The sequence below is a fragment of the Microtus pennsylvanicus genome, chromosome 3 (assembly GCF_037038515.1).
Source record: "Microtus pennsylvanicus isolate mMicPen1 chromosome 3, mMicPen1.hap1, whole genome shotgun sequence".
Taxonomy (NCBI): domain Eukaryota; kingdom Metazoa; phylum Chordata; class Mammalia; order Rodentia; family Cricetidae; genus Microtus; species Microtus pennsylvanicus.
The window spans coordinates 46,418,131-46,706,488 of NC_134581.1; the positions used below are offsets into that span (position 1 = coordinate 46,418,131).

Sequence of the window (288,358 nt, forward strand, 5' to 3'; positions counted from 1 at the left end):
CAACATGCACCAGGCATTGAGCCTGGGTGGAAGGGTAGGGATAGAGGTGAGAATATTTCCAAACTTTCACAGTCCTGTAGGAGAGACAGCTACACAGCTGTTTGTATAACTAGTGATGGGAATATTGCAGTATAGAAGCATGTCTCCAACATTGTGTGTAAGTACGCAGTAGGAAAAATGTATAGGATTGATGTGGGATTTCCCTCTGTATGCTATAAATATGTTTTACTGCCATTGGTTAATAAAAAAAAAAGCTGCTTTTGGCAAATGGCTTAGCAGAATACAGCCAGGCTGCAAAAGATGTAGAGAGAGAATAGACGGAGTCCATGAAAAGCCATGTAGCTGCCCACTGGAGACAGACACACCGGGATCTTGCAAATAAGCCACAGCCACATGGCAGTACACAGATTAGTAGAGATGGACTAATTTAAGATATGAATGAGCCAGAAATACACTTAAGCTATTGGCCAAACAGTATTGCCATTAATACAGATTTCTGTGTGATTATTTGGGAGTCTGAGTGTCCGGGGAATAAACAAGCAGTCTCCCCCAACATAGGATGTTTTATATATTCTTCTGGGAGGAAGAAGCATGTATATAAATTTGTCAAATGGATGCTTGGACATGTACAGTGTGTCATCTGTCTCTTCATCATTTCTCCGGTGCAGAGATACCCAAGGTGTAGGGACAGAGTTATCAGACGTGCACTCTCTGGGCTCAGGTCAGTTGCTTTATCAGGACATGTGTAGTCTCTGGAAAATCACTTAACAAGTCTTTACCTCAGTTTACCCAGCTGTAAAGTGGGATAATGATAGTATATTCCTTCCAGTGTCGGCATGAGAACGAAAGGGGTATGTATGGATAGGAAAAGGTCATTCTAGGTGGAGGAGACAGGACCAGAAAACTCAGAGGATGTGAGCAGATTCAAGAGAGATCAAGCCTCTGGGGTGACAGAGTGTGGGGTGCATTTGAAAAAAGCATTGGGAACAAGGTTTGTGGCTCTGAGGCTGGAGGATTTTGAAGATGTGGTGAAGCAAAAGAAAACAAAACCATGCTGCATGCTCTTGACAGTGAGAAGTAACCAGAATTCTTCCAGGGAGAATAGAAAGGTTGCACACAAAGGTGGAAGGCGAGGAGAGGCAGAAAATCCAAGCAGGCAGTTAGAGAGGCAACCTGGGAGAAGTGATTTACAATCTGGATCAGGAAGGCAGCACTAGGCAATGCTAGCCCACTCCGTTCAAGCTTACTGCCACCCTGGAGCTTTCTCTTCCCTTGTTTAATATTCCAGGAATTCTTCAGGAGCCAGGTTGTGAAATGCTGGCTCCTCACTAGAGCTCCTTTTCAGGATGTTTTAATTTTGTCTCCTGACAGCCTTAGACGTCTTTAATTCTATACCCCTGCAGCTCAGTAGGAAATCATAAACACAAACACGGGAACTTATAAACGCTCTAATGATGGACAGTTTAGCAGATCAATAAATGGGGGATAATATGTGGAAACCAAGGATGGGCCAGGGACAGGGCTGGCTTCTTCTCATCAGGCAGTCCTGTCATAGAACTTTCAGTGATTTTCTCTCCCCTCAGAGAGGCAGGAAGCTTCCTGGGTAAAAGCAGTACAATCAAATCTGTATTTGGAGACAAGTAAAATGCTGTCATTACACAATTCAGATTGGGGGAGGGCAAAACAGTGTATTTCGCCCTGAAGATACAAAGAACAAATCCTTACAATGTGTGTCGTGGTTCTCAAGAGTGACCAAACAAATACGCAGAGTTACGTCTTTGCAGTAGCCCTCTTCAGCCATGCCCATAGCTCCATTTAAGATGAGAAAATTGGGTCCCAAGGAACACTAACATCGTATTAACAGTAAGGGGGGAAAGGGGCATGAGCTACAGTAATTGGAGATTAAGGAATACTTGAGTGGGGGTGTGAGAAAGGACATAGAATAAGCCATTATACGACAAGAAGAGATAATGCATTTAGTTAAGCACAACACTGAGGGTGGGAAAGGGGTCCCCTTGTTAACCTGGACAGTGTTCCAAAGCAAATACCCTTCAAATGAGAGTCTGTAGTAAAGAAACAGTGAAATTTACTCAAGGTGACAACAAAATACACTGTTTGGGGAAGGTCAGCACCCTCTTCTGTGAACAGGACTGAGCCCTTCCATCATTATCGGATCTTGCCAGTGGCATTTGAAAAGAGCTGCCATTTCAACTGTAGAGTTTACTGAGTGAACTCAAAAAAATGCTTTGAATTTTCTGGAGACTGTGACCTTCAGAATAAAAAGGGGAGTCTGTGTACCTAAGGAAGGAGTACAGAATATGTCTGCAGGGGGCTCCATGGTGGACTTCCAAAGATGCTGGTTGTTGAAGTCTGAAGACTTTCTAGCCTGGGACTGGTCCTCTGTGTCAGTTGACAAAGCACTCCCGCCAATCATTCAGAAGCAATGCTAGAATTTTAACAGGCATGAAACAGACAAGAGATGCAGTCAGATGCCAAAGTCTTCCTAAACAATGGTCGTGAAGATGGCGCAGACTCAGCTGTAAGTAGGAAACAGACTTATGGGACATCCTTTCAGTCACTCTCGGGGGACAAGTGCAACGGTTCATCTTGACTGCCAACTTAACCAGACTTGGCATTGTCCAGGAGGCAAATCTATGGGAGAGTTTCTAAATTATGTTAGTTGAGGTGGGAGGACCCAGCGTAACCGGGAAACACCATAGCCTGGGCTGACATCCTGGATTGTACACAAAGGAGAAAGCAAGCTGAGCACCAGCATGCATCTCTCAGCTGTCTGCTGTGGATACGATGTGACCAGCTGCACACATTATTATTACTGCAGGACCCTCCCTTTCATGACGACTGCATCCTCAAACCATGAGCCAAAATAACCCTCTCATTGATGAAGCTGCTCTTCTCAGGCATTTTGCCACAGTAACAGGGAAAGAAACTATTTATACCTTGCTCACATCTGACTGGGTATGGACCCAGAAGGAATATATGATAACCTAAAATATAAGCTGCAGAATAAAAGGGGAGGGGGTCAGAAAGTCTTTAAGAGCAAAAGGCAGTGAATGACTACAAGGAAATAGTGTTTTCAAACACAGCAGGGTGACTGCTTGTATGAATTCCTAGTGGCTGTGACAGCAGTCGGAAGACCTGCCTGCACAAACTCAAGACAGGCAAAATCTCAGCCTGGAGATAAGAGGTGGGTTTTATCCCATGCTTTTTCAGACCCAGTCCAGCTGGCCTTGGTGAGTTCCCGATAGAACATCCCCATTGTCTCAGTGTGTGGGTGCACCCCTTGTGGTCCTGAGTTCCTTGCTCGTGCTCCCTCTCCTTCTGCTCCTGATTTGGACCTTGAGATTTCTGTCTGGTGCTCCAATGTGGGTCTCTGTCTCTGTCTCCTTTCATCGCCTGATGAAGGTTAATATTCAGGAGGATGCCTATATGTTTTCCTTTGGGTTCACCTTCTTATTTAGCTTCTCTAGGATCATGAATTATAAGCTCAATGTCCTTTATTTATGGCTAGAAACCAAATATGAGTGAGTACATCCCATGTTCCTCTTTTTGGGTCTGGCTTTCCTCACTCAGGATAGTGTTTTCTATTTCCGTCCATTTGCATGCAAAATTCAAAAAGCATGGGATAAAACCGGACTCTCTGAACATAGTGGACAACGAGGACTACTGAGAACTCAAGAACAATGGCAGTGTTTTTTTTTTATATATGAGAAGCTCGAATGTTTTTCTTTTTTTTTAAATTTATTTATTTATTAAAGATTTCTGTCTCTTCCCCGCCACCGCCTCCCATTTCCCTCCCCCTCCCCCAACTAAGTCCCCCCCCCTCAGCCCGAAAAGCAATCAGGGTTCCCTGTCCTGTGGGAAGTCCAAGGAACCCCCACCTCCATCCAGGTCTAGTAAGTTGAGCATCCAAACTGCCTAGGCTCCCACAAAGCCAGTGCATGCAGTAGGATCAGAAACCCATTGCCATTGTTCTTGAGTTGTCAGTAGTCCTAATTGTCCACTATGTTCAGCAAGTCCGGTTTTATCCCAGGCTTTTCCAGACCCAGGCCAGCTGGTCTTGGTGAGTTCCCAGTAGAACATCCCCATTGTCTCAGTGTGTGGCAATGGTTTTTGATCCTACTGCACGTACTGGCTTTGTGGGAGCGTAGGCAGTTTAAATGCTCACCTTACTAGACCTGGATGGAGGTGGGTGGTCCTTGGACTTCCCACAGGGCAGGGAACCCTGATTGCTCTTTGGGCTGATGAGGGAGGAGGACTTGATAGAGGGAGAGGGAGGAAAATGGGAGGCAGTGGTGGGGAGGAGGCAGAAATCTTAAATAAATAAATAAAAAGAAAAGAAAAAAAACATAAAGCAAAGAAAGACAGCCTACAAATCACAATCCCAGAAAACCTAGACAACAATGAGTACCCTAAGAGAGATATACATGGATCTAATCTACATGGGAAGTAGAAAAGGACAAGATCGCCTGAGTAAATTGGGAGCATGGGGACCGTGGAGAGGGTTGAAGGGGAGAGGAGAGAGAGGGAGAGGAGCAGAGAAAAATGTAGAGCTCAATAAAATCAATTAAAAAAAAAAGAGATAAGAGGTGGGCACCAAGTACTGTGCCTAGCTGAGGATCTACAGTGTAACTGAGAGTTTCCAGGAAGGGAGAGTTGACTTTCTTTAAGGGCATGACCACTGATAAGATAAGACAACCATGCTCTCATGGATGTCCCCAAATCCAAGAGTATATGAAAGTACTTATGGAACTCAGTAGGTTAAAAAAAAAGTGAGAACACAAAGTTGGGCGGATGTGGAATATGAGTAGATCTGGTTAAAGAGGGGGGTGGGGGATGAATATGATCAAAATACAGTGTATGACATCTCAAAGAATTAATACAAATATTTTTTTTAAAAAATGAATGGAAGGCAGAAAAAGCAAGAAATGATAAGACAGGTCAGGGTGCTGTGAGACAGGGCTTGGTTTTCCAGCCGGGGGTGGGAGGGGGGCGATTTTTACCGATTTTGATTGGGAAAATTATTTCAGGAGCATGATGCTGACTGTGAGCATGCTTAGACATGCAGGACTTAACTGCTCTGTCTTTTTTCTTGGAATGTTCAGTTTCCAGCATAGGAACCTTCTTTCATATCTCCAGTTCTTTTCTTGTCAAGGATGGTATCAAGGGCTTTTCTGAATCATTTGTGCCAAGAGGAAAACTCCACCTCCCCCCTGGTTTAGGATTCTGGTTGATCTGACCTGCCTTTGACCCTGGCAGAGACACAGCTGAGCACCTTTGCAATTAGTCGCAGTCCTATGCTGAAGAGGCCAGTGCAGCCAGTCTCATCTGCCCGCTGTACTCCTGTGTGAGCCTATCGCCTGTGTGTCCCAGCAGGTGACCTGGTGCTGACACCTGGTAAATCCTGACGGCCATCAATCTGTCTTTGGAATCTTCAAGCCAACCATCATAGGATATCACATTGGGGCTGACATGTTTGGGGCCAAGTCCCAGACAGGAGATGTGTGTCACCTCGGGATGACAGGATAATCAAAATGTATGATGGAAAGGGCCTAACCATCATCCCATCACTCACGAGCAAAGAGGCAAAAGCTGTCAGGGTACCCGAGTCAGGTGTGGGAGAGGCAATTCCTGACAGGTGATTAATGCCAAGAGCCAGTAATCAGGCAGGTTCTGCCAAGAGAAATGGGCATGTATGGATACGTTTTCTATAGCAGTATATACCTTCCCCCACTCCTGACCTCTGGTTTGACAATTATTATAGAAAACCCTCAGAAATGACTATCTTTCTTCCTGATTCCAACTACTTATGCTTTTGAAAGAATCCAGAGATTGTTTAGTGATCTAAATCTGGAATGTTCTCCGAAGCCCAGGTCTTCACAGATGCCATACAGCATGATTTTGAAAAAGGTGGTAGGAACTTTAAAATATGGGGGCTGGTGGGAAGTCTTAGTACATTTGGGTCATAACCTCAAAGGGGATTGTAGAATAGCAGCCTTATTCCCTTTCTCTTTGCTTCCTGGATGTGAGACGAACAGTTTTCTCCACTGTACGCACATGCCAGGAACGTACAGGAATATGAAAACAATCAGCCACTGCTTATGGATTGAACCCATCAAGCCCATGGGCCAAAGTGAACCTTTCTGCTTTTTAAGTTATCTCACGTACTTTGTCATGGCAACAGGAAGCTGATAAATTCCCTATGTATTATGTGCACCCTACACTCACACTGGAGGTAAAAAGTATTTCTAGCCAAGCTTTGCAAACACATAATTTGGGAAAGGAATGAAATAATTTGCAGGTAGCTAGCCTTGGATTTCTGTGCTGCTTAGGGAAGCTCTCTCACCTGCCGTGCTGGTAGGAAGCCTCTGAGCAGCCAGCCTCCCTTCTAGGAGCTAGGAGGACAGAGAGATGCTTGGATGTTTGGGGAAAGCAATTCATCCTTCCCTGGTGCTGTTCATTCCCTGTTCTGGTCCTAGTTCTGCATCAACCCTCATGAGTCCTGCCCCTCCCCATCTTCCCTCTAGATGAACAGTTTTCAACTTTACTTGCCTAGAAGTGGGCACCTTACTCTATCCAGAGATAACATTCCTTTCTTTGCTTTCTCTTCTTTTCAGGTTCCAGCTTCTCAGTGCACTAAGTGGTTAAAGTGTGTGGAGTAAGCTGTGATGAGATAAAGGTTTACTGGTTAACTAGCATCGGTGACAGCTAATCTTGGTTGTCAATTTGACTGGAACTAGTTGGAGCCAACTAAGATGCAAGCCACTATACCCTCCTTTTGAGTAACTTTCTTGGTCATATTATCCGAAGTGGCAAAACACATCTTAAATATGGGTGGCACCTTCTGGTGGCAACTCAGATAAAAGGATAAGATAAAAGGAACATAGCCTTTTGTCTACTTGCCTACATTCTTGCTGGCACTTTTATCTCTTCCGTTGCTCTAGCATTCCTTCCTTGATGCAGCTTTTTCAGGATTCCAAAGTAGACTGAAAACCAGAAAATCCTCTGGAATATTCCAGGCCTTCAGTTCTGGGCTGTAACTACTGAGACATCCTGCCTTATGTGCTAAGCAAATATTAGATTCTCAGTATTCAAATGTAAGACTTCCAGGGTTGAAATACCCACTCAAAATAATAAATCACACTTATATGAAAGCAATCCATTATCTCTATATTTGTTTATCTATCTGTCCATCCATCCATCCATCCATCTGTCTGTCTGTCTGTCTATCATCTCTATACTTCATTCTGCCAGTTCTGTTTTTGTACAGAATCCTGACTAATATAGCATCTTTATTCATAGGAGTTTGAAGATAATAAGTCAAATGTCACATTCTTTGAGACCCTTTCAATTTTCCTAGCCATTTAAAATTTTTGCTTCCTGTGTAGATACAAAGAACCTTATTTAAACCACAGATTTACTGTAATTTATACTTTAGTCAGTTATTTGTGTCTCTCTCCACTGTACAACATTGGATCCCACCCCGTTGTACCCATAGTGGATGTTCCCTAAGCACTGGGAACAACATCAGCTCATAGCAGAGACTCAACACTTTTACATTTGAGTGTTCTTAGGAAAGGCAACTATCAAAAGGCAATATAATTCAGTTCAGGAAGCCTGATTGCCAACTGTTGCAAAGATCCTGTGAATGAGTGCTAAAAGCCTCCAGCCTGGAGCAGTTCAGAAGGTTGTCTTAGGTGGGATGTACTTTCCCACTCAAATATACTGCAACTGCAATTGGGGCCCCTCTGCACTAGCTCAGTTGGGTCCTATTCCTACGGTCTTCTTTACCACAGAGAGCTTTTCTTCCTCCGTGACTCTTTTCCGTGATGTAAAACACAGTCTACAGGTGCTCTCTCCTGCTGCCACTCACTCATTCCAGCGGGGACTACATTGCCCTCCCTCTTGTTCCTGGATACTTCTTTGGGGCCTCAGGGGAAGAGCTAGGAGGGCAGCAGGGATGCCATTGCTCCCCAAGACCAGTCAAGACAGTATAACTCTACTTCTCTGTGCCCCTGGAGACTGGCTGCAATTGTTACATCTTTCTTTTTCTCATTCACTATATCATAAAAGAGTTACCTACTTGAATATAACGTTTATTCCCTAAGAGACAGACTGGAGATTCTTTCTATAGTACTTCAGCATCTCTTATATTCCCTTCAGGGTGCTGAGGCTGGGGTTCACACACACACTGCTCTACAAACATTTCTCTGGCCTTGGGAGCCTCTGTTCCGACTGCCTTTATTCCTCTGTTGCTCTCCTTTCAGTGGCAGGGTAGGTAGTGTCGCACTAACTTGTGCTTGGCAACAGCAATGTCCTGATGCCTATGTTGTCTGGATAATAGAAGTCCTTTATTCCTGATCTCCAAGACTGTGCTACCAAGGGTTTTTCTGGATCCTCTTCTCTGTTGTCAACTCCTAGATTTCAAATCTACTTAGAGAGTCATTTGAAAGGCCTGGTTTGATTTGTTTTCTCAACCAACCTATCAGAAATGGAATAGTTAATCTAATTCAGGACACAATGATGTCATACTAGAATCATATTTTCTAAAAAGATTATTTTTAATTGTGTGTATGTGTATCCACATCATGTGAGAGTATGTGTACACTAGCCAGTGCAGGTTTCTGCAGAGCCCGGAAGAGGGTGTCACTAGGTCCCCTGGAGCTGGAGCTGTAGGTAGCAGTGAACTGTTCAGCATGGATTCTGGAAACTTAACTTGGGTCATCTTGAAGAGAGCAGCCAGCACTCTTAGCCACTGAGCCATCTCTCCAGCCCCAAGGTTATTTTTTAAACTACTATAATTGAACAAATATGACAGGTCAGATGTTTTCAATACTTTTCAATGCATAAAATAAATGCACGCTTAAAATATCATGAATTTAATGTGAAAAAGTTTGGTAAATGGAGTTACTTTTTAAAAATTCAGCTGATTCCAAAGCCAGTATTAGGGCATGTGTTCTCAACTGGTCTTCCACCATACACCATGCGTCTGCTTGAACTCCTTGCTTAAAAGACAAAGCTGTTATCTTGCCATTCTATCATTTTACTACTGAGCCACACCTTGGTACTTTGTCCATAGCAGACACTTAAGAAGTGCGTGGTGAATCGTATCTTTTAATCTGAAGGGTTCCTGATGTAATACTTCATGTGCTTGGTGACTACGGGTTAAACAGATCAATCTATCTATAGATAATTCGAATCCATAAAGTCAGGCGGCTCACTTCCCACATCTCTCTGATCTAGAAATGGCACGGTAGGTTGTTTGTGGCAGCATTTGTCTTCTTTACCGTCTGTTGACCCTCATCTAAGCTTTCTGAATTCTCCTCTGTCATTTCCTTCCTCAGCTGGTCCTCCTGCACAGTCTCACCCAAGCCGACGCTGGAGGATCGTCACGGGATGCAGAAGCGGCTGTTACCATGCTGCCCTGCACACACTCTAAGTCTGCAGGGAGAGAAACTGCAGGAAGTTATTTGTTCCTATCAGTAGACAGGGTTAATTGGAGGCACCAAATATCCGACACACCCAAAGATTATTAAATCAAAGCCCTGACTCCTAATCTATACCATCACCACGATGAAAGCGAACCTCTCTCTTAAATAAGAACACAACTCCATTCTTAAGCGCTGTCTTTCCAGCGTGAGCAGCAAGCACAGGGTGATTTCTGGAGACATACTCAGTGCCAGGGAAAGAAAAGCGTGGGCGTTTTGTGCCCACATGATTCCAAGTATTCTATTGGCAACTTTTAGATGTGTATTGTGACGTCCCAGGATGTCTCAGCAGCCATGTTTGAGATTGTCTGAAAGAAAACATTCCCCAAAGAGAGTGGCACTGTTAGGAGGTGTGGCCTTATTGAAGGAAGCGTGTCCCCGTGGGGATGGACTTCGAGGTCTCTTTTGCTCAAGCTTCCCTCAGTGTGACTTTCAGTTGACTTCCTGCTGCCTTCTGGTCAAGAAGTAACACTCTCAGCTCCAGCACCACATCTGCCTGCATGCTGCCATGCTCCCTGCCATGATGATACTCTGAACTGTAGGCCAATCACCCCAAGAGTTGCCATGGTCATGGTGTCTCTTCATAGCAATAAAAAAAGATAATGTTTAAAGATCAATCTTCATTAAAGATGAAATTGGGAATCCTTGAAACTTGGGATACGAGTCAATTGGAAAAGCAACTGCCATACAAGCATGGGAACCTGGGTTCGATCCTCAGTACCTTTGCAAAAAGCCAGACATGGGGGCACACCCTTATACTCCAACAAAGGCAAAATTCATGCAGGAGGATCTCTGAGGTTTGTGGGCTAGCCAGTATAGCTGAGTAGATGAACTCGAGCATTACTAACAGAACCAACCAGAGGAAAGCAAGTGAAGAAGGTGCTTGATATCAACCTCTCGACTCCACACACACCCACTCACGTGGGCACACAACACAAACGTATGTGAGAGTTAACACAAACCAAACACACGCAAGCCTCAAATCTACAGCGCGAGAATGGCAGCACTAGGTATGGGTAATATTTCTTGCTTCTGTCATCATCTAAGAATTTATTCTTAGGAACCATTCGCCAAATAATGAGAAAGCAGGAGAAATCAGCAGCCTTGCAAAATCTGCCCCACAGTCAAGCAGACACAAGCTAAGTAGAGCTCACCTTTGGGGCTTGCAGTTTGTACCCCCGAGGGTAGAACATGGTCAGTTGGTTTCAGAGCCCGCAGGTGAGTATGCTAGGAACTTGTCCTGCAGAGAAGGGTCGCCACTGTGCTCTACAAGACTGTGGCATTTGATAGATGAAGTGACCCCAGGATCCTGTCTATGACTCTTGAGTTCTCACAGATGGAAGGTGTTGTACAAATGTCAGATGTTGTTATATAGCTCTTGTAAAAAAAAATGTTCCCACTTATTGGTATGGACTCTCCATTGAGTAGTTCAGAGATGATAGCCCCTCCTGGTAATAGCAGTCAGAATAGCACAGTCAATGGCCCCCTTTTTTTCTGTACTTTGCCCAATATTTTACTGTTGTTTTTTTCCCCTTCCCTATAATCCAAGATAGCCCAGAACAGGAGAAGAAAATGTTTGCTTACAAGGCTTAAAAAGAGAAAGATACCGCACCCCCATTGTGATTGAGATAAACAGCAGGAAGGAATTTACATGAGTGTGCCATAAAGAAGAAATCAGAATTTTCTTTTTTTTGTCTTTGTTTGTTTGTTTGTTTGTTTTGACACAGGGTTTCTCTGTAGTTTCAAAACTTGTCCTGAAACTAGCTCTTGTAGACCAGGCTGGCCTCAAACTCATAGAGACTCACCTGCCTCTGGCTCCCGAGTGCTGGGATTAAAGATGTCCGTCACTACTGCCCGGCCAGAATTTTCTTTTTAATGTCTAGAATAGGATACATTTGTTTTGTGAATTTATTCTAACACATAGTGTGATGATGCAGCCATTGTGTTTTGAGATATGCACAGTGTATTGGAAGGAAACTCAACAGACACAAAATTCTCAGTCTAACACAATCTTCTTTTAAGACAACTTTCTGATTCCAGAATAATTTTCTTTAGTAAGTTGTACCACCCACCTGAGTTCACTGGCTTCTCATATGTTCTTCAGAACTATGCAATAGAACACTAGAGAGATGCCCATCGTGTGACATTTGAGCCACTGAACTTCACAATAGTAATGTTCACACCGTTGCTCACACAAGTAATAGTGCTTCTTTGAGAAGCAGGCTGTCTTTCCTCTTCATCTTCTGGTTTGGCTACAACTTGAATTTGGTTGTAGTGTTAGGAAAATGTTGGGATAGAGAAATATGGTTTTTCTTTTTTTCTATGGAATTTGAAGGTCTCAAGTAGCCTATAGGTTTCTTTTTTTCTCTTTTTATTCTTTACTCTTGGGTGGGCACCACCCAGCTCCCAAGTAAATACATACGGAGACTTATCATTACTTATGAACGCCCATCCTTAGCTTGGCTTATTTCTTGCCAACTTTTCTTAACTTAAATGATTCTGTTTATCTTTTGCCTCTGGGCTTTTACCTTTCTGTTGTATACCTTTCTTTACTTCTTACTCTGTGTCTTGCTGTGTAGCTGGGTGACTGGCCCCTCAAGTCCTCCTCACCTTCTCCTTCTTTTCTCTTAGATCTCCTCCAAGACTTCTATTTATTCTCTCTGCCTGCCAGCCCCACCTATCCTTTCTCCTGCCTTGCTATTCACCATTCAGCTCTTTATTGGACCAATCAGATGTTTTAGACAGGCAAAATAACACAGCTTCATAGAGTTAAACAAAGGCAACATAAAAAGAATGCAATACATCTTTGCATCATTAAAACAAATATTCTATGGCATAAACAAATTTGACATATCTTTAACTAATATTCTACAACATAAGCCCAGCTGGCCTCAAGTTCTCTGTGTAGCAGAAAACCACCTAAACTCTTGACCCTCCCTGTCTTCACTCCACAGGTGCCAGGATCACTAGCATGTGCCACCCACACTACATCAGTGTATGTGGTGGTGAAGACTGAACCCAGGGCCTCGGGACTGCCAGGCAACCACCCCACCAGCTGCTCTGCAGTACCTGCCCTGTTTGGATTTCTGAAGGGACAAAAGGAACACGAAATCCCCTTTGGATTCTTTGTCTAGACAGCACAGGGGTGGTTATGTGAATGTGTAAGGATGTGTGATAAAGCTCAGTGAGCTGCTGGAAATTCGCCTCTTTTCTCATCTCATTTGGGATTAAGTAAGACCAGGCAGATAGTTCAAAGATACGTATCATGGTTTGGATGAGAACTGTCCTTCATCGGCCCTAATATTTGAACACTTAGTGCCCAGTTGGAAAGTTCTAGGAAGTGGCGCATTGCTGGAGGGGGTATGTCATGGAAAGTGGGACTTGAGAGTTTAAAGCCTCCTGCCACTGCTAGTTCACTTTATCTTTTTCAAGTTTGGGACTGGGGATGTGAGCTCTCAACTTCCTGCACTGACTGCCATGCCTGCTGCCTGTTGCTCGCTGCTGTGCCATCCCACCGTGATAGGCTATTAAGGCTCCCTTGTATATGTAGAGTATACTCTTGAACTAGGAGTCATAATGAACCCTTGACCCCTTTAGTTGCTTTTGACAAAATATTTTTACCCCAACAAGATGAAGAAACAAGCAAACAAAAAAACCCAAATAGGCACCTTATGCTCTTAAACATTTAGAGTGAATTTCACCTCTGTTAGTCTCCATTCATATCAGTAGCTTCATACAAACTTGCTAAATGGCAGTCTCTCTCGCTCTGTACGTTGTCTTGTTTTCAATAAAATCTACACAGTTAGATACCCAAGTTCTGGCATGCCAACATAACACAACCAAAAGAGTGGGAATTCTGACCCAGTTGAAGCTAGCATTTTACTATTTGGGAAAAAACCCTACAAATTATATTTATTTATAAAGAAAATTTATCTGACTTTTGGCATAGCCAAAATATGCACTGAGATTTTTTTCTCTCTCCTAACTTAAAAGCTTAAATCTAAGAACATTGCATTCTCAACTCTATTACAGATTCACAATCCATTACTTGAGTATAACAGGATCTATACAATTATGTCTATAACTTCTGTATCAAATTCTTACTGTGCCTTTATTCTAGAAGGAAATACAATCTCCACTAATTTATTATTAGAGGATGGTAGGAAGCAAAGGGTACTTTATAGAGGGTTTCATAAGCCCTGTTAAGGAGGTGTAGAGTGCATCAGAGGAGTGGGATGCTAAATTTGTATCTCAGAGAATGAGTTTGGGTAGCAGCATACAGGAAGAGATGACAGCAGAAGAACCACGATGAGGTTCCTATGCCAACTTAGACGTGCTGAGCTGAGGCAGTTGCCTTGGGGACACAGGGACGACATAGCTATGAACTACTTAGAGAATACGATAGAAGATTATTACAGGGAGTTCATGTTGGGAGGAAGGGAACAAGAGAAAGATATTTTATAATAAAAAAGAGATCACTGGACAGGTGGTGGTTTCAAACGCCTTTAATCCCAGCACTCGGGAGGCAGAGGCAGGCGGATCTCTGGAAGTTTGAGGCCAGCCTGGTCTACAAGAGCTAGTTCCGGGACAGGCACCAAAGCTACAGAGAAACCTTGTCTCAAAACACCAAAGAGAAAGAGAAAGAGAGAGAGAGAGAAAGAGAGAGAGAGAAAGAGAGAGAGAGAGAGAGAGAGAGAGAGAGAGAGAGAGAGAGAGAGAGAGAGAGAGAGAGAGATCACTGTGAGGCTCCGGAGTTCAAGAGATGAGTGCAGAGTGTCTGAAGCTGTGTCCTAGGGCCATGTGCTTTGATGGATCAGGCTATAAGGAGTGGAGGAAGGAAGAAATGTGGACAAAAGGGAAGAAAAGTGTGGAAATTACTCTCTTGTTTTTCATAAAATCTATTTGTAAGAATTTTCTCCCTAGGGTTGGGGCTAAGCCATGTCTACTCTCCTTCTAAGGTCCCAATGACAAACCAAAGTTTGATTCCCCTGAAGTAAACCCAATGAATTTATCCGATGAGGAGAAATGGATGAAGGTTTGCTCATTAAAGTGTGGATAATCCCAAAGCAGCCACACTGTAAAGTCTGCACCCAGCATAGATAATGGCTTTTCCATAGTGGAGGCCCCTTTCTCCTGTCTTCCCCAGGGCAGAACTGGTTAGGAAGGGAAGCTAAATACTCAGACGAGGGTCCCACGACCTGCCTTGCCCTCCTTCTATGAGGGAACATCAACAGTAGACAGGACCTGCTGTGATGATTCCTTATAAGCAGGTTCAGCTAAACTCATGACGGTAGCAACAGTTTAGCTCAGAGACCGGGGAGATAGCAAAAAATTAGCTTTTTGTAGAAGCCAGGAGAGAGCATATAAGCCCAACGTGAGTGAAACTAAGCAAAACACATTACAAATGTGTGCCTGGAGCTTTCTGTTGGGAGAATTTTACCTTTGACTTGTATTTTTCAACGAGGTGCCTTTCTGTCTCCCTAAGGTACATTTGACACTGTCTCAGGGGACATTTTTGATTGCTGTAACTAACATGGGGCTTCTGGCAGGAGAGGCCAGAGGTGCTGCTAATGTCCCTCAACATACAGGGGAACAATCACCTGACTGAAGATGTTAATGGAACCGAGGGTGAGAGATTCCTGCTTTGACAATCGAGCTGGCAATTTTGTTGAAAGAGCTGAAATCATCCTTAAATTGCTTTTCTCATCAAGAAACACCACAGAAGGACCTTGAAGTAATGTAGGGGAGGACCTTGGTATGCTGGCTGGGAAGTCCATTCCAGTTAGTTTTTCTCGCTCAAAAGGCCACTTATCTGGACAACAGCCCTTATGCACACAGAGGCACATTGAGGGCTTCAAGAACATGCCACACATTGACCCAGTGAACCCAATGTGGAGGATAGCCATGGGTGGAAAGACACGTTCAATACTACAGACAGATATAGATAGAAACTAGATAGAAACACAAAAGTCACGGGGAACAACTAAAGCTGGAGGCATGGTCACGACTGTGAAACATGGCTACTGCAATGTTACATATGAATGCAGAATTGTTGAACTTTGTCAACCCAACACAATCTAGACTCACTTGGGAAAAAATTCTTAGTAAGTTCATCTAAGTTCAGGTTGGCCTATGGGTATGTCAGTGGGGATTCCATGTCACTCTGCAATGCAGAATCCCAACTTTTTTTTTTAAGTTAAAATGCTGTAAAGTGTGATTTTTTTTAAAAAAAAAAATCCACTTTTAGATGAACCTGTCTTCACTTTTAATGATCTTTCAACCAAGTGCTGTCCTTTTTTTTTTTTTTTGCTTTTCTAAATAGAAGGAATATACAGAATGGCTTGACCAATGAGAATTTATCATTCTTTGCCTCTATTCTCTTTATAAAATTCCCTCATTCTGATCCTTAAAGTCCTTGGGTATATTTATAAAACGCTGTCTGAAGTCTCCTTGTGCTTCTGCTAAGTTGCTTTTCTCAGGGAATATCACAATGAGGGGGTTGGTATCTGGAGAAGATATATCGTTTCAGTTGTTCATGCTTGTGTTTTATAATGAGATCTAGGCATCTGGAGCTACAATTCTGGGATGCTTCCTGCTATGGATATTTGATTCTACCCTTGCTCAGTGGGGATTTGGATCTCCATTTGTTGCTACCCCAATCTTGCAGTTCATGGATCCACTGAGTGAGGCATCCATCTGGGTTTTGGAGTTCAGATGCTGACTGGCCTCAGATTGGTGCAATGAGGAGCTAAATGTACTGGCTAGAACTCTGAGCTCAGACTCCAGGCACACCAGAATCTGTGTAGTGGGAAGGATGAATGACATGTGACCAGACAAGGGAAGAGGACTGGCTCTGGGGCCTCTTAAGTAGGGTCATTTTTGGTAGTAGTAATTGCTTTCTAAGTATTACTATATAGTTCAGAACTGGACCACACAAATGACTGACTGCTTTTGTTTTTTGGATTTTCATTTGTATAGTATTCTGTCACATAGCGCTGTGTGACCTAAATTGCAACAAGAAGCAATTTAAAGCGGGAAGGGTTTCTCCTGGCACAGAGTCTGAGAGGAATCGGTTCACCCTGGTGGTGAGTGGACAGAAGCGAGAGAGGGTACCACAGATAGAACAGGAAGCAGCTGGCCTCCATTGCACCTGCAGAAACAGGACAGGAAGTGGGGCTGGGCTATAAAGCCTTAAGCCTCACCCCCACGACGTACTTTCTCCAGCAAGGCTTTACTTCTTAGAGGTTTCACAGCCTTCATAAACAGCTCTCCTAGCTGAGGCCCAAGTGTTCAAACATGGGAACCTGTGGGGAGACATATCACAGTTAAGCCACACCACCAATACCTGACAAAAATTCATCACCAACTCCATCCAAAGATATTCTGAAATCAGCCCAGCTCCACCAGGTAAGCTACTAGCTTCTTTGTCTGACAGGCATCCTGCTTGGAGTTACCTACTTCTTGTTATAGTCTGAACTGGTTGCTTTTTCACAGCAGTAGACATGAATAACAGCTTTGTCCTCTGTGGGATTTTCTTTTGCCCTAGGTTTTACTAATGTCCTTTTCTGATTTACTTGACTTTGTAGATGTCCTGTATCTTCCAATGCATGCTAATGGTTCATGGAAGATGTAGATTAGCTAGGTATATACGTTCAGTGTGGAAATGATTTTTAGAGCTGGGTGTGGTAGTGTACTGTACGCCTTTAATCTCAGCATTTGGGAGGCAGATGCAGGTGGAACTCTGTGAGCTCAAGGCCAGTCAGCTCTACATAGTGAGTTCTGTGACAGTCAGTGCCATATAGTGTGACCCTATCATGAAACAAGACAACACACACACACACACACACACACACACACACACACACGAGCATTTAGATCAGGCCCTCTCTTGCTTCTAGAACCCAGAATGGAAACTGGTAATTCTACCTCTGAGCTCCACACAGCCGATGAAGCTGGGAGTTCTGATGTCATTTGATTCTCGGTCTTTCTAAGAGCCGCTCGTTGTCTCTGACAGTCTGAGTCTCACTAGACAATAGATTGATGTAGGCACTTTTCAGTAGTTGCATTGGGCATCATTGTTTGGCATCAGTGTGACATTTGTTTTTGTTGTTGTTGGAGCTGTCTTCACTTTTATTAACTTTCCTGTTTTCCCTCTTTATAGCTCTTATTAGTATTAGCATTGGGGCTTTTCCAGCAGAAATGTCTTTAACTGTTCATATTGCCTCTTCTGTTTTTTCACCTAAATAGAGGAGGGAAGAAGTGAATAGAAGAGGCCAAACTGTGATGAGACATCTCATCACTCTTTACTGATGATCCCCAAGGACCAGCTTCCATCCCCAGGCTTGCTCTGCTGGTGTGTGATGGCTTTGAAGGACATCAGGATTCCATGTCCGTCCTGCCTTGAGTTGGGTTTTCAGCTGAGCTTCTCTGAGAAGTTTAGCTTAACAGGAAGCAATTCCTAAACACGTGCCTCTGTTGGAAGGCAGAGCTCAGCATATCTTGTCACCGTGCTTTGGGTAGTATCTTTCAGGAGCTCTCTGGCTTTCTAAGTTCTTGGTGTCTCTTTAGAGGTGTGTACATGCTTTATATTGGACTTCCATGACACTTGTGGAAAGCCACTCAAACATGATGTTAGCATTGACAGGGAACAAGGACAAGAAGGAAAATGCTTGCCCTGCATAACCTTAGATGAACTATTACCTGTCCCACTCAGATGCAAGCGTTCCTGGAAGGTTATCTTTTATGATACAGAACATGCTGTTTTAGTTTTGTTCTTCACTATGCTGTGGAAATCATTGCCCTTTCAATCAGCTGTTGAAACTTGACCACACAACCCTTGATCTTTGATCCAGTTAACATCAAACTCTTCTTAGAAGACAGTTTTATAAAAATTACCTATGTACTTAATGTATGCCAAATCTTCCATCCAGTGTGAGGAATGAGCCTTCTCAAGGACCAAAGGATCATTCTGGATGTCTACACTGATGATGATATCTAGGCATTTTTGGTATGCATACTAATTTATTATAAAATTATATTCATTAATAACAGTACTAGAAAATATTGCTTAAATCATAATTTTTACTCCATGTGTGCATATGAAGAGAATAAGGCTCAGAACAGTGTGTGAGACTATTTTCCTGATGTGGGATTTCCCTCTGTATGCTGTGAATATGATTGGTTAATACATGAACTACTTTGGTCCTATAGCAGAGCTATAGGGGAACAGAGCTAGGCAGGGAAAACTAAAAGGAATGCTGGGAGAAAGAAGAGTGGAGTCAGAGAGAAGCCATGTAGTCCCTGCCGGAGACAGATGCCAGAACTTTACCCAGAAGCCACAGCCATGTGACCATACACAGATTAATAGAAATATAATAATTAATATGTAAGAGTTAGCCAATAAGAAGCTAGAGCTGATGGACCAAGCAGTGATTTAACTAAAACAGTTTCTGTATGATTATTTTGGGGCTAAGTGGCTGGGAAGCAACAAGCGGCCCCTTTCCCACAACGTTTTCCTACTATGTTCTAGTAAGAGGATGAGTGGGAGGCTGATAATATGGCACAGAGCCTAGACTACTTTTTGTACAAGCATGAAGACCTAAGGTTGAACCCCCAACAATTCGTGTAAAGTTGTATGTAGTAGCACAAGGTTGTAACAGAAGTGCTTCCATGGAAGATAACAATGGAGACTCTTTGCACACTTGTGGGTCAGCTAGACTTCCACATGCAGTGGTGCACAACAAGAGGCCTTGCTTCAGTGGAAGAGAGAAACCTCTGACCTCATGTACCACAGCATGTGCATGCCATAGTCACATGCTTGCACGCGCAGACACACACACACACACACACACTAAACAGAAGACTGAAGAGATGTTCCCATTACCCATGTCAGCACTGCAGCTGTCAACCATGGGTAACTGTAGCTCCTGAGAATCCAGTTCCTTTTTTGGCCTCTGGGGACATTTGCATGTACACACACACACACACACACACACACACACACACACTCACACTCACACACACATTTTGAAAAAGCCTTTAAGAATCCTACTGCATGTACTGGCTTTGTGGGAGCCTAGGCTGTTTGGATGCTCACCTTCCTAGACCTGGATGGAGGGGGGAGGACCTTGGACTGCCCACAGGGCAGGGAAACCTGACTGCTCTTTGGACTGGAGAGGGAGGGGGAGGAGAGTGGGGCGTGGGGAGTGGGGGAGGGAGAGGGAAAAGGGAGGCGGGAAGGAGATGGAAATTTTAATAAAAAAATTTTAATAAAAGAAAAGCCAAGTAGCTTGGATGCTCAGCATTTACCCCACATTCAATGCCTGTTATATCCATGCTATTTCTTAAAATATTTCTATTAAACTACATAGGTTGAAAGAAGAGACTAAGAATGTGAGGCATCAATTCTCAATCTGTAGGTCAAGACTCCTTTGGGGGTCAAATGACCTGTTCACAGGGGTCACCTAAGACCTTTAGGAAAAAAACAGATATTTACATTACAATTTATAACAGTAGCAAAGTTAGTTATAAAGTAACAATGAAAATAGTTTTATGGCTGGGATAACTACAATGTGAGAACTGTATAAAGGGTTGCAGAATCAGGGAGGATGAGAACCACTGAGTGAAGGAACAAGAGAAGGGAGTTTCAGCAAACTGAAAGAGTGGATGGGCAGCCTTCTTGCTTTCTTACCTTCCTTGCCTTGGGAGTCAGTTGCCATGTGTCACCTGCCTGGAAATGTGAGCATTTTCTTGATATTGTGATGTACTGATTCTATGTAACAAGAACTTCTTAAGCTCCCTTTATGAAAGACCGTTTTCTCTAACATGGACGAGTTGCAGAGAATCACCTGGAATGGAAGAACAGCCTGCTTTCACCAGTTTTCTAGCACAAGGGAAAGCAAGCTTACTGCATTGTGGTGTGCATACCAGTCCTAAATCCTTGTGGACGTTTGAATGAACAGCTTCGTCAGAGACTTGACCCACGACCACACCTTATCCTTGGCCGCATGGCTCCCATGGGGTCTCTGGCCTCTCTTCCAGGTATCCTGGATTGGGTGTGAACTTCATTTGATAATGACTGTAGTCACTTCTGTTTAGGGAGATCAGGAGAAACAAATTTGTCTCTCCACATTTACTCAAGATTTTTTTTTTTGAGATGTTTACATAGACGGACTTTCTCGATTTCACCAGAGGCTTAGGTGGTCGGGCCCGAAAGCAGTTCCCTTCCTTTCCCAGCAGAGAATGACTACAGCCAGGAGAAGCTAAGGAAATCAGACCCTGGAAAGAACGACACAGAAACAAATTCTACAGTCCGAACGGGAGCAGAAGAATTGACTTCAGTATTGAGGGAAGTGACAGATGTCCCTATGTTATGGGAACGGGTTTAAGCATAACCTTAAAATAGTGCTTTAGAGATATGGGGAGACAGAGAAGAATTTGTCTTTGTGCTTTAAGCCCTTTCTCTTCCATGAGGAATTTTTTTTTTTTAGTTAGAATACATTTTGGACCACAGCCAGGGACCTGGTAGTTTCTAATCTTGGGTGTTGCTGCCACCTACATGGCAGGAAGACTACACACAAATCAGCGCTTCTCAGAAGGTACCTGAGACAGAGCACTGTCTGTGAAAACATAGCCTTGAGACCTGCCCATTTATTTCTCCACTTCACTATCCCAAACAAAGGACTATTTATTTCTACCCCATTACCTTGAATTCTCGAAGAAGTTTAAATTCTTCACGTAGATTGGGGGTCGGGAGAATAGCACTGGTTATTTGGATTAAGGACTGATCTCAGGGAATCTTCTCTATCATAAAGACCACCTCATGGACAGCTTCTTCCCTGGGGTTCCTTCTCAGGGGAAGAAGAAATGATATTGGCCTGGTTCTGTATGTCCCCAACTCCCATTGCCCAACTTCAGAATACAAAAGGGAAGCTGAAACCACATAGGATACAATTAGAGATGCAGAGAAGCAGGGTTCTAATGACAGACAAGAGAGGCTATTTTTGATAGGCAATGCAGTTGACCCTGAAGCATTAACAGGGAATTCCGTTTTAAAAAAATCTGCAGAAGTGTGTGTTGTGTCAAGAACAGAGAGCATAGATGCTCCTTTTATCTTAGAAGAAATTGTGCAAACACCTTCCCTGCAGAATCTGCACAGGCAGGATCTAAAAGGCAATTGATGACTCTGTAGATAATTACAATTAAAATGATTGCTAAGTGAGTAAATGATGGGTTTAGGAGGCACGTGCCAAGTAATTATTGCTTTTTCATACTGTTATGAATATTGGCATGTTGCTGGCATTTGGCACTTTACACATTTAGGCTGGGCGTGTACTAAATATGGACTGTTCTTCATTGCTGTTAAAGATCTTATATCCTTGAATAAAAATCCCCACAGCATTTCAAAGGATCGGGCTACTGAAGACAAAAAGGATCTTTACAATTGATGACAGAAAACGTGTTGTAGCAGTGGGGTAAAGGCGTTTGAAATCGTTCAAAGGCAGAGCCCGAAATACCAAGAATTTTCTCTTTTATTACAGAAAAGCAATGTTAACATGTTTAGGTGCTCTATGAATAACAGTTTTATGTAATATTCTCTTACCTGTTTGTTTTCCGTATCATTATAATCATGCTAACAATAATGCAATCATCGCAGTCTGTTTGTATGCAAATTGCTTTGGGGGGGAGGCAAAGACGTATATATTAAAGAGTAAAGGAGCAGGACCAAAGATAGGGAATGATTTTTTTTAAAAAAATCAAATTAATCAAGACAAACATTTTTAGTGCAATATTTATCAAACCCTAACTGGAAAATAAAAGTATGCAATCCTAAGTTTGAAGGTGAGATCTGGGACAGTTAAAACGAATGTAAAGAGAATGGGAGAGCTGTGGCTGGGCAGGCTCACCCTGGTCTCTGCCCCAGTCATGAGCTGACCGAACACCTGCCATTCTCCATTGGACCTAAGCCCGAAGAGAGTTTCCAGTGGTAGGTTCCTTTGGGAGATTGACTATTTTTATCTGCACTTTTTCTCCACACAACCTCTTAAGGATCCTTCCTTGCTGACCAGAGTCACTGCACGTGCTGGTGGTAGGGTGGCATTTAACTGTGTGTGGAAGACAACAGTCAAGACGCTTCACAAGTTTAAATTGGATTACTACTAATTTAGAAAATCTTTAACAAATGCTAAGCATTGCACAGATGTTTACACAGTAGAGACTATGGAATGAATGGCAACTTTGGCACATTGGATATATTGGAATCCATTTCGTAGAGAACAAAAACTTCTAACAATGCCTTAAAATAACTGATCACATGAGCTGTGTGTAAATTAAACTTAAAAAATTACAAGAGTCCATTCTGTGAACTGGAGACTGAACTCAATTGGGATTAAAATATTCTGACACTCCAGTTTAAATGCACAGCATATACATCATCTTTTTTGAAAAGCAGATTACCATAATGTGCCTTTGCAAGACCAAGGAAAACCAGTATAGCTTCTAAAAACATTGATTGAACATCTTTTAAAGGGATTTTAAAATTGCAGGAAATTGGACACACAAAGGAGATAAATATGACCGCAGATGCCAGCCCCGGAAGACAGCCTACCTACTGTAAGGTTTTCTTGTGATTTCCTAATAGTAACAAGGTCTAGGAAGTCTAAACTTAGTTTCTAAAATAGCCCGGGAAAAGTTGAGGCTGTCCGATTGTGTGTTTATGATACCACACATTTGACTTTAATTGGGTGTTTCCCAGGGCTTGCATCATCGTCCACAGCTGTCACATGGAGCCCTCTTTGGGTGGAAAGTGCATGGAAGCTTGGCAAAGAAATGGGCTCCAAGATATCACCAGGGCACACCAAGGTAGCCTCTTAGCGCCAAAGAAAGAACTTCCTAAGCTCCTTCCTCCTCACCGCCAACAGAGACCGGGAACAGCTCCACAACGTGCATGAAGGGTGATGACATTCGTGTCTGAAGACACGGCTTTACTCTGAATTAGATTTCTGTATGGAGGTGTACACAGGCATAGATACTACCGGATGACTGCCGAAAAGAAATGCAAGATTCTCTTCAACCAACAATTCAATACAGTCACAGGAATCCAAACAGTTTCACGTACTCCAGTGCTCACCAAGAGACAGACCTAAGAAAGATACCCTGCCCCAATCAGGAATCCAGTTTTAACTTGAGAGCTAAGGTGCCAAGTGGTCGTAAACCTAATTAGTCATAGGCCCACTTGCTGCTTCAGTTTTCCTAAAGTAGAAATCACTGAAAGCATGGACTTGAGACGGTGTTCACAGGGGGAGCATTTTCAAACAGCCCCAGGGATTTGCATCCTGAACAGGACTGTCATGAGGAGCATTTCAGTCCTAACACACTCAGTTCTAATCCGAATTCAGTTTAGGATTAAAAGTTTTCGTTTTGGAGTGGTGGTTTTTAGAAATTGATAAAAAACAAAAACCAATCTTGATGAAGTCATTTAATATGAATTTAAAGTGACTCAAGCTACGGTGCTGAAGAATCTTACATTCTGTTCGGTGAAGCCAGGGTTCCCCCATGTCTGATTTCCCACCACTGCTGACACCATGAAATATTTATCAAGGATTCAATATTGTTTTCTTCAGACCTGAAAATATGCTAAGTACAGCAATGATTTCAATGTACTGTTAGTCTTTTGTGCAAAGGACATATTTATGAAAATAATAAAACTCATTTTAAATAAACATACCAGAGTTTCAATATGTACTTGGTTTTAACCATTACAATTTCTCCTTTTGGAGACATCTTTGATGTTTCATCATCCAAAATGCCTGAGATGTCTTTGAAAGGCACAATCCGCCCCACTGCCTAGCTTGTTTGTAACTTGTTTCAGATTCCTCATGGCTCTATTCAAAGGCGTAAAATGCTCAGAAGAGAATAGTTTCTGTGGCTATTACTATTGACAATACATTACAGCGTAAGTACAAATAAAAATTAACTGCATGCAGCGACATGATATTTTAGGAATCATGAAACATGGATTTTCATCACTTTGATGGCATTGCAATTTTTTGATATTCCTATTAGATATATTCATCTAGTTCAATAATTAATTGTAAATCTCTAAGGGTACAGAGCAAGGCAGCTCAATGATGTATTTCCCTTTTTGAATCTTTCCTTTCTTCTGACTGCTGCATCCCAACACAGGATCTGAGGCTGGTCCTCAGAAAATTGTTGAATTAAAATTGTATGAACTGAAATGAACTATACACACACACACACACACACACACACATACCCACACACCATGCACGCACATACACGGGCAAAATATGTACATATCATATATATTTATTTCCATCTTCTTATGGATTAGGCCATATTTCTATTCATTTAGCTATATATTGATAATCTTTGATGGTTTTCTATAAATTAAGAAATCATTCAATAAAAGTCATAGCACTTAATTCAGACCAGCTTCACAGATGAGCATGTCACACCCATTTCTGTTGATACTGCTCTGCGTTTTTTTAGTTTTAGAATTTCTGCTAGCCCAGCTTCTTTCTGGAAAAAGACTTGGATGTTTATACTAACAAAGAATGAGCTGTGGCATGTTGTAAGTAGCATCCCCTCCCCCAGTTCAGGTTACAAGGCTAATAACATCAACCTTTAATTAAAGACGTTCGCTATGGTGTCATTAGAGCTCTGGACTGATTGGACTTTGCAAAACTAGACACTCTTGTATGTCACAGATTGACTAAAGGACATTTCGTGTTTAAGGATGCGATGTGCAAAGGCTGGTTGGACCTGAAGCGCCCGCTGAAACACTATGTCCAAGCTCAACATGGCAAGGTTGATAAAGTTGTGGTTTAAATGCCTTGAAACAACTATAAGCAGAGAGCCTTGTGCATTCCTTTGGCTTCTCATAGTCAGGCACTGATATTCACCACCTGAAGCAGTGTTAAATCTCTACCTGTGGGCTGGCATTCTTTTTACAAACAGTGACAGAAAATAAGGAGGAATAAAGAGGCTCACTTAGACAATCAAATCCTAGAATTAGAATTTGGGTGTCCTCACCCAGTAATAACATTTTTAATACACCTTGGCTAACATATTAGTGAAGCCACTAGAGACCCATGACAACACTGTTTCTTTTATTTGGTGAGAAAGAAATAGTGTGTTTGTGCTTCTCTGTTAGTTCAGATTCGATTCCGTTTTCAAGACTCCGTCTAGCACATCCTGCAGGAGCACACCTTCGCTATCCATGGACGATGCCGAGGCTGACCTGGAAAGAAAGCAGATATCTGGGTTACATTGTGCAGTACAGAAACAAGAGGAAAGACAGAAGGAGGAGAGATGCGTGAAGGGGAAGCGAGAGGAGCAGAAAAGGAAGGAGAACATTGCCTGTGATTTCTGCATCCCTTTCCTACCCTGAAGTAAAGTGCACTAATGATAACCGATATCCCCGTCTTATAAGGCAGGAACCTACATTTTAATCCTACACATTACCAGTAGCTTTAAATAAGTTCAACAACAAAATCTTTCAAAATGATGAACTTAGCTTGAAATAGGCAAATTCTCCCAAATTTTAAGTAACTCAATTGTTCTTAGAGAAACCTACAACAATGGTTTGAGTGCCAGGCTTTATAAATATTTGCTGAAGTATGGATTAAGGTGCAGAATCAAAATATGTATCATTCAAGAATTTGGGTAGTTATCTGTATAGGCTAACAAAATGGGAGGGGGAAGCAGATATGATATAAATTGATTTGACTATTCAAAGAAGTGGAGCCTTGTGCTTTCATTAACTGTTTTTTTTTTTGTATTAATGATGCAATTCCAAAGTTGTAACTTTCATTTCTCCTGGAAAAATTCAAAAGTGGACTTTTAGTTTTAATTATTATCACAGCAAATAAATACAGTGCCCTATATCATTACATGTATATATTCCTGTGAATCAGCCTATGGCTTTAAGCTGCTTTAAAAGTTATTATGTTGGGGTTTACATTTTTCTCTTTGGAATAAATTAATTAAAACATTGGTGTTGCTAAACAAAACCAGTAGGAAGTTATTACTGTATTATTGACATTGTTCTTCCTTTTTCCAGAGCAAGTTTCAGCCTCCGCCACAAGCCTGTGTTTGGTGGCCATGATTGATGCTCAGCTCACACTGTCCACATTTTCGGCCTCATGCATCATCATCAGGCCCCTCCAACACTGCCGTCCTGGAGCTGTCCTACTTTCTGATCCCTGGCTTTTGCCGGTGATTCATGAGCCAGAATAGTAAAAGAAAAAAAAATCTCACCTTGGCTTTTCACAATGTATCATCCTCTGTGAGAATTCTAGTTTTGTTCATCAGATTCATGCAAATGTTATATTGATTGACAGTGATGTATATAGATCCACACGCACAATGTGCGACATAGAAACCACTAAAATGTTCTATTAACGGCAGGACACACACTGCTTAGAAACTACTTTGAAACTGATGTGGAAACTTAGTGCATAGTTTTTTATACTTTCAAACTCTGCCTTCTCCACTGTTTTCAGCTGGCACTACCCGTGTGTATGTACGTGTGTGTGTTCATGTGTATGCATGTATGTGTAGGCCAGAGATTAGCGCTGTTATCATTCTCTGTGTTACTTTTTCAGCTCACTGAACCTGGAGCTCTCTGATTCAGTTAGACTGGCAGGCCAGCAAGTTCCAGGGATCCCCTGTTTCTATTTCTTCAGCATGCAGATTACACCTGGCTATTTTTACAGAGGTGCTGAAGATAAAACTCATGTTATTGTGCTTGCATAGGAAGCATTTTACTGACTGAACCACCTATCCTGCCCCTGAAGTTATTTTTAAGTCCACTGTCCCAAGAACATTGGGAGGTAAAATTATTAATTTTCTATGCCAATGTTCTAATGTCTCTCATTAACAGTAGCCTAAAAATTGCAAACAGTGCCCTGTAATTTTTATCATCATGAGTATGACGATGAGGGACAAGGGGTGTGTTCTAAGACAGCCTGGAAGATAAGGCTGAGCTTTACCCAGAAGCAAACTAGAAAATGTCAACATTATTTTGCAAAAGCAGCTTTTAAAATAAGAAGCATCCAGGCCTTAAAAAGCCAGGAAAGGAAGGTCTAATGGCCCTAAAAATCACAAATAGGGAGCTGCATGTTCATGATGCTGCCTTAGAGCTTCTATTACTAGACATCAACCTTGTCCCCATAGGTTTCCAGAACATAGAAATGCTGGGGAAGAAGTAGGTAGATGTCACAGAGTCAGAGACACAAGCTCCTATTTGGGATTCACCTGTGAGCCAAAACTCACGGCTGATGAATTATTTCAAAAAAAGACATGTCCAAGGGTTACTTTCCCCATCAGACCAGACCTCTAGGTTCACTAGCAAGGTCGAAATAGCAAGAATACCCTGGCTGACAGGTGCTTCGCCAACCTTAATGGACTCCAGGCACTCACCTGTGTATAAGGCTTGAACCAATAAAGATCAGAATGGCAAGCTGAGTAAGGTACAGCCCTCCAGAGAAGAGGGGAGCACACTCAGCCAGGCCTCTGAGCTGTGACCCATATGCAGAGTGGCCCATTTATGAACAGCTCCCCCTGGCCAGCTCCAGGCTGGACAGTACTGTGAGGGTGAAAATTAACCCACTATCTCCAAAGGCCACTCAGGACGTCATCGGTAACATTTTACACAAAATCTAAAAATTCTATTTTATTAATGGTGTCTAAAAACTAGCAGCACCTAAGATAGTAACTTCATATCTTTTCAAAAATGTATTTCAACTTCTCTATGCTACCTTGTCCTTATGACTTTCTGTTTATGAATGAGGGTTGGAGTCAGTGTTATGTAGCTACAGAAGCCAGAATTAAGGGTCAGCTCGAAAAGATTTAAAAACAAAGACAGTATTTGGATAGAAGAATAGAGGAAGCGATACTCTTGGTATGGGAAAATCATTTCTGTTTTCCTTTTCTAAATACTCTTTAAACATTTAGTCTATTCATTTAAAATGAGGTAATAAATATATTAGTCAGTTAGCATTACATTAAACTACATAAGGTCAATATCCATTACAGCTAGAAGGCCGAGCACGCTCCGCTTTGTAACAGGGGGATTTTGCACACCCATGAAGATGTTAAAGGGAATTTCAGATGGAGTGATGCCATTCCAGGGGAAAACGGGAAGAATGATGGTTCGGACTTAAGCGTACCCCTTCGCAACGATGGCATTGTAAGTTTAGCTGCTGACACACTGCTCTTAGTTAGGGTCTCAAATATCACCACTTCAAACCTCCTACATTGGTTTTGTGGGAGTGTGTACACCACCCCTACACAGTAAACAGAGATGTGTACTTCTCCAGGGTGATGCTCATCATTGTGGGGCCCCTACACTTTGAGTCACTTAGACTGAAGTTTATCTCTGAAAAATGAGTTGTCATAATTTCACAGCTTCAGAAAAGTCCCTCTTTGCCACCAAATTCACATAAGAAACACAAAACATATTCTCTTTCCGTGTTCAGTTATAGGAATTTCATCTATCAGATGTTTCTACTCAGAGGAAATTTAATGTCTCATCAAAATCTTTTTCAGCAAACAAGCACCTCTGTCAGAAGTGTCTTAATTTCTTATTACAGATTTTTATCCACACGAAGAGTAATAAATAATTCATGCTACTACCTCTTTGTTGTGTGTCCCTCAACTGCACAGAGCTGGGAAGCTGACAGCTGTGTCAGGGCCAGGCACCCAAGATCTGACATGACAAGCAACTAACAAGTTCCTTTCGGTGTGTCCCAAAAGAAGACAACAGCCCAATGTGCAGAGAGAAATCCCGAGCCAAAACGAAACGGCTTCTTTCTTTTCCCCTAAGTGTTTGCTACGAGCTGCTTTCCGACCCGCAAGCCCTGGTCATTTTACAGGACTGCCCAGCCCCCTTTCTTCCTCACACTCGCTTGGCCATTTACGCCTGGCTACGGATCAATATGAGCAATTCTTGGAGAAATACGATGTCTCCATGACAACCAAGCCACAAATTCTCAGTGGAAGGCAGTGAGACCAGTAGCGAACCCTCCAGAGGTTTCTAGGCCTATAAGGGTAAGATGTCTTAAAATGCAAGGATGGACAGAGGAAGAAGCCAGAGCAATTCATTCTTTATTACCGGTTTAATGATGTCCGATGTATGGAACAGGGCTCCCTCTACAACACTCTTCCCCCACTCCTGTGTTTTCTAATTACTCTGTTTTGTTTCTTTTGGACATGTTCTTTTGTTCACAACCGTCAGATGGTAAAAGCCATCTGAATTTCACTCTCAGTCCACTTATATTAAGGAATCGTGGGTGACATTATTGCTGATGCATCGTGTCAAAAACAACGAGCGCTTCAGGAAACCCCTGATTCCTAGATTTAACTTCCCGACAAAACGTTTGATGGGAAACAGTTCATGGAGAACTGTAAAAACCTCGTCAGAACTAGCCACCTTCAATCCTAACTAAGTAATCTAGGAATAATCTTTAGTAGGGACAGTTAGCACTACCATCACCGTCTCCTTTTTAAAGTGAAACAAATCGACATTTTCCTTGGGGTGTTATGCCAGAGAGCAGGGTTAATTTGTTCTTTAGCAATTTCTGTCATTGTAAGAAGATGCTGTCTCTCTGTGCCCTCAGATGCAGAAGAGAAAGATTGCGGGGATCGGGCACGCATCTGCAGCTCCTCTTTTAAGGGATCCTAGTGCAGTGGAGGGGGCTGATACACACTTGCCATCACGACTGGGCCTATTGGGGTTCCGAGATGACTTAGGGGGCCTGCCATAGATTGCAGGCTGCACCTTTCCCTGAAAATTAAATCTCAGTATCTCTCCTCCGGGAAGGATCAGGGGACTGTTTGCAGCTGGCCCCCTGTCAGGGAAGGCGACACAATTTGGAAATCTCTTAACTAAGCTGACAGCCTACAGAGAGGATGAATCAAAAATATGATACAAAGATTGCACACAAAGATGTGAGAGGGTGGAGGAGACAGCGTAGCCAGACAAAACGGGAAAGCAATGTCTGTCCAGCCCAGAGAGAGAGCGAACTCTTTCAGTCATGGTAATGAGGTGGGTACCAGCAGCTGGAGGCTTGTAGTGGCCCAACAATGTCATTCAATTTTTAGTAACAATTATTTTTTTCTTATAATTAATTAATAATTAAAATTGGGTGTCCTTCAATCTGAAGGCAGAAGCAAAAGATCCCAGCTAAGAGGTTCGAGCTATTTTTTTTTCCTGGTACATTTTCCTACCTTTCCTTTTCACAGAGAGAATATCAATGTAAGCGAATTTGACACAGAGTAAATCTTACTCCCCGATAGAGGGTTCCGACAGTTTTTCCCGTTGTTTGACCACCTCCACCCTTGTTTTGCTAAAGCACTCCCCTCCCAGTCAGAGTTCTGTTTGTACAGGGTAAGGTAAAGAGATTCTAGCAGTGGCGATCTGTTCCTCTCTGCTCGGCTCTGCATTTTAGCCTTTCTCGGGTTAGATCTCATTATTTGAAACTATTCCAAATGTCAACATTTCTCTAGTTTCCAGCTTCTGTGCGGGTTAAGCAGTTTAGCTTGGAATTGATAATGAACTAATGGTGCCGGCTTCCCTTCTCCGTCATAATGTCTTTGTACTGTGTCCAGCTGAATTCTTGATGAAAGAGGAAAAGATAACAGCCCCACACCGTGACCTCCTGGGGGGGGGGCGTTAATTTGAGAGTGCAGCTGCTAAGAGCCAGCAGCCTTCCACTGTCCTCCCCCACACACTCCCGAGGACCCCAAAGCTGTGTCAAATTTATCATTTTATACTTGACTATGTTTAAATGGCTTCCACCTGCACTCCCCGACTCTTCCAAGACACATCTGTCAAGAATGTCCTCGGTATCTTGGAAGTTTGCCGAGTTCAAGTCGGTGCCGTGCTTGACCGGACTGACTGAAGCTGTTAAAGAGAGAGAAAGGAGAGAGAAAGAGAAAGACAGCCATGAAAAAGTAGCAGTGAACGCCATTAGACCATTTCAGTCCCACAGAAAGTGTGGGGACACACTATGGAAACACAAATAATAAATTGAAATAAAGCGTATCCTCTAAGTATTTATTGGCAGACACATAATTAGTTGAAAAATCCATAGATGGGACTTTATCTCAGAAGAAAAATAAGCTTCTGGCCTCAGCTTAAAAGCTACGCAGCTACAAAGTGACAAAGTGATGCTTTCGAAGTTGGAATCGTATTTTTAATGCATAAATCTAAAACAATGTAGTCAATTAAGAGCACATGGGCACAGAGCAAAGACCATCAGCCAACTCAATTAGAAAGCCCAGCTATGCCCCCGTGGTGCGGCTCCTTCCGTGGTGCAAATCACAGGAATGGACTCTTTGTTTGCACTTTGGCTGTCTTTTCATCACCTCAAAACCTATGGCCCCAAACGCATGCACACCAAACGTCTCAAAAAAAAAGATCTTCAAGTAGAGAAAGAATGCACTCAACATGAGGAGAAGAAGGGTGTTTTGAGCAGCAGGTCACCCAACGACTTTTCACAAGATCATTTCCTAGGTAGCAGCAGGGACCAGACATGGAAGCTGGCACCCAGGTACAGCATTTCTTGTAAGAACGTTATCAACACCAGCTCTTTAGCAGACAGACGCAGATACCTATGGTTTTCCGCAGGTTGAAACATTGGCTGTAGATGACATCCACCAGCAACACGTTCCCATGTTACCTCCTCACTAGTCATTATCTACCAGGAAAAGAGGGTCTGCTCAGCATAAAGATATTCAGTAGACAGAACAAACTGAGTGCCGATCACACAGATCAGGTCACACCCACTGATCTGAAACCAAATATATGCACATTGTGGGGCATATGCATTCCTGTGAAGTATAAACATGTACATACAACTGTCCTTATATATGCATACATGTATACATATGTACACATTATTGAGTATACACTAATGCAGACATGTAAACATGTACACATCACCATTCATATGTATACCTATATATACACTCACATATATATACATGAACATATGCTATCCAATATATATACATATATACTCAAGCAGGACATATAAATGTCCTTACATACCCTTTTCTATATGTATACACACATGCACATACACTATTGAGTATATATACATATATATGTGTGTATATACGTATAGAAAATAAATACTCATTAAGGCATGTAAACATGTCCACACACCACTGTGCATATGTACACACATGCATATATACATATACACAAACATATATATATACTCATTCAGACTTGTAAAGATGTACATGCACCACTGTTTCTCTCTATACATGCATACATCTATACACACATACATATATATATACACATATATATACACACATATATATACACATATATATATACACACTCACATGTATACACATACATACACTACAAAAAGGGTATATGCATGTACATACTAATTGCATATATATAGCTCACATCTATATATGTATATATACACTATTGAGCATTTCTATATAGTAATATATATACACTAGCAAATATACATATGACTTACACAGATCTATAAATATATATCTATATACACATAAACACTTTTAAATGTACACATAACTCATGCATATAAAACATTTATCTATATACATACAGATACACACTACTGACAATATATATAGATGAACTCTTAAACACATGCATATGCATATACATGTCATACTACTGAGTGTGTATGTAACTCAAATGCACACACATATATAATTGACTGTAAATATACTCATATATATATATATATATATATATATATATATATATATATATATATATACACAGGTATATACAGAGATAACACTTTAGGGAGCAGTAGAATATTATATTCTTATGTTTCTATAGTACTGGCTACCACCGTCTACAGCTCTTGGTGATACATCATATTTATAAGTAATCAATGCAATCAAAATGTACCTACATATCTCATATAGGAAACGTTCTTAGGTTCAGGTTCACTGTTGCTAGACCTCCTCTAGTACATGAAAGAGCCACGCAGAGGCTGGAGCCCACATAGCATCACACACTGGATAAGTGACATCAAGGTGTCCTGCTGGAGCCCACAGAAATCAGCAGAATCAGCGGTCTGGGCTCCCCACTCCTCTGTGTGCTCAGAACCTGAGGCCCAGCAGTGACTCTTAAAAAGAAGCTGGTAACAATTCTAGTCACACGTTCCCTGCAGACAGGGTCAGCAGCCTTCTCCGAGCCCAGAGAGTAGCTATCTTATGAACAGTGGGAAAACACTGGATTTACTATGTCCCGAAAAACCTTCCCTTCAGAAGCAAACATGGGGGAAATGGAATGCTTATTTTAGATAAATAAATCTACACTTTCATTTTGTAATTTTTGAAATTTCTGGAAGACACCAAAAAAGCATAGGCCAAGCCTGTCTCCTTCATTTTCTTTCTTGCCTGCAACAGTGCCTGGGTCATAGAGATTATTCTCCAAGGGTTTCTGAAATGAATGAATGGGCCAGACTAGCTGTCTCATAAATCAAGAGTATGTGTGCTCTCAAGGATGTGTGTTCAGTTAGACCCACGAGGAGACTACCACTTCATACCGTGTGGCCGAGTCTTTGATCTGCAACGAAACACCTGTGTCCTGATTATCGCTGGTGTGGCTTCCTTCAGTTTAGCTTTCCTCGCTTTAAATCGTGTGGATTTTTGAATTCACAGACTTTTGTGAGTGTCTAAGTGGGGTAGTGAAACGCAGCACAGCCACAGGAAATTGTTATACCAGCCAATGCTCATAGTCTTTTTAAGTGGATCTCTTCTCCATGTATCTTATTTGTTAACTCTGAAGTGGCGACTGTGGTGTTTACAATAAGAAGCAGATCACATAGATTAATCTTTTGATAAACACCAACGAGGTGGCATCTTTCTTTATTTGGGCCAACGCGTTGTTCTTCTCACCCAACATACTGTTCTTTCATGATCGAACACCTTTTATCATTCATCCATTTCTTCACGCCTCCAAAATATCTCTATCACACAACCAATATTACAACTGCTACTCTAGTGGGCCCCTACTCCTTAGCCAGAACTATTGGCTACTGATAGACTATGGGAGAAAGGATACTATTGTTTTCAGTTGTGTGCCCGCTGGTGATCCCAGCAGACTCCAATGAATAGTTCTGATTCATGGCCACTAAAAGACCCTATTTAGTTAAACTCAGGGGATCACTAACCAAACAAAAATGTATGGGTATGAGGAAGAGACTAATACGATAGGGAACATAGGAGGTAGACAGAGGAAGGTAAGGGATTACAGAGGGTGGGGAATTATATCGGTATACTACATACATTTGGGAAATTGTCAAAGAACACATTTAAGCAATAAAACATATTTCTGTTAACGAAAGACCTCAAAGGGAAGAGGGCATGGCATTAGAAGAAAGAAGTGCCTACCACTATTATGAGTGGCCGTAGACTTGATCCAAGATGGGAAGATGACACCCAATGTTTTCAAAAAGCTAGAAATTAGGACGAGCCCTTGGTCTTTCTGGAACTGAGTCCAGCAGGTACCGTGTAGTTACTCTGTCTTGACTTCTGCTTTTTAAGAAGCTGATTCTTGTGAGACCGAGTGTTGTTATTATGAGGAGGTTATTCAAATGCCCTCCTCACTACGGGAGAATTTTCACATCTAAAGTGGTACATGATTTGCCATTCTTCCCTGGGAGTTTCACAGAGCATCCAATTAAACCTACTGTGCCAGAAAGGACTCTACTGTGTCAACTGGTAGCAGCAGGCTTCAGAGAGGTTAATTACTGCCAGTCTACCTTTTGTTTGTTTGTTTCTTTGATAGGCTAATCCTTGTGCTTGTCCTTTGGGGTGTCTCCTGTGGTGTTTCCTCACTAAACTCTGACATGAGGAGTGACTGAAGTCCCTGCGATGGACCATTTCAAAACCGTTAAAATGAGCACACACTGATTTGGTGTTTATTTAGGCCTTGCTCTTTGCTGGACCCCAAGGGGCAGAGAAGTGAGGGTCCTTTTAATGCACCCTCATGCAACCTATGATCTAGCTGGTGCACAATTAACAACATTAGTCAGGATCTCTGGAGTCACTCTCAGGGTGACATGCCTCTCAGGAGAGCAGAGAAGTCCTCTGCTAGAAGGTACTAGAGGTGAAGTTTGATCTAACTCTCCTTGAATGGGAATATGGGAAGACCAACTGGAGCCATTCTCACTAAAGAAAAAGGCCCAGGCCCAGGTATGGTCAAAGAACTGCTGAATACCTCATGCCACAGATGTGTTTGCCAATGTGCCTGTCCACTTGGGATGTTTTTAATGAATTTTCCTTGTTTGTCTCTTGGAGCTGTCTCTGAATTGCTGCTGTTGGCTAATTCTTCTCACCTGTAGACGTTAGCTATAGACAGATTTTTTTCCTTGCCCTAGATAGTCAATAATTTGATCTTTACTGATGGAGGACCCATTTATCACAGGAGCCATCCTTTCACTATACATATCGACTCTTCCTTATCAATACCACAGTCCATTTGTAGCTCATCACTAAAGTTCTTGGGTGTTTTCAGTAGTTTTTGAAGGTGCTTTTCAGAGCTGGGCGGAGAGGCGCTTTTGACATCAATAACAGTGCAGACGGAAGTAAGACTCATCTTCAGCTTCATATCAGCGGCTTTGCTTCCTCTAGAGTGGATGCTGAAGCTGCCCTGCATCTGGAGGGTTGGGACCCCAAAAGACATGCTCTTCTCCACTAAAAGGCGAAGTCTGTTCCGTCCACTGGTGGATGGAAGGCTGTTCCCTTTACTCACCACACACTTTAAAATATTGACAGCCGAAAGGCTGGTGCCCTGAATATCTTTCCAATATCTCTAGTCAGTAGACAGAGAAAGAAGTCTGTGTGCTCTATATAAATGTGTGCAACTATGGAATGTACCTCTAATGGGTTTAATTCTGGGTTCTAAGAAATGAACGGTTCAGACAAAGACAATGGAAAATCAGTGTCTCTCTCTCCTCGTGTGTGTGTGTGTGTGTGTGTGTGTGTGTGTGTGTGTGTGTGTGTGTTACAGATTATTCAGGTTCATAGTCACATGCATACATACACCTGTGGAGACCAAAGGTTGATGTCAGCTTTTTCTCAACTGCTCTCCACCTTATCTCTTGAGCCACACCCAGCTTTTTTGTGGGTGATGCAGACTGAACTTGGGTCCTCATACTTCCACAGCAAGCACTTCATAGCCTAACCCATCTCTCCAGCCCTCATATCCAGTAGTTTAAAACGACATCCCAAACATTTTATGAGGAAGACTCTATGGAAGAAATTACTGTTTAAATTACATGGTGACATGGCCACGTAATTCCAAGTATGCCACACTCCATACACCCCTGTTCTCTATTCTGACTTCTGTTATTTTATAGAAACTCCCACCCCTTTTTGCCATTTGTAGAATAGCATTTAATGTTAAAGACAGCTATGACTAGAGTATTGGTTGCCTTTCCCATCACTGTGACCAAATACAGAGACACTTCAAAGAGAAGAGTTTGATTTTAGCTCACGATCTCAGGGCATCTCAGTCATGAAGATGACACAGAGAAACTCAAGGGTACCTAGGGTATATGGCTGGTTCTCTTCCTGTCCTGATTACAGAAAAGAAGCCAAGAAAGCCAAAACTGGAGCTAGGAAAAGTCCTCAAAGGCCCATTTTCAGGGACTCACCTCTGCCAGACTGACCCCATGTAATGAAGTTTCCATAGCTTTGGACAAGCTGACTACCAAGGTTCAAACACATGAACCCAGGGGAAGAACACCACACATTCATATCCCTCCTAACTAGAAGAGTTTCAGGAGATACACTCCCATCCTTGGTGAGAGGAGAGACACCTCCAATGACAGCCTCAGTTCCCTCTACAAATACCACATGATTTCTCAGCTAAGGAACTCTGACCAAGCAGAGTGCTCGGTAAGAACCCATGACCTTCTGCTATAGGTAAAATGCACAATGAAGGGCATTTTCAGAAGAAACAACCCCTCCCCATGCCCAATGGGTAATCTCTCATTGGGCATAAAGTCTCCCAGGAGAATGCTTGTGTCCAGTACCCACCGGGACAGTCTACTTCAGTTGGGGTCCATCGGTGAAGCTATTCTTCTTCCCACTTGAAAAATCAATGGTTCTATGAAGACCATGTCCAAAATATTCTCCATATTCTAAAATCTTGTGAATCATTTATCTTTGAATTTAATTCTGTAAAGTCAACTATTTCTAATTATCTTTTCTTGCTATGTGCTTTAATTGAAAAGAATCCATGTCATATGTGAAGTGAATAAAATAAGCATAAGAAATGATTCTAATATCATGAATTAGGACTGATTTAGAAAGAGATCCCAGGGTTGGGGAGATGTTTCACTGGTCGAGAGTTTTCACTGTTCTCGTAAGGACCTGTCTGTGTTCGGTTCCCAGCATCAAGTTAGGCAGCGCACAACTGCCTGGAACTCCAACTCCTGAAAATCTGTCTCCTTCTTTTGGTCCCCTCGAGCACTGCACTTCCATGTAGGCTACACCCCCCAATAAATATAAAACCTTAAAAAAATCATAGAGATCTATTCATATGTGCAACCTCTTTGGAAATAAAGGCAAATATTTAAAGGCAAATGACTCATAAAAGAAAAGCACACATATGATACACAAGTTCTAGAATCAGGCCAAAGAAACAAAAGAGAAAAAGAAAATAAAGAGAATAAAGGAAGAGAAGAGAAGAGAAGAAGAAAAAACCAAAACCAAAACAAAACAAAACAACAACAACAACAAAAAACCCAGTCCAAATCTCCTGGCTTAGTCTGGAAGCAAGATCTTAACCCCTTTTTTGGGGGGATTCTCTACCTCCTCCTGCTCCAGTGGAAGCAGTCAGAAATACACAAAACAACGTCTTACAAGAGACACAAAATAAAGAAAAACAACATCAATTTCAGTCAGAAGTAAATGTTGATGTCATCCTGGCAGGTCATAAAGAAAACAGCATTCACATATTTTATGTGTTTCATTTATAACTATGTCTATGTGTGAAGGTATGCTATCTGAGGGTAGATGCCCTTAGAGCCTGGAAGAGGACATCAGATCTCTCAAAACTGGAGTTACAGGGATTTGTAAGATGACAGACATAGGGGCTTGGATTCGAATGCTGGTACTCTGCAAGAGCAGTACATGCCCTTAACTAATGCATGTACATGTATTTTAAATCAGAAGGAAGCACAACTCATAAGGGACATTTAAGTACAACCAGCAGCTCTGTAAGCACAGAAAATGTCATCTGGACAGACTCCAAATTTAGTTCACAACGTGGCTTGTCTCTGGACAGATGTCAGATCAGGACAGCATTATCTGCTAAAGAGCTGTGCACATATTGCCCGTACTTTAAGGAGTATCTACTGAGATAATCAAGTGGTAGTATCGCTTGAGTGTACACCCTGGGCTAGACTCTGGGCTTACTTTGCTTTTGGTGTGGAAAAGAAAACCTTACAGTGACGTCAACAGATTCAATTAGGAACCTGATGCTTCATCACCACGAAGGGATGCTCAGGAGGAACACTGTTAGAATTCTGTGTTCCCTGTCCCCTGAGCTTGCTACCTGACCTGCACTGTCATTTGGATTTGATTTTTCTAATGTGAGTTTCTGCAAGGATAATGAAATTTTTAACTGGTAAAAAGAAGAATCTTTCAGAATTCTATGAATAATACCCATTATGTTGGTACCCACACCCAGAATCATGCAATTTTTATTTCTTCATACACACACAGACATACACATACAATGTTGACTAATTAGACTGAGGGGGAATTTTTCCTACAGCTAAATCTATGGCTGAGGCATATGTCTAGATTACCAAGGGGATTGAAGGGTAGGCTAGTGTGAATCAGGACGAGGTATCAATTATTTATTAAATCTCTTTAAACATGATTTCATTCCTCACAGAAATACAAGTTCCTCTATTACGCAGGATATCTGAGCAATGAGTTACTTTGGTTAGTCTAGAAACCAGCAAGTACTATACTGCTACCCTATCACAGGGCACAAAGGACTTATCAATAATGATTTTCAGGGCTGGAGCGGTGGTTTTATTGGTAAGAGTACTTGCTGTTCTTCCAAAGGATCAAAGTTCAGTTCGTAGCACCTACATTTTTGTGTGGTTCATAACCACCTATAACTCCAACTCCTGGGGCATCTGACACCCTCTTCCGGCCTCTGTGGGAACTTGCATACATATGACACAAACTTACCCACACTTATACACACACACATAAACAAACAAACAAATAAATAAATAGTAAATATAATCTAGGTAAAGCACTAACAATAATTACTAAGGTTGAAGTAATTGTAGATTTAGGGGAAAAAAATCTCAGGGCCCTATTTAGTGTTACAGCTCAAATCAATCCAAACATCTCTAATAATTTATCATTGAAAAGAGTAGTAGCTTGTATTAAAATGCCTTATATGCATATTTTAAAACAGAAATATTAATCTTCACTAGCTAATTCCAAACTATATGTATTCATTGTAAGATAAAAGAATATAGAGAATTTCATTATTGGAAAGGTATGCCTTCTCAAGGATACAGTGTAGCAACAGGGCAGGTGTCTGTGTGTGTGTCTCTTAAGTCTGAAGTCCAATGTCACCTCTACTCTCTTTAGTATGACCTTGGGATGGGACTTTACTTTCCTGCCTCAAATTCTTTTCTACATAGAATGAGGGGTTGGAGCAGGAAGCCCCTCTGCTGCATTACAAGTCTGAAGTTCAAGAATTCTCAAGATCAGTCAGCCACTCTCTCAGAGCATCACAGAGCAGGGTGCTAAGAAAGTAACTGGCTAAGAAAGCGGCCTTGAAAATCCCCAAGACCTCTCTCTCTAAGGGTTTCTAACATAAGCAAGGGGACAGGGTCCTTTGTAGCTTCCGTCTTCTAGGCATGGAGGGAGCAAGAAAGACGCTGGGACTGGGAGCTAACTCAGTCAGCAAGCTGCTTGTCTTGTGAGTACGGAAGCGCAAGTCTGATTCTAACTCACACAGAAGAATGAGTGCGGTGGTGCTTGTAATCCAAGCACTGGAGAAGCACAGACCCAAGGGTCCCTGAAACTCAGTCAGCAGTCTGGTTTAGTTGCCAGCAATGACAGATAGTATCTCAGAGTTAGAGGAAGTTGTCAAAGAAAGTAAGCAGGGTTCCTGAGGATGACACCTAAGGTTGTCCAGTAGACTTCACATGCACAGGTATGGTTTATATGCACATGCATACCTGCATGCAAACACACACATGTATGCACTGTCCCCATACATTCACATATTTGCATACACATAAAACATAATCTGTTCAACTTGTCTGACTTGACCCCAGCTTCTTACACAATAAGATAATGACTTAAGAAAAGAAAAGACTCAAGAACATTTAATCTTCAAAGACTCTTTGAGACTAAAGAGGTGAAGGGATGGCAAGCCGCTTTCGAGAGCACACAGAGGTTAGTGTTTGCACTCCTTGTTTAATTTAGGTTTGTCAAAAGTCATTTTCCTCATAAGAACCAAATCCCCCGGTAAACACAGAAATGCATTACCTTGCCGGGCGATGGTGGCGCACGCCTTTAATCCCAGCACTCGGGAGGCAGAGGCAGGTGGATCTCTGTGAGTTCGAGACCAGCCTGGTCTACAGAGCTAGTTCCAGGACAGGCTCCAAAGCCACAGAGAAACCCTGTCTTGAAAAAGCAAAAAAAAAAAAAAAAAAGAAATGCATTACCTTTTCTAACTAACTGTTGAGAACCATAAAAAAATATGAACTGAAAATCAAGACTAGATTCCAAAGGAGAAAAATAAATAGGTCTTCACACATTGGCAACTTGAAGAAAGACCCTGGGAGGAACTTACAAAAATCTTCACAGCTTGATTTTGTAAAATGTAGGAGAAGGTCAGAAAAACAAAGCAGACCTTTCAATCAAAAAATACCAAGCTAGCATTTGAGAGCAGAGATAAACATGATTTATGTGTGAACTTGATAAGGACTACAGAGGGCAATTTAAACTATAACAAAACTTGCCATCCTTGGGAATAGAAAGTACCAGAAAGAGCCCCCTCTTGATCACTGGGAGAAGAGACAACCATAGAATTACATGAGTTCTCGATTCTATATAAGTCCTGCAAACTTTTCCCAGGGTGAAGCTAAGGAAGGACCATGTGTGTGTGAGGAGAAAGAGAATGGCGACAGAGCAGTCAAATCCTCAGCTGATATTAGTCTGTGTCTCAGGAGACACTTGTTCCAGATGGTTAGTCAGATCAGATGGTACTGTTCCAAGACAGGAAACAGAAAATAAACAAATCATGTTACCTAGCCTATACCTTGTTTTCCCTTGTCAACAGAAAGAAGGAACAAAAGAAGAAAGGAAAGAAGGAAGGAGAGGTCTAAGTTAGAGTAATTTTGAAATATTAGTCCTAATGCTTTGAAAGTAATGGTTTGCTTAATACCAAAGTGGAAAGTCTTACTAAACTAGAATGGGAGGCAAGCTTGGATGCTAATCATGCTTTGTGATTACATTACAATCCAACCTGGAATGAGCATCACTCTATCATGTCCTGCATCCCACACAAGCGTTTATACTAGATGTGAGAAGTAGACATGGTGGCTGGTATCCACTTTTATGGTTACTCATATGAAATGTAGCTGAGTGTTTTAAAATGTTTAAGTATTTAATGAAAGATAAATAGAAGAAAGATGGTTTCTAAAGTCTGAAAATAGTTGGTGTATCATACTAAGGATATTTGCATGATGCTCTCAAGATTTGGTTACTGATAGAACATAAAAACAGCCTTTATAAGTGACAGAGAGTATCCTTAATATACTTATTATTTTTGTGACATCATTTCTTTATTTAACACATATTGGTTTTGAATTCAATATTCTCCTGCTTTGTCCTCCCATTAGTTCTATAGATGTGCACCACAATACATGCCTGAGAGACCCAATTTGATGCAAAATAATCTGTAATAATAAGTAAGACAAGCATAACACAAGGAAAAGAATTTAAGGGCACACATGTATATGAAGGAAGAGAAACTATGCCCTATAATCTAGGAGGATGTATCAAGAGCACAAAAGAGATATTATCATAGGCTGAGAACAAAGAAAAGTAAGCAGAGAGCAAGAGATGTACAGGTGCTCCTAGATAAAACAGTTCCCTAGCTTATGGTAAAATACCCCTTGCTATGTTTTAAAACCTTGTTTGAAAGAATGCATGAACATAAAGAGTTCCCAAGTTGAGAAATGTTAGGCTGAATCAATTAATTATAGAAACCACCATGAAACACAATCAGAGAGAAGACATGTTGCACACACATTTTGACAAAGTTATGTTCTGGAAAGCATTCAAGGGAAAAACAATCCTAAGTATTTGTAAAAGAAACGGGATACTGAGCTGTCATTTGGTAGGACTTAGACAGGACTTGTTTCATAGGGAAAAGAAGCTGGTGAATGACTAAAATCAGGTTGGGGATCCAAGGAAAGGATGAGCAACACAATAAGCCCAGCACAGGAGAAGCAGAGCGAAGAGTCTTGTGAGAAAAGCCAAGTGAGCACACCAGGAGGTCTTGGTTCTTGATGCACCGCATGGGTCCCTGATGTCTATTAGGATACAAAGGAATGAATGATCTGGAAGGAATGGAGAGGAGAAGAGTTCATCACTATGAGACTATCTTAAGATAGCAAGACTAAAACCTGGGAGCAAATCTGAGGAAGGCAAGGAAACAGTGATTGAAATAGCTCTGAGAGTCATTTTCTCACCTCCAGCTTCTCTAACTGCCATGACCTTACTCCCTCTCTGCAATCCCTTTTGGGGTATCTATTGTGACCACCCAACTGGATGCCTCTCGAGTCGTTCTTTCAACTGAGAAATGTTGTATCTCATATTGAGGGTCTGATCTTACAGCTCCTGTGTAGAACATGATCTTCCACAATGATCCTTGTTCAGTCCACAGTGGGAAATTCTAGAGTGATAAATTTTACGAACTGTCCCAGTGCCAGCTCAAGTAACATTGCTGGTTACAAAGGGATTCCACCCACTCTCAAACATTTCCTTTCAAACTGAGATACAACACACTTTAACATTATGAGATCGCACATTGCCCCTGGGAGATGACAATTATTTTCTACACCACTGCTTTTGCACAGATCCTTATGGACAAATGTCACTCCTATTCTTTGTTTACTCAAATATCAGTCGTAGTTGAAGATGTAGTTCAAATTCTACCTTTTTACAGAATATTCATTAACCCACCAAGGAATACATCTCTTTCCTCCTGTCTTTATCTGACTTAAATTACAGTTGCATGGCCATTCTTTGAACACACACGGGTACACTCTCAGGACATCCAGGTACGTTAGACACATCTTGAGTCAGGATGCTGTTTTCCTCTGCACGGAAGCTCCAGTGCCGCAATCAGAAGGCTGGGCTAGAAAAATCAGAGGCATGACCCATATGTCAGCTTCTGACAGCCCGAGCTTGTCTCAGTCAGTTGGAAATTCAGAGCGAGAGGATGCTGGTTCCAAACGTAATGAGCTCAGCTCTCCTGGGATGGTGGAACTGTAGGCAGTAGGGGTCGGGAAAATCTACTTTCTCAGATTGGATCTTTATGTCAAGCCTGGATGCTCCATACAAGAAAAAACTTTTAAGTCAAAGATCACTTATTAAAAAAAAGTGTTCCCTCATAACCTTCAAAGAATGAAAATAAAGGTTGTTGTGGAACACTGTCCCCTAAGGATAATAGCCATTACCGTCTTCATCAGAGTGGCTGTGATTACTGCAAAAGACTACAAGATTGGGCCTCTTAACATGCCCTCATCGAAGAAGATGGGGAGGTGTAGGACAGAGGCTGCTTGCTGGTTCCCCACTGCTTAGACCCAAAATAATCACACAGAAACTGCATTAATTAAATCACTGCTTAGCCCGTAGTATCCATCAGACTTTCCCATGAAGCAGGAAATTTCAAAGACATTTTTGCCTATATTGGAAGTTTGTCAGTCACTTTTTCCAGGGTCCTATAGAATGTCTAGCAGACTCTTTTCTGAAGCAGGAACCCTGAAGGACACTCTTACATCTAGGCAAGTTTAGCAGTCATTCATCTGCAGGTTCTACATGTCCAGTTCATCAAGCAGTCCAGGCAAGAGCAGTTTCTTGCCCAAACAGCTAACCAACTCCATAAGGAGCTTCTTCAATGTCTATTTTTCTCTTGAAGTAGATTGGTGCTGCCAGGAGCATATGTGTCTCATGTCATGGAAAGTCCTAAGTTCTTAAACATTTTAAGTGCCATATTCTGAAGGTCTCTGAAAGATTTGAAGAATACCTATCTAACTGAAATATATCTCTATACATTAGAAAATCTAACATGACTACAAGGTTGACTATTATAGATGATTATCTATTAACCTATATTTCTTAATTATACGTTACATTTTAAATGAGCTGCACAAATGCAATGCCTTTATCAAGAGCAAGAATATAATATAACAAAACTGACTTTAAATTCATATCAATAAACCAAGATCTATACCAATGCAAATCTCTATAGCATATCCCCCTTTAAATGTAAAAGAAAATTTATAAACAATATTTGGGAATATGGGTGTAGTTATTCTCCAAACTGCTGGCATGGCAATTTGTAGGAAGAGGCTGCTTGTTGGTTCCCAGCTGCTTAGCCCCAAAATAATCACACAAAAACTGTATTAATTAAATCAATGCTTGGCCCATTAGCTCTAGCTTCTTACTGGCTAACTCTTACATATTAATTTAATCCATTTTTATTAATCTGTGTATTGCCACATGGCTGTGGCTTAACAGCTAGCGGGGCTACATGATTTCCCTCCTCTCTGCCTTTCTTCTCCCAGCATTTAGTTTAGTTTTCCCTGCTTACCTAAGTTCTGTCCTATCAACAGGCCAGGGCAGTTTCTTTATTCATTAACCAATAAAAGCAACACATAGACAAAAGGACCTCCCACACCAGGGAGAGTCACTGGGTCCTCACCTGAGATTCCAGTCGTTCCCATGTACGCCTCTCTCTCAGCTACAGGTAATGCTTCTCTTGATGCATGTGTTCTTAGGAAGTACCAGAGAATATAGAATGCTGAAAGTTAACTGAGGTACTCACCCCAGCCATGTGACAATGAAGACCTTGCTATCTGTGCTGTGATGAGACCTTTTCAGTGATGTGGATCTTTGGGGGGGTTCCCCCAACATCTCTAAGTAGCCCCCAACCAATGCTCTGGAGGTCCTACACACTCACTGATTTGCCAGTTTGGACTTTGGTGGAATCACCACTTTGGTCTGCACCCTATCTGAGCCAAGTACACATTTATTCATGTCTTTCGAGAAAATATTCACACTATCATTGCGAAAATTACCTCTACTTTTGACAATTCAAGGGACCATCCACGGATAGTCATTCTCTTTCCCTGACCCTCATAAATCACAAAGTTAAACTGACCCCTGGGATTTCATTCTTCTAAACATTATGTACAGTCATAAAATAAATTTTAGTCCCACAGGACATCCCATTTTTGTTTCATTATTTCAAGGAAAGGGTCACTTGAATGTTAAAGTGTTTAGTTTGATCATTGCTATGATTCATGTTGACTAACACCCATATAAGCATTCTTATGCACTGAATGCATTTTATTATATAAAATTGTGTCATAGACCTCATAGCAACAGTACCTTCCTGAAATATTTTCCAAAGCAAAGGTAGGTATTAAAAAGTCTGAAAAGGTAACCAGAGATAAAAACAAACTCAATATGAAAGTGATGGTTATTATGCATAAATTCCTGTTCCAAGAAGATTTATTTTTCTTTCTTCAAAAGAAAATCTTCTAAGAAATGCTCTTAGAAATTTCTCTCAAATGTAAGACCTAAGTTTTTATCCATTCTCTTTTAACATTTTTATGTTAAGTTCAATCATCTCACTGATATTTCATTCTACAGAAGATGATAAAAATTTTATTAATGTAATAAAAGGAAAAATGAACGAAGATAATTTGGCATAATTTAACAAGATAAAATGAATCCTTGTGCTCTTAATTTAAGAGCAGGCTACAATCTCCAAAGGAATATGCAATTTTGGAAACATGGGTTTTGCATAAGAGCACCATTGATAGTCATAATTTAGTTACATGATATGTTAATTAGGATGGCTCTAGGAACTTAAATGGGGTTGGTCTCTAAATTTTTTCCAGAGGACAGTTATCTTTAGGATTTATTTTATTCTATGAGTGTGTATATTTAATCTGCATGTATGGATGTGAACTGTATGCATGAAGTTTTCCTCGGGCCCAGAAGAGGGCATCAGATCTTCTGTAGATGTAACCAAAGATGGCTGTGGGTCACCATGTGAATGCTGGGAATGGAGCCCAGGTTCTGTGCATGAGGAATGCTGCTCTTAGCCAATCACCATCTTTCCAGTCACAGCTATTTTTAATGGCTAGTAGGTTGGGGTAAGGGTTTTTCTAATCTCTAATAATCAAAGTTTGATTTCTCCTGTTGGGCATCTTCAAGGGACCATGGCCATTTGCCTCTGCTTATGACCTCCTGTCCTTCATCAACTATAGATCACCCATTTATTCTTCAAAGAGAGAAGATTTAGGTTAAAGTTCTTTTTGCCAAAGTAGGGTTGTTTATTTTTTTGTTTTTTTGTTTTTGAGATCCTAAAGACTTGAACTATTGAACTACGAGGCTTAGCCCAAGCCCAGCACAGTGGGAACCTGAAGAGTTCATGGCTCTCTGGGAGGAGGCAGCCATTTCCGAAGTATCCCTGCTACTTCCCACAGTAAGGAAGTTGTCTAACTTGGCGTCACACAGTCCAGTTAGATGAGGGATGAAACAAATATGCCTTAGAAGTCTATTTCATTGACCAATCTAAAGCACAGATCAAATTGGCTTTCTCCCAAGACTAAACATCGTTCCAAATCCCCTTATCCTGTGAAACTGTATCTGAGAGTCTGACCCACACATGGCACCAGGCCCTGGCCTCCACTCAGCCAGGCAGTTATCCATGGAAGCGGCTCACGACTGACACACAGATTGACTGGTTCACACTAATTTACTTCACAGAGATTCCATTTATCTCTTAGAAGATCCCCTGGCAGCAGCTTATAATGGCATATCCTAGGATGCCTGCCTGTGTGTGTTTTTAAAGTGACAGTCCTTGATGAACCTGAGCTGGAAGACAGTTCGCAGAGGGACAGACAGCTTCGGAACTCATCCCGAGGCACAGCTGGGACCAGGAAGCTTGCTTGACTGGGTAGAGCAGCTGAGGACTAGCTGGATGTGTTTTATGACAGGGACAAATCAAGGGCACATAGCCATTTGGATGGGGGACAGAGAGGCAAACAGAGGACAGAGTACAATTTGGCCATTAATCTTTACTTATTGCATGTGTGTGTGTTTGTATGTCAAGGTGGACACAAATGTGTGTGGATGTCAGAGGCACTTCTGTGAGGGCTGGCTGACCAGTGAGTTTCAGAGACCTTCTTATCTCCATTTCTCCAGTGCTGGGATTACAAGTATATGCCACAGCATCTGGTTTTTACATGCTGGGTGCTGGGATCGAACTCAGGTCCTTAGGCCTGCATGGAAAGCACTTTGCTATGGAACCACCTATGCAGGCCCAGTTTTACTCTTTAATTATGATGACATTATCAGTTTCAACAAATTTTCAATGGAGTGTTCTAAAGTTAAAATAGTTAAACTTAAAAATAGATCAGTGGACTGGGAAGAAAGAATGAAGGGGCGGACACAGGTTTTTCATGACTATACTAAGTGTTAAGAGTAAGTGATGGTTGAAGAGTCACTCTTAAATGAGACATTCCCTCTACGGCACAGGGAACAGCACAGAAGAAGAAAAAGAAGAAACACACACACACACACACACACACACACACCAGAAAATAGAGAGAAGACATGCAAAATACTAAGTTCTAGGTAGGGCATGGCCATTGGAATTACGAACTCAAAGCAGTTGAGGTTGTTTGTGTTGGCAATGCATAAGACTGGACCTGTCAATTGTCAATTATGAACCAAGAAAGAACTCACAGAGCCCTATCTTCCTTCCCCTGCCAAGCTACAAGTTAATTCCGAGTGAAGGTCACTATCTTCAGTTGAGTACACAAGAGAGAGACCACCAGGCTCCAGTGGATAGCTCCAAACCCATGGTCACACAAATGCCTCTTGTCAAAATCAAAACAAAAGATTGTGAATGTGGGAAAGAAACCTGCTGGGGAGTTGGAGGAGTGGTATTAACAGTGATAGGAGGGAGGGAGGGAGGGAGGGAGGGAGGGAGGGAGGGAGGGAGGGGCAAGGGTGAGATTAACCAGAATGCCCTATATGCGTGGATGAAATCACCTAAGGATACATTTAATAAAAGTTATAATTAGCCGGGCGGTGGTGGCGCACACCTTTAATCCCAGCACTCGGGAGGCAGAGGCAGGCGAATCTCTGTGAGTTCGAGACCAGCCTGGTCTACAAGAGCTAGTTCCAGGACAGCCTCCAAAACCACAGAGAAACTCTGCCTTGAAAAAACCAAAAATAAAAAAGTTATAATTAATAACAAAGAAAGAAAAGAAAAACACCAACTAATTTCATTTGCTATCAGCAGTGAAGTCTAAAGAGCTAGCTGGAAGACCACACTGCAATTGACAGACTGGTTGTTTAGGTCTGAAGATAGGAAACCTTTGTATTTGCCCTCCCATGCATTTCATAGAGCTTGAGGAAAGATAAACTCAATCTGTATTTATCTAAAGGATAACCAGATGGATGAATATCTGAAAAGATAAGTCATATTGGCCTATATCTGGGGAATGTTGTGGAACACTGGCCAGTTACATGGCAGAGGGAATTGAAATATTTTGATTCATAATTATTTATTATTTGAAGGGTGTGTGTATGTTTGCACACATGTGTGTATGCACACTCACATGCATGGAAGTTCTAAGAGGGTGTCACCTATCTTCTTCTGTCACTCTGCATATCTTTGAGGCATAGTCTCTCCCTGAGTCTATGGCTCATGTTTATCTAGTTTAAGCTAGAAGCCAGCAAGCCCCAGTGATCCTATTTACTCCACATACTTCAGGGCCAGAGTTACAGGCATTCATAGGGTAACAGGTTTGTCACCTGAGTTCTGGGATCAGAACTCTGGTCCTCTCAGCAAGGCCTCTTAACAACGGAGCCATCTCTCCAGCCACTGAGTTTAGATCATTTAACGACACTGACGCTAATGACATTAAACAATAATCTTAAACAACAGCAAATCTACAGAAGCGGTGGCTGAGTCCACAAGGTTAAATGCCAGGCAGCAGTGGCTTAAGCCCTATCAAAAGGGAGGATTTAGGTTTGGCTTGTGCCTTATGGTGACTGTGCTGCTGGCCTGGAGCTTTGAAGAACAGCTGCGATTGTCTTCAAAGACACTCAAAGACATTCAGGCTGGCCCCAAACCAATTAAACAGATGTAAACAGAAGGAAGACCCTCCCTGAGAACCACCACGGTACTGCTTCCTAATGAACGGTGGCATAATTGCGCGCTACCCAGCCCCTTGATCTCACATTAAATCTAATAGCTCGCTGACTTACACTGAGCGTGCTGGTCCCGGCGTTCTGCATTGCTCTGCTTAATTTTAGCTCATTAGCCCTCATCATGCGACTTGTAATCCTTAAAGCCCGAGATTGTGTCTGGCTGTTTGGTGAGGATTGTGCTTGGTAATGCAGGGATTCAACTTCTAAGAGGGATGGTTTAGTTGAATGATAAGGTATGATTTGGCACTTAAAGAGTTACACACTTTTTTCCTTTTTGGACAGCCTGGTTTGACTGTGTATGTTTTCTGCAGCAAACAGGATAATTATTTAGCAGCAGTTTCCAACTGCTTAAAACAAAAACAAAAGCCAAAAAAAAAACAACAACAAAAAATCAACTTTTTTTTCCCAATGAGGAACATCTACACTTAATTGTCATGGACTTTGGCCATTATGTTGTTAAAACATTCAAACCAAGCAACATCCTGGCTTACCTATAAACTGGTGACCCTGAGAAGTCAGGCTGCCCGTCTGGGGTTCCCTCCTTTACAACACAGTGATAAGGACTGTGCCCACTGGAAAAGAACTGTGCTCAGAGATTAATTCAGATAAAATGAGAGGATTGCTTGGAACAACGGCTGGAAAGTGACAGGCCTACGTCAAGCATTATTATCATTTTATATCTGTGCTTGTCCAGAAATGTGCACTATTACGGATGTGATGCTCTGGCATTCAGATTGAGACATTGTACCTCATCTTGCTTGCACTACAGTGATACATAAAATATAGGAGAGCAAGTCAGGGTGTTTTAAGTGGCTCTACTATCTGGACCTTCATTTGAGACTTCAAAACTCCAGGAGATACCTAGTGGCTCCTCTTACTTTAATGGTATGCACAGGCATATGGTGACCAAATTAAACCCCGCCCAAAGTCACCTGCGACTTTTCCTTTTTCTTATAAATAGTGCCAGGCACAGCAGGAAGGAGAGACTGTTTCTGACAGTGTTGGCTGGAGAACATGGAATCTCGTTGGAAAGATGCTCTTATCAGCTTTTTTCTTTGCTAATAAATTGAAAGTAAAATAAATTAAATAGGCATGGTGACATGCTGATACCTGTTATGTAATATTATAAAAGTCTCATGAAAACTCGACTTGAGTTTGGAATTTTAAATTATTGCACGTGCACAATAGTTTCAGACCACAGATGTTTTGATTCTGTCCTTAAATGAACAGCTATGTGTTTATATTGAAGCTGAGAACAAATCTTGTGCTATTATTTGTGTCTGGTCCTTTATTTTATGGGGATGAGTATCTGTCTGTATGTATATGTACTATATGCATTCAGTGCTCAGAGAGGCCAGAAAAGGGTGTTGGATCTCCTGGAACTGAAGTTACAGATGTTTGTGAGCTGTCACGTAGATGCTGAGAATTGAACCCAGGTCCTCAGCAAGGGCAGCCAGGGCTCTTGCACAGTGATGTGTCTTGTCTGCCAGGATTCCTGGTCTTTTGATTTACTCCTCTAATACTTTAGGTTTACAGAGATGCTGATGCGGAAAGTGAAATTTACCCCAACTGGGCTTCATCAAATGCAAGTCCACAACAGGAGGATGACTATTTGATGTGCTGCACCACTAAAGACAGGAACCAGGGCTGCCTTGTTGCCCACATTCCTCTTCATCCTCTTTTCCAGGTTAGAAAGTTCCACAAGGCAGTCAGTCAAATAACAACAAAGAAAACAACCTCTTCTTTAAACAACAGGTCACATCTCAGAAGCAGGACATGTTAATATCCATCCTAATGGATAATATAGCCATGTTAGGTTTTGGAGGGTTGGTTTTTGTTTGTTTGTTTTTGTTTGTTTGTTTTATTTAGAGTCAGGGTTTCTCCTTGTGACAGCCCTGGCTGTCCTGGAACTCACTCTGTAAACCAGGCTGGTCTTGAACTCACAGAGATCCATCTGCCTCTGCACCCCCCTCCCAGTGCTGAGATTAAAGGCATGTGACACCACCCATGTTTATATTTTAACTGATCCTAGTTAAAAATAAACATGTAAAGTGGGATTAAAGTCGAGACTACCTTTATATCACTCTCCAGCCATAGCTGACAACACATTTTGCTTAGCTGCTTTCTTCACTGACACCCCTTATTCACACAAAAATATCAGGTTTTCTCAGCTCCTGTATGCTTCTACACACTGTACTGGTGGCTAAAAGAACTGGTCAGAAGCCTGAACATTTGCAAGACCCTTGCGGCTGCATTTACAATTTATATATGTAATGCAGCTGCATTACATAGAGAGTGTCATAAAATTGGTCTTTATAATGCATTGCCAAAAGTCTCCTATATAAGCGTCTGCAGAAAGGTAACATCACAAGAGAAAGAAACAAGCAAGTGAAAACAATTAAAAAAGAAGAGAGAAAAATAGAAATTTTGAGGAAGATAAATCAAGTCAACCACAGGGTTTAAATAAGTAAATAAATAGAAAACCTACTAAATAACAATAAGTAATCTTCATATGTTAGCATATATTCAAACCAAGCAACATTCTCAGTAAACACCAAAGAGCTTAATTCATCTGTTGGAGAAAAAGATGGAGAGTAAAATCTAACTGACGAATTTCACTGACAAAGTAAAACCTGACACTGTGTTGGATAAAGGAGAATCACCAACCACAAAGAATTAATGAAGATTAAACATAAAAGGATAGGAAGGCTTTAAATAAATGAACAGAAAGCAGCTGCCACACTGATACTGCACAGGGTGGAGTGCAAAGCAGAGAGCATCAAATAAAGATACAGGGAAGACTATCTTCTCACACTAAGGGTACTATTCACATTGAAGGCAGTTTTTGACTAACCAGCTTGCATATAATTTTATCACCATTTTAATAAAGCTGAGATACCCGCCCCCTAGGAAAGCAAAGAGCAAATACTAGTAAGATAAAGCTTTGTGCTTGCTCAACCTAAGACAGAAATGGAGACAAAATATTGACAAGTATGTAGAAAACCTACAAAAGCAAATCAGTCTGGAACTTTGAACAGTAATAATAGACAGCACATGTTGCTGTCATATGCACACAAAACATTCACATTTTTATGATGAAAAGAATCCCCAGGAATGTCCAAAGGAATAGAATTTGCACAAACAGTGCCCTCCAAATCACAGCACAATAAAATTCAGATCTAACAAAATTTCTTGTGAGCAGCTACTTGGAGTCTTGCCCTTCTCTGTTATGTACGGCTATACAGAATGGGTGGTCACCTTCTCTAGTGAGAAATAAGAAATATAAAGTGGATGGCAAGGCGTTCCTCACCTGACTACTCTTTATGGTCGTCTAGAGCTATGTTCAGATGATCCCAGAGCTCCGTTTCTTTACTTTCAGTACTATAGACTTTGGCAGCACTAAACAATATTCCCAAGATCTGGTTCCAAAATACAGTTGTGCTAAGGCACACTTCAGAGGGACATCTTCCAAAACCAGAGAAAGGACCAGAGCTGCTTCCTTTCCAGAGACTAAGTGATGAGGGAGAGGGATGCATGACAGCAAGATGCACACGGGGGATGGAGCTCCTCCTGCTCATCTAGACCATACACAGAACTCCAGCTGAGGTCAGTCGTTTTCAGAGAAGGCAGTTTGTTACTGAAGACAGACAGTGAAGCACTAATCTTTGCTCAGCTCCATTTACTGCTTCGGAAAGGTGATGAAAATTGGGGCAAGGTTAGAGAGCAGGAGCTGAGAAGGCGGTAAGGACTTTCTTATCACATCACAAACTTTTGAGTCGGAGTGTGGAGGGGGACCAGGGTAGGGTTTGACAGCAAGACAGTATATACTGTTTGGGTAGCTTAAAATGGATTATAATATTTTTAAAAAGTTAGTTCTGATGTCTGAAAAATGGAAGAGCCATTGTTTAAAATGGGTTATAAAGCACGCCCGGCTACAAGAGAGGACAACTTTAAAACCTCGAGTCAAGGGAGCGATCAAGACATTTGCTTCATCTTAAAACCAACCCAGAAAGGCTGAGGGTGACAGGCAAGAAGCTTTAGAAATAATTCGGGAATTCAAAAGAGAAAGAGAAAGCAACTCTGCCTGGTCATAAACAACACAGCACTTCAGTAAGATACCGTAGAAACAGGTGGGTATGGACAACGTTCCTTCATTCTTTCTTAGAGTTAATTCTTTGGCTAGGGCTTCCATTTATTAGTTAAGAAGATCTAACCTCAAGGAAGGTAAAACAATACTGCTTGTTCACATACATAAATCTAAAGCCCGGCAGACAGGAGCCGACTTAAAAACCAAAACAACAAGAATAAAAAGTAAGTAGATTTGAGCTATTTTCAAAGGCAAGGGAGGTCAATTTAGAAGCATATCAATGTGCTTCTAAACCAATATGAAGGTGAAGTCTCACACCTAAGGCCACGTAGGCTGTGATTTATAACAGGTCACAGGTGATTTTTTATTTAACCTTTTGTTCTACATGCTGAAATCACAGCACCCAAGTTCCAAGTCCTAGTGCTCTGAGAACTAGCTTGCCCACTTGGCTTACCTTCTCTCCTTTTCATCCACGCAGATACTTTCCGGGGGGACTGATGGCATCCTCTCTGGTAGTAGAAGTACCACAAACCGAAAGTTCAATTAGGTCAAATCAGATAAGCTTCATTGAACCCAGCCATTGTTCTTTGTATTGGGCTCCAGGGCAAGCCACAGTGACAAGTGTTGAAGAAACAGATTTGATGGGACATAATCCAGGACCTACAATTGCTTTTCTGTCTCATGGGTCTTGACCAGGGGCTGGGAAGCCATTTCTTAAAGGTCAAGATGGTCAATATTTCAGACAATGGGTCAAAAAGGACATGGGCAGATCCTAACTATTTAGCATTGCCATAAAGGAACAGGAGCCTTAGCTGGCAATACAAGAAGGGAAGACTGCAACTATGTTCCAATAAAACTTTATTTACCAGAGCCTGGGTTCACCCCAAATGCCCACAGTCTTGACCATTTTGGGTTGACATATCAAGCTACCAGGTGAGCCAGAGTCTATTGTGATATTGAAAGCTTAGCACCCCAGAATAACTACAAATGGGTCCTAACCAAAACTTTACACTTACAAAAAACACTAGAAAGTTCTTTGCAATAATATTTTCAGATCAACTGTGTAGTTTCCAAGTGTGATCTTTGGAAATGACAAAGTCAAAAGGTTGGATACCCCTGTAGCATTATAACATAAAATTCTCTCCTTTCTGATGATGACATACTGACTGCAAAATGGACCCGAACCCCCACCCCCTCCTAACCTCTTCAACTACTACCCTGGCCCAGGACAATAATATATATGTATGTGTGGGTTTCATATATACAGGTTGTCTTGAGCACACACAAGACTCCACTGTAGAAGGTGCTTCAGATGAGGGAAAGGAGACAGTGAGAGAACCATTAATTCAGGGGACATGTGTTAAGTGTTGACTGTGTGACAGTTCCTGCCATAGAAAACAACACACACAGGTCCTTTATAAGTTTAAATGTTAGCTTCTAAGCTGGAGGCATACGGTAAGTGCATAATCACAAAACTACTAACTGTGCATGAAAACAACCCCCGGTGTGTCATGAGTACTCATAACGCATGGGCGTCAACGAAGCAACGTTCAAAGTAAGAACTCCATGGGCAGAAATCTGGTAAACAATTTACAACAGGAGAGATGCCAGTTAGGATGGCAGCCACCTGCTTAAGTGCGTGTTGGTTTCTGAGGTTGGTGAGATTTGGGGACAGGAAGAAGGCCTGCAGGACTGTAGGGCAGAAAATGGAGAGGGGACTGAGAAATCTGAAGCTGGATAGTCTGCAGGAGGACCCCACAGTCCACAACAGAGCTGCGGGGGGGGGGGGGGCTGTGCACTGCCTCTTCAGCAACATGAGAAGCAGGGAGAGTAATTCATGCAGGGCAGGGCACAGGAGGCATGCTTAAGCTTCCCTGCCTGGAAGTTCATTCTGGTTATTGTGTGAGATACAGCTTAGAGGAACTTTTTAAAATCAAACCTGTTCTCCCCCTTTCTCCTGTCAACTCCTCTTATGAATAAAGCACCTTCTATTTAAAAAAAATAAGCTTTTATTAATTCTTTGAGAATGTCATTATGATGTATTTTGAAGGAATTAACCTTCCTTTCCCCAACTCTTTTCATAACCACACTCTCATTCGCCCATCACTTCCCACCCAACTTTGAGATGTCTGGGTTTTGGCTTCTTTGGTTATTAAGTACAGCTGTATACAGAGCAGAGAAGTGGTTAAAGAGACGAAACCCTGCACATCCCTTCCTCTCGTTTATTTTATGTCCATAAATAACCTAGAGATATAGATTTCCATGAAATTGACTTCCTTATGCAAGGAAAATCCCAATGTTCTGTAAGAAACATTTCCATTCAGAAATCAGATTCCCTGTACAAAACAGTAAGATTCAAGTGGAAGACATTTAGACAATCTAGACAACAATAACAAGGAACCAAGGAACCAGGGGCAAAACTAAGCCAATAACAAGCATCGGAGAAAGAGTTGGTAACAACGCAGGGTGATAACTAACGAGGCATGGAATAAGATGGAGACCACGCATGTGTACATATGTGTACATGTCCCTGCTCGTACACACACAAAGACAGACAAGCCCACTGTGAGGCGGGCAGCCCCTGATGCTGTCTGGACAGCTGGCCTCCATTGACTGCAACTGTCCTGCCAGACCAGGGTGGGGACAGGAGGAAAGGAAGTGACCATTTGCCCATCTGCTGCCGAGCATCCTCGGAGAAAGGACAGAAGTGTGCCTGTTCGGAATTTTCCAAGGCCATCTCCAAACAAATCACACCCTGCATCTCTGTCTATGCACACACTCCCCAGGTAGAAATACTCAGAGATGTAGAGTGGCTGCCTTGATGACAGAGCTAAGATAGTCTTGTTTATTGGTAAAAGTTTAGCTGTGTAGCACATTGACGCCTCCTGTGCTCAGGAAAGCCGTGCATCCTGCTGCTTATTTCCCAGCTTGTCAGGGTTATTCATTGTAGCCATTGTCACAAAGCACATGGTCGCATCTCATGTGTCCGATTCCAGGGTGTATCCCATGTGACCTTTGACTTTCTGTATCACAAAGGCTGAAATCATCCGTTAGGTTGATATCATCTGTTTTCACAGCGACCAGATAACCTATGCTATAGTCTAGATTTTCTATATCTCCTATTAAATAATAATAGTTTTATAATAGAATGCTAGATGCTTGGACGTTTTCAAATAGACTCTCCTTAGTGTGTTTTAACAGCTGTTCTTCCCTTTGGTTCTGTGACGACATCTAGACAATATCCAAGTGCTTAGAAAATCCTTTTGTTCTCGGTGATAAGAAAAAATAATCTGTGTGTTGTTAAACAACAGAAGATTCCTACCTTCTTGTTACAGGTTTATGTGCTGAGTATTTGTATTCATGAAGAAAATATTAACCAGTGTCCAACCCCATCTGATTTCTCTCCCTTTTGTTTTGGGGAACATGCTTCCCCACCCCAAAGGGTAGTTCTCCTGAGAAGGACCAGATCCTCTGTGCTGGGTCAATGCCACAGGGAAGGAGAGACTCCCACACGACAGCAGAAGGTTTGAATCATGGCCATATAGATGACGTCCACGACTATCAGGCTTCAGCATCATTTTATACTCTAGAAATAATATAAAAATTAATAACAAAGAAAAATTAAAATGCCTGGCTTTCTTTTCCAGGCCTTCCCCTCGGCCCCTGATGCCAAGTGTCACATCTCTAACCAGAGACAGGACATATCACAGCATCCAGTAGGAGAGAAGTCATTTTTTTTTAATCTGGAAAGATAGTGGCTTCATCATTAAAAAAAATCCAACCAACTAGAATACAAAGCCCTTTGACCTGGAGGATCAAAGGTTAGGCAGCAATTTTGAATAATAAATGAGACCTGTTGACCTCTTGACCTGAATCTGGCAGGGTGAGAGTGTTCCGTCCTTCAGCAGATGCTGAAGACAGACACTTGCACAGTCAGCCAGCTAATGACCTGCCTGAGCCCTGGGTTTCAGTGTGGTGGAGCACGGGAAAGAATGTTCTTCATACTGCTGGGTCACAGAAGAGACATTTATAGGAATATTTCCATTGTTGCCTAGAAGGAGTTCACTCTGCCGGTCCTCGTGTCTCCACTAATCTGCAGCATTCAGTAGACGCCCCACCATCAGCTAAGGGTTTCCTTCTGATTCTTCATTTATTTCTGACCTGTGCATGTCAGAGACAGTATCAGCAAAGTGATTCTATTTGTTTTATTTTGTTTTTCAGACAAGAGGAAGACTGCCTTGTTATGATCCTTGTTGTTCATCACTGCAAACCGCCCGGGGAAGTTAAACAATGGATTTAGACATGCGTGATGCCAGGCTATGCTCAGGAAAGGTTTATGAAATGACATCTGATATAATAACTAGTTTTGCCATTCAGGTTTATTAGACTAATAAAGGGCTCTAAGGCATACCATAAAATTTTCAGGAAAAAGTGGAAATGAAGGCGAGGCTTTAAGCTACACTTTCCATCTTTGCTATTTAAACTTTCATGTTGCTTCTGGAAAATAATCCTCTGTTACAGAGTCAACATGGGAAATATTTGCATCCTCTTAGTAAATATCCCATATGTCTATTTTGACATGCTTGATTAACAACAATGTCAGCACATTCAGTTTGTGTTTACCTGGTGTCTTTTTAAATGTTTTTTTTTTAAAAAAAGAAAAAGAAAAAATGTCAGAACTTGGCCAAATTCCAGTTTAGCTAATTAGATTTACCCTGGTGGGTCTCCCTTGAGCTTTCAACTAGATATTATATTCTTTTTTACCATTCATATTAAATTCTTATCAGCTGCTAGATGGTTGCCAAGGGTCAGTTTGTTAAACAGTGTTATCTCCTTTTGAGTAACACAGATGAAGAAAAAATATTTTGAATGAATTTTCATTCGCCACAGATTATAAAAAAAACAGTAAAGGGAAATCTTCATGTAAGTCTCTATATCTGCTGTAGACAGAAGGAAGACAGCATTGAAAGCTACCGGCTGCTCAATTGGTTTTAAGCTTATTCAACTTGATCTATAGCATACACATATACAGAGCACTATTGGCATACGTGGGCCTGCTAACCATCCATCCGTTAGAGAAAACGGTGTTATTTGTGCTGAGTTTGTCTATAGCCACAAGCTTTGCAAAGCACAAAGTACTTGACCCGAATGTATTCTGAGGTCATGTTCTAAATAATGCTATGGAGTATTACTTCCTTATCCCAGCTGAACCGTGATGCAGAAGAAAGAAATGCGTATAATATTCCATGGGTGTGTGTGTGTGTGTGCGGGGAGGTCTTTGCTCCATGGAAGCACTTCCCATGCCATTTTATTTTAACCTCAAGATGAACTGTATGTGGGACATATTCAGCTCTGCACGAGACACTGCCAATCTGTTCTTGAACAAAGAACAAGCTACAAAGTAGAGAAAAGCGGTGGCACAGCCATCGCTGACTTCCATGATGTTGATGCAGAGGGCGGGGGGGGGGGAGGGGTCTCTGAGATGAAGAATAACTGGGATTTTAGCTAGTGTTCTGCATCACATGGCCAGAGTCTGAGTTCTCCCCTTCTGACTTTTCCAAGTCAGTGGGGACTTGGAGCAAGAGAAAGAAGAGCTGGAAACCGTGGAGAGAGTTGGGGAGTCTGCTCTTCCTCCACAGAGCAGTAAGCCAAGGTAGAGCCATGGAGTAAAGGCAAGAGGAAGAAGAAGTAGGTGACGGTTGCAGAAGAGAAATGGGGGGAGGAAAAGGGAGGGAGGAGAGAGAGAGAGAGAGAGAGAGAGAGAGAGAGAGAGAGAGAGAGAGAGAGAGAGACTGAGTAAAGTGGGAGGCGAAGAGGGAGAACAAGATGGGAGAGAGTGACTGGAAAGTCCTCACCAGGAGAAGGCTGTTCCCGCACTCCAGTTCCTTGCCTGAACAAGGCATGCTTTGCGCTTATTCCCTCTAAGCCTGCACTCAAAAGAACGATTATGTTGCTGGGGCTGAGGACATGACTTTGTTGGCAAAATGTTTTCCACAATAGCAGGAAGACCTGAGTTTCAATTCCCCAGAACCCACATAAATAAACCAAGCATGATGGAATGTATTTATAACCCCAGCTGTGGGGGGGGGGGGTGGGGAGGGAGGCAGAGCTGGGTGGGTTCCTGGGCCTCAGTGGTTGGATTCCAGGTTCAGGTAGAGACTCTGACTTGTAAAATAAGGAGGTGAGTGGTAGAGAAAAACACCTAGAGTTGGCCTCTGGCCTCTCTGTGCACGCAGGCTCACACACAGACAGGCATGCACACATGCACATACACAGACACATGGGCACACGCCACGCACACACAGGTGGATATTCTGAACATATCCAGGCTTTTCTTTGTGCTGTAAAGTACTTTCCCAGCCCTTGTCATCCAGCAGGGTAGAACAATTACATCCTTGAATCCAATTGATCTTATCCTGGGGCTCTTCTTTCTCCTCCAAGTCTAGCTGAGATTGTATACCAAAGGAGCTATGTTTTTTTCTTCCTTCCTTTCTTTTTTTTTTCCAACATAACATTTTTTATTGATTCTGAGTCCCTGGGAATTTCACATCATACACTTCAATCACACTGACTTCCCAGTCCTTCCATGTCCCTGCCACCCTTGTGACCCCCCAAAGGTAAAATTAAAATAAGAATTAAAAATAAGAAAAAATGTTCAATTTGTCTAATACTCACTGGAACGTGGTCAAACTCTCAGTGATCAGCCTCTTAAATAGAACTGAGTCCTTCCTCTCCTGTTCTCCCGCCAGACGCCATCAACTGTGGAGAGCTACACTTCAGCAGCCACACCTCACTTTTTAAGAGTTCTCTTCAATGGCTTCATGTCTAGATTGTTACATTTTGGGGGGTGTTGGAGATGGGGGTAGGGGCTGTCACAGAAGCCTTCCAAGTTCCTCCCTCTCAATGGAGCATCTGTAGTCATGGATACCACAGCAAAAGTAGCATTCTTGCTTTTCAGTCAGCAGGAGCATGTATTGTGGCTTCCACACGGTTTCTGGTAACAGCACAGACCACAGACATGGCCCCCAGATGCAGTAAGACTATGGATGCAGAGAAGGCCCTCAGAGGCAGCAGAGGAGGCCCTCAGAGGCAGCCCATGGATATCAGCATGGCCTCAGGTAGCAGCGCAGGCCACTCACATTAGCATGGCCTCTGACTGCAGCATGGCCCGTGGACATCAACATGACCTCAGGCTGCAAAACAGACCACAGACACCCACATGGCCTTTGGTGGTAGCATGGGCCACAGACATCAACACAGACTCTGCTTGCAGTAGGACCACAGACCTAGATGCAATAGGACCACAGATCCAGACATCGCCTTTAGTGGCAGCCCAGACACAGGCATCACTATGGTCTCAAGTGGCAATGCAGGTCCCTCATACCAACATGGCCTGTGGCAACAGTATGGCCCCTGGGTTAAGGCTGCGGCACACAGACTAGAGACATCTGCATGGCCCTCGGTGGCAAGGTGGGTCACTGGGAGCTGCTGTCTTTAAAGGTATAAAAAAGGCAAATGGACCAATCCATCTACTCAAAATGGAAACAAAAGAATAATTACATTGTTTGTATCTGTCAGACTGATGGAAAAAAAACCCGTCAAAATGACTGTGTATAGTTTCAGTTAGTAGATTCTGAAGATCAATAAAAATGATTCTACACGTAGGAGCTAGAGCAGGGTGAGACCTCTGACTTTTGAGTTAATTTCACCTGGCAACCAGGCAGATTAAAGATAGTATCACAATTTGTCTCTGTAACTCTCCAGACAATGTATAGTTGAATTTCTCCAGTCATATATAAATCAAAACGTTAGAGTGAGGTGCAGCCATTATAGAAGTGAGATCTTTCTCTTCGTCTTAAATTTACATATTTCTCACATTTTGGTTTCTTGCCTAGTTTTCATTTTTATCCTTTCTTCATGCATTAAGAAATAGATTTCTTAGTTGTAAATTCTCTGTATCTTCTGACTCCCACTGGCGAAACAAGACATCCAGAGTTGGATATTCCTTGTGTGTATCTTGTTTCTTCATCCCATCACCCAAGTACAAGTGAATTAAAATAAAGTTTCCAAATCATGTCAAGGACGTATATTTGATCATTGTCTGAGGTTCTGCCTATTCAAAACCATTTTTCAGCCTTCTACTACAGTACCCCTCAGCAGATCAGAGGACGGCTTTAAACTTGTCCCCTAACATGACTTAGGTCACCTTCAGGAGGGGCTGCCAACTTCCTTTCACAAAGTTAGCAAAGACAAGAGGAATGAAGTAATTTTCTTCAATCATTTAGCAAGCTGAGCTAGGGCTTGCATACACGTTTCTATATTGTATATTATTCTATGATAATCTCTAGTGTATTGCAATGTATCAAAGTCGTGTGTGTGTGTGTCTGTGTGTTTGTGTGTGTGTGTAATCCTCTGGGGAAAGTGTTTTACCAGCAGTTCCATAATGAAGCCGAGTGGTTCAGCATCCGTTTACAGGGCTTGGTGATGTTTAAGACAGTGGCGTTTTGCGGCATTCTCTGACTGCACAGGTCGACCCTGTTTCACAACAAAGGGCTTGTGCTTCCTTCCTCTCAGGCTTTCATCATGCTGCCATGAAGCCAGTTTTCCCCAAGATCATTTACTCCTCCAAAGTGTTTCTCAAAGATTGCCTAAACTGAGGTCTGGAAATCAGCAGGGCAACGTTTAGAGGTGTCCCTCAGTATGGATGGATGAAACCGGCTCATCAGCTGTCACCCAGGCATCCATGTGAGAAAGGCCGACTATGCCCCACACTGGCAATTATCTGCTGAATGCAGCCTAGTAAACTGCCCAGCCTGAGAGAAGTTCAAATAATAAATATGGTATTGGGAGAGAACAAAGAATCATTTCTGGTGATCCAAATGTGTTCTCTTAAATGATCAAATCTTCAGCATCAGGCTTATACAGCCCACAGACTATAGTGGGTGTTACATAACCTACCTCAGAATAAAGCATGAAGAGAGGCTGCAGGAGAATAGAAATTCTTAGGATAATGCATGCTGAGTATGTATATGTGAGCACATCAAACACAATCCACATATCCAAGCATCACACACAACATACTTTTCCATGCACCATACACACAACACACATATATATGTGTGTCATACACAACACATACTTATACATATTATAAGCACAATACATAGATATATGTATTATACACATAATAAATAAGTATACATGTGCTATACAAAATGCACATAGACATACATCACATACAATATATGTATGCACATGCAATACACATGCATTACACAAATAGTATACACTCATAATCACACAGTACAGACCCTTACATGCAATGCACACATACTCATGTATCTCTCACATACAATATACATGTACATATATATTACACATACACAAGCTATATACTGAATGAAGAATTTAGATGATTAAAGTTTTACTTTGGGTAGATAAAAAGAAAAAAGAAGTTCTATTGAAAGTAGGAATTTGGCTTAAACAATTAAACTACTGCCACTGCCAAGTTGGACTTGGCTAGACTAACAAACTTCACTTCCAAAGTAATTTATGTTATTGGTTCTTACTACGTTAGGCTTTCCAGAGAGCATAGATGCCAAGGTGCAGTGGGCATACAGTCAGAGCAAAAACTTAACTTCCTACTGTGACTACGCTCCTTCCTTTAGCCTGTGTGGGGACAGCCATGCTATGCACACTGTTTAGTAACTGTTCCTGAACCTTCAAACCACCTTAGAGAAGCCAGTTCACTACTTCTTTCAACATGATGAAAAGAACAAAAGAGCACTCAGGTGGATGCTCTTGCAGGTGTAGAACTCTAGTTACTTGGACGGAGTTACGAATTTAAGTCTGGACTGAACTTGCATAGCAAGTCCGAGGCCAGCTTGCAGATATAGTGAGACCCTGTCTGAGAAACAGATTGGGAGCTGGGGAATAGAGAGAAAAAAAGGAGGGGAGAGAAGAGAATCAAAATGACAAACTAAAGTCAGTGCTTGGCCTAGGCATCTTGGAGTGATCATTTTTATGCTCCTGTAGAAGACCTGGGTAAGGTCATGAGAGACAAGTCCCACAGGACCGATAGAAACGTGACACCAGCCATCCCAAGCCTCAGGTCCCTCACTTTTAAGTGAAGGGATCCTGCTAGTTAACTTCCAAGGTTCCCATGAGCCGCGGAACAATTCAAAGCACCTAATACTCATATAGAAATACAATTCAATGTATCTATATGTTAACTTAAGCCGTGCACATTAAGTTTTAGATAAAGAAAAGGAAGCTGAAAAGAAGTTAACCCAAGTGACATTGAAAGTGGGAGCTGGACTTCAAGCTTCGGTCCCCATCCAAGGAAGAATTTCCTGCATACACCTGCACATTTCTATAGAGATGCCAAATTTCTTCTTTCATCGCAATTTTTCAAGTTGCAAATCCCTTACCCCTTCCATTAAGGGTCCCCATTCCTTCCTGTGGTGTTTATTGTATGGTAGTGGCCTCTTGCTGAACCCAGACAGTGGGAAATCCTTTAATATATTACTGTTAGAGCTGGGTCTCCTAAGGCAGCAGACTAATCTCCTTGGTTGTCTTCCATAAACAAAGTTCCCTGGCCTGAGCAAGAGGAGCATGAAGGGTTAAATGTTCTTCCTTCTTCAAGACCTCCACCCTGCCATGTGTGGATCAAGAAAAAACTATCTGAGTTTGAATGGTGTAAGAAGGTGATAACTATCCTGAATAATAACGATCATCTTGGCTAATGACCATACAGCTAATCCGATGAATCAGGATTTTAGTGGATAACGGGTGCAGAGGACTTCTTGACATATTGATGTTGAAGGGGGCAGCTGCAGTAGTAGCACAGACAAGCGGGACAGACAGATCTGCATCCACTGTCTTCTCAAAGACCTCAAATGATGCATCTTATCCTATAATCTACAAATTACAGTTTCTTCCTATCTTGGTGACAATTTTAACAGTAGATAGTTTGTTGCCCACATTTTAAACATTATACCTGACAATTTGGCCTTGCCTGTTCCTATTACCTAGTAGATGTTTGTATGCTCTAATAGTCTGTATTTCTTCTAACAAAGAAAAATTTAAGAAGTATAGAATGAACTAGCCCAGTATATAAAATACAAGTAAATAATCTAAAACAGAGGTTCAATGGGAAAGGAAGGGCATACGAGAAGGTGTCAGGGATTATAATCAAGATACATTGTAACTGTATTAAAGTGTGGAAAATAAATAAATATTTAAAAATCCAAAGCAAGTTCTGAAAAATTGGCTCGTAGGCAAACACTGTGTATCAAATTTCATTGGACAAGTGCAACTCCATCCGATAGCATTTTACAGATAGTATCCTGCATCTTTGCTCTTGGAGGAAATGGCTTAAGAGTGTAAAGAAGGAAAAGAAAAGATGATTTGATTACCACTCACTATAATGATTTAGCAATTCATCATATATTAAAATATATTTTCAAAGCAATGGCAGATTGACCTCCAACTTATAAATTCCAAAAAGTTAACATCTGCTAAGCTGCTGTGGAATACTAGGATACTAGAATATTCCAGAACCTTATGTAGATTATTCTGGTCAGCATGCCCTTCTTTTTCTCCCAATGAAAATAATGAATGAAGCTGCTGAATTCTGACTTAGAGCTGTCGATGGCACATACTTCCTATTTCACTCTTAACAGTGAAAGAAATAGTTTCAGAATAAAAAACTTTTAATGAAACTTTATGATTGACCTTTCAACCCGGGGACATATGACTTTTCAAAAACCTTCATGTGTGTCAGTGTTTCTGTGTGTGAGTGCAGGCCAACGCTTGCCACGGTGTGTGTGTGTGCAGGTGAGAGGTGAACCCTAGGTGACAGTCCTCACCTTCCACTTAACCCACTGAGATGTCTCCTCTGCTCCTTCTTCTTCTGCATTACCGTCTGCGTATGCAAAATGCATGGAGTCCCCATTCTCTGAGTTTTAGAATCTCAGGTGTGCAGAGGAGCAGGGTATTGGGTGAGTGTCTCCATGAATGACTCGGGGTCAGCTCAAGGGCTTAGGCCTCAGAACTGTAACTGACCTGCAATGGCAGCCTTTGATGGGTATTGACTTACAACCCGGTATTGGACCTTGGCTTTGGATGAAAGCACTGTCTCCCTCTTCTGACTGAAAGACAAGGATTTTGCTTGTATCACTGATATCCTCCCCACCCCCACTGCCTTTTTAAAGCCCATAAAGAAATGACTGTCAACATCCCCCATCTAAATGACCTTTAATGATAACAAAGTATAAGGAATGTTTACTTTTTTCAGATGACAGATATTCCTTTTGGAAAATGAATTTTGGGGGGTTGAAGAAATGGCTTAGAGGTTAAGAGGGCTGACGTCCCAGGTTTGATTCCCAGCACTTTCATGGTGGCTCACAAACAAGTATCACCTCAGTTTCAGGTCATCAAATACCCTCTTGTGACCTCTAGGGGTACTGTGCTCACATGGTACACATACACCTACACATTTGTATAAAATAAAAAATTAAAAGCTAAGTCATAGAACATAGTTTGAAAAGCTTGGTTGAATACTAGCCTTCCTGAAAGACTCATTTTCACCCACAGTGTCTGCAAGCAAAATTCATGGACAGACATCTGCAATGTGAGTTTGCTTTTCTTGCTCCAGCACTGCCCTCCAACCTGATCTGAAAGAACCCCCTTCTTTCAGAATGAGAAGTTTCATTGACTACAATAACTCTAAAAATGGATGTTGTTAGTAGAAGCCAGCAATTGTGCCCAAATAAGGAAGTTTTGTGACCCTGACTGCCATGCTTAAACAGGAGGACAACATCACAAGGAAACTTTCCTTCTGACAGCCTCAGTATGCAGCATGAAACCGAGGTCTGAAACTACAGGCTGAAGCATGGTGATCAGGAAGAGAGAAGGGGGATCACGAGGAGCACACATGGGCTCTGGTTTTACGTGGCATCCTGCCAGTTTCGGTCTCTGAACACTAAGGAGCTCTGCCATATCAGAAGCCAGTTGCCAGGCTGCTGCGTGCAGCGCTACAAGAAGAGATGCGAGGAATAAAAATGGTAAGCCTATTGGATAATCATTACAGATAAATAAAAAGCCTTTGATACATGCAATTATTACAAGTTGAAATGGAGGCCGGTGTTAAAGAGGCAGCTTAGATGTGCACGGCACATTTATCAGCGCTCAACAGACAAGTTATTGAGCTGTCTGCAAAAGAAAGAAAAAAGGAGAGCCAAACAGGAAAGCCTTGCACACTGAATGGCGGTGGTTGAAGGCCTTGATAGATAGAGCTGGGTGACGTGAAGCTGTCCAATGGCTTTCTGCTAACTCCAGAGCAGGAGCTCACGGTCTCCCGTGGTGCTCTCTGACACTGACGAACTCCTACTCTATTATGGTCCAGACTGAGGTTGCCCCTCACTCCATATCCGGCCACTTCCTGCTGCACACCATTGACTTGGCTAGCCAACCGTTGACTTTAAATAAGGGTCTGCCATCTTCAGACTTTAAAAAAAGATAAAGACAGGTTCACTAGATCAGAGAGCCTGAGCTGGTTGAAAATGCCAAGCTTCAAGGGTGAGTGGGCTAGATTAGCAGTGACGGAGGCTATCAAAGGGCTCCCTTAATCACAAGCTTCAACAGATCACTTATGCAAACAGCAAATGTTATGCACAGATGCAGGAAGGGAGAGAGGAGGATAATAATATCAATGACGGTCATTAGAACCAAGAACAAATCTTCAAGTAGTGAGTGACTTTCACCCCCTGCTACAAGAGCTTCCTGGGAGATAAATGGGCTTGAGCATCCTTTTCTCCACAAAGCTAAAATTAAACCTGGTGTCTGACAACCGGATATGAGAATATTCTAGGAGCCAAAAAACCATTATGTCATTGTTTAGAAAATAAATGAATGATAATGAATAACTTTACATCTGCTGTGCTCTGTACTCCCAAGTTACTTGATCCTTGGCCAAACATTTCTTTGCTTGAGGTCATAAATCACAGCTTCTGAAACATTGAAGGCAAGGGAATTTTGTTGGATTTATCTTGGTGATTTATGCCCTTGGTGCGAAATAGACAATTTAAGATATACATTTGGTTTTCCCTCATCAATTTTAAGATGATAATGAGCAATAGCCAGAAAGGTGGACCTAATTGTTTGTAGTGGACTTTGGTCAGATGCGATTCATAAAACGGCGTTTCCGCGCATCGGTCAGTCATCCAGGACTCAGGGCTTTGGATCATGATCTTTCTTAAGTTATCAGCTGGACTCATTTCTTAAATTAGAAGCTAGGCATAAATCCTGACATCATTTTACAGTCCTTTCACATCTGCCTAAGGAAAGTATAAAAGAAACGCATTTGCATTGCTCACTTACAATTTCGGGGACACCCACTCTAAGCTGTTAAGAAAATCAGATCAAAACCCCCATCTCAGGTTTGAGGTGAACCCTCATGGCTAACCATGAATCCAGCCTTGGCACTGTCAGCCTAAACACCAGGCTTCAAAAAAAAAAAGATGTGAAATGCGGCTCCTGCAGACAGCCAGTGGGGCGACACGGAGCTGGGCTTGCCTATCAAACTGATTACTTGATGTAATAGTAAGCAAGCTTAAGTGAACTGTGTGTCTTCAATCTTCCCAATCACTTAGAGATGGGCATCAGAGCTCGTCATCCATCATCCCTGGCCTGGACCATACGATGCATCAGCAATCCTGGGCTGGCCTAAATGAGAGCAAGAGCCGCTGTGCTGCTCACAATAAGCAATTGCTAGCCTCTGAATTACAGGGTTGTGATTCGATTGCTAATACGGCCAACTTGATGTATACGAGAAGTGTCCGGGAAAGATTTTTTTTTTTTTGGATCTTCTAAAGATTAATTTATACCCTGGAAATGTAGACCAATCACAGAGTCAAAAAATATGTCAAGGTATTTTTCTTCTAAGCAAGAGAACCCGGCTGTTACCACAGTCATTAATTTATTTCTGGCACCTTTATCTGCAGCAGAGTTTAATAAACAAGGGGTCTGTTTGTTACCACCTTGGCTTGGCTAGAATGAGCCAATATGATAATTAGTTTCTGTGAAGTTAAATTTATTTGGGGGAGGAGTTACAAACTGTCAGGATATGAAAATCCTAAAATGTCTGTAACTCATAACTTGAAGTTTTTCACCTAAAATAATTTAAAACGGACAATTCAGTATTCCTAGCTGTGTGTTCTGTGATGTGTCAGAACTGAAATAATTAAGCAAATGCATTAAGCAAAATGCTGGGTAGCTACACTTTGCATTATTTCCTTTGCTAAGATTAAAATGTGTGGACCTAAAATTAAAATTCATTACAGTTTTGCTTATTTCCCATGCATGTGTGAGGGGATATGATCCTAATATCCATGTGGCGGTCAGAAGATAACTTGCCGGAGTAAGTTCTCTCCTTCTGCCATATGGGACCCAGGGATCAAACTCAGGTCATTGGACTTGGTGGCAAGTGTTTTTATACACTGAGCCATCTCTCTAGCCCCAAATTGAAGATTAAAGAAACCATCTCTAGGTCAACAGCAAACCTTTAAAAGAATATTGGCATAATAAGTTTGAGCTTATCTTATTTGTGGTTCTGTATTTAAATCTGGCTGTGTGTTCTTATGTAAGTTGCTTGACTGTTCTTAATATTGCGGTTCACATTTATAATTGTAATAATACTTTGGGGCTTATCCAAAGTCTTTCCTAGGAATAAACATTCACTCTTCAGTATTTATAAAGTCATCCACATTTTCCATATAGACTGCTAGTAAAACAGAGAAGACAATGGCTCAGCGGGAGGGGAACACAGAAAGCAGACAAATATGACAGTGACTTCAGTGTCCTACAATGGTGGAAAAATAACACTACCCAGAGTGAGCATTAAGGTGCCGAGGGAGCACACCAGCCTTTGTACTCATTGCCTCTTCTCTAACACAGACTCCAAGGGATCCTATTGCAGCAGCCCATGGGTGCAAAAAGCTAGGGCTCACTGCCACGAGGGTGTTTACAAAAAGCATTTGAGGGTTATGTTAGAGGACTACTTGGCCCAGCATGCACAAATCCCTGGCTTCCATCCCCAACATCAGACACACATCTCCAACCCCTGTACTTGGGAGGTAGAGGCAGAAGGATCAGAATTCAAAGTCCTCCTGTCAGTTTGAGGACAGTAAGGGCTAGGTGAGACAATGTCACAAACTAACAAGGCTCAGGGATCACGCCAAAAGAGGGAGAAGCAAGACGGTAAGAGCCAGAAGGAGTGGATGACTATACCAAGACAGTGTGTTCAGACACAGCAGGGCACGTGCACACATAACCTGCGAGTGATTGTCCCTGTTTACAAGACCTTTACAAGATCAAGTCAGACAGAAGGCCCAGCATGGCACAGTGAGGCAGTCAGGAAGCCCCACCCCGGCTGCTGAGAAGGGGAGAACCAGCTTTCTCCCAGTGTATGGCTCCTGAGAGGTTCCCGCGCTTCAGTAGACTGTCCTACATCCTCACACATACTGGCAGCACTAAGTGGACTCTGCTAGTTTAAAAAAGACCACATAAAATCGCAAGGGAACCATAGTGTTGGGGGTGGTAAAGGAATTAGAGTACAGGGTATGGGGGTGGTGGACCCCATAAAAACACATTCTTTGTAACTATGGAATCCTCAACTAAGAAAAGCAAAAATACTAGATTTAAAGTGAAAGTCAAGTCATTTTTAGGACATGCAATAGAATATCATGACTTCTGACTTTGTATATATTTGATAGCAATTATGAACTATTATAGGAAAAGTCTTAAATTTAAAAAAAATGACTTAGTCCTAGAAACCCCCCCCCACAAAAAAAAGATTTGGGAAGTAACCCTGGAACTGTAAAAGCATCATAAGTGTCTTTTGGGCAAAGGATGAGAAAAATGAAGCAAATGTCCCCAGCAGGAGCCCATATGAGAAAGAAGTAGCTTCAAGGGCCACCGAGCCTACAGAAGCTTGAGAGGCAAAAACAGGAGGATTCTTCTTCTCTTTTAGCAATTTATCCTTTAAACATGTGTGTACAAAACATGTGCAAGAGATTTCTACCACTTAAAAGTCTTCCTTCTGTCCTCTTACCTCGCCCGTTTCCGCTTGGGAAGAAGTCATTTTAACTGCCTTCCCAGAGACAACCAGTTTGTATGTCAGAAGTCCTGGCATCTCTGGGCATTCAGTTCCTATGAGGGTAGGAATAAGGTGTGTGTTGCATGGTACTGCACCCGCGTTTCAACTGTTTTGAAGGTTGAGCCATCATATATACCAGGGTTGTTTCTCTGGCCTCCTCCTGCTAGACAATATTTTCTCTGACTAGTCACTTCACAAAGAATAATCACTTGTGTCTAGGTTATTTCAAACATGCACACATGTTAAACCCAAGGAACTTACTAGAATTTAGCATATCGACAGGTTGATTTTTGCCAAATTAGTTCCTACTGAGGCATACTAGTTTGCAATCTGAGTGGCAAGATAAAGAATGACGGCTTCTGTCTTAGTTGCTTTTCTATTTCTGTGAAGAGACACCACGACCAAAGCAATTTATGAAAGAAAGCATTTAATTGGGGCCTTGCTTACTGGTTCAGAGGGTCACTCCATAGCCATCAGGGCAGAAAGCATGATAACAGACAGGCAGGCATGGTGCTGAATCAGTAGCTGAGAGCCTACATGTTAAGATAATAATCACAAGGCAGGGAGCTAGACAACTATGAATGGCCTGGGCTTTTGAAATTTTAAAGCTCCACCCCAATGACACACCTCCCTCAACAAAGCTACACTTCCTGATCCTTCTCAAACAGTTCCACCAATCATGGACCAAGTATATATGAGCCTCTGGGAGCCATTCTCATTCCAGAGTAAAAGAGTAAAAATGGCTTGCTTACTCTCCAGGAAAGAGCCAGCCTTTGTTTTGAGACTGGTAGATGGCAAATTGGGATCAGCAGAGGCTTGTAATCACACTTTGGAAGTCTACCCACTGCGGTGTGGATAGTAGATGGACTGGACCAGGAAAAACAGGAATCGAGAAAGGCCATTAGCAAAGGTGCTCAGAAGTGGTAAACTGGTACGACCAGGATTTTATGAACATCTACATTCCATGCCAGATGCAGAACTGTCTTTTTATACTTATACAGCACTCTTCTGTAGCAATCATTATCCCTGACTCCAGACAAAACAAGAAAGAACAAAACTAAGATTTGGATGTTCATGACCTATTTAAGTTTATAGGCAATACAGTTTGTGCTAGCTTTCTGTAACTATATAATAATGAAAGTTAGATAGTAAAAGAAATTCATCTGTTACTGTGATAAAACACTCAGGCTAAAACGATGTTCGAGAAGGAAATGAACCTGAACTTACCCCTCAAGTCATAGCTCATCACTGAAGGAAGTCAAGGCAGGAACAAGGAGCAGAAACCATGGACAGACACTGTTCACCCTCCCCCAGCTTGTGCTTAGCTAGGTGTCTTACACACCCCAAGACTACTACCAGCCCAAGGAATAGTGCTATACACAGCAGGTTGCTGGGCCCTTTCGCATCAATTAATAATTGAAACAGTCTCCAAGGGACATTCCCATAGACCCACCTAATCTGGGCAGTTCCTCAAACTGAGTCTCAAATGTTCCAAGTTGCCAGTTAAAATTAACAGGGACACTAGGATTCACAGATAAGGAGATAGTACCACAGGACAAGGGCTTGGGACCACTGTGATAGCCTGTTTGTGATGGAGAGACGTCGGTCCCCTTGAAAAGGATCAGAAGTAGAGCAAAGAGTCTGTTGCTAGTTCAAAAGGACTGGCAGCACTGGCTAAGGCTGGGAGCCCAAGAAGAGTGCCATTTTGGCTCTAAGTAGTGATAGTGTAAAGGCAGGAGAATAGTATTGTCTAGGGATAGTGCTGTACAGTGTTTATTGTCACCAATCACCATCACCATGGCAACCAGAGCAGAACAATACAATGGTAGCCAGGTCTATGACAATGGTAATGGGGCTATTGATACCCCCAAGGGAGGTTTCAGAGAACTTTTTCCTGATATTCCAGCTGTTAGTCATCCTTCTAGCCGCAAGTGATCTTGGGAAGTGCTACAGTATGCAAGAAGTATTAATTGCAAGCCAGACTCCTTGATGCAACTTCTGTGAGGTTGCCATCGATGATGGAATAGGACTTGCCATGACAGAGCTGTTTTGGGGTTCAGCCTTGTTCCTGTTAATAACCCTTTGCCTGCACCTTGTAAACAAGTCAAAAAACTCATTTTTTTCTCATCAAGTTGGACTCTGGTAAAATCGTACCAATGGTACCCGTCTAGGGTGACTGGAGGATTGATTGAATCTCTCCAGAAAAAATAAATGCAACAGATGGTTATGGGCCACCGCCAGTGTTCAGCCACTGTACTCAAATAGTCCACAGCCGACATGGCTCACCTACAGAATTTGCAGAGGACATAAGGAGCATGAACGAGATTACCCACCAAGCCAACAGACAGGGAAGGAATGGAAAAACAGAAGAAAATGTCACTCAACAAACCAAGTTTTAAAACGGCCCCACAAAAGGCTCTGAAAAACCTACAAATAAGTTGTCAAAACCTTTTCTTCCCCACATCCATGCCTCATTTCCGAGAAAACAACATTTCATAAAATGTTTCCAAACCCAGGCTACCGAACACCACACTAGTGCTGTCCTGCTTAGGATGGTCTCCGGAAAAATTACTTTCCCTAGGCTAGCCGAGAGTCCTGATACATTTCTTAAAAGCCCTAATAACCATGCAGAAAAGTGTCAAATTGAGGATTTAAAGGCAACAGCTATGGTCCCCAGAGAGAGGCTGGGAGTGATTCCCGTGTACCTGACATAACTCAGAAACAGGAGAGCCATACTGAGCGGGTCGGCAGGCAGAAGCCTCTCGCACCACCTCGATAAATCTACAAGAGGCTGCGCAGAGGTTTATGTGAGCTGTGTGTCCAACATGTGTTAGAAAATCAGTCTCGTTATATTTTCCCTGTAAATCCTTCCAGGAGTCTGCAGGGTTTAAGGGGGACCTTCACATTTGGAATCAAGAAATGAGTATAGATTTTCTGAGACGGCCCAGACTGTAATATGCTGTTCATACAATATATTTGGGGCAAGAAGACGGAGGTGCTGTCAATCAGTTGATGGATTCATACCAAGAAGTTCCAGCTGGCCCAGTCTCCTTGGATCCCTCAGAAAGAGCGATGGATAGACTTGCTTTTTACAGGCCAACAATCGCTAGAATCCTACAGTCACAAGCCTGGGTGACCTCACTAGACACGGCTGAGCCTCTCGTTCAGTTTATCTGATCAGTTGTACAAATGACCAATAATGTCACCCGTGTTAGCAAATTTAATCCCACTTCCAAACACATTCAAATGAAAATCATCATCTCACCAAAACAGAACATAAATAGATTATTATTATTTTTTTGTTTTGCAGTGGGGTCTTATGTAGCCCAGGCTGGCCTCAAACTTGCTGTGTAGCTGAGGATGACCTTCAGTTTCTGATTCTCTTGTTTTCACCTCCAAAGTGCTGGGTTTATGGGTTTGAACCATTGTGTATTGACGAGAACCCAGGGCTTTGTGTGATGGACAAGCACTCTATCAAATGAGCTGTATCTCCAGACCTGAATGTAAATACATCTTTATGCACTGAAATTGTTCACATAGATAAAGGAGCATTGCAGAGCAGTGGTGGTATATGCTTTTAATCCCAGCACTTAGGAGGCAGACACAGGCAGATCTCTGTGAGTTTGAGAGCAACCTGGTCTACAGAGTGAGTTCCAGGACAGGCACCAAAGCTACCCAGAGAAACCCTGTCTCAAAAAACTAGAGAGGGGAGAAAAAGAAAGAAAAGAAAAGGAGCACTGAAACATATTTTAAAAAATTATATTAATACATTCTGAAGAGTGAATCCAGTATATGCTATTAATACTTACGCTAATTTCCAAATTTTAATAAATAATTGTAATTACTAAGCCAAATTTTATATTTGAAGATATTCACATGAGGCATCTCTAAGAGTTTTTGTAAATGGCTTAAGTTCAGTGTTCCTCAGTTTTGTCAAGATTGGTTTTAAGCTCAGCTACTCATTAGTATGAATACAACTCAAGTCTTCTTAAGTGAAAAGAGGAACCATCAACGGTGGTTTGGGATATTCTAAGTTAAGAATTTGTTACAGGCATTTTTATTCGACATTTGTTAATTTTAAGAAAACACATTTGATTTGTCTTTGTTGGCTAATAATGATCTGTTTTTTAAAAGTTATTAAAAGTCGTATCAAGGGCTAGAGAAATGGCCAGTAGTAAAGAGTATGGATTGTTCTTGCAGAGGATCCGAGTTCAGCTCCCAGGACCCACATGAGGCAGCTCACAACTCTGACGCCAGCCCCAGGGGAATCAGCACCCTCTTCTGCCTGGAGCTGCACCTGCAGGCCTATGGCATATGCCTCTTCTGCCAACATACACATAGACATGCACTTGAAAATAAAAATATGTAAACTAAATGTCTGCTATATGAAAATTACTATATAGTCCAGTTTTGCATCATATATATTATGTCTGTATGTCTTTTAAATGACAATTAAAAACCCAAATTTGATTTAAGAGCTTCAGTGTAGCTTTCACAGAAATGAGAATGGAAGGAAGAGCTGCTTTGTATACGTGGCTAAGTCCCTGCTGGACAACGGCTGCCTTGGTTTGGTGTCTGGTAACTGTCTTCTCATTTTCATCCATAGTCATTCCACAGGAAGTTATTTCCAGCCTGTACAGCGGTGCTAGGCACCGACCTCTATTCTGGTGACACAGAGACACCAAATTCTCCCATTTGCTATACTTATGTCCCTTGGAATTATGCAGTGCTCACACTCAACAAACTGGAGCTAGGTAACACAAGCTCAGAAGCACCATGAGGACTTAGCATCCTTTCATATTGTGTTTTTCTAACTGTATCACTTTATTTATTCAATTATTATGTTTTTTTGCATGTGTGGGATGCATATCTGTGTGCATGGAGACCAAAGGCCAACCTTAGGTGACTTCTACAGTTGCTATATATTTATTTACTAATGGAGGGCTTCTTGATGGAGCTTCCCAGTTCCAACCCGTCTAGCTAGACAATTTACCAAGGGAATCCCGTGTTTCCACCTCTCTGGTGCTGGGATTATGGGCAGCTGTCCTGTTTGTCTGGCATGTGGTCTAGGGATCTGAACTCAGGTCCTCATGATTTCAGGGCAAGTATTTTAGCCACGGAATCCTCTCCCCAGTTTTCTTTTACGTTTTCAGTCTCAGTTTTTTCTAATGCACTTGATTTTATTAACTTTTTCCTAAAAGAAAACTTTCAAAATTCACCTTTTCCATGAAATAATACTTTGTTATATAATTCCTAATGTGAAGTAGTAGTCAGATTTATATAACAAATTCCATTAAAACCAGATCATCTCTTCCCTATTTATGTCTTCTTCTTCTAGAAAACAAGTAAAAATTTTTCTGGGCTAGGCATGGTGGCTCATGCCTTTAATCCCAGCATTTGGGAGGCAGAGGCAAGTAGATTTCTGTGAGTTTTAGGCCAGCCTGTTCTACAAAGTGAGTTCCAGGACAGCTAGGACTGTTACACAGAGAAACCCTGTCTTGAGATAAAAAAAGAAAGGAAGGAAGGAAGGAAGGAAGGAAGGAAGGAAGGAAGGAAGGAAGGAGGGAAGGAGGGAAGGAGGGAAGGAGGGAAGGAGGGAAGGAGGGAAGGAGGGAAGGAGGGAAGGAGGGAAGGAGGGAAGGAAGGAAAGTAATTTCTGTAGGAGATATACTATGTGTTTTCAGCATAAATGCACGTAAGAAAGTATATTTGGAGGTAGGAAGAACATAGGATCTTGACAATAGTTTTCAATAGGATTAGACAACTAGCCTATTAAAGAAGGGGATATGGCAGCAGAAATTGTCCTAGAATATATTTAAATGGTTGTCTAAAAATTAAACACAATATGTTCGTAGACATACGTTTAAACGCACATACATATAAAACACCTTATGATACACATGTTGCTCGGATGTATCCACATTTTAAAAATCAAAGTAGGGATTTTGGAGTGTCTTTGTTTTCTGCTGAGAACTAACATTTCAGCAGGAGAATCACTACTAATTGTTTCTGAAAATTGCCAAGTGAGCATGCACTTCATGTGTAAATGGGGACTAATCTTTGATTCTCATGAGACATGATTCATAGCCAGTTCCTGCAATATGTCAAAAGAGGCTTTAAATCCAGGTGCTGACACTTTGTGTATTACACTCTAATCAATACTGTTTGCTACATGCTCTGTCACAGAACTAAAATCATGATTCTCCTGAAAAGGAAATTTCAATCACTAATACAAACATCCATACTCAGAATGGCAGAGTCTCAGGGGTCGGCCCCAAAGCAATTTTATAACTATGTTAGGAAAAATATTTTAAGGTTTATAATGTTAATGTCAAAAGGCATAGCCTTATAAATTAAATAATTAATACAATTTATGTATCATGTTATTGCTATGTGTATGTGCATGTGCACACGAGTGCAGTGCCTGATGAAGCCAGAAGAAAACATTAGGCTCCCCTGGATCTTGAACTGCAGTTGGCTGTGAACCACCTGATGTGGATGCTGGGAACTGAAGTCGGGTCCTCTACAAGAGCAGTAATCACTCTCAGCCACTAAGCCATCCCTCCAGCCCCCCGTGTATTTTTGCTTTTTAATTCAGGCAAATCACTTCTTGAGGGAGCGGGGCTGAACTTACTTTCTTTTAATGTAAACGGAATAAAACGGTTCCTGTTCACAAGCCCGTGACAGATTTAAATTACATGAGTTTAAAGCTCTCAGCATTTCAGGCATGTGTCCGTAACTGGAGAATGGAAAAATGATTTGAACTTGAGTATAGATGGCCATAATTGGATACATGTTGACCTATGTGTGTTAACAGCTGCTCAGATGCCCACAGCACAGAGAGCGTTGATTGCAGACACTAATGCTGTGTGATCACTTCGCTCTTCCCACTGTCTCAGGGGCCCCTGAGAGAAGAGTTTTCATTCTAACAGCAGGGTGGATCTTCAGGGCAGCCATCCTATTGAGAAATGCCTACATTCTGCATTCCCAAATTTCCTAGAACCTACAGTGGAGCATATAAAACTCTTTACAGAGTGGTCCCCACCCTCATTAGAAGCTTGCTCCACCCATCCCCCTCTGCGATTGCGCTTGAATTGTGCACCTGAGGCAGTCGTTCATGGCTTTGTGGCTTTAGTCTATCAGATATCAAATCCTCATCTAGATTGTCTTTAAAATGCTGGGCTGCAAAATAGGAAGGCAGGCCAGTCGGGGGACGCATCACTTCATCTTTCAGAAAAGCCACCCTTAAGTGGCATCTCAGCTCTTGTATCTTTCAGGGACCCTTTGGGGCATCAGCAAGGAGATCAGCTGAGGAGCTATTGACAGTGAAACAAACTGTTAACAGATAGCCTTGTTTTGCTGTTTTCTGGAAAGTACTATGTATATTAAGCAGAATCTAGCTACCTGAGGGTAGGAGGAGCCTTTGTGTTGGCAACATCCCACTCCCACCCTCCAGACTTAAGAGTATAGGGATCACAACTGCATACTTGACCTTGCCCCCTCCCCACAAATAACCAGATTCCTTCCAAAAGACTGGGCCACTGCTTAGAAGTTCTGGGTTGCTTGTATTCATGCTTCCCTTTCTTATGCAAGCAATGCGGTCGGCATGACTCATAAATTTATGGCTTTCATTTTAATCAGCAAGGAAGAATTCCTGCTCTGCAAAATCTTATTAAAGGAAGCTGATTGCAAATTGAATGTGGTCCAGCACCTCTCCAAAGCTCATTTAAGATATTTGATATTTGAGAGAAAAAGCCTAAATGGGCATGTTAACTTTCCATTTACCTACCCGATTCCAAATTCTATCTCCGTGCTCTCAGGCCATCAAAACACAATGTCTGGGACTGCATTATCCCAGCCAATCAAAGACCAGGCTTCGGAGCTCTGACTTGCTGCCATGGCCTTTGGTTTTACAGAAGGCTGAGATTAAAAGCGCCTCATTCAAGAGCACAGTGGTATCATTTGGAAAACCAGTTGGAGGGACATTTGACTATGTGACTTTGTCGTGTCATACATGATAATTCATAGGATAAATTTAAAGAACGGATCCTCATCCTCACAGGCACACCCATATATATCAGCTCACAGGAAAACAATTTACTTCCCATGGTTACCAAGCCAAATTTAAAACTACATTCTCTCAAATAGGAACAAAGTAGAAGTAAGAAATAAAATAATGGTCCATATTCCAAAGTGCCTCTAGTCAGCTTATCTTCAACTATAGATTTAAACAGAAAGTACTAATCCCTCGCTCAAACTAGAAAACAACCCACACCCTACTGAAAATTTTCAGCAGAAAATTAATGGCCAAGCTTGCCTGCAGATTCGACAAAGCCATGTACCTGGTAAGCTTTAAAATAAATGGAATGCAAAATGCAGAGGTGGACCCACACAAGGTCCTTCGGTAAGAAACAGGCAAACTTAGGCAACTGAAGGAAACATTCGAGCCAGATGGCATGAGAGAGTGTGCCCTCCTGGTTGCTCAGGCATGAGGAAAGGGGAGAAGGGGCTTGTGTTGGGCTCATAAGGGACCCATTCCTCAACCAGTGCAGCCACCACTGGGAGCTGATGCTTTGCTAGATCATACAACATCTGGCTAGCTTTCCCCACTCAGAGTCTCCAGGGCTCTAATTTGAAGTGAGGATTTATATTTCTCACTGCTTCCCTGAAAATGACATACTGAACCCCGCGGCTTTGCATGGCAATTTAAAAACTACACTATTTGAGAATAAGTACTCCATATAATCTCTAAATTGTTTCAATATTCCATTATGTGTATTGTTTTTCTGTTACTAAGTTTGTCAATGAAGAAAAGTCCATTCATATTAAGGATTTTCGTGTCACCCGTTCCATGGTCCAGGCTGGTGTTGATCTCCCTGTTTTCCTGTCTCAGCCTCCCAAATATTAGGATTACAGATGTATGGAACCATACTGGATCCCAAATATCTTGCTCATTGCTTCCCCACACAGTGGTTCTTAACCTGTAGGCTATGACCCTTTTGGGATGTTGAACAGCCTTTTCACATGGGTTGTCTAAGACCATTAGGAAATGCAGATATTTACATTATGATTCACAACAGTAACAAAATTACGCTTGTGAAGCAGCAATGAAAATAATTTTATGGTTTGAGGGGATGGGGCGGTCACCATAACATAAAGAACTATATTAAAGAGTCACACCATTATGAAGGTTGAGAACCACTGGCCAAACAGGATTTGAGACTGCACATGGCACTTCTAGAATCTCCTGACATTTGCCTGCTCAAATGTTTGTTGAGTGTCTTCTAGGAGCCTGGCCTGATGGAACACTGGACGTCATGATGGTAAGAAGTTGAATACAGGATCTTCTCCTCAGGACAGACAAGGCATCAGACACACACAACATGAGGTACCTGGAGGCGTGATACAAGGCAAGTCACTTGACCTATTCTGGGGACCATAATAATTGTCCCAGAAAATGCCTGGGACAGAAAATGGAAGAAGAGAGGGGATGTTAAGCATTGTGGTGAAGAACCAATGGCGCTGTATCCGACACTGCTGTACACTGGGGACCTTGCTCCATAAGCTAGGGATGGGGTAGCCTGCAAATACAGACAGCACATCTCTAGGACCAAAGAGAGAGAGTTTGGTTTGGCTGAGTACAGCTTGAAGGTGAGGGCTAGAGGGTAAGACAAGACTAGAAAGGCCCCAGAGGCTGCTTGTTAAGGATCCTTATACACCATTTTAACCAAATATGCTTTATTCTATAAGAAAGGAGAAGTTACCCATGACAAAAAAAATAACATTTAAAATAAAATAAGTGGTTTTCTTTTCTGCATTGCTATGCCACCAAGTTACCCATGACAAAAAAAATAACATTTAAAATAAAATAGGTGGTTTTCTTTTCTGCATTGCTATGCCACCAAGTTACCCATGACAAAAAAAATAACATTTAAAATAAAATAAGTGGTTTTCTTTTCTGCATTGCTATGCCACCCGAGTCCCAAGATGACAGGGTTCTTTTCTTTTATCTTTTTCTCTTTTCATTTTTTCTTTTCTGTTCCCTTCCCCTTCCTCTCTCCCTTCCTTCCTCTCCCTCTCCCTCCCTCCCTTCTTTTTCTCCCTCCCTCCTCTCTCTCTCTCTCTCTCTCTCTCTCTCTCTCTCTCTCTCTCTCTCTCTCTCTAACATAGGGTACTTTGTAGTACTTTGTAGATGAGACTCGCCTCAAACTCACAGAGATCCACCTGCTTCTCCCTCCCAAATGCTGGGATTAAAGGAATGTACAACCATGCCAACTTGATAGGGTTCACTGTAAAAGTTAACCTTTACTGGTAGTTACAACCAGACAAAGAGAACTTTGAATATGCCATAAACACCGAATTTATACACCTGACCCTTCCTGCAAGTGTACCTGGCTAACTGCACTTGGGGGATACTCCCAAGAAACCTGAGGCTGCTGAGCAAGGTGATGGCCACAGCTTCCAACCCACTGCTGCCTAAAGGCAAGCTGAGGTTCCTGATAGCCATCCTTTTGAGTTGACAAGTGTGTGGTCTGGCCCTGGCTGAGCCTCTGTGTTCACTTGTTAGAAGACACCGCACCCACAAAGAGCTGCCATAGGAGAGCTAATGGGACAGGTTTGATAACAGGGGATCTCTTTAGTTATTGGAAGACAAGTTACTAACAGTAGATAGGCCGGAATGCAATTCTAGCCTTGTTAGAATACAAAGGAAGCCTGACCGGGAAGAACAAGTGCCTTCCTTTTGAGTTGTACCTAAACCTGGAGACCCTCACAGCTGCTCAAGGCTCAGAAGGGCCAGTCTTCCTGGGATTACCCTGGCTGTAGAACACTATACATAATGCCTGCTTCAAACTTTCAGTGACTGCTGAAGACTAAGAATTTACAGAGATAATAAACTATGTAGTGCTCCCGTGTTTATAAAATATCTGAACTAAGACACTAAGATCCAATATAACTAAAGTCTAAAGCCTAGAATAAAAAGATACACATTTAAAGTAACCCAGCAGTTCGATGGCTCTGTGGTGAAATCACCGAGTCTAACGAGCTAAGTTTGGTCCCCAGAACCCACATGGTGGAAAGAGCTGACCGATTCTCACAGCTGTCCTCCACACAAGCACCGTGGCATACCGCACATACACCACACAGAAATAAGCGTAATAGTAAACATTTCAATCATGATTTTTAAAGCCTATTTCCACGTGGCTTTAGCCCTTTACTCTCTTGGCGGAGGGAGCTGGGATGCCCAGACTTATGCTTGTGTGGCAGGAAGGAAGTGGTTGGAAATCCACAATTCTATAGAAAGTTTTGAAGTAGGGAATTTTAGAGAAAAGAATTGCATGTGATTCTAGGAAATCTCGTCATGATCTCACAGCAATAACCATTTGCAAAAGAGCCTTGCACGGTCTGCATGCCAGAGAGTGTTATTGGAAAAAGGCCCCAGCGACTTCCTGGAACTCCTTTCTCTGTGAGCCGACAGCTTGCTTGGCATAAGCTGGGCACTAACACAGTATCCAGCTCCACAGCACAGAAGGGACCAAGGAAGAATGTAAGGACTCGTTCAAAGAGACATGGTTAGAATCTTGACAGATAAAATAGTTGATGTTATTCAAATCACACCATGAGCCCTTTCTGATGTGTGTGCACGTGTGTGTGCTCAAATGTGGAGACCAGAGGATAAGCTTGGGCGTCATTCCTTAGGCTTGGTCCACCCTACATCTGCTTTTGTTTCTTTGCCTGTGGTCACTTATTCAATTAGCACAGCTGACCATCAAGCTGCAGGGACCTGCCTACTTTTGCCTTCCCACCGCTGGAGTTGCAATCACATGCCATAGACTTGGCTGGTTTTCATATGGATTCTAGGAATCAGGATCTCAAGCTTGCATAGCCAGCACTTGACCAATGTAGGCAGATCTCAGCCCATTCATATATATATATTTGGAACTTGAAACAGTGAGGCATTTGACAAACTTTTCTTACATTGCCACTTCTGTCCCAGGAGCTCAGGTTTGTGCATGAGAAACATGCAGACATGTTTCTTGAAAGGATTCTCAGCAGTTTTTTTTGTATAGAGATTTATGTATGTGACTCAAATTATGTTTTCAACATTTCATTGTATCTATTGTTAAATAAGGTCATTTTAAGCAAATTTTATGCTAATTATTAATAAACTTAGAAATAATAAACATTGATTTGTACTATCAAAAATTATTCTCCTATAGGTCCAAGATTGATTTGTTTTTACTTTTTAATTTATAAGGTGCACCACTGAGAACAGAAGGTGTGTGAGTGTGTGTGTGTGTGTGAGTGTGTGTGTGTGAGTGTGTGTGTGTGTGAGTGTGTGTGTGTGAGTGTGTGTGTGTGTGAGTGTGTGTGTGTGTGAGTGTGTGTGTGTGTGAGTGTGTGTGAGTGTGTGTGAGTGTGTGAGTGTGTGTGAGTGTGAGTGTGTGTGAGTGTGTGTGTGAGTGTGTGTGAGTGTGTGTGTGAGTGTGTGTGAGTGTGTGTGAGTGTGTGTGAGTGTGTGTGTGAGTGTGTGTGTGAGTGTGTGTGAGTGTGTGTGTGAGTGTGTGTGAGTGTGTGTGTGTGTGTGTGTGTGTGAGTGTGTGTGAGTGTGTGTGAGTGTGTGTGTGTGTGAGTGTGTGTGTGAGTGTGTGTGTGTGAGTGTGTGTGAGTGTGTGTGAGTGTGTGTGAGTGTGTGTGTGAGTGTGTGAGTGTGTGAGTATGTGTGTGTGTGAGTGTGTGTGAGTGTGTGTGTGAGTATGTGTGTGAGTGTGTGTGTGTGTGAGTGTGTGTGTGAGTATGTGTGTGAGTGTGTGTGTGTGTTTGAGTGTGTGTGAGTGTGTGTGAGTGTGTGTGTGAGTATGTGTGTGAGTGTGTGAGTGTGTGTGAGTGTGTGTGAGTGTGTGTGTGAGAGTGTGTGTGAGTGTGTGTGAGTGTGTGTGTGAGTGTGTGTGTAAAAATGTTAGTTCAAAGTGATTTTGTTCATACAAAATTCTCCAACCAAACTGTAGATGAAATGTGCCTCTGCTTACCAAGATAAAGCAGAAGTTTTCCCTACAATGCATCCAGATCAAGATGAAGTTGAGGGTCGGAAAGTTGAGAGCTTGGTTAGCATGCACAAAGCTTAGAGTTTGAGCCCTAGCATCGTAATAACCAGGCATGCTAGTGTGAGCCTATAATCTCAGGGTTTAGGAGGTGGAGGAAAGAGATCAGAGGTTCAAGGTGGTCATAGGTCAACAGGAGCTATATGAGACACTACCTCAGTGAAGAATTAATTTTGGTGTTGAGGCCAAAAACTGGCATGACTGTCATAACATCCTCATTTCAGATCACAGACTTCATTGAAATGTGCCCCATCTCGAAACTTAATAACACAAAATACAAATTATTAGAAATATATAATTATAAATTCATCAAATAAGCCAAAATTTTCTTTTAGTTATTTCATTTTTACAGGTGGTTCAGGTATGGAAGACAGTTTTAAAATTGCAGTTCAGATCATTTCTCCAAATAACATAAGGGCACTAGTCACTGGTGGGAATCTTTAGAAATTGCTATGGTTTTTATATGTAAAATGGAAGCTGCGGATGAAATGACCCATTTATCTAGTATTTTGCAAAATCTCAAACCATAGCTATATATAATGATCTCAAATAATGACCCCAAATAACAATGGAAACGGCCTAGTTTATCACACAGTGCAGGAATAGCTTGCTTGATATTCTTTCAGCCTTTATTTTTTCTAAGGATTTATGTAAGTTCATTTACACTTGTGTGCCTATGTGAGCTCTATGCACCAGCTGCATGTGGAGCCCAGAAAGCAGTGGATGTCCTGGAACTGCAGTTACAGGTGGTTTTGAGCCTCTCCATTGGGAACTGAACCTGAGTCCTCTGGAAGAGCAGCAAACACTCCTTACCACTGAGTCACCTCTTCATCCCTCTGCTTGTGTTTAAACAGCCCTGTCTGTGAGGACAGCAAGCAGCTCTCTTACCTCCAGGAATTGGCTGTAAAGTGTAAACTTGTGATGTATTGTGGCACTTTATGTTATAAAAGCTCCATGAAGTTTTACTGATCACTTTTTTTTTCTCTTAAATTTCTGGATTTGAGAAAGGGTATTAATGCTACATCTTAAAATAGCAGATTAGGAATGTTGTAATTTATAATTATGGTTTGTGAACTTGGAAAAGTAAGGCTTGGGGCGGGAGGACGTGGGGCTCTAGCGAGTGCAGCAGGGAAGGGAAGCCTGCCAACTGTAATAAAGATGACGGCTCCTGATGTTTTCCCCTCCCTATGCCGCTCGAAGGGCTGCGCCTAAGTGCTTTCCACAATCAGTCAGGCCCGGGCCACAGTCTCATCCTTACGTCTTCTCAACGTCTTTTATGTTTGTGATTTACGCCCACGAAATAACCAGGAAAGCCGCATACTAGAGCATTCCAGGAGAAGCCAGAGTGCGGGTCAGTAAACTTCCTAAGCCCAGCTCTGCGATGGGAGCTATGGGACACGGTTTCCAGTAAACACTCTGGCCCTCCCAGCGCAGGCTTCTTCCAGAGCTGCAAGGCTTTCTTAAGCTAAACCATGGTGGAATTTAATCCTTTCTCATGTTTTGGAGAAAGTGGAGGGTGGCGCCTACACAATTTGATTTGGTGTAAAAATACACACCAAATCTGATTTCTGTTACATTAAGGCATTCTCTGACAAAATACACAGAAGAAGGGAGGAAGCAAATTGTGCACCAGGACCATCTTACTAGCTTGCTTCCCGAATACCTGACCACGAATGAAAAAAAATAAAATAAAAGGTTCAAACTCCACTTTAATTGAATATTTAATAGATGATTTAATGGTCAAGTTAAGATACATTTTAAATGCTAAATATAAAAATGATTTGTGTTTGCTTACTGGAAATATTTGTAATACAAGCCAACACATATAATAAACTAATATTTAAAACAAATTTACTGTGGGGGCCAATGCAATGATTATTTTCAATTTATGAAAACATTGCATTCATCAAACTATAATTTTGACTAATATATAAACTAGGCTTTTATTAAAATGAACACATTAGCAGCGGGTTGCCACTGACAGGGAAGAAGTGTTAACTCTCTCTTCTAAAGGTTTCTTTTCTCTTAAAAAGTGCCACTGGGGAAGGCGCAAGTTAATTCAGAAAGAAACTCATACATACTCGTACATAAGAGGATTCCCTCTTTTGTAAAAACTCTATCCTTTCTATCCTGGTCTGTGAAGTAGCATCACTTAGAATAAAACAGAACATTCCCACCAGCAATGGATGAGTGTACCCCTTTCTCCACAGCCTCTCCAGCAAAGGCTATCCTTGGTGTTTTTTATTTTAGCCATTCTGACAGGTGTAAGATGGTATCTTAAAGTTGTCTTGATTTGCATTTCCCTGATCGCTAAGGAAGTTGAGCATGACCTTAAGTGTCTTTTGGCCATTTGAAGTTCTTCTGTTGAGAATTCTCTGTTCAGCTCCGTGCCCCATTTTATAATTGGGTTGATTAGCCTTTTACGGTCTAGTTTCTTGAGTTCTTTATATATTTTGGAGATCAGACCTTGTCAGTTGCGGGGTTGGTGAAGATCTTCTCCCAGTCAGTGGGTTGCCTTTTTGTCTTAGCGACAGTGTCCTTTGCTTTACAGAACCTTCTCAATTTCAGGAGGTCCCATTTATTCAATGAGGTCTTTAATGTCTGTGCTACTGAGATTATACGTAGGAAGTGGTCTCCTGTGCCCATGTGTTGTAGAGTACTTCCCACTTTCTTTTCTATCAGGTTCAGTGTGTTCGGACTGATACTGAGGTCTTTAATGCATTTGGACTTGAGTTTTGTGCATGGTGATAGATATGGATCTATTTTCATTCTTCTACAGGTTGACATCCAGTTTTGCCAGCACAATTTGTTGAAGATGCTCTCTTTTTTCCATTGTATACTTTTAGCTCCTTTATCGAAAATCAGGTGTTCATAGGTTTGTGGGTTAATGTGAAAACACTATCCTGAGTGAGGTAAGCCAGACCCAAAAAGAGGAGCATAGGATGTGCTCACTCATATTTGGTTTCTAGCCATAAACAAAGGACATTAAGCCTATAGTTAGTGATCCTAGAGAAGCTAAATAAGGAGAACCCAAAGAAAAACATATAGGCATCCTCCTGAATATTAACTTTCATCAGGGGATGAAAGGAGACAGAGACCCACATTGGAGCACCGGACAGAAATCTCAAGGTCCAAATCAGGAGCAGATGGAGAGAGAGCACGAGCAAGGAACTCAGGACCGCGAGGGGTGCACCCACACACTGAGACAATGGGGATGTTCTATCGGGATCTCACCAAGGCCAGCTGGCCTGGGTCTGAAAAAGCCTGGGATAAAACCGGACTCTCTGTTAAGTCTCCCCCCAGCCCGAAAAGCAATCAGGGTTCCCTGTCCTGTGGGAAGTCCAAGGAACCCCCACCTCCATCCAGGTCTAGTAAGTTGAGCATCCAACCTGCCTAGGCTCCCACAAAGCCAGTGCGTGCAGTAGGATCAGAAACCCATTGCCATTGTTCTTGAGTTGTCAGTAGTCCTCATTGTCCGCTATGTTCAGAGAGTCCAGTTTTATCCCAGGCTTTTCCAGACCCAGGCCAGCTGGCCTTGGTGAGTTCCCTATAGAACATCCCCATTGTTTCAGTGTGTGGGTGCACCCCTCGCGGTCCTGAGTTCCATGCTCGTGCTCTCTCTCCTTCTGCTCCTGATTTGGACCTTGAGATTTCAGTCCTGTGCTCCAATTTGGGTCTCTGTCTGATTGCTTTTCGGGCTGGGGGGAGACTTAATTGGGGGAGGGGGAGGGAAATGGGAGGCGGCGGCGGGGAAGAGACAGAAATCTTTAATAAATAAATAAATAAATAAAATATAAAAAAAAAAACCGGACTCTCTGAACATAGCGGACAATGAGGACTACTGAGAACTCAAGAACAATGACAATGGGTTTTTGATCCTACTGCACGTACTGGCTTGGTGGGAGCCTAGGCAGTTTGGATGCTCACCTTACTAAACCTGGATGGAGGTGGGTGGTCCTTGGACTTCCCACAGAGCAGGGAACCCTGATTGCTCTTTGGGCTGAGGAGGGAGGGGGACTTAATTGGGGGAGGGGAAGGGAAATGGGAGGCGGTGGCGGGGAAGAGACAGAAATCTTTAATAAATAAATAAATTTTAAAAAAAAGAATAAAACAGAACAACAAAACCTCCACAACTCTGATACTGTCGAATAGTAGCATAGTATTCTAGTCCGACTTCAGGTCAGCATAGCAAAGCTAGCAAACAAACATCAGTCCTAACTGATGGCTGAATAAAAGGGGTAGAGAATCACTTCACTTGGTAATTAAAATGAAAAAACAAAACCACTTTAACATTACTCTAAAGCAATAGTTTTCAACATGGTTGCAACCCCTTTGGCAAAATTCTACTTCCAAAAATATTTACATCATGATTCATAGCAATAACAAAGTTACAATTATGAAGTCGCAATGAAAATAATTTCAGGGTTGGGGGCCACTGAGGCCTTAGAGAAGCCAAGGATTTGCAAGACTAGGAAAAGCTTGCTAATCAACTGGTCACACACTACCTGGACAGAACGGTAAATGAATACTTTGAAGTCCTGAACTTGGTATTTCTCTGGGATATTTTGAATTGACTTTAATTCTTGGAAAACCTGAGATTGCGATTCCCTGAGGAAAGTCAAGCTCATTCTACTCCAATGCAGCTGCCAGCATCAGACACTTCCCACAGACAGAGAAAGCCTTTCGTTGGTTTCACCCTTCAGGTGGGATGAGTGCCTCAGACATACAGCACCAGGCATGCCCTGATGCACAGAGGGGATCAGGAAAGTCTGTACTGCATTACGGGTGTTTTGCCAGGATTTTCTGAAACAGTTGCATGCTGCAAGGGTGTCAGATTAAAAAAATAAATAAATGAGACCACCGAACCTCAGCAGTTTGAAAGACATAAAAATCAATGGCATAACAGAAGCAAATGGTATAATAACTCTGGGACTAAGTAGACAATCTCAAGATAGAGATCATAAGGTTTAAACATGGAGACAATTCATGCATATCAACTTAAAAATATAAAACTACTTTCTTCACTATATCCTTGCTTTGCTAAATTTCTTTCAAAAATTAAGATTGTTTCATGTGGTGAAGAGAAATAATAGAGGCAATTCCTGGAAAATTTCAAAGAACCAACATTGAGTAAATTGAATCTTAAGACTTGTTAGTGCTTCAATTCAGGATGTCCGACTTCAAAAATGATGAATAATGTCTGCGTAAGTCCATGTTTTAAAACTAGAAACAAAACATTGGTGGTGTCTCTAAGTTATAAACATCTCAAATGGAGCTAGGAGAGATGGGAAATCAAACCAAATCATGGACGGAAGCTGAAGTGAATGTTAGAAGTGGATCAGAATGAAAGCAATTTGAAATAATCACGAAGTAGAGGAGAGACCTGTGCCAAGAACCACAGTCATACACGGACAGTGTTGCTGATGAGATTTGAGCTCTGATGACCACAAACACTGTGGTCATTGTTTGGACTAAAATTAAGGAGGTAAAATTCCTTCTTTTATATAATATGAAGAAAATATCTTTCTTATGAGACATGAAGCACTGGCATTGCCTCTAGCTGTTCTTATTAGTTTTAGTTTTCAATTTGACAGAGTTTAGAATCATCTGAGAAGAAAGTTTCCATTGAGAATTTGTCTGATGTGGGAAATCCTTCTGTATATGTTGTCGCTTTTATTGGTTAATGACTAAAGAAGCTACTTTGGCCTGTGATAGGGCAGATAGAGCTAGGAGGGAAAACTAAACTAAATGCTGGTAGAAAGAAGACAGAGTCGGAGATGACATATCATCGCTGAAGGAGGCAGATGCCAGAACCCCGCCAGTAGGTCAAGACCTCATGGTGATGCACAGAGATGGGTTGATATAAGATGTAAGAGTTAGCTAGAAATATGCATAAGCTAATAGGCCAAACAATATTACAATTAGTATAGTTCCTGTATTATTATTTTGGGTCTGGGCAGCTGGAAAACAAAGAAGCAGCCTCCGACTACAGTTGTCCAGATCTGATTGCCCCACAGACATGTGTATGAGGGATTATCTTGGTTATTAAATGATGCTAGAGGGTCACAGACTGCTGTGCGAAGCACAATGCCTAGGCAGGTAGTCCTGGGCTACACAAGCAAGGTAGCTAAGCAAGAGCTTGTGTGCGAGCCCTCAAGTGGTGCTTCTCCATGGAGCCTACCTCCAGGTTCCTGCCTTGAGTTCCTGCCCTTAATGATGGACAGTGAACTGGAAGTAGAAGCCAAACAAACCCTTCCTGGGTTCATAAAGATATGGAAAAAAGAAAGTCTATAAGGAAATCAAATTTATAAACAAGTGTTACTTTACAAGGGAGGTGCTAAGAGTAAGGATAATCTGATAAGCTGTGTTTCCTGTTTCTTAGTGTTGGATATGTCTGAGTTCTTCCTAGATGATGCATTTTAGGATTGTCGGGATCTTTCAGCTCCAAGTCAGAAGTTTTGGCCACCAGGTCCTGTTTGTCCCCACCCTGCTTTAACCGGGCTTCCCTCATCCTGACCAGGACTTAGTGACCTGCTTCCATGATTGTCCTTGCAATCTTCCCTTGTCACTCGATGTTTTCCCAACTGGTGTCATCTGGGTCTTTGTAAAAGTGGAGTTAGAGAAACAAAGGCTGACAGGAAAGTAGCATCTCTCCGAGAAGAAGGGCACACAGAGACCTGAGCAAGAGGAGTTCTGTTCACTGTGCAGACCTGGCAACATATCCACCAGCCTAGTGGAAACTCCACAGCAAAGATTGCCACTAGTGGAGTCCTGTAGTCTGCACAGGCTGGCCTTGTCACTCTGCTTATCCACTGTCCCAAGGAGTGTGACTTTGATCCTATTTGGGGACAGATTCTTCAGGTGACAACTAGGGTTATAAACATCTAGTTGTCACCTACCTCATGGTGGGGTGAGTCCTCCTTCCAAAGAAAAGGGCTGAAAGAGTGCTCAGTTTCATGGTGAGTACAACATGGTTCCCCTTAAAACTCAAGCTGTATCAATCACAAGTTTTCTGTCTCCATGGAAATGAGAACTTTAATGTCTCATGCCACAATAACCTCCTGGATTCTTAGATTCCTGCTTTTCAGAAGCTAGAAGCTACATCTTATTTTTCCAAGATACTTACTACACTTGACATGGAGAGGGCCTAACATGTATTCGAAGAAGTGATAAGTTCAAAAGATGGATGGATGGATGGATCTATCAGTTGGATTATCAACCTGTTCATTCTCTATTCTGGCATTGATATATTAAGGGATATACATTGAATATAGCAAGGAATATTATGGAGTTATAAAAATAATTTAAACATATTTTAAATATTAGAGACTATAAAACACTGTATGAAAAGTAAGATATCTTAAGCTATATTTTGAACTTACACATTTTAAGTCACAAATCTATCCCAATCATTAGTATATCACATGACCTTATGAATAGATAATCTCTTTGCGCCTATTATTTTCCTCCAATTTCCGCTATCGGTTCACAGATTGAGAAATTTCACACTAGTTTTTAAACCCATGATATCCTTTATATCATTTGTATTATATAATAAAGCACAATTAAGTTGAAAATTGTGGAATTTTATTTAATGATCCTTTTGGGACAGGGCTTATTAGTGCAAGGACTTCCTATTGTCTCATCAGGTAACATGGTCTCCATGGTGACCTCATGTGTAAGATCTTAAGACACTGACTGGGATATGAGCAAGTGGATGGGATGAGAAGGCCTTTCTCTGTGGGTGGAGACAACTGCAGCCAGGTTGGAAATTCAGCCACTGGGCTTGGAGGAAGGAGCTGACACAAGGGAGCTGAGAAAGGAACTCCCCTGAATTATGTGGCTGTTATTGGGAAAAGACAGACACAGAGAGATGTCAGACTACCTAAAAAGATTTTCTGTAAAGAGTGGTTCTCCAACCGGGTGGAACTGCATAGAAAAAAACAAAGGCCATGACCAGCAGAGGACAATAAAAGAAAAAATATACAAAAACAAATTTTCTCCAAGCAAGCAGGTTTCATACTACACCGTATTCTCAGGAGGCATACTATGCATTATCTGGTTTCCTTCAAATCCCATCAAAATTGTTTTTTTCCTCTACATAGGTAAATTTCTCTTGAACTGAGTAGGCAGATTTGAGTAAGTGCTTCTGAATACAGACTTTAGAATAGAATAGTCATCCCCATAATGACCCCTTCCATTCTCTTCCTAGTTATGGACTTGTCATTTTACATTACTTCTTTCTTGGATCAGAGTTATGGATATGTGCCTGCCACTGACATTCATTAGTCATTGGTTCATTCCTGCAACAACACATGAGAATCCCTTGTCCTGTACTAGGAGGTGTGTCTGCCTCTGGGAGCACAAGGTAAGCTCCACCTTCTGTCCCCTGGAATACTGGAGTGGGAGGTTATAGAGCTGTGTAAGTGAGCAACTTGAGGGGCAGGTGGTTCATAGCATTTTACAAGTGTGCCCTCCCAGCACTGGGCAAGAGGCACCGTTAAAAATCTATGTCTAACAGTGGACCTTAGACATTGCAAATGCTTAACAAGGTGTTCTGAACCTCTCCACATCATTCCAAGGTTGTAAATAGCACAAACGTATTGCACAATCGAAACGCAGAAATGAAGGTTGAGTCAGGAAGACAATCCACTTTCTCATGGGAACAGGGTTTCCGGGGCATAGAGACCAGTGGGCCATTTCCCTTGTCACTGGCCCTTCCCTAGAAACCACCCTGTGCTGCTCCCCATTGTGCTACCTGAAGAAAGTGCAAAACTCACTTCATGTCTGCTTTTTGCTCAAGGAACTTCATCCTTAATGACACCACGATTATTTTCTGAGAATTCATACCAGCATTATTTGATGAGATTACAGTAAACGACTTGACAAACGTATCAGGAAGTGTCCAGTCATAAAAAGGGGTGGGGTGGGGCTGGAGAAGTGGTTCAGCGGTTAAGAACACTTGCCACTCTTGGAGAGGAACTGAGTTTGGTTCCCAGCACCCGTGCCAGAAGCTCATAACCATTGTGACTCCAGCTCCAAGAGACTCACACCCTCTTCTGGCCTCTGCAGGCACCTTCTCTCACACTCATGACATACATACACATACAGATACACACAGGCGTGCAGTAATAAGAACAAATCTGGACGAAAACACAATTCAAGTCCATCCCTAGCTATGTAAGGAGGCTAGAACAAGCTGACCAGGACCTCCCAAGCTCTGAAGGTTCTATGTTAGCTGGACTAGAGAAGCAGTGACAAGGGATTGGAATAAGCTGGAAGTTCCTGGGAGGGCACAGCACAGGGTTGGACTGAGCATTGAGAAATCCACACCAAGGCATTGAATCTTTAAAGAGAAATAAGAGGCAATTAGGTCAGGCTGGGGGCCACGTTCTTTCAAACTGCAGATCATAGCAAAATGGGTACATAAAGAGATAGTGGCAAAGAGACACATGAGCAAGAGCAGTCATCTAGAGTCCTCTGTCTCTATGCTTGTATCCCTATGTGTTCCTCTCTCTCTCTCTCTCTCTCTCTCTCTCTCTCTCTCTCTCTCTCTCCTTCTCTATGTGCATGTGTGTATACATGTGTGTGTATGAGTCTGTCATGTGTTCATGTTGTTCTTGTCTCTATGTTGCATGCTTGTGGGATGACGCCTCTGGGAAAACACAAACTCCAGTGTGTATCAAGATCAATCCTGGTCGCTAAAGCACGGAGATCAACTGACTGTTCCATCCTTGCCCTTCCTTACTACCTAGGAGTTGGCTGAATGTTCAGAACAAATTTCCCACTGCTCATCTGTTTATTCATCTATTCAATAAATACTTCTGACTGGCTAGTAGGTGAAAGAGTGCTTTAGGCGCTGAGAGAGAAAAAGACAGATTGGCCCCATCCTTGTTCCTGAATGATCTGTGTCAGGGGGCAGACCTCAGCTCCAGAGAACAATAGCACCAAAGACATTGATTTCAGCAAGGGAGTCTAGATCACTTTTTCTTTGTCAATAAATTTAAATGGGGATGTGGACAATAATCAATGCCATGGGGCTTGCAAACCTTTATCAAGGAAATACTTAACTCTGTTGCTTGACACCACCATCGCTGGACAGTGGAGCCAGGCTAGTATTGTGAGGATTTGGCTTTTAAAAGATGACAAAATTTCCAGATTTTCATATAATACCATGGGAAACATCAGTCTTAAACTCTGTGGAAAATGAAACAACTTTTAGGTAAAAAAGAGCAGAAAATGGTTTTTCAGGGGCAGTGGAATTTTTAAGATGGTTCACAGAGGCACAAATGGCAGAAGAATTCAGTAGAGCTTGTAGGTGCAAAGGCTAAATGATGAGGGAGGTGTCTCAGGAGCCAAAAATAAGACAGGGCATCCATTGAGCCAAACTACCTCTAGTGTCTTTGAGAAAGTATATAATGTATATGATGTGTGTGTGTGTGTGTGATGCCACTTTTACTTATTTTAGTCAGTTAATATCTATCTAAAACATAAATGTCTTGGCATTTAAATGAGATGGTCTAATGAATATTTTAATGTATGACCACAAAGGTTTACGATTCCTTCCATGTACCAAATGTTTAATCCTTACAGCTAACATGTTCATGCTAAAAGTTCTATATTTTTACATTTACCAGTGGGCATTTTCAGCAAAACTTCTTAGGTATTTTTTTAACCACTAAAATCTACAGAAGCATAAATTTATATTCCAGAGTAAAGCCTTTACAATCAAGCTGACAATTCAAAGCTTTGCAGAGGCCAGGCATTAATAGATAGTGACTGATTTGGTCTGGAGTAGTCATTCTCAACCTTCCTAATGCCGCAACCCTATAATAGGGTTCCTCATGTCGTGGTGATGCACAACCATAAAATTATTTCTTTGCTACTTCATAACTTCCATTTTGCTACTGTTATGAATTATAATATTAATATCTGACCTGTGACCCCTGTGAAAGGGTCCTTGAACCCCCAAATAGGTTGCAACTGCATGTTGAAAATTGTTGGTCTAGAGCATTTTATTTCTGCTATCTTGTCAAGTGCCTGGGTCTCTGCTGCTTTATAACCACTCATATGTAAAATAAAATAAAGAAGCAGAGAACAGTTCCAAAGTGATGGATTGAGCTAAAAGTAAGGTCCATCCCCATGGCTCAGAGAGGCCCTTTTTGTAAAGGTTCCACATCCTTCAAAAACAGTGCCGTTTACTGGGGACTGAAGCCTATGGAAGACATTTCATAGTTGACTACCAACAACCTCCATGGCTCATCCCCTCAACCCCTCAACACACACACACACTTAGGCACTCACAAAAGCCTCCCTCTGAGAGTGTCATTCTGGAGAACTGGAGAAAGAGATGAGAGGAGTAATCGTGGGCAACTGGAGAATGATGTCAAGTGAAGAAGTTTACCTGGAAAACAGACTGTATGAGGTGCTGTGTGGCTATATCACTCATTGGCAGTAATGCTTAGGGCAAGATTTTCTCTTTTTCCTTTATTCTTTTGTTATGTTGAATATATTTGTACATTGAAAAACATTAATTATATTTACTAAAGGAAAGAAATTCATACTTTTCTAGACATGGGTGTAGTCTGTGTAATTCCTACCTATTCATTCTTCTTCCATCCTTATGACCCCCATAGTTCTCCTCTCTAGAAACATCTACACTTTCAGGATGACTGATAGTTGATTCTGCATTTGAGAAGAAACAAATTTGTCTTCTGTGTCTAGCCTACTTCACTTAGTATAATGTCCATGAGTTCCATCCTTTTCTCCAAAAACAAGAGAATTTGGTCCTTTATCGTTGGATAACATTCCACTGTGTACTGCATACCACATCGTCTTCACCTATTCACCTGCTGACAGGAACCTAGGCTGACTCCATATCTTAGTTATTGTGAATAGGGTCATAATGAGCCTGGGAATGCAGGCTTCTCCTTAGTAAGATGGTTTTACTTCCTGTGAATTTATATGCATGAGTGGGTTAGCTAGATCATATATTAATTTTAGTCTTCTGAGGAAGCTTTCACACTGTTTTCTAAAGTGACTGCACGAATTCAGATCTCCATCAGTGTGTACAAATTCCCGTTTCTCCACACACTCACCTAGTGTCTCTTCTGTTTCTTCTGTGAGATCAGTGATTCTGAGTGGGGTGAGCTCCACCTTCTTTACACTTCCGCATTTCTCAGGCAGTTAATGCTATTCAAAGATGGTCATTCATTTACTGGTCATTCGTATTTCTTCTTTCAAAAACTATTCAGATCATTCTGCTATATTTTGTTAGACTTTTGGAGTTCTTCATATATTCCGGATATCAGCCCTCCATCAGATAAATAGTTGGCACGTATTTACTCCCTTTCGTTTTCTCTTTGCTGTGCTCTTTGTTTTGCTATCTAGTTTGGTATAGTCCCATTTGGTATAATACTCACTTTGTCTTCTTGGGCATCCAGAGTCCTATCTTGGAACTGGCATCCATGCCGATATCTCGATGTGCATATCCTCGACTTCAGTAATAGTTTCAGATTGTAAGATCCTACACTATTGGCACTGATCTAATTTAACTAATTTTTGTACAGGGTTTCAATGAACTTCAGTTTCAACTTTCTGTGTAGACTGAAACATCTTTCCCTGCACTATTTATTGAAGCATTTGTTTGTTCTTCCTATCCATGGACATGGGAGGTCTGTACATGTTTTAATATATATCTTTCTCTCATTGGTGTTTCATAATTTTTATCACAAACATCTTTACTTCCTTGGTTAGGTTTATTCCTAGGAATTATCATTATTAACATATTATTTTAACATACAGTTGTAATGAACTAATTAGTAATAATAATCCTTAGGTTCACTCATTGGGGTAGCTTCCATTGTTTCCTCTGTAGCAAATTCATTACTGTTATAAAAGGACATACCACATTTGTATGCTTGTCTTACATTCTGCAACTTTACTGGATTCATTCATTAGCTTTAATAACCTTTGTGGAGTCTTTTTGAAAATAGAGGTAATTTCTCTTTCTCTCATAATTGCAAATCTTTTATTTCTTTCTCTTGCTTGATATGTCTTGATGAGATGAAATTTCTAGTACTGTAATGAGGAGAAGTGGTGAGAATGAACAAGGTTTCTTCTTCATCTGGTTTGATGCCAGCTATGAGTGTGCATGGGAGGGGGACTGGTGAGCACTGGATGCTTCTCTTCAGTCATCACACATCACAGATGGGTTGGTTGGTTGGTTGGTTGGTTGCCTGGATGGCTGGTTTGGTTTGGTTTTCTCCACAGCATAATGGTATGAAAATACACATGTCTGCATAGAATGTTACTAAGTAATTTAGACTACACAAAAAATTCTGAACTAAACTAAACTGTATGAATGATGATGGCATTATCAATGCCACTGTTATTCTGGAAGGCTGAGGATAAAGAGGGCTGGTTATGGAAGCAATGAGACTCGAAAAGAACGCATGTCTAAAGGAAAAGAAGAATTATTCCTGAAAAGAATTTGTGATCTCAATTAACAGCTGCCTCCTCTTCCTTGACCTTTTGCTGGCTGACTTCTCTTGATCCTTCAGGTCTTAGCTTAGAGATGTTTACATCTAAGAAGGTTTTTTTGACTCTCAAATCCTGGCTAATTAATTTCTCCCCTGTGTTCTAAAGCCTCTATTGTAGCTCACCCTCATAGTTTCAGGTTGATAATAATGTTGAACACCGGGGTGGCTTGGTTTTCCTACATTTTAAGTTTGATTCTGGTTTGTATCCCTTATTGGAGAACTCCAGTTTGCTCTCTGACATCTCCAACTCTTGAACCAATATATAGTGCACAGAAGAAACCAATAAATAATATGATGTATAAAGATTGACTGAAAGGTTTAAAGAGAAGACACTGTAAACCAATGAATATCAGTCTACCAGTCCTTCTTAGTCTTAGACTCCTAGTTCAGATTGCCTAGGTGATATATTTGAGACCCTTTCTTAGAGTATAATGAGAAATTCCGAACACATGAATACACACACACACATATATGTATCAATGACATACACCATGTTAGTACCTCATCATTCCATTAATTACAAAATGTACAAAAATACAAATATTTAAAGGTAGTAAATCGCAAGTTCTCATCAGAACTTGAATTTGACAATATCATTTCAGTGTTCACATGATTAGTGTTATCTTGAATCCAGAATTTCTTGTTGGGGGACTTTTATGCTTCTCTTCAATTTTCTGTGGATTAGTTTAGTCAAAAATAGAAAAAATATGCAGATTATTCAAATATATATTATTGAAAGTAGACCTTCAGGGTAACCTTTGTAGAGTGAATCTTCTCTACCTTTAGCACACCCAAAATACCACAGTACTCCTAGACCTGATGCTGCAGTGCTAGATGCAGGAGTCAAGTCATCTCACCAGGGTTAACACAGGCACCATTGCCCTTAAATTCCAAACACAGAACAACACAATCAGAAAAAGGGATGCCAAATGTCAACTCATCTGAGGTTCTATACCTTATATGCTCCTGACACATAGGTCCCCACTGATGTGTCTCCTTGCATTTCTGCTCCTTGCTAATTCAGCATCACATGGAGATTTCCTAGGCAACTGCTATGACCATAAAGAACTTACCTCTTCTCACTTGGGCATAGAGACCCTATTGAAGCTAAATGAAGATCATTTAGTATAAACGTACTGTAAAGGAAGCTATTCCTTATGAGGTACTTAGCTATACAACAAAGTCTTCCTTTAGTTAGACAGATATCCCTTTCAGCTCTGCATTCAGAGACAATCAGAATATACTCAGTGTGTAAGTGTAAACTCAGATAAGGTGATCCATCCATACTTGACACACAAGTGTGCAAATATTAAGACCTCAGATGAAATACACTCCATGAAACGTAAGAAGACACTGCAAAATGAGTAAGTTGCAAAATCATAAAATTCAAAGACCTATCACTTCATTTCCACATCCCTTGATTCCTGGTGCCTCCCATGTGCACCTCGTCCAGATCGTTCAAGAAATCTGGTGATCTCATTTCTAATGAGAAACGAGACAGCCACGACGGAGCCCTACATTTTCTTCAGGGTTATAGATACACACTGCCGAGCCCAGATAGTTATGAAAGTGCTAGAGATTAGAGCTCAGGTCTTCAATGGCACCCCCTCACTTTGTTTTTATTTATATACAATACAAATTTCTTTCTACACAACACCTATAACTATGATAGAATCAGATGTTCTTTAATAGCCTGATGATGATGCGAACAAACTGTTAAGAGACTAGATCCCGTATGGAATGCCTGGCTCCACCTGTGAGGAAACGATATGCTGTAAACTCGCATTCCCCAACACATTGTCAGTAGTAGGAAAGCTCATTGAAAGAGCAAACAGGTAAACTGCTCACTTACTTTTCAGAGGGGAGGAGGTTCCCACATACGGTAGCTCTATCTCTTCAGTCCACCCCACCTTCGAGGAGATCTGCATCCTCTCACAGATGGTGTGCTGTGCCACTGGGGCTGGTTGGCTGCTGACGGGTGTGTCCCTCAAACTCTTCAGGTGCTGTTGAACTTCAGCCAGGAGGACAGCTTGTATTGCTTCAGTTACCTGGGAGAGTTTTCATTTTCATGAATTATAGAATATTATTCCAAATTATAAGCAGTCTTGTAAAAGCCCAGAACTTTGAGTTTTTCCATAAATAATACCAGCCTATTCTGCTAAAAGCCACATGAAATGTCTCTCCTTATGAGTAAGAGTAGCGATGCAGAGAGAGACTCAGATGCCTAAGCTGCAGACGTGGGCCCAATCTTACACAAGTTACTTATAGCACCCCTCTAAGGCTCAGGGAACACTACAAAAGGACAAATGAGGTGAGCCAAAATATGGGGTGACAAGCTACAAGATGCCATTCCCTAGACCCAAACACTGGGCCCACACTAGACCTACCCTATCAACCATCAGTCAGCACAGGGGGAGAGGTTTAAGGGCCCTGTTTTTCACTTCGGAACTCTTAGCTATTGGTAGATGCTTGGAGACAGAAGTCACTGCTTTTAGTTATGTGCCCGTAGCTGAGCCCAACAGGCTCCAATTGTCTCCACACATATGGTCACACAGATGGCCCCAGTTGATCTTATCATATCACAAAACCAAACAAACAGACGGGAACATGAGAAGGAAATCTGTGGGGAGGAGGCCAGGTGGACGAAAGTGGTAGGTGGGTGGTAGGTGGGTAGTAGGTGGGTGGTAGGTGGGTGGTAGGTGGGTGGTAGGTGACATAGGTGAGAGTGGTCAGTACTCATGACAGTCATGCATGAAACTAACTAATAACGATAAAAACTAAGATGTAATCAAGGAAGGGTCTGGGCACCAACAGCCTTGCACTCTTTAGAAAATGCAAGATTCTGAAAGGGCACTGGAGAGGTGTCTTTAATGACTCTGTCTAATGATACTGTTTTCATGTTTCTCAGATGGTGCAGAAAACTTCCGTACTGTTCAGATCCACCAGCAGTTGCCAGGGACCCAAAGAAGCTGAAAGAGAGATGTGAGGAGAACATTGTACAAAGCAGCTCTCTAAATTGGCTAATTTTGTGTAAGGAAACGCCTCAGAAGAGGACAGTTCAAATCGCAAATCAAGTGATAACTAATTCTGCTTCCAAGAGAATTCACATCAGATAAGGGGCTACCCCTGCTAGGATGAACCCAGCTCTCATGGCTGCTCTTCTCTACCCTGCTCTTTGTGTATCCTTTTGGGACATCTCTATTCTTTGCCTGATCCCTGCCTATACTTCAAGCTTGGCAAAGGGAATGGTCTAGAAAGTCATCTTGCAGGATAAGAATAACTGCCTTCTTACATTCTCAGGGAAGAGGGGACTCAATGAATCTTAGTAGGAGGCATCTCCTCTGATAGCTAGAGGCACGCAGACAATGTCATACCTGTACAGCCTGGTCTCTCCAGCAGGAGATTAGCTTCAGAAGTGAGATGTCAGCCTCGGGTGTGTGGTACTCATTCCTACCTAGACATGAAGAAAACTCATTTCAGTAATGCCACTCAGGCTAGGTCCCTGATGCTGTCTGCACAGTAGGACCACCTGGAGAAGATTGCTTCTACAGACACCAATGATCAGGTCCGACCTTACGGTGGAGTGTGATTTAGCAGGTCCAAGGATGGGAACGGGCCCCCAGGACTACTCTGGGAAAGTATCTCAGATGACTTTCATACAGCCAGAATAATTAGACAGACAATGTCACACCACGCTTATTTTTATACTTCATTCATCCTTCTACTTCTTTGCCAAACTAGAACAAAGCACCAGATTTTTCTGCTTCTTACCTCCTCATACAAGTCAGCACCCATCACAGGTAAAATCAGAGACTGTATTGCTTGTGCTCATCCAGTCTTTCCTCTCCTACCAATGGGTAAAACGCTACTGCTTCATGCTGTGTGTGAGGCATTGTTTCTTCCAATACCCTTTCTCTCTTTGCCTTAAGTCAGTGAGAAGCTCTAACCTTGAGGAAGGGCTCATTCTATGTGTACCGATCCATACAGAGACTAACAGTTCATCACACAAAAGAGTAATTAATAAGAAATAAAAGTGCCCTTTTATTAATTGAAAATGCATATATAATCATCGAAATGAAAAATATCAGTCACTTAAGGCTTTCTGATGAGTGCAGGCATCATGCAGCTCGAAGTCTCGATAGAAAAAAGGGAAGCATGGAGGAGGCTTTCTGTGGTGGGAAACTGCAAATACACTTGTCTTTTAGAGTTAAGGTACTAATTCATGTTTGACATTCTAGTAACAATTATTGAGATTAGTTTTTATCCATTATATTTTCTATCAATCATCCTATACAGAAACAAATTACACAAACACATATATAGTATATATACATTTTGTATATGTGTGTATATTACACATGTATATTTCCATTAACTTACATTAGTGATCAAAGAATGGTGATGAAAAAAACATACAAGGTATAAAGTAAATTAAGAACATAAAAGAAGTTGATAATAAATTGCTTGGTTACTACTATAATGTTTTTCTAAAGAAGTTGAAGAAATCAATCATGGTACACAGACCTGTGTCCCAGAACAGCCTCATTCTGAATACACTTCCCACATCTCCACGATGCAGAAGAGGAGATTTCTTTTGATCTCCCTCCTCCCTTCCTCTCTCATCTTGATGACCTTGTGACTTCACCTTCAAAGCTAAGGCTTGGTCTCAACTGTAACTACTTACTGGCATCATGGGGCACTTCACAGTATGCTTTAATGCGATGTTAAAATTTTAATATGATAGAGATACCAGAGCCAACTTTTCTTGGCAGTGTCAGGGATTCATAGAATTAATTGCAACGTCAGGGGTAAAGATGAAAAGAAAACATCCCAGTCTTGTCAGCATTACTCAGCCACCGTTTCTGCTAACAGGAGTGGGCACTGCTTCCTGTCAAGCCTTGAAAAAGAGAACTCCGCTGTTATTTCACTTTTCAGGATTTGGATTTAAAAAAAATCAATCACCAAGAACTGAATCCTTTCCCTAACCTCCCCACTCATCTCATTTCTTTGTCTACTGTGGAAAGAGGGTATGTTATTTGTCTCAAGTTTCAACTGCTTGTGACATGTGTGCATATCTGTGCCTATGCAGGTCTGAGCTGGACGGAGAATGTCTTCCTCAATGAGTCTCCACTTTCGTTTTTGAGGCAGGGCTTCTCATTGAACCTGGAGGCTCACTGAGTGACTAGGTTGCCTAGCAAGTAAGTTTCAGGGCTTCTGGTGTCTCTCTTGGATTTCAATCATGTGAATCCATCCCTGGAATTTATGTGAACTCGGGTCCTCATAATTGCATGGCAAGCATTTTGCTTACCCAATCATCTCCTCAGCTCTTAATCTTAATTTAGTCTTAACTGTTAAAAAATGGAACCCAAACACCAATAAAACACTAGTTCTTAAGGCTGTTCAGCTGCAGACCCACAGGAGAAGCAGGAACACCCTAGGATCTGGTTAGTTATTCCGTCTTTATAGAAACATACATGTTAAACCTTAAATTTGAATCCTTCTCCTAGTCCTACAAAAAATTCAAACTAAGGAAGTATCCATATTAGCTTCTACATACTAAGAGGATGGCAGGAGCTACCTAGAAGGGATGTAAAGGCATGCAAATGAAGAGTGATTTGATGAAGAGAGAGGGAAAGGGAGAGGGAAGGGTCAGATCTGCATGGCAAAGCTGTGTCTCTGGTTACCAAAAGTCTGACTGCCATCTATTCATCTAATTTTAAGGGGTCCCATTTTTCCCTGGGGATAACAGAACCTTCTTATGCTTTCAATACATAGGGTTCTTTATATATCAAGTGAAACTTTATATACAAACCATTAATAGAATTTTTGGAACACACCAGGACCCCATAATTGAATGCTATTAGTAAACTCTCCTAAAATCTTACATTTTCATTTTCATAGTCTTGTAGAGTCACTGTGCACCACAGCTCAGTGGTGCTTAGCTGCAGAGGTAGCATTGCATCAGGCTCGGGACCTTATTCTCATTTTAAATAGGGATTTAATAAAAACGAAAGACATTCCTAAGGGTGTGTACATAGTAATCTACAGAGGAATTTGAACCCCACTTGCCTATTTCATTCATTTCTCAAACATCCTTCTAGTCAGCAAGTACCCTTTAGGTCTACTCACTTGTCAATTTTTTTAAACATTAATCTAGAACAATTACACAATTCTTTCTAGACACTAGACGTAATAATGAATAAGACTGTCATAGAAATGAGAAAGATCATTATTAGTGTAACAGTGTCTGGAGAATGGCACAACAGCGGAAGAGGTGGGATGTTTATGGAAGGAAGTGGGGCAAGATGAAGAAGGTTTGGGAGGATGGAGGTGAATGGAAGGACAGCAGGCAGGGCTCTGTGGACACCAGAAATATGGACAATCCAGACAAAGGCAGAACCAATGCTGAGGTCTTAAGACCTACTTGTCGTGTTGCTTAAGGATAAAGAGACAAAAGTAGGTGCAACTTCATTCTGGACCAGGACATGATGTGTGGATGTGGCAAGTTGGGCAGGGTCTTGGGATTAGGGAAATGATGTAGCTTGTATCCCAAAGTGAAAAAGAAGGGTTGGGAATAGAGTGTAAGAGGCAGGGGTAGGAGTAGGGAGTGGTTAGGTAGCAACCTACTATAGCCATATCAGGGTGAAGGGTCACCCACAGGGTGTGATCACAGTTAGTCAGAAGAATCAGACTCTGGGATGACTGGAAGCTCACACATGGGATATGAAGTTGAAGAAAACATGAGACAATGGCATCAAAGTTCTGGACCTAAGCAACAGGACTGAAGATGCTAAGACTTGGAGAGGTAAATGGGAGATGTATCAGCCATTTTGCATTACAATGCAATCTAAAGGCTGAGACGATTACTCAGAAGAATTTGAGATGGTTCCACACATAAAAATAACCTCCTGAAATAGCAAGCAAACTCTCTGATAGTGGTTTTGGGGAGGGTGTAATAAAGCGATGGATGCGATCAATCTTCCAATAAATCACACAGGACTCTATTTCCAAACATTACATCTGCTGAGAAGTCTCAGCAACTTGGACATCTAGTGCCCCATAGATGCAATCTATGCATTTTACAGTTACGTATTTAAGCATTGCCATCCAGTTACAGAACTATGGTTTTATTTTATAGGAAAGAAATATATGTTTGTTTCATTAACTCTCTTACCATTTTTTAGGTGACCATAGAAGCTTGACATACTTAAAATATCACTTCCAGGAAATTTCCCCTTGTTGTGAACAGACTCCATTTTGAAGGGTCTGTTGAGAAAAAAAGTTTTAAGGGTTATTGCTTTAAAAGTATGGTAAACTCTTTGATAAGCTGAAGGTGCATGCTCAATACTACCTTAGCAAATTGGGGATTGAACATGACTTATTTTCATCATTGTCTTCTACACTTAATTTCTCAACTTTGATCGATCTACATTCTCAACTGAACTTCAGATCTTAGCTCATCAGAATGAATTGTGATCCCCTTTACAGGAGAGGTCTTGCTACTATAGAGCGAGGTATCTGACTGCTATGACTGAGTCCTAAGGTTCACACCCACCAGGGAACACTCCTCAAGCACCATCAAGTCCTGTGCTGGGTCATTGTTCCTGACATTCTCAAGGATGCTGCCACAGGTTGTTTCTTCAGAACTCAGTGCAGTCACGCAGTCTGTTGGAATCTTTCTCAGACTGCACAACTATAATAAAATGTTGGCAAAATCGACAAATTTGTTGGAAGGATTTGAAATAACATATCCAGTAATACATTATTTTGATTTCTCAATAAAACATAGCATCCTGGCTCCAGTCAGTCAGATTCAGAAGAGCTGACTTAGAAAAGCTCTCATTCTGACACCTCCATTCCAGAGTTCTTTGAATGGGCAGTTGGGGTTTTGATTTAAGAGACAGGGTTTCACTGCCACAGATCAGCCTGCCTTTGCCTCTGCCCCATGTGGAACACTAGGATTAAAGACATGCACCAACACACCCAGTATTTTCATGGGTAGGGTTTTTTTTTGAAGCATAGACAGTCTTGTGACAACTTTCTAAGACCCTTTAATGGTAAGCATGCTAGAAGCCCCTGAACCCACAGCACCCCAGACAGCTTTTCCACCCCAGAATCCTTATTAAAAACACCCTCCTGGTGGAATCATAATCCAATGGGGGTGGGAGGTGGGGAGTGACAGCCTAAGATCTGCAGAATTTGAATAATTCTTAGCATCAGTCATTCCCCAGCTCACTTTGTAAATGAGGAAAGGCAGGTTAATGGTGAGTCCAAAACCCCACGGTAGTGCCACAGTGGATGCAAAAGGCTCTCTCCCAGGCTTTCAGGCTCAAGACTGAGAATGCAGTTTAAGCATACTTCATTGTTGTATAAATGTTTAGTAAGAGAAAGGAAAAAGGTTGCCTTTAAATCTACCTTAATTTTGTCGTTAAGGATACAGATGTGGGTGGGATTTGAGAGCTCAAGATGAGCAGAAGAAGCAGCGTCAAAATGTGCACACGAAGCAGAACTCCCTCTCCCCGTCTCTGTTCTCTCTCCATCAACACCAGCAAACTGGATATTAAATGCCTGTGACACAGCAGCATTCTGGTGTGAAGTTTATGGGGTCTGCCCCAACAGACCAGAAGCACTAGAGCGCTGGAGCTCTGTCACACAGCCTCTAGGACAGACGCTTGCTGACCCGAGCTCCAGCTCATAGGAAGCAGATTGCAGCGACTGTCTGCCCTGCAGCAAGCAGGTCGACTTCTGTCCTGGAAGAGCATCACAGACTTGCCTCACCCTCTCACCCCTACCGCTCATACCACACATGCTTCTCCTTGGCTCCTTCCTTTACTCCAGCAGTCCTTACTTGTCTTATGTGTAGAGTTTTTACTATTTGAGTGAGTCCCTGCCTCAATCCAAAAAATCTGTTTTCTCTGTCTTCTGTACGTCATAAGCTGTGTACATACTTGAATAAGTATTTGGTGAACTGAATTCCATTTATTAAAATTAGAATAAAAATGTAACCGTATATGTAAAGGGACAACATGGCATCTGCCAAGTGTTAAAGTACAGCTGCCGTCGTTACTGGTGAGCCAGACCTACTGTAAGGCAGAGCCTTGCACAATCACATCACCCCACCTGAATATGCAAAGCGCAGGTTGTGGTAGGAGTTAAGAGATAACATTTCCAACCACCATAAGCACCTATTTAAGAATTATTAATGTATAAACACATGTAAGTACATATGTAAATATGCATATGTCAATTCATCTATGCTTTCACTAAGCATCTAACCCTATGGCTTTTCTAGCACATATGAATACAATGCATATTTGTTGAGTAAATGAATATTATTTCTAATTTTATTTTTGTTTTTATGTGTGTATTCAAGTGTATGTAATGTGTGTGCATATGCAATTAGAGACCATAGGTCAATGTTAAGTATCTTCCTTGACCTTCTATTTTGAGACAGGTTTTCTCACTGGCCCCAGAACTCATCAGTTGTGCTAGGATAGCTGGTCGGCCAGTTCTAGAGATCTACCTCCCTCTGCATCTCCAAGGTTGGGGTTAGAGGGACCCACTATCACACCCAGATTTCATGTAGGTGCTGGGGACTCAATCTCAGGGCTCCATGTTTGTATGATACCATGACATCTTCCTAAGCTAAATGAATATTAAAACATATAGACATATAATTACTCTCCAACCCAAAGAAATAATGGGGAAATGTATTTTCTTTTAAATGAGTTATGAATTTAAAAGTTGTTTTATCTCTAACCTTATCTCCCAGCAGAAGGAAGATGACAGCGCTGAGCACAGAGAATGATCATAACGGCTTTGATGTCTCCATTAGAACCATCAGTCTCTCTAGTGCTTCTTACCTGTCGATTTCGCAGGGCAAATCCAGAGGCATGTTTACTAACTTATTAACTAAAAAGAGTCTTTTCAGTAAATACGCTATAGTATTTGATTGCTGCAAAGCATCACAGTGATTCTCTAGGTCTCTGGGAATTCCAGTCTGGTTCGGAAGTGTGGCTGTGTATTTATTTGACAACTCCAGAACTTTTCTGGAAAACAGGTTTACTCCTGAGTACTCCTTCATTTCAGAACTGCATGCATCCCACCCGGGTAGCATCAGGGAGAAGAGGTCTTCATTTGAAGCGAGTCCCAAAGACACAGGACCCTGTAGCTTTAAGATGCTGAGATGCCTGGTACACAGGCTGTCTAACTCTTTATCCACTCCCCACGGCAAAACACAAGACAGAAACAATTTCGCCATGTCTATTATGAGGCTGGAATCCACCTTTCTGGATGGCTTAGGGCGTGTCTTCTTGGAGCTCTTCATTTTCTTCTGTCTTTTAATGCTATCACTCTCCTCTGGAAGTTTACTGGCATTATCTGCAAGGGGCAAGCTGTCCCCACTGGACTTGCCTTGTGCCTCGGCCTGGAGAGAGCTACATGAGGCTTTGTTTCTTCTTATTGTCAATGTTTTCTTCTCTACTGTGCTCTTGGCTCTCCTCAAGATGTCACTTCCATAGAACGATACAGAATGGTCACCATCACTGATGGGAGTGGGCAGCAGTAGTTCCACAAGGTTTTCCAGATCAAACAGCAGAACGTGGAAGCCAATGTGACTCCATTTTGTTTTCACAGGCAAGACATTGAAAGGTCTTGGGACTGATGTAGCATCAGCAACCTGAGAGGAAAGATGTCAGCATATCAGAATTCATAATAAGTATTATGGATCTATGATGCCATTGTGGAAGAAGAAGAAATCTTTAGTTACAGTTAAAGGCAAGAATTATTAAGTCCCACTTTAAAAAAAAAAAGCCATGACAACTGTTTTTTTTTCTTTTTCTTTTTGTTATGAAAGTTCCCTTCTAAATTGAACATTGTAGATTCTACTGGCAACTGTTATAAATGTCCCTTTCTCAAAGAATTTCCCCTAAGTAAATTTGAACAGCCCTAGATCAGAGTCTTTTTAAAAAGAAATCATTTTGTTCATGTGTGTGTGCCCGCGTGTGTGTTTTGCATGTGTGCAGATACATACACAAGGCAGAAGACAGCCACCTGATCTGGAGTTGCGGTCAATTGTGAGCCACCATATGGGTGCTGGGACCAAACTCTGGTCCTTCGCAAGAAGAGTACGTGCTGTTAACTGCTGTGACATCTCTCCAGCTCTCTCCCATATTATGTGTGTGTACACATATGTATACACACATGCATATGTATATATACAGTGTGTGTGTATGCCTGCTGCACACATATAACAAGTGATACAAAGGGAACTAACACTGAAGAAATCAAGAAGCTGCCCCCGTTTGGATCCCACAGCGGTGCGTGCCTTGATAATAGGGATGCCCCCTAGAGCTAAGGTCTCAAGTTTATGATTCCTTTGCTTTCACTTAATAACTTCAGCATGTATCTTCAACAGACCTATTAAGAGTCACTGACAAATGTGTGTGCCATAGCTATTAAATTCAGCAAAACAGGGCAAATCAATGGAATGGGAAAGTTCATGTTCCCGTGAAAGTCAGGATTGTGCCAGTTCAATAGTCTCAAAATCAGAAAACACATCGAAAATTATACTTTCCCGCATTTCTCATTATAAAAAAATGTTACCTTCTCTGCAAAAATAAAATAATTATCTATGATTTTTTTAAATTGACAACTTTTATGACTTTTAAATTTTAATTACGTTTTAGTTTTTACTTATGGATCTGAGCTGCAGCATCAAAAGGCTTTCATGTTCTTCTATCCTGGTGTTCATCTGCCCCAGTGACTGCTGTGAATTTCCCCATTGCTCACTGGTCTAATTACTTGGGACATCAATCGATGTATTTATCACCACTGGACACAAAATTGTGTAATAACACTAAAAACAAGGACAACATCTAATCAAGTAGGTCACCTTACTTTGGTCATCCCTCTGACCTTCAAAGGTTTCCTATAAATCAGAAAGCACATGTCAAGTTTCAAGGCATGTTTCTCACTTATTTAGATAACAATTAACATCTTTTAATAGTTTTTTAATAAATGTTCGAATTGACATCTTTCTTTATCTGATTACCATGTGCTGGCCTTCACAGTACTGTGGGTCCTTTTGCCTTTACTTTTGTTCCTTCTTTTTTTTTTATCACTTGCTAAAAGTTTCTCAATGTTGATACGTTTCTTAGAGAATCAACTTTTAAGTTTGTTTTAGCCGCCCGACAGAGTAATGTTTTCCTGGAGAGACAATTCTGCTGAGTACACTCTTTCAGATGGTTTCACCGCATTTTGCTGGTGTTATTCCGCAGTCCCTGCCTTCCTTGCTTGCAGCAGAGAAGTCGGCGGCTCGTCAGCTATCACTCCATCAGTCTGCTTTTTCTTTAAAGACCCATTTGTTATGAACATCCTGATGGGTACAGTTTTTTCCATATTTCAGCTGATTCCTTCTCAATTGGGTTGTAAGATTATATTTTTGCTTCTTTTCCCCACAAATCATGCTTATTTTATAAGTGGCTCCACTTTTCAGTTCTGCCTGTGATTTCCTGGTTCTTTATGTGAATCTGACTGCATGTGATTGTTTATAGGAAATATTGTTGGGAGAGCCCCTTGAGACACAGGGTAAGGGTACATTCTCCCAGAGAAAAATTTAGTTTGTTCCTGCATCACATACTGGGTTGTCACCCACAGGGCACTTTTAAAGTAGAATGTTTAGTTAAATGTTTTTCAATTTTTGAATATATTATGAATTCTGACTCCTACATCACAGTGTTCAGTTCTCTGTCAAAACTATGTTCCCCCATCTTCTAAGGTGGAGACCAACAAAGGCACAGAGTCTCATTTTCTTGTTGCTTTGTGGAACACATCCTCAGCCTTGGTTCAAATTTTCCCTGAGTGTGCAGTGTCTCAGGAACGACAGAATTGGGCTATTACCAACATCTTTTCACCGCCCTATTGGTACACTCTCTTTAATCACCCAGGGAGGGGTTAAAGCTAACCTAAAGTCCCAGGGACACAGCCACCTTTCAGCCTTCTTCATAATTTACTGAAATTGTATTCCCATTTTGATTTTAGCATCTCAGGACTTCCTTAAATTTCTTGATAATTCAGCTAAGTATTCTTTTCAGAGATTAAAAAATATTTTGTCTATTATTTTGGGGGAATCTAGTAGGACTAATGTTTAGGATATTAGCCTAAAATTTGACAAAAGTTGGGTTTTCAAGATCAATATTTTTTTAAAGTCGGTTTTCATAGAGAAAATGAGCATCTTATATATCACAAAGCCAACATACATGGTGTCTGCTGCCTGGAAAGCAGCTGGTGTTATATGTTAAAGTCTAGAGAATATTATATGCCATCTAATATTGAAATTATTTAAAACCAATTTAGCCCTCAAGACAATTTCAAAGATACAGAGAGTCATATAAAAACAATGTACAATACAATTTTTTTAATGCCTGTAAACTACACAATAGGCTGTGGCCTAAATAGCCATTGTCTAAATACATTAGGTCTGTACTCCTAACGAACTGTCAAGTGTTTGCTAAAGCATGGATGCACCAAACATACGATGTCATGGCAAGAAGTCTGCAGGCATTGCTGACGGGGATGACTGGGCTTTGAAAAATACAATCCCAATTATGAAGATATGGATTTATCATCATCTCCTTTTATCTATTTTTGAAATGTTTACAAAATTCTATGCTTTATTATACTGAATGATAACTTCTTTTTAAAACAAACAGTCATCAATGTTGTCAAAGAAATAGAGCGAATTGATAAGGCTTTGGCAGGCTGTGGTTTGAGCTTCAGGTGCCCTCAAAGGCCCTGTGACAGTGTGTGATCCTGAGTTTCTTGTGCAGGTTGGAGGGCCCTGCAGCAGCTGAGGTGAGATTGTTGGGGGTGTCCTCTGAAACAGAATACCGTGACTCTGATCCTCGCTTTTCTGTCTCTTTGCTTCCTGGCTCCTAGATGCTGACCAAGTTAGCTCTACCATAAGCAACACCCTGTCCCCCACCAAAGGCCTGAAATCAGCAGAGCCAACTGACCTGAAAGCAGTCACCATCATACACCTTCCCTGCTGATAAACGATGCGTCTCGGGCATTTTGTCACCTAAAGGAACGCAGGCTAACACAACATACACCGCCCAGAAAAGCGCAGGAATAGAAGCGTAAGAACAAAAATTAGAAGACAGATCAGCAAAGATTAGGAGTTTGGGCAGATAAAGAACTGAACAGATTAATTAGCTAATGGCTCCTATCTCAGGGCATAAAAAGGAACAAGTGTAAGTAAGGTCTCATAGGAGACAAGCTTTAAGCCATTTATCTGCACACACATACACACCATGACCCACAAATAAATACCTCCTCACTCTCCCCTACTCATGCAGACACAAAATTAGAACATAAGTTAAAACACAGTAAATAACAAGTCAGCCAGAAAACCGCTGCTCCAATGCCCGCTAAGTATGCTGTTATTCTTGGTGACTTAAAATCCAGTCATTAAGCTCATTCTTATAGTTCCCTTAAGCCCGTGTCTAACTTACATCTGATCAGAGAAATTCACTTAAGAAACTGACTCCTAAGTGAGAAACAAATGCCTCCAAACCTATTTGAGCCCATTTAAGCTCTAATTACAGTTCAGTCAAAAGTCACTCTTCCAAGATCAGCCCTCGGCCTGCGGGCTCTTGTGCACCGGGCGCCTCACTCAGAAAGTTCTCACTCCTGGTGCTTGTACTCCTGAATCCAGTATCTCTCTTGGAAATTTTCTGGTCATGAGTTTGGAATTGGAGAAGGCAAGAGATTTTGATTAAGCTATGTCCACAGACACATAGAAATATGTGTTTTGTAACCCTTCTATACACGCACCTAAAGCAACTCAATGTGTTCTGGGTATTTAAAAATTCTTTGAAGTGGAATCTCAGAATGATGAGACAGAGATACCTTAAAGTGAAGGAGAAATTGTTAAATGGCTGCAGCAAGCGTGTCCCAAGATATACTTGGAAAATGCAGGTGTGCAGGGGAAACTATTCACCCAGCATTTGTAGTCATTATCACAGAAGTAGGAAATGTGCATGGGCGAGCTTCAGTGAGAAGCATTTCATAACTATCTTAGCTTCATTTTTGTTACTGGGATAAAAACCCTGACAAAAAGCCACTTAGTGAAGAAAAGACACGTTCCTGCTTACAATTCCAGGTCACAGTCCATCACTGTGGAAAAATCAAGGTAGCTATTTCAAACAGCTAGTCACATCACATCCATAGGTAAGAGCTGAGAAAATGAATGTGCACATGCTCACTTGTGTTATGGAATACTACTTTAACTATGTAAAGATGTGTGACATTTGTTTATGCTGCATTTGTTTAATAATATATTGCTTTGCCTCCCTAAGACTCCTTATTGGTCCAATAAAAAGCTGAATGACCAATAGCTAGGCAGTAGAGGAATAGGAAGAGCTAGCAGGCAGAAAGAATTAAAAGGAGGAGAGAGAAGGGAGAGGAGAATGAGGGTCAACCAGACATGGAATAGGACATAGAGAATGAAAGAAAGGTTAAAAAAAAGGTAGATGAAGAGAAACAGTTAAATTAAATTATAAGAGCATAAGACAAGGCTGAACATTCTTAACTAGCAAGTCTCTATGCCATGATTTGGGAGCTGGTGGCCTGAGAAAGCCTGCCACATTTAGCATTCCAACATGGGGCTTGAATCTCCACATAGGGTCTGTGAAAGCTGAAAAGAAAACAGATATGGCTCCTTTAAGAGGCTCTGCTGTACATCAGAGCACGTAAATGACTGGTGTGCTAAGTAGAAACAAGCTACAGAGAAATGTCTGTCACAGTGCGGATACCAATTTTCTAGAGCCAGGGTGGCTGAATGCCACTCTCAGGCAGGACCCTGGCCATAAAGCTTGGCTTTCATGGATCTGATCTGGACAGAGCCAACCACCAATGCAAAGTCTCTTAGCAGTTTAAGGTTTGGCTCATGTGGTCAGAAAAGGCTAGAGACACACAGTAAGGACATGACCAGCAGAAAAAAATCTAAACAGATTACAGTGTATTTAAAAATGATCATAGGCTCAAGAAAGAAAAGAAAATGTCTATAGACAGTCATAAAAAGTAAATCATTTATAAATAATAAGTCTTTAAAGACAGAGGAAAGTAATATAAAAAGAAAATGGCATGTAAAGATGGGAAATACACAGGGAGTCTGGATCCTGTATGGTGTTGTGCTGATTGAATTTTTTGAATGTTAATGAGCGAACAATGACAGCTGCTGAGAGACATTGGGTTGTAAAAGGGAATGCTGAATTAAACCAGGGTAGACACTTTAAGGATGCCTAAACTTTAAAATGGAAGTCAGAAAATGTATTATGTTGGAGAAGAGGTTATACTTTTGTTTATACAGGAAACAAAAGAATGCAGATTCCTTCAAGGTTAATAGAGATCAGGTTTGACTGGGGGAGACATCATGAAAATCTTGAACATGAAGAAATAAACCAAGAAAACCTAAAGACAGGTGATATATATACTGATCACTCTGCATGGCGATAGTTCTGAGACTAGACAACAGATGTTACAATGAGTTTTCCCAGACTTGACCATTATCTCAATTTTCTCAGGGTCCCCTAAAGATGCCTCCACCTTTGGACAACAGGAAGCAGTCTAGAGAACACAATGCCTACATTGTGGAGTGGGTGGTTTTGGTCACGCAGTGGGTTATGGATGTTTGTCATCATTTAGGGGGATATAGAATATAGGATAAAAAGACAACCATTAATCTAAAATATTTTTCATTGGCATGGATTTTGGCATATTGATACAAATTTAAAGTTATTTTTATTATACTGTATGTATGTTTCTACTTTTGTTTGGGGTATTGTGCTTATGCAGCTCATTTAAAAATGTAATGTATAATTAAGAAATACAGATTCATAGCTAGTTATCTATAATAATCAAACTTGTAGTCATATTAGGTATGTTTTCAAGATTAGACGGATGTATTTTGGATAAACACGTGCTCTTTAAAGACAAACAGAATAGGGCATTTAAGACATTTAATAACCTAAGGTTTTTCATGACAGTGAGAGATGTCTGCTCCTGGCAGCACCAATCTACTTCATTAAAGAATGATAGGCACTGGTGAACTTCTATATGGAGTTTGCTTTCATTATGGCAAATCAAGCTATTTGGGCAAGAAACTGTTCTTGCCTTGACTACTGACAGCATAATGTACAAACTGGATATGCAGGATACAAAGGAAAGTGACTGCCAAACTTTATCATAGCAATGAGGGACAGTCCTTCAAAATTCCTGCTTCACAGAAAAGCCTGTCAGATATCCAGGCCTGTAGGCTGAAGATGGATGCCTCAACATTGCCAAGGAACCTTGGGTCCAGGCAGCCAGATGTCTCCATTGTTTTTATAGTTTTGGAAGTGGCTTGTAGTGCGCTTCCTGTTTACTCAGGTGCTGTGGGAATTCTTTTAGCCAATAGTCTTTAAGATACCAGCCCACTTGGGTATGGTCTCTTATATTCTAAATGCAATCGTAAAGCTTGCATATTCCCTCTTGGATGCTGGATTCGATTTCTGTTCCCTATTCATGCAGAGGACTGTGATCTGTGAGTCTACCCCTGAATAAAAAGCCCTTTATTATACTCAATTCTGAGCTGGGGTGGGAATACTTTATAGTGTCCATCTTCTCTCAGGCAATGTTATATCTTTCTAAGGTCTTTGATGGAATAGAAAACTAGTTAATTACAGTTTTTCTTAGTTATGATAGAAGGTAAATTAGGTACAGAGCTTTGGACTCATAAAGATAGGATAGATAATAGAGTTATTTCTCCAGATTTTCCAAATAAAAATAACGTTAATGTAAATCTTACTTGATAACAGTTCTTATTGCATATAGTTTCACTATGTTAAAGCTAAAACCATTCCTTTTGTTTTACACAAATGGGGGAAATGTTATGGAATATTTCTTTAACTATGCAAAGGTGTGTTACATTTCTTTATGCTGCATTTGTTTAATGATGTAAAGAAGTGTTGTTTTGCCTGCCTAAAGCACCTGCTTGGTCTAATAAAAAGCTGAACAGCCAATAGCTAGGCACCAAAGCTAGTAGGCAGAGAGAATAAATAGGAAGAGAAAAGAGAGGAAAACGAGGAGAATGAGACAGAAAGAGAAGGAGATGCCTGGGACCAGGCAGGCAGCTGCCAGACATACAGACACGGAGTAGGACATACAGAATGAAATGTAAAAAAAAAAAGCCCCGAGGCAAAATGTAAATAAAGAAAAATAGGCTAAATTAAGTTATAAGAGCTCATGAACCAGCATAAGATGAGGGTGAGCATTCATAACTAATACTAAGTCTCTGTGTTATGATCTGGGGACTGACGGGCTGAGAAAGCACGCTACACGCTTGTTCGTGCTAAGCTCCAGTTCTCTACTCTTACATAGTTCGGGATTCCCTGCCTAGGAAAAGTGTTGCCCATTGTGGGCTGAGTCTTCCCATTTCAATTAACTTCAGACAATATATGTCCACAGGCAAACCAAATGCAGACAGCTCTCATGAGACACTCCTCCCCAGGTGACTCTAGACTGTGTCAAGCTGACCAGCACACTATCGCACTACCATCTTGTTCTTGTGACCCAAATGACAATCTTTAAATAGTTTTTCATTTTTCTATTTATTTATCAACTAGGAGCACTCATTTATTGATATGATAGTAACGTATTAGATATTTTACTTAGATGTTCCCAGCTTTCTATTAAGCTTCTAAATTGCACACGTGCTCAATTATGTATTTAAAATGGTTTAAACACAAAAACAACCATTTTAATGTACCTCCTTGAGGTCTGGGCACCCTCAATCCCTTTGCAGCACAATGACTAAATTTATTACCACATCTTATACTTTTCTAGAAACATGTGTGGGAAACCTATAGGATTCTGAGTATATTTTTGTGGAAGGTCGGTAAACGATTTTTATATCTTACATAAAATGACAATGAGTTATACATAAACCATTTGTGAGGTTTCCTCTCTTTTTTTAAGTTCCATCTTTTTCAAAGAATAATTTGTGACTTACTTATTGAGTTCTTTTCTTATTCTATTCCATTTGTCCAGCTATCTGCTCTTGTTATACATAACATGCTTTGGGATGGATGGATGGGGAGAAAGATAGAAGGATTCTCATCTGCCATTTTGTTATGTTTGCATTCTTCTTGGCTCAGTTCCTATATCTATCTTTTCTATAATTTCATAATACACTTTCTAAATACCTAAAATTTAACCAATGAGAGTTTGAAATTTTTCAATATTAAATACATAGAAATGAGGCTTGAGAGAAGGCTTAGTGGTTAAGAGCACTGGCTGGCCTTCCAGAGGACCTGGGGTCCCATACACATTGTCTGTAAGTCCAGCGCTAGTAAGTATGACACCCTTTTGCCTCTGCAGGCACTGCATGCAAATGACAGATAAGCATACATACATATATACATACACAAATGCAGAAAAACACTCATACTCATAAAATAAAGATAAATCTTTAAAAAGAAAGAAATGTATGTATTTGGGAGTATGAACATCTTTAAAATACCATGCTTTCCTCCTGGTAATACATGTTTTCATTAAATCAATAGCTTTTCTGTTTGTGGTGGTATTTTAAATACAGTTTTCACGGGCCTATTACATACTTATCTATTATTTTTATCTTATCTATTTATGAATATTTATAATGAATGTTATATTTTCAAATTGGTAATATTTTCATAGGAGTTTTTCATTCAATTACGTTGCTTAACATTTTTAACATTAGAGTTTTCGATTCATTTTTCATTTAGGAAAATGCTCACTATTACAGTATTTGAATAGAGGTAGCATGTGTTTCTTCACTTAGTTCTTTTATTAAATATTGATATTTGGTAAATGTGTAAAATCTAAATAACAACAGAATGCTGAGGTGGTATAATTTTAATGAGAGTTGATAATTACTGCTTTAAAATCATTCGATTCAAATATTGTAGATAACTTGGGTTTTTTTTTTTCTACTTCTGTTATGGAATTACCTACCATCCACCTTTAATTATTAAATGGATGCGAATTTGTAATCATACCAGGCAAATTAAATAATACTGACTCCTATAAAAGAACTTAGCATGAGAATATTGTATAAACTAGTAATGATTACAAAATATTCTTGGCTTCAAGATGCTTCTCCCATCAAAGATTTGCCTAAAGAAAAAACTAAAATAACATTTATAGGTGGAAGGTCCCCCAAGTTTTCTTTTATATATATTTGGCTGTGTGCTGTCTCAACATACAGTGAGAAAAGGCTGGTTTTCAGTTTGCCATCCTCTTGCCTCCACTGCCCACGTGCTGAGATTACAGATGTGTTTTATCACACTGCATGTAATTATGTGCTGTGTTCATGCAGTACCCAGGAAGCCAAGAGAAGGCATCATCTCCCCTGGAACTAGAGCTACCGACAGTCCTGTGCTACCAGTACAAGAGCTAGGGATCAGACCCCGGGCCCTCTGTGAGAGCAACCAGTGCTCTTAACATCTGAGCCAGCTCTCTGTTCTGGCCAAAAAAAAATTGCTATTCTAATCTAAAGAACTATTTTAATCTAAATTTAACCAATCAGAACTAGCATCTACAACACATGAATTCCACATGAAAGGAAACAAACACCCCCCCCTCCACCCCACAAATTTCCATCTTGTACCCTTGAAAGCATCATGTCCACAGCCTAATAGCAGAGGTGAGCCCAGGGCTGAGATCTAAAGCACTAGCAAGGTTTTCTTGTTGCTTTTTTCCTCTCCATAAATGTCAGGGTTCTCTCTATTCTGTCAAGCACTCACTCCTAAAATTCAGCCTTGGTCCATTAGTGATGTATGAAAACCAATACTGCTACACTGTATTTTGGAAAGTCTTAAAGGACATAGACACCATACCTGAAAAGTCAACTTAATGTACATGTTACTGACATGACATCCAGGAAAAGGAGAGCCTATGGCAACCCCACCCCCCTCAACTACATCAAGGCCTCAGCTGATTTAATACACACAATCACATAAAAATTTCATGGCAAGTGCAGTTCAGATGCTGTTTTACCTGTCTCACCTTGTCTCCGAAGGCTTTTTACCACTGGGATCCACCTGGTTCTGGGAACTCAGCTACCTCCCTTAAAACAAGCATTTCCAGTAGCTGATGAAGGGGCTTATGCTGGCTGCCCTCTCTTTGCCCTCTTCCTGAGACTAACCATTGTGCTGACATGAGGAAAGCTCCTGATGACCAGGTGCCCCCTTTGCAGGCTTCGGTGCCTTTTTATTTTTATCAGACTCTAAGCTATCAAACACAAGTTAAGAGGAATTCCTAAAAAAAAATATAGTAAGAAATGAACATTTATCTAACATTAAAACAATGCCATGCAATTTTCACTTTGGAATCATTTGTTGTAAAAATATGGATTTGATACAGATATTGGCTACAGGATGCCTTAATTTATAAAGATTAATGACACGGGGCATAACGAGTGCCTGGTCTCTATTCCAATAGCAAATCAATTAATAAATTGCCTAACGAATTCATGTACTAATAGCAACTAAATGTTTACCAAGCAGACTTTTACTAAGCAAGCCAAGCAATCCCTCTCGAGGCATAGAAAGACTATGTGAGATTTTCTTTTCCTCTCTGAAATGCCTTCATCCATCTTTCCTCACAAAGATGCTGCAATTAGCCTAGAAAACTCAGGCCCATGTTGTTTCCTAAGCCTACAGCACCACCGTCTCTAAAATTGATGGAACCTAGCTGGGGCACACTTCCTACCAAACTCACTTTGTGGTGACCCGTGCAATGTTGAGAACCTGGTCCCACCTGCGTTCATGCTTCGCCATTATTCTACTGGTGAAAAGCTACGTTCAGCCTGGGTCTTTCCGGTTTGGCTTATGTATGTCTACCCTAAGAAAGCTGGAGTTATTCGAATGGAGGGAGTCTCATGAGAAAATGCCTCCATAAGAGCAGTCTGTAGGCAAGCCTAGAGGGCATCATTTCAGCTAATGATTGATGGAGGAGGCCCAAGTCTTGGCGGGTGGTCCTAGGTCATCAGCACTTTTCATAGCCTGTGTATCAGCTCTTGTCTCCAGGTTCTAGCCCTGCTTGAGTCCTGACTTTCTTCAGTGACACACTACAATGTGGATGTATAAGTTACAAAAAACCCTTTCCTTTACAACAGGCATTTGATCATACAAGTAGTAACCCCAACTGGGACGTTATTGTTTGCTTAAGTTAAAAGCTAAATGCATTTGTGTGTATGCATGTGTATGTGTGCTTGCATGTTTGCATGTGTACATGTGTATGTGTGCTTGTGCGTGTTTATCTAGAAAGAGAAAATACAATGTCTTTTTCAACAATTCATCAGTTTCCAGAATCAAACTTAAAATGTCAACATTTAACAGCAATGACCTTTCCATGGAGAATCACATAACACAGAATTTAATTTACATATGCAAAATAAATCCATGAACAGAGATTTCCACCACTGAATATGTACACAGTTGCAAACATTCATATACAATTGTAAAATCAAAGCCAAATTTAAGTTTAGGGGTATAATCCTAAGTGCTAATTTAATAATGAGTTGATATCATTATCTTTGGGATAAATTATTGTTATGATTTGAGGAAAGCAGGGCATTGCCAGCGATGAAGTGAAGTGGTCCTTACTGCAGCACAAGGCTTCGAGAAAGTCCCCAGCATTTATGCTTATCTATTTTAAGTTGCTCGGAGCGGGGTGGTTATTTTACCATGCACAAACACAAGCTGAAGGCACGGCATGCATCTCGCATTTAGCATTATGAATTTAAAATAAGGTTTATTTGACCATGCCTGTGCTTGCTTGCAGTTCAGAAATTCTCTTTAGTGTTCATTCTGGGTACCACGGTGTTCAACTTAAGACATTTTTACAGGGGCTTAAGAGATGGCTCCATGGTTAAGAGTGTGCATTGCTTCTGCAGCCGACATGAGTTTGATTTCCAACATCCACATCGGCTCACAACTGTCTGTCACTCCAGTTCTCTGCAGGCACACACATGGTGCACAGAAACCCATGTAGGTAAAATAGTCACACAAATAAATAAACATAAAAATAAAGGTATTTTTATTTAAAATTTTAGCTGTTCAAAGAAAATTGTTTATATTTTTCCTCAAAAATTTTATTATTTTATTACCAGAAACTGGTACCACTTTTAAAGGGATTTAAAAAAAAATCTACTAGATTAGATCAGCAAAGGGTTTTGCACTTCCTGAACCAAATACACTTAAGCGTTCATACAAATAAGTTGAGTTCACAGGACACCTTGTAGGGGGAGTGTGGCAGGGTTGGGGGGGTGGTATATGCTGCTGATGAAAACGTCCTGTCGTGCAAAGATGAAATCCGGGAACCGTCGTTGGGCCAATAGCAATGAACACCATCAATGTGTCACTCAAACAATAAGGTGCAAATGAAAGTGTCAGCCATTCTTTGAGACCATCGGAGCCCTAGGATACCGGATGGAGCTGTTGGCGATAAAACCATCTGAGTCCATCTGGTCAGGTGGAGGGTGGCCTGACCGGCAGTGCAAACAGTAGACAAAAGAGAAAAGCTTCATTCTGAGGCTGATGCACAGGAGAGTTTGGCAAACTGCGCTCACAGCAGAGACAGTATTATCAAACTAATGGCATGGGCAATCACCAGGCCACCATGCATCCCACGTACCAGCGGGGCATCCATTTTCAGCTAAGTGCTGGCGTACGTTTTTCCTTGCTCTCGCCCCTGCAGGGGTAAGTCAACCCAGCACTCGAGACCCACTGCCTGGTAATAAATTACTATATTGGACACTTTTTGTTTTCTTTCACCAATGACTTTCCTGTGTGGTCTCACTATCATTACCAATTAAAAGACAGCCTGCTTCAGCCAACTGTATCTCACTGGGTATCAGCTCCGATACTCCAATTGCCTTGGCACGTGCGGCAGGGTCAAGAGGCCCCTTTGACCTTTTTCTACTAAGTCTTCCTGACCACTCGCTATTGCAGCAATCTCAGCTGAACAGATGGACACTTTCTGCGACACTATAAAGCTTAGAATATAAAGATAAATGAAATTGTGTCTCAGGCTTCAAACTGGTTTATGAGCCCGTTTCTACAAAACCTGCAGTTTTAAAGTCTATAATCTCACCCGGGCTAATAGGAGAGACTGCTTGTTTCTTTTTAAATTGTCAGCTTTATAATTTAAGTTTGAGATATGTCAGAATTCTGTAAGATGTTTGGTGAGTTGACTGTGTTTCTAATTAATATAACAGCTGATTTTGGAATGTAGAGCACTTTTTTATGCTTATTGCTTTTTATCAATGACTGAAAGACGAAGTCACTCCATAGTAACTAACCATGTTGAATGAAAGATGAATGTTCTAAATTGCTTCATGCATAATTTTTCTTTTATTGGATCACTGAATTTCTCAAATGTGACTCTAGTATTTTTGCTTCTCAGAATGTAAGAGGAACACTAATAAATATTCTATTTATTGCCACTTTTTGGCATATTCATGCAAGTTTACCACCACGGTTATTTGAATATTTTAAAATTGATAGTTTAACCTCGAGTAGCCTATGATATATTTTTCTTCACTCAAGGGCTGTCTCCTTTAAATAAAATGAGTGTGTTATTTATTGTTCAGATCAGACTACTTTTATGGAGTGAAATAGGGAGCTATTAATAATCGCATTGGTACCACAGCCATGAGCCATGACTGTCTCGGCCAACCTGGATGCATTCCCACCAAACTTAGATGTGTGAGGCCATTAATTTACTTATGGAAAATAATGAATGTTTCTGTGTCACTCATAAAATGTGACTGCGGGGCTGGGGAGATATCTCCTGTCTCCTTGCATAAAGAGCTTCCAACACAAACACAAAGACCTGAGTTTCCATTCCCAGCACCCACATAAGAACGAGGTGTGGTGGTATGGGCGTGTAATCCACGAACTGAAGAGGGGCAGAGACAGGCAGAACCCAGATGCTTGCTGGCTAATGAATCCAGCTGGAGCCTATGAAAATCCAGTCAGTCTAAAATCCAGTCCAAAGCTTCAGGTTCAGGGATCCTGTCTCCAGAAAGGGAGTGGCTGAGCAATAGTTACTCCAAGTTAGCCTTTCATTTCCATATGCACATATGTATGTGCACACATACAAATAACTTAAAGATGTAATCCTAACTCTGTCTAAATAATTTTAATAACTGAAAAAAATAATTTCTTCTAAACTTTCAGGCTAATGGGTCTGGAGAGATGGCTCAGGGTTTAGGGACACTGGCTGTTCTTGCTCTTGCAGAAGACCTGGGTTCAGTTCCCAGCATTTCCATGGCCATTCACAACCATCTGTATCTCCAGTTCCAGGAGACCCGATGCCCTCTTCTGGCCTCCAAAAGACCAGGCACACACAGGCACGATATCCATACACATAAAAATAAAATTAAATTCAACTTGCAGGTTGAAGTTTTGTTTCAGTCATTAAGCATTTCAGATTTGTGTAGCAAATTAAAAAAATGAACCAAGGGCACAACACAAAGAATATCACAGAAAGACTATTACTGAATAATTAAAAATGATTCATTTCTACATTTTATATTTCTAAAATTCATGCCACCACTGTCCTGTTGTGCAATCTCTAAAATAATACCTCAGTAGTCAACTAAATTATTAACATAAGTAAATATAGTCATAGTAAATAAGAAGTAATACGTGCTCATTTTCAACTGATTTATTTTGATGCATTTATTTCTCATCAGGCTGGAGATAGAACCTAACACTCCCTGCATGCTAGGAAAGTGCTCTACTACTGGGTGACACCCTAGTCTCCACCTTTGGTTGATTTAAAGGCAAAAATTGCTTGACTTTTTTCCACAAGCTTTGAAGACCAGGTTAAGAAAGAGTTATAGAAGCAAAGATGAGGAAGACAAAAAACAAAATCACCAAGAGGGCAGGTGGGAAGTCCTGGCTCATTTCAGGGAGTTACCAAACTAAAGAAAAGACCATGAGACAAATCCACTTCTCCCCACAGAGAAACCAAAACACGAGCAAAAACCCAACTGTCCTCAGTGTCTGGAATGAGAGAGAAGCCAATAACTAGCTCTTAAGTTTCAGTATCGTAGAGCAGAATCTAAAAAGCAAAGAGCTAGTATGGTTTCAGTCTGGTTTTCTGAGGCAATGCCCCTCTGGAGGGAAAGGCTCTTGAATCAGACAGACGGAATCTCAGAAAGAATTATCACCCTGGTCACTGGAATGTCCTACATCTTTCTTCCCCAGCCAATGGCTCCTGCTGCTCTCTAAGCCTACTGTCTGTATACTGAGTAAAGGGCAGACCAGTGCTAACAACAAACAAGGCTTAAACGGGGGTTGTTTTAGCTAATAAGGCCGGGGCTCTTAAACAATTTAGTATCAATGGATGGATGAAAAGACAGACAGACATAAGAGAGCTGAGAGAGGCCTGGCGACAAATTCAAAGTCTCACAGCCTTTTATTCAATCAATCCAACACTGAGGAGTCCTAGTGGAAACGAGAGGCCGGGGCGCTCTTGAGCACCCATGAGAGAGAATACTGTGTGCTTCCTTTAAAAGTTACCAGAAAATCCAAAACCACTCTTCCCACAAGTGCTTGAATAGATGTTTTATAACTCAGCTCTGGTTTGTCCTGTATTTTTTAATAAAATAAATGGCACTAATAGAAAAGAATATCAAATTCAAAAGCACTTTTATTAAGAAGCTCAATCTTAAGTGGCAAAATAGATGCTCGTCTTAAACAGCAACCATTTCCTTTGATTTCTGTTTACCTCTTACTCAGTATGTAATTGTCAATTTAGATGACAAGTGCGTGTTGCTAAATTACTAGGAACTGGCCTCTGGGATGAACACTAATTAAAAAGTATGTGCTATGGGCATGTTGATGTGAGTCACTCCCAACACCTTCGCTTCCAACCATGACACTCGAGTCAGTGGTAACACACTAACACTTGATAAGCGCCATCCCGATAAGCTGATTATTGACCCAAAGACCAGGAAAGGTGTAAGTTTAGAGGAAAAACAAGGCAGCCAGAAGTGGTTTGCCATTACATAGAACAAGAAACAAAATTTATTAAGCACTCCTTCCCTTTGGAGCGACACGTGTGTATTTAAATAACAAACTGGTGCTGGAGAGATGACCCAGCTTTTAAGAGCAGGTTCGACTAGTGGGGGATACCTGCTTGCAATCCCCAGCACCCACATCAGGCAGCACACAACTACCTATCGCTCCAGTTCTAGGGGATCTGATGCCCTCTGCTGGCTTCCAGGTCATCTTCACATGTGTGGCATGCATTTACAAAGGCAACCACAGGAGGAGGCGTGTAAGGCCTGGAGTTGACAGTGCCAGCCTGTGGAAGAACATTAGCCTATTGAAAACTACGGAACAGCCTCATCATCCAGATCTCACTCAGGTATTAAGAGTCAATGAAGAAGAGGAAATCCTTTAAGGCCTGCAGTCTCCTGAGACTCTGAACTTATCCCACTCAAAGAGAAACCTGCAAGCCTTTAAAGCTGTATGCACCGAGTGTCATCAGCTCTCCCTCCTGTCCTCTGATGAGAGGGCCATAGAGCAGTCTCCAAATCAACTACCAAAATCAGGGAGCTGCTGCTTGGGGCTTACCTTGAGTTCCTGCATTTGGGAAATGAAGCCTAAATAAACCTCTTTCATATTTATCATACATCCATTCCTAAGCGTTATTGCAAACCTGTTGATTAGATGGCCGATAGCTTTGGGGGTTTTATATTAAGGGGTGGGTTTGAAAAGTAATTATCCCAGGGAAGAAGACGACGCATGATATACAATATAATCCTCGGGCTATGTCTGAGTGATTATTTTAGATAACTCTGTGTCTAGGAGAAATGAGCCTGAGATTGACAGACAGGTAAATGGAGAGGATGCCAGAAACTTCACTGGTGAACAAAGCCATTTTAACCGTGTCACCTTTTGTCTAAGAAAACCGCCATTTGTGTCTCCCCTAAAGTGAGACATTGGTTCTCTGTGTGCCAAATATCCAAGATCTCATTTCCATTATTGAATAAGCTTATTAAGTTTATTAAGCCAGCAGATGAAGGCATTTGCTCCTATTGTACTTCATGGTATTACCCATCTATTATGGTCCTTTTAGAGACATATATAGACTCAGTGCCCCGGTCCTTTCTAATTTACTCATTAGAGAAGGATAGGTGGATTTCAATTATTGTGTTTCATGGGGTGTACACCTCTGATCGTAGGATTGGGGAGGCAGAAGCAAGAGGAGAGCAGTAAGTTCAAAGCCATCCTGGGCTATGTCATGAGTTTCAGAGTAGCCAGCACTACTTAGTGAGACCCTGTCTAAAAGGAAAACTCTGGTTACAAATAGAATTATGATAATCTGGAGTAATGCAATGCTTTAAAACACAAAATCTAGTCCCAGAAATAAAGGATTAGAATATGAGGCCAACACATAATGTATTTAGCCACAGGGCTAGTGCCCAGCTAACTGGAAGGGATGTACACTATCTGAGTGCTCACTATAGCTATTCACCACGTTTTGTCTCTGGTCCTAACTGCTATCATATCTAAAACAGAAGGGTAGATTATATAAGCAAAAACGAATGGTAATGACTGAAATTATCCTAAACACATGGAAGACGAGAAATTTCTGCTACTATCATGGCAATCCCATCCTTGAACATGCCAGAAATTAAGGCTATATGTGTTCTAAGTGTTATTTAAGATAATCTTTAGTTTATACAAAAATCAAAAGCACAAAGAACGATCAGGGTTCCCTGCCCTGTGGGAAGTCCAAGGACCACCCACCTCCATCCAGGTCTAGTAAGGTGAGCATCCAAACTGCCTAGAAAAAAAAAAAGCACAAAGAAATAAAACATGCAATGGGGCCTTAAGAACATTTTAAAAAAATCATCCATAAACTTTACTTAACTGTAGGTAAGTAGGTTGAAGAAAAAGTAGGTCTTTTGTAGTGGCATTTCAATTGTATTTTAATAAATAAAGCTTGCCTAAGATCTAAAAAGCAAAATAGCCAGCCACTGACCAGTCTTACAGACCAGCTAATGGTAACACATACCTTTTATCCCAATAGCCACACTAGTTTGCCATAGAATCCGGGCAATGCATGCCTTTAATCCCAGCCCTAGAGAGGATTATAAGACAGGAGGAAGACAGTGCTCAGACACAGTCTCATTCTGAGGTTCCTGGAGGCAGGATCGCTATTTCTCACTAAGGTCAAGGTACGAGCCTTGGCTGGCTGTTATGCTTTTCAGATCTTCAGGATGAACCCCAGTTTCTCTCTCTGAGTTTTTATTAACCATGCTTCAGTCTTTGATTTAAAATGATCAGCTGACAAACCCATGATACATAAGTTTAGTGGGCAATCTAGATTCAGATGAGCGTTAAATTTGGGTGCTTGTATTACCCATGGAGTAATAATCTCATTTAAATCTCTGGATGACCTCATAGGAAGTCAGGGCCTGTGCTCTTCTCTCTGTATTCTAGACATAGCTACATGCTCAATGCCAGACTGTGGGGGTTGCAAAACAGAGCTTGGTAGAGGAGCTAGAAAAAAAAGGAAAACAAAATATTTGTTACCAAACATGAAGTGGAAAGGGTGGAGTTTTGTATAGTGACCAGAAACCTCTAAGGAGGTAGGGAAGAAAAGAATTGATGTTGAACAGGGCTTTGTGTTTCATAAGCTTTGGGAAGGACTTCAGCAAAAGCACATCTAAGACAATGTGGGGGGGACCCACCACCATCAACAAAAACCATACAGTGTTCAGACCTGTTTGGGTATAAAATTATGTACACAGGAAAAGAAAGTCCTTGCTGTCCATACGGCCTCCTGGGAACATTTAATATCCATGAGGAATAATGATAGTTGGAGGAAAAGGTTCTTTGGGCTGTTTACATTTAGGATGAAGATGGCCACCTAGCCTCAAGCTGTCACTTCAGAGAACTGAAGGCACTTCCAGGATGCCACTGTGAACACTCAGTCGAGAACACTCAGTTGGGAATACTGGCAGTTTCCTGATGAAACACAGTCGGACTCCGCATCAATAAACAAAGCGGAGGGCTTAATACATTTTGTTTTAATAGTTCAGAGGAAATATTCCACAAGAATAAATGCTTTTGTCCAGAGAACTGCTTCCTGTAACATGTTTGCATTTTCCGCTCCTAGAGACAGCATCGGCATACGTCACTGATGCCAGCTCTGCTCTGTTCTGTTTCCCTAAATGGGCTCGGAGGGCGTGCTCAGTCAACAAGGGACAGGGCCAGCTTTCAATAAAACAGATCTCATTCTCCTCTCCTTTCCTTCTAAATCCTTTGGGTAACCCAATATCCGAATTTCTATAAATGTTACTTCTTATTCTTGAAGCTGGCATTTAGTATGCCAGTAATAAATAAAATACCCCTCTTTGTATTTTTTTTTATTATTAGCACACTGGAGACTAGTGTGCTATCATTACACAGACAGAGAATGATTTCACATCATTACAAAGATAATGATTTTACCTCACTCTTGCTATATACACTAGTATGTATCATTATGAAGTATACGCTAATGTGTATCATTACGAAGATAATGATTTCAAGAAACTTCACCGCCAGAAACAAGTTGCTTAAATGGGACAGATCTGACCTCGGGGGTGGCAGTGCAGGGGAGAGGTGGTATTGAAGGATTTCTACTTTATCAGATATCGGTTCTCCATGAAGCTGAATAGCAGATAAAACTTGGAAAGCCATGTTTTTTTTTCTTGGTGTGTGTGTGGGGGGGATTGTTGTTGTTCTTTTGTTTGGTTTATTTGGTTTTGTTTTTTAAGAGAAAGCAATTTAGAACTGAAAATAAAAGGAAAAAAAGAAACTAAGAAATTAGTGAAGAAATGTTCCTAAGCTGTCATGACATGTCACATGATCATAGCATGCATGTGCTCCAAAAGTCTATCAAGTTATTCACGTCAGTAAAAGCAAGTTTTAAGACATATGTAGTAAATCTCACTAACCATGTTTCTTGATTAAGATGAACACAACATGAGATGCCTGATTCACTTAACTCTTCTTGGTATTTCTGAATTGAGCCTCCTCCCCGCAACACACGCACAAACAAGTTAGCCGGTAACTCTAGAGAGAATTTAGTAACAGAGTATTTAAAAAACCCCAGAGCTTCACATTCCCACGGGACTGATGGGATACTGTGTGGGGAAGGGTCCTGAAGTAGAGCCAGGCTGCAGGGAGCACTGAAAGGTAGTATAGACATTTATTCATAGAAAAATCTTCCAAGAAAATTAACAAAAGAGATAACATTCGCAGAAATCAAAACTGAGCAGCAAAGCCTTTCTCTGGGAGAAATCACGATTGCCTATCAGCAATTATAAAAACAATAACGGTGACCTTGAGTCTGCCTTAAAGGTCTTTGTTCACAATTGAACCGTCAGCTTTATGAATTTTCAGATGCTGTTGCAGCCAAAGATTCAGTAAGTGCAGAGTTGGTCAGTAACAAGACCACAGCTGTTTCAACCGACCCCAGTGAAAAGGCATTTGAGAAAGGACACATCACACTGGCATTTTCTATGTTAAAAATGACAGCTCTTCCAGATTCCACTCAACGTGCTTTAGATGAAGACTTACGACATCTCAGGGAAATACCAATAAAAATCCAAAATCACATACAGTCAAAGAAAGAAATAATTTAAACAAATTATATCTGCAATCCTGGGAGATCAATAGTCAGCTAAAGGTTTTCATAACTTGAAATGTTTTATGGTTCAAGATTTTACCTTAAGATTTTTTTTCTCTCATCTCGCAGATGCAATTTTATTTTCTCTGCTGTATGTTAAACATAACGTCTGGTAATAAGAGAGACACCCGATCAAAAAGGAAATAATAGAGAGACCCAATCAAAGAGGGAAAGAAGGAGAGGAATCCTAGTGTGGAGTTATCGGAATTAAAAGATTCAACAGCTATTACTGCCAGTCAGGTATCATAGCAACCTTGCACGATTCAAAAAAAAAAAAGAAAGAAAGAAAGAAAGAAAAGAAAAGAAAAGTACCAGAAAAGCCCCTAAACCTAGTCCCCAAACCTGCAAGGCTGCTTTGGGAACATAATGTTGTCAACAGCCACAAAAGATTCTGCCACCCATATTTTAAGAAATAAAAATAAAAACTACACACAGAGAGAACGGAGGGAAGGTAGAAGACATAGATATGTAAATATCGAGAAGTCATTGGTCTGAGTCTGGAACGTCACCCCAAATTCCGTCTGCTTTTCCATTAATTCTTTTCTACAGAGGACAGAGACTCCAGGCTCAACTGCCCGAGAACTGTGACTCAACAGGAAGGAACCAGGACGTGGAAATCGTATCCTAAAACACCACTTTGGTACTGTCTGTGGCAAGTCTTAACTGGAAACTCAAAGTGGATTGCATTTAAAACAATATTTAAGCTCCCACTTCTCCATCCTCAATAGCCGTTGATAGGTCCACGGAAGAGAAAAGAACAGCTTCCTAGAAGCAAGAAGCTGATATTGATTTTTTTTTTCTTCAGCAGTGAGTCTCCCGTTCTGTGTGGCTGCTGTCAAAGGCAATCTCTAACAGCTGGAGTCAAATTGTACTATTTAGAGAAAGAGCCCTTGTCAAGTGGACCGTAAGTCCCCCAACAATACGCTATTCAAATGGCACTTTGCCACACAAATTGCTGGCGGGCTGAGTAACCCGGGGCAGTGACTGAGGCCAGTATCAAAGTTTCATTTTGATGAGAGGTTTTACTCTCACACATTAAGCAAGCTTTTTTTGAAGACCTATGAGGCTATCTATCCCGGGCCCCGGAATGCTGCAAACAATTAAAATCTGTTTAAATACATCAACGGAACCTGACAACATTAATATGGATCTGGTGTTAAGTGCGTTTGTCACAGGGGGAGGAGCGGTGCCCTTCTGGGGCTGGCAGCCCCCCTCCCCCGGCACGTGCAGTACAAAGCTTGGCTCTGGCCAGCCGTACACCATGAAATAGGCGCTTTTTCCTTTTGTAACTCCGATTTACATGGCTGACGAATGTTTAGATTTGAGCGAGGCTTTGAAGTCCTCTGAGGAAATTCAGGGTGGCTCCTGTGCAGGAGGCCGGCAGCTGGAGTTACTTCACCATGCTGATTCTTTCTGTGGGGACCGGACCTCCTGAGGTAGTTTTGAAACAAAGCTATGGTCGCCTACACTAGTTTTTCTCGTGATTGAGGCAACTTCCTGAATAAAAAAATAAAGTCTAAATTCATCTTTTTTCATAAAGAAGTTATTTTTTAAGCGTTATCCATTAAGGAAGCTTTTATTCACCATACAGAACCTCTGAAAAATGGTTGCCTTCTGTCAAAAACACCCCTTGCTGCATATATCGTTCAAAAAGCAACCTGTCGAGCCCACATTGCCACTAGCAGAGGTTTTCCTATACTGTCCGAGGTGGGCGGTGCTATCATTCAGTCACTGTGTTCTAAATACAGATTAAGTAAAGTTAAATATTTAAAACGAAAATTTTAACACTAAGCTTATAGAGCTGAGTGTTTTCAACATTTAATGAAGATGACTTTTCTTGTGAAATTATGCAAAATTTTCCAGGTTATTTATACTTTGATCACCTATCCAAAGGGATACCACCCAGACTCCCTGCCAATCAAAGAGGTGGAAAGAATCATTCTACATGGGGAATTTATCTTTTTAGATTTTAGTATATGTGTAAACATAGAGTATTTGTGATTATGTATACAAGTGTATGCACAGTACCTGAGGATGCCACAGAGGCCAGGGATGCCCGGAGATTGAGTTGCAGGCAGTTGTGAGCTGTCTGGCATGGGTGCTGGGAACCACACTCGGGTCCTCTGAAAGATCAGCAAGCACTCTAAACCATTGAGCCATCTCTCCAGCCCTTTATTCTCAAATAACTCAAGTATCTTTAAACAAATACTACCTACTCTTTTCTAATGCAATGCAATATCGATAACTGAATATTTAAATAAAATGGTGTTAAACTACATGTAATAGTTCACTGTCTCGGTGAGCTTTAATTTAATATTTTAATGTGAATCTACAGGTGAGACTTTCAAGTGTCAATATTTTGTCCTATTTTGGTTATTCTGTGTGTCATGAAGCAAAACAGAAAACAAAAGCAAAAAGCAAAAGTAGAGTTTGGTTTGGAGTCTTGGCTCAGTGGTATACTTAGTGGTACACATTCTGCTCTTTCAGAAGTCCCCAGAACCCATACCCTTGTGAGGTGCTTCACAACCACCTGTGACTCTAGCTCCACGATCCTATGCCCAGCTCTGGCCTCCATGGGCACCTGGGCTCGTGTGTGTGTGTGTGTGTGTGTGTGTGTGTGATTGCACCCAGAAATCTTAATTTGCAGGGTGTTTTGTGGTTGTTTTTATCTGTTTGTTTGTTTTAGAAAGAATAGTGCTCCCCAGCACATACAAGTACTAGTCTCTATACAGTAATAGAATTTAATGTATTGGCACAAGCTATTCCAATTTACACTCCATCATATATACACATGTATACAAACCTATACAAAAATATATGAAATTAAGATAAATGACTTAATCAAAATTTCAGACATGGACAAAAGAAGAGTTAGAGATTCTTTATCCAGGTCCTCCTGATACTTCTACATGTTCCGTGACAAAGAGAAGTTCTAGACCATAGATCAGCAAACAACAGTCAGTATATTACATCTGGGCCACTGCCTGTTGCTGTAAGGTAAAGTCTCCCTGGATACCCCACGGTTACCCCAGTACTCAACAGCAGTGGTACACATTCTATTCTTTCAGAAGTCCCCAGAACCCATATCCATGTGAGGTGTTTCACAACCACCTGAGTAGGCAACGATCTGAGCAGTAACCCTAAAGCAGTCACTCCTTGATTTTACTGAAGGAGTCACATAACCCTTTTCATGGTCACCATTGTCTTCAATAAATAAAATGCAGATCACACTTACATTTTTAAATTGCCCACCAGTCATTTTAAGACAACACAAATAGAAAGTGAGTAAAGTTGGTTTAAATAATTTTTACTTCATCTCAATATTCAAAATAAATGTGCTTAACATTTTGTCCTGGTATTATTTCAAACACCAACTAGTGCTGCCCTGCATTCATTTTCATGTCACCACATTAGACATGACAGCTCTAAGCTAGCAAGCAAGCAGGGAGCTGGTAAGGGAGAGAAGTTCTGCTCGGCTCAGCAGAGTCCTTCTCAGATAGATACTGTGAATGCATAAGTCGTGGCAATTAAAATAATCCTGGTTATCCCTTTACCCATCTTGTAGATAAGAAGCACAGTAAAAAAACCAAAGGCATACACACACACACACACACACACACACACACACACTCACGCACAATGAAAATGAACCAACTAACCAATGAACAAAATGGGACTTTTCTCTTTAAAATACAGTGTAGCAGCAAAGATCCCTGTCATGTAGCAATGATTTTAGCCCAGTTGTTAAATCCCTACCTCAAAGCTAAATTTCTCCCACTGCTATTTAAGTAGATTCTATCCTGCTTTATCCTCTGCCCAATCTAAGGAAAGTCAACACACAGTATTGTATCCCATAAATCCTTTAAGACCCTGACTCTCCTCCTCTGGTCCCAAAGATCTTCTCTGTAGAGCAGCAGAGATTCAACTCCTCCAGAAATTCAAAGCGCATATATTTTAAAAATGATTTTTATGACATTGTCTGTTCTCTTCATAATCTGGCCTTCATTTATATGCAGTCCCCAAATGCATGAAGAAAAACTGAACAGAACATTCTAGAAACATCCAAATTTGACCAACTTTGAGTTCTAAATGCTTTCTTTCTGTTTAAATTGTCTAGTCCATTGCTGTCCAGAAGTCTACCTGTGCTTCCTACCACTGACACGACACAAACACAAAGCCATCTTAGATGCTCTAAAGTGCATAGGCTTCTTGTCCCCCATTTTCCTCGCCTACAGAATGTATGTGATTCACACACTCTTTGAAAATTATTTATTTTCTTATGAAACTCATGAAGCATTCACTATATTAAGAGCAAATCACCTATGGGCTGGGAAGATGACTCAATGGAGAGAGTTCTTCTCTCAAAAACATGAAAAGCTAAGTTTGAGTCCCCAGAATTCAGAGAAAAGCTGAGCATACTATCACACATTGGCGGTCACAGTGCTTTTATGGTGAGAGGAAAGGCGGAGAATCCCAGAAGCTCACAAGATATCCACCCTGGGGGGCATCCATTACAGCAAACAACAAAATGACCTCATGACAAGCAATATGGGTGGCAAGGACCAGCACCTGAAACTGCTCTCTGACCTCCACATGGGCGCCAGGACATGTATGCCCACACTCTCACATACATATCACATGCACAGAAACATAGATTAATAACACACCAGTTTGTCTTTGAAATCTTATACTTTAAAATGAAACAATCTCACTAGGCAAGTGGTAGTGCACACCTTTAATCCCAGCACTAGGAAGGCAGAGGCAGCCTGGTCTATGGAGTGAGTTCTAGAACTGCTGGGTCTACACAGAGAAACCCTGTCTTGAAAAGCAAAACAAACAAATTCACGGACAAACAAATAAATAAATAACAAATAAATAATAAAAATAAGACAATCTCAGCACCCTGGCTCTAAGAAAACCCTAAAATAACACATGAATGGAGGACAATGAGGACATCTCATACATAACTGGAAGTGGAACAGAGAAGCACAAGCACAAATACCCACAGCTCCCCCAAAGCTGGTGACAACAGGAGCATGTAGAGGGGCAGAGGTGACTCCCCTGTCCTCTTCACTTCTCCACTACAAAGAACACAGGCTGAAAATTGTAGCCTGCTCAGGTAAAGGGCAACAACTAGAAAATAGAGTGGAAATCAGTCTAGAAGAAGGAAGACAAGACCAGGGCATTTCATTACTTCTTGAAGTCAAGAAAGAAACAAAATTATATAGAGAAAATGAAATGTGTATATACTGCTACCACGACCTAAAGGATAGCTCAGAGTAGGGGGAAAAAACAGCAGTCAGTTTACCTTTGGGGAATCCAAGCAGAAAAACCTAGTGAAAATGATTTTGTTTTCCTACAGACCTTACACCTTCAACTCTGAACCACACAGATCAACAGACACCTAGCTCTTGCCTGCCATTCTAGAAGACTTCCTACTCCACTATTTGCACACTTATTGTACAAAGTGGTGCATTTCCTTATGACACTCTCAGACCCAGGGATCTAGCATCTACTCAGGCTCGCCCCGCATGGCCCTTCCAGCACGTTCCTGCTACACTACAACAGATGGCAAGGAAGCTGCACTGGCATGGGAAAGCACAGCTGGCTTCTGTGACGGAACCCGTTGATTCAATCATGTACAGGATTCAAAAAAAAATTATCACAACTATATAAGTATCCTTAAAAACAGCCTGTTTTCATGTTAGAAATGCTGAGAATTAGGGCTGGAAAGATGGCTCAGTAGTTAAGAGCACTGGCTGCTCTTTCAGAGGATCTGAGTTCAGCTCCCAGTACCCACATGGTGGATCACAACTCTCTGTAACTCCAGTTCCAGGGAATCCGATGCCCTCTTCTGGACTCCATAAGCACAGCCTGTACACAATGTCCACGCATGCAGGCCGAAATTAATAAATAAATATAAAGTGCAGATTTTGACGACCTTAAAATAATGAAAAAGTACAGAAAATAAGCTGCTATCCCCTAGTTTAGAATCCGAAGAAGGAGAGCATAAACTGAAGCAGGTTGTCCGATGAAATAGTAAGCAGAGAAATGCAGGATTCAGGGGATTTTCACTCTAGTTTAATCATGACCTGGGGAGATGGTGGCCTGACAGTGTCTGACTTTCAGAACTCAGTGGACCAATACTCTGATGCTGGCATAACAAGGACCACAAGGCTCTGCATCAAGATCTGTGATGTGCGATCATCCAGCTTTGAGACTGAACGATCCACCAGTGTGATTCCAGCACTGTTACTTGCTCACTGTTCGTCGTGTTCACCCTTCAAGTGACACATGTACTGTTAGGTGTTCGGTTGGCATCTGAGATCTCACAACAAGTGCTAGACTCAGATAAGATTCACATCAGGTCCCTAAACCTGTAAGGTGGTGCGGAAGTTCAGATGTGTGACTTGGCTTCCATTGCTTTGATGAATGACAAGACATCTTTTGTTTCTAATACAAATGTGCCCACAATATAAAAATGGGATCAAAGCTAATTCTTCATTAAAAAGCAAAGAAATGACAGGAAATGGGAATAATATGAAAATCCCAATTTAGAAACCTTCCTTCCCACATGTCCACAAGATAATTTTGATTTTATTTACATTATTTCCAATTATATGTAAGAGATTATGTGTATGCAACATGGCTCTATACACACGTGAGAGCCCAAGAAAGACAGAGGTATCAGATCCCTGAAGCTGTAGTTACACACAGCTGTGGGGCCCATGTGGCTGGTGAGATCTAAACTTGAATCCCCTAGAAGAGCAGTAAGTGCTCTTGGCAACGGAGCAATCTCTCGAGCCCCTATTTTTAGTTCTCTAAAATCCTAAAGGTTCAAACATGTTACTGAAAATTTATATATGAATTATTAATTAGTAAAAATAATTTATAGCAGCAAAAGAGCAATAAAACATAGACTTTACAGTAGCCCTTAAAATTTCAGAAATGTATTAAGTAATATTATGGAGAAGATATTTACATGGAAAAACACCAGGTACATCCATGCACATGGCACAAGTAAAGATGTTAACAAGACAGCATGAAGGATAAAAAGTGGAAAATAATATCTGAAAGAAACTAGATTAAATCACTATCACATGTCTAGAAAGAAAAATATTAAAGATAGCTTAATAAAAAGAAACAAGCTGGAGTAAAAGATACTAAATGTATTCAACTAAAGAATTAAAATGGATCCAAACTATAGAATATAATCACTACCATTGAAAAACACTTATAATTTGAGTTGACGTAACAGTAACTTAATTTTTCATACATTGGAAACTCTACTGTCACAAATGTCATTGCGAGGATGTCATTCACTTTGGGGTTAAATGTCCCCCATCCTGTTCCACCCAACATTACTGGACCAATGTCATCATCTGCTTCCTTGCTTTTGTGCCGACAGGTTAGGGCCATGTCGCATCTTACCCCGGTTGCTGTCTTGTAGAACACTGGAGATGTGGACTCACCTTACATGAAGACTCCAGCTGCAGACCAGGGCAGGGCACCAGCCCAGACTGGTGGGAACTGGAGGACCTCGGCTCTGCACCTTTGTGCTTGTGTGTCTCTGAGGCCACTGACAGCGTAGGCTCAGCTCTGACAAGCGGCAAGTCATCACCACGGTTAAGAATAATCCTTGCTCTTTCTCCTGTTTCATGCCTTTCCAAAGTGCCTAGAAAACAAAATTCAAGATGCAAAACAAAGGTAAGTAAAATATCTACCAGAGTAGAATAAAGAGACCTCAAAGGATGTTTTCGTAGAAGGACCTTGGATCTTTAAGCTGTCATTCCTGCCTTCTTACAACAGAAAGAGCCAGTCTGGGAACTTTGTCTAGATAGTTTAAACTTTGTGATCAACTATAAAGCAGTGGACTTGAAAGTGTACCCCACCCCAAGAATATTTTTATCCACTGGAACCAACATTTCAAGGGTCTCCATGATTAAAACCTATCTTACTATCCCGGAGGAAAATAAGCAATAAGGAACAATTATGGAATATTTTTGTGCCGTCTCCTAGTGTCCCAGCTCACAAACAACAGAGACTCTGGAGCGCTTGTCTGGGATTCCCAGGTTTGCAGTGTTACAGCTGCTAATGTGTAACTTACTTAAACAATTAGGGTTGTTAAAGACACTGAAGCTTAGGGTGCATCTGCCCTCACTCAGAGCGCCCCAGCTTTTGCTGTTGTTTTTATTGCTGGAGTTTGTTACCGTCAGAGCCTTTCTTTTTTATTTCTTATGTTATTAGAACTGGAATTAATCTCCTCTGCCCTCTGACATCCTTCCAGCTGCAGGAGTGGTGCTGACAACTCTAATTTAAAGATAAAAAGAACAAAAGTATAGGGCTGGAGAGATGGCTCATCAGTTAAGAGCACTGGCTGCTCTTGTAGAAAGAACACTGTCTGGGTTCTGAGCCATATGGTGGCTCAAAAATACCTGTAACTCCAGCTCCAGGGGATACAATGTCTTCTTCTGACATCTGTGGGCACTGCACTCATGTGGAATACATTCATATATGGACACACATACACAGATACATGTAAATAATAAAAATAATAAAAATAAATCTTTAAATAAAAGAGCAAGTATAAAATTGGTTTACTAGAGTTGACCTGAGGTGTTGTCCTATGCTTACCAAATAAATATAAGGACTAGAGTTCAGATTCATACTACTCAGGTAAATGCCTGGTAGGCAAGGTAGTGTACCTGTAATTCCAGCATGCAGGAAACAACACAGGGAGTTCCCTGCCTAGTTTAGCCCAAGTGGTGAGCTCTGGGTAAAGTGAGAGACCCTGGCTCAATAAATAAAGAATAGAACAAACAGAGAAGACACGAGACATGATCTTTTGACCTCCAAACGTATGTACATGAAAGTGTGCCCATACCAAGAAAATACACATATGCATATAATACACACAGACTCATTATAATGCACACACACATACATAATGATCAGAAGACTGGAGAGCTTAGTAGCGAGGTTCTGCCAAGCTATAAAAACCTCAGTTTAGAACCCAGCACCCCAAAGTCCCTATAACCATAGCACTATGGGAGGCAGAGACAGAAGGATCAGTTGTTGGCTGCCAACCAGCCTAGGCAAAACCCATGAGCTCCAGGTTCATGGGGAGACCCTGCCTCAAAGAAACAAACATGCAGAGGAATAAAGGAAGACCCCTAACACTGTCTTTGGTTTCTAAACCCATGCACAGGTAGAGATATACTACACACATGTATGCACACTACACCCATATACACACACATGCACATAAAAAAGGAAGCATCAGAAAACAATTGACAAATAGTCAACTGGTTTTGCAAATGCAATATCATGCATTCATTGAGTAAATTAATCTTGATGTCTGCTTTCTATCCTCTGAGTTCATTTGTATTATTAATCTTATATTATGTATAATGCATACCCAACTGAATAAAAATAATAAGAAGTTAATAATTAATACCACATTACAGATTTAATTTCATATTATTTCTTTCCCACCAATGAGGAAAAGTTGCAGCATGTGTTAAAGATAAATAATTCTCACTGATAATATTTTAAAAAGATCAAATACATTGTTTATCATGGGGAAGTGTTGGTAAAAATCATAGATCACTCTTTCTCCTGATAAGGAGCTAGGTGTGCAAACTGTATGACAATTACTCAGCCTATCTCAGGCTTCTCCTCCCTCCCCTGCTAACTCCATCACCATTAGCTGGTATTCAGCACTTTAAACTGGTACCAGCCATCATTCTGTTACACTAACAGGCAGAATTTTAGTCCCAGGAACTCTTGACAATGCTTTCCCATTGTAATTATTTTACATTTGTAAGAAAACATCCTGAATATCAACTTCTAGATATAGCTTTCCAACCTCTCTTCTTCCACGACTATTCAGATACTGTCAACAAAGGATGCCGGCAGCAACATCAAGAAAACCTTTTCCCTCAAAAATGACAGTAAGAAAAGTTTATCAGATCAATGACTTCAGCTCATCTTCCCGGAAAATGACTGCATTCCAGAATTTACAACCATAGGATTCGTTGTCTTTCTGAGAAACCTCTCTTTAAACTTGATATCAACCTGGATAGTCTGCTCGTGAGTCTTTTGTGGCTACACGATGTGCTATTTGGAAAATATTTTTAAAAAATTTTAAGTCTCTCTAGGTTATCTGGATCTAACTCTGTACCCCTGGGCTCGGCCTCTCAAGTGGTTGAGAAAACGGGTGTGTGCTACTCTGCTTGGCTTTTGATAATCCTCGAGAAATAATTTATTGGGCTTTCGTCACATAGTTTTGTGCCTTACACTGTCTATTTTTCACATTCATGTATTTCATCCGAAACTAAGTACAGCCATCTCTTGAATTGTCCAGACATAACCACAGCTTACCCATACTCAGGTGTATGGCTGTCATCTCCTGCTTTTGCACACACAGGTACCTAATCTGTTTCATCTACTGTACCATCCAATGTGACCTGTTTGCAACATATACTAAGCAAGAATGGTTCAACTTCAAAGTCTCGTGGCATTGCAGGAGCAAGAGACATTGAAGACTAATTTACTGTAGTATGTAAAATACAAATATTCTATTCTAACCCTAAGTAAATATCTCCCAACCAAATAAAACACTTGGTATTTGGTTTTGCTGATAATAACTCTTTACATAGGGGCTAATTCTTTATTGTAAAATTTCTTATCAAATTATCATTCTTCTTCCTCCTGATTAATAAGCCCTTTTAAATCACTTCCCAGCAGAATCTATGGAATTTACAACACTCAATCACATTTTTTTATATTGTTGCAGGTATCTAGATAAAAGAGAATAACCACAAGGAAGACTATAGGTGTGTTCTTGTGCGAATTCATCCCCTGGGAAGTGTAAACAAATCTACCCGCTGCATCCTCCCCAGTGACAAACCAAAGTATCATTCCTCCAAAGTTCCCCTTGGGACACCAATGAGTTTATTGGGCCTATAGACAGAGCATACTGAGGATTATGGGGAAGGAGCTAAGCATGGATGACTTTGGCAGATGCACTTGAAGATCTGCACTCAGCATGGAGGATGGCTTCCCCGCGGCCCACAGTCCTCCTCTACACTCTAGTGCCTAACCTAGACTCAAGGCTGGAAGCAATTAGAGCTGAGTTGTGTACAATTGCCTGCCAAGTATGGATAGAAGTTCAGTTGCTGGTCCAACAGCCCCACCTCCCAAAACCCTCCTTCTGTGAAGGGATGGGAACAGCAGCCCACAACCCTGATCATGTTAGATGCTCTCAGGAAGACAAAGCCAACCTCAGGAAGACGGGCACTGCTTCCCAGGGAGGACGATGATCTACAACCGCTGCAACATCCCCAAGTGCTGCCTTTGCTTCCTAATAGCAGAAACTCAAGGTTACAAATCACTTCATTCAATCCCAACTTCAAGAGATCTGCTTTTCCACGTAAACCCAATGATAACCCAAACTGGTTTCCATTCCATTCCACGAAGAGCGTAAAGGATACACTCTTCCCTGAATCGTTCCGGACACAACAGGAAATGCGTAGAGCTGCACTTGATTAAGCCCTTGCTATCTGCCACCATCTCTTCTTTGAAAGTAGGTGTGTGAAAAATACCACGAAATCTATATGGTGTAAAGAATTGAGGCTAACCTGGGCTACATAGTGAGTTACAGAGCAGCCTTAAATACAGACATAAACTTTGTGCCATAAAATAACTCAAAAGCTCTTCATATAAATGCTTTTAAGATATTTTCCAGTAAATATCACGCATTATTACTTTATATTTTATCATTACAAGTTTTTGACATAATTTTGTTTCAACTTAAACTGTTCTCTGTAACTCATGGCATTAATAGGTATTAGGTTTTGGATTTTCAGATTAAGGATGTTCAAATGGCACAGAAATGTGAAAGACTTTTGCTCCTCAGAATTTGGGGTACAATATTCTCAGTCTGTGGTATACAAGAGAAAAACCATGAGAAAAGAGCACTTAGGACAATTATCGCCTAGAAAGGGCAAGATATTTTGTAAGGGATCCAGTACTGTATTTTCTTCCAAGAAGTCAGAAAGCCTTGTCTCTCCAGTTATAGACAATCTAACTCATAGCACACGGTCTGTTTGGGTTTTTTTTTAAGTACAGATTATATATATATATATATATATATATATATATATATATATATATATATATATATCTTAGTATAGACTTGAACACACTATGTATCCAAGGATGGCTTTGAACTCCTGGTCCTTGTGCATCTAATTCTCAAATGCTATGACTATAGGCTTGGGAGGGAATGAATCCAGGGCTCTTTATAAACTAAGCAAGAATTCTTAGCAACATATCCACAGTCCTGTGGCTTGCTTTTTAAATCCTCCTCAGACATCAGAGTAGGCTCCAGCATAAATGACAGACTGGGTATTAATTACTCTTTAATGGCTTGTATGTCAGCAACAACCCGGGTTATAAGGGATTTTCTATTTGGGATTGACTCCAGCCCCTTGAACTACAGGTTCCATTCTCAGCATAGTCCCACCCACCCCCAGATTTTTCCTTTTCCTCTTCCATCAGATTCCCATTTAAATACACCTTTGCCTTGCAGACTTTAGCTTTAGGTATGGCTTGCACTTCCTGATGCTCTGCTAGGTCTTCTGAAAGCAGCTTTCTCTCCCCACCTTCCCTCGTTTTCAATGGTAGCATCCTCAGGGCATTTACATTTCTAACTGGTACATTACAGCCCAGATTGGTACATCATCACCAGATTGCAGGCCCTGGCTGGGAAGTATGAGCGACATCCTCAGAGTGTGGAGCATAGACTAAAAGGAATGCTCACTGAATGGATAAAGTTTACTCTTTCCATGCAGGCAGAGCGAGAGCACATTAGTGATGGCTGGCTCTCCTGTACAGGCATTAACACCTACTGTGCTCACTACAAATCTATACCCAGGCATTAGGGGAGGCAGCGACTCTATGAGGTGGTTTCCAGACCCCAAGCCAGATGCCTGGCAGAGCTCACAGATATGCTGCCAGGTTACTCCCAGCACCCCCAAAACTCAGGAATTGGAACCAGAAGTCAGTCTCCAAACACCTGAATTCTTGTTAACTTGACCTGTGGATTAGCCAATCCAGTTTTTCCATTGGCCAAAGAGCTGGATATTTTAGTCCAAGGGGATAAAATGAGAAACTTGCTGAGAGGCAAGGATGGGGGAAAAGAGGAGAAAAGAGAAGAGAAGAGAGCAAAGAGAAGAGGGAGGGAAGAAGAAGGAGGAGAGAGAGAGAGAGAGAGAGAGAGAGAGAGAGAGAGAGAGAGAGAAGCAGAGAAGGTTGGTGGAGAATATTAAGGCTCTCAACTTTCTAGTTATTTCTCACCCCATCCTAAGGACCAGTGCCCCTGATATGAGGCCTGAGAGGTACACCCTTCCACATTTATGGCAAATCCCTCCTTCTGAGAACACCACCTCTGAGTAACTGTTGCTCTCTACCTAATGGGTTCTGACATAAGGAGGTTCAGAGATACGTCTATGATGGACCTGGCCAGGATGAGGTCATCCATTTGCATACACAGCCTGGGAATTTCTAAGTAGAGACCGGGACAAACAGACAGAAACTTAAACAGTCATGAAATGGGCTGGGGTTAAATTCCAGGGACAGATGTCTACCTAAGGGAACGAGGAGTGGTTTTAAAGCCAGTACAGGCCTCGGAGTCTTTCTGCATATAAAGGGAGGATTATATTTTATACCTTGCATATAAAAGGATGATTGCCACCTGGACTTCCCTGAAGTGGTGTGTTGCTAAAGTACAAGCACAAACAAAGAGACGGGGCTGTCAGTACTGATAGGGAACCTACTGTACTTCTTTCTGCTGTCTTCATTCTTGAGTAGGAAAAATGATCTCCATGTTGTGTATTGGAGAGTTGATTTGGAATGTCAGGCTTTCTTCCAGCAAGACAGACAGGCCACAGAAAGGGCGGTACTTCGACCCCAGGCACAAGAGCGAGGTACCAGTGTAGTACTCCTGTCTACAGACAGAATGGGTAGGCGCTACCGTGCCTGACACCAGAAGTCTCTTCCCAAGAGCTGGAAGTTCTCACCATTCGGCTTCCCTGGGAATTTCTACCAAATTTAAAACATCCGGTCTTCTAGTTAATATATTCTGAAATACCACTGACATTTGCTTTCTAGTCTCATAACCTACTATCAACAAATATAGTGCATCAAATTATCCACCTATATAAATAAATTTGAGACAGTAGTGGCTTCCTGAGAAAAAGGCTAAAGAAAGAAAATTGTTACAGGAACACAAATTCTCAGAGCCACCAGAAGCTCAGACTTGTAAGCCACCACGCTTCATAAAACAGAAGATGCATTCAGTTAAATATCGTACTCATAGCATTGTCAAAACATAAAACATGATCTGAATGTACTAAAAAGAAACCTGGTGTTATGATTACTAACAGGCATACGTTTGCATGAACAGGACTTGACATTAAGAACATGAAAGATTGCATAATACAGCGAGGACTCGTCTCCACCAGTCGGATCTCCTCGGCTGAATCTGAAGAGCTGTGGGGCGTTGCTTAGGAACAGTTATATTTCAAAGTGACCGTACCGAAAATAGAGTAGGTTTAAAAAGTAGTTTCACGATCCGAGCTGGTAGCCTCACCCATACAATCAGATTTCAGTCAAATAGACCGGCTGCCAGAAGTAATCAAATTCCTCTGCGTGGAGGAAGCTGCCCATTGGCTGTGCTGTGAGATTTCTCACTTATCCGCAGTTGCTCATGAAACTCAGAGACTTGCTCGCAAGGGTGTATGGCTCTTCCTAATAAAAGCATTTCACAGTGACTGCGCCTTACCCTGGAAAATAGGGAACTGATGTGAGCTTGACCAAGGGGAAGCCCTGGAGGCATGGGATTTAGATTTAGCTAACTAGAAAGAAATGGAAGCTTGGGGAAGAAGAATGGCTCTGAAAATATTAAACCAGGCATAGAGGCACTTTCTTCATTGCCAACTATCGCAGGATGGGATAAATCCATCCGTAAAATAGATCTTCAGTGGCTTGAGTCATTTCATGCTATGCAAAGGCTTGAGTATGTTAACAAAGTCAGGACTGGCTTCCCACAAACCTTCTTTACCTCTAGGGTATAGAATACATTTTTAAAAAGTCTCTGACCTCTGTGACCTGAAGCTCAGCTTGGCCCCAGCCTCCAGCACCTTCACAGAAATCCCGGTGTTTACCAGAGGGACATACTCAACCCCCACATCTAATTCTGACCTCCAGAAAAATGCAACGAGGGGCTTAGAAGGGGTGAAAGAATGAAAGGGCTGAGATAAATAGAGATTTCAAGTTGCCGACATGTGTCCAAAATATAAATAAAAGACTAACTTTAAGGAAATTTCAAACCCAGATTTTTCCCATTATTTTCCTATTAAATGATCCCTCTTCTTAAACATGTGTTAGCAACATTACCTATGACTAAATTTAATGTTCAGCTTCATTCTGGAATTAAGTGAACTAATTCATGAAGATGTGCATGGAAAAGATAGGTTTTGCTTTACTGTCTGAAAGGTATGCTTAAATTGACAATCACCTATCATATACATAGCATGAAGATCATCCCTTTTCCAGCTAACAGAGAATGTCGCTCACTCTGTATGCCTTGCATTCTGATACCAGGTATATTTATTTTTTTAATTTTAAAATAACCATCTTAGATTTTATCCCTCGTGCATCTTATTGAAGGCTAGCTGACTTATTGGCTGCAATGGCCCTGAAGACATTCCAGTCTATCATTTATTTGCCTCTGGCATCGGTTCAGGTAATTAGGTCATTATCTTGCTGAGTTGATCTAGAGTTTTTCCTGGAAAGATGAAGCATATTGGAAAAGGCAGAATTGAAGTGTGCTCTCCTGGATAAGGTGCTGAGTGAAGGGCAAATTCTATGGAGGAGCCTGGTGTTTCTGTTTTGTCTCATTTGTATTCGGAAGGGGAGGATATAATAGAGAGGAAAGACAGGTTTTGACTGCAATCAGTACTTTGCTTTGGACAAATGATGAGAGAATGCAGGGTCAGTGGAATGTGGAGTTTGTTTGGAAGGATCGAGGCCCAGGATACTGTCACTAGAATCTACCTATTAAAGTCAACACTATATCCATACCCAGGTATGCAAAAAAAAATGTTCTTTAACCTTTTCTCCCTTTAATTCCATAGATTCTCTTACTCCTGGAGTCTTTACAGACTCTTAGGCTTGAGCTCCAAGAAAATATGCAGAATTCTATAAATAATCCCCAGTGCCCCTCAATCTTATCCAGACTTGTCCCATGGGATTGTGATGTCATAGCAGTCCAATGGTCAGTAAACTTCGAATTCCTTGACCTCAGAGGGAGACCCTTCAATTAGGCCAGTTCTCATTAGTTGACCTTTACTTTTTATTTTTGTATGTGTTTATGTGTACAAGCATGTATGTGTTTATGTGTGTTTACAGACAGAATCCAGAGGTAGATTCAAGTCTCTTCCTCATTTGCATCTCCACCTTCCCATTAGAGACAGGGTCTCTCACTGAAGCTGGAGTTTGCTGATCTGGCTAGACTGACTGGACATTTGAACCCTGGATCTCCTCCTGTCCCTGCTTTTGCATTGCTGGCATGCAGGTGCATAGCACCATGCCTGGCTTTTTAAATGTACTGGAAATCTAAGCTCACTTTCCTGGCTGCATATCTCCCCAGCCCATAATTGAACTGCTAGTTGAGCCCTTGGACAGCGGCTGTTGCAAGCAGGGAGGTCATGCCTTTATTTTAGCCCTGTGAGATCCAAAGCCTTAAAGCTAGTGGCATTCACCTTCATTTCTACACTGCAGGACCCCATATGAGGTACTAAGCTAAAAATTTTAAGCTACGAAGTTTGAAGTTATTTGCGGTGGGAAAGCAATACAGTCCAGGCTCCTGATGGCATACCTACCTGGACTCGAATCTATTATTCTTTTTTCCACTAATTTTCTTATGGAAATAAATTATTAAATGCACATCAAGATATAAAAAACATGCTTCTCAGTTACATTTTTAAAATTTCAGAAAGTAATTCCATCTCCTGTCTTACACTCTTATTACAACAAGCCACAGAGACATTCAATAAAAAACTACAGATTCGAAATCATGTGCCCAACTAACATGTTTATTTTAAACACTCTCTTTCTAGAGGAATTGTATGTAAGACATAACATATAGCTTTTGCGTGCTTTTTGTTCTCTTGCTCTTCAGTTCCCATTATCACTAAATCTACCATTATCTACCATTTGTTTGAAGAGAAGTCTCCTGTGGCCCAGGCTGGCTTCAAGCTTATTATGCAGCTGAGGATGACCTTGAACTTGGGAGATTTCTGCCTCCATCTCTCAAGTGCTGGGACTAGTGGCATGCATCCCCAGACCCCATTCATGTGGTGCTAAGGATGGAACCCAGTGCTTCATGCATGCTATGCAACCCCTCTATCAACCAGTTATGGTGCGGGAGAATTGTCTGTATTCTGTCAATTATGCTTTAAATAAACGCTGATTGGCTGGTAGTCAGGCAAGAAGTATAGGTGGGAAAACCAGACAGGAAGTAGAGGTGGAGCAATGAGAATAGGAGTATTCTGGGAAGAAGGAAGCTCTTTCCGCAGTCCTGCCCAGACACCAAAGAAACAGGATGTGACCTGCCCCGTTCAAAAAGGTACTGAGCCATGTGGCTAACATAGATAAGAATAATGGATTAATAAAAGTTATAAGAGCTAATACCAAGCCTGAGCTAATGGGCCAATCAGTTTATAACTTATATAGATCTCCGTGTGATTTTCTTTGGGGTCTTACTGGCTGTGGGAACTGGGCAGGACAGAAACCCCAACATGCAGGCCCTCATGTTACACAGCTATATTCTCAGACCTGAGTGTTATTTAATTCTTAAATCAATCCAGGAAAGAAACCGGGGGATAGAAAAGATGAGTGGCAGGGTATTTGTATGATTCTGTAGCAGAGGCGGCATGCCAAGGGGGCGGGGATACTTGGTGCTGAGTTTAAAGGATGTGGTGAACGGATAGTGATAGAGAAAAGGGGTTAGAAAGAAAGCCTTGTCTGTGAGGTAATCAGTTGGCAAATCCCCCAATAACTCACACAAAGGATGATGAAGACCCCCAATCCATCAATTTTTAAACATTTACAATACTCCTGAAATTATTTAATTTCCTTTTTCACTGGTAGTGTACAGTTTCTTTTCAAATGATTCAAGTTTACCACTGAACATGGTTGATAAAAGAGGAAGAAAGAAATACTAAATACTTTAGCCTCATATAGCTCCCTATATGGCTGATGGGCTCTGAACTGGATAAAACCATTGACATTTTCTTGTTCTTTGACCAGAAGAGTATTACATACCGTCTATCTTACTGTAACAGAGTGTTGGCATCTGCCTAGAGGATCCCCAAGTTCCTTCCATGGCACAAACAACCAAACATGGGGGGGGGGGGACAGAAGACCCAAGCTGTGGAGAAAGGGAAAGCAACAGCTTTACCCTTCTGGAGGGAAGGAGACTCAGGCTGGGAGTGCCTAAAGAGAAGTTGGCATGGGTATTTAGAGGTTCCACTGGGTCCTTCCCCTTCCCCCATGGGCCCTGTGCCATCCCGTGAATCCTCCCACGAATGGTCTCTTTGGGAACAAGAAGCTGGCGTTTCAGGGACCCGCTTTCACTGGTCTTCCTATGTCCCTCTAACTTCCTTTTATTTCCATCACTTGTGTTTTCACAGTCATAACCTCTGCTGTTGAATTTAGTTCGTTACATTTGCCCAGGTAGTACCTTACCAAACCATCTCCCCACCCATGATTCTTAGCGGCTTCGGTCTGTTAGTGCACCTGGGATTTCACACTGCCAGTTGCGGAAGTAGGTCTAAAAGCTTCTAAGAATGACTGACATATCAGAACTGGGCCTTTGCAAAATATGGGGGAAATGGGTGGGACGATCTATACCCAGACTTTATTGACAAGGCAAAGATTAATAACCAATATTATTTTCGACACGGAACGTCAAACCCAACAACAACCCCTCAGCCCAGTCCTCTGCTCACCAAGACAAGGACTTGACCTCTGTCCTAATTTTCACTTGGTTCATTCCAGAAACATCAAAGACCTCTCCCATCTAATCTTAACACATGCGAATGGTAGATACTGGATATTATCGACGCACCCAGACTAATGAAGTTAAGTCCAGTGTCTTTTATCTTGTGGCTAAGTCAGAGAAGCGGCACCACCACCTCCGCCCCCACCGCGTGCGTGCCCTGAGTCCCAGTCATTACAACCCGCTGAGTCTTGCTTTCCAAGTCATTTCTGTGGCATCTGGCTGCTGGGAAGGTAAGGGCAACGGAAAGGAGGAAGCCTGGGGAGGGTAGATGGGTCCTCTGGGCTTCTTTCCACTCTGCACTAGAGCCTGGAGTCCTGCTAAGGTACCAAGTGATCATATAACATATGTGTATAAGCAGCTTCACTAGGATGGAGCTGCAGAGCAGCTGCCTGAGTTTCTGCAGCATGAGCCCCCTGCACATTAGATGTGGATACGTGACAACACACCCAGCCAGCTCTCTATCCCCAAGTGCAGCCCGACCACAGGAACTGCTGAGAGTGATTTCAGCTTGAACATTTTCTACAAAGCAACATCCAGGAAGGCAGCAACTGCTGAATGGATGCACCAAGGGTGGGGAGGGGGTAGAGAGAAGGGGGCATTAGCTGGTGAAAAGCAGACAGCGTTTGTTTTTATGATTAGAATGACATCGTATTGATTTTCACGTTTGTTTCTGAGCACACAAAATGTCCTAAAGATATCTTGCAAACATCACGGTAATATGTCCAATGTATTATGCCAGGAGAGCCAAAAGACAGGGTTAAATAATAGCTCAATTAAATTTCATATGTGTAAATAAAGTCTTTCTCACACACATACCCCCAGACAATCACATGCACACATATATACTGACATATTCACACAGAGAAAGTGGTAGAACAAAACTTAAACCTTCATGATTTAACTTTCCACACTCATGTTTTTACCCACTCTGGGCTCTGTCTCTTACCTAAGAGATTAAGTTTTGATTGATAAACATTCAGTTGCTAAATCTCAAAGTTCATGTTCCCAGCTGTGTACCTACCCATACACTCGTGATCACACACACCAACTCCAAATTACAGTGTTGTTGGGATAACGAGTGCTGAGGAGGAGAAAGTGAAGATTCAAAACCAGGTTTCACAACAAAAAACAGACATTGGATAATAACCCCAGTAATCATTATGATAAAGGAAACCAATCTTAGACAAGGTGGCATAAGAAAAATCTTGCCCTGCGCTCAAACGCATCCTCGTTTTCCTTTCTAAAAGCAATCATCTCAAGGGGGTTCCATCTGCAATCTGCCACAACAAAACCAAGCAGCTTTGGGAAAATGGCACGTAGAGACACCGCTCCTGGCAGGATGCTGTGCACTCTGAGCCCACCTCTACCACGTGTGCAGTGGACATTAAACAATAGCCCTGCTGACAAGGCATTCCATGCGCTGTAACTTTACCACTTTAGCTAGACAATGGTGACCTTGGGAAGAAACCGAGACAATTATCCTCAGAGTAGTACCTTTGGCCGTGGCTTTTCTCAATGTTTTCCTTTTACGTTATACCAGTATTAACCATTGTGCTTCATGGGGGACTAAAATTTATGTACTGAAAATTTGTTTTCCCAGAGCCAACTTGTATGCTACTTTGTCATGGTAAAGTTTGAATTTAGCCACAGGTTCTACGCCATTGGAGCGAATATGACCATTGATCTAGTAAACTGTAGGCCCCATGTATTTCTTATGGTTTTTACTCTACACACTTCCATGACAAAGCATTGGATGTATTTGGAAAATATGGCCTATTCGTTTTTAGTTGCCAAAATTCATCTCTCATATATTCTTCCTTTTTCTTTTTCTCATGTATGAGTGTGTGTGTGTGTGGTATGTGTCTTCCTGTGTGTATGCACCTTTGCCTGTGTGTGGATGTCTGTATATGCAGTTAAGACTGATGTTCAGGACATTTCTCTATGATTCTTCCACTTTATTCTTTGAGACAGAGTCTGTCAATCAAATCCAGAACTCACCAATGAGGCTAGCCATCTTTCTGCGGATGGGAGAGGGGTGGGGTGAAGAGAGTGACGACCTGTCTCTGGCTTGAGCTGCAAGACAGCTGTCGTGCTTCCTGAACAGTTACATGTAACATAGATTTAAACTCTAGTTTCCTTGCTGTGGGTCTTTAACCATTGTTAAGAGCTTAAACCACTGAACTACCTCCCAGCCTAAAATTTTTCTTAATTCTTTTTTTAAAAACTAAATCTTACTATTTCCACCAAAACTATAAAACCAAACTCCCTAATTAGACAGCAACATTGAAGACCCAAAGAACTTTCTAACGAGTACAAATAAATCCATTGTGGAAAGAAATTATGAGGCTGGAGATTAATACCGATGGCAGAACCAATTTCAGCATTGTTTCTTTCCTGGACTTGGGAATCTGCTTGAACCCTGTTACACTGCAGTTTCTCCTGCCTTCCCATCGGCTGGCTTCTGCTGTCAGGTGTGCCTGTCAGTAACCACCTTTTGCGTATGCGTTGCTGTTTCTAATCTGTCATGTGAGAAATCAGATGACCAGAGCTGTTAGGACTGTGTGTAAATTAAAAGCCACATTCTGAGAGATAGCCAGAGACCCTTCTTCCCAAGAGTACCGCGCAATCTTCCAGAAGCTGTTCTCTCTCTCTCTTCCCAGCATTCTTATCTAACTCCTGCCTGATGGTTGCAACATGCTGGCTTCCATCTGCAGGAACTGTACCGTGTAATACGCAATGAAGGACAAACCAGAGATCAGGAAGAGACCTGTGTCCCCATACAGGGGTGACACCCAGACAGTTGCCTTAGACACACAGAGACTGTCTCACCTCTGTTTCCTCACGAGTGAGTTGATAGTGGCGATCCCAAACCTCCACAGCCAGTAAGGTGGATTGAACTAAGAATGAGCTGCGCCGAAGAACATATTTCAGTGTGTATGGGTGATGTATTTGTTCATGTGCATATTTGCAGGTGCATGTACATGCATGTATGGGTGCGTGTGGCTTGGTGGTCTGAGGCTGATTTTAGGTGTCTTCTGCAATTTCTCTCCATACGTATGGCAAGGTACGTACCTGGAGTAGAGGACAAACTTGCAGTCTGTGCTTGTCTTCCACTGTATGACCATGTGGTTGAAATTAAGTCATCAGACTTGGTCACTAGTTTGTCTGTTTGTTTGTTTGCTACTGAGCCACCTCAATGCCTGATCATCTTAGTTTTGGAGGCAGAGTCTCACTGAACATGGAGTGTGTTCATTTGACGAGGCTGGCTGCCCAACAAGCCCCAGGGATTCTCCTGTCTCCACGTCCCTAGACAGGGGTTCCAATCGTATGCCATGCCCTGATATTTCATCCACGGGCTCCAGAAATAGAAGCCCTGGCCCTCGTGCGTGTGCAGCGGGCACTTTACTGGATGAACTCTCCCCCCAACCCCAACATTATGTCTCAGGTATACTAGCCACAGCTACCTGCTGCCTGGTTCTGTTTTATTGAACAAAGTTTTATTGAAACACAGCCTTGCCCATACTGTATGTATTGCATACAGATTCTCTGGAGTGACAAAGGCAATGTCAGAATCACAGGAGTAGCCATAAGGCCCCAAAGCTGAATATTTTTACAATTCAGCCCTGTGTTGAAAAACTACTGAACCATCCCATCAAGAAATGCTTTATCTCTCAGCAAACGAGATTTCATTTGTTCCCCCACAAAAAAAAATAATAATTAAGAGGCTCACTGTGGACTATGTTCTAATAGCAGCATGGGTTGGGCAGAAAACATTCAGGAATAAAAATAAGCAATATATTAACAACACATAAGAAATTCAAAGTATAGGTTTCTTTCTGCCCTGTGAATCTGTTACTGTAAACATGGAAGCCATCAGAAATAGGCCAAAATTAATGCCTAAAAGGAATAATTAGCTCAGACCTGAAAATGATTTCTGGTGCGCACGTAGGGGAAGAGTGGGTAATGCATTAGTCCTATTGTGTCAGCCAGGCAGCAGTGAGACCCAGAGTCCTCAGTGCCAAACACGCTGTGGGAGCACAAATATTAATCAAAATGACATCTCCAATTTTTCCCCTTCCTAATCAGGCCTAAACATCACGGGACATCCAGTAGATCAATACGTAAAACTGGAAGCTCTCAGCACTCGAGGCTGTAGCTCTGCCCTCAGTCAGGACAAGAGCCTTCGGTGTTAACCAACAATCCCCTGTTCTGGTCATCCAGGAGGTGAGCATGTCCACCTATGACCCCAAAGCATCACCCAGCCATGCCACCTGTCACAGAAGGAAAGACCGCGGCACGGGAGTGTGGCTCTAGGATATGTCTTTTCTTTCCAGGCCCCTTGCCTTGATTTCCTCCCCATTGATACTTGCTATCCCCCCTCCTCTGGGCTTTGGAGGTGTGCCGGTGCTGGGAAGTGTCTGACTCACTTCAGTCAATTGATTCCTCCTTTGTGTTTCCAGGAGGCTGAATACTGGAACAAAGAACACATCGAGTCACGTGATTCGAACCCAGTCGAGTGAATTGCACAACCACAGGCGAGGGGACAAAGGCCCAGAAAAACTCCTGGAGTTAAAAAGGCATTGTTCTCCCTCCCTCTCAGGAGGCATCAGCTTCGGGACCCTGTGGGTTGTGTGGTGTAGAAAGCTCAGGGCTGCTTACAGCCAGGCATCAGAGAGGCAAGGACCTGTTGGTGCTGGGAGCTCCATCCTCCCGCCACTGAACATGTGATATTACACTCATCCACCCAGTCATTCGTTCACTTCACTGTGTGCCAGGCACATCAGCAAGCAGGCACATTCTCTTTCTTAGGCTCCTCTTAAACAGTTTCGGTCTTAAACAGTGTTTCCTGCTCCCTAACACGAAACAACACATGAAAAACCTCCCTGACTCCATCTTTTCACCTTTATATAAAAAGAATAAAATTAAGAAATAAAGCATGAGAGAGATGATAGTACCACTTTAGCCAGCTGATATCAGGCTTGGTAAGGGAAAGATAATCTTTTCAATCTTAAGTAAATAGGACTGGAGAGATGGCTCAGAATTTAGGACAACTGACTGCTCTTCTAGACGATCTGGGTTTGATTCCTGGCACTTTCATGGCAGCTCAAAATCATATAGAACAGTAGTTCCAGGAGATCTGACCCCTCTCCTGACATCCACAGGCATGTGGTATACAGGCATATATACTGGCGAAACACCCGTACTCATAAAATAAGTATATATAAACCTCAAAGGGAAAAAATGCAGAGACTAAAGACAACCCTCAACAAAGTTAATACCAGACCCAAGGCTAAAAGAAATTAGGCAAACATAGTTTAAAGGAGGTTAGAGGGCTGGTGGTCATTGGGATGGAATTTGGGGGAAGTGAGGGACATGTCACCCATATGAAGACTCAGATAGATGTAAATAATACTACTTCCAATCCTGAGCGAATTCCTAGATTGAATTGATATTGTTTCAAAACAAAAGGGACAATAACATAGTTAAAGTAATTAACAAAAGATAAATATCTCCATTCAGAACAAGCATCCCATAGGTCGGTTTGACAGCAAACATGTACTTATCTGATACAACATTTCTACAGAAACAATATTTATAGGCAATCCTAAGAGATTCCTGAATTAAAATATGTTCTGTCTATGACAATTACTACATTGACCATTGTCCATTGGACAGCCCAGCCCAGCCATTCCCACTGCCTGTGTCCTGATCTGTGCTCACTGAGGCTGATGCCAAGGACCAGCCCTGATGTCTAGTGGAGTTAAATAATGAAGGCGGTTGTTAAGAGGATGAGAATCGCTTCATTGCTTTCCCTCCTTTGACCCTGCATGTCTGGCTGCAACATCCCCTGAACTTCCTGGTTTTCAGTTGCACTATGGTTACTTCTGCTTCATTTATTGGTGGTCAGAGGGTGGGGATGGAGGGTGGGGGTAGAGGTTCATGTTGCTGCCCATGGCCACCTGTGAGGGAGCTCATCACTCCTGCCCTGATTCCCAACCTACTCCTTCACCCGTACCCACATATTTACAAATTTTCCATTCACGATTTTCTCATCCTTTGAGGAATATCGGTTGAATTCAGCTTCCTGCTGGAACTGCGATTGAAATATAACACACGCATCTGTTTATTGGCATGGAAATGTGAACATCAGTAAGGCGCTAGCATTTATAGGACGCAAGTTCTGATAGTGAGGTGGAATCGTTTCTTTTAACTTTGTAGTAGAACCAGGAACACTTGGGAGTGACCACATAGTTCTTTATTTGTTCTAGATCCAATTTTCTATGAAAAACAGGTTTGGTCACTTAATATCCCCACTCAAGTATGCAAGTGCATACATGAATAATCACTTATGGTTCACAGAAAAGAGCTTCACAGCCGCAGTTAAGAGGTACTATATTCTTTGATGATGATGATGAATATTACTGATGACTTACTGCTTGTTTTCCAATATGAGAGGCATGATTTGATTTAATCAGTATGATTACATCTGTTCCACAGACAAGCCTTGCAGATAAGCCGCATGATTTGCCCATGGCCCGTAGCTCTTGCCTATCAGATCCCGAGGCAGCCAATACTTTGAAATCTCTTCTACTCACTATATTCAACGATCACTCAGAGCCTTAGAAAATACACAGATTTTAAAATTTTTCTAATTTGAGCTGAAAAGATGGCTCAGTAGTTAGGAGGTTTGGCTGCTTTTGGAGAAGACCTGAATTCAATTTCCAGCACCCACGGTGCTGGAAGCCAACACATAAACTCCAGTCCCTAGGGATCCGATGCCCTCTTCTGGCCTCCTCCGGTACTAAATGCACATGACACACAAGTATATGCCTAGGCATAACACACGTAAAAGAAAAGCAAGAAACAATAAAATAGAAATTATCATGCTTTTGGATTTATTGTGTGAAGGGTCACCAGGGACCTAGAACTGTCTCCTACTTCTTAGCTATGCAATCTTGCATATTCACCCAGCAGGCGTGGCGTGCCCCATTAATACAGTAATGACTAGGATCTCTCCTCTCTACAGCACAAGTTATAAGGATTAAATGAGAAAATGAACACCGAAGCCATCAGAGCTGTTAAAGTTGAGACTCCGGTGTACAAATCACCATCATTAGCCCACAGCAGTCAAAGGGAGAGAAAACTGCAATTCTTTGGGTAAAGTCTAAGTCCAAACTATATTAGGAACTCCCCAGCCTGTTAACAACACCCGACTCAAAACCACCACTGCTGATCTATCAAAGCCATGCAATAGGTCCCGTGGAACACACTCCCAAGAGATGAGTGCTAACTCATATTCAGTAATTATACCTCCTTTATTTGGTGTGTTCCCAGGCATTTCTGAAATCTGTTATTCTGTCTCCAGACACCTAATCAAACTTGAAAAGAAAAAGAAAATCCCTTCAGTGTTCAAAACACACAACCTCTCTGGTGTGATATCAAAAAGTTCAGTTGAATTACTTAGTCTTCAGTTTCCCTGACTCAAGTTTTTTGGAGTTTTTATAATTAATTATATTCCATTATTACTCATCATCAATTAGCTCAAAATGTTGCTGAGTTGGTGACTGTGCTGAAGAAGGCAGAATTTAATGATAATTTGAGACCAGGAGGACACTAAATTTCTCTCTTGTTAATAATTAAAGTAGATAACTTATGTTTTTATTTATAGCTTCCAGAAATATCCGGCTCATTCCTGAGCTCTGCCCTGTCAGCTAATCATCATCTGGTCAGGATCTGACTTTGGCCACCGTGTTTTATCTCCCGCACTTCCACTGCAGCTATAAATGTAGCCCAACCCAAAGTGAAAACAACTGAGGTCATCGCTGTGTGAGTTATGGAACTTTTCATCCGGACAAACGCTTGCACGCCCCCGACAGCTGGACAAAGGAGAACTAGGGCTCACCTCTCTGCTCACCTGTTTCAATCTCCCAGATGTAGACAGAGTCATCTGCACATCCGACGATTAGAAAGTTCTCCACTGGGTGCCATCGGACGGTCCTCACAGGAAAGAGGTGCTTCCGGGCGCGCAGGAGGCACTGTCTCCCTTCCAGCTGAAGGAGAGCCACAGAGTGGTCACCACACACACAGCAGAGTATCTGCTCGTCACTTACCTGGAGAAGTACAAAAGACTTACATAAGTGAAAAGCTGTGTGCTGCGTAATGGGAGAGTTAACCTTTCCACATACTCAAACATGCACACACTGTTCTGCTGTACCTATTTACAAGAATGCATTTGTGCATAAACAGGACTTCTTCACAGGGCGCTCATGAATCAGCTGTAGACACAGAGCAGAGTTTCAACTCCCCGACTCTCCAGAAGGGTCACAAGACAGGCGTGAAAGGGAAAGGACACATCCAGATCCTCTTGTAAGACAGTGAAGGGTTCCCATCACCCAGCAGAGGCAGCAGCAATGCTGATGTCGGAAACAGTGCAGAACACAACAAACCCCAGACCTCATTTGTCACCACAAAAAGAAGCTATTTGTGGACACGAACTTAGGCCCAAGGGTATCGAGAGCGGAGACTCTCCACTTAAAGCCCCAAAATGTGATTTGGTTCGGTTCCCAGAACTCCACAGTTTCTAATCCAAACAGGAAGCATAGTGCAGACACAGTGTAAAACAGGACAGCGTTAGATGGCTCCTGCTGAAGGTGCTCCCTCGAACGTACAAGGGCATAAGGAGTTTTACAGCCCTGAAGACATTGCTCAAAGTCATCAGTGGTACCTTCACCACCCTGCTTGGGAAACGAATTGATAAAATGAAAAAAAAATTAAAGTTAAGTGCTGCAGGGATGTCACGGTGAAGAACACTTGCCTAGTATGCACACAGCCCTGAATTAATCGTTAGTACCATGCGGGGCTGCTGACCCATCCAGAATAGCGGCTGCAGCACTAATGGCCACTCACTGTGCGGGCACTGGGCATCATGCCCCCCCTCAATTTTAAGGAGACTAAAGAAATCCTGAGGAGAAAAAAAAGTCACAAAATAGAAGATACGATACATCTGGAGGCTAGACTTTAGAATGGGTCAGATGTCACAGCTCCCCAGATATTCTACCTTGTGGAGAAATGGTATACTCGACAGCTCCTGGAATGTGAGCCTCCAAGTGATCCAGAAACACACACAAACACACACACATGCGCATGTATGCACGCACGCAGACACAGACACAAACATGCACAAACACACACACAGAGACATACACAGGCACACACAGATAAACACACAGGCACATGCATGCGCCTCCATCCACATATACACAAGCACACACACATACACAAACACACACATATAAACACAAAAATATAAATCAAATGATCATGCATGAACACAGGTTGGATGACTCACACCGGGTTGATCCAACCCTGTTTCCTAAACATTTGAAAGTTAGAAGATGAAATAATATACAGGAAAAGAGGCAGAATTGTAGAATAGTATGCTCTTGGAAGTAGAAACAATATTTCTGAATTCATAGTTTAAGTTCTATAACCCCCCCATGCTGATGTCCACTATATTCTTTCAACAAATCCCTTTTTTATCTGGCTTGTTTTGATTGGATTCTGGCACTAACAGCTACATCACCTGTGGCTGGAGCAAGAGGCTAAGAGAACAGGAGAGAGACAGACTTGGACTTCTGTCCTGGAGCAGAAAAGGGAAAAGGATTGAAAGGAGCAGGAAAGAACTTTGGGAATAAAATATATTCCACACTATTCCAAATGTCAACATTGGAAGTTTCTGAAACAGCATTTCACTGTTTCGTTTAATCCTTAGTGATTGAGAAATACTTTTCTTCATGTCTTAGCCCAAAATACAGTGTCAAATTCTCCATGTTTACACTCTATGAACATAATTTTATAAGCCAATATAACTTACCAAACACCTTATCTACAATTGCCATATACCTTTCCCCCTCAAAAAATCTAGTTCAGACTTTAACAAGGACCTCAGCTCTTTGTTAATAACTGGATTTAAGTTGATGTCTCATGAGAGGACAGGCATTATCTATATTTCCTTTTTCTCATAGATTGATGTTTATAAATTCAATATTTATCAAATGTTCATACAGTGCTTACTAAGAAAATCAAAGCTAAGCTTCAATTTATATATTCCTACATTCTTTTACTTGCTTTTGCATAATCTTTGAAATTATTTTTAAAAAATTAAGACAGAACTAGGGAGAAAAATTGATTACTTCATGCATAATTAAGAATATTTTATAAAGCTATAATTGATCCAATGTTTACTTTAGCAACATTGTTTGTGTGACACATTATGATAAAAATAAAAACCATATTGAAAAGTTACAAGCAGCTGGGCGGTGGTGATGCACGCCTTTAATCCCAGCACTCGGGAGGCAGAGGCAGGCGGATCTCTGTGAATTTGAGGCCAGCCTGGTCTACAAGAGCTAGTTCCAGGACAGGAACCAAAAACTACGGAGAAACCCTGTCTCGAAAAAAAAAAGTTACAAGCAAACTTGTCCAAAGCAGCTAGCTAACTGTGGGCAGACAGAATGTGCGTATTTTGTTTGTTTGTGTGAATATAGGATTTTGTTGCCATTTGCTTTTTAATTTGTGTGTTAGGTTTTACTCTCTTTATTCACTTACTTTCAGGTTCTCTGGTGGCATCAAGAGTCTTGTTACTGGACCAGCTTCCAAAAAGAACGTGTGCAGAATTTCTTCCCTAAAAATATCCCACAGGATCACACAGGAGCCTTGATCCCCAGACACCATCCAGCTTTCATCTAATTTTGAAGCAAGACCGTGAGGGTAAAGCAATGAAGTCACACTCTGGTGATGGCCTCTGAGAAGCGTATGACAGGGGGGATCTGTAAAGTGGTCAGACACCAAGTATCACAAAGTTACTTTTAAGGTAATTCTAAGATTTTTGTTTCACACATTTTTAACACATGCACACAGTTGGCTAAGAAAATTACTCAGCAGCCTTGGTACACCATCTCAAAGAGCTAAATGCTTCCTCTGAAGCTAGACCAAGCTTTGACTGAGGCAGGAAGCTTGGTCATTCAAGCCTCCTGCTTGCTGATGGCTGCTGACATGCTATAGCATGAGGGAACTGGTCACTTACCCCTTCTTCACTCAAGCAGCCAAGTTAAATTTAACAGAAAAGAAAAGCAAATGCCACAGGATGTCTTTCTACAGATGTTTAAAATGATCAAGTTCTACCTCGTTTCCATTGCTTCCAGATAAAGTATACCAGACTCGAATAGGTCATCAATTCCTTCTGTTGAAAGCTGGGTACAATGTTTAAGCTTTGGTGCTGAAGGAGTCAGCACCTTACCTGTGAGCCAATCACTTCCTACATGTGCTGCTGCAGGTGCGGACATCTGCTCCTTCTTTCTGACTCACAGATTCTACCCACCTCTTTAACATACGAGCAATAACCAGCCTTACTTCGGACAGGCTGGTGGGTGAAATGAATACATTCTCACACAATGCCTGGCACCTGGGAAGCATGGGAAGCCTGTGGCATGTGGGCAAGTGACCTTCCAAGCCAGATCTACACTGGAACTCAGGTCTCCTGATGAGCTGCTTCCCTTGCCCCTGGCCCCGGCTGCTTTTTTTATTGCAGCCCACATTTTCCAAACTAGAGGTGACCCTTTGCCGTGTGCATTATTTGAACCGAAACAGAATCTCCTCAAAGATCTGTTATTTTGTTCTGCTTCATATTCTGGCCTTAGCAAGCTGCGATGAATGTTAGTTGAGAAGCTGTCAGTCAAGGGCAGGTTCCTGTTTGTTTTCTCTATATTAGGATAAATCGGCCTAGATTAAAATGTCTACAGTGACCGCTTTCTCTGACTTTTAATGGCAGCTATTTACCTACGTATTATCTCTTTATTTATCTCTCCTGGCATCGTTGCCATTGACTCCGCTGCTGTCAACCACAAGTGACTCACACTCAGTGAGTGGTCCGAGTGTGAGAAAAGAACAGAGACTACATGAGGTTCTAATTGAGAACTGTACAAAAACAAACAACAACGACACTGAGGATGTGTAGGGGCCTAGGTTTGGTCCCTAGCACTGCAGGGAAAGAAGAAAGGAAGTTCATTTGGGAGAACCCACTGTAGAATGCTTATGAAGCGTGCACGATGCCCTAAGTTGAACCTCTCAAAAAGAAAAGGGGAAAGGAAAAAGCCAAGAGCATACAATTTTACTATATATCCTAAAGCTGACATCCCCTCTAATCTTCCCTCTTCTTATATGACAATTCATTGTATAATGACATTTATTTAGCAGGTATTAATTGTCATAATGCACAGAGTTGAATAAGAGCACAGACTTCATGACAAGGAACTACAAATAAATACCGGAAGATACCATTTTATTCCTCATTGGTAAAGATTTAAATGTTTTCAAAATGTAAAAGGTGGTCACTTTTAGGGGAACACTTGCAATTTCACAGGTTATTATTGGGTATTCATGTATATACTGATATAAGTTCTTTATGGAACCATTCAGATAGCTTAATTTTCAAAATCAAAATCACAAACTAATATTGATGTAGCCATTCAAGGATAATCAATTCTAAACCTTCCACAGTAGCTAAAGGCTGGAAAAGTTAGGCTCAATTAACAAAGGGGTTTTCAACCTAAATTTTGATTATTATTCATCATTTATAATGAGCTCATTAAGAATGAGCACCAGAAATATTTTATTAATATTTATCCAATAATAAATGCATGGCAAATATTTTGGTAATAAAAACACTGCACACAGTATGCTGGTGTGCATGTGTGTATGCACACATAGACATACCCTTTCAAGAAGTATAGTGAAACTATTATGTACAGTGGCCTTTAAAGTGGTACGAGAAGCTTCTGGTGGGACAGTACAACTCTCTGCTTGAGTCTTCACAAACCTATATACATGTTTAATTTAGCATTAGATCTGCAAATGCCATCAAAGGTCTGAGGCCTCTGAATCACTTTTGTATAGCTCGTAGAAGACTAGATGAATTAAGTAAACAGGTGAAGGAAAAAATTCAGTCACCTTTCCATAAAGAGTCCCCTTCTAGAAGTCCTGCTTTGGCAGCATTCAGAGCCTTCGTGATGAAAATGGTCCCGTCCTCACAGCCACAGACGAGCTTATCGAGATTTGGAATGTACTCTGATGAGGTGATGGTTGCTGTGGTACCCATCTCATCTCTGGACCCGGAGAAATGGTCTGCGATGCTCTGGGACACCGTTTGATGCTTATCGAAATTGTCCTGGAGAGTCCAGGTGGTGGTCATTGGGATTTCTGAAAGGAGCCCATGCACAGGGGAGGGTTGGTTTGTTTATTCATAAGTGATATGAATAGTTAAGATGTCATCTTTTTGGTAGAAAAGCTCAGCCACACTCAGAATGCTGATCTGTAACTCTTGGGATGCTCAGCTGAAGGTCATTTGAATTATGAGAGCTGTATTTGTGCATCAGACCCACAAATTTAAACTACATCTGTTTTTATATTGGTATTACACCCCTAGTTGTTTGACAGAATGTCTCACAAAAGAAACTTGAGGAAGGAAGGGTTTGTTTTAGCTCAGAGTTCAAGAGCATGCTCCACCATGGCGGGGAAGTCACGGCTATGGAGCTCCCGGCAGCGCTCATACTGCGTCTGCACTTAGGAAAAAAAGAGATGAATGTGGCGCTCAGCTTGTTCTCTTCCTTTAATTTTGTCCACTACTCCAGCTCATGAAATTGGCTGTCCACATCTGATGCCCTTCCTCCCACCTTAGTTAACCTGGTCTAGAGACTCTTCAGAGAGTCGCTCAGAGGTGTGTCTCCTAGGTGACTCTCAACCCTGTCAAATAGGCAGTCTTTAATTCTCACAGTATCTAATGGCAAGAGTCTGTGAAGCCTCTTCACTGCTCTTGTCTGAAGTCCTCTATGACTCAGTGTGAAAGTCTCTGAATTTATCACAATTAGTTTTCAGATAACAAGACTGGAAACTGAAACTTTTGGGGCTAGGGAAATAGGTCGGCAGTGAAGAACATATAGTGCTTGTCTAGAGGACCCAAGTTCAATCCGCAGCACCCACATCAGGCAGCTCACAGCTACTACCTCTAACCCCAGCTCCAGAGGGAACCAGACACCACTGGCTTCTGTGGGAAGCTGCACTTGTATGCACAGACTCACAACAGACATATACACAAAATTTAAAAGAAGAAGAAGAAGAAAGAAATGGAAAGTGGCAAGCTGATCACAGCTTTAATCCCACTGCTTGAGAGGAGGAAACAGGAAAAGCTCTTTGAGTTTGAGTTCAAGGCCAGCCTGGTCTGTCTAACGAGACACTGCATTGGAGCGTGGGGGACAAAACTATCTTACCTCTAGGAGAACCATCAAACTTAGATATGGGGACATCTGGGATATGCCACAATGTAATTCTTCCTGAGACTTCTCCAGAGAAAAGTACCTTGTAAAAAGGCTCCTTCCGTTCATTCATGTAGCCCATGACAAAATGCAGGCTCTGCAAAAGCAAGCATGGGTGTGGCATAGGTGATATGGTAATGGCACGGGTGGTATAGTAATGATATGGTAATGGCATGGGTGGTATGGTAATGATATGGTAATGGCATACGTGATATGGTAATGATCTGACCACAGGGAAGAGAGAGGCAAGACTGGGAAGCCAAACTACACCTTTCCCATCTGTTCACCACTCTTTCAAAATCTGCAAGTGAATTAAAATCAGCCATGATTTAGGTAATAGAGAAAAAGAGCCTTGATTAAACATTAGACATGAGATCACAGGCTTAGCTGCAGAGAGTTGACATAAGGTTCTAACCTTGGGTATGGCACTGGCAAAAGATTCACCTGTTTATGTGTTCATACTCAGAGAAACAAGGCTGGACAGCTTCCCAGTTAAAAAAGATTTTATTTTATGTGTATGAGTGTTCATCTTCATATATATTTGTGCACACGTGTGTACCTGTGGACCAGAAGAGGGCATCAGGCCCCCTAGAACTGGAGTTACAAACTGTTGTGAGCCACCTTGTGGGTGCTGAGAACTGACCCCGGATCTTCTAGAAGAGCCGCCATGCTCTTAACTGCTGAGACATTTCTCCATCCCCACTTTTCAGTTTTAAAACAATGATATTCTATAGCTTGGATATTTGCTTGTTAGGGTAGAAATTCATGAGCGACATTTGGTTTCTGTGGAAAACTGCACTGTTAAAAATTTATTCTGGAGCCAAAAGGGAGAAAACAGCAGGTCCTACAGAGTAGCGAAAATGCTTTTCTAAGTGAGCCATAATTCTGCTCTGAGACAAGGTTTTGCTTGTGCCTGTGAAGGAGTGTAGAAATGTCCCCTGATGCAGGCTGTAATCCTGAATTTTTTTGTTCTTTTTTTTTTAACTGTTCCAGCAGCAAACGGGGTTCTCATTTTGGCTGAGAGATTTTTAACAATGTTTTTGCAACAAAACCTTAAAGGGGGCATCCTGGCTGTGGGGCTTCCTGGAGCTCCTCTGCCTAGCTAAGCAAATGATTATTTTGTACATAGCCACATACTTTCATGTTGATACGCCACTAAAATAAAACTCTTTCTCTTCATAAAGCATCTTTTTGGATAATTAACCAACGGCTGATTCTACAGGTTAAAAATCACATTGAATAACACCACCAGAAGAAAAAAAACTGCTTAGATTTCAGATGTGTTCAACTGTCAAAAGTATAGTTCAGCCAAGTAGGAAGCTCACAGATATATTCTCTACCATCTGCCAGCAACCTTAATTACTCTTGTTTGAAGAGGAAATTTACTCTCAAGAATAATTAAGCATGTGTGAAAATGATCAAGTTTTTATTTATGTTTTTAAGTATCAACACCCTTTCATAGTTTGAGAATTGGAATAGGTATATCGAAATGTTAAGAATGTTGTATGAAACAGAGCAGAAGATAAACGTGGGATGTGAGCGCATGCGTTTGAGAGAATCCATACAATAAATTCCAGTAACTGGTGCACCTAGGGAAAGGACAAGTAAGTGTTAATCGTACTGTTCTTTCAACTTCCCAACAATTGAAATGTTCCCTGCTACAGTAGGCGAACAGTCAATATTTATGGTGGTAAAATTAGAATTTTAATATCTGCTTTATTTTCTCCCACACTTGTAATTTCCCTGTAATGAATAGGCCTTGTTTATATCAATCAACAGTTCTTAAGGGTGGCATTTTCTCTCCAGTAGCCATTAACACTCGAAGCTGATTTTCTCCATAACAAACTTGATCTGATGCTTTACTTTCAGTTTTGCAAGCCTGAGTCTATTACAAAGCAAGAAGCAGGCTTGGGGCCGCTTTTTCTTCTCTTACCTTGTTTTCCTCCACAGTCGTGGAGCACAGTAAGTGAGGGTAGATGTTCTCCTTGAGGACTCCGCCATCGGCAGGGCATATGCATTTGGAAAGCCGACTGCGCCGGGGAAAATTAAGAGGCGAAATTTAGAACTTAGGGTCTTTTATTTGCTTCCACTTTCAAAAGCCGGATGGCACCATTCGAGTTTCTAAACTCTAGTTAGAAACTGTTGGGTTAATAATTACGGATGACTTTTTGAAAGCCCCGCACCAGCTGCACGAGTTCTACATGGCTAATCTCAGGCCTTCATCCCCCGCTGTGTGGTACAAAGGCAGAGGCCTTGCAAGCCCGGAGTAAATCTTCCAGTGCCAAAGTTGTTTTGTTCTGGGTTTTGATCAGGGGCTGCATGCAGAGACTTTTCCATAATAAACCTCCCCAAGTTCATTTTCTACCTGAATGTTCTGAACGCCGCTCCCATCTGAGCCCACCTGTTCAGCAGCTGATAGATGTAACTGTGACCGTCCTCTGTCCAAACAAGGATCCTGTGCGCAGCAAGCACTTCTCCACCAGCAAAGAACTGTCCGTCTCTGCTAACTTCAGTCCACAGAAGGGAAAAGTCACAATAGTCATAAACCTGCAGGACATTGCAGATACACATGAACAAAGCCCGGGAACAGACTCTGCCCGGAGGATTAGCAATACTCATGCTCATGGAGACTATGATGAAGTTAATGCTACACCCTATTAAATATTAATAGCAAGCATTCTGTATTCATGGACAAAGGTATTGTTTTGTGATTTACTAATATTTCACTCAGACTTACTCTCTCCCATTTATCCTAAGGTAAGTTGTAGTGGATAGAGTTGTCTGACTGGCTTGTCCTATCATGTACCTTATAAGCATAGAAGCCCAAACCCTACATTTTTAAATAGTTTTATTCTCTCCATATGAGTAGTGCTAGTACAGCGCTTAAAAATCCCTTATATATAAAATGTTTGCATAGTAGAAATCCTTAGTTAGCTGGCATACTTAAAATCTTCAGCAATAATACATCATTATGGCACAAGTCAGACAGACTTCTGTTAGCAGCTGTGTGAAACATTAGAGTAAATAAAGATGATGTTGTAGTTTTTCTTTACCCTTGGAGACATCACTGACTATATTCACAAGGAAAGAAAGAATACTCCCTAAAAACATGGTAGCGATATAACAGGAAAAAAAATCAGAAATATGATCTATCTCTATAAGTGACAAGTATTAGCTTTCTAAAAGCAAAATGCAAACATTGGTTTTGAAAATAATTTAGAAACCCTGTCTCGAAAATACAAAAATAGAAAATAATTTGGCAATTCATTCTTTTAATAATTTGCCTTTATTTTATGTGTGAGTGTTTGTCTGCATGTATGCGTCACATGCATGAGTGCCTGAAGAGGCCAAAAGCAAACATCACATCCCTTAGAGAGGGAGTCACAGGCATTTGTGAGACACCGTGTGGGTTTCAGGAACAGAACCCGTCCTCTGGAAGAGCAGCCGATGCTCTTAACCCCTGAGCCATCTCTCCGACTCCCAGAAATTATTTTCAACATTACTATGATTTGCTGTTGATAAAACTAGAATTTATTGGTCTATATACAATATCTTTGGGAGCTAAGTCATGGAACAATAGGACAGGAAGAAAAGACTAATCATGCCATGTCTTAACATTATTACTTTAAGGAGGTTTTTTTTTCAATATTTAAATTATATTATCATTGTTGGACTCAACAAGAAAACCATTTCATTTGTCCATCGCCAGTATTTTGAATACCTTCCAACATTTAGAAAATACCACCAACAGGAGTCTCTCTGTGTATGTACAAAATCGTATCGTCTGACAGTTCAAGGAATCAAGAAACTTCGATTCTTTTTCATAGACATCTTGCTTTTCCTTTAAAGGGAAAAAAAAGAAACATTTGAATACAAATTCCAGGAAATGTACACATAAACAGAAGACATAGTCCTTCTCATATGCTTGACACTGGCCCTTCCTAGCATTAGACAGGGGAAAGTATCCAAGGTTCCTTTCCAGGGTTTTGATCTAAATATTACTTTGCAAGATTCAAGGACATATTACTGATAGTCAGCCAAATACCATTCTACAAGAAACCATAATAAGCATTGAGAATATAAAGTTACCAGCTACCAGTCAGAGCAGAAAGGAGGGGTGTAAAATTTCAAAAATCAGAACAGCAACAAACCAACCCTGAAGGGTCTTGATTACTAAAATCAGAAGTAATCAGCTATGGGACAATGGTCTTGTACTTTGTAAAGATTTGTCACTTGTATTTTAATAGAATGCTGATTGGCCAGTAGCCAGGCAGGAAGTATAGGCGGGGGGACCAGGCAGGAAGGAGAAGCAGGGCAACAAGAATTCTGAGAAGAGGAAAGCTCAGTCTGCAGTCGGCATCCAGATGCAGAGGAAGCAAGATGAATAACACCTCACTGATAAAGGTACCAAGCCATGTGGCTAAACACAGACAAGAATAATGGGCCAATTTAAGATGTAAGAATTAATTAATAAGAAGCCTGAGCTAATAGGCCAACCCATTTATAATTAATGTAGTAGACCTCTGTGTATTTCTTTGGGATGAACTGCTGTGGGACCGGGCGGGAAAGAAACCTCTGTCAACAGTAAGCAATACAAGAGATGCTTTGAAGAAACACAACCATAACCAATGCAGGGCACCAAACCTGCAGTAAGCTTCTGATAGTGCTGGGGGTGGGGTTCTAAATAGCAATAGGCAACACAGTATCTAGGCTTCTCAATGAAGAAATTGCCACTGACTGTGTGGTGCTGTCTGGCACACATACTGTGTTTCTGCTTTTGTCTGTTACTGTAACTCTAGTCTGATGCAGCAGGTGGGCATGCGGGCATTCCCAGGAAAGTGACCCTTATACACATCTGTCTGTTCACAGATCTCATACCCTAGAACAGTCCTAATGGAGGGGACAGAACAATGTCTGCTATCAATTTTTAAATTAAAAATATAATCTTTCCCTCTCTCTACCCCTCCCCTGTGTGTGTGCAAATAAATCTATTTACATTATGTATGGAGTCATGGTTGGAAGGATGCAATTCAACTGCTTCAGTGCCCACCCTTGGAAAGATATCATTTAGACCTTCAACTGTGAACATGCATCACCCTCATAGTTTGAAATTTTCAATGAATAGTGATTGAAATAATGGAAAAATGAGTGGTTTCCAAGCCAACCTGGATGCTGTTGATGGACGAGGAGAGGTCCCAGACTTTGAGCTCGCCAGTTACAGATACGACCAAGAGCGAATCCTCTGTGAAAGGAAGGTATGAGCTGTCAGTCAGTGGACCCAGATGCTGTCACTATAAGCATCAGCCACTTAAGGATTTCACAGGGCTGGGTCAGCAGGATATATTTAGCTTTGATTTTTGTTGAATTTAGAGAATGATTTCATCCCATGTTCCAACTCCCTGTGTATGTGCAGAATATAGAGCCATAGCACCTGGCAGATGCTGGTGATGTTGAGCTCACTTAAGATGGGTGTAGAGCCAACTAGCACATCACTCAATCATTACTGACTATAGAGTCTGAATCTCAGTAATATATGAAAGAAAGAAAGAAAGAAAGAAAGAAAGAAAGAAAGAAAGAAAGAGAGAGAGAAAGAAAGAAAGAAAGAAAAGGGAGGGAGGAAGGAAAAGTAAGGAAGGTAGAAATAAAGGAAGGAAGGAAGGAAGGAAGGAAGGAAGGAAGGAAGGAAGGAAGGAAGGAAGGAAGGAAGGGGAAGGGAAGGAAGAAAGGAAAAGGAAAGACAAGAAAAGAAAGAGAAAGTTGAAGGGGCAGGAATGGAAAGGGAAAGGAGTGGGGGAGGGGGAGCAGGCAAGGCAAGGAGAAGAAAGTACAAACAGCTCAACAGCCTGTCCCTCTCAGCAAGCAGAACTGAGGACTTTGTCATAGAAACAGCTTCTCTTTCATTCGTCTTCACCTCCTGCTGGCTTCTTAATAACTTGACCCAATGGTGGAGGGAATCTGGGTTTCCCCTGACATGGCTTCGCGACCCATGACAAGGTGAACACCAGCGGAGTTCTCCGCTCTGGCTTGACAATTTCAGGAGCGTCTCAAGCAGCTGCTGCGCAGTCTTAGAGTCCCGAGATGCCCACGGTTACCTTGAATTCTCACAGAGTGAACAATGCACATGCATTTCATCCAGTCGGGGGACTGTGAGGAGGAAAAGGTGTGCAGGAAAGCCAGCGTCCCAGCGTCGAGGATGAGGACATCTTGGTATTCCCCACAGCACAGCAGCCAGCCTTCGCCGGTCATCCGGAAGGAGCAGTAGTAGTACTGTGGAATAGAATTTCAAGAAGAGCACCTCAAAGATGGCTAGCTAGTCTTGATGTCCTTCTAGCTGTGTAAAGGCCTCTCTGAATCACAGGCACCCTCTACCTTTGAACTAGCTGACACCTCCAATTCCCTCCATTAGCCCCACACTCCTGCCATGTTGATTTTTCAGCTTAGCTTCACCACCCCCACCCGCTCCACCTCCCTCACCACACTCCCACCTCTCATCCTCCAGGGTAAAGTGGAGACCTTTTAAAAGAAATACTACAAATCATGGAGCAGTCATAGGTATATTATTCCTTTTTTCCTTTCTTTCATTCTTTCTCTTTTTTGTTTGTTTTTAGGTTTTTCGAGACAGGGTTTCTCTGTGGCTTTGGAGCCTATCCTGAAACTAGCTCTTTTAGACCAGGTTGGCCTTGAACTCACAGAGATCTGCCTGCCTCTGACTCCCAAGTGCGGGGATTAAAGGCATGTACCACCAACACATGGCTGGTATATTATTTCTGTAGTGTTATTTAGAGCTAAACAATCTGGGCTCTCTACTCCAGTGATACTACTAAAATCTAGTATGAAGTGAAAGCATTTTAAGAAGATATTCTTGTACCAAATAAATTTTGGAAGTAATTTCTGTTAAAGAATAGATTATACATCCTACGGTCCCTACACTCTGTGACTGGGTTCTGGTCTAGGAGAAGAGGGGAGAGTGTGAGCATGTTATGATACCAGTAGCCCAAACAATGAAAAAGTATAAAAGCAAACTCTCAATAGCAAAGGGGTGCTGAAATTACTCCTTTATTAGTAATCTGTCCATCAAAATTCAGAAACTACTTTGAAAAACAGAAAGTATGACTGAAGAAAGAGCTCGGCGGAAATCAGTTGTCTGATGTTGGAAGCCCTGGGTTCAACCTCCAACACTGGAGAAAACAGAAAGCCCTGGACTGGAAAGTGATAACAGAAATTGTAACTGGTTTTTTGCTTTAACAAATTAAAAAAAAAATTAGAAATCAACGAATCCACCAAAAGAACTGGTTAAGACTGAAAAGTGTACCACGAGCTTTGCTTTCTTCTGAGATTTTATTTTTACAGTTTTAAATTGTTCCTGTGTATCAGTAGGGAGTGGGGTATGTGCACCTGAGTGCACTGCCTGCAGAGGCCAGTAGAGGTCACTAGCACCCCCTGGACTTGGATTAGAGGCAGGATTTGTATGCTGGGAACCAAATTCAGATCCTCTGGAAGAGTAGTAGTAAAAGCTCTTAATCCCCGAGCCATCTCTCCAGACCCAAACAAGGTTCCACGTTGTATAAAATAGTATATTGTTAAGCTGAATCTTCCCAATTATACATGGATGCTTTGCGTCACTTAGGAAATGTGAAACAATATGAAACCCATTTTTAAAGATAAGATACAGAAATGAAATAACCAGGAATAAATGTTGTTGACCAGTATCTTTAGACTGAGAGTAAGACCACACTAATAGGTGATCACTGGTGATATTTTTTTTTCATTTTGGAAAAAAAGTAAAATTTAAGAAGAGTATTCTCCAAAAGTATTAAGTCCCCAGATAAAAAATGCAGTGAGCAAATTGCTGTTTTAGCATCTCGAACGTTCTGAAGGGCGTGCACTTACACAGATTGCAGTGTGCCTGTAAGGAAGGGTGGTTTTCTCCACACACTGACCGCTGCTCACATTCCACAGGTACATCTCCCTGGAACAGAGAACTCTGCGTTATTCTCTGTCATTTCCACACAGTTGGCTGGAGTAATTTCTTGTGCCACCAAGTTTTTCTTCAGTAATGCACTTAGACGCCACCTGATTGTTCGTGTGGCTTTTGTTACAGGTTACTGGACAAGAAAATGCTGTGGTCGTTAGCAGGGCTGACACACCAGAGCTCTGTCGTTTTGTTTGGATAACGACACCCTGCCTGCAGCCTGCATGCTTTTCTTTAGGGACATTCTGGCTAACAACAAACGGTGGGGATTCGGCCAGTGTGGCCTTCGAGAGGAACACTACCACAGTCTCTCCATGGTAACTTATTTCAATGAGCTTAAACTACATATTCTGGGAAGGATAACACATCAAATCTGTGTTCCCCGGCAGCAGCTCCCCCACCCCTTCTCTCTCCTGAAAACAAACAGCACCACCTAGAGGCCACACTTGGTCTATCATTGATCCAGTTTCTTTCTTTGATTCCCCCCCTCCGATTTGAAATCCTGAAATAAACAAACCTTGACACTTAATATTTGTAAAAACTTCATTATTTTTGAAAACTCTAGTTTAATGCATGTTATACACAATGAAGCTATGAAATACGCCAGGTAGATATGTTAAACCTAGATGATTTCTGTTCAGAAGATTAAGGACAGTCGAAACAGAATTGCGTAATACCCTTTGACTTTGGAAATTTCAATACAGAAGCAAAAACAATTAGATGGGTAAAAAACAAGCTTTATGGGTAATATGGGGAAAGGCTGTAGTTGAGGTAAAATTATATATATATATATATATATATATATATATATATATATATATATATATATATTAATGATGTTAAATTTTGCATGTATTTGATAATTTTTCAGGGATGCATTTTTCTAATCAAGCACTAGGAACCAATATTCTAAACCAGTGATTCTGAAACTGGGGTGATTTCTGTTCCCCACCATCAGCCACTTCTTGAAGACAATCTTGTTGCCACTAGGAACACACTACTGCCATCTAGTGGACAGAGAACAGAGGTGCCTCAGTCGCCTTGCAGTGTCAAGGTTTCCACAACAAAGGATGTTCTTTCCAAAATGCCTTGAGTATGCGGTAGAGAGGGCGTGCCCTAAAATCCGACTCATAGACCTTCCTTCTGTTTTTAACTAGTACACCCAAAAGAGGTTTTAAGATAACCCGAAAAAGCATGTCATTCTACAAAGCGGGAGGGAAAATCTGTGTGTCCACAAACATGTATGTGCATTCGTGTGCATGCTGAAAACAATGATGGAAAGAAAGACAGAAATTAAGAGAATATATCCCAGAAATAAAACAGCTAATAATACACCTAAGGGAAAATGAAGTATATAGAAACTAAAGGTAAAGAAACTGAATTCTAAGTAGCCCACAGCATAAAGTAACACAGTCACGTAGTTTAGTGCTGTAGTCTCTCATTCTTCCCCACATCCACAAGCCTCTGAAAGTATTTACAAAGCGACCCCAGCGAGCCTCACTCCATGGCTGTTATGGAATACTGGTGTATGTGATTTTTAGAAGCTCACGGTAAACTGATATGCTTTGCAGTTTATTTTTAAGCTGGTATCTCTAATAATCAGTTATTAAAGATGTATCTTATTTTTATTTATGCATATGTGGGGAGGGCTTTAATGTGTATGCACACAGGAGTGCAATGACCATAGAGGCCGGAGGAGGGGGTCAGGTCCTCTGGAGTTGGAGTTCCAGGCATTTGTGAGCAGCCATGTGAGTTCTGGGATCTGAACTTGAGTCCTCTGGGAGAGCAGGCACATGCTTCACTGCTGAGTGATCGCTTCAATCTCAGATCTGGACTCTTTTGCCTTCTGTTTCCTATTGTCTCTAAGAGTTATCTGTTCCCAGGTCTTCATGTGCACACATGTGAACGTGTGTGTGTGTGAGAGAGAGTGTGTGTGTACATATAAATGTGTGTATATATACACACATACATGTATAGATAGATAGATTAATTAGATAGCTGTCCCTATGCTAAGCTTTCTCCATCAGAGCTCGAGATCCCCATGCCCACCTGCCTACAGATGTTCCCATCTGTGTGGCACAGGGGAATTCACAAGCCTCTTCCCTCTTTTGTTCTCTGTCAGTGAATGGTTTATCCATATGTAAGATTCCCAAGTTTATCTGAGTCTCACACTCCTCCAGCTGTCCCCAAGTGGGCAAGGGAGAGACTCCAAATATGGTTGCTGGGACATAAGGATGGAAGGATAGTCTAAGATTGTCTAGAAATGCAAGTTACAGGGCTCTAGGCTACCCCCACTGAACTCTCATCTGTGGGACTAGGGCGCAGAAATCTGCCCTGAGCCTCAGCACACGCCTCTGAGATGCACTCAGTCTTTGGGACCTGGGTCCTATCAAAGTCTCTGTTCTAAGTTCTGACACTTGCCTACTCTGCATCCACTAGTAACCATAATTTCTCTTAACAAGTGGAATCCTCTCTATCAGTACCAAAACATTTTGCCTTTAAGTTTAATTAACCATGTTGCATTAACTCTGTATGCTTATCTATATAAAATATTAATACTACAATATCAACATCATTTTGTTAGTATATATTTCCTGTGCATTTCCTTTTCTAAAAGTTTTGCATGAGTTCTAATTGGTCTAAATAATAAAAACCCAGAGTCAGATATTAGGAGGTGAAAGCTGAGAGATCAGAGAAGCAGTACAGTTGGCCACTAGAAAGACCTTTTACCTCTACCGAAGCCTCAGACTGAAGGGGAGATTCTATCAGACTGCACACTCAGACTGAATCCTCAGACTGCACTGAGTTCCTGTCTCCTCTTGCCTTATATTCCTCTCTGCCCAGCCACATCACTCCTGTCTCCACCTCCCTAGTGATGAGATCCTAAGTGCTGACATCACCTTTGTGTGAACTCTGTTTCTTTTTTAGACAGATTTAATATGTAGCCCAGGATGGCCTTGAATTCACAGAGATCCATCTGCTTCTGTCTCCTGAGTGCTGGGATTAAAGGTGTGAGCCACCACTGCCTGTCCTCTCTCTATGGCTAACTAGTGGCTTAACTCTGCACTCTGATCGCCAGGCAAGCTTTATGTGTTAGATCACAAACAAAATATCACGGCATAAAAGAAGCACTTCCATTACTTAATTTTTTACAAATGTATTTCCCAACTTTATTTTCTTTTATGTTTTATTTGGTCTTATTGTTTTTCCAATTGTCTGACAACAATTATAATTTAATTTTAAAACTTGGACCTATTATTTAATTGAGATTAAGATTAGTTCAACTGCCTTATTTTATGCTTTTTTAATGTGTGGAGGACAGGGGTCCACACTGGTTATTTTCCTCACTCCCTCTCCATTTTCTTATGAATGTCTTTGTGTTTGTGTGTACACACGTGTGTGGGTATGCATGGAGAGTGGGTGGACAACTGTGTGCAGGTTTTTGTGTGGATGTTACTTCTCTGTCTGCGTGGGAGGATAACAATGAAGGCCATTCCTGGATTGACGGTGACCTTCAACATGTGGTCCTCATATCTTCAACGTGTGGTCCTCATACCTTAACCTATCAAGTGCTGGAGTTTCAGGTGTTTGATAACACACTGGGCATGAAATCTCTGGAGGCCAGAGGTCAACACTGGGTGTCTGTCTAGATTGTTCTCTCATGGTCTCACATAGAACCTGGAGCTCATCAATGTCACTAGACTGACTGGTCCACACCTAAGGCTCTCCTGTCACACTCTGTGGGGTTACAGCCTTGTTCACGACTGCCAGGGGTCCATACACAGGAACTCACATTTGAGTAGCAAGCACTTTACCCCTGGGTTCATTTCTCCTCTACTCCCCTCACACGTTCTTGGCTTTTAAGGAAAGGAAGGCAATGGAGATGGAGCTAAGCAACGCCGCTCACCCGTTCTCAGCAGCACTCACAACATAGGGCTGTTTGGAGAAGTCTCTTGCTCTTGCCAAGCACGTCACTGAGGCTGAATGTCCAAAAAGAAGTTCTTTAGCTGAAATCTGAAAATGTTGAAAATTAGGTTTTTGAACAACTCTAAACTTCTAGTAATAATAATAATACATTTTTTAAATATGCTAAGTTTTCTTATATATACATACAAGTATCAGGAAAACTGACCATAACACAGAATCCACAGTCTAGGAAACCTGGAGATGAAGGGACGTGCTGTTCTCAAGGTTTTATTTGCTTGAGTTTGGGCTCCATCATGAAATTTCAATGAGCACTAGACCAATTCCTCAACATTTCCATTTTGAATACATTTAAGTCAGTGCCGCTGCTTCTTCTCATGCCCAGAAATTTCCCTGATGAACCCAGCCTGTGGAGGCCAGGATTTCATGCTGGGTGTGGTATTGAACCCCTGGTACTCCAGCACTTAATAGGCCAAGGCAGGAGGAGCACACATTGAAGGTCATCCTCAATCCAGGAATGGCATCCATTAGTATCCTTTCACACAAACTGAAAAGTCATGTCCACACAAAAACCTATACACATTCACAACAGTTTGACTCAGAATTATTAAAAATGGGAACACAACCAAGCTGCCCTCCAGTCAGACACAAGCCACAGGCCCATAGGCAAACAGCAGGTGTCAGCTGACTCAGCAGGTGAGCTGCATAGACAGGTTGAAAGCATGTGCTTGGCTTGGGTGAAAGAAAGAACCCTGGACAGCCCACTCTCGTATAACTCCAACTCTGGGATGCTCAAGACAAGACAGAACTAGGGATGTCAAAACATTGGTGCTCATCAAGGGTTTGGGAAAGCAGGAGACTCTTGGATACAAAGGATTTCTAGAACAATAAAATGCTTCTGTATCACATGACAAATTGTAAACATATGTCAGCATACATCTGTCAAAGCCCATACAATGCCACATCTTAGTGACACATCCAGGCGCACTAAGAAGGAATCAGCTATAATGTATAATCATGAGTTCTAAATCCAATGATGTGCACGATATACCACTCCGGGGTGATAGGATGTCAGAGTTAGTGTCAGTTGTTAACTTGACACAAGCCTATAGTCACCTACAACTGAAGATTTGTATAGATTAGATTGGCCTGTAGGCAAGTCTGAAGGGCATTTTCTGATTGGTGATTGAGGTAATTGGGCCCAGACCATTGTGGGTAGTACTGTCCTCAGGTACATCCCTAAGCCTGGGCTATATAAGTAAGTAGCAAGCCATGGGAAACAAGCCAGTGAGCAGTGTTCCTCTGTGGCCTCTGACTGAGGTCCTGCCTTCTGACTTCTTCAGCAATGAACTGTTACCTGGAAGTATAAACTAAATAGTCACCTCCCCCCCACCCACGTTTTTCTGGTTCTGTTGTTTATCACAGCAACAAAAGTCACACTAGAACACACAGTGATGGCAGGAGACATTGGGTGAGGGATGAAGAACCCTGTATCTTCTACTCAAGTACTTTCCGTATATGTGACCTTACTTGATATCAATTTATACTTTAGGTATCAATTTTAAAATGCCTTTAAAAATAAAGCACTGAATTTTTTTAAATACCTAATTTGACTCCCTTCATCAAAAATAATAAATGGACTTTTCTACACACACACAAAAAAAACTCATTTACAATGCCAACGTGTTGCTTTCCTACTAGTGACTTGAAAGTATACCCTAAGTACTTATTCTTTATCATCTCACATCTGAAATGAAAAGTATATTTCTATTTTGTAAAAAAAAAGACTCTGAAAATTAAAACTATAGAGCAGAGAAACACAGGGCTGAGAGAGGGTTCAGCAATTAATTGTCCTTGAAAAGGGCCTGAATTTGGCTCTCAGCACCCACATGGGCTAAGACCCACTTGCAACTCAAGCTTCAGGGGCCCCAAAATTCTCTAGTGACCTCTGTGGGCACCTGCACTCATGTGTGCACACTCACAGAAACACACACACTCTCTCTCTCTCACACACACACACACACTCTCTCTCTCACACACACACACACACTCTCTCTCTCTCACACACACATGTACACACACATGTACACACATACACACACACAAATAATAAAGAATAGCATAATGGAACAAAATTAATTTGAAAAAAAGTCTTGTGGATAGTAAAATATCTATATTTCACATGGCTCAATACCCACTTTTTCTCTAAACTATGTAAACATATGCAGGAGCCAATAACCAAATATTTCTCTCCAATATAATGGCTTCCTTTATTTCTGCCATAATCAGAATTATTTTAAAAGATCTCTTGTCATACTAAAATGGTTGTGTTAAAAAAAAGTCATGCAGTTTATCAAGATCACGTACTAGCTTTATGTTATTCCTGGAAAATTCCTAAGGTTCTAATTCAGAAAACACTACATCCTTGTACCCAGGCACTACATTTGGGTGCACAGCCACTTGAGTGCCGTCCCTTTTCAATGGATGAAAAGCCACAGCAACTCCAGGTACATCACAGACATGCTATCCACCCAGAGAAAGTCCACAACAGAGCAAATATCTGAAGTGAACACCATTGCCTTGCTGAGATGGTCTGAATGAAACGGTCCTCATAAGCTCACGTTTGAATGCTTGATTCCCCAGGGAAGGGAACTGTTTGGGAAGGATTAGGAGGTGTGGCCTTGTTGGAGGAGGTGTGTTACTGAGAGGTAGTAGGCTTTGAGGTTTCAAGTGTCCATGCTAGGCCCTTTCTTTCTACTTACTTTCTGCCTGTGGATTAGATATAAGCTCTTGCTCTATTGCTCCAGTGGCAAGCAGACATGCCACCGGGGCAGCAGCTAAGAGCTTACATGTGATGAGTCTGGTCAGTAGCAAAAGACAAACTCTAATAATGCCACTCATATAATGTACACAGAAGTCAAAGCCAGAAAGAGATAACGTCTTATATTTACTCTACACATTGTTTTATTTTCATGACTACTTTTTCATAGTGTCCTAATGGTCAACATCCAGAACACAAGACCCATCCCATGCCCCCAGCTCAGATCTTCCCAGAAGCTCCCCTTGTCCAGAAGATTTGAAAATCCCTTTCCTGGGCAATGAAACATCTCCATGGCCAAACCTCATCTCCTCTCCTAGCTCATCTCTCTTTGACCCTAGTTCACATTGGGATCCAGCAGCAGGACGTTTTCCACCTTGCTGCAGATCAGGTTGTTTCCTTAAACAAAATGACCTGCTTCTCCCACCTTGCCAGTGTGAATTTCATTCCACTCCACATCTGTAATGCTGAGTTCTTCCGTATTGGCACAATAGGCTTTTGGTTGCAAAGTCTTTTGTTCTAGACAGTCATATGCAGTTTAAGACAGTAACAGGAACCACTAAGTGCCAGCAGCATCTCCCTGGTTCCAATTTTGACAACCAAAAATGTCTGAAAATACCACTAAATGTCCCTTTGGTGGCAAACTAGCCTCCTGCGAAGGACCTCTGCTCTAACCCTAAGAAGACAACATGCTTCTAAAAGGAATATGACAGAACTTTCCAAGGGAACACCACATTGATGACTACCACCTACTTAGGACCCTCACAGGGTGGCCTAAGTAGCCAAGTCTGGCCTCTCCTATACTACAACCTCAAGGAACACCAGCACAAGCGTTCTCCTTCAGGTATGAACTCACCCAAGCTACCGTTAGTGTGTATCCAGAATGCTCAGTGAGCAAATACTGCACGAGTATCAGAAACACACTGAAGAAATGAGAAGCTAGGAATTCAAACTTCTTAAGCTTGTAATGAGCTGCGCATTGCCAAGCAGCCTCTTCAGCCGGAAAGTAATATAAAATAAAAAGATTGAAAAAGATTAGCAAGAGATTTTAGGCCACTTAGGAGTCTGAGTTTAAACGATAATAGAAAACATACATTTTGGATATATATGAGCACCAGTTTGAAGCACATTCACTACGCCACTACCCAGTCCTTTGAAAAACGTTCATAAACATTGAGCTGAGCTGGTCTGCTGTGCAGCTCTTGGCCGTCCTATAGCAGAAGGGTTCGGGGATAGGAGGTGTTAATTAATTACACTATAAAATAGAATTACAATTAATTGTTAATTTAGGTTTAAAAGTGACAGACTTTAAAGGCTAAAAATAGTTTTGATCTTTAAAAGGCTTCTTAATGAGGGCAGTACACTTTAAGTACATCATTAGTTTAATTGTTCAAATTGGGTCCGGAGGCTGCTGGAGTTAAGCAAATATCTATTCCGATATGTTAAATGTTTATGACTCGGGACAGAAACAATTAATTGCTAATCGATGGGTCCAATACTAGGTGAGGTCAGGTTCTGAAATCAGAGGGCGAGAACAGTAAATTGGATGGAGAGGTTTTGATGTGGTCTGTAAAAACATCACAGCAGAGCAGGGACTCAAAGACTAGCAAGAAGGCTAGCCCGTCAGATATGTCCAGATAATTAAGATATTACTCATTTAGTTAATAGTGGCTTTCAGGAGTGCCTTTTGTTTATATTAATGGGCCATATTTCTTTAGAACTCTACTTAAACGTCTATTCACTTACTCACCCATATAATTCAGGCTAGAGAAGAGTAAAACTCGGTGCATCTTAAAGGGTGGCAATACTTAGCTGGTAGTGGAGACTAACCCTCTTCATACTTTCCACACAGCATCTTGATTTGTCCTGTGAACACCTTTTCCACCATCATGCAAGCCATTTACCATTACTGTAGGGCTGAGAAGCAGAATGGCCACCACAGGTTTAATACCTGTGGCCTTGACGCACCTTCAGGTCAGGTGAGAGACTCCAGAGACAGAGCTGACCCTCCTGACTACCGGTCACTATGGTTTGCTGGTCGTCTGTGATCATGATGGCTGTGATGCTGTGGGGAGGAGCTTTTCTTCCCCAGAGGGCCACGGCCTGCAGAGCACTCCTCATGTGGACGAATTCCAGATACAGAGACCCTGAGGGAAACAATGTATATCATTATTGTTCTTAAATTTGGGGAAGCTCACATCTGTAATTCTAGCAATGGAGGCCCGAGGGAAGATTACTGGCACAAGTTCAATGCTGACTTGGACTACACAGTGAGTTCTAGATCAACTGTATCTGAGAATCTGGGATGGAAGTCTTTGTGGCCATTTTCTGCAAAGCCAGATACATATATACCCCATGACCCAGCCAATCTTCTTTACTTCTTAGTCAACCAGAGGAAACAGGGTGTACCTATAGGATGATTGCTAACTACATGTGCAACCTTCCTCACAATACCTAAAAACTGCAAGCCAAATGTCAATTAATAGGTAACCAGATAAATAAACAGAGGCATATCTACACAATGGGATATAATTCCTCAACAAAATAAATGGTCTAATTGACCCACGTGAATCCCAGAACAATTACTTGAAAACAACAAGTACCTGAAAAGAACAGTGTTTTATGATCCTCTGGAAAAAATAGTGGAATGTCCATATTAGCACATGGCCATTGGAAGCAGAGAGCAAAGCAGGGAAGCCCCATGGACAGGGAGATGCAGCTTTTAAAAAAAATTATTTTATTTGCAGTTATGCGTATGCATGTGTGTCTGTGCACACAAGTACAGTCTCTCTGAGGCCAGAGGAAGGCTTTGGATCCCTTGGAACTAGAGGAACAGGGGGTTTTGAACTGCCTGCTGAGGGTGCAGGGCACTGAGCGCTGATCCTCTGTGAGAGCACTGTGGTCTCTGAACTGATGAATATATCTCTGCAACTTCAAGGGTGGTGAACATGTTCATCATCCCATCTCTGGTGGTGGGTTTAAGAGTATGTACATATAGCAAAGCTTATGCTTTAAATGTATATATTTACTACATATTTATTATATTTTGCATGCCAATTATGCTTCATTAAAGTTGTTTTTTGCTTTGGGAGGCATTCTGGAAGATACTGTCACAACAAAGTCTAAACAAAATTCTTATGGAAACATAAACACAATCGTACATAAATTCACAATAAAGACTTATAGCCATGAAGATCATAAACCATGACCAATCAGAGGGCTTGGGTACCCTGGGGACTAATAATAAAGGACTAATCTAAAATTCACCATAAAATGAACAAACAAACAGTTAGAAATTATTAGAATGGCAAGGACATTAAAACCTTAAAAAAAAATAAGACCTGAGAACCTGAGACAGGAGGACACTTGTTAAAGCACAGGCTGGACTTAATAAAATCTCATTTTTTCTTTTTTTAGAATCTAAGGTTTGATGTTATAGCTCTCTAGTAGACAGCTTACATTGCATTCATGACACCTTGGGTGTAATCAGTTAACAAATGAAGGACTGGCCAGATCAACTTGGTCTAAGGGCGGAGTGGGGATTGTCCTTATTGTTGATTGACATGGGAGGGCCGAGTCCACTATGGGCAGTTCCACCCCAGAACAGGTAGTTCTGACTTGTACAAGAAATCAGCCTGAGCAAGCCTTTAAGAGCAAGATAGCAAATCTTGTTTTCCACAGTTCCTGCCTATGCTCCTGCTAGAATTCTTGCCCTGGCTTCCCTCAGTGATGAACTCTGACCTGCACGTCCTCTCAAGCACTGTAACTTACCCAGATACCATGGCTTATCTTTCTCATGGAGGTTTCCAAAATGTTCCCAGCTGGTGCTATGGCTTACAGCCATTCTTAACCCACTTCATTTCTGACCTCAGCAGGTACCAGACATGCACACAGTACGCATACATACATCTAGGCCAAGCACTCATACACATAACATAAAATGAATAGACCTAAAAATATCTTAGGTTTAATAGCTAAATAATGCTGGATTTGATGCAATTTAATTAGGTCTAAAGACAAATATAATATATATGAAGTAAAAACAGCATTAAATTTTATCTCTAAAATTACATATTTAAACACACATTATATGTCAGGAACATGCCAACCAAGAGCAAAATGTCACTTTTGATACAATGTTTAGATGTTCCACTTTCTGTGCTTAAAATAAAGCCAAACTCACCTTTAAATTTTCAGAATTTCGCTCTTGAATAAGAGAAGATTTGGGAATTGTTACTTGCAAATGGTTTTGAACCATTCAAATCATGAATTGAGACTATTTTTACATTCTATAAAAAGTCCTTAAATGGGGGTACTGATAATCACGCAGGAGACTGGAGCTCATTCCCTGTTACCAACAAATAACTGAACCTCGGGGAAAGACAGAAGACCAAGCCACAAAGAAAGGAGAAAAAAAGAAAATAAATAAAATAAAAAGGCTCCATCCCTTCAAGTTGAAAGGGGCATAAAGCTGAGAGTGCCTGGGTCCTCCCCTTACCTCCTCATCCCTACTGGTTCTGTTTAGTAACCTGCCCCAGAGCTTCTTGCATTTTCTCCTGTCATCTTCTGGGAATGAGAAACCAATTCTGGGAGAGTGTTTTCTCTTTCCTTGCCTACTATTCCTCTACCTCTGCTTCAGTCCTGTGCACTGAGATCATCTTGATTCTCCCTTTTTGAGCATTTCTTTTTAACACTGAAGCAGTAGAGGCAGCTTGGTACCCAGGATTAGCATATCAGATGACTCTTGCAGATGAGGTATGCCTATCTTTACATCCGGATCTACAGAGCTGCTCACAGATTCCAGCAATAGATCTCTGCTCTGACAGAAATGAAGCGCAGCTCCCCAGCAGGGTGCCTGCCACGTTGTAACATCTGGGAAAGGTGGATTCGGGGCTGGGAAAGAAATCAAACTCTCCAACCTGTGTATTTAAAGAATGGAAAGCAGTAATGTCTTCATTTGGGTTTCTATTGCTTCGAAAAGACACCATGAGCACATCACCTCTTATGAAGGAAACCATTTCATTAGGGCTAGTCTACAGTTTGAGAAATTGACTTCATCTTCATAGTGGCGGGACATGGAGGTGGAGATGTACAGGCAGCCATGGTGCTGGAGGAGCTGAGACCTTGATCTGCAGGCAGCAGAAAGTAAACTGTCTCCCACACTGGGTGTGGCTTGAGCATATGAGACCTCAAAGCCCACCCATATGTTAACACACTTCCTTCAAAAAGGTCACACTAATTTCAACAAGGCCACACCTTCTAAACTGTCACTTCCTATGGGATTTAAACACACAAGTCTATGAGGATCATACCTATTCAAACCACCACAACTAACTAAAGCGAAACATGATCCGGGGCAGAAACAATTTAAAATCACAGAAGGCTCTAGCTACTGCAGGGTTTGAGAAGCTATATCTGTGCCTAAGATTCCAGCCTCCTGGCCACACGGTTGTGCTGACAGCTCAAGACAGCTGTTTGAAATCATGGCACGAGCTCAGATTGACTTTAAGTAAAACATTCTGCGAAGCTTAAACAGCAGTGCCCAGCTTATTCTAACAGTGGGTGCCTCCCAATTGCCCTGCAGAGCCAGTCTCTGCAGTCAAGCAGGAAACTCCTAAAAAGTCTCTGCTCCACCCCCACCCTAGCACCTTGCCTGACAGAGGTGACACTTGCTAAATATTTCTTAAGTGATGATATTCAATCCAGACAATGGGAAAGAGACTTTAAAACACGGAGGTTGGGGGCTAGAAAGATGGCTTGTTCTTCTTCAGAGGACCCAATTTCCTAGCACCCAAGTTGGGCAGCTCATAACCACTGGTGACTATCTGAAACCCTGATCCTGGTCTCTGTGCATCAATGAATACTTATCAGCTTGCTCTCTCTCTCTCTCTCTCTCTCTCTCTCTCTCTCTCTCTCTCTCTCTCTCTCTTTCCCTCTCTCCCTCCCTCCCTCTCTCCCCCTCTCTCTCTTTCACACACACACACACATATATTTAAAAGATTAAAAATTAAAATTATGGAAATAAATGCTCATTATCATTGGGTAGAGAATAAAGCTGCATTGGTTTAAAGCATGGCAAACTATAGCCATACTGAGAGAGAGAGAGAGAGAGAGAGAGAGAGAGAGAGAGAGAGAGAGAGAGAGAGAGAGAGAAGGCAGGTCCAAGTGACTCCATGTAGCTGCAGAAACCTTATTGGTAAACCATGAGCCTAAAATATAAAATAATAGGAATGGGTTAATTCAAGATGTAAGCGTTAGCTTGTATAGGGGTTGTTGTTGTTTTATTCTGTTTTGTTTGTTTGTTTTGTTTTTGTTTTTTGGGATAGACTTTCTCTGTGTAGCCTTTGCTGTCCTGGAACTCACTTTGTAGATCAGGCTGACCTCAAACTCAGAGATCCACCTGCCTCTGCCTCCTGAGTACTGGATTAAAGCCGTGTGCCACCACTGCCCAGCAGGTGTTTTTATTTGTGAGTTAATTACAATATACTACTTTTATTTAAAAAATAAACAAGTCTGGTTATTGTGCACAAATCACCTTCATAAACTTCAAAAAGACAAAGGTTTCAAGGAGGAACAAACTAGAGAGCACTGTCACAAAGCTGGCTGTTGGCAGTAAAGTCCTGTTCCATGCTGGAAAAATGAAACAGAAGCAAATTAAAGGAGTCAGCAGAAAGAGAGCACTTCTATACAGACCCTGTCATTTGTATGGTCCCTGCCACAGCAACCTTAGCCATAGATGTATGAAGCAGTCAGAACCTGAGGGAACCTGAGCATCCTGCGTGATTGGCATAGTCTCCACAGAACCTGAGCATCCTGCATGCTTGGCGTGGTTCTCACAGAACCTGAGCATCCTACATGCTTGGCGTGGTTCTCAGAGAACCTGAGCATACTGCATGCTTGGCGTGGTTCTCACAGAACCTGAGCATCCTACGTGCTTGGCATGGTCCTCACAGAACCTGAGCATCCTGTGTGCTTGGCATGGTTCTCAGAGAACCTGAGCATACTGCATGCTTGGCATGGTCCTCACAGAACCTGAGCATACTGCATGCTTGGCATGGTTCTCACAGAACTTGAGCATACTGCATGCTTGGCATAGTCTCCACAGAACCTGAGCTTCCTGCATGCTTGGAATGGTCCCCACAGAACCTGGGGGAACCTGAGCATCCTGTGTGCTTGGAATGGTCCCCACAGAACCTGGGGGAACCTGAGCATCCTGTGTGCTTGGAATGGTCCCCACAGAACCTGAGGGAACCTGAGCATCCTGCATGCTTGGCATGGTCCTCACAGAACCTGAGTATCCCACGTGCTTGGTGTGGTTCTCACAGAACCTGAGCATCCTGCATGCTTGGCATGGTCCTCACAGAACTTGAGCATCTTGCGTGCTTGGCATGGTCCTCACAGAACCTGAGCATCCTGTGTGCTTGGCATGGTTCTCACAGAACCTGAGCATACTGCATGCTTGGCATGGTTCTCACAGAACTTGAGCATCTTGCGTGCTTGGCATGGTCCTCACAGAACCTGAGCATCCTGTGTGCTTGGCATGGTCCTCACAGAACCTGAGGGAACCTGAGCATCCTGTGTGCTTGGAATGGTCCCCACAGAACCTGAGGGAACCTGAGCATCCTGTGTGCTTGGAATGGTTCTCATAGAACCTGAGGGAACCTGAGCATCCTGTGTGCTTGGCATGGTTCTCATAGAACCTGAGGGAACCTGAGCATCCTGTGTGCTTGGCATGGTCCCCACAGAACCTGAGGGAACCTGAGCATCCTGTGTGCTTGGCATGGTCCTCATTGAACCTGAGGGAACCTGAGCATCCTGTGTGCTTGGAATGGTCCCCACAGAACCTGGGGGAACCTGAGCATCCTGTGTGCTTGGAATGGTCCCCACAGAACCTGGGGGAACCTGAGCATCCTGTGTGCTTGGAATGGTCCCCACAGAACCTGAGGGAACCTGAGCATCCTGTGTGCTTGGAATGGTCCCCACAGAACCTGAGGGAACCTGAGCATCCTGTGTGCTTGGAATGGTCCCCACAGAACCTGAGGGAACCTGAGCATCCTGTGTGCTTGGAATGGTCCCCACAGAACCTGAGGGAACCTGAGCATCCTGTGTGCTTGGAATGGTCCCCACAGAACCTGAGGGAACCTGAGCATCCTGTGTGCTTGGAATGGTCCCCACAGAAGTGGGTCTTTCAAAACCTGCCAGCTTACAGAAATTCACAAGGCAAAAGATTTCTTGAATAAGACCACTAGAAGAAGACCACATCATAGAGAAACCAAAACAACAATAATAAATACATTTACTTAGTTGAAGGCTAGCCAAGGCAAATAAGAATAACGCACACATACACTCCTGTGTTCCACCCTCAGAAGCATGATCCTGTCTTCTACCTTTGGAAACATAACTACTCTCAAATTAACCCTTAGTCAACATCAAAGCAGAGTTCCTCATCAACACCAGTGAGTGGTTAACTGCTACTTAGAAAATTGAAGGACACAATAAAGTCAGTTTACAGCAAGCCCATGGCCAACATCAATTTAAATGGAGAGAAACTCAAAACATGCCCACCAGAATCAGAAACAAGACAAAGTTTGCCACTCTCTCCATACTGATTCAATATAGTATTGAAGTCCTAGATAGAGCAATAAGACAACTGAAGGAGACCAAGGGGATACAAATAGACATACATACACACAGAGGATACCTATAACACTCCTGAACAATAAAGTAATGCCTGGAGGTATCACCATCCCTGATCTTAAATTGTACCGGAGAATTACAGTAATAAAAACAGTATGGTATTTTGGCATAAAAAAGTGATATCAATAGAATAGAATTGAAGACACAGAAATAAATTCATACATTTATGGACACCTGATTTTGATAAAGAGTCATAAATATACACTGGAAATATACATTTTCAACAAATGGTGCCAGTCAAACTGGGTGAATGAATGTAGAAGAATGCAAACAGATCCATACTTAACCACTGTAATAGGAAGGCTGCTAGTTTGTTCCCAGCTGCTTAGCCCCAAAATAATCACACAGAAACTGTACTAATTAAATTATTGATTGGCTCATTAGCTCTAGCTACTTATTGGCTAACTCTTACATATTAATTTAACCCATTTCTATTAATCTGTGTATCATCATGTGACTGTGGCTTACCCACTAACATTCCCTTGTTTGTCTCCAGCATGGCTACATGGCATCTCTCTGACTCTGCCTTCCTTTCTCCCAGCATTCAGTCCAGTCCTCCCTGCCATGCTCTGCTCTACCCTGCCCTACTCTGCTATAGGCTCAGAGAAGTTCTTTATTAACCAATGATATTCATAGGATATAGTGGGGAATCCCACATTACCTCTTCTTTTCTGTTTAAATAAGAAGGAAGGTCTTAGCTTCAACATAGAAAAATTACATATAACAAAACAGGTATCAAGCAAGAATTACAGTTATATCTATTTTATCTTTTATCATAACCAAGGAAAACTTTATTATAACTACCTATTCTTCAATTCCATCAAAGACTCCAGAAGGATATAATATTATCTATGTAAACAGGAAGTGCATTATAAGCAACTTCCAAAACTCTAGAATTGACAGAGACACCTCGCTGCGTGGACAGTCATCCAAAGTTCTTCTGTACCATTGGGGCATCCGTTTTCAACCTACCCATAGTATAGGCCTATAGTATCTAGCAAACTTTTTCATAAATCAGGAAATTTCAAAGACAGTTCTGCCTATATTGGAAGTTTGTCAGTTACTTTCTTCTGTGTCCTGAAGAATATCTAGCAGACTCATTCATAAAGTGGGAATCCTGAACGACCATCTCTCACTTTTAGGCAAGTTCAGCAGTCATTTTCTGCTGGTTCTGCAGGTCCAATTCATCAAACAGTTCAGACAAGAGCAGTTTCTTAACCAAATGGCTAACCAATGGGATTCTTGGATGCCCATCTCCCTCTTGAAATAATTGGTGCTGTCAGGAGATGTGTCTCATTGTCATGATAAGTCCTAAATTATTAAAACATTTCAAATGCCATATTCTGTAGTCTTTAAAAGGTTTGAAGAATATACTCCATATAGCCACAGTGGCTAGGTATAGAGCAAGGCACTGGGGAGGAGGATGAATCTCCCTATGAAGGGGAAATACAATAGACATTTATGGAAGGAATAGGAGTGGGTTAGAATGGGAGGATAAACCATGGAGGGAGAGAGGGGAGGGGACAAAGCAAAGGCATACAGGGAGGGACAACTAAAACTAAGGGCATTCTGAGTGAGTTGTATAGAAACCTAATACAATAGAATCTTCCTGAAATATATGCATACATGAAGGTGATCTAAATGAAACTGCCAAATAACAGTGGAGACAAAGCCCCATCTGGACATTTCTTAACCAAATGATGCTTCCAGTATTGAGAATAGGTTACATCTAGTCGAGTTCTTGGCCGAAAGGATCCTATGGACACCCACAAATAACTCAAGCTATTTCCAAGGCTACTGGTGGCTCTCCAGAAACTGATGGGTAGGCCCTATTGCCAAAGACAACACCAATATAACCCACAGAACATGGATAAGTTGAGCTGGTGCCTACCTTGAGTCCATCTCTATGGACTAGTGCTCACAGAACTGGAAGAGGCATTCTGCACACTGCCTATGGTGAGAGGTAAACATCAACCCAGCTACAAACCCTTCTATCTACAACGGTGACCTGCCTACAAGATGCGCTGGTGCAATAGTGGCACAAAGCTTGTGGGAGTAACCAACCAATATCTGATTTGACTTAAGACCCACTCCTTAAGATGGTACCCATACCCGATATTGCTTGGATGGCCAATAACCTGAGAGTAGACAGGCTAAGGAGCTAGGGAAACATCAAATACTACTGTTCTGCCAGAGGAACATAGCAATCAGATGATCCCTAATGACATTCTTTTATACTCAGAACCGTGCCTTGCTCACTCATCATCAGAGATGCTCCCTTCTGCAGCAGATGGGAATGAACACAGAGACCCACAGTAAGACAATCTGCAAAGAATGAGAGTGCTTGGGACACTCAATGGTAAAAGGAAATGTCTCCTCCAAATTCCTCCCCTCGAGGAACCCTGCAGATAAGGAGGTAGAACAAGGTAAGAGCCACAGGGGATGAAGGACACAAAGGGATCAAGGCCTTCTAGACACAACAGTGCTGACAAACATATGAGCTCACAGAAACTATGGCAACGTGTACAGGGCCTGTACAGGTGTACAGCAGATGGGGTCCTGGAGCTTAAAGAAGAAATGCACGCATGGCCCTGTCTCTATTCTGAACCCAGAAGTTATCTCCAGTTGATAGCTACTTGCAAATGAAAAATTAGTTTTCTTCCAGGAAGTCTCACTTAGGGAAACAAACCACTTTTAAGGGTAGGCTCTGTGTCTAGCAGTAGACGGCCAAAGAAAACAAACCCATTGACAATGGCATTTTTGGAGGTTCTTTGTCTCATAATGTTGTCAGGGCTTTTTTTGGTCTTACAGATCCTTCAGGTATATGTTATGGTTTCTGGCTTTGTGTTTTTATGAGATTCCTGTGTGTGGGAGCATGTGTGTCTCTGCATCTATATGTGCTTCCTGTGCTTTCTATTTACTCTTTTTGTTTGTTTGTTTGGTTGGTTCTATTTCAGTTTGTTTGGTTTCGTTTCATCTTATCGTCTTCTCTTTTATTATTATTCTTTAGATGTATATTTGTTTGTTTTTATTCTTCTCTCATACATTACATCACTACTGAAGTTTCCCATCTCTCCATCCGTGTGTGTGTGTGTGTGTGTGTGTGTGTGTGTGTGTGTGTGTACCATCTGTCTGGTTGGTTTTTAAAGAGAAACAGAAAGGAGGGTATGGGTCTAGATGGGAGGAGAAAGGAGGAGGAACTGAGAGGAGCAGGGGGAGTCAAAACCATAATCAGAATATACAGCCTGAAAGAAATCTATTTTCAGCAATTACCTTAGGAGGTAATATCAATTAAGCAGACATGCAGATTAATCTCTGCTCTTCCAATACTCATGATCCAGGACATGCAATAAAACGAACCAACCAAGAAATTGCCTCCCAGTTGTTGGACAGATGAAGCTCCAGCTCTACAGATCCCAGCTCTACCTGCTGAGTTACAGGGTTTTAGGAAGTGTTGCCTGTACACTTCACCTCTTCTTGTTAAGCTGCGTAGCCACAGCACTAACAAAACTAAACAACAGCCAAGTGTGTTCTGTGCAGGCATTGTGAGAGGACAGGTGCTAGCGTGGGAAAAGAAACATGAGCAGCTCAGAGGAACTATTTTTGAGACATACACGTTCATGTCTATTTAATCTGGGAGCAGTTCAGAGAACGACAGTCCCTACATTTAAACCCTCAGGGTTAGGCCTTAAGAGAATGCTGCTTTCTCAGGGACATTTTTTTTTGGTTGTTTTGTTTTAAATTGTGCTACATTTAATTATCCAAATATTTTATACTTAAAGCCATTTTTTAAACCTAAAACTACCTAGCACTCTTTAGTCCATTTAGAAAATATCTGTTTGATTATTTTTAAATCACAAATGTGGGGGGGGGGGGCATAAGTACTTGAGTGCAGTACCCATGGAAGCCTGAAGAGGCGCCAGACCTCCTGCAGCTGGCCTTACAGGGAGTTGAAGCCTACAGATATGGGTGCTCGAACCAAACCTAGGTCCTCTGGATGAGCAGCAATTGCTCTCAAACCCTGAGCCATCGGTCCAGCCCTATGTCCATTCTTAAACCAAACAAATACTTATTTGTGCAGTTGCTGTGCAATTGTTGGATTGGGCAGCACAGAACAGGGAAAGAGGATAAACAAACTCTCAGCTCTCAATGTCCTTATTACTGAGTCACCCAGTGGTTAACTTTAAGTAAGCCTTTGTGTTGTTGGCAAAGCAGTTGTTTGTGTGTGTGTGTGAATTGAATAAGCCCATTTCAGTGTTGAGTCATATATTTTTCTCATTTCCTAGGACGATATGGAAAACAACTTGCCTAATATATTTGCTTAGGTTAACACACGAAATTCATCTATGTAAGAATAAATCTCTGGTTCATGTTGGGATGGACTCCCCTCTCCCATGAGCTCCTCTGCCCACGCCATAGTGTGGTCAGTACCATGTGAGCACTGCTCCCCTCAACTCCACAACTTAGGGTGAAATAAACTAATTATAAAATAAAACAGAATAAATTGCAGTCCATAAGCATATCCTTAGGAATCACACATGTCTACAGAGACCTGACATATATATGCTGGCTTTCTTTTTGACAATGTGCAGTAAAACAGCACCCACTAACATTGTGTTTGTCTTGTGCTACTGGATCACGTGACCACAATGCCCTGTCACAGTGAGATTCTTTTCTCACCTTTCATTTCACCCCAGTTTTTTGAAACAGTGTCTCTTGTAACTCAGGCTACCCTTCAGCTATTTCTGTAGCTGAGGCTGACTGAACTTCTGATCCCCCTGCCTTCACCTCCAAAGAGCTGGGATTACAAGAGTTAAGTAATCTTTGGCCACTGTACTATACTGAGCTCCCACTGCTGCCTTAAAACCCTGCTGTGGGGGCTGGGTAAATAACTCAGGTGTTCCGAGTACGTACTGCTTTTGCAGAGGACCCAAGTTCTAGTCCCAGTACCTACACTGGACTGCTCAACATAGCCTGCAATTTAGTTCCTAGAGATCTAATGCCTTCTTCTGGACTCTTTGGGAACCTGCACTTTCATGCATATACCCATACACACATATACCCATACACACATACACACACATACACATATAGTCATATACACATATAGACATAAACCCACCTACACATACACACATATACATATACGCATATATAACCATCTACCCATACATAAATATACACATATGCCCATATACACATACACACATATACTCATATACACATACACACATATACCCATCTAACCATACACATATATATACATATACCCACAGACACACATATATCCATAGACACATACATACATATGCACATATACCCATATACACATATATACATACACACATATATGCATACTTTAAAAAAGTAATAGAAGCATTGGAAACATCCCGACACAAAGGCTATCCATGTGCCTTTGTTTCAGATCCTTTCTGTCATTTAACAAGCAAAGTCATTCACCACGTGAGCATCCTCTTGTCGCTTTAATACTCCAGCTTTGCCTTATTGTAGCTTACTTTTTTCTAAGTGTGCCATGCTAATCTCCTAGAATAACTTCCTTGTCTTGGTTCCAAGTTTCATTTTCTGCCAGCTCAATGCCTCCCTTATTAGTTCTCACTCTTTTTCTCTTCAACTGGCCTCTCTTCTCCCTGACCACTTACTTGTCTTTGTTTGCATTTGCTTTAAAAGACTTATTGCATACCCTCTGTGTGCTGGAGGCTTTGCCACCCTGTAGGGCTTTCCACAAGAGGGACTGTCACACACCACCGGGAGTTTGCCCATGTCTGAAGAGACAGGTGCCCTGAATGTTTCTGGGGACCCAGACACCATGTTTAAGCAAATTCAGTTGCCTGTGTGGAGACAACTAAGGCATGGTGGTAGTTGGCATAGAAGGGGCTTGCACAAGTGGAATCTCTCATACCTGCTGAGAATCGGTTCCACCTTGTCTGCTGTAACAAAGTCAGTGTCTCCACCACTGCGTCCAGCCTGAGTTCATGAAGCACAGGTATCTTCCAGAAATCTCAACAGCAGCTAGAAATCCAGCACACGTGATCTCCTGCAGTAGGGTTCCCACTGAGGAAGGCATCTCTCCTGGAGTTGCCGGAGCTAGTCTCTCACCCCTCGGCTCTTCCTCCACAAATATGTTTTCCCTAGGCTCAGCTGTCCCTTAGCCTTGACTCCTATATTGCATGGGGTTTTCCCCCTCTCAGTTCCACACAAACCAGTTATGAATGTGAATCCACTGCCATTGAGTCCATCCCTTCTTCCCTGAGAGATGGCAGAGGGCAGCAGGCCACCTACCGGGAAGCAATTCTGTGTAGAGTACTAAACTGTGATTCTGGTGTTTTGTGTGTGTGCGATGGCTGGGACCAGGCTCCTTGGAAGCTTTTGAGCCCATCTCCTGCACTGAATGCTTCTACCTACACCTTCTACCTAGCGGGGTGCTTGGGGAAGGGTGGGCAGTGTGGAGATCCAGGATTGTAACACAAATAAATGAACGTTGTCTTACTTAAATCCCTGATTGTATACCTGTGAGTGTTTGTCCCTTTGTACGCATACACTTGCCTGTGGAGGCCAGAGGACAACCTCAGCTGTCACTCCTCAGGTGCCATAAACCTGTTTCCTTGACATCAGGTCTCTTGCTGACACAGAGTTCACTGATAGGCTAATCTGGCTGAGGGTCTAACCCCAAGGTTCTGCTTGTCTCTGCCTCCCCCAAAGTTAGTTACAGGTTACAGGTGCTTTGGCTACAAGGGTCTTTTAAAACTTTCTCTCTCTCTCTCTCTCTCTCTCTCTCTCTCTCTCTCTCTCTCTCTCTCTCTCTCTCTCTCTCTCTCTCTCCATACACGTGAAGTCAGAGAACAGAGAACAGTTTATGGGAGTTGGCTCTCTCCTTCCACCAAGCAGGTCCTGGAGATTGAACACAGGTCCTCCATCTTGACAGAAAGCATCTTTATCTTTACCTGTCCCTTCTTACTTCACTGGGTGTTCTGTCATAGGCCAGACAGCTTTCTTTCCTTTTTATTTTCCTCATGCCATCCCTTTAGGAAAAGAATATCCCTGGCCTTGGATCGTCCCATCTCCCCTTCTTTGAGCACATATCCATACTTCAATTGACTTTTCCTGTCTTTCTCAGTCACCAGGAAACCTGTATAGATCTGTCATCCATGTTTACTAAATCCCAACTATCACTTGGACACTGGACTGGGGCGTTTCCACCTTTCCTAATTCATCCGCATACATGCTGTTTAGTATTTACTCTCAGGGGGAAGACAGCTGGGCGAATCTGAGTTCCCTGGTGAGGAATAATTATATCCTATGTCTGTCTGACGTCAAGACCCATCCCACTTCTCAAAGGGCTTGAGAGTGAGGGTTGAGACAGCATCATCCCCTGCTTAATCCACACGAGCAAGCCTGTGTTCCAAAGAAAAGGAAACAATGCAAAACAAATACAACTTAAGCTCAACCACAGAGTGACTGAGGTTCAAGCCATTCTTCAGTCTCAGGGTGTATCTACAAAGAGATTTTGTTTCTTCATCTACAAAACCTATTATTTACGCACTCAGAGTCAACAGTGTGGGCAGTGGTTCATTCAAAGTACCAGGTCTAACAAAAACAGGAGAAAACCCGTTGAAAGGGTGATCCTGCGTCCTAAGATCGTAACTCAGAGACGAGTTCCACACAAAGTGTGGGCTCCAGTTCAGAGTCCAGGAGCTGAGGAGCACCTTCCGGGCCGAAGAAGACCCAGCACTGCACTGCTTTCTAACCTTGCCCAGCCTCTGCCCATTCCAAAGCAGTCCCTGGCAAGTAGAACCCCCTTGCCCTCCTCTGCTAGGTTCCTACTGACCAAAGAAGTCATTCTATAGCAACAGCCACAAATTCTGTCCCTGGGGCATAAATAAATGCTCAACTCCTGGAGTTCACGGGCCAATGAGGGCCTAAGAGGCCTCCAATCGATCCAACCCATTTTAACTAGCAAGAAACTACCTAGTAATAGCTCGTTTGTATTTCTTGGAGGAGGGACACCAGAAACCCTTATTTCATTCTCCACAATAATCAGAGGGCACGCGGCTAGGGCAGCACCATCTCCCAGCTGCTGGTTACATCAAAGGCTTGAAGCACAAATTCAATTTTATGATGTTAATCTTGGCCTGCCACTCAGAAATTTTCTCTGAGGGACATGATTTTTTTTCCTCTGGATTTCATTTTAAGAATGATTTTTTTTTCATCCTCAATCAATAAAGATATGTTTTCATCAAAAGACTCCATCTTGGCAGAATTCAATTGGCTACCTCAATCCCTTTTGGTGACACGGTATTAATTAAAATAGTTTGTGTTGCACCTCGGCTGGCAAAAGAGGCAGTGAGAAAAGCAGCTACTCAGAACACATGTTCTAAACACGGCAACACAGAGGCCAGAAAATAATTTGCTCCTTCTCCAGGTGACAGACATTAGCAATTCAAGGGTCATTCCAACTCACTTTCTGTCGCTGGGAAAAAGAAGAAAAAGAGACTGCAGCTCTCTCTGTCAGTTTTGTTCAATAGAAAACCTAAGTGCAGGTAAACAGAATTTTCCAAATCCTGCCCTTCTGGGACCACAGGACCAGTAATTACCTCTGCACCCAGGGTGTGGTGGGGTGGTCAGAGTCAGTTTCTCTTAGACTAAATGAGTAAATGGAAAGATGAGAAGAACACAATGATTAAGGAAGTTCCTTCTCGGCTTTGAAATAAAGATTACCATTGAATATGCTGTGTTTCTCAAAAGCAGGCATAGAGAATTATTTAAAGTTTCTCTCAGCTAAAAGAGGAGACAATTACAAAGTGTGTCACAAAAAGCAAAACACTTTGGATTCGATAGTCATGTAGAAAATGGGTGTTGACTGACCCCATTACACCCTTAGGTAGTTCCTGACTCAGTAGTCTATCGAACACTGAGGTGAAGCGTCCCTCTTCTGAGGTGCCTGCAGATCATGAAACCTGTGTACCCCAAGGGATAAAAGGGCTGCGGCCTGGTTACCATAAGACACACAGAGAACCAGAAATAGGGTGTGTTTGGATAGCCTGAATGGGGAATGAGGAGGATTATTGGTGTGTGTATGTGGGGGGGGGCAATCAAATATTGAATTATTCAGTTGGGGATTTATATCCAAAATTGAGAGACACTGTGGAACAATCTAATAAAAGAGTTCGCGACTGATCTAAGCCCCCCTTCTTAATCCTGAATTCATCCATCTGCTGTAATCCTTGATAGCCTACGGATAGACCTTCATCTGCAAGTGTTTAGAGGAAACTGTTTTAGATGAGACTTTCTTTGGTATTAAAAAAAGATAAAAAGCATCAAGTTGAAGGAAAACCTGTCCAGTCACAATAGATATTTAGTGAAGTCTGGTCTCAATGAAAAACCCCGCCTCAAAATGTAAGGTGAGGAGAGAAAGATAAAGACACCCAGTGTTGATTTCCGGGCTTTGCACACATGCGCGCATATTTGCAAGGGCACCACATGCACACCTGTATGCACACGATCACATCCACATACCTGTATGTGCACCACACACACAAAACAAACATTTTCCGTGGGCTCAGCATCACCTTAGCATTCTGTTCAAATGAAGATTCCTGAGTGTCCCACTGGATGGAGCCTCTCAGGAAGAGTCCGGGAATCAGAATCTAGACTCGGGTTCCAGGGACATTTACACGTAAGCTGAGCAGTTTGACTCAGTCTTGGCTTGATTCTGTCTGGACCTTATGTATATCATCAGCACAATGAGCAAATGTTCAAGTTACCTGATCAAATCAAAGAAGATGAACAAAGCAAACAAATGCTCCAAAAGAATAATTTTTACCTAATTTCTTATGCCAGATAGTCCTGGTCTGGTGAGAATGGAAACCCAGCCTGATCGAGGATTTTAGGAACTGACAGGGCTGGTCTGAACCCTGCAGAACAATTTTTCTCAGAAATGAACAAAACCTAAAGTAATTAAATTCCTTTTTCTCTCTCGTGGTACCTACACAGTAGGTATCATTTCCCATGCCTTGCGGTGCATTGCAACAAAACTCTTTAATTTGAAATCATGTAGTCAGTCATAAGAGCAGGAAGAGGCAACTCTGGCTGTTCATTTATTCAGCCAACTTGGACAAAGCTTGGGAGATGGGGGACTAAGGCATGCATACTCGAGCTAGAATTTAAAGGAAAAGACTTTTGTACTTAAAAGGATTTGGAAAGCTAACAATACCAAAGAGAAGTCAAGAGGGTAAAATTCCATAAGAATTCCCTCTTAAAATGTTCAGTTATCATTTTTAAGAATGAATAATGAATTCATTATTTAGGATTAATAAATATCCTAAATAATGAATCTATTTTCTTATCGATACCTCTTTCTTGACATTCCCCCTCCCCAACATTCACTTAAATAGCTCAGAAGGAAGTGGTGGGCGGGGTTTGGACTAGAGACACCATAGACTCACATGGGAATGCAGATACTTTTTCTGGCAAGCGAACGCACGCAGAGCGGGAGGACCTTCTTCCCAACTCAGACTTGGAGAACAGGGGCAGGAGCAAGAGCAATAAATACAGTTTTAAACTTTATTCCAAACTATACCAGCTAAGTTGTTTAGTAATCGGTTTTTAAAATACATTTTTACATAGATGTATATGTGTTTATATGCATGCCATATGAGTACAAGGGCCCCTAAAGGCTTAAGGAGAGTGTGGAATCCTCTGGAGCTGGAGTTAGAGGCAGTTATAGACTGTCTGACTTGGGTGCTGGGAACTGAACTCTGATCCTTTGGAAGAGTTGAGCCATCCGTCCAGTCTGTGTTGGTCTGCTTGTTACAATATGCATGACGGAGAGTCATAAGTTGCATCTGGACTGAAGTGTGGACTATGTTTCACTGTGTCTAACCAGGGCAAGTGCTCCAGGGCAGGACACTGAGTCATGACACTTCACCCCCACAGAAAAGCCCTGTGTGCATAACTCAGTCTTCCTATAGCCCCCCGAAGGCAACACCCTTACAGGAGAGATTCCGAAGTCGTGAGACTTCCCAATTTGCATTTGAGGACAGCAAAATCCAGAGGTGTAATAATACCTGTAGTCAACTTAGGAAATGCTTGGAAGTCAGAGAGTGTATGGCTTAGCTGTGAGGAAGTATGAGAGAGGAGGCATGCTTCCCTGTTCTCCATCTTCCCCACACAGGTCAGTGTGTGGATATTCATCCCGAGAGTGTGACCATGAGGTGTACACCAGAGCAAAGGGCAGATGGGGAAAATAGCTGGGCTGTGGCTATGCATTCTACTCTGCTGTGAAGCCATCTAAAATCACATCTGCTCCCTGGGCTCACAACTCACCTCTAGCTCACGGGCAACACATTCACCAATTGTGAACTAGGACTCCATCCTGGGCTTACTTAAATGTTGATCATGCACGTGTGGGACTTGATAGTTATTTTGAGACAAATTTTACCTTAATAAAAGTTTCCTTTTATTAAGACAAGTTATGGTGACAAAAGGATCAGAAGTTCAAAGACACCCCCAGCAGCATAGAGAATTTGAAGTAAGACTTGGCTACATGAGACCTTGTATCAAAACAAAACAAAAAAACAACAATAAATCTCCAAGAATGAAAAATATCATGAGAAAAAGAGAACACTCAAGAAATTGTTCCTGTTTGTTGAATGACAATTAATTGCAGACTCTGTACGGTTTGTGTTATAGCCTTCACCAATCTATAAAACATCTTAGGGAATATTATTCTCTCCAGCCAGGAGGAAATGAGACATGGAGGGTAAAAGTAATTAGTCTGAGGTCCCATCCGTCCTAAGCCCCATGCCCTTTGTCACCTGCAGAGATGTCCAGCATACCGGAACACCTTCTGGAACCAAGAGGAAAGTCCACAGTCCAAATTCTGCAGAGCAGTGATTCCCAGCACAGGACACGTGCATGCTAAGAAGAGATCAAATACCCTTCCCGACAAGTCTTTATTCTGAAAATTAAGGGAAAACAGAGAAAACACCCCCCTACACACACACACACACACACACACACACACACACGGTAAAGACTTTTAAAAACCCCAGAGTCAATATAGGAAGGGACTTAATGGGACTTCAAGACTGAGCTAGAACTAGAACTCAAAACACAGTTCAGTTCTTTCCACCTGGTTCCCATCATAACCTCTGATTCTGCTTTATGGAGAGCAAGGTCCAGAAACCTTAACAACCAGGGAAAATAAAACATGCATTTAAAAAAATGAGCCAGAGAAGTACCACCCACTTACAATGTGCAAGACAGAGCGGTTACAGGGACTGCCACTGTGAGTGATTATAAGTAACAGAAATAAGCAAAATGTAAAGATCTGGGATATTGGAGCACAGCTGTCTTGAAAGCTTGGGATGTCCTGATACAATACTTTCAAGGTGCCTCAAGAACTCTTTCTCAGGGAGATTCTGCATGAGGACCCCAGATTTCTCATGTCCCCCTTGGGTAGAGACAGTAGAAGAGCCTTTACATGTGGAGAAGCCTAGCAGCAAACATTGTCTTGAGAAAGAAGGTCCAATCTACAAATATCTATCCCCCCCAAAGAAGCCGCAATATTAGCCTCCACACAGACAATCAATTTCTGTGGTTTTTAAAATTAGTCTCTTTTAGAGCATCACGTGGAGGGCCACTTCCTTTCTCCTTTAGTGTACTCTTTACAGAGTTAGAGGCTGTTAGCATTGGAGGAACTAAAAGGAAGGAAGGAACTAATGGTGTAAAAAAAATGGAAAAAAGAAGATAAAGAACTCCAAGTACCTGTAAGGACTTGCTAGAAAATGTGTTTACTTTCTTCTCCCCTGGTGCTTGAGATTCTGGAAGGTAGGCAGAGGGACTTGCTGGCGCCCACCCCTTTTGGAGGAGTTATCAACTGCTGACTTCTGGGTCAGAAAGAGGTAGTTTTAAGGGTGTGGCCCCTGCTGGACCCACGCTTCAGTGGCTGGCCCCAACACATACGCGTGTGTATCTGGGCAGCCCAAATTGTACTTTGTGGATTATTTTTTAAAAAACGAAGACTAGAGACTGGGAAGAGGAGTGGAATAGTGGGGTGGATTTGGGTGGGGTTAAGGGAAGGGATGGGAGTGAATATGTATTATATAATATATAATTATGCATATGTGAAATTCCCAAAGAATTAAATATGTGTAGAAAACTACAATTTAAAGGTGTGGGGATGTGGGGAGAATTAAAGAAGATAGAGCAAGTGAAAACCTTGTGTGTGAATAGAGTCAGGGGCAGAAGCCAGATAGAAAAGGGAGGTGAAAGATTCTAAATATTTGCATGAATTGAAAAATATTTCCCAAACTGAACTAGTGTCCAATGTCTGACCTTGAACTCTTTGGACAGACGACCTCCAGGAGGAGGAAGAAAGGGTTTAAGGCAGAGCCAGGCTCTGTGCAGACCATTGTTAACTGTACACAAAGAGCTGGAAGGAAGGAAGGCTGTTGGACGGGATTGACTGCCCTGGAGCGCGCGCGTCTTGCTTTCAGGTCACCTCACCGAGAGTTCCTTAAAACAGGCAAGCCCCTGCCACCCCCTATGATTCCGCCTCTCCCCAGTCAAACTCACAAGAGACGGATCTTGACTGAGCAGATCTTCTTTAGAGCGGTCTCGGCCACAGGTGGGAGCTATCTTTATCCCTGAGTCCCCCGCTGCCTTCAGCTGTCACAGCCAGCAGAAGCTCACCTCCACCGGTCGTTGTCCTCGCCACGGAACTAGCTGTAAAGTCCTAGAAACTTTCTCCACCGGAAAGGTAAGTGTCCCAAAGCATCCAGGAGCAGGTTCCCAGTAAAACCCAACCAAGGTGGGGGCGGCTAAAGGCAGCTGTCCCCTGGCCCACCCAACAGATGCTCAGATTTCCAGAGAGGGAGGAGCCGGAGTAACGCCAAACCCGCAGGTGACAGGGCAGGGCTGGGAGGTTTCAGGTCGGACCCGCCTCCACCTGCCTGCCCCGCCCAGGCCGGCGCTGACCCAGCTAGCTCCGGTCCTGCCTGCTTCCCACTGCCCTCTCTCAGGCAGTGAACTCCCTGCCGCTGACCAGGGTCAGTCCTTCCAGGGACTCTGCCGCTGAAATCCAAGGAGTACAGGTGTCCGAACACCAAGAACTTCGGTAAGGGGGGGGGGGTTCCTCGGAGAGGGCCTGCTGTGAGACTGGAGTGTTGGGTTGCACTGTTTAGACTGCTAAAGGGGCTAAGGAAACGCTCAGCCAATAAAACGCTGACCTCACAAATGTGGGGTCCTTAACGCAGTAAAAATGTCTAGCTTTGAGGCACACTTACAATCCCTATTCTGAGGAGGTGCAGACAAGCCAATTACTGCGGCCTGGCTGAATCCCTGAACTGCAGGTTATGAGAGACCTTGTCAAAAAATTACCTAAGGTTGATGTCTAGCTTACACACACACACACACACACACACACACACACACACACACACACACACACACACAGAGAGAGAGAGAGAGAGAGAGAGAGAGAGAGAAGAATGGTAGCCAATGGGGAGAGAGAGAAAGTAAAATTCAAGTCTCCTAACTAGCATCCCTCTGAGCCTGGGCTGTGAGTGGTCAAGCGCTTTGATTCACTCCCAGCCCTGCCCTGTCACCTGCGGGTTTGGCATTGGAGAAATGGGAGGGGCTCAGTTGTTTCACCCTTCAAACCATGAGGTCACGGCATATGAGACCCCTAGAAAGAGGAGGGCAGTAATTTTATCCCCTCCCTTCTCAATAATGCTAGTTCTCCAGTCTGCACCGGATAGGGTGTCCTGCTTAGGAGGACTGGTTCCAAGGTTGTAGGAAAAGCCTTTATCTTCCTGTCTCAGAATTGTATTCTCTGTGTCTTACTAGTTTCCTATTCTGGGTCCAGTCAGAGGCTCAGTTCCCCTCCCAGGCAACGCCGTCCCACAGTCTACCCACAGAATTCCTCCTTTGGTATAACAACAGTTACCACAGCTTACTGTCACTGCCACACTGTGGCCCTGTAAAAGATGGGACCTGGAGCCCATAGTAGATATCTCAAACCTTGCTGAAGAAAGTCATGCATGTAACCAGTCACTCACTGCTAAGGCCCCAGCCTCCTCTGCCCAGAGGCTCAATAACCTTCCATCATTAGTTCTGAATGCTAAGTATACATCAAAGTTAGGAATTCCACATGCGCCTCAGCCCTGAGCCTCTCTTCAACCTTCCTGGCAGAGCCCTCAGCTCTGGTTTTCACGGAGGCTCTGGCATGTGGGAAGAACTTGGGGCTTAGCTGCTGTAGTAAGAGGCCTGGCATAGTAATTTAGGGTTTCACACAATATCCTATTCTGGGTCTTACTCCATTAAGTCTAGTGCCTAGGGTTGTGATATTGTCAGAACCAACAAGATAGGGTCCAGAAACAAAAAACTTTTGAACTGAAGAAAGTATTGTAAAAATATAGCTTATAGACCAGGTGGCGGTGATGTCTGCTTTTAATCCCAACACTCGGGAGGCAGAGGCAGGAGCATCTCTGTGAGTTAAAAAACCAGTCTGGTCTACAGAGCTAGTTCCAGGGCAGCCACGGCTACACATAAAAATCCTGTCTTTAAAACAAACAAACAAACAACAACAACAAACACCCTCCATTTGAAACAAGATCTCCTTCAGTAGCACAGTCTGGCCTCAAACTCAAGTGCTCCCCCCAGCCCCATCCGAGAGCTGGAATTACAGGCTTGCACCACCACCAAGCCCAGTCTGTTCAGTAGTGTTTGTACTAGTGTAGCAGTGACAGTATCTGATTTTTCTGAACCCTGTGACCCTGAAAGGCAGCAGCAAAGGGTAAAGAAATATGTATAACTGTGTTTCAGCGAGAGCTTGCAGGGAGCCCCGTCCCAAAAGGCGTGAGGAAATGTTGGTGAGGTCATTCTTGTTTGTCCATGAACAGGCTGGTCAAGGACTCTCCAAACCACCTGTCATAAATGGGTGACTGGACATTTGTACCGACTGACCAATTGAATGAACTACATTCACTCAGCTGTATTCTCTCTCTCTCTCTCTCTCTCTCTCTCTCTCTCTCTCTCTCTCTCTCTCTCTCTCTCTCTTTTCTGTGCCCTTGAGCTTTGAGCACACTCAGCGCAAACCTTCTCCCAACCCTATTCCCAGCCACTCTGGGAATAAGCTTCTCTTTTGTCTCCTGTACTCACCATTTCTCAGCATCCTACTCTTTCTAAAATTACTTACCCCCCCCCCCGCCCCAAACACACAGAAGAGACCTTTCTTGTTAAACATTTCAGAGGTTGGTGGATTTCGGGGTCAAATTTTTCTCACTAGTTAGCAACCAACAGAACAATCTGTCTCATTTACTACATACATACTTCCTCTACATCCACCTATCTGGTTAGTGGGCTCAAAGCAGTTCCCAGGCCTGATTTGTGAGAGAAAAGTTCTCCATCCCAACTCCTTTGTGAAAGCCTCAGGTATGAATAAGGCTGTTTGATCATGCCCCAGGCTATATGCTAGTCTCTGCTCAGGACACTGTTGCTACTGTGTTTCTAGCCACAGGGCACTCTCTTCTCTTTTTCTCCTGCCTTCTGGTTCCATGTTCAAGATACTATAACTAAATAGCAGATCCATGAATTCTGAACCACAAACCACGTTATAAACAATGCTACTTCTCCCTCATATAGACAACATTTCAAGATTTCTCTGAATTCTCTGAGAAACACTGAGTGTTATATTTTACATAAATACATTGTACTACATTTATCAAGTAGTCAGGTGGTCAGGATTGGCAGCAAGCATTTTTTCCTGCTGAGCCATCTCACTGGTCTGAGTATAAGTTGATTTTCTAAAAGCCAATGCTTTTAGAAATACACAGACAAGGAAGGAGAGAAAATATATCCCAAATTATGCCAACGAGAAATAGCCATGTTTAGCTGCACATATTGTAATGTTTTCTGCTTCTCTCTTTGCAAAAACATCTTTCCACATGATTGTAGTATTGCTCAGGTGTAGTTTATTTTCTTTCCATTGGTACATGAAGGATGAGGCTGACAAAGATCTCCTGGGTTGTTATCCTTCATGACTCCTAAACAGATAGATTGTAGTATGACTGCTTCCTACTTACTGGGTCTTTGCTTCTAGTGGTTTTTTTTTTAAGGTAAAGTATGCTGTGTTGGATATTTTCTTAGAAGAGATTTCAGCAACACAATTGCTAAGTCAAGATGATCACCAGTTGATGTTGCTTTGTCTCCCCATTCATCTTTCTTGGTGTATTTGTGGAATCTTCTCCTTCTCAGCCTGGGGATTGAAGATGTTTCATAATATAATATGATAAATGACAATTAACTACCCCAAAAGGGAGTTTTATCAGCCCCCTAACTCCCTCCTTAATGATAACTTTGACATTATTATTTGAGAATGTATTATTGTTTGTGTATGATTGTTTTAACTGCATGCATGTCTGTGCATCCCATGTGTACAGTGCCTGTAGAAACTAGAAGGGGTTATTGGATCCTCTGTGACTGGAGTTAACAGACTTTTATGAGCTGTCATGTGAATGCTGGGAACTTAACCTCTGAAAGAACAACCCGTGTGCTTAATTTCTGGGATGTCTCTTTGACCCCAATAATTTATTTTTTTAAAGCTGAAATCAAATGCCAGAGAACTTTTATGCTACCTCTTTGCCCCTTTAACATGTTAAGTTTGTGTCTGTTTTTATTTTGGGAGTGTCTCAGTCCCGCAGTGTTCTTTCCTCTCACTCTGAAGATATCAGGGTCACACGTGTGTGCCTCCAAGCATGGGTCTAAACACAGTTCTCTTCTTAAAAAGTATCCTGAGTTACAAAGATACCTCCTTCCCTCCCACTCTGTCAACGAGGTTAGCAAGATTATAATGCTTTATTTTATAATCCACTCATAGCAAAATTATTGGATGCAGGAAAGTGAGCTCAGGGATGAGTATTTTAGAGGAGCCTAAGTGTGTTACTTTGATGGTAAGATACTATCAGGTGTGAACTCTTATCTTTAAGCTCTGGAAGATTTTTGCACAATTAAATATATCTGGGTAAGTGGTAATATTATTTCTGGTGTATTATAATATGGAAGTGCCTGGAAATATTGCTCAAGGAAGTAATTTTGGCCAATTTTTGAAAAAATATAACATAATGGCTTAGTATGTGTCCAAAGATTCCTTGGCTGTCTTTCAGGGGAGTCTGAACCCCTCCTTCCCTTTGAGTGTGGAATATATTTACTGTTTTCCTTTTCTTTAAGACTATTTATTTGTGTGTGTGTGTGTGTGTGTGTGTGTGTGTGCGCGCGCGCGCACGCATTCAGGCACCTGTGGAGACAACAGGGATTGAATTCCCTCCAGATTTTAAGTAAGAGGCAGTCGTGAGCCACTATGCTGAGAATCAAACCTGGGTCCGCAGGAAGCTGACAGTGCTCTTAACCACTGAGTGGTCACTTCCACCCTCCTATATCAACTTAATTCATTACAGGAACCAACTCTAGCAGGCAAAGGAACCAACTCTAGTGTGTCTGCAGGCTGGAGTGGTGCCTAGCAATAAACAGGAACAGGTAACTGATACACGCAGAAACTTGCCTGGACCTCATATGCCCTTCAGAAATGAAACTAAGAGGCTATACACCATCTGATTCCATTTTTCTGTTATTCTGAGAAAGCAAGACTACAGAGACACAAAACAGGTTAGCGGTTGGCAGAGACATGGACTCAGTGTCCTCTTCTGTACTTTTAATGTGTTTCTGGTTACATGACTTATCTGCCACCATTCTCCATGGAACTGCATTCCAAAAGAGACGAACTCCACTGTGTGTGTTGAAGAACATCTACTGTGCGTGCCTTTTGAAGAGCACCTAGAAACTGAAGGAAATTTTGTGTAACTGTGTAGAAGTGAACAGAGAGAACGGAATATGCTTCTTACCATGAAATACCTACTCAACAAAAGGGCAACTTTGAGGGATGCCATGACAAGATGACATTTCACAGACAGTAGAAAACATACCTACTCTGTGCAACCTTTATCACATGTCTTTGGAGCTGTTGGCAGTGTGTGTGCCTCCAGTTATACTCGGTCTGTTTGAGCAGAGCCTTCCTTGCACAAAAGCTGAAAACACTTGGAATTCAGGAAGTGTCAGATCACTGGTCTGTGCATTCTAGCCTGGCATTAGCTAAGTAACTCTAATAATGACAGGTGAGTCCTTGGTGACGTGCCAGTCACATTCACACAGAGACATGAAATGACAGGCATAATTCTGTTCCTACAAAAAGGCAGATAGGCCTGGAGTCTACTGTCTCTACCTCTAGCTCCTCTAACCCTGTTTCCGTTCTTCTCTTCTTTCCACCCCCACCCCCAAATAATAACTGTGAGTCAGGAGACACTGTAATAATGGCATCTGACTTCTGAAGACCTACAGACATGCCTGGAAGGAGGGCACCTCCTCTTCAGGGAAGATCTACTTTGTTTGTAAAGTTTGAAGGATACTAGGCATTGTGAACTTTTATTGACAGATTTCCACGTTAGCATTGAGACCAAGGACTGACTTTGGATCCTGGCGCCAAACAGTTGCCAGACTCTAAGATTTTATAGATCTGGGGTTCTTTAGCCTAGTGGGGGAACTGTTGGCAAGACACAGTCTTTGAAATATTTTAACATGCCTAGAGGAGCATCAAGCTCTCAACATATGAAAATGAGTAATGTATGTAGAAGAGAAATGTGTATTACTTTGAGTTATCCATCTTATACACATTTATGAAATTGCCATAACATGTCCCATATAGATATATGAATTTTATATCTCAACACACAAAAAGTTCACCGTTCTAAATAAAATTACAAGTAAAACAAGGAGAAAGGAATACAAGCAGTCAGTTTTTATTTTGCCAATTATTATCACTAAGAATAAAATAACTGGGGCTGGAGAGATGGCTCAGAGGTTAAGAGCATTGCCTGCTCTTCCAAAGGTCCTGAGTTCAATTCCCAGCAACCACATGGTGGCTCACAACCATCTGTAATGGAGTCTTCTGGCTTGCAGGAATACACACAAACAGAATATTGTATACATAATAAATAATAAAATATGTTAAAAAAAAGAATAAAATAACTGGGGTAGCAATATATCTCAGTGAGTAAGGGTCCTTGCCACCAATAGTCGCATGACTTTGACCTATGGGACCCATACTGTGGAAGGAGAGAATAGACTCTAACCAGCTGTTCACTTAGCTTCATGAGCAATCTATAGCACACACCTCCCATCTACCTGCAATAAACATATTCATAAATAAATACAATTAAAACCTTTTAAAGAGTAAAATAGATGAAAAGTCTTTAAACAAAAATCAAATCACACCACATATACACTATTGTGTAGTAACAGAGTGCCAGGGGTAATGAGCAGCTTCTAAAACCTTCCAGAGAGAGAAGACAGACTAAGGGTCACCAAAAAGAGAATAGTAAGTGTCGCTAACAGCAGAAGGTCATTACTGCAGCCACACAGAATGCTAGATTAGAACATTGATGCCCATGTGATTTTGAAGGAAAATCAATCATCAGAATAGAATTCTATATTCAGCTAAATTACCAACCAATGATAGCAATTTTTCTTCTTAAATATTTAAGAAAATCACACACATGTTTTTCTAAGGAATCAAGAAGGACATTTAAATTCATGAAAAATAAGACAACATACTATATAGGGAAGAGTCCCTATGAGAATATGGTACAGGGAAAACCTAGTCTGAGATGCTTGACCAAAACCAGACAGTAGCAGTCTGGAGAGGAGAGGAAGAGGGAGGCAGGAGAGCTTTCCTAGGAGAGAGAGAAAAATGACACAGTGGAATGCCTAATGTATGGGACTCAGTGCAATGCACGGAGAACTCAAAACAATACACATACTTGACAGTATTTAAAATAAAAGAACTTATAACAATGACATCTAACACATATGCACAGAAATTACCAAGTTAATGCTACTTGAAATTTACTAGAAGACTGCCAAATATCTGTGGTTCTGGTTCAGGCTCTCAGACTCTTGGAAAAATCTATTGAGGGAGCATACCATACTATAATAGCTTGTAGAATTCTATGATACAAAAACTTTCTTACCAAGATCTTTTGATGCCAGATTCAAGTGAACTATGCTCTTTGGTAGGTGGGATGTATCTACCAATTCTCAGCCATGCTATTAAGTCATCTTGGTGAAAAAAAACCCAAGACACTACTTCAGACATGTAGTTGTGGTGACTCTAGGACAGGGTCTAAGATCTGAGAGCAGTGGCAAGAATCCCTCTGATGCTCCCAGCTCTCCGAAGTTCATGGTTTAGCCTTGTCTGTTTTGTTTTCTGTTTAAATACTTTCAGTGCCTGCCCAGTTAACTTCAGCTGTTAACTCCTCACAGCCTAGAGTTCTTGGAGGGAGTCTTAATTGAGGAATTTCCCAGATTAGATTATCTTGATTATCTTGACTAATAAGAGATATAGGAAGGCCCAGCCCACTGTGGGTGGCGCCATCCCAGTCCTGGACAGGAGGACTTGACTTCCAAGCAAGAGCCTGAGAGGAAAGATCCTTCCATGGTTTCTGCTCCAGGTCTGTGTCTAGTCGCCACTGTCATGTCTCAGTAGTGGACTGAGACCTGGAAGGGTATGATGAATTTAGCTTTCTCCTCTCCTAAGCTGCCTTTATGTAATGAAGTGTCGGGAAGTTTACTGTTTTATTTATGGCTGTGTACCTTGCCATGAGGAAACTGGATTCAAATATCAACCTCACGGTTCCCTGATCCTTGTTCAGCCTTACCATATTGTCTTTGTAAAGACAGACCAAGTCAATACTTTCTTCTTCGGTCCTCACATCAACACTCAGTATTTGCTATTGTCATTTGGTGCTGCACTAAGGATAGAACCCAGGGCTCAGGGCATGCTCGGTAAACACTCTTCAACTGCCCATGTCCCAGCCCCATTTTTACTTTTTATTCTGGAATACTCTTGATAAAGTACCCAGTCAGCCTTGAATTCATGGTCCTCCTACCTTAGCCTCCTTAGTAGCTATTATATTAAATGTTTTGATAGGCACAGATTTGAAAAAAAAAATTTTGAAGGGAAAAAAACTGCTTAACTGTGTGCGCCTACGCGCACGTGCGCATGTTTGTGCACGCATGCACACATGTGAATGCATGTTCTTGAATGGACAGTGGGGCTGAAGATCCTTCAACTGCCTTTGAAGACGTTCTAAACCTATGTAAGCCAGGCTTTAAAAAAATGATGGTAGGTTATTGACTATAGCTGAGTCATTGGCCAGCTTATGATACAATATTTTAGGTGAAAAGTAACATTTAGACAAATTATCTTTCTAGTAATTGATTTAAAAGTCAAATGCATTTCTTCCTCATGCTGTATAAATTCCTACACTGAAATAAAAATGACAAAATACTACATATATATGCATACATGTATATAGATATACATATACATTATTGATTTGGGGGGGTTTTTTGGTTTTTTTTTTTGTTGTTGTTGTTGTTGATTTTTGAGACAGGGTTTCTCTGTAGCTTTGGAGGCTGTCCTGGAACTCACTCTGTAGAACAGGCTGGCCTTGGACTCACAGAGATCCATTTTCCTCTGCCACCTGAGTTCTGGAATTAAAGATGTGTGCCACCACCACCTGGCAAGTCAATATATTTTTAAATGGTAGAATTCTGGGTCCTCATAAAGGTGAACGCTGGATAATTTGACTGTTACCTCAACAATCATCAAATACAGTTATTCCCCCTGCTCCAAATTTTTATGGGACAGAATAATTTTGGGGGACAATGCAAGAAGATGGACACCCCAGATGTAGTTATGACTGCAGTGGCTATGACCTTTTGGCTGCCGGTATGAACAATGCGGCCTTGCTTCCTTCAGTAGTAGCAACTGAGGATTTTCAGAAGAAAACCTACTGCATAGATTCCAGCACTCTTTGACATGAAAGGAAGTTAATTTCCAGAAGTTAATTATATTAATATCCCAGAAAGGGTCAAGGAGCAGAGCGTTCTGTGGATGGGCCCTAGTTTTCGATCAGTGAACCTGAGAAAATCAATTCCAGTGCTCACATGGATTTATGACTGCAACAAGCCCAATGTTTTGACGGTTGCAGCAGCAGACTCTTAATTCTCTGTGCTGGTCTCACGAGAAGGGCGGGTACACAGATAAAAGAGGAAGGACCCTTTGCTCTTGATGCCACATGGTTTTTTAAAAATTGTTGAGACATCATTTTGAGACAAGCCCTAGCAGTCATCCATGAGGGCTAATGTTTGTCCTTGTGACACAAACTCAAATCACCTGGGAGATAATCCCAGTGAGGGACAGTCCACATCAGGCTGGCTTTTGGGCAGGCCTGGGAGGGATTATTTTGATTGCCTTGACTGATGTAGAGAGACCTGGCCTGAAAGTGGGTGGCACCATTCTTAATTTTGGGCCTTGGTCTGTATGGGGTAGAGAAAACGAGCTGAGCAGTGAGCCCTGGTGCATTATCCATGTCTCTGCGCTTTACTGTGGGTGTCACGTGACCAACTGCCTTGACTTACCTGCTGTGATAGAGTGTTCCCTGGAACTGTGAGCGCAAATTAACCTTTTCTCCCCCGAGTCATTTTTGGTCAGGCACTTTTGGTTATCACATCAACAGGGCTGAGACTAGAATGTAATCCCAGAGACTTGCTTCTCTGGGTTGTCTGTCACTGCTCTCTGTCCATGAATCCTGTCTGCTCCACAGATCAGATTGACATTCCTCCATTGCCAACTTCTCAGAGCTCCAATACCCCATTGCTTCCCATTGGTCTCCTCCCATCACCTCATCCAACTTCTCTTCTTATTTTTCGGTCTACTCAACTCTTACTTCACACCACTGAGCATGGCAAAACCCACCTTTAAAATCACTGTGAGTGCCTTCCACTCATAGCTCTGGATCCATGTTCCCCATCGGTGCCCTATGACTCATGTTTTCCAAGGCAGCAGTAGGAAGTCCCTTGCAGGTGTTACACAGGGAACTGAAATGCAAGAAGAGATAAGAATAAAAACTTGGTGCAGATTGACTTTATCAACCTGGATCAGACTTCAGGGGGTCTAATAACATTCATGGAGTCTAATAACAGGCAGTTTGCTTCCATTTAAGTCCAGATAATTCGGAAAAGAGTTTTCTAGCCTGATACAATTCCACTGCACAAGGAAGCATAATTACATTGAAATGCAACTCAAGGTAGGCAACATTTCTTCCAAGAAGATGGGTTCTAGAGATATACTACCTGTACTAGCTTAAGTGCCTGAGGGTCTAGCCTGGTCTCTATCTTAGAGATAGTGTAGAGGTCATTTAGGCTATTAGTCACCTTTGGTCCTGGTTGTGGGAGTCATTTAGATTACTAGTCGCGTCCTGTCTTGGTTGTAAGAGCCTGATAGGGCCCAACAGATAACACAGATCCCCTGGAGGTTAATCACTTGCAATTCTCAGCTTTCCGGATGGAAGAACAGGTTTTCCATCTTTCACCTCCTTAGGCTGGAATTTTTCTTTTAGCACCTTCTATAGGGCTGGATTTGTAAATAGATATTGTATAGATGTTGCATGGAATATCTCCTTTTCTCCATCTATAATAATTGAAAGTTTTGCTGGGTATAGTAGTCTGGGCTGATGTCTGTGACCTTATAGAGTCTGTAGCACATCTGTCCAGGCTGTTCTGGCTTTGATAGTTTTCATTGAGAAGTTAGGTTTTTAATCCTAATAGGTCTGCCTTTATATGCAACTTGGTCTTTTCCCCTTGCAGTTTTTAATATTCTTTATTTGTTCTGTATGTTTAGTGTTTTGATTTTTATGTGGGGAGGAGACTTTCTTTTCTGGTTCAATCTACTTGATGTTCTGTAAGCTTCTTGTAACTTTGTAGGTATGTCCTTCTTTAGCTTAGGAGATTTTTATTCTATTATTTTGTTGAAAATATTTTATGGGTCTTTGAACTGGTATTTCCTCATTCCTCTATCCCTATCATTCTTAGATTTTGTCTATCATCTTCATAAGGTTTGTTTTATGGTCTTTTTCCTGTACTTCAAGCCTGCTGTGGTAGGGTAGCTGGGCTCTAGTGGAGACATGTTGCTCCGTCTCTTATTGATTGTGTTTTTATGCTGGCATCTAGACATTTGGGTTTGGGATGATTATAGGTCTAGGTGCTGATTTCTGGTTTGTTGGTTTGGGGGTGGGTGTTTTGTTCCACAGTTTCTGGTTCATCTAGATTTTACTGGCCTGCTCATCTGCTTTGTTCCCAGGGAATGCCTATTGGTGTTGGGGGCTGGGATAGTGGGATGAGATGGAGGAAGGGAAGTTGGAGGATAAGGTCTTTGTGATCCTTTGGGATGGGGTCAGAGATACGAGGGGGTGGGAGTGGATCTCAAGAGCAGAAGGAGAGGTGTGGGTTTGCCTTCAACCTCCTTTTTGCCCTCAAAGGAGTGCCCCTTAGATTAGAAGGGAACCCCTGCTGGGGCCTAGTGCTGGATTAAGAAACAGAGTCTTGAGGGGAGGAAGTTAGGAGGGGTTGAACTATGGGATCCACAGGAACTGTGGGTAAGGGGGAAAGGAAGGTTGCAGCTGGTCTTCTTGTTGCAGAGCTGGGGATGAGACAGGGGGATTGGGTCTAGGGGAACAGAGCGAGCACACTCATTCTTATATCTCCTCACTTAATAGAATAGCAACACTTTACTTTTAGATTATGTGAATATACACTAAATGTCTCAAAACTGCATGTGTGCTTTGACCAATAATTTTATTAAAATTTTATTAAAAACATCTGGAGAAACTTTCAGTTACAAAGATTTCAGTGTAGGATTTTTTATGATTTATGTATTTCTTATTTTCTCTCTCTCTCTTTCTCTCTGTGTGTATGTATGTATGCAGATATACCTGTGTGTATGTGGAAGCCACAAGAGGTCACTGGGTTTTTTCTCTATCACTGTCTGCCTATTTCTTTGTGGCACAGTCTCTACCTGAACATGGGGATCACCGCTCACCTAAGTTGACATCTCAGCTAGATCAGGCACCAGTAAACCCTTGAATTCCTCTTTCTCCCGCTCCCTCAAACCTAGTGCTACAGGTATTTGCATGATGCCCAACTTGTATGAATACTGGGATTGGAACACAGGTCATAACCACTGAGCTATCTCTCTAGGACCTCAGGTATTCTCATGATGATGAATTATTTGGTTAGGACTCTGGATCTAGGAGGTGAGTTAACATATAGAACGGTAAATGTGGCAACACAAAACTGATACACAGGATACATTACTAAGTAAAAAGAAAGCAGATGACGCAGCAATGTGTTTGGCATGGTTCTCTCCTTTTTGAAATAATATGTAATATACGCCATATCAGTAAAATACACATGTGTATAACCATATACCACGGATTCCATGGAAATTGTAACAAAGCAGTCCTGAACATGAGTGAGGCTGGTGCTCTAGGAAATAAGCTCCATTTGTCCAGGGTCTTTAGTTAGTAGTAGAAAATGTGGTTATCTCCTCAATAGCAGCGTAGAGATAAAACACATAAGATGTGGTGGTAATCATAGCTATGTTTCTTGTCAACTTGACAGAAGCTAGAACTATTTGGGAAGAGAGAAACTCAAATGAGAAAATGTTCCCAACAAATTTGCCTGTAGGCAAACCTGTGTGCACTTTACTGACTGCTATTGATCTGAGATGGCCCAGCTTGCTGTGGTTGGTGTCACGTGTTAGCAGTCTTGAAGTGTTTAAGAAAACAGTCTGAGCAAGCCATGGTCTCTGTTTGGGTTCCTGACTCTGGGTTCCTGCCCTGACTTTCCTGGTGATCGACTCTGAGGTAGATGATGGAACAAAACTTTTCCTCCCCAAGCTTCTTTTGGTACTGGTGTGCTATAACAGCAGCAGAAACCCTAACTCAGATACTGTACTTAAAAACGTTTAGAAAAGTGAAAGCCGGGAAACAAGGGGCTAAGGTTGTCGCTTAAGCTTCTGTGTTTTCTGCTTCTTCCTCACTTGAGGAAATGTTGTTTTTGTTAAATTAAGGAGCTGCCCCTTAAGCAAATGCTGTCCTAATTGGCAGTTGCAACTCTGCAGCTCTGAGTAGCTGTTAGGCTGCTCTGGCCTCAGCAATGCAGGAATTCTGTTCCCTCAGGCACCAGCTCTGTTACCACTGAGAAAGGGAACTTTATCTGGATCTATCCCTCTCTATAGAACTCTGCTCCCTCAGAGTGGCTGAATAGCAAGCAAGTAGCTAACCGGCACCCAACTTTTGGGGTACAAATTTACAAAAAAGTCTTTTGCCTGAGGCTTTTTAGCCACTGGAACAGGCCAGAACTGGAATTAGAATTCCAGCTCTAGGAATTGGAACTCAAACCTAGCCATATGGGCTTGGGAGAAAAACTACCACTCCCAGCTCCCATCTGCCTGGCTTAGCTTCCGTGTAAAGATGGAAAATTCACAGAGAATCTGGATACTGTATGTTATTGTGTTGTCTTTGAATTGTTTGATTGCTGAGGAAGGGGCAACAGCTGCTAAAAGACATTTGATTATAAATACTGCTGGATTAATCCTACTGTATATATTTTGAAAATGTCTTGACTTCAAAATTTAAGTCAAAAGATATGTTATTTTGGAGATGTTTTGCTTTTGTTTCCACAGGAAATCAGAGGCTGTGAATTCATTCTGGGTTAAGAAAGATAAGGATTGACCAATGAAGAACTCTTGAAAAATCCCCCATAGCAGTGGATGGTCCAGATCATCCTGTGGGAGCCAGCCATGATAAGCTAAGTATGGGCAGGTCACCCAAAGGAAGTTCTTTACTTCCAACCATTATCACCTGCCAGAGTAGAGCTCAGCCATCAATAAATTTAATAAGAGACTTTAGTCTCAGGAGTTTACCCTGAAGCAATACCTGGCTGCAGAAAGAACCACAAGCTTAGATTACCTGACCACCACCCAAGAACAGACCATTCAAAGGAAATGCCTAATATTCCAACCGCCTGCCAGAACACACTCACCGGGACACCCCTAGACAAATATCAGCCAATCAGGGGTCCTGAACCTCAGAAACCCCTCACCCCACCTTTACAACTATAAAAACCCAATTCTAACTGAGCTTCGGGCTCTCTGCTTACTCTAATACATTGGACATGTGGAGAGACCAAGTTTGCAAACTTGCTTAAAATAAAGGCTCTTTGCTTTTACATACAAGACTTGGTCTCTTTATTGGCTTTTGTGGGGACTTCGTGGATTTTGGGCATAACAATCCAATGTTTTAGAGCACCTCTGTTGCAGTTTCTACAATCTAGAACATTCTGAGTTCTACATCCCACCCAACACACTAATTAGCACCTATCAATTCTGAAAAGCCTTATTATTCACACACATAGAAAATGGGTAGAATATTCTAGAGTAAAGCATGTTGTTGTTGTTGTTGTTACTGTTATTAATGTTATTGTTTGAGACAGGGTTCCAAGTGAGATGTACTGAATAAGAATTTATCCTTTCCTTTGTAGAGGACACAGGTAAGGCTTTGACAGAGTAAGAGTTGACAAGTAGGGTTCAAAGGGTGGGCAGAAGTGATGAATAGTGGGTGAGGACAAATCACTGCTGTGTAAATGATTTGACTAGATCATGTGTTCATTGTGGTTCAGTGCCAGATTGTGATGGGAATAAGACATTACTAAATGTTAAAGGTTATCTAGCATTGAGAATTTCATACATTCAGGGTAAATATTGGATAGTTACATAGATTTGGAATGGGATGAAGATCTAAATGGGGAGGGGCATGCCATTTTGGAAAGGTAGACTTGAGAAGGAAATTTGGAGGGATGAACAATGCCATGTAAATAGTCCCAGAATTAGGGAATACCAAAAGAGTTTTGAGATAAAACTATTTTGGGGCTGGGCAGTGGTGGCGCACGCCTTTAATCCCAGCACTCAGGAGGCAGAGGCAAGTGGATCTCTGTAAGTTTGAAGTCAGTCTGGTCTACAAGAGCTAGTTCCAGGATAGGGTCCAAAAGCAACAGAGAAACCCTGTCTTGGAAAACAAAACAAAATAAAAGTCATAGTATATGAAAAGCTATTATGACAAGCAGATCATAGTATTAGCTCCTTTTCTCATTGCTATTTCAAAATACCTGACAAAACGCAGTTTCGGGGCATAAATTCTGGCTTACATTTCCATAGGATCATTCCAAGATGGGGAAGGTAGAGCAGAAGGTGGGGAAGAAATTACAGAAGGTGTGAGGCAGTGGGTCATAAAACATCTGCAGTCAGGAAGCAGACAGTGAAGAAGTGGGCTGTACTAAGAATCCTCAATGTGCACGATAATGCTAATCAAAATAAATCTGGAAAATGTCTATAAAAATCATAGAAGCAGAGGTCAGGTAAGGAATTAGTACAGAAAAGTAGGACATTATATAAAGATAAGAGAGTGAATTCTCTAAGTTGCTATGATAATCCTTAGTACATATGCAACCAACATCAGAGTATCAAACTATATAAGGCAAAACCTAACCTAACTGCTAAGAATAAGTGGATCAATCTATTAATTATTATTGAAAATTTGAAGAAACTCTCTTTCAGTAATTTATAGATGTAACAGGGGGAATAAAAATAAGAGAGAGAGAGAGAGAGAGAGAGAGGGAGAGAGAGAGAGAGAGAGAGAGGGAGAGAGAGGGAGAGACAGAGAGAGAGAGAGGGAGGGAGGGAGGGAGGGAGAGAGAGAGGGAGGGAAGGAGGGAGGGAGGGAGGGAGGGAGGGAGAGGGAGAGAGAGGGAGAGAGAGAGAGAGGACCAGTAGTACAATCAACTGTGTATAATTGTCATTATTTATAGTGTTTCACTAAACTATAGTAGAATAAATATTCTAAAGTTCATATTGGGCAGACCCAAAGTTTGACCATATTGTTTGCAATAAACTACACATTAAACATTTCCAAATGATATGAAAATGATTATAATCTGAGAATCTCATGGAATTAAACTAGACAACACCCTACTGAAATAGCTATAGATTCATTTCCCACACTATTAAGTAACACATGTTCAATAAAAACATTTCAAAATAAAAATACTTTAAATAAAAATAGAACTCATCAAATCTTATATAATATAGTGAAAGCATGGCTCAGCAACAAATGTGTGATGCTTTGTACAAATATCAGAAAAAGAGCTAAATCTAATTAAGTTTCCATTTGAAAGCACATGATAAGAGATATTTAAAGCATGCTGAAGAATATATTAAATACTAGAGCATAAATCAAAGAAACCAAATATGGGAACTCATCTGACAAAAGCCAACAATACCGAAATACTAGTTCTTTGAAAAGATTATAGGAAAAAAATGATAAAACTCTATTAAGACCAACCAGTAAAAAGATGTGAAGACAAATTAATATAATACATAAAAGAAGGAATTGTTATTACTAGTATCATGGATGTCAAATGTATAATGAAAGACTCATAAACAATTATGTGTTCATAGTTTTAATAACTTAGATGATACACAATTGATTACTTGAAAGTTGCAAGCCATAAAAATTCAAAGAAGGAGAAACAGACACCCTGAATAGAGTCTTGTTTAATAAATGAATAAATGAAGAACTAGTAGCCTTTAAAGTAATGCATAAGTTCAGTTGGTTTCATAAGTGAATTCAGCAAAATATTTAAGAAGAAATGATGACAGTGACACTGACCAGCCTCAGAAAGATAAATCACAGGCAACCGTTCCTAGCTAATTATCTCGATCTTTTATTATATTAACACTCAAGCTAGAAAACTATATATAGAATGTTCATCTGATCTCATAATGGTATGTATAAATAACAGCAAAGTGAACCCAACAATACACACACACATACACACACACAATCACTCTAGCCAGGTAGAAAATATTTCAGGGATGAGTCTGGGACTACAGCTGAATATCAATCAATGTACCAAGGGCTTCAGCAGTCTAGGAAAATAAAGTGACTCTGTTAACGATGCCGAAACATTTATCTAAGCCCAGTTCTTATTCAAAACACAAGCATAGGTAGTTGAGACTGATGTATGAACATGGAATAGAATATTTTATAAATCTTTAATTCGTTTAGTTTTTATTGGTGAGAAATCAAGTGTTTCCCACCTAAACGTGGGATGAAAGTTCTTTTATGTTCTTTTAAGCGTTATTATATGATACTGTACTGGAAGTCACAGATAGTAAAATAACATAAGAAAATGAATAAAATATATAGATATCAGATGGACATAAATACAACTATCTTAGTACTTATGTGAATCAATGGTCTGCCTATTAAAATCTTAATGAATTGATTAAAGAAAACTCCAAACTAAAAACTGATGAAATCAAGGTCACAGGATATAAGGGTGACATAAAAAGTTCTATTGCTTTTCTATATATTAGCAACAAAACCCAGAAATTTAAAATCGATAGCATAATACCATTTCTATTAATCTAAAAATATTGAAGTATTTAGATTGTCATCTAATAAAATAGGAAACATGCATGAAGAATAGAAAATCGTTTCATGAAACAAATAGATAGAGATGTAATGAATAGATTCCACATTCATAAACAAGGAGAGTCAATATTGCCAGTTCTTTGAAATATGATGAAATATGATGCACAGGTCCAGCACCCTTCCAAGTAAAATACTAACAACTTGTTTTGAGAATATAATAATCTTAAAGATCCCAAAGAGTAAGCTCAGTACCAAGAGCACAGTAGCAAACTGTTTAACTCAAGATTTAACATGATTGCAATGGCACGGACTGGTAATAAGCAGGTAAACAAATCGATAAAACAGAAAGGAGAACCCAGACACAGAGCCTCACTAATATTGTCAACTCATCTTCAGCAGAGGATCAAAGATGGTGCCAATGATCAAGGACAGAGTCCTCAACAGGTTAGTCCAGTACAGAGGGTCATGGGGGAATAAAAAGTCCAGACACAATCTCACATCTTCTGTAAGAGTAACCAAAATGGATCACAGAACTAAAGATAAAACACAAAATTGAATACTATCTGCAAGGTAACATTTGTGAAAAGTTATTTTTAGATTACTTATAATTTTCAATACAACATTGCCATGAAAAGATTTAATCAACTGCCCTTCATTAAATGTGAAACTTCTGGGACTGGAGAAATGGCGCAGCAGAGAAGAGCACTTGTGGGTAGGTCACAGGGCCAAGGTCACACATGTCACTGGGTAGATGACTCAAAAACTAACTCTGCTCATTTAAACCCAGTTAAAAAGAAAAGGAGAGAGAAGAAGAGAAGGGAGGAGGAAACTACCTGAATTACCCCAAACTGACCACAACCAGGACCCCTCTGTAGATGAGAGATCACTACTCACAGTGGTAAGGACAGTCTAATATTATTCATTGATAAGAGAAAGTAACTATCAGATCATGAGGGGAAAGAAAGAACAACGGGATATGAATGTTTATTTCTAAGTGAAAGAAGCCAAGATGAGGGTCCGTGGAGACGCATAGTGGTCGGAGCATTTGCTAAGCGGCGATCTGAGAAGGAGTCGGTCTGAGTTGAACAGAAAGGAGGTGATAATACAGAGGCAGAAGCTGGAGCGAGGCGGTACACTGATGAGTGGCTGCTATCTTGCCTGGGAGCTGGGACAGGTAAGGTGGATTGTGTTTCCAGATGCAGCGCCCCCCGCCCAACCCCCGCGAACTGATTTCAAATTTCTTGCTTGTAGGAGAGTGAGGGGATACGTTTATGTTGATTGTACCGTCAAGTTTGTTGTTAGTAAGAGCAACAGTCTCAGAAACTGTTGAGGTCATGACGGTGTCCCACTTGGTCATATGTAAGTGGATTGCCCAAAGCTTGCTTTCTCGAGACAGGCCACACACTGGCTTCATTCTTGTTTACCGAGTTGTGAGTTGGATTCCTGACATGCAGAATGACACAAATTAGACGTGTGGAGAGTGACTTTTATTGCAGTCAGTAATCAACCAGGCTGGGTTCAAACTGTGTAGTCTGCGTCCCTGCAGTGAACAGCTCACAGTGTCCTTCAGATGTGAAGTTTATAACCCACACTTTACTGGTTCCTATATGGACCTTTTCCATGGGTTTGAATGGGTTTAAGTTGTTGGTTAGCCGACATGCAGTCCAGCAATGGTCACATACGTGTGTGTGTGTGTGTGTGTGTGCGTGCGTGCGTGCATGCGTGAGAGAGAGAGAGAGAGAGAGAGAGAGAGAGAGAGAGAGAGAGAGAGAGAGAGACTCTGCCTGTGTGATCCCTCCCCTTCCAAGCTGTTCTGCTTTTCTGTTTTCTCTTTTCTTTTCTTTTCTTTCCTTTTCTTTCCTTTTTTCTGGTCAGAGGTTGAAACCTCACGTTTCCTGGCTTCAAAACCTGAGCCTGAGGGCCCCATGGGCATTATCTGCTATGCAGATGAGTGACTGTCTCCAGGCAAAGAGATAACAATCCCTAAATCAGTCTGAAGTGTGTAATTCCTGTTTATCCACCCAGTTTCTGCTGTTTCCTGATTTCCAGTAAGTTTCCTTAAATATTTTAGCATTTTACTCTGGAGAAGCCCAATTTACCCACCACTGCCAGGAAGAAGTATAAGCATAGCTCAGATAGCGCCTACCCGCATTCCTTCTTCATTTCTATTTTATCTACACTTATCAAACTATTTCAGAAAAATCTTTATGACACTGACTTGTTAGTTCTTTACAACATTTAGGGGAATTGCTCTTATCATTCCTGCTTGCCAACATAAAAACTGAATTCTGAACTGCAAACTTGTTTAAGGGAAGTCAGGATTCACATCCAGGAAGTTTGGTCCTAAAGTTCGTATTCCTAATCTCTAAACTCTCAAAATTGATTGAAATTGAAACCCCACATTTAAATGATGAGCACAGATTACAACTTTTGTTCTTTAAAACAAAACAAAACAGTGCTTGACCTGGGAATTCTGAAGATCTCCAAGTTATACCGGAACTCCTATGTGAGAGGAAAGCACAGAAGTCTGAAGGAGGCAGTGGCTTGGTGGGGCATGTGCGACCTCAGATGGTCCTATCTCCTTCGGTTTCATGCTGTTTCTCCAAATAATGCGTATTTTAACGCATCAGAGACTAAGAGTCCTTATCCTTCCTTGCAGTTCCTCTGCTTCTCCACTTGATGGGGAAGCAACACTAGGTATACTTTTCTTTAGTCCAGAAAAAGAAACTGCAGTGATCGCTTTTTATTTTGCACTTTTTCCTGATGATTTTAAACCCTTCTTTATAGGAAATGACGGACATTTGTAGAGAAATAAAGAAGAAAATAAATGCTGTAAGATTGCAATGGGAAAATCAATCACACTTAAAACATTTCAACTCGCTTGGCTGTCTGACATCTAACTAAGCCTTTGATTTTTTTTAAGAGATTGTTTTCTTTTGTATGATTTCCCATGTTTTCCTTTGAGATGTCCCATGTGGCCCAGCTCCCTGCCCCACCTCCTCCTTCTTTCTTCTTTTTCTTTATGAATTTTATATGTGAGTACTATTTCTAGATCCTTTCTTCCTCCAACTCATCAGCTTCTCTTTCTGTTTCTTGATTTTCTGTGACTTTGGTGGGTTGTGTGACTTTTCTGCTTAGAGTCTTAGGAAGGCTCCATCCTCTTAAAAAAAAGAAGTGTCTGAGCACCAATGTCAGTCTGAAAGGTTCATTTCACCACCCAGCCTCAGTCCCCCCCATGGCTTCTTCCACTCCAGCCTCTCAGCTGTTTTACAGAGAGAATACATTTTACTTTTGCTCATTTCTGTTTCTTCTTTATATTTAGGTAATAAATGAAACAAAAATATTCCGTGAACATTTATTTACTATCGATTAGAGTTGTGCCCACAGCCTCTGCTGTGCACCGCCCTTCAGCACAGAAAAGCACACGTCTTCTTCTGCAGTCCCCCTTTTCTTTTTTTTTTTTAATTTTTTTTTATTGATAAAAGAAGAATAAAGAAAAAAAACAAATTTCCACCTCCTCCCAGCCTCCCCTTTCCCTCCCCCTCCTCCCACTCTTCTCCCCCTCCTCCCACTCTTCTCCCCCCCTCCCACCCCTCTCCCCTTCCCCCCACTCCTCTCCCCCTCCCTCTCCAGTCCAAAGAGCAGTCAGGGTTCCCTGCCCTGTGGTACGTCCTAGGTCCTCCCCCCTCCGTCCATATCTAGGAAGGTGAACATCCAAACTGGCTAGGCTCCCATCAAGCCAGCAGATTGCGTAGGATCAAAACTGCGTGTCATTGTCCTTGGCGTCTCATCAGCCCTCATTGTTCGTCATGATCAGAGAGTTCAATTTTATCCCATGCTTTTTTTGGTAATAGTCCAGCTGGCCTTGGTGAGCTCCCAGTAGATCAGCTCCACTGTCTCAGTGGGTGGGTGCACCCCTCGTGGTCCCGACTTCTTTGCTCATGTTCTCCCTCCTTCTGCTCCTCATTGGAGCTCAGTCCATTGCTCCAGTGTGGGTCTTTAGACCCATATCTATCACCGTGCACAAAACTCAAGTCCAAATGGATTAAAGACCTCAATATCAGCCCGAAAACATTGAACCTGATAGAAGAGAAAGTGGGAAATACCCTACAACAGATGGGCACAGGTGATCGCTTCTTAGGTATAACCCCAGAAGCACAGACATTAAGGGCAACATTGAATAAATGGGACCTACTAAAACTGAGAAGCTTCTGTAAAGCAAAGGACACTGTCACTAAGACATAAAGGCAACCTACTGACTGGGAGAAGATCTTCACCAACCCCACAACAGACAAAGGTCTGATCTCCAAAATATATAGAGAACTCAAGAAACTAGACTTTAAAAGGCTAATTAACCCAATTAAAAAATGGGGCACTGAACTGAACAGAGAATTCTCAACAGAAGAAGTTCAAATGGCCAAAAGACACTTAAGGTCCTGCTCAATCTCCTTAGCAATCAGGGAAATGCAAATCAAAACAACTTTGAGATATCATCTTACACCTGTCAGAATGGCTAAAGTCAAAAACACCAAGGATAGCCTTTGCTGGAGAGGCTGTGGAGGAAGGGGTACACTCATCCATTGCTGGTGGGAATGCAATCTTGTGCAACCACTGTGGAAGTCAGTGTTTCGGTTTCTCAGGAAATTCGGGATCAACCTACCCCTCGACCCAGCAATACCACTCTTGGGAATTTACCCAAGAGATGCTCTATCATATGTCAAAAGCATTTGTTCAACTATGTTCATAGCAGTATTATTTGTAATAGCCAGAACCTGGAAACAACCTAGATGCCCCTTTTCTTTAGAACGTGCACTTACGCCGTAGGAAGTAGGCAGCGCCACTTCCTAGCTGATGTTTGTGGCTAAGCACCATCTACAGCTGATGTGAGGCACAAATTCCTTCAAGAATTTTCAACGAGCTCATGCTTGGCAGGAATTCACAGTCTTACCTGAGGAATCTGTGACCACCAGGTGTCAGCCTGGCATCTTAGGATTCATACAAACCAAAGAGTCCAACTGCTCCTTCACAGGCACGCTGTTTAAGATAAGTTCAAACTTGAATTAGCAGTCTCTTAAGGCTTGCAACAGGGACTGGTGAGGAAGAAGTGCAGGACAATCCAGGTCTTTCCATTTCTTCATGTGCCTGCTCACTGGGCAGCACTGTGGGCTTTTTCTCCTGCCATGTGATTGTGACACAGTTATTAACATGGCTCTTAGTCCAATCATAATTTAATAATATAATGTTTTTAAAAACCCTAAAATGTCTCGTCAATTTTTAAGCATGTAAGGGTCACCTTAATTCTGAGCAGAACTCATTTCTACATGTTGGTAATTTGTGGTAGAGGTCAGAACACCACACCATCTCCAACCTGGGCAGCCTGTATTTCACTGTTTTTATTTTCTCTTACTTTCCAGCCATCAACAATCACCATCCTCCACCAGGCTGTTTACTGTCCTATCTTCAGCATCTTATCTAGCAGGGGTTTCCTTTCTGTGTGCATGTGCCTTAAACTGTTGTTCTGCATCTTTTAACTTTGCTCTTTGCGACATATGTGTGAGAGAGATTTAATATATATATTGAATATATATATAATATATATATATACACAAACACATCTCTCTATATAAACAGATATAAATATTCGGTTTTTCAAGACAGGATTTCTCTGTGTAGCTTTGGAATCTGTCCTGGTTCTTGCTCTGTAGACCAGACTGGCCTCGAACTCACAGAGATCCGCCTGCCTCTGCCTCCCAAGAACTGGGATTAAGGTGTGTGCCACCAGTGCCCAGCTACTCTTTGATATTTTAACTCTTAAAGATGAATTGTCTGGGTTTTCACATAAGGTGACAAGGATAGTTTATGTCAAGCTTTTCATTATGAAGAAGGAAGTACAACAGGGTGTGTGTGTATGTGTGTGTGTGTATCATATGCCATGTACTTTATGTGTACAAGCCAAATATGGCTGAAAGTCTTTTTCCTTTTTTTGGACTTGTGTAAGATCTATAGAAAAGTCTCATAGAGTAATGATAATTCCTGCCCAAGTCCTCATGATGGGGCAAAATAGTAGGTGGTCCCCCTGCTTCCTTTTCTCCCTTTTCCACTTCCTCTCTTCCCTCCTTCTTCCTTCCTATCTTCTCTTCCTTCTTCAAGTTTTTGTTTTTTGAGTTGTAATTGATAAATAAAGCTAGCAATACTTAATGTCTACAATTTTGTGAAAGTGGACACAATCCTACATGTGAAAACAACAGTAGAACTGAGGAATAGATTGAAGCAGTGACAGCTTGCTCAGCAATATCCAAGCATATCGCCATAGTATCAATTTTCTATCAATTCATTCTTCACAATTTCACATGACTGTACATGCTGGTCGCACAAAGGCTATAACTCCCTATAGAGAACTTAGGCTCCTTAGAGAAAGGTGTGGCTTCCAGGCTGTTGCAGAGAAAACGCAAAGAAAGGCTGTACCTTGTTGCAGATGCTCAGGAAGTGTCAAGGGGATAGGGGTTGGCTGGAGAACTCAGACTGATGGAACTCAATCAGAACATACTGAAGATCAGAAGGAATTCTTCAGTCCATAATAATTATACCACACTAAAGATACATCAAAGAGGAGTAGGTTTGAATGATCTCTTTTACAGAAGAATGCCAATCAAGCAACAGAAGTTCTAACAGAAGTGGAAAATCACAGCCAAGTAACAATTTCAGAGCTCCGACTCTCCAGAGAGGCTGGGTATGGTTCAGTGGAGGGCATTTGTCTAACGATCAAGTTCAGGGCTCAACACTGTGAACAACAGGAAGTCATTAAGCCACTAGGTCAAAGTGTGCTGGAGAAGAGAACATTAACCCACAGGCTGATTATTAATTACAACAAGTTGAGACGCTGTTGCAATGGAGTTGTCTTCGGTATCACTAACATAGGTGTGAACTGACACAAGCCCACAAGGACACCACGGGACCTGTGTGGGAGCTCTGCTGAGAATATCCAGTGTGACTCTACACTGAGCAGACAGACACATTGGAATAAAGGGTGTGAGCTTCCATGAAGATCACAAGTGAGGGGCCCGAAAGTGTTAATATTGTGCAGGGTAAGAAAGGAAAGAGCCAGACAATGCTTCTAGTTTAAAGAAGATTAAAGAAATATATATATATCTTTAATTATATATAATTATATATACATGCATACATACAGAGTATGCATATACATATAGCATAACTCCAGTTTTGATATATATCCTGCAATTAAGTTTTAAAAGAGGTAAACATTTATGAATTCTTTATGATGCCCATGGGAACACTCCAAAGCTCTGATATTATGCCTATGTCCTATCTTATCTTACTGGAACTATTAACTAGTTTTCAGCTCCATATGAAGGTTAGAGGGCATGAAAAACAATAAGAGAAGCATAGTGAGAAAAATGTCTTTAATAAGAAAATGAACCATGAATTGCTGCTTGGGGAATGGGATGTGGACTGCCATCATTTTAAGTTTGTCCCAAATGTTTAAAATTAAATAAACTAGCGTGATACTTAAAAGGCCCTTGAGTTTATAAGCATGAAAATCATATTAGAGTTATTTGCATTGAGATAAGAAAAGATACCTGAATTACTGGAAAAATACAACAATTCAACAAAACTCCTCATAAATATAAATATTTATAGTATTTTTTCAAACACAAATATATAATTATGTAAATTTTGGAATTAGAAGATAATCATAGGAAAGCATGAGACATATTGGCAAACTACAGATGGAATAACATGTATTTTCATTCTCTGAGCTCTTAGTAACAGTAAGAGAAAGTTTGCTTAGATGGTATTTATGAAAAAAAAATCTACCTGAGGGAAGATATCAAAAGTAAAAGTGTGAAGTTCATAACAGTTATATGATTAGTAATTATTAGTGGTTTAGCCTATCAAATTAAATGTAATGTATGGTTCTTTGTCCCAAGAAAGGAAAACTATAAAGATCACTCACTCTATTAAGGAAGGTGATATGTGAACTTTGGTAATTACAAAAAAATCTTAAACACGGACTTTTGTAATAGGAATGATAGAATTGATCCACAGTTATATGTATTAACTAATGCTTAATCTTTGTGCTAGTTTAGAATTATTATGAACTTGTGCCATGACACTCACATTGAAATTGGGAAAAACTTCATAGAGTATGTACCTCCTGTACCCTACAGATTGAACTTGGGATGTTGAGTACATGACAAACTCCTTTACTTGCTGAGCAATCGCACCAGCCTCCAGTGTTTAATCCTGTATACATTGACTTCGCAACACCATCTCTGAATTATTACTGCCTTAAGAACTTTTTTTTGTTTTTTATTTTATATGGATAAGCATTTGTCTGCATATAAGTATGTGTACCATATGTATGCAGTGCCTGTGCTAGCCAGAAGGGGGCACTGATTCTCTGGAAATGGAGTTACAGATAAGCCTCCATGTGGGTGCTGAGAACCAAACTGAGTCCTTCTGCAGTCAGTCCTTTTAACCACCAAGCCATCTCTCCAGCCTCAGCTTCTCTCTGAAATATTTTAAAACAAATCACAGACATCCTTTTCAAATATTTATTCTTACAGTTTACATCTAAAGCTTTAGAGACTTTGTAAGCATCAGTAAAATAATTAGAAACCGTATTTCTACATTTATTTACCACAATGTCCTGGTACCAGTGGCATGTTCCCCAAGGCTTCAAACAGTCTCTTAGTACTTAAAAGCTTTTCTAATATGGTACTCGGAGATAATACCAATGGTAATTCTGAAAATGTTTTCTAAAGAAATATGCCTGTTTGAGAAGATCTAACCCTTTTGTACTGAATAGATTTATGTCAACTTTACACAAGCTAAAGCCATCTGAGAGAAGGAACCATCAACTGAGAAAATGCCTTTGTAAGACCAGACTTCACTGAAGAAGGATGCTAAAAAGTAATCCTACACTAGCTCTGAATTGAGTATAATAAAAGGTTATTTATTTAGGGGTAGACTCACAGATCACAATCCTCTGCTGGAACCAGGAACAGCAACTGAATCCCGCAGCCAGAAAAGAAGCCAAATGCATGCTTTACATAGGCATAAATAGTATAAGAGGCCACGCCCCAGTGAGCAGGTAACTTAAAGTCTACTGGTGGTAGGAATTCCTGCAGCACTTCATAAATTTGCAGGACCTTTTCTTAACCAGAGGTTGATGGGGGAGGCTCCAGCCCATTGGGTGGTGCCATCCCTTAGCTTGTGGTCCTGGGTTCTATAAGAAAGTAGGTTGTACAAGCCATGATGAGCAAGCTAGTAGACCGCACCCACTCTGTGGTCTCCACATCAGCTCCTGTGTCCAGGTTCCTGAATTGTGTCAGTTCCTGCCCTGATTTCCTTTGTTGGTGAACAGTGAGATAGAAGTATAAGCCAAATAAACTCTTCTCCAACTTGCTCTTTGGTCATGATGTTTCATTGCAGCACAAACATGATACCTATGAACCAACATTTTACAAAACAAAACAACCCCCCCCACAGAACTATGGTGTTATGAAACATGCAGGAGTAGAAATATATATTATATTTAACTGCTTGTTGGGCCATAATGTCAAAAGCATAGTGAGAAGGATGAAAAGAAAGGCACACACTATATAAATCCAGCCTCCTCCTCCCAAATACTTTCCATCTGCCATTGATTGATATAGTGGTTTAATGAAAATCCATCCCCCCCATAGATTCATATATTTAAATGCTTGGTCCCCAGTTGGAGGATCTGTCTGTGAAGATTAGGAGGTGTGGCCTTGTTGGAGGAGGCTTTGAGGTTTTAAATGCCCACACCATTCCCAGGTAACTCTGCCTCATGCTTGTGGATAAAGATATAAACTCAGCTACAGCTCTCTTACCATGCCTGCCTGCCTGCTGCCAAGCTCCCTGCCACGATGGTCATGGACTCTAACTGTCTGGAACAATGAGCCTCAAATTCAACATTTTCTTTTATAAACAGCTTTGGCCATGGTGTCTTGTCATAACAATATAAAAGTAACTGTGATAGTTGAGTTCTGGGTACAGAGCTTATATATCTGGAGGATTGAGGTTCCATTATTATTCCTTAATAATTAAAAAGATTGAATTCCTTTTCTTCCTTACTTTATTCCTTTACAGTAATTGTTATTGTTTATGTCTTGAAACTGTTTATCTTTGCTATAAATGGCATACATCTAGTATAGGATGGGGATTGTGTGTTGGAGGCTAGACTGGACTTCATAACAAAATCTTACTCCAAACAGAGAAAATCACAAACCAAGAAGAATAAAGCAAGTCCGGCTGAGACAGTGACATCAGTGAATATTCTGGAAATCTCTCTTTTCTCGACTCCTGCTCTTCTTTGCTCTCCTGGGTTTCTTCCCCTGTTGCGGATACCACCTTTATCTCTTTATCAGCCCTTCCTCCTCTGCTTGACCCTGACTGACAGCAGCATCTGGATGGAACAGATGTTGTCTTTTCAGTCATTCTCTTCATCTCTCCAAGTCCTACGGAATTAAATGCTACTGGCCAGTTAATCTGATTGTATGTCTTAGATGAGATGTGCTCTCCCTTGAGCCTCAGCATTTTACACCCTATAGACTACTTGAAAGCAAATGAAGCATCTGATAGTCCGTGTCCAGAAACAGAGAGCTAGAAGTGCTAATGTCCCCAACAAGCTTACCAGGCTGCTTAACTGAGTAAATGTGACTATTATCTATTCACTTCTGATCACAACACAAGATGAAACAACATAAAATGACAAAGAGAAAATCTAGGAGTCACCAACTTACGGGGGCCATAGCAAGCTCTGTTGGTTTTCACACAAAATTCTCCATCTTCCTCTTCCTCTCTCTGGTCTATAGTCACCTCCTTATTTCAAACCTCCATCCCCTCTCAAGAAGATGACAAATACCTTGTAACAAAGCTCTGTTTCCCCTATAAAGCCTCTTCCTTACCCCATATGTCAATCATCCCATTTAAAAAGAAACCATGACTCTTTAAAACTCAAAAATTGTAATATAAAGTTTTAAAACTTTTCTAATCACTCAGAATAAAATTAAAAGCATTGACTGGAATCTTCTTCACACTTTTGGTTCTAATGCCCCAGACATTAAAAATGGTCAACTAAGAAATGTTTAAAGAAAGTTCCTTGCCTTAAAAATTATCAATATTTTAAAATAAAAAGTTTTTATTTTTCTTCTACACTTATTAGATTAATTATTAAAGTATGGTAGGCAAAGCTATTTTGCAAAATCATCTCCTAGTGAATTAAACAGAATTTAAAAAACTAGGCTCCATTAACAATTTTCTTGCTAGAACAAGTCAGGGTTCCAGGGTTAGCACACTTTCAATTGACACTGCACATTTTAGAGTTGTTTTATTTGCTTTTTTTTGTTTGTATTGTATAACCAAACTCTAATTATACCAGTTCTTCAGATATATCTCAATAGGATTACTATGGAGGTAAACTTTAGGGGATTGCTTTATATGATTGTTTTTAATTATGTTTTATTGGTAAATTCTATTAAATGTACAATTGTGCACAGCAGCACAGTCTAAGTGAAATGGAGAAGCTTGCCATTACTTGCATGTGCTTTAGGCATTACATACTAGGTGGTGTTTGGATCCACCCCCACTTCTCTATTTATTATTTAAACACAGAGAGACTTTTATAAAAAGAATCAAAAATGAACAAAATACATAGAAGTGTTTTGTGGTTACCTGCTGAGGCATTATTCTGTGTAACATTTCCTGTACAATGAAGTTATGTAAGTTTAGCAATTTCTTATGCACTGAAGCTTGCATCTGAATTAATGAAGATTAATGAGCTGGTCCTGAAATTACTAAGGGATGTAGGTTCCTAATGTGGGTTCCTAATGAATGCCAGTTGAATTGGATGTATATTCAATAATAATCTATCCATTAAATGAATGGCACAATTATTGAGAAAGGCCACTTGTGTATCTGCTTTATAATTTGTTCATCTGTGAGCAGACAGAAAGGTCCTCATGGACTCCTAACGACAGCAATATAGGCATTACACTCTTTCCAACAGGGAAAAATGGCAGAGTACTTAAAGGGTCCTTAAATCCCAACAGGTCTAAATAAAAACCTACAACTATCAGTTACCAGTTGCATAAAGTAAATTTAATCTCATTAGGGACCAATTACCACTTATAAAATGTTCATAGTAATTGACACTTCTTTGAAACTTTGCCTGAGGTCTGCCCTGGCCCCTGCCCCAAACCCTTTCTGTCTGTGCCCATCCATAACTCAGAGTTAGCAGAGCTGAGGAGTCCTTGGATGCCTCCTTCAGGTTCTAGGATCAGGACTGCAGCCCCCAAAATGAAAATTACGGATTTCAGATTCTCCAATCTGGCCTGTAGGCAGGGGTCTTCTAACTGCTCGATGGGTACATTTCTTTGCCCCTGATAAATCTTGGGTTTTTCTGGGAGAAGTCTCCCTCACAGTGGCCTTTAGCAAAGGAGCCTGTGGGAGTGGACTTCAGTGGACACCAGGAGTCCGTGGGAGAGCTATGCTGAAGATTCATGCCTCGTGTTTCTGGAACAGGCTTATTGTCTGCCCCTGTACCGCTCAATGTCCACCTTTACATATTGTCTGCTTAGTTCTTCTGCTCCTACTGTTTCTTAGTCCGTGTTTATAAACACAGGAAAACTAACCCTGAAGTAAGCTACATATATTAACAAAGTCCCAAAGCAGCCTGGATAGCCATGGAGTTCGCTGGCAGGTGGAAGGCATGATGTTAATTTCAAGAATCTCTAGAGATGTCTAGTCTTGGACTCTCCTATGGGGATAGATGGCCTGCGTCAAGGAGGCTAACAGTTGTTCCTATGGAGTAGCTGACCAGGTTGAAGGAACTGTTAGAACTTGTTAATAATAGGCAATATTAAAGAAGGACATGAAGCCATAGAAAGTATCGTGTGTGGGGTATTCAATGCTGAGACATCCATGGGGTATCATCAAGCTAAAAGAATAGCAGTGGAGACAGAGGATGCAGATCTAGACCAGCCTCACATCTGGGCCTCCCGTAGCTTCCTGCAGATGTCTGTGGCCCACTCTGGGCTCTATGGCACAGGGAATGCTCTGCCTCCTTCACCTGCACACAGCCGCTCAGCTGGTGACAGCATTGGCTCATGCGTAAGTGCCTTTTTTCCAGTCTTCTGGTTTCTAGATCTCTGTGTTTTCACTAGTTGGTTGACTCATTGCAGAAACCCAGATCTAAGCTGGGAAGGAAGCCAACATCCAAGGCAGAGAAACTGTGAAAATAAATCCAATCTGGCTCTAAAGACAGCAGTGCTTACACAGTATCATAGGCCTGACTCTTCATTGATTTGGGTTAGTATTTTTGATATAGACATGTTTGTTATACATTTCTAAGTTATTAAATACATGGCAAAAACTCCAAATTTAACACAATGATTGCATACACGTTGTGTATATTTAATGAGAACATCATTCCAGGAGCAAGATTATGTGGACTGGAAGAAAACCAGAGTCATGAAATCATATTTGAGAGCAGTTAATCCATTCTACTTCAGCTTTGGAAAGCTTTTGATAGTATGGCTTCTTAAAAAAGATTTAGTCATTTCTATTTTTTAGTATTTTTATGGGTACATGGCCTGTCCCTGCTTGTTTGTCCCTGTCCTGAGTATGTACAGTCCCCATGTTGGCTAGGAGAGGATAATGGACCCTCTGAGACTGGAGTCACAGACCCTTGCGAGCCTCCCTGAGGCTGGGTCCTCATCATAGCCGTCACTGCCCTTATCCACTGAGGCAGTAGGTCTCAGCCTTTCTAATGCTCTGACCCATTAGCACAGTTCCCCATGTTGTGAAACTATTTTTGTTGCTACTTTGTAATTTTGCTCTGTTATGAATTATGATGTAGACATCTGATATGCAGGAGATCTGCTGTCCCACTGCTGTGAAAGGATGGTTCGACCCCCAAATAGGTCGAGACCCACATGTTGAGAACCACTGCACTGGCATCTTTAAAACAGAGAGTTGCTATTAATAAATAAATTAAATCAGTATTTTAATATGCCGAGAAAATTCTCAATTGATTGAACTAATTTCAAGAATTTTATCTGTATATTTCCATCAAATTTAATTTATAAGAATTTGAAAGTAATATATAATGAAAAAAAATCAAAACTAGAAAGTTAAAAATACCTGCCATCCTCCTGCCTCTAACATCACCACCTACATTTGTTGGTGAATTCTTCCAGACGATGTATATGTATGCACCTTCCATCAAAACATGTGTGGTGCATGTTTTCTCTTCTCAAATCAAGATTTTCTAACTAATATACATCTGATATACTGAATAATTCCATATCTTAATAAAACAGAAGGGTCAATGATTAAATACTATCTCTTCACCTAAGTGCACAGTGATTGTCCACACAGCTGCCTGCTTGGATTATTTAAGTGGGTTCTTACCACAGTGAAACAGGAACTGGCAGTGACTTGGGCTTCTGCTCTTGGTGTCAGATGGCACTGCTAAATATGTCTCCTCAGCTTGTCTGCTGCTTCCTGCACCTGCTGGTCCTGGGCTTCAGTGCATCAGTTTTCGCAGTTTTCCTCTGAGAATGTGGATCTCAGTATGAGGCGAACATCCTGTAAGCTAAGAGCATGTCTGCAGCAAGGGCAGGCAGACCTGAGTTCAAATCTTAGCCCTTGGGTCTTCCAGCTCACAAATAACTCCTTTCACAGGTTTAACATGGGGTTGTTGCATGAGAGAATTGAACCAAATCCATCTGCTATTTTGTGGATAACAGTTTTGCCAATAATTGGTTTTGTTTTCCAGATATAGTTGGTGAGCACTGTAGTATGGGAGGCTCTGTGCAGGGTACAGAAGACAGAAGCCAGTCTAACGGTGTCCATGACATCAGGTTTGAAGACAATTATCACTACAGCCAGTGCTAGGGAGGAGAGAGGTCTGCTGCCATGCGATCAGGTGACAGCATGTCATAGCAGGGGGCTCTGGCATTCTCATAGTCAATAAGTGTCTCTGCTTATGATTCAAGGAAAGCAGACAGGGCTGTAGGGAGATTGCCATTGACCCCAAAACACACTACATGCTCAAATCTATCTTCTCTCCCAAATGAATAGAAACTACACGAATGAGGCTTTGTAATAAAATGCTAAGGCTTAAGACGAGCAGGGAGTGTCTTTAACTCCCTCCTGCCCACTGCGTGTATCTTTGCTGTGCTTTCTTATTTATAACACCTTTGCTCCCTAGTCTTTCGTGGAGTCATCATGGCTATCTCTTTTCCCAAGTGCCCATAGCTTCCCATATTTATTCTCTGTCACCTCGATGCTATCCGGATTTAGCAGAACACAGGGCATCCAGAACTTCCCATCATATGCAGAGCTGAATAACTTGAAAACACACTTAACACTTTGGGACAGAGAGGGCAACACTGGCTGGACAGAGGCAGATGGGAAGGAAGGAGGGACCTCAGAAAGATATGAGCAGGAAGGAAATGGCCCCAGGAAGATCTAGGGAGAAAGGATGGGGTTCGTGGTTCATTAGTGTTCTGGAGACACAAACCAGATCACTTACAGTAATTTTAAATATCTCTGAAAAGGGAAGGCAGCATCCCAGATAAAAGAGACATTGCGTACAAAGAGAAGACAGGATGGAAGGCATTTCTGGAACAGAAAGTGTCAAGACATGGCCCAGCGAGTGGCTGGAGGAAGACTGTAGATGGGAGAGTGGAAGATACCACGCAGGCTATGGGAGGTGAATCTGGAAATTCTTTCCTACAATAACAGTAGATTTCTAATAGTCGAGATAAATATAAAACCATGCAAGCCAAGAAAAAGAATAAGGCTTCAGAGATCGGAATGCTGGAAACATGTGGTAGCTCTGGAAAACCAGAGAGCAAATCAAACCCGCCTGGTGAAGATAACGACATTTTAGAACCTCGATCTTCCCAAGTCTCCTCAGAGGAAAGGCAATCCCGTATCCTGGGGCACACTGACCATAGAGCACAAAGCTTTCTCCTTCTATCTGAAGCTAGACAACCCTTTGCACACAAAAGTATGGCATTTTTAAAAAAAGATTGACTTTAGCTTTTCATTCATGTTTATGTGTGCACATCTCTCTGTATGTACCTGTGTCAGCTAGAAAAGAGTGTGATCCCTGGAGATGGAGTTACAACACTGTAAGCTACCCGATGTGGGTGCTGGGAACCAAACATTGGTCCTCTCTAAGAGCAAGAAGTGCTCTTGACTGCAAAGCCATGTCTCCAGGGCCAAGTACAGCATCTTATTATTAAAAACAAAAGCAAAACAAAAATCCCACAAACTCTAGTTTTCCTATTCATTTTAAAACACACGTTAATAATAAAATTTTAATAACTTTCTTCCATAAATAAATTTTCTCATTAGCGAAGCTCTTTACACACAAACTAAAAATTTTATTTGCAGAGACTATCAAGTTTATGCACGATAGTAAAAAATTTGCTACAATAACAAACGGGTGTTGTGATGGTTAATATCGACGGTCAGTGTGCCAGGGTCTACCGTCCCCTGGGAGACAAACTTCCTGGCATGTTTGTGAAGGAGTTTGTAGATTGGACTAATTGAAGTGAGAGGACCCATCCTAAAAGTGGGTGACACCATTTCACAAGCTGGGGCCTGGACACCTGCCTCTGCTTCCCTGCTGAGGAGGCTCTGGGACCTCTCTGTCGCCAGGCCTTCTCACAGTGATGAATTGCGTCCTTATACTGTGAGCCAAGCGAACCCATTCCTTTCTTAGGTTGCTTTTGTCGGCTGTTTCATTGTAGCGATGAGAAAGCTTAGTTAATACAGATGCCTAGTTACCTGTTTTCATTTTGTAATCTGTGGACTCTAGAGCAGTCTTGGGTGGACCACCTGTTCTGCCGCTTCATGTTCACCTGACCCTCATCTTCCATGGTGATTCAGTATGCTAGGATTCCTTTGGCCAAGTTGAATGTTGATGTGAGTTCTGCAGGTGTGTTAAGTGATTGTCGCCTGGCAGTCCAAGCGAGCACACGGGCTGCAGTGGAAGATCTCAGGAGAAAAAGGTAAAGTCTATGCTGAGATTTTAATGCTTCATTTTGTTGATATTCTTTACAGAGCTGGAGTTTTTTCCAGTCTGCAGTGTGAGGGAGAGATAAGATTTTGCTTTTTAAAACTTCGCCCTCCCCCCCCAGCATTTAGGAGACGAACCAGGCTTTTCCCATTGGCTTACATGACCTCCAGCTAGCAACCATGTTAACTAACCAGCATGTGTGGGTGAGATTCTAAGCTCCCTAATGTTGATCTGTTAGAAATCAGTGCTATATTTGAAATCATCGCTTCACAGCCAACTTTGAGGACTGTGTTAGACTCATAGATCTGTCTTTTTTCTTAGTAAATAATCTCTTGTTTACTCATCAACTTGATCTAGTTTTAGAAGTTGTATACTAAAATTGAACTTATAATTCTCCATGAAAAAAATAAAACTTGTTACAATTTTGCCTGATGTTGGATGAATTTATAGGCCAATTTGGAAAGGACTGACATTTTTATCTTTCTACATAAAAATTAAATTTGTCCATTAGCTACATCTTTTTTTTTTGCTTTTGCTGATTTTTTTATGACAAGGGGAGAACAATAATCAGCAAAGAGCAGGCAGTTTACTCAGAAGTCAGCATCCAAGGTGAAAGAATTCTCTGCTGAATTTGACATCACCCCCATCCTCTGATACTCGCCCACTCGCTTCTCAAAGAAGTTTGTCTTTCCTTCTAGTGAAATATTTTCCATGAAGTCAAACGGATTTTCTACTTTGAAAATCTTGCTGAACCCTAGCTCCAGCATAAGCCTGTCGGCCACGAATTCGATGTAGTGCTTCATCAGGGTTCAGTTCATCCCGATGAGCTTCACAGGCAGGGCCTCCGTGAGAAACTCCTGCTCTATCCTCACTGCGTTGATAATGATTTCTTGTACTCTTTGCTCCGACGGCTTGTGTACCAGGTGCCTGAACATCAGGCAGGCAAAGTCACAGTGTAAACCCTCATCTCTGCTAATAAGCTCGTTGGAAAACGTAAGGCCAGGCATCAGTCCCTGTTTCTTGAGCCAGAATATTGACGCAAAAGAGCCAGAGAAGAAGATCCCTTCCACAGCAGCAAAGGCCACAACTCGTTCTCCATAGGTAGCTTCTTTGTCCCCAATCCAACACAGGGCCCAGTCGGCCTTCTTTTTTCACACAAGGCATTGTCTCAGTAGCATTGAAGAGATAGTCCCTCTCTTTGGAATCTTTAATGTAAGTGTCGATGAGGAGACTGTACATTTCAGAATGTTATGTTTTCCATGGCAATTTGGAAGCCATAGAAACAGCGGGCCTCTGTGACCTGAACTTCCTGGCTAAAGCGCTCCACCAGGTTTTCATTGACTATGCCATCACTCGCCGCAAAGAAAGCCAGGACCTGAGATATAAAATGTCTCTCGTCGAGTTTCAGCGCTTCCCAGTGTTGAATATCCTTGGAGAGGTCAACCTCCTCAGCCGTCCAGAAGGAGGCCTCGGCTTTCTTGTACATCTGCCAGATATCATGGTATTCGATAGGAAAGACCACGAAGCGGCGGGGATTTTCTCTCAGTAAGGGCTCATCCTCAAGGCTGGGCTTAGTGGATTCTTTACTTTCCGGTTCGGCCGGGTCCAGGAAGATTCTCCTCGCAACCTTGCTCGCCAGGATGCGGGTCCTGCTGAGACTCGGGGGCCTGTTCTCCTTCTCGGACAGGTGGAGTCGCTTCAGCGGCGACACCCTCAGCTGCTGCTGGTCGGTGATGGTGGCAAACAGGACACGGGCGGAGATCATGGTGAGCGAGGGCCCAGGCTACGGAGAGGGTGGCGGAGTGGCTAGAACCCGGAGCACCTAGCTACATCTTTTTAATTCTTTTAAAGTTCTCATGATTCTAGCTTATAAAATCACTACATATATTTTGCTTCATTCACTGATTTATTATTTTATTTGGAAGGCTTTATAAAATTAGTAGTTTATATTAAGAAACATCTCTATTTTAAGGGAACAATTTTACATAATTAACTATTACATTTAAATTTTCGTAAATGTATTTTAAGAGGTTGAACAAGCTTTTCAGATGTATCTCTTACTGTGAATAGATATCCAACGTATTGAATTTTTATTCATCTGTTGAAGGTTACACAATGTGGGATTTACACCAATTATTGTTCTGATATTAAATATCCTCGTATCTCCAATATGCATTCAATTGAAATATATCTTAGAACATTTAAATTTGACTTAACAATCTCTTGTTTAGGATATATGTGTCATTTTTTCAGATACAGGATAGATACTAGATGCTTGATTGTTAGAAAGATAGGTGAGTGATAGAAGATATATGTTAGATGACAGTTGATGGGAGATAGTTGATACATAGATAATGGATGGATAGATGGAGATATATATATATGATCTATAAAAGACTGAAGGTGATGATTGATAGGTAGGTAGGTAGAGAGATAGATGATAGACTTGTTAGATGATAGATAGATAGATAGATAGATAGATAGATAGATAGATAGATAGATAGATAGATACGAATAGAAATGGACACAGAGGATGTGGAAAGAGATGAAATATCATCTTCCTTTAGATTGGCCGCAGTTACTGTATCCTTTTTCCTCTCCACATCCAACTCCCTCATCTGAAATGTGCATCTCCCAGCTTTTGAAAATGGCAGACATTTCAAAGGATTTGTTACCTGTAACTAAATCAATTTTAACAAGATTCAAAAAGCAATGTCTCCAACTTCATAATTAGGCACTCACACTAAATATTCCACTTTTTCAGCAATATACGAATTAACAATCGCCAATATCATTTATTAGTGACAAAGAATTGCTGCCTGTAATGAAATTACACCCCTGAGAAGAATCCACTGCCATAGTTTAGTTGTGAGGAACCTGCTTGAGAGTGCCTGAAAATGTCTCATTTTGCGTTTCTCAGAATTGGTCCTTAATGGAATCTCAGCTCTATTAAAGAGAGATAATGTTCTATGGTAAATAACTCACTGAAAGCCTTTGGTGAAGAAACTTGTCAGTCTTCTGTAGGAAGCCATGGTGCTGAGATCTCTACTGTCCCAGGAGAATTCAAGTCATAATTGGGAAAAAACATGAGCAATAGAAAAGACCTGGAGAAGAGGCCTACAGGGGCTGAGGAGGACAAAAATTGAGGCTCTGTGCTAAAGCCCCAGGACAGCACTGAAACAGCTCAGAGCAGCAAATGGTGAACCGTGGCATCCCTTTGGCCTGATGCCTGAGTCTCGTGGCCCCTATGTAATTTGTTGGCCAGCCTTAAGGGCTCCTCCCATTTTATCCTTGAAAAGAGGGATAGAGGGGTGCAATGTGAGTTTCAAGGCTGGGGTGGAGAGACCAAGATATCCACCTGAGACCAGTCACTAACATGGGCAAAGCAGAGCTATGAGGCTGGGCATGCCAGGAGATCCTGAACCTAGGTACCAGGATTCCGGACGTTAAGAGCTAAGTGTCATATTCAGAAGGGTGATCCAGCTCAGAGCCACCAGGAGGAAGTAAAAATCTGAAGTTCCAGTATTTTAAGTAGTGTACGGTCCTTTGGGTCTCTCTTTTGTTGTTATTGTATAAGAAATTCATATGCATTTTCTGTAATGTTCTTAAGCTATCCTGAAACTATGAAGTGTTTGGTGAGTGTAATTTTTATGTTTAAAATAATTAAATTAAATTGTATTTTAAAAACTTGAGCATTTTAAAACTAACAACCAGTGCAGCTAAGATTCAAAACCCAGTTTATTTGAGAAGCCCGAGTCTGCTTTCTCCTCTACAGATGACTCTCCCATTTGAGTCTTAAGAGAGACAGCCACAGAAAAGGCTGAGAAACACACATTTTCTTTTCTAGAAAGGTAGCTTGGGTAGATTTTCTTTCTTACTTTCTTATTTCTCATACTCTTTCTCAAGATGCATGGTATTTGTTGAGCACAACAGACATCTAATAGACACTTAAGGAGTGCAATCAAATTTAGGATAAATTAGCTAAGGACTAATGTATAAGTAATTCCCTACCCAATGTAATTACAAAAATGGTGTCTCATGTGGTACAGGGATACTGCCCCTGAAGGAGCTTAGGAACTGAGAATTTGTGATTGGTTGAGGAAAAAAAATGTTTTCTTCCCATAGATGAGCAGTTTTATTTACTGAAAATGGGTTTGGAGATTGTCAAGGGTCATATCTGGATTTAAACAATTTGCCACAAATAGGAAAAGCAATTGTCACTACTGTGGATTAATTTTCAGGACAAAATTTGCATCTCTTTCCTCTGGGGTTAGCGTTGCCATGGTGATGTCATGGCATCAGGTTTTGCACAGAGGGTTATAGCTTCTTACCTGTCAACTTTTCTGTGAGCTGGGAGGGAAAAATTTCTGGAACATTCCCGGGAAGAACTCTATGTGTTTCAGTCGGAGTAAAGGCTCAGCGGTGGGTTGGGGTATCAGACTCTACCATCCCCTCTATTTTAATGTTCATTCTAATATTCTGAACATGAATGGAAAAGGGGTCACTAAGGAATGGAGCCTGGGATCCCCATCATTTGGAATGAGCAATGCATCCTTTACATTTACCTGGTAGCGCTGGCAACATCAAGTTTTCTCAGGCAGGCATGTTACGGGGCCGGGGGCATCAGAGCCAATGGAAGCTGTGTTAGTATTTACTAAGGAGCGTGTGTTTGTTGCCAGTTTTATGCAATTTTTTCATGATCATACCAATGATACATGCAAGTGATGACGCTTGAGTCTGAATTATGGGCTAAAGCTTAAGTAACCTTGGAGAAAACTATAAATCTACTGTATAAAAAATAATAATGGATTGCTCAGTTTAGAGCAATGTAAAAACAATTGACCCCGATATCTTAAAAAAACACACAACCACACCATTAGAACCACAAAAGTAGCTGGCATCTGAATCAAACTCAGGCAGAGCCCACCCATTCCACCCACAGCTTTTTAACACAACCCGCTGTGAGATGGAAGTAAATCAGGAACTTGCTTCATTACTCATAAAATTTATTGAATGTGTGTGGCATGTTGAGCACTGGTTTGGGGATTCAAAGCTCAGTGTGAGCCTCATGGTAGATGATTAGCTGTGCACTGCATGGGCCTATGCCTCATTGAACCACCAGGAACTTTTCTGTGAGTTAGTGCGTGAAATAGTATGCTCTGTTAACCAATTGTTTGGTTTCCCCCAATTTTAAAAATTTGGGGCAGCATTTAGGTTTTACTAGTGAGGTATATTTGTACTGGGGCAGACCCAATACCCCATTTCTCTTGCTATGCAGAACCGTTATTATCAGGCTTGCTGATTTGTGTTGTAGAAGATGAAGTTTGCAACACCTGACTAGTGAGTCTTAGAAATTAGGACTGCTCCATGCTTTTTCAAAAAACAAAAATCTCTCTCTCTCTCTCTCTCTCTCTCTCTCTCTCTCTCTCTCTCTGTGTGTGTGTGTGTGTGTGTGTGTGTGTGTGTTTGCTACATGCTTTGGGCAGTTTTATTTTACTTAGTTTTAAAATAACTAATGTAACTAATGGGCTCATGAACTTAGGGACACCACAGCCTTCCTTGATTTAAATTTCAGTTATCTCTGCACTTTGGTATGTGGCTCGGTTTCTAGAGTTATGTCAAGTTTTAGTATTTATTTGAGGAGTCTTGTGGATGTTAAATAAAATAGGTGTTAAGTCACCCACAGCCACAAAGCTGAGCATGTGTATCTCGGCCAATATGATATCGATTTGCCTTAAGACATTCCAGATAGTTGTAATGACTGACAAATATTTGAGAATATTAAATGGTATGCTACAGAAAAGATATTTTATCTTAATACAGCTTATTTTCTGGAATGGTATATCTGGGGAGGTAAGATATTTTAAAGAACTATTAGTTATCTCTAGGTGCTGTGTCAAAGCCAGATCATGTAGAAGAGTTGGCCTGTAATAGACTCACAGTGGTATCCAACTCATAGTCCAATACCTATGTTGCCCAAAACAAAATAATCAACTAGGAAATTTCTTCTTCTTCTTCTTCTTCTTCTTCTTCTTCTTCTTCTTCTTCTTCTTCTTCTTCTTCTTCTTCTTCTTCTTCTTCTTTCTTCTTCTCCTCCTCCTCCTCCTCCTCCTCTTGTAATAATCTTGTGATTCTCAAATGTGAAATTTATGGATGACAGTGTGCCGAAGAGAAGCTAAAAGGTTGACTTTCCCTGTAAGCATGCCAACAGGATTGTGAGAGTAACTTCAGAGACTCTCAGCCCAGCAGGTAGATCTCTAGGTTGAGAAAAGGAGTCCTGAAGAGCTCAAGGTAGAGCTGTGATCCTAACTCATGCTCAGGCATGTGTGGAGAATGAGAACATGATGTCAAGAACAACAAAAATACCCAAGAAACAAACTTGGCTCATTGATCAGAAAGACAAATACCTGGAGAGTATTTTGCTTACATTTTATAAAATTCTTAATTTTCAACTGGCCAAATTCAGGATTGATCCTAGAATTCACACAAGAGCTTAACTGTCAGGTGTTCACTATCAAGATTTATTAATTTGTGTATAACAATTATAGATGTCAACTAACCTTGGCAAAGAAGAAAAGGATGATGGGATGTGACCAAGACAAGATCATTAGCTGACTTTCTGTTTGTCCTAAGCAGAAGAACATGACCTTTAGACTCAAAAGATTTGACTTCCGAACCATCATCACTCAATAGTACAATGATGAAATAGTAAGCTTAAACTCAGGCTATATAGTACAGCATGCATCTATTTCCTTTGCCCAATCAAAATATTTCATTAATAGTTAACAATGTTAGGGTGAATTTGAACTTCCAAAACAAAGATAAATATGTGTTCAAACTTTCAGTTATCAAAGCCCTCCAGACTCTTGGCATGATTAGTCAAGATGAGCACATACATTTCACCCATTGGTCATTCAATGGCCACAGTTTGCCCTGTTCACTTGCCCCCCTTTCAATACCGGTAGAGTCTATAGTAGTGACTCCTCTTTTGTTCTAGGCATTGGTGGGTTGCTGGTATCCCTTCTCCTAGCCCCACACTGTCTTTTCTTGGTTATCTTAGATACTGGCTTATATATTTAATTAATCTTTTCAAATAATTAGTTTTGGAAGGATTTTCTCTACTGTTTTTCAGTTTCTAAGATTTATACTTCTGTTTTATTGTTTCCTTCTAATTAACTTCCATTCATCTTGTTCCTCATTTAAGAGCTTCTTTATATAGAAAGTTAGATTATTGCTTTTAGCACACATGGCTATGCCCATCAAATAAGGTATTTGATTGGTTTACATTTTCATTTATTAAAAATGCTTTTAATTTTACTTACAATTTCTTTTTGAAGTTCACTCTAAAGAACCTCAAATATTCAGAGGTTTTCCAGATCACATTCTACGCTATTGTTAGCTTTGATTATATTTAATTACATTTGCTTAGATAACATACTTTTGATAATTTTGCCCATTTTATGTTTATTAAGATTTGCTTTGTAAATCAGCATATGGTATTTATTAGTGGAAATTCAGTGCTTATTCGAAAAGAAAATATATTTGTACAACATTTGGTTGAGTGTTTGCTGCATCAATTAGGGCTTCTTGGTATTTTTATGACTTGTTTGTCTCTCTTCTTTTTTCTACTCTGTTCTGTCAACTGTTGTAAGCATTAAATATAAATGCCACTAAATATAATTATAGTTTTAACATAATTATGGTGTTATGCATTTCCTCAGTAGGACTTTGACATTATATCACTAGTTTATGAATTTTTGTATTCTCATATCTCTTGATAAGTCAATGCTAACTTTCTTATAAATAGAATTTTATAATAAACATTCCCTTTTGTACCTGTGTTTTTAGATTTAACATTAATTTACTGTGCCTAACATGCTAGCTATGGCTTAGAGATGGTTAGACTACTCTTCTTCAGGGGCTCATGTCGTAGAAGCTCTGTCTCTATCAATGAGTTGGTGTGGAAATTTTAAAAAGGAAGGCTCTGGAGAGAAGTGATTAGTATGGCCCTTTAAGACATAGAGGGAAGCAGTTGGTTTGGAACCTTTAAGAAGCAGGTTATTTCTGCCAGATAGTTCTTGTTATGGACCCTTTAAAAGAGTCCCTGAAAGGAAGTGCTTGATATGGAACCCTTTAGCATGTACCATGGAGAGAGTGGCTATGTCATTAGGGTACTTCTTGGAGGAAATTCATGATTAGTTCTTGAAAGGGTTACTGTGAAGGGGCAGGTTTGCTCTATCCTTTTTATAAGACCTTCAAACCTTGTGCTGTCTGCCATGATAAGTATGATTAAAGAGCCCTGGCAAAGCTAGTGTTATGACCTTTGGACATACTACTCCTTAAAAGTTATATAAGCAAACTTCTTTCTTCATGTATAACACAGCCAAAGAATTTTCTAAAATAACAAAATATAGACTAATATATGACACATAGTTGAATCTTTAATTTTCCATCCTGATAGTTTCTGTCTTGTAGTTTGAGCATTTAAAATTTTTGTGATGACCTGTGTGACCCAAGGCAGTTCTTAATTTAATGGGGTGCAGGGAAGCCAAAAGGTTGAACATTCCTGATGACTTAGGGTTAAGTCTTCCATGTGGTTCACTTTTCATGTGTAGTATTAGTTATGCATGCTTGGTCTGTATTTTCTGTCTCTTTTTCAAATGAATATTTATTATTTTTATATTTATCTCCAATATTCGTAGTTATTTTATTGACAACTAGGATTTAGAGTATCAAATATTTAACTTTGATATAACTATTCAAATGTTATTTATATACTCTACATAAAGTACGGCTCCTACAATATCCAGTCTGTTTTCAAAGATTTTTTCAAATATTTCACATGCATTGTGACTATTACTATTTTCACTTTTAATAAATTCTAAGAAAACAATAATAATGAGCATCACGTACATGCTTACCTGTGTGGACTCAGGCAGTACATACTGCAGGAACAGTGATGAGGAGCATCACATGCTTTAGAAAGATTAATGATGAATTCAGCGCACACTTCAATCATTTACCACTGGCACTCTCCCTCATCAGACACTAGGTCCTCCTTTGCATCCTTAATGTGATGTTTCCTGTCTCATGAGAAACTTCCTTCATAATTCTTCCAGCAGAGTTCTAGCTTAATTTTCTATTTGTTTTTAGTTTTGAAATTTTTTTTTTTTCTGGATTGAATGGCAACACTCAATCCACTTTAGGTTCTTAAAAGAAGTTTCTAAAAAAAAAAAAGAAGAAGAAGAAGTTTCTAGTTCTTATTAGGCTGCTGGCAATTGTCTGTGACTCCAACTCTAAAGAGATCTGGCACCCTCTTCTGGCCTTTTTGGAACCTGCATTCAAGTGCACATATACATGGTCACGAATGTTTTAGTTATCTCTCTTTTATGTTACAAAGTCATTTATGTAAATCAGTAACTGTTTGTTATGCTCAAATAATTTTTACTGTTTTTTTATGTTTTCTCATCACTGGTTTTTAGAATTAATTTGTCTGTCCTTGATGTTGCTTTATCTATGGTCATTCTACTTGAAATTCACTCAAACCATTTTATCTGTGGCATTATCATATTTATCAAATTTGAATAGATTTTGTCATTGGTTTTTATCTGTGTTCTCCATTTTTTTCTGTATGTTTTCCCCATATAATAAATATTGATATTTCCCACAGAATTTGTTACACAGACTTATGTTTAATTATATGTGTATGTGTGTGTGTAAATACATATGTCCATATGTGAGTGCAGGTCCTGGCCAAGGCCAGAAGAAGCTCATCAGGTGGTCCTTTTAACTGGCATTACAGTGGTTGTGAACTACTTTACTTGGATGTTGGGAAGTGAACTAGGGTGCTCTACAAAAGTAGCAAGCCATTTCAGTCTTAGGATATAACATCTGAAAAATCACAGATCTTCCAGGTGTCTGATAATCTATTGATTTTATCCTGTGTTTGTTGTGTCTTTGCAGTGTTGAGCATTGCATCCAGGTCCTTGCGTGTAGTTCTGAGTTCTGCACTGAGTTATAACCTTTGCAACCCTCCAGAGAGGTTTTTATTTCAGATCATTTATTTTTGTATCTCTTTAGGCTGTTTTATAGGCTCCAATTTTCTGATTATTTTCGTTTTGATAACTTCCCTGAGTAAATAGAACATTTAAGCAAAGTGTTTTCGCACCCTTGCCTATTTATCTCGTCATCACTGTCGTGTCCCTGGATGTTTCCGTGGCCTGAATTCTTTCCTCTGGCTATTGCCTGTGGCTCTCCCGCTTACATTACCTATCTAGCTATTTTAGTGTGAATGCCAGGCATTTTCAGTCTTCTGTTTGTGGCACTAGATTTCATTGTTGTCCTATGAAGGGCACAGGATTTTGTTTTGGGTGACTGTTGGGCCATTTGGAGTCCTGGCCTCCAGCTGCTCTTCCCTGCTAGAGATCTTTCCTTCTGATCTGAGTTACTAAAAGCTGTGTCAAAGTTGTTTACTAGTTCTGCTTCATGAGCACGTGTTGCCTTGGCCTTGAGGATCAAGGTTTTTCACCTGTTGGCCCACCTGGCTGTGTTGGTTATATAAGACTCCGTGGTGCTATTCAATAAAGGGCTTCTTACCAGTGAATAGAAGTCCATATCTCTGTCTCTCTGTCTGTGTGTCTTTGTGTCTTTCCATCTCCTAGCCCCTTTCCCAAAGCTCACAAACTGTATGGTAGCGCATAGAGCGCAGACATGCGTCGTGCGATGCAGGTGACAGTGCATATTACAGACATCATCACTGTGATTGTTTTGAAACTCCTTTTAAAGCTCTCTTGGTTAGGGTAAATATGAAGTCACCTTCATATTATCTGCAATTCTAATGCCTGTCTTTTGTGTAGTTTTTAATTAACACAGTTTGTGATCACTGAAGCTTTTTACTCTGACTCCTGGGAACGTGACAGTTTCTAGGCCATATGGTTCTCTTGAATTTTTCATTTTCCAGATTTCTGGAATTGTCATTTACATAGACATTTCCCCCTAGATTGTCCTGCTAGGATTTATACATGCACAGATTGGTATTGACCACTAGTTCACGGTTCCTGCTAGACACATTCCTTAGACTCTGTGCATTCTCCAGCTCAGGGTCTCAGCTCTGGAAAGTGTTTATCCCTGAAATCTGTATACTTTCTCTGGATTCAGAGTAGAAAATACAAGGAATTGTAAGGTTTGTGACATCTGCTTTTTCTCCGCATCATATTAGAGCTGTACTGCCCACACTTTGATACACGAAAAGGATTTTTATTTTCTGCACTATTTTTATGAGAGTAGTTTGATCCTAAGTGCTCTTTCTCTTTTGCAGTTGGAAGTCTTCCAAACCAACTGCTTTTTCAGCAGATCATGGTAATTTCTACAATTATTATATAGCTGAGTAAATCTCTGTAGGATTCGCTGGAACATTGAAGGGCTTTCCTGTTAAAGCTGAGGATGTTTGTTTCAGACAAACACACACGCCACACAGAGCAAAAGCACATTTAGCTAAGAAACCTTGACTTCCGCCTGCACACTGTGTTGTGCCTGGGTGGAACCCTCCCAGTCTCTGTGACAGGACCTGCTTAACCATCCAAGTCATCTCTGGGAAGCCCTTCCCTACCACGGCCTATCAGCAGGAAGCTTGGGCCACCTATAGCGCTTAAAGGGCTACCACCCAGATAATTTCATATTTTACATGGAAAGCTTTAGTTTGAGGAACTCCTATGAATCCCAACACAGCAACACTTTGATGTTGTTATGGGCACAGTGAGAAGCAGTGTTGTTAAGAGTTCATAGTTTACTTTCACAAACTGTTCTTGACTGGAAAGGAGACTCCAGTACTTAAGCATGTTGGCCTCTCTTGTCGAGGACCCGAGTTCAATTCCCAGCACCCACATAGTAGCTCACAACCTCTTGTAAGTCCAGTTCCACCTCTTATAGCTCTAGTTCCAGGGATCCAGCACCCTCCTCTGTCCTCCACGGCTACTGTACATGAGTGGTTAACATATGCATATGCAGACAAACACTCATATGCATAAAACAAAAATAAATATTTTATGAAAGTGACCTACTTAGAGTTTACTCCCTTTAGGAGCAAATGGGCTAAGGATAAAACATAGATTACGGAGTAGGATGCTAAAGTAGAGGATGAAAGAGCTTGGAAGGAGTGGATACAAGTAGATAACCAGTAATATGACTAGATATGATATAACAGTTCTATAAATAGATGACTGCTAATAAAAACAGACAATAATAAGCAATGAGGAGATTTAAAGTATGCAATTCAAGGCATAAAGATTTCTAACATCCCAAATTTTGAGTGTGCTAAGATGGAAAATCTGCTGTAAAGCAAGCTAGTATGAAGAGAGATGCCGAGAGTCAGACATGAAACTGTAAACTCCTGGAGATCTCCAGAAATCTTAGGGAAGACATTTAAAAACACTCAAATCCCAAGGAATAGAGATTTAGCAAAAGTTGACTGCAGATCTACCCAGCTAAATGTGTTAACCCCAGCTCTATGCTGCCCGACACTGTAACCACCGTGCCAGTCACAGGGCACCAACCATTATTAACCTGGGCTTCTGGCAGTGATAGACTTCTCCAGGTAAATTGTATAGATAAAAGATCCCATTTTCCCCTTGATTCTTTTTTTTGGGCAAAGGATTAGGAAGAAAATTATCTAAAAGCTGAGCAGATTTCATATGAATGTGTTGACAAACTAATGTCTCTTCAGTGTGATTCACTCTGTGAGAACGGAACTGTTGTGAGCAGGAGCTAAGCTTTTTATTGCTTAAAATAATGAACATGCTGTTATTTTTAAAACAATTCAGCCACCCCAAGTTTTATTTTATTCCCCAAGCTAGTTCATACATTAAGATTCACGCTGCACTGGTTTCCTAATTCGGAAAATCTGAGTATTAAGAAAATGTCTTTGTGTAGATTATGATAAAGCTCCTGCAGAAGTAGTATTTCTCCATTCTATATAAATGTTTTGTGTTGTGTTTAATTTCTTCAGTAGTTAGATATACACCTGTAATCATGGTGGCTAGACAGAAATGTGGGCAGGCAGTATGTTACCCAGCATCCTGTACAGTCAGCAGGTGCTTCTATCCTCTAGCGCGTTGACATGGTGAAAATGAAATCAATAAAGCACATACCTAGAAGGTATTAATAAATGTTCTGAACCGTTTGCTGGGATGTCTTTTGTAAGAAAGGGGATGTGATTAATGCAATTTTCAACAATAGTATCTTATCATTGCATCTACTGTCTCATTTTAACCCTAACAATGAAATTTAGGAACAGGTTTAAAATCCTTGGCTGCCACTTAAAATGTCGTAACTGTAAATATACATAGAATTAATATGCATGATTTAATTTAATTCTCCAAAGAATTGACACAGAGGTTATTTGAACAGTGAAGCACAACACAGACAAAATTATATGACTATCATTTTAATTCATAGACATATTTTAGGATTGAAATACTTCAGGAAATTTCCTGTGGCCTAAAGATATCATTGGGTAATTGATGCTTAACCTTTGAAATCTGCTAAAGTTAAATATTGTAAATCATTGTCTTTGATGTCTCATGTCTCATTTTAAATTTACTTTTTATATTTATTCATTTTTATATACGTGTGTGTATTTTCCTACCTGTATGGTTGTGCACCACATGCATGCAGAAGGTTCCAGAAGAGGCAAGAAGAGGGCACTGCATCCCCTAGAACTATAGTTACAGATCTTTGTGAGCCATCATGTGGTTGCTGGGAACCAAACCCAGGTCCTGGAATGGCAGCTAGTGCACTTAACCACTGGGCTGTCTCTCCAGGCCCTGAAGTTTCCCTTTTATTTGCATTTGAAAATGATGACACACAGCTCAGAATTAGTTAGCTGGCATTCATTAAAATCCAGTAAAGGACATAACGTCGATCAAAGCAAAACATACTTTAATGTTACAATGGGACATTCATTGGTTGCTTTTCTCATTGCTAAGACAAAGCACCTGGCAAAAGCAACTTAAAGGAGGAAGAACTTCTGTGGCTCACAGCCCATCATGGCAGGGAAGGCATGGCAGCAGGAGGGGGAGGTGGCTGGTCACATCGCATCCTCAGTCAGCACCAGGGAGAGACGAGCGCCGGTGCTCATGCTTGATTCTCCTTCTCATTCAGTTCAGGACTCAGACCACGAGTTGGTGCCATCAACATGCAGGATGTGCAATACCACCTCGGTTATTGCAGTCGAGATTCCCCCTTACAGGTATGCCCTGAGTATGTCTCCTAGGGGATTCTGGGTCCAGGAAAGACTACAATCACGATTAACTGTCATGTGGTAGAAGAATGGCTTGGTGAATAAACACTGCCGATCCTGGAGATCAGGATTTGATCCTTGGAAACACACGGCAGAAAGAGAGAATGGCCTCTCAATAAGTTGACCTCTGACCTCTACATACACACACCTTCGCACATGGGTGCAAACACTCTCCCCCCCCACACACAAATAAATGCAAAGCATGAACTATTGAACATGACTACATGTGTTAATATTATGTAAATTTAACTTATTTAATTACTGATATTTTTATAATTTGAGTCTATTTTTTTTGAGATAGCGTATCTCTATATAGTGCAGGCTGGCCTAGGACTCAATATGTAACCTGGGCTCTGAATTAATTCTTCACACCCTTTTCTCTTCCTAAATTTATCTTGACGTCTTGCAAATGCAAGATGCACTTAACCCTTTGCTTCCGTCCATCTCTGGGGCTTTACAGTGATTGACCTGTGAACCTTACAAATCATCACTGTGTCTATGACAGATCCAGTATTGAGAAAACATAGAAACATTTTCCTCCAGCCAATTTCAGAGATGCTGGTTCCAGTAGTATCTGGTACCTTTTGCTTTCTGGATGTCAATGTACCCTTATTGCTGCTGGCATTTAGATAAGAATGCATTATTCAGTAGTATAACATAGTTGTCCAAAGTGATATATAGAAAATAGTTAACACATTTGCCTAGTGTCCACAGAGGTCAGAAGAGGGTTTTGAATGCTCAGGAACTGAATCTACAAACAGTTGTGAGCTGTCATGTGGGTCTTGGGAATCAAACCTGGCTCCTCTGGAAAAGTAGCAAGTGTTATCAATGTCTTAGCCATCTCTACAGCCCTGGATGAAAAATTTTAACTTAAATAATATAATTGGTCTTGGCGGGTAGCTTAGTGGGGGAGCACCTGCCTAGCATGGACATAGAGTTGGGTTCAATGAATAACACCACAGAAAGGAAAAATGAGTGTTAATTAAAACATTACTAAGGTGAATTTGGAGAATAGTGTATTTCTAACAGAAATTTATTTGCAGTTTGTTTCATAATCTGAAATATTCAACATTTTATGATTGAAGAGGGCCTCTGAGTATTCTCTCTGTGGGAGGACAGCAGCCACTGTTCCGCTATCCCCGCTGCCAGATGTGGAGTGATGGCAAATGATATGGGTGGCCACCCAGCCTCGGCTCTGTGGTCATGGCTGCAGGGTTTCTCTGTCTGTTACTGCACATCAGTGTTGGCAGTTTTTGTTAATGTGTAAATGTGTGTGTGCAGCTCGGAGAACAAATTTTTGGAAGTATGTTTCTTCCACCACATGGGTTTCAGGGATTGAACTCAGGTTATCAGATTTGGAAGCAAGTGCCTTTACCTGATGAGCCATCTCTGAGTCATCTCGCTGACCTGAGAGGCAATTTTATTAAAATTACTTTCTATGTATGGGTGTCTTGCCGGCATGTATATCAGTACTCTATGTGTGCCTGACAGAGGCCAGAAGATGGTATTGGGTTCCCTGGGAATGGAGTTACAGATGGTTGTGAGCTACCACGTGAGTGCTAGAAATGAAACCTTGATCCGATGCAAGAGCTGGGTCATCTCTCCAGGCCTGAAGTTGATTATGTTCCTCTTGCTACAGCTCCTCACTTTTCCTACTGGCTGACTCAACATCCTTAAAGTGTTTAAAAAAACAAGCATAGGTTCTTGCTTCTGGCAGATCATTTAGGGAACCAACTCCTGTTAAGACATGGATTCTGTGATCAAATAATATCCCATGATTTGTTGCTAAAATCAGTTCTTTCTATATAATTATCAAACATTTGGATTTCTGAACGAAAATGTGGTCTTCAGATTGATAAGAGCAATAGTCAATAAATATCAATATGCATGTGGAGGCAATGAAAATTATTACAAAGACCTCCTTTTTCAATATATGTATTTATGCTAATATTTGCATGGTATATTTAACTTGGTAGCTTTTATCTTCTGTGTTTGTGTGAGTGGCTATGTCAATGTTAAAACCTTAAAAATGAATGCATGGAAGGACTGTCTGTTTGAGACTTGCTGTCAAGGCAAACTGCCGTTAAATCTTATCATTTTGTTATAGCTGTTGAAAGACATAAACCCAGTCAAGCATGTTTCATTATTTGGCATATGATTTTCTACAAGGATATTATTGGGAAATCTGTTACTTTAAAATATGTAACAGTGTCTGAAATACACATCAAACATAAAAGGACTCAGCTTTAACCTGTCATTTTGCTTTCTGCATGCCTATTAGAATTTCTCTATCATAATAAAAAAATAATATCCTAGCCGGGTGGTGGTGGCGCACGCCTTTAATCCCAGCACTTGGGAGGCAGAGGCAGGCGGATCTCTGTGAGTTCGAGACCAGCCTGGTCTACAAGAGCTAGTTCCAGGACAGGCTCCAAAACCACAGAGAAACCCTGTCTCGAAAAAACAAAAAACAAAAAACAGTAATAATATCCTGGAGTTGAAATAGTGGTAGAGCACTTGCCTGGCATGGAAAGGGCTTTGTTTTCCATACTCATCACACACACACACACACACACACACACACACACATACACACACACATACACACACACACATACACACACACACACACACATACACACACACACATACACACACACACACACACACACACACACATACACACACACACACACACATACACACACACACACACACATACACACACACACACACACACACACACACACACATACACACACACACACACATACACACACACACACATACACACACACACACACACACACATACACACACACATACACACACACATACACACACACACACACACATACACACACACACACATACACACACACACACATACACACACACACACACATACACACACACATACACACACACACACATACACACACACACACACATACACACACACACACATACACACACACACACATACACACATACACACACACATACACACACACACACACATACACACACACATACACACACACACACACACATACACACACACATACACACACACACACACATACACACACACATACACACACACACACACACATACACACACACACACACACATACACACACACACACACGCACGCACGCACGCACGCACACACACACACACACACACGATGTGATGTGATATGAGTATTGTCTGTTTATAATAAAGTGTGTTTCTTGGTCTGGATCTGTAGGAAGAAGAGCCTTGGGTAATGAGTAAATTGTTAATACCTGGAGAGGTGTAAACACATGTTGTCACTGTGTTTCCAAAGGTAGAGCAACACACACAAGAGACAGGGGGAGCGGACAGGTCCAGAAGGCTGCTTGGAGGCACGCCACCTGGAAGTTGGAGGATCTGCAGAGGGTTGTGAGAGGAGCCATACCTCCAAGTCGTCCACGGAGAAGTGTTAAAATGGATACAGATCCCTGCCTTCCTCCCTTGTTTCTCATCAGTCACAGTTCACCTAGGCTGACTTCCCGTGTGCCCATCATCCCCGCTGTCCTTCCTCTTAGCTTAGACCTTACCTGGGATATTGGTATTGGCCTTGTACGTAGTTATGCATGTTCAAAATGCAAATGTGCAGTCGTCAGGCATAGTCATCTGCTTTAACAGCAAAGCTTTCTTCCTAGAGTTGTGGTGGCTAGCACCCACCACGCCAAGGCAGAGCCTGGCCAGGTTTGGCTGAGCTCTATTTTTGCCTTACAGGGGACCACTTTATTTCTTCTTCTTATAAAGTCATTAATTCCTTCCTGGTGGTTTGTCCTTATGACCCCATCTTATGCTAATTATCAAAGATCTCAGCTTCAAACGCTACCACATTGGGGAATAGAACATGAAATTTGAAATAACCTTGGTCACGCGTTCCTTCTCCACATTCACATCATCCGTGCATGTAAAATACATCAGTTCATGTCCAATAGTCTCCCTATTATAATTCAATCTAGTATCAAGTCTAAGGCCCAAAACACTGCCAGTTGTGGTGGTGCATGGCTATAATCCTAGCATCCAAGAGGCTGAGGCAGGAGAATCATGAGTTTGACCAGCTTGGGTCACACAACAAGACTCCATCTTACAGAAAAAAATTCCAAAGTGGCCTCATAGAAATGTAAATCAGACATGGGTGAGAGTAGAGGTAAGAATCACACAGAAGCAAAAGTACGTTTTTGCTGAGAATCTGTGAAACCAGACAAGGGCCCCCCAGTATAATCAAGAAGCCTAAGTGTTGAAATAAGGGCAGCAGGGCTGCGTTCCCAGCACCCCAGCCGCCTGCATGGCTAGCTTATGCCCCGAAATAACAACACACAAACTGTATTCATTTAAACACTGCTTGGCCCATGTCTATCTAGCCTTTTCTAGGCTAATTCTCACATATTAATTTAGCCCATTTCTAATAAGTTTTGTAGCACCACGAGGTGCGCTTACCAGGAAAGATTCAGCATGTCTGACCTGGTGGCTGGCTGCATCGCGTCTGCCCGGGAGAGAGCTGCATGGCCCTCCATTGAGATAACTTGGAGGTCCAACTTTGGTACTGGCTCTCACTGGGAGTGCCTCCAGCTACCAACTGTGAACATTTCCCCAGGACTTTCCATTTTTATCTTTCTGTTTGTACATCTTCTCTGTCCCCCAGCTGTGACTCCTGACATCACCTAATTAAACTTGAATTTTGATGTATTTGAATCTTCCTCTCAAGTCTCATGCTCTTCCCAGAAAATTCAACTTGGAACTCTGATTCCAAGAGAATCCCATTTAATCATAATGTTTCTACTCATGGAAAATTGATAGACATGGGCATACTGAATTAACTATGTCTATTTCTACTGGGGATGGTTGTTAGAGTTGATTATTTTCTTCCTCTTTGCTTATATTATATTAATTATCTTTAATGAGAAGTCAACTCATGCTTTTCCCCCAATCATCCCCCCCCTTCAAGCCCACCCTTCTGTCAGTTTCTTTGAAGGAAAACTACTTGAAATGACTTCCATGATTTATGTCCCAAACCATATTGCATAATTATGTAATGGCTATCAGTGAAAGGAATATTCAAGGAAGTACAGGCCCAGGGCAGTTCCTACCTCATGTGAATTTCAGTTTAAACTCCAATATTCTTTCTGCCTTGTCTGCATTCTTAAATACTTCAGACCTAAGAAGTTTTTTTTTTAACCAGTCAAATATTAGCCCGAGGAAAACAATGCTGTCCCTAGGCTCCCATATAGATTTCTTTGAAGAAATTCCTTTAAAATAATTAAGGGTATAGAAAGCCTGCTTGGTGGTTAAGAGTACTTGCACCTACTGATTTTGCAGAGGAGCCAGGTCCAGTTTCCAGTGCTCCCACGGTGCCTCACCATTGCTGGTTAACTACAGTTCCGGGAGATCCAACATACTCTTCCCACCTCTGTGAGCACTGCATGGAGTGGGTGAGTGACGTGTTCGGGGAAGGAACAGTGACGTGCTGTGGAGAGCAGTCTCATTGGATCATCTCTTATCATCAGTTTTTGGTGAAGACTCAGAGGCTGAGTCCTTTTCAGCCTGCTAGGCATGTCGGGTGAGCAGCTGCATGGCTGCCTGTGCTGGTCTGAAGGAAAGGCTGCTGTCCACAAAATGTCACAGCCTGGCTGGCTTAAGAGAATGAACCTGTTTTCTCATGGCTCTGGAAGTTGAAAACCTACATTGAGGTCTCTCCAGGCTTCATCTCCCCTAGCACCATCCTTTGTATTTCTGATAGCCACCTTCTCACAGTGTCTGCCACGCCTTTGTTTCGTGTAAACCCATGTGTTTCCCTGGTGTCTCCTCTTCTTGTCAGGGCTCCAGGTAATGTTCCGTTACAGCCTCACCCTAAAGACCTCAACTGAATTCAATCACCTTCTAAAATGCTTTTAAAATTCTCTCTCTCTCTCTCTCTCTCTCTCTCTCTCTCTCTCTCTCTCTCTTTCTCTCTCTCTTTCTGTCTTTCTGTATGTGTGTGTATTTGTGCATCTGAGTGCAATGCCTGTAGAGGCCAGAGGAGGGGGTTGAATCCCCTTGAATTGGATTACAGGCAGTTGTGAGCTGTCATATGTGGGTGCTGGACAACTGATCTCAATTTCTCTGCAAGAGCAGTAGTACTTGCTTTAAACCACTGAGCCATCTCTCCTGTCCCTCCATCACTTTTTAAAGACCATCTTTCTTAAAGATTTACGTAGAAAAATACTGGGACTTCTTGCAAACTTAGGGGAGGACAATTCAGCCCCCAGATAACATAAGTTAGAAAGTGTAATGTCCTGGAGGCTGAATTCAGTGGCAAGTGCCACTGAGCATCATAACTTGATTAAGAAAATTTACTTGAATCTCAGGGCTTCTTTATCATAATGTGTCTTTGACGGTATTTACCCACAGTCATGTTCTAGTTGTGCTTATTTTTTTTGAATTATAAATGCTGAAGTTTACTAAAATATTGTCCCATCTGAGAGTAACTTGACTATGAAACAATCACACACAACATTGACTCCTGCATATTAGGCCGGAAGAAAATTGTCAATAAACTTCCATAGGAAAAGTTATGATCCTAGAATTGAAGTTTTAGAAATCTGTACATAAAAGGTAATTTTTTAAGAAGCAAAAAAAGACAAGAAAACATTTATACTTGTTTTGTCGTTAGTGGTGTTATTTGTTTGTTCATTTGCTTGTTTAGATACATGGTCTCTGTTGCTCAGATTGGCCATATCCACTATGTAATGGAAGATGACCTTGGAACCCTGGTCCTCTGTCTCCACCTCCTACATGAAGAATATTGACCTGGGTCACTATCACTTGAAGAGAAAAAATTTAGAAGATACTTCTAATAATTCAAGTCAAATAAACATGAAGATCTGTATATAGACAGGAGTAGTAAAGGAAAAATTTCAACTCTATTTTTCAGTACAGAAATTAATTTTAAAAGATTTATTTTTTATTTTAAATATTCATTTGCTTTATATGCATGTCTTAGTTATGATTTGCATTCTATTTTTCAGTACAGAAATTAATTTTAAAAGATTTATTTTTATTTTAAATATTCATTTGCTTTATATGCATGTCTTAGTTATGATTTGCATTGTTGTGATGAAACATCATGGCCGACATCCGGTTGACGAGGAAAGGTTTCATTTCATCTTACACTTATGGTTCATTATCCAGGAAGTCAGGGCAGGATCTCAAGGCAGGAACTGATGTCAGTCATGGAGGAGTGCTGCTTACTGACTTGCTCCTCATGGCTCACTCTGCCATCCTTCATACACTATCCAGGACCACCAGCCCAATGGTGGTACCGCACACAGTTAGTTGAGCCCCCCTACATCATCCATCAATTAAGAAAATGCTCCACAGGCTCGCCTACAGGTCCCATCTTGTGCAGGCATTTTCTCAATTGAGGCGCCCTCTTTTCAAATGACTAGCTTGTGTCAGCTCGTCATAAAACTGGCCAGTACAGTGTGTGAGTGTCCACCTGCATATATGTCTGAGCACTATAGGCAAGCAGTGCCCACAGTGGCCAGGAGAGGACATCAGATCTCCTGAGACTGGAGTTAGGGATAGTTGTGAGTTGCCATGAGGGTGCTGGGAATTGAACCTGGTTCCTCTAAAAGAGCAATAAGTGCTCAAAATACCTGAAGCAGCCGGAGAAGTCATCATATTACTATGCTAAATCATCAATAAATGCAGGCACTAGACAAGCCATAAAAGTTAACATAAAGTTAATTGTTTATTAGTTCTAATTCTATCATGGATTTTTTGGTTTGGGTTGTGCATAAGACACATTCCATACTGAAAGCATGAAATACTGAATGGTTGATGTTTAACATGAAGTTCCACAGCTTTCATCCCAAATGCCAAAGCTAACTCTACAGAAGTTCACTGAATTGCGTAGACTTTAGGTCTTAATTTTGGTGTGTGACTTTTTTTTTTTAAAAAAAAAAAGTATTTGCAAAGCTTTATAAATAAAGATTATACAATTAAAAAAGTAATGAATATTTAAACTGTATGGCATTGAAAATTCATTGTTTTCAAAAGAAGGTGATTTGAAAGTCCATGCTATCCATCTCACTTCAGAAGTCTGATAAATTGCAAAATAAAGAGATAAAAACATAAATGCAAGTAGGGATAAATAAAGCAGATGAGAATGCTGTCTCGAGAGCGGTTACTTGGAAAAGCATCCCCCATAGGCAATGCAAATGCACCCCTCACTAAAGCACATAGAGTGTACGATTATATCAGGCAATTTCAAAAGCGGGGTAAAATAGCTTGCCTGAAAAAGCAATTTGAATTGATGAATAGTAACCACAGCATTTTGTCCCCTGCTTCACCCGTGACCTACAAGCCCTAGCCCTAAATATCTGGGCCATAAATTCAAAGCAATCTGAGAACACACAGAAAATTAAGATCTATAAGCTAAGGGGAGGTATGAATTGATTATTAGCAATTTAGCCAATTCACACAAATTGTCAGTTCAGTCATAAAAGTGGCACGGTACTAGTTCTGGGTATTTCAGAAGAAATTCATATGGATAGACAACCCAAGAAAATTTTTGTATCTGTCTTGATATATACAGTAGGCAGCTGAGGCCACAGTAAAATGTGAGGTTTCCCATCACATAAAATATTTACAACATTTTTTTTGATGAAATCTTTTCTGTATAGAAGGCCTTCTCTCCATATCCTGACTTCCCTCTTGCTCCTCACTTTCTCTGTGGATCACTGAAAGACACCTTATATCCAACTTTTCATTGATTTTCGCGCCTGGAGCCACTCACTGGAAATCAATGGCTTTCTCTTCAGTAGGTGTGAAAGGGTTGGGTAATTGACAGGATGTGCCAGGGTTGGGGGAGAATGTTGGCCTTGGGGATGGACTCTTTTTCTTAACTATCTCAGATGTCAAACTGTCTTGCCACTGTGAGGGTCAATCTTCCTGCCTGGCTGCATCCTTCAGATTCTATTTCCCATAAAGCAATGATCTCTGCATCCTTCTAAGGCAGTGGTTCTCAACCTTGCTAAGGCTGCGACCGTTGGATGCAGTTCCTTATGTGGTGGTGACTCCCCAACCATAAAATGATTTCATTGCTACTTCATAACTGTAATTTTGCTACTGTTGTGAGTCATAATGTAAATATATGATATGCAGGCTATCTGAAATGAGACCCTTGTAAAAAGGTCAGTTGAGAACCACTGTTCTAAAGTGTAGTCATAATCTTCATAGTTACATTGCAAAGCTTTGTTACATCCTATTACCAAGGAGTAGCAAAAGAGCCACGATACCTCTCTCTTCCAGAGAAGTCTCTACTGATCCCTGCATCTATTTCCAGGTAGACAGAGGGGCATGGAGGTCATTGCCATATGCTTTGAGCTCATGGCCTGAGAAGGTGATAATCCAATCCCTGGGCAAGTCAACAGAAAACACAGCCAAGGGCCACTTGAAACGGTATCTGCCTGCGGGGCTTTAAAAAATTACAAAGACTACTTTAAGGCGAGGAAATGTATGAACTGATCTACCCTAATTGCTCCTGGGTTGTCTTCCCTAGATCAGAGGGTGACTACCGCCACAAGGATAGAAAGAGGGGGTGCCATGAGACCTGACACCTTTGCAACTTGTCCAAAAAAAAAAAGAATTTTTTTCTTTTTTGTACCCCTTAATGTACAAGGCTTCCCTACGTGGAAAAATGTTACATATGCAGAAAACCATACATCTCTTTTCGTTTATACCTGGGGAGTTTAATCTTTCTTTTGGCCAATCCTTGAAAAGATTTAAATACTAACGTGGTGTGGATGGATGGAAGTAACCTGGATGCCATGACAAAACCCCATCGTTGGGATTGCGGGGTTGCTATTGAGGGTTTTATAGAGTTCCTACTAGAAAACCTGTTTCCAAAACAAGAGTTATACAAATGAGGGCTGGAGAGACAGCTCAGTGGTTATCAGAACTTAACGTTCTAATAAAAGATGCAGGCTTGATTCCCAACACCCACAACCCCCCCCCCCCCCGTGATGGCAGTTTCAGGAAATCTAATGTCTTCTTCTGACCTCCACGGGCACCAGGCATGCACAGACAAACATGCAGGAAAAACACAAATACACATAAAAAATTAATAAATCTAATAAAAATAAAAAACAGTCGTTATGAAGATGAAAATCAAGTTCTGTTAGGTTGGCGAATTAATGGCCTGAAGTTAAGAAAATGACCACATGGGGGCAGCACTCAGCCGTGCTCAGTGCCGCTTGCTTCAAACGTAAAGTAATCCACACTATTCTAAGGCAATTATTTGTAAACCAGTATATTGGTTTCCAATTTTTTTTCAAAAAATTTCATGACTGCGAAAAAATCATTAATTTTTATCTCCGTAGTGTCAAGTCAATAAAAGGGGGAATTCATCAATACTCCCTGCCAGCTGAATCGTTTCCCCTCAATATTAGAAGATAAATATTTTTTTACCCCTTCATAACATTTAGGGGTTCATGTAGATTTTCCTAAATGCCTTATTTACACAATATCTCTAGTTTTATGAAGATAAATCCTTTTGGATTTTTTATTATTATTTTTGTATGATTTTTTTTCTCCTAAATTCTTTTACTTTAGAAAAACTGGGAAATTTTTAAACTCAAAACTTCATGAGTTGGGGCCTGGATAAATGGTTCTGTGGTTAAGAGCTGGTACTCTGCCCTTTCAGAGGGCCCTAGTTCAGTTCCGAATATAGACCACCTGTAACGCCAGCCCAGGGGATCCGATGCCCTCGTCTGGCCTCACATGCATGGACCGACACCTACCCATAAATGAAAATAAAATAAATCTTAAGTAAAGAAAACACTTCATGAATGGGTTGTGGGTTACCAAGTCTCACCTACCAAAAATGCATTTTTCTTCTCTTCTTCTAGCAATGTCTACTGTTATGCAATAGCAACACATGGGTGGGGCTTTGCTAGGCGGTTTCAGTTCTGTATCTTTCTGCGTTCCATTGGCTCCTGTAGAGATGTCCTGGCCATGTGTCTAAGGGCCAGGTGTCTCTCTGAAGTTGACAGCAAGAAGCAGAGTCCTTAGTCCCTTCCAGGGACTGCTCCTTCCTGGTTATAAAAGCAACACCTTTCTCTATTCCATGCCTGCAATTGCAGCTTTCTGAGACAGCAGGAACTTGTCCTGGCAGAAGCTCCTGTTATATTCTGGGCAGGAATTCAGTACTTTATCAGGTGGAATCTGCACAAACCCTCTATGTGAGGTAGATCTGATTCTTATTTCCATTTGATAATGAGTTACACCGAAAGAGGTTTAATACGCGGCCAAGGTCACACAAGATAGAGGCCGGCATCGCTCTCAGCCGTAGTCTTGAAGGCTCCGTTTCCCCCTTCATTAGCCAGCTGCCCACACTGTTGCATTCTAATTCTCATTTTTATTTAGCACTGAAAATTTCCTCCCCCACATATACAATTGCTCTGCTTTTCCCTTGATTTCCCTTTCAGATCCTTTTATACAAACCTTTATTTATGATAAGACCTCCCTCTTCTCGCTTATCCTCTGTTAATCTGGTTCAGGATCTCCAGGCTCCTGTGGCACTACCAGAGCCTCCATCCCCACGCCTTGGATCCCCATATTCTTACTGCTCTTTGCTTTGGATGTTTCTGGGAGGTGTTCTCACTTCCTGGGTACACCTGACCACCCCTCTGTTTGTCTATAGAGTGTTCTCTATCCCTGTCTTCAGCACGCTCCTCGCAACAGCAAGCGACTTGATCTCCTAAAATAGCAGTGGTCTCGTGAGCAGAGACAGGCCGCTTCTTATGCGGCTGTGTTTCCGCTGGACTGGTGATGGACCCAGAGTAGGTCTTCCATAAATGTATTATCGATGAGAAAATAAAGAAACGATGGGCTGGAGAGATGGCTCAGCAGTTAAGGGCATTGCCTGCTCTTCCAAAGGTCCTGAGTTCAATTCCCAGCAACCACATGGTGGCTCACAACCATCTGTAATGAGATCTGGTGCCCTCTTCTGGCATACACACAGACAGAATATTGTATACATAATAAATAAATAAATAAATATTTAAAAAAAAAAGAAACGAGATGGAGAGGAGGGCTCCCTAGGCCGGAGCCTCACTTGGTTCAGCTCTAATGATATGAATTCTAGAAAACAAAAGAATTCATCTGTTGTGACTTCTTTAAGTTCCCCTAGCATGCCCGTTCATCAAGGAGAGATCGGTCCATCCCAATGGCATGATGTCTAGGAGAGGCATGGCGGCAGCAGGCTGTTGTGGAGGCAGGTGCTTGCGTCTGAAGACTTGAGCATTCAATACACATCTGCTCCTTCCCACAGGGTATCGGTTTTTATAAGAAACAGGTCTTTCACAGGTGGTTTCTGTGAGTAGGGACATGGGGTGATGCGGAGATGTACAGAGTGGGTGGGCACAAAGACTCCTAATGTAGGCGAATTTACAGTGTGTGTGTTAGGATGAGTCGGGATGACTTCTAAGAGATTGTGGGAACCTGGCTCACTGTTCGTGTTTTCAGACTGAAGGCCCAAGTCCCTGAGACCCCACCCCCATGCATCTCCTTGCCTCTGAGCTCAGTGTGGAAGAGCAGGAATCACAGCAGTAACAGTGTTAGAGAAGAAGACCATGGCTGGTGTGGGAGGGGGGGAGGTGCAAAGGAGAGTTTTTAATGAGTTATAAGGGAGAAACAAGGGGAGTCGTGCCAATCTCTCTGAACCCTTTTAAAAAATGACTTTGCTTCACAAGTATTTTTAATATTTGCTAAACCAACACAGAAAGTAATGGCTTCCATGATAGAAATTTCATGTGTGTATGCCATTATGCCTTAAACACTTTTTCTTCTGGGAAATGGGCTGAAGGAGTGCAGAAGTAGTAGCCCATGGTAAGGAAGAAGTGGGTCTAAGAACTTCAAAGTGGATTAGCGTCCTTCTTCATTGCTTCCTGGATGCAGACTGCTGTCAAGATCTTTAAATCCGTCATGGAAAGCTCTCTGCTATCTGTCCCTATATTCTATTTCAGTGGTCATCACTGTGCTGTGAGCTCCTGTGAGCTTGAGTCATCAAACTTAGTGTGACAACTTCCTCTCCAACCTCCATGCCTTTAGGCTCAGCATCATCTAACCTCCACTGTACGGTACAGCTTCTTAAACATCTCTATTGAGCGGGCCCCAAGTTCTTCATCCTCCCCTGTCTTTCAGAGTGTTCACTGGGTTCTAATAGGTACGGATTCTCAGTATGAACTCAGTTTTCCTTCCTCATGTTGTCTTATGCTGTTCCTCTAAGTTAATGTTCCTGTGACTGTGTCAAGGGAACACATGGAAACTCTTCTTTCTCTGATCGCTTTCCTTATCTCGCCAGACTGTTAGAAATGACAGCTTTGTCAGCCTTCTGGCCTTTGGCTTGCTCAAGATTTATAGTGTAGTGTTTTACTCTTTTGGGGACCCACCACCCAGCTTCCATATAAATACATGGAAGCTTACTATTACTTATGAACGCCTGGCCTTAGCTTGACTTGTTCTTACCAGCTTTTCTTAAATTACCCTGACTACCTTTTGTGTCGGGGTCCGAAGCCCCAACATACACTACTTTTCCCTAACTCAACCGGTACAGAAGATCTACCTGCATTTATTATTCAAACACCTTTTATTTCCCCAGGTAAACCAAGGTGGAAACTCATGAATATTCTCTTTTCTGGGGACATGGGAACACCATCACACCTGCAACTAAGTCACCAGCTTGGAATCCACACCTCTCCCCAGGCGATCTACATATTAACAAAAGGGAAGGAGCAATACATCCCGAGCCTTTGTTAGGTGGCTACCGGTGGTCTGGCAGGATTGTAGCTGCCCTTGGAAACTAAGCATGGCCAAGGAACCTGGCTGCAAATATCTTGTGTGAAATATGGGCCTACACTTCTGCCTCTGGGCTTTTTCATGTGTCTTACTTTCGCTCTTACTCCCTGGCTAGCTGGATGACTGGGTGCCTGGTCCCTGACATCCTCCTCCCCTGTTCTCTCATTGCTCCTCTTCTTCCTTGTTTTTCCTTCTCTCTATTCTTTCTGCCTGCCATCCTTGCCTGCCCTTGCTCCTACCTTGCTATTGGCCATTCAGCTCTTTATTAGACCATCAGGTGTTTTAGACAGGCTAAGAGTCACAGCTTCACAGAGTTAAGCAAATACAGCATAAACAAAAGCAAAACACCTTAAAATGCCACTCCCCAACAAAGATTCTTCAAGTGTCTCATCCAGTTTTAATCTTTCCTCCCTTCCTCTCTTCAGGTCTCAACTCTTCCTGGCTTCTTGTAGGCATGGTGGTCAGTGCTGCCTGGTGTCTCCTCCTCTGGCTCCGAATGCTTTGGTGTGTTGAGGAGGAAGAGGAGGAACACAGTCCAGCCTCTCTTCCTTGATTCACTAATGTTGTCATCTTCTCTTGGAGGTATTCTCTGTCTCTGTGTGTAGCATCCATTGTTAATAATAACCTCTGGAGTACAAGCCCCCAAGTGTTTGTTCTGAAGAAAGTGTGTGAGGCTCAGGGGTGCCCAGGGGAGAGATGTGGGTCCCTGTGGAGGATGTAAGGTCCTGGGGTACTCTCCAGGGGGATACAGGATCCCTGGGTGCCCTCGAGGCTTGTGTTCTTACATGGGTCCATTCTGAACATCTAGCTGCCTTACTCTTCTATCAAGCCCCACTCAATGCTACTCTAGTGTCATTCCCTGTCACCTTCAAGATGGCTCAGTACACGTCCCTCCAGAATGTCCACATAACTAGCAGGAACCTCAAGGACAAGAGGCACACTATGGCAGTCTTGGGAGCTGACCCAGACCGCTTAGTCCTGTACTCCTTCTCTCTATGTCCTTCTATTCTGCCTCAAAACATTCACAAGGCAAATACCCTCACCATTTGCATTATATCCCTGGACTCATGTGCTGCAGTGTCCCTTACCCTTGTGGCTTGAGTCCTCTGTTGAAGGTGAGACCTTTGTGTGCTGAGTTATTTAGTTGAAGGTGCCCTCCTTTGCCTTGAGTTGGCTCAGGCACACACTCCTCCATGGAGATGAAAAGCGCACAGAATTCTCCTCCTGATGCCTGTTTCCCTGGGACGGAGTGCGAGTTGCAGGGCAGCTGAGGTGCTCAGCTAACTCATACCTCTTCAGTGGCTGCCTAACAGTTGATAGACTGTGCTGTGGTCAATCGTTGACCTTTAGCTTTAAATTTTAATTTTCACATTGGTGAAATGGTAAAAATTCCAACATGGCATTCTTAAACGTTCTAGAACAGCATATTCATATAACAAGAAGAACAGTTAGACTTCAGTACACATTCCAAGGGAGTTAGTGCACAAAGCCCCTGACTGCATCTTGATCAGACCCTTCCATCAGCCAGGGGGGTGCACCTGGTTACCTCATTTTCTGAGTGAAAGTGACTAAGGCTAGATAAGCTATCAGCTGTCCCAAGGCCATGACCCACACGACTTCTACCTGTGCCCTCTCTGACACTGTGGAAGACAGTTTTCCCCCTCCCCAAATATGCCACATAGTTTATTTCTATCCACCATGTTGAAATTGGTCTTAAGAGTTTGTCCAATCAGATATGTCCATCCCATACACGAGAAAACTTATGACTACAAATGACCGGTAAATACCAACATGTTTTTCTCAGCACTTCCCAGAAATGTGCCTCCCACCTTTCTACACATCCAAAGCCCACACAGCCCACTTCCAGTCTCCTTCCGTCCAGCCCTGGTTCTCTGTGGTGTCATGCCCGCTTGAAGTTTATACCAGTGCTGCCAGCACAGCTGCTCAGCACCTCCCCATCCTCCACCTTGGCATTTCTTTAATTACCTGTGGCTAATTTAAAAGGCAGGTTTACAGGCATGTGGCTTTACCCATCTTCTATCTTAAGTGCCCAGAGGAACTCTTACGGTATTTTCTTACGTGGCATTTCAACTCAGTTTAGCATCTGCTGTTGCTATCCTTTCATTTGCAAGAAGGTAACCCATTGAATGGATGGAAAGAGAGGAGGCCAGAATTCGAACATAGAGACTGGAGAGGTTGTGCAATACTCTCCTCAGCCGGTAGAACGTCTGTGAGTGATCGAGTGAACACCCTGGATGGAGCAGAATTTTGGTCAGGTCTGAGAACTGGAATAGCCCGAGACAGCTGTATTATAAAGACAGAGGGAACTGGACGGCAAATCAATACTCTCACGGAACTAGACGGCCACTTCATTTCCAAAGAAGTTAATTTGGATTGCAGCAATTTTGCAGTTGTTTCCCCACATGACTGAAGAAATGGCGCAGCACTGTCTCAATGACATTCTTGTTTGCCAGAAGTGATTTTGTGTGTGTTTCGGGGCATAACCTTCTGCCACCTCTGGTGACAGCAGGAGAAGTTCAGCTCAAGAACCTTCCCGAGAGGCCCACGTGGAGCTCCCATGGGAAAAAACTCGTCTATGGTCAGGACAACCCACACTGCTCCTGACGTGAAAGGATTGCTAACACGAATTAACCAAAGAGTCTTTCTGTTCTCATTAAAGGCAAGCCAACACCTCTCCTCCTCCCCCTCCTCCTCCTCCTCCTCCTCCTCCTCCTCTTCCTCCTCCTCCTCCTCCTCCTCCTCCCCCTCTTTACTTTTCAAAGACATCATCACAAGGGGAGAGTCTGGGAGTTAATGGTTCCACTGAGATGCTGCTGCAGATCCAGGACCTTGCTCCCTGACCTTTCCAATACTGTCCTTACACGTCACTTACAGGATGCCCAAGTGAGTTTTAGGACAACAATGGCTCCTGTTTTATATTCATGAATAATGTAGACAGCCTTGGCGGGTCACTCAGTCTAGGGGCCGTAACCGGCCTGGCAGTTCAGTAATTCCAGGGTCCTGGAGAGGTGCTATCTGAAAGACATGGGCGGGAGAGAGAAAGAAGGCCATGCTAGGTTTGTCAGAGCCTCCGTTTATTAGAGTCATGGTTACAGCTTATATAGCCCCTGGATGAGGAATTTGGGGGGCAGGGGCATGGGCAGGAAGAAATCTTGCAGCGGTGGTTCCAGCCGGTCGCAAGGTCGTTGGCCAGGAGGTTACCATCGGTCAGGTCACGATTCCTCGGTCAGGAAGTCACAAGTTGACACACCTAGTTCTCTAGATAGTTGGAGTGTGGGGCGGTTCTGCTAACAGATAGCTCTCTATTAACAGATAATTGGGTGTGGGGTAGGCTCTGCAAATTTTGGGGGGAAATGGCTCCTGACAGAATAAAACAAATAATGTGATAATCTCAGCATGAAAATTGAAAACGAGATGGGTCAACAGGTAAAAGTGATTGCAGCCAGCCTAGTTATTTCAATTTGACCCCTGAGCTCCACATGGTGGATGGAGAGTCCTGACTCCCACAGCTGGTCCTCTGGGCTAATGTAACTAATGCGGTGTATGTGTGCCTTGCACGTACATACACTCCTGCAAAACAAGTCAAGGGAAAGTTCAGATAAAGAACATATCAAGAGTGAAAATCTCTGAATCGCATGGGGAACAGAAAATTTGCATTTTTCTTTCTATGTGGCCCCAAATGCTTCCCAGGGTCGGCTGTGTCCTGTTGGGCCTGAGCACAGTGAGATTGTGTCACCAAAGGGTGATGGCAAACCCTCTAAGATCACAAATTTGTGAGTGTAAGTGTGTGAGTGTGTGTGTGTGTGTGTGTGTGTGTGTGTGTAAAAGAGACAGTGTATGAATGGGTGCTTATTTATATCTAGTTTGCTTCTAGTGGTGAAGAAGCACAATATTGAAATTTTGTGCTGAGAGTCTTGTAGACAGCCACACCATTTGGTGAAATCAGTGTGTACTCAAGTTGCTGTGAGCTACCTGCCCACCATAGAACCAGCAATCTCCTCTGCACGGACAGAAAGGCAGCGCCACACAGTTATAAGGAAAACAAATGCTAGCAATGAGGATCATGGGAGGTAGGGTAAGACCCTTAGATCCAAGGAGGTTAAGAACATAAAGGATAATGAGGCATTAAGCTTTGCCGAATGTGTATAAACATCCCACTGCGTGGGCTGTGTACAGATTAGCTAGGGGACATTTGGGATATTGAGAGTAATGTCTGGCTCTTATGTTCGGCTACTGTTATTATGACACCAGTATTAAAAATTCAACATAATTGAATCTTGATTTGTGAACAGTGTCTGGAATCTTCCATTAGCTCAAGGCTCTTCTTTTATTCTTTTTCTTTTGCATGTGTGTGTGTACGTGTGTGTGTGCATTTACAAGCAAGGTAATTTAATTTTTACTGTACATTTCAATAAAAAAATAAGTGATTACCTTTGTGATTTATGCATCTAGAAGTAATTTTTTCATGTTACCTTTGCTTAGAGTCGTATTATGCTGTCCATAGCTTAGGGTTGTTGTATTATTATCAATCTGAGATACTTCCTGTAGCCGAATCTTCTGTTTGAGTCTGCATGAATATTCATGTACGTGCTTCATTCTGTAATATCGGAATCCTGACAGAGCATGGGAAGTATTTATATTAGCAGGGCTTAATCACTCGTGTGCTCCTTCAAGGAGAGTCATTTAAACAGTTCTCTGATGCCTCCTGAGAGGATAGATGTAGCAAGACTCTGGTTGGTTGAAGATGTTTTATAATGCCCTCCTGTCTTTACAAACTTGCTCCTATCATTAAATCAAGGAAACCATTTTGGTCTCTTCCCGAAAAATCTTCCCAAGCTCTGACTGACAGTTTCTACGGAGGTAACTGGGAATTGAAGAGCTGTCAACAGTGGGAAACACACTGTTCTGCTGTGGACGATGCATCATCTGTAATACTAGGTGTCTAGCCACTTGCTTTTTATTGCCAATTGAATTTCAGAGCAACTATGCAGCTACGACACACAAGAAAACTAACCTGTAAGGGAAAAAATGAAATCCAACAAATTACTGTTTTTAAAACACTCAAAATGACCAGAATTTAATATACTGCTATGATGTTGCAGCATCAGCCTTGGATAAAACCAGAACAGCTAGAGGGAGATTATCTCAGGTCATCACTCTGGGAGCCTCAAATAAGAGGGGTCAGCTTTAGTGTATAGCTGTGACTTTTGGCTGCAAACGTTCTTCATGGCGCTCGTCACCCTGCTGAAAATGATGAGGGGTGGGGAACCGATTGCCTGGGTTTTTCAGTGTAGTTGCAAGACCCTGCCTGATAACTGCCTCCTCACGTCATGCACGAGAGTTACTTTAATTTTCTTATCCCAGAAAGAGTGAGCTGAGTGACAGTTCTGGCCTATCACTTGCCCTCCCATAGAACTGTTGGCAACGCAAGGAAATGCCGAAGTGACAGACATGTTAGATGCTGGCTACATTGCTGCTATTTAATGAGGCAGACGAAGCGATTCTCCAAGATTAGATTTTTATGACAAGCTGCCCCGCATCATATCATACAGAACTATTTGTCAAAGAAACCATATTTGATTTTGACTGTTGCAGAAATCTGAGAGGGAAAAACCCCAGATTCTGTTCCATGTTTAAGAAGCACATAAGTCCGGGCACTAGAAAGTTTTAGTATAGGTGTTTGTTCTGATGAGAAAGTCTGGCTTCCTCCAAGTATTCTATTATTTGGAGTGAGTATATAAAACTTCAAAATATCTGCATTTGTCTTCCCAAAAACATCTGGGAACTGTCTCTAGGTAAAGTCTTTCTATAGGTTTTTGTTTTGTTTTGTTTTTAGTTTTATAATTTTCTGTAATGTTGGGATTCAGAGAAGCAATCATCTAACTACCGAACTATGAAAATAACCCTGAATGTAACTGGTTTTAACCTTCTAATTGAAATACTCAGATTGGCTAAATGACCTAAATACAACACCCAAGAATTTGTGCTTGAAAGAAATATGTCTCACCAACAAAAATACATACAACTAGAAGTAAAATATGGAAGGTGATTGTCTAAGAAAATTAAAAGTAAGCAGGAATATTCTACTAGAAAGACTTACAGTCAAAACTAGTCAGAAAAGATAGAAGCAGAACATTCTAAAAGGAAAACATCCCTCCAAAGAGTATACAATGATTGTTTGTGTATGAATTTCTGTGTAAATGTGTGTATGCATGTGCATATATATGTGTATACATGCATGTGCATATGTTTATCTATAGATGTATGTATATATATGCTTATGCATGCATATTGCATGACTATATGTGTGCATGCTTTCATGTTTGTATGTGTGAATATTTATGTGTAAACAGAAGTTTCTTGTCCCAGCTCCCTGTTCCTAAATAACCACTCTGAGGCTTATATTAGTTGTAAATGCTCAGCCAATAGCTCTGGCTTATTACTAACTCCTTTTTAATTTTACCCATATTCCTTTATTTATGCTCTGCCACATGGTGGTATCTTTATTAGCATGATACTTTCATCCCCTACTCTCTCTGCATCTGACTGGTGACTCCTGCCCTTCTCCTTCCAGTCATCCTTAGTTTGGTCACCCCACCTATACTTCCTGCCTGGCTACTGGCCAATCAACATTTTTATTAAACCAATTTGAGTGACAGATATTTACAGCATGCAAGAGAATTATTCCACAGCAATATGTTGTATGTGTGTTTACATGTATGTATGTATGTGCATATATGTTTATTTATGTATGTGTGTATGCATGTGTGTATAAATATATGAGGACAGATCCCCTAATACATAAACAATTCAATAAATTATTACATGGGAATAGAGAAGTCACCAGCTATTAGCAGACTCTCTACAGCAGATTTCGGCTGCTCACTGTGGGCTGCACAGTGACTTCCTTTCAAAGAATGAAATATTGAAAAAGGAGGGGAGAGGCAATTTTTCCAGGGAAGAAAGTAGATAAATAATAATCCAGCCAGGTGATAAAGGTGAATATCACCAATCATAAATCATACTGAGACTCTGTGCCTTTGATGACACCTGATGAAACCGACAGCTCACCTTGGTGACTTTCCTTGCCCAAGATCATAATGCCAATGTATGAAACCCAGATAAGTAACAAAAAGAATAAATTCATCCACAGTATACCTCAACACTGCTTCTCCAAATCCTCAAGGTCAATAAAAAGCTAGAAAAGTGAGATAAATTGCCACAGCTAAAATGAGACCACTGAGTTATATAAATGAAATACCTCTCTATCCTGCATGGAATCCTGGGGCAGAAGACAGACGTCGTGTAGTTAATACAGCTTGCCAACATGACAGGATCCAGAAGCACCTAGAAGATAAACGTCTGGGTGTATCTCTGAGGATTTCCCTGATGGGGTTCATTGACGCATCCTACACTAATTGCAGGTGGCATTGCCTCATGGCTTGAGATCCTAGGGAGAAGGGAGATGTGAATGCCAGCTGAGCAGTCGGCTTTCTCTGCTTCCTGAATCCCCAATGCCCACTCCAGGTGCCTCGAGCTTCCACTGCTATGGCCCCTTGTAATGATGGCCTGAACCCTCAAACCAGGAGTCAAAAGAAACATTTCCTTTCTCAAAATACCTTGCATTTGCCAGGTATTTTGCCATAGCAACAAGAGAACTAATAAACTATTAACCAACACTGAGAAATCTGAGAAATGAATGGACCTCAGTTACTAACTCTATCCAACATTTGCTCATTCATCTCAACACATGTGCTATTCTAATGGAAGCTATAATAATGGACAGGGATGCAGGCAAGGCCAGTTCCAGAGGAACAGATTTCAATTGTCATCATTCACATCTGGCAGCCACAACTGTCTGTAACTACAGTCCATGGAATTCATTGTTCTCTTCTGGCCTCTATGGGCACTCAAGCAAATGTGGCACATATTAATACAGACATATACACGTACACATAAAAAAGTTTTTAAAATGCAGAATAATGGAAGAAGCTATAAAAAAATTACAGGGATTTTTTTTTGTACTGTCTTTCCAACTTTGTAAATCTAAAACCCGTGTAATGGTACAGTTTATTTAAATACTCCTTAAAATCATTTAAGCCATATATTACTTTATTATGGAATATGATTCATTACATAATTGGAAATGTGAGGAAAGAATAAACTTATGATGATACAACCACTCACTTTGTTATATTAAACAACACTGGTAGAAGGATAATCAGCTGAATAAATGTACCAAATATTTTATCAACTATTACTTTAATATTTGTTTTTATTGTGTATGAGCATTTGCCAGCATCTATGTGCACCATGTACATGCAGTACTTAAAGAGACCAGAAGAGGACAGTGGATCCCCTGAACCTAGAATTACAGGTGGTTATAAGCTGCCATGTGGATGCTGGGAACCAAAGCCAGATCTTCAGAAAGAGCTGCTAGTGTGTGCAGCCACTAAACTACTTCTCCAGCCTCCTACTTAAATATTTTTAGTACTTTTTGACAAATATCATAGGTTGGCTCGCCTAAAATCCAAACCTAAGTTCTTTCTCCTTTTCCTTACTATGACAGAGAGCACAAACTCCAAAGGCTTCATTCCACAATTTTCCTTATAGCAAGGGTGTGCCTATGTGTTTGGCCTGGAGCTGTGAGCATAGTGTATTCATTGTTTTCTTATGCTTGCAGTAGGAATATGACTCCAAAATGGTTCAGCTCTCCCAGACAGCTAGGAAGGAAGTGTTGGACCTCTGGGTGTCCTGAGATAGACTCCAGTTATAGAAACAGACTTCCCTTTGTTTAAATCGCTGGGCTGTGCTTTGTTTTATCACTAAAAGATCCCTTTCTAAAAGCATTGGATATTTATTCATTTGTTTGATTGCAATTATTTGTAAACTATTTATGTTAGAAAACCAATACTTGTCAAAAAGATTAGTACAAATTAACCCAAGAACCCATCATCAGACTTAGTGATAATCAACTTGCAGCGATCTGGTTTCATTTAAGTACGTTCTTGAACCTTGAGTCTTGGGGAGATGCTGTTGCTACTGAAAAAAAATGTAAGGAGTATGTGCTTCAGGAATTGATGTGGAAGGACAGAGAATTGAAGGAAGCCGCTGCAGACAGGACAGCCATGTGTGAATAACAATTCAAATCTACCCATTGACACATGCTTACAGAGCGCCCATCAAGAAAGGCTGACCACACAACACTGGGGATCACGAAAAGCAAATTCATTGACTTCAAAGAGCTATGCTCCAGCAGGCACAGAGAGTAAGAAGGGTAGAACGGCCTTCAGACACAAGACAGGACACAGAATTCTAATGGGTCAACAAAGTGAGGGACCAAATGAGAATTTGTCTTTCTGTACAGGGGTAAGGCTGCTGTATGACACAGGGCTCTCTCAGAACTTTAATGAATTTGAAATTGATATTATAAAACTGGTGGAAAAATTGAATATTGTCACGAGTTCAGAGATGGATGAATCCTTCTTAGCTCCCAAGAAAAACAAAGGCATCATTAGTTTCCGAGCTAACTTCATACATTCAATCTTACCAACAGCTGCAGAATGCCAAACTCATTTATACAGGATTATGTGGATTGAGAGTTAGATTTACAGCTTGCACACACTGCATATACTTTAATTATGTTTATAAAAGATTTCTGAGCTCTACATATTATATAAAGTCTGTTTGGTTTTGGCAATTCAATTATCTCTAACCTGAGGGTTCAATGGGATGAAATAATGCCTGAGTCTTTTATAGCTTATTTTCCAAAATGGCACTCGCCACTACTTATTGATTTAATGATTTCATAATTAAGGAATAATCTTAATGAGGAAAAGTATTTTCATCAGATACCTGTGTACCTGTGATGCTAAATATCTATATGCAACAGTTATACTTGGAAGTAGTATTATGTCAATATAATGCTTGGTGGAGAAGAATGCAAGAATGTATATTCCTTTACTGCATTTTAAGGTGGCCGTGTTTCTCCACACATTCTTCTCACATCAACTTGTTGACTATTTTCTAAAATAAAACTGTGGAGACTTTTTCTTCAACTGTAGTTTCCCTAGTTGTCACTCTCTTTTTATTTTTTAAAAATAGCAGATAGAGAAGTGGGTATTGTTATGGAATTTCCATAATCTGCCTGATGTTGGTCCTCACCCCTCCTCTCCCTCTCCTCCCTATGTTACCCTCCAATCTCCACCTTTCTCACAGCAGCCCCAGCTTTGATGTCTCATGTGCTCTCTTTGTTCCTTACACAGTCCTGAGTCTTTTCCTTCTCATGAAAAGGAAACCTTTCTAACCTTCTAGCTTCATGGCATGTACTCCCTTGTATATGCATATAAACACACATACACTAAAATTCTGGATTCAGATATGAACAAAAATATATGGCATTGGTTTTTCCAAGTCTGGGTTTCTTCCCTTAATATAGTAATTTCTAGCTGCATCCATTTTCCTTCAATGTCAATGCATCATTTCTCTATACAGCCAAACAAAATTCCATCATACCATGCTCTTTTCCTCATCTATTGGTGGACATGGAAGAATGACCTCCTTTCTTCTAATAAAAAACCTTTTATCAGCTCTGGCCTTTGCTGCCAATCGTCCTGCTAGGGAGTCTCACAAAGTCTCACCAGGTCCAACTTCCCTCGGTTTCTGCTTGGGGATAGTGCTTCATCTTCCCCCATGCACATCCTAAATTGTATATAGCTATGTAATATGCGGCATAGATATGCATAACTTATTTCATCTGAGGATAGGAAAGCCTGAAAATAAAGATGAACACTAATATTAAAATTCTCCCATCTAGCACAGTGTTCCGACATATTGCACGTAAATCTGACTCACAATGGGAGCTTCACAGATACCTATGGAACCAGTTGTAATTTGTTATTTTATGTTGTATCAGTCACTCTTATTTATGGTATTGGTAAAAATATCCCATATGGCCTATTTGCATGCATAGATGATGTATGGGCGTTTTGCAATTTAGAGGAGTATGCTTTGTTTGTAAATATCAAACAGGGAGAAATGCTCTAAAAATAGCTATGATCTCTGCTTTTTCTCAAAACCGATCTTTTCAATAATGTTTTTAAATGTCGTAAACTTAGTGACCAATGTATATTTTCTGTGAATGTAAGAAAGCAAGGGTGCTGATGAGGAGAACTGACCTTTGTCTCATGGCTGAGTGATGGGAATGGATGATCTCATTGTCAGGAGAAAGTAGACTGTGGAGGTAAGGCACTCCAGAAGTCACACAGTCTATCTCAGGGGTCACTCAAAGCCTATGCCTGGGTTGTTGCTGTATGAAAAAGGAGGCCATGGATCACTGAGCTTGTATTTGTCTTCAAGATGGTCCGGAGAAATGTATGATCTGTGTTGTCAGTCGGTTTTAAGATGCTCAACATACTCAGAAAAATCTTCAGCTTTGACTTTGGTTCTTTGCCAAGCTCACGCTGAACACCTCCTCCATCCTGAACTGGAGGAGCAGCAGGTGTCAGCACCTTCTTCTCCCACATTACCTCTGTTTCTGCCCACCAACTGTTTCCTTTCGGCTCCTCTCCAACATTAGCCTATAAAAACATTCATGAGGCGCTTGAGAAGACTGGCGGGGCTTTTCTGATGACAAACACTATACATACTGCTAGGGTCTTAGAAGCTGCTGAAAACCAAGAATTAGAACAGACAGAAAACTCCGTCATTGCGAATGTAAGCAGTGGCATATTTAATAAACATAATGAAAAAGTTATTTTTCTTTGACAGAAAGACCAGCATGAAATTACACACTCTTGGCAAGCCTCATTGGAATGCAACTTTGGGGTAGCTGTACTGTGCTGCATTTAGTCACCACCATTACACAGGTGGCTTCTGATTTTTGCTTTTTTTCTCATAACGAATGGTATAACATTTTTCTATATTCACTTCTGCCTGAATTATTTTCCTAGAAATAGAGCCATGTATTTCAATTTATGTATATTTGTACTGACAAAGTGGTTTCCCAAAACATTTTACTAGTTTCCGATATTGCCAGAAATTTGAGAGTGTGTGCTTAACAGCATGCAGAGTGTCTCAAAATTCTCATGTAAGAAAACCGGCTGTAACTGAACCTCCCATGTCTTCCCCTGTCTTACCTTCTCCTTTTCCTATATCTCAGCGGGTAAGCCTCATTTCTGTGTAAAGGGGAAAATCCAAATTCAATCTATCTACAAAATTATTCAGAGCTATTGTCATTTTGCCTCCTTCCCATTTGCCTTGGTGTTCGAGATCAGCATGTGCTGTTGGCTCTCACCACATCTGGCTTTCAAATGCAGGCTTCTTCTTCAGTTTCATAACTGTCTCCACTCTTTGTTTTTTCCTCTGTGCTTATAATGCTTTCTTTTAAAGAATTTTATCACTAAAATTCTAATCTAGAGCTAGTGAGATGTCTCAGTGGGTAAAGGCACTTGTAGCCAAACTTGGTGACTTCAGTTTGCTCTCTAGAACCTACATGGGGTAAGGAGAGAATTGGCTCACAAGCTGTTCTCTGACATCCATGTGTGTGCAGGCATGCGCATGCACACACACACACACACGTACTAAAGGTAGTTTCCTTTTAAAATGCTTATTTTACTCATTCTCATCTAGCTTTGTTTGCTTTATTCTCAAAACTCTTCTTGCACGTCCCACTCCCCGGGACCAGGGATTGAACCCAGGGACTTGTACTTGTTAGCCAGTACTCAATTAGCCAGCTATCTTCCTGGGTTTCTTTTTACTTTGTATTTCAAGAAAGGATCTCACCAAGTTTCTTTGGGTGGCACTGGACTCCCTCATATTCAAGGGAGGCCTTATGCTTTCCATGTTCCCGTGCCAGTTTCTCTAATAGCTGTGAAAACAGGACTGTGTCCCTGAGCCCAGTCTGCTTATGTTCCTCGTTCTCTTCATTTCCTTTTAGACGAATGGTGTTCATTTCCTGCCTTTGCTTTTCCACTCCCAACATCTTCCAGAACATTAAAAACCTTATTCCTCTGAAAGGGTTTTCCTCAGCTCACCAGCAAGGAACTACTTATAAATTAAAGACTCTTTCTGGGACTCAAGACACACACACGCGCGCGCACACACACACACACACACACACACACACACGTAATTATAGTAGGGGAACTAATGCTATATAGGGACGAGTGGGGATAACAGCTGACTGTGATGACTGTTGATCACCAGCAAGTATCAGATACTATGTCTCCTTTTTAGTTAATTTATTGTTAGCTTTTAGGAGGAGGGCCCACTTGTTTGTCCTGGCCGCCCAACTAACTTAACCCCAAAACAACCCACATAGAAACTGTATTAATTAAATCACTGTTTGGCCCATTAGCTCTAGTTTCTTATTTGTTAATTATTACATCTTAATTTAGCCCACTTCTATTAATCTGTGTATCACCACGTGTCAGTGGCTTACCAGGTAAAATTCCCAGTGTCTATTTCTGGCAGATCCTTGGCGTCTCTCCCTGGCTCTGCCCATCTTTCTTCCAGTATTTAGTTTTGTCTTTCCTGCCTACCTAAGTTTTGTTCTATCAATAAGCCAAGGCAGATTTTTTTATTCATTACCCAAGAAAAGCAACACACAGACAGACCTCCCACATCCTTAGCTCACATCAAACACCCTTGCGTGCTGAAGTCAACATGGTTGATGAGATGGATGATACATCATTATCAGCAGAAGCCAAAGACTTACGACAGGAAAAGCCAGGTCTGAAAAGGTAGGCAAAGGTAGGCAACAGTGCATTGTGGATATGGCATCAAATAATATCAAAAGCAGCAGAAACTTCAAAGAGTTGGTTCCTAACACAGGAAGGTAACATGGCTGGGGCAGGGTCTTGGCAAGACATGAGTGATGGTCCCAGAGTCAACAGGAATTCTGATTATGTTTTTGATATTTAAAAATAAGGCTGATATAATAGTTTGTCTAAACAGTATCTGTCAACATAGGATAAACTATTCCTCCAAACACTATAATTTGTCAATCTATAAATATTAGTCTGTTTATATTGGAGCTGTATAGCGAATGGAAACTGAATGACGTCAGATCAATTCAGGTTTCAAGTGGCCTTGACCCCAACAGATGTAAGCATCACAATTTCCTGGAATAATAAAATGACTCAGGCACTGTTCTCCATCCTTTGTGGACCTCATGGGAAGAAATCAGAAGCACATCTATCACACACTTTCTAAACATTGCAGAGGATAGTCTCTAAAGAGAAAATTACTTCCATTCTAATTAAGTTGCCAGAATCTGAAATCCAGACAGAGCAAGACAAACCCGAGGAGAACCTTCTTCATTAGTGTAAGATTATCATGACAGCCCCCATGGAATTGGCAGCCACAAGGCTGACCACGTTATTCTGTTCTTTTTGTACCAGCACTCTCAACCAAAATCAATACAGCAGTGAATCCTGTCTGTCTGCAAGCTGTCCTTAATAATCAGGCCAGCACGTCTTCTCTGGAGATGTGAGTGGAGAGCAGGTATAAAGAGAGCAGGCAGCAGACGGGATCAAATGTCTAAAAATTGGAAGTTTCAATGGGCCTGAGTTTGGGCAGGAAGTCATGTGTGTGACCTACTTTGGTACGAGTAATGGGCAGTTCTAAGAGGGACCTTGAAGTGTGTGTTTGCGAAAGAAACACTGGAGCTTCCAATCAGGAAAGCTTGGTGTTAAGCTCCCGGGAGCATATCAAGGAAAGAAAATACGATGTACAGTGGAGATGGCAAGATGGAAGAAAAAGAAAGATGAAAACAAACCTTGAACTCAGTGTGTCTTTATCATGAATATCACACATTCCTAATAATCCTGTCTTGGGTGATTGGTTAATTCAGATGGTCAGATACAGTCTTTGGAGTTATGGGTTCACTAAAGAAGTCTTTTCTCTGAAAGGAAACTGAACTCTCCCACAGAGACAAGGAATCAGCTTGTTTCTGCCTTCGTTTGGCAGCAGTTCCTCCAGCCGGCATTTCAGGAACAGATGGACTCACAGTTTTTCATTTGATTTTTAAGATTAAGAATATTTAATTATTTTCATGTATATAAGTGCTTCATTGGTATGTATGGTATGTCTATGAACCATTTGTGTGTCTGGTGCACAATGGGGTCTGGAGATGACATCAGCTCTTCTGAAACTGGCCTTAGAGAGGATTATACGCCATCATGTAGGTGCTGAACCTGGGTCTTCTGCAAGAATGGTTAAGCACTCTTAACCACCGAGACATCTCTCTAGCCTTTGCTTTTCTTACTTATACATGATTTGATATAGACAAAATAATTTCTATAGACATCATTATAAAAATTTAGAAATCTAATATAATAGAACAACCTCATTCTCAGTTCCATTAATGTATCATATGCTCTTGAAATACTATGGATAAAAATGAACAAGATCACCACTGTAGTTCACACCTCGAGTCTGAAGTCCCTTCTGTTTGCCCTCAGTCTATGAGGCTTGCCACCTGCTACATTCAGTAGGTAATATTCTAATTCTGTGGCACTCTACATATATTTGCAAAGTAGGTTATCCTGAACTTGGCAGTAAAGCAGATAATCCTGAAATTCAGGGTCTTATGTAAGACCTAAAGTGATCACAAAGTCATGACCATAAATTCTGAAGTGAACTTTTGGGCTTATGCCCGCTCTGCTCTTTATTGGTTATACCTAGGGACATTACATAACTCTTGTGATGCCTCATTCAGTTCATTTAAAGAAAAAGTAATTAGAATAATAGTTCTGTGACAGTAATGTGGCAATCCGATAAATAAATTAAACTGTAGCTTTACATATTGTTAAATTATTTTTTGAATTAATTTTTAATGGTTTTACTTTTACTTTTCTGTATGTCTGTCTGTGTTTGAGTATGCTCATGTGTATGCCAGTGCCTATGAAGGCCAGAAGTGCATCTCAGATCCCCAGGAGCTGACTTTACAAATTATCTGTTGTGGGAGCTGGGAACATAACTCAGGTCCTCTACAAGAGCAATGAGCTTTTCATCTCTGTGCCATTTTTCCAGCACCAATTTAAAAACTGTGGAGGGGTAGGGTGTGGATGTTCATATGCACAGATGTGCATGTGAAGGCCAGAGATTAAGGCTGGATATCTTATTTAGTTGTTCTTCGTCTTACTTTCTGGCCTGGATCTCTCACTGGCCTGGGATGGAGCTGACTCACTGAGCTAGGCTGGCTGGCCAGCAAAACCCATGGATCTTGAGGTCTCTGGCTTCCTATCTTTGGGATTACAGGGGCATGCTACTGGGCCCAGATTTTTATGAGGGTTCTATGGACTGAACATGGATTCTTGTGCTGGCATGGTAAGTGAGTACCAGCCTGCTCCATCTCCCCCATCCTCCAAAGTCTCTTTCATGGTAATAGATTCTTTCAAAGTTTTGGGAGTTGGTTCATTCCCAGAAAGGAAATTGTTAACAGAATTGTTATAGTTTGCGGGCAATGAATGAATGCCTTTAATGCGAAGCTTCTTGCTTCAACGTAGGTGTTAAAAATCAAGTACCCATAGCACAGGCATTACAGAATCAAAATGGAGTTTTCGTTAAAATAGAGCCATCCTGCAAACCATCAGTCCTACAGTAGCTAAACATCTATGCCAATACTATTTTTTTAAATACATGGAGAAGATACCGTTTTCTGTTATTTTAGGCTAAGAAAATGCACCATGTTTTGCAAGTTCTGCCTGGAAACTCATAACTGTTTCCCACAAAGCAGTCAAACTTCTCATCAGCGGTCAGTTTTCTGACCTATTGTTAACACAGCACATTTATGTGAGCTGCACACTCCTGTGAGCACAGTCATATGCCACTCTGACAAGGCAATGCTATATTTATTAAAATTATTAATACATTAGAAGCAGATAGTAAAACTGTAAAATCTTAGCTTCCACTCTGAAAATACAGTTTTGAGCTCATGCTCAGCATATGTAAGCCATTCTAGACTCTTCTATTACTATTTTCTGAACTGCCCAGTCCAGTCTGTTGCTCCTTGACACCAAAATCAACCCTGCCCAATCTGTCAAGTTTAGCAGTGTGATTGAGCAGGGCAAGTGGTCAGCATAATGTAGTCCCACCCATACTCAAAGAGCAATAGCATGGGGTAAATGTACCTTATCACTATTTATGCCTTGTGAGTTTGAGAAGGGATGAGATGACCAGGAGAGAAAGATTCCCCAGATTACATGGGCTGAAAGAGGAGCTGGAGACAAGCAGCTATGATTCTAACTTACACTTTAGGAAATTCGATCTGGGGAGATGTTGAATGGGTAAGGACCTGAGCTGCATCGCCAGTACCCATGGAAAAGGTTGGGCGTGGTGATCACACCTGTAATCCCAACACTGAAAGGCAGAAACAAGAGGTCTCTGGGGGCCCACTGGCCAGACAGTCTATCCAGTCAGTGAACACCAAGTTCAGGGAAAGCTGTATCTCAAAAGAGGAGGCTGCTGAGCATCCTGCTACGGCTCCGCACACAGTGGTGCATGCACACACATAAACAACAAAAGAGAACAAACTCTAGTAACTTAGACAGTTAATTAACACTGTAACAACTATAGCCAATAAGCTATCAATGTATTTGACATATTAACTTTCCCTATTAATAAATCAAAAGACAAATGACAGATTGACAATAGCCGACAGATTATCGACATACAACAGATGACAACAGTTTTGAGGGAACATTTCACAAGTAAATGAATATAACAGATTTGAAAACCATGTCCAACTTACTAGCAAAAAGTTGGACAAATGAAACAGGCTTGTATCCTACTTGGCTTACTACATCATTAAGTGAACTGCAGAAATGTCCTGAAACATAACACCTCATAAGTGTGAATAATTATTGTGTATTTATTTAAAATAAAGAAAAGCTAAGCTAAAAATAAAAATCAATTATGATCTAATATGTCATATTAATAAGTACTTTTTAGATAAAAAGTAGATAGGTTTATGACTATTGGAAAATACACACATTATTTTATACCATAACTGGAACCAATTTCTCTTTATTTTAGCCTTCTTAACTGTCCAGTGGAAAATGGGCCCTCTGTTTAAGATCCTTATTTAAAATGTTATTTCCCAAATTGTTTTTCACCAAATATTCATTACAGTATTGTGTTTCTTATAATTCTAACACAAACATCTGTTAAATATTTATACAGGAAAGCAGAGATATCTTGGTGGTGGGAAAGTTAGCTTTCAATCAGGAAAACATTTAGTAGCATAGATTAGGCACTATGAAGGTGGAGGCAGGAGGATTATGTTCAAGGCCAGCATGGACTATCTAAGGAGACCCATTTTAAACAAACAGAACAATGGGGTTCTCCACGCAGGGGACCATGGCAAGGTCCCTTATCCATACATTCTCGTTCTATTTAGAGGGCAGACTGCGAGGACTTGCCCAAAGACAAGTCTGGTACCAAGGCCAATTCAGTGTCGCTCCTCATCATCTACTTGAAAGGGACATTCAGTGCTATGAGAGCTCTAGGTCCCTATTTCTGAAACACGTTTAAGCTTGGGGTTTCTTCCTGCGCTTCTTGAGTATCATTGAAGAACATGTTTACACATCATTTGCTACCTCTGTCACATTGGCTGTGGCTGCTTGCTGGAGTCAGGCACAGCCTTGGAGTCCACCCTGGAGCACCTTCTGCTCTTCAGTCAGGGAGGCAAAGATTCTGCACTTTTAAGTTATATTGAGGTTGTGTGTGTGTGTGTGTGTGCATACATGTATGTATGCTGTTGTGTGTCTGCCCACAGAGGTGAGAAGAGGGTGTCGGATGCCCTGGAACTAGAGTGACAGGTGGCTATGAATCTCCAGGATGTGGGTGCTGAGAACTGAAATATGTTCTTCTGCAGGAGCACTTACAATTCCTGAGCCCTCCCTCTAGCTCCAAGAATCTGAATTTTACACTAGCTCCTTGGGTCTTCAAGACGAAGAGTCCACAAACTAAATTAAACACAATGTTGTCACTTCTTTGAATGGCATGAAATATTTGAGAGAAAACAAAGACTCTCGTGGCCACTCTGTAGTTAAACTAAGGACAATGTGGGTAGGGGTGTGGAGGTTCCTCTTCCATTCATTTATTTTTATAATGGCCCAGTCAACAAAAGTAGGACCTCAGTGACAGAATTTTGGCTCTTTCTACACCCTACACGATCGCTACCTGTTCTAAGACAGTCAGAAAATTGGAACGGAAAGATTTTCTGAGTTCATCTTGTGTAATTAGAGTGACTTTGTCTATGAAACCTCCCAGAATTCCTTAGCAATTGGTTGCAGTTGAAGTCTGAGCTATGAGATGCCTCCCATGCAGCAGGTTCAGCCTTGCAGGTTCATCGGCAGCGAGGCACTGGGCTCCTGAGAGGAGGCAGCTGGGTTACATTGCTGGCTCCAGAAGAAATGTATGAGTGTGAGCATATCAGTTCTTGGAGGGACCATGTTGTTATCAATGGCTGCTTGATAAAACCTTGATATTGCTGGCAAAACAGAAACAGGTACCCAAGAACTCATAAGAGAAAGGATTAGATTAAGAGATGTATGACCCAGGGGTAAAGAGGCCACAGAAGGGAACGGCACAGTAAAGGGCTCGTCCTGTCCATCTTCCATATGACGTCACTCCTCCACACACTGGCTATTCTTCTGTATTTTCCTAGAGGGTAAAACAGGGGACCAACAGAGCATATTCAAAGTGAAACTAGTATTTGGTAAACTTGGCTATTTTCACTGACTTTGAGAAAGAGTACTTTTAAAAATTATTTTCGCTATTGAAGGAAGTCACCCATGGTGCTCTGAGATCATGTACAGAAGGGAAGGTTCTTGTCCAAGGTTGATCAGCCTGGCGTGTTTTAAGTAAGTTATTGCTGTTCCTAAGCAGTAGGAGCAGCTGGGCCAGGAGACTTCCTGATGCAAACTGGGACTCCAGGGGAAAAAAATCTCCAGTAGGATTTTATTTGCTATATCTCAAGGTGGAGATAGTTGTTACATTATTTTTTATGAGAACCATGGATGTCTTGCTTTCAATGCTGACTTTTGTTTGTTTATTTGCTTGTTTTGTTTTGCTTCTCAAAGGCCCTCAGGTGCAGAGGCAACAGGGATTTCAGGAGCTGAGCACGGGGCTGTGCATGCACTCTCCCTGGCTAAGCAGCAGCTCCAGGGAGACCTGCAGGTATTTGGCTGCAAGCCCAGTTGTGTCCCTTGCTGTCAACAAACTCAACAAACAGTTTATTTCTCTACCTAGTTTTTTTTTTTTAAATCATCCTCATGTCACAAGTTACACATAGTTGCAGTTTTTAACAGTGGTTTTGGTTAAATCAGAGCTAGGATATTAAGCCCACCTATACCCACACATTGCTTTGAAATTCAGCCCATTCTATCTCTCTGTGGAGCATCAGTCCATGACCTTGATATTTTTGTTCCTGCCTGGGTGAGTCATTTTATGTCTGTCCTCTGAGATGGCAGCCAAGTCAAGGCTGAGCTTGGGAAAGGTCTCTGTCCTTGTAGCTGATGTTATACATGGATTGGGGCACCAGGAAGCCCTGCACTCCTGTGGCCTAGTGACTGCTGGTCTCTCGGGAACTCCAGAACTGGCTGTTCTCCCAGGCAAAACTGGTGAAGTATATGGATGGAGACACTGGAGGCTCTCCCTATACATGCGTGCAGCGGAGTGCTCTCTACCCCACATCGCGGAGTCTGTCTGGTACTGTCTGTCCATCAGGGGCTTGGGAATGGCGGTTGGTGCACGGCAAACAGCTGCGGTGCGTTTTATAGAGATGAGATGTGAGCAGATTTTCGAGTCACAGAACAAGCACCTCCTCTGCTCTGCAGAAGGGACGGGCAGACAATGGCTGTCTTTCTGCCGCTTGTTTGTTCTGATATACAGAAGCAGAAGAACTTAATTGTGCAAACGCTCCAGTGCTGGCCGGGTGTTAGTGTTTGTTCATTTGCTAACGTCCCTCTGAGGTTTTGCAAATCCCGCATTCTCAAAGCAGCCTAGTGTGATGATTAAATGCTTGGGTCCCAGGTTGATTTCCATGCTTTGGACATAGGCTCCGTAGTCACTTTTCCTCCATTTCTTTCACTAAAACTTGGGGCTAGTATCACAGTCTCACCAGGGGGGCAACGTGAGGATGAACTGGAGTGGACTGTCGGTGAGAGTCAGGTGTGCTCAAACGTCATCAGTGAGTGGGGCGGGCATGGGAATGGAGAGAAGAAGCCTGTGAGGGCTCCTGGGGACCACGTGGGTCTCAGCGAAACCCAGCTCTGTGGGCGGGTTAAGAATTAACTCCATGGGGGCTGGAGAGATGGCTCAGAGGTTAAGAGCATTGCCTGCTCTTCCAAAGGTCCTGAGTTCAATTTCCAGCAACCACATGGTGGCTCACAACCATCTGTAATGGGGTCTGGTGCCCTCTTCTGACCTGCAGGCATACAGACAGAACATTGTATACATAATAAATAAATAAATAAATAAATAAATAAATAAATAAATAAATAAATAAATAAATAGAATTAACTCCCTGATAGGATCCAGAGCAGAGCCCTCACAAAGCAGGTTCTTGGTGCTAGGACAGTGTTAATTACCAAACCCAATGAAACAGAATTCCCTTAACTCTAGGTCCACAGATGCCATGATGAAAAGAGACATGGCAGACTGTCCAAGAACCTACTTAGTTGCTAATCATTGTTTCCCAGTCTACAAGTAGAACTCTATGACTCGCTTTTATTTCAAAGGACAACCCAGTAGGTCTTTACACTGTAAAGCATGCTACATGTAGAAACTTCAAGTTTAATTTCAGAAGATTCTGCATGGGGTTGGGGAGATGGCTCCGTGGGTAAGAACACTTAAGGTACAGGCACAACTGTACCTTAAGTACAGCTTAAGTCTAGGTAGACCTTTCACCCTAGCATGGGGGTCAAAGACTCATGGGTTCAGAAAACTCGCTGGCAGCCAGCCTCACCCAAACTCCAAAGCTTCCAGTTCAGTGAGCAAGCCTCTCCCAAGGAAATTGGCAGAGGTCTGTCTATGGAAGACATGCTTCCTGCTCTGGTCTCTGCAGATGTGTGCATGGGTGTATACAGCTGTATGTTCTAATGCACCGCACACATCACACACAAGTAAATTCAGCATTCGAGTACCACTCTATACTTTAGAATGACAACAGAAGGTTGAAATACTCAATGTCTTTCTAATACACTACTTTGTCAACCAACGTTTCCGTTTCTGGGCAATCCATGTTCATGTGGCCCCAGGTGCCTTTATGTTAGAAGGCCAGAATAGTTTTGTTCTTACCCATTTTGTCTTAATTTGGTACATTTTCTTTTTGTAACAAAACTTGTTCATTTATTCATCTTGATGCATATGTAGAATTCTACCTGCTGATAGACGGTCTGAGCACTTGTGGGCTTCTATCCTACTTACCCATCCCAGCCACCGGTTTCTCTTCCTGTAACATACATTTCTTATTTATTCATATTCCAGATTAGTTAACATTCTGTGAAAAACATTCACCCCATCTTTTTCATTTCTTCTCTGGCTTCTGAGTTGTCTCCATATTATAATCCCACTAATGCCTGAAACTTGGCAAGGAATTTCTTTATATTTTCTTAGATTCTTTCCTCAGGCAATATTTTTCTTCTTATTGCATTTTTTCTTTCATTTCTTTTTTGCTTTTCCTGTTTTTTCTTTTATTTACTCTTTTTAATATTTCTCTTATTGTCTTTTTTCTTTTTTCAATGTCTAAAAATAATTCTAAAGCTTAATCCGAGAGCACACCAGCTGTCCGTAGCTTTTTTACAGTAGAGTTTATAACTGTGGGCTCACCGTGCTTTTCTATTAGACCACTGGTATTTATGGCACTTTAAGTATCATAGCCTCAGAAATGAAACTCAAAGGAGGTCATGTGTGACACACGATAATCTGAGTGGGTGGAGTTTTCACCAGAGCGGGACTCTGAAGCACTGACTGCACCTTTGATTTAGCCTGCGCTACATACTCCAGGCCCCGTACATGGGAAAATGAGCAACAGGGAGTGGCTCCTGTGCTCTTAGAGTTTGATTCTTGAGATGGGGTATTTTAATGAGCATATAAAGAGATAAATCACACGTCTAAAAGTAAAGGAACACAAACTCTGCATATGCCAAAAATAGGTAACCACGAGAGGAAGGAGGTGAGAAGTCCAAAGAGTGTTTCAGAGTCACGAATGCTAGAGGGACGACTTGAAGGATAAAGAGGAATTGCATCCCGGTACTGAGTGCCTTCTTGGCATTGGTAACATTAAGCTCCTTGTGGCAGGAGGAGGAAGCCTCTTTGGAAATAAGAAAGAAATTGTTACATCTGTGGCAGAAAAGGGCATTGCTCTAGCCCAGTGCTTCTCAACCTTCCTAGTGCTGAAACTGTTCCTCATGTTGTGGTGATGTCAACCATGAAATTATTCTCATTGCTACCCCATAACTATAATCTGACTACTGTTAAGACTCATATAAATATTTTTTGGAAGTAGAGATTTGTCAAAGGGGCTGCAACTCACAGGGTGAGAATGACTGATCTATTGTGTTTAGTCTGGGTTTGACTGGGAAGTTGACTCCATGTTTTCAGTTTTATTCCAGAAACTTCCTGGTCCTACTGTAAAAACTGGTCCTAATACAAAAAAAAACAAACGCCAAAGTTACAGGGCAGTGTTTATTTGTATTGGAAACAATAGTCTATCTACTGAAAATGTGGAAATGCTGTGTTATTTACAGAGCTCTAGTCAGGGGATAAAATTTCCACCTGCAACTGCCGATGAAAGACATTCCATGTTCAAAGTAGCTTCTCAACCAAGGAAGCCAAATATAAATAATGCAGAGGACACTGAAGTCGGCTCATTCTCCATGAAGTCTACATACCACACAAGAAGTCAGATTACTTAAATAGTGATTATTCTCAGATCTCTGTGATCAAATAGTTCCTTTAATGAGATATCAACTTTCCAAATGTCAGGGCAGATTACAGCCATATATGATAGACAGGACTCTGGGCCCTGCTCTCCAGCGTGTAGCTGGTGATGGGTGGCTTTGAGTCTACGCATCTAGTCCATACAAATATACATAGTTGATGGGTGTATTATGCCCACCCCACAGTTTATTGTCAGTTTAAGTCTTATAAGGCACTTTCGTGTTTCTTATGTGGCATTGAATGTCTAGTTTTGGAACCCAAAGGGCTTGAAGTGTCATTTGACATAGAAGTAATTTGAATGGGATGGCATATGAGCCACAGAGCATAAGACAGTGTTTGAGAGCAGTCATAGGGCTAATTCAGTACCGAGTCAATTCATTGGATTGTGACTAGCATTAAAAAGAATATATGAATAAAATAGAATGGCTCAGAACACAGTAAAAATAATTAATTTTTATTTATGTGTGTCCCTGCATATAAACAATGTGTAAGCAATGGCTGCAGAGACCAGAAAGGAGCATTGGATCCCCTAAACCTGGAGTTATAGGTAGGTGAAGCCACTGCATGGAGATGCTGAGAATGGAACCCAGGTCCTCTGCCAGAACAGCAGTCCTATGTAACCACTGAGCCATCTTTCCAGCCACTAGAATGATGCAGTCGCAACAAACATTTGTTTCCAGAGCATTTAGGTTACAGGAATAAAGCATAACGCTAGATGATGTAAACAACGTCGATTTTACAAAAGACTCAACTAGGTGTGCTGAAACTGCAGTTCAGCCACCTGACAACCAAGCTTGGAGCAAGTCACCTACATCCCCAGAAAGACAGCCATTCCATTACTAAATGAGGCTGTTTCAAATAAGGGGCTCCTCCTTAAATATTCATTAGCAGCAAGCAGGAGGAAGGGTCCCAGGACAACTCAGTGCATACAAACACTTTCAGAAATGAACACGGGTTCATATACAAATAGAAGGGGTGGGTAACGAGCACATGAAAGGCAGGCTTGATGAGC

General features: G+C 41.4%; 1 protein-coding gene and 1 pseudogene across 2 annotated transcripts; both read right to left on the reverse strand.

Annotated features, from left to right (window-relative positions):
• Window positions 1-25,711: 25,711 nt before the first annotated feature.
• Wdr72 (WD repeat domain 72) lies at window positions 25,712-180,067 on the reverse strand. 2 transcript variants are annotated; one of them, XM_075967751.1, is made up of 19 exons: window positions 179,915-180,067; window positions 175,112-175,218; window positions 171,123-171,201; window positions 169,325-169,499; window positions 168,398-168,474; window positions 166,954-167,073; window positions 165,634-165,779; window positions 165,166-165,262; window positions 163,188-163,329; window positions 161,872-162,120; window positions 159,472-159,692; window positions 156,782-156,977; window positions 137,207-137,409; window positions 107,813-108,627; window positions 105,124-105,215; window positions 101,324-101,403; window positions 99,802-99,997; window positions 31,330-31,434; window positions 25,712-25,767 (listed from the first exon to the last, which is right to left on the reverse strand). In XM_075967751.1, the coding sequence occupies exons 1-19, from the start codon at window positions 180,065-180,067 to the stop codon at window positions 25,712-25,714; spliced, it is 3,309 nt and encodes a 1,102-aa protein (XP_075823866.1). The 2 variants fall into 2 exon arrangements, with proteins under 2 accessions (XP_075823866.1, XP_075823864.1); XM_075967749.1 differs by having other exon boundaries at window positions 165,598-165,779.
• Window positions 180,068-235,727: 55,660 nt separating this feature from the next.
• Window positions 235,728-236,960, reverse strand: LOC142847004 (ribonucleoside-diphosphate reductase subunit M2 pseudogene; annotated as a pseudogene).
• Window positions 236,961-288,358: the final 51,398 nt, after the last annotated feature.

Bases quoted from the DNA above. Each gene is read 5' to 3' on its own strand.
- Wdr72 (XM_075967749.1), bottom strand. From the start codon at position 180,067: ATGAGGAGTGCTCTGCAGGCCGTGGCCCTCTGGGGAAGAAAAGCTCCT. The intron at 167,074-168,397 runs GTTGGCTTGGAA...TTCCCTTTAAAG, and splicing joins CGTCCATCAACAGCATCCAG to GAAAAGCAAGATGTCTATGA. The intron at 99,998-101,323 runs GTATGACATTGT...AAACTCTCCCAG, and splicing joins GGAGAGACCAGGCTGTACAG to GTAACTGAAGCAATACAAGC.